Below are 252,398 nucleotides of genomic sequence, written 5' to 3'. Positions count from 1 at the left end.
GCATGGCCTTGCGCTGGGAAGCACCAGCTTGCGGTTGGTGGTGAGTTCCATCGTACTGCTGACGATGTGCGCCTTCGTACTGCTGCTGGTGCTGAGCTCCTTCGTACTGCTGGCGATGTGCGCCTTCGTACTGCTGCTGGCGGTGTGCGCCTTCGTACTGCTGCTGGTGGTGGGTTCTACCGAACTGCTGATGTTCACCAGGCGCTCATGTCCATTCCAGCGGTTGTGTAGTTCTCAGCGGGGAAGTGGCCGTTGTTGATCTGAGCAACAGCACCTCCGCCTCCAAAGCCGCCAAAGGAGGTGAATTGGTTGATGTTGGATGAGGGTGAGAGAGGCAAGAATCCAGTGGAGGTGTCGTTGCCGGGAGAAGCGATACCTCCACTGGATTCATGCTGGCGCACCTCCTCAATAGCGAAGGAGGTGCCGCGGTCGTACTGGCCAAGCAAAGCCCGGCAGAGGGAAGATGTTCCCTGTGAAGTCTTGAGCTTCGAACCCACAGATGTACTGCTCTTTGCGACGTCCTGCTGGGACTCCTCTTCTTCCTGAGCACGCTGAAGGGAGTGCTGGTACTGAGCACAAGTCAGACCTTCGTGCCAATTGGCCTAACGCAATGGTTGTGGCCGCATTCTCTGCAACAGAATGTGGGTTCATCAATGCCGGCTGGGTGGCATTGACCGGACTTGCAGGTAGTAGACATGCAGTAGCGAAACTCTGGGTCTGCGGAGACTGCTGCTCTGAAGGCAGCTTCGTCGTACCTATGGGGACTATCAGTCTTGTTCCAGAAAGTTATTGTATGAGTTGCCAACTTACTTTGTAAAGTTCTCAGCGTTCGTCATGTTCTTGACTTCCTCATAGCCCAGGAGAACGGCACACTGCTGGTGGCGGGCTCTACCGAACTGCTGATATTGGCCGTTGCCACGGTAGCCGACCTGGCGGCGCTCGAAGCGGACCAGGCGCTGCTCCTCGTGCTGGCGCTCCTCCTCGATCGCCGGGAACCACCACCGAACGGTTGGTGGTGGGTTCTCGTCGTCGTTGTCGTAGGGGCCAAGGATACGACCCTGCTGGTAGTAGCCGCCACCGCCGCGACCAGGATGGTACTGCTGACGGTGGCAGCCTGGAGGGGATTTCCTCCAGATGAAGTCTTGAGATTCGAACCCGTCGTAGAGTCTGGCGACGCTCGAAGCGGACTTGGCGCTGCTCCTCGTGCTGACCCTCCTCCCCAGTCGCCAGGAACCACCACCGAACGGTTGGTGGTGAGTTCCCTCGCGGTAATGGGAACCCGGGCCGTAGGTACCCTTGCCGTGGCGAGAGGGGAAGAGACCGATGGTGGTTGCGTTGTCTCTGGAACGCTTGCGCCCTCGAGCGCAAATGACTGGCGCTGAGGGCAATAGCGAATCCCATACAAAATCGGTCGCGTAGGACATGGAATTTCGTGCACGAAACGCTGTACGGCGGACGTCAGCACACACAGGGCATGGAGCCTCGGTGCCGACAGTGCTGGTGTCGGGCAGGTCATCTGACTCATGGTGGTACCAGAGCTTGGGGCGGCACAAGGTGGCCGTGAGTAAACATGTCTCCGACCTCCGGCCAACTGTTGCGCAACGAAGACTGACTTGCGGAACTTGGAAAGTAGGCAGGCAATGCCTTGGGCGGATGGCGTTGGTGTCAGGCAGATCAACTGACTCATGGTAGTACTGGAGCTTTGGGCAACATAGAGCGGTGATGAGCTTGTACAGCAGATTGGCTGATTGGCTGGACACGCGAGTTACGGCGCAGCGCCTAGAAGTTCTCTGTAGTAAGTCGCCGAGAGAGAGAAGCAGACGAACTGGTGAAACACCCGAGTCATGGCGCAGCGTGCAAAGATTGAAAGTGGCGAGCCTCTGAGAGAGAAGCAGAGATCCGGCTGAACACGAGAGTCACGGCGCAGCGTGCGAAAGCTGAGAGTGGTGTGCCGCTGAGAGAGAAGGAGACGAACCGTCTGAACCACCGAGTCACGGCGCAGCGTGCCAAAATCGGCAGTGGTGTGCCGCTGAGAGAGCAGCCAGTCGGTTGCGGACCTGAGCGAGGAGGCAGTCAATTCCCTGGATCGTGGCGTAGGAAACCTCGCAGCGCTTGGTGGAGCCGGAAAGACTCCAAGGCTTAGCAATATTTGCGTTCACAAAGTTGGTGATGTCCTCAGGGTGAGTAAAGTTCACGAAGGCATAACCAACGTTCAGCTCTGTGCTGAAGTCGATGCGCAGGTAGCTAAAGTCGTAGTGTCCGAAGGAGCTCTTGTCAAGCCTCAAGGTCACCAAGACCTCCTCCATGATGACGGAGTTGCGAAACTCCGCCAGGAGGACGTCAGTGCCTCGAGTGTCTGCGCAGTATACTCCAAAGCACTTGAACAGGCCGCAGAGAGCGCAGACCTTGACAAAGTTGGTGATGTGCCCAGCCATGGGTGAGTGAAGTTTACGAAGGCATAACCAACGTTCGCTTCACTCGTTGGCGTTTGCCATGACGATGAAGAGAAGAGATCTTCACTTCTGAAGTCTTGAGATTCGAACCCGTCGTCGATGTTAGCCGAGCTGTTGGCAAACAAAGTGCATCTGGCCGAGACCATCCACACGATCCTGTAGTCCTGTCTGATTGTTAGCCAACATGTTGTAGCAATAGTTGGAATCAAAAGGCGAACAGTGAGATGAAGAAAGAAGAAGAGATGAACATAACTCAAGAGATCTTGGGATGGTATGAGTCGTAATGAGTGGAAGAGGAAAAGGAAAGGAATGGGAAAATGCGGAGCTGCGGGGAGAGAACTTACGAAGAGATCGGTGGAGGTCATCCTGGCCAGAGAAGTTGTTGAGCGCGCCGTGCACATGATATGTGTCCTTGTACTGTGGACAAGAAGTTAGAAGAAGTCTTGCGAGAGTTGGGCAGCGGACACATACTGTTCCAGATACAGGGATTTTTCTGATGTTATTGCGCTGAACATGGCGCCTTGATGGCGGATGTCGTCAGTTGCGATGGAATTCCAGCGCCTGTGCATTCTTGTGCTGTTGCTGATAGGAGTCGAAGTTGTGATAAAGATCTTGACAACTGGTCATAAAAAATGATGTTTTGACAGAGGTCGCGTGAGGAAATGATATAGAATTGCAAAACCAAAGTGCGCTTTCACTCCACTCCGGGCACGACCATTGATAACGCCAAGCTTATTGACGACCCAATGCTCCGGGTTTTCCACCTCTAGTTGTTTTTCTTCTTGCGCTGCTTTCGTTCAAAAACATACCATCAACCATGACGTCCAAGAAGAGAAAAAACTCCCCCGCCAAGGGTCCCACAACCAACAAGCCCAAGGGCATCAACGAAAACATGGCATTGCAGCCTATAACCCCTGAAGTACATGCTTCTATATAGCCATGGTGACACGAGCTGACACGAAGATAGCCCACCAATGACCCTGGGAGCCACGCCGGATATTTCTCGGGCATGAGCCCCAGAATGGCTATTGAAGTCGCTCAGATCTGTCACTGGGGCGCCTGCCGTCAAACTTACACCGGCGTCGATGGTGCTGCTGATCTGGTCGTACGTACCCTACTCCTGCTTTTGATCCCAATCTCCCACCCCATCTTCTGCATGCCGACACTGACTTTCTATAAGAACCACATCAGCGAGGACCACGTCGGTCACGACGACGGCTACAATCCTCGATGCGACTTTGGCTCGTGCGGCTGGACCCGCAAGGGCCGTAGAGACCTGCTCATGGCTCATGTGGTCAGGCACATCCACGACTACAAGCCTCTGAAATGCGACCAGTGCGACTACAGCACCAAGGAGGCTAGAGAGCTTGTGAGACACAAGAAGAGAAGAGACCACCAATAGGTGTGTCAAGCGAAGCAAGGGGCAATGGGGAGGAGACGGAATCATGATATGAACGTGGAAATAACAACCATTCTGAAGCTGCATACCGTGCCAAATTGTAGGTGATAGTGACCCGTGAATTTACAACCCACGCTCTCCAGCCCCCATTGCGGTATATGTATACTCGTCAAAAGGCAAAGTGGTTTTGCTTTCTCACCAAATTTCCAACGAGAACCGGGGTATAAGATACTCTCTCTGGCCATCCTTGTTTCGTCTAATACCATCTTGACTTTTGATGTGTATATAAATCCTCCCATCGTCCACTGAGATGGAGCATCTACTTGAATACTTCAAGACTCGTATGTTAGATATGAGCACTCCTTCTTTGTAAGAGCAGGCTTTCCCATTCCAGTTGCGGTATAATTGTACTCATCAAAAGGCAAGATGATTTTGCTTTCTTAAGATATGTCCAACCAGAGAAGACCGCTTGGATGCTTTCTTTGGCCGTCTCCACCTCACTCAATGATATATTGACTTTTGATGTGTATACGAACGTTCTGAACGATCATTGAGATTGAGCATCTACCTGGACATCTCGAGCCTCGCATGTCACCACGTATTTGGGGAAACTAGGCTCTCGTACACCAACCATGGTGCATGTCTACCCATGAAGATGCAAGATGCTTTCTGTCAAGCACACAATACCCATTGAGAGTAACAAATAGTTGCTCTCTTATTAGACGACCAGCGATTACCCAATGTTCTCTTGCCTTTCGACTGCTCTGTTGGCTGCTCAAGATGCCCACTGAGAGCAAGTCTCTGCAAAGACGTATTGGATCGTATGATCCATGTGTCTGTGAATCCAAGGCTCTTCTACACCAACGACAGCCATTCCCGCCCATGCAAATGCAAGATACCTTCTGTTTTTCCTGGGATGTCCAGTGAGACGAATAAACTGTTCCTCTCTCCGTGGACAAGCAGCATATCCTGAATTTCTTCTTGGCTTTTGACTGCTTTGTTCTGATGTTCGAAAGCTTCGCCGGGATGAATAGATTTTGCACAATGGGTTTCAAATACACTTTTCATCCAGCAGAAGGGCTGACAGTATTTCTATGGACAATTCTCTTTTCCTGCCTACCCTTTTGCAGTCTCATAGGTATACCAGAGCGATGACGAGAGCTTGGAGCTGATGATGCGGGCCATTCTTTCTTTTCTTTCTGATCTCCAGACACGTCATTCTTCTCTCAACTGCCATCCATCCGCCTGTCGAAACCTTTTTGCAACTCGATGAACGAACCGCAGCCCTCGTAATGTCTCTGGGACGATGTCGGTATCCAAGGGTGGGCGTATGAGGAGTCAAAGCCTATCTGAATGGCAGGATGAAGACGTTGTTGGTGGAGCTCGACTTGGTGCCGAGGGAAGCATGCAAGGACGAGGAAGAGTGTGAAGCGACCAGCTCGCGGATCCTCATCTCAAAAGCATTGTCGGGCTGGCTGGCAGCTTTTTTGGTATTCGTAATGCATCTCACGGAATCGTCTGGCGCTGATCCTGTGGTATGTAGAGCTGCGAAAGTAGCGTAGGTTGTGATAGTAGCGTTGCTCAAGAAGCCGACGTTCTAGGTCGCGTCTCTCCCCGGTGGTGCGCATTGCGCCGGGGATGTGGGCTCTTTCGGCCCAAAAGCGAGGGTGGCGAATAAGAGCTTTGGCGGCGTGGCAGCGATCGAGGAGAGCTTGAGTTTATCCACTGACCAGGGACGTTTCCTCTTGATGTTGATGGGCGAATAGTGCTGCTTTGGCGAGCTCATATTCACGGATCGCTTCCTCGAGCGTGGGAACTCTCAGCTTGTCGACTTTGAAGTAGACGTGAAGCGGATAGTGCTCCGAGAAATGCTTTCGAATGGCAACAGGCGTATGGTATTGTGGACTTACTACTCGGGCGGCTAAAAGAACATGTAGTGGTCAGTTCTCTCGGAAACGTCAGCATCTCAAGGTACGGACGTTGGATCTCAATCCACCGCCACTCAACTTATCATGCTCATCGAAATGCACGATGATATTGAGTCTGATTGAACTGTCCAGTGAGATTAGACAGTTGCTCATGCTCTCTCTGGACACTACTCTGATGCTTAATTGCTTCTTGCCTTTTGATGTCTATACCAGTCCCTCGATCAGGTATCAGAGATGTCTGACCCCTGACAACAGGTCGGCGAATCTCTACTGACCACTGCTCAACATATTACGCTTGTGAAAATGCACGATGATATTCGTTCCAATCAACTGGTCCAGTGAGAGTCTTCATTGTACAGTCTTTCTATGGACGCCGCTCCAACTCCCAATTCCTTCCTGCCTTTTGATAGGTTATAAGGACCTCGACGAGGGGCCAGGGATGCCTCGAGTTGCCGCCGCTTTAGCGTAGAGTAGTCCTATACAGCTGTTAGTGTCTTTCTGAGAATACCTGCTATACTGTATACCAACTTACTTGAATTGAGCCATCTTAGTGATGCGCTCGACGTACTCTGCGGCCTCGATAATGGCACGTGCATTAAGGGCATCCCTATAGTTCCTTAGGATGCGTGCGTTGGCGGCCTCGATGCGGTTTCGCTTCTTTATGGTGAGGAGGGCGTCCTCGAAGTGGCTGTTGTAGGGCCACTTCGAGGACCTAGTGGTGCGCTTGATGGTGGTCATGTTGATGTTGTAGTGTGGTGTAAGAAAAGTCGGAATTTGCGTGTAAAGCTACACCACGATGAAAGGCTGTGTGGGGTGCGGAACGACTAGAAATACTTCACTGCCGCTCTGAAAGCATTCACTTGGCAACATATATGGTGGACTATAGAGAGAGAGGAAGGGCACGACGAAAAGATCACGAATTGGCACGAAGATTGCAGCACTTGAAGCTAATGTTATTGAGCAGTACGAGAGCTGTATTTCGAGTTGTTACTGCAACTGCCAAACTACCTACCAGCTCAAATGATCGAGGGCTCCGGTGTTCTCTTTCTTGTTCCTCTCGTGCTCCTGCTCTCCGTCCTTTGGTGTGCCCGAAACGCATAACGCTCCAATCCCTCTTACTCCCATGGCCACTATCCTTTTCCTTTGCAATCTTATGCTTCCTCCCTGGTACCAATCGCTCTCCAGAGCAATACTCATTCCTTCTATTCAAGAGCAGTCATTCGATGTGGCGTTGTGGCAAGGAACATCCAATTGTGTGATCGGCAATGGTCCAGTCGCTTGCTTTCAAAGTTGCCGAAGCTCGCCAAACTTCCGCCACGACTGAGAGTCCAGCATTCTTGTTGTAAAGCTAGAACTCCGCTTGCTGGTCCTCTCGCTTACTCCATTTCTGTCGAGCGCTCGTCGTCCATTTCGCTGACATGCTGGTTGTTGGAGGTTTGATCAGGGGAATCCTCAACTCCGGCATCGCCCGGTGCCTCCAAGGCTGGCAGTTGTCGCGGCAGGGAGCCATAAAGATGATACACATCCTCGGGTCTAGCGTAGACTTGCTGCTGCTGGCCGTTGGTGGTGTCGTTATGAAGAAGAGGAGGGAGTTGCCAGAAGGCAGTAGGGCCAGCGGTGGATTCATGGCCGCGCTGAGGGACAGTGCCATGGACTAGGGCGCCACTAGCCTGCATGGTGTTGTTGATGGCAGGGTAATCGTAGTAGTTGCCGTGGCGGACCATAGGATTGGGGTAGGAAGCTTCGTCATGTTGGGGAGGGCATCTGGGACCTGTTCGTCTCGTCAGTACGAAAGCAGCAACAGGAGTATCTGAGAGACCTACAGATCATCTGATCGCCGGTGTTGTTCTTCTGAAGAGGTGCGCGGCATTTAGGACAAGGCTTTGAGATCTTTGTGACCTCCTCAGCACCAGTCTGGTCTTTATGCCAGAGTTTGTCCAGTTCAGAAGTACCGAATTTGACGTCGTGAACAGACTGATGAAACTCGAGATCCCTGAGCTGGGTGAACTCAGCGCCGCAAGTTGCGCAATAAACTTCTTGTTCGAACGCCATTGTTGACGAGTGATCGTTGATTATCTAGTCAATCTTCGTTGCGCGATGTTGTGTTTCTCAGTGTGGTAGAAAGCAAGCGGTACACGCGTTGTGTTTGGTGTTTATCGAAAATGCTATTCCAACGCCAAGCTTTACGGGTTCGCTTATTCTCGAGCATTCATTTTTCACTCAGATACAGCTCATGCATTGTTGAATGATCTACGAATATACGAACTGATAGCGAGAATATTTCTCTTAATGATAGTCTACGCAATACCTCTCTCAATGGTCATATCGAAGGAGTGACAAACTTTCTGCATCTTGCTGGGTTTGAAGTCTTGTATACAGAATCCACGGGAGCTTGTGCATATACTATATTCAAGGATACTTTCAGTGGTTCTCAATGGCCCTCGACTGGGTCAAGTCATCTGTCAAAATGCAGATGCCAATTCAGGCCAGCCGTTGCGTGCAGAGAGAGCTCTGCAGGAGATAATAGTAACTTAATCTCCTTGGACAATTGCACTTGACAGAAAACGATCTTGCATCAATTTGGTATCACGGAGAGAACAGGCAGAGCAGTGAAACGATGATATTACAATGTACAATTACAACACCCCTCGGGGTCTCCACGACGATCAACCCTAGGTCACCCTTCAAGACCCGACCAAAGCAGCTCACTCTCAAGGCTGAGCCTGGCGGGCTTGCTCATGGGCACAAACACTGTGGTGAGAGGCGCGAGCATAGCGGTGCTTGAAGCTTGCACCGCAGCCCCCGTTACAGAACCAGGGACGAGCATCGGGAGCATGATGCTGGAGATGACTTCTCATCTCGGCCCTGTCCCTGTGGGAGCCGACGGTGCAGCCATTCCAGAGGCACACCTTCACCCTCGGGCGAACCCCGACTGCACCAACGTGCTGTTGGTCGAGGTGATTCTGTTATTGAGTCAGTCATCATGCTTCTGCTTCCACTAGAGAGCGTAATCAACTTACGTAAAGCTGATCGTCGTCAGCAAAGGCGGCGTTGCAGCCAGCCCAACGGCAACGACAGGCCAGGCCAGCGATGGCGACGGCAGGAGGTTGAGCGGCGGCCATCGGGCCAGGGGCGACAATGGTAGGAGGCTGGGCGACACCGGCGGCAGCAGCGGCTTCGAGGGCCTGCATAGCCGAAAACTCTGCAGGCGTCCACGATCGGAGCGCAACGAAGGTCCAGGTAGCCGGATCCTCTGCAAACTCCGTGACGTAGCCGGCCTCGTGCACGTAGTACTGGTAGGTCAGCGCAGGGTCGTCGCCCTCGCCGTGTAGGATCACCTCCTCGGGCGACGCAAAAGTCTCCTCGCAGACCGGGCAAGGGAAGATGCTGCGGTTTACCGCGCTCTCTGACATGATGATGGTGATGCTGAAGGGTCAATCAGATAGAGGGGTGCAGTATTGGTAATCAGTGTACATACGTTGATGAAGAAGAAGGCGCGTAGGTGCGTGGACGGTCAGGAACAAAATCAAGGCCGACGCAAAGTGGTTGTGTTTGAGAGCTCGCACCGTCAGAGGCACGCCAGAGGTTCGGGATGGAGCATCTCACGAGATCTCTCGAGCATGATCATCTCACGTGGTGGGGGTCACGCTGAAAGGAGCTGAATATGGACTGTTACGAACAGAGATGGCTTGATGGGTTTCTATGTATCTGCACAAGTTTCTGATCTAGGGAGTAGTCACCTAACTGCCTTGACATGCCACTGAAGAGTGCTCAAGCTCTTGCTGGATTTGGAAGAACGCCTACTCTTCATCCTTATACTACTCCTCAGCCTCCAGGCGTGCATGGGCTCATTAGCAGCAATTCCTCAGGTACACAATCTGGAACAGCAGGTATCCAGCTCGTCACGCTGATCTGAACGAAAGTATCACGAGGCACGAAAGAAGTTCACACAAACAGGTACACAGCATGAAGCACGAGAGAGACGATGACCATGATGCAGTTTGATAGTAGTCTCCTTGTTCTTCTTGGAACCCTGTCTGATAGGAGAAGAGCTATATCTTGTACCTCGTAAATCAGATAGGAGAGCGCTGCGTGTGCTGTCAGGTATGGAGGGGATCCAGACATAGAAAGCACCCTGAACTTGACCCTGCTGGTTGGTCGGGTTACCGCGGCGAGCCTTCCACCAGAAGGCGTACAGTATAACCCTGAGGAAGGTCTCGGATGTTGAAGATAACGCCGTACTGGTCGACTGTAGAGTCATCAGTGGATTGTCTGACTATCACTCAAGGGAAAGCAACTTACAGAAAGACTTGTTTAGATTACCCAAGAATTGCGCAAACATGGGATGATTGGCCGGAACTTGCAAGTAGCCAACGATGTTGGGGACACGGCCAACGCCATTGCTTCTGATTTGGTTCGACAACCAGACGATGACAACCTGGTTGGCCTGAGGTTGAGGAGCGGGAGGGACATCTCAAAGGACGCCGCGGACAAGGGCCAGCTCCTTGGTGAGCATTTGGGCGGCCAGGCCCTCACCGAAGACCTTTTCGTTGCCGGAACCATCACTATGCGACAAGTCAGCGGTGTTGCCAGATTTCCAAAGGTCTGTGACGTACCCAAACTCCTCACGTTTCCAGTCGTAGAGCTGGATAGCCTTGCTCAAGGTCATGATGGTCAAGGTGACCGAAAGGGATGCATCCTCCTTGCGGAGCTCAGGCAACACCAGACCGCAGTTGTCCTCCCCGCAGCGGTCATGGACCTGGCTCAACGGCAAGGTGAAGCTCAACTTGTCGTCCGATTCAACAGCAGTGGTGTTGTGGGAGACACCTTCTTTGCAGAAGGCGCTGACCAAGGATATGATGCCTAGGTTGGCGCGGCTGGGGTTCGTGACTCGGAACGCGTGCTCGTGTCTGGAGAATGACAGGAGGTACACGACCTTCTCTTCAGGAGCGATCTTCAGGCCCAGTTTGGTGTTGGTGCTTCTCTGGTGCATCCATTCATTTGAGACGAGGATGAAAGTGCAGCCTAGCAATATGTTAGAGCTGCTCACGTGTTGGACACTCGGGACACTTACTCTTGGGGTTCTCCTGAGGGTGGGTGGCAGAGAGAGCACGAGGGTACTCGGTTAGGAGAGTCATCGTATTGTGTGTTTTGTGGTTATGTTTTGACGATACTTGATTCTTGAAAAAGAAGAGGAGAGGGAGCCTCCGCAAAGACATGAAGAAATGTTGTTGTTCTTCGCATTGCAACGCCAAGACTTACGACACTAGCACCGTCTCGACAATATATCAATTCACTCACGGTCACATTACTTCATGAGGTCATCTGTCAGGCAGCGGCCAAACCAGCCCAAGCGGTGCATTCATTCGTTATTGTCATCATACCGCGTTATCTCATCTTCTAATCATGTAACGCAAGTAGCCACCCTTTTCCCTCCTCATTATCGCTAGTGCTCAATTGTTGTATGCCTATGTGACGTTAGAGCTAGTGCGAGTGTTATCTTCATCGGTAATAAAGCATACCTCTATGGCCGTGTAGTAGCCTCGTCTATTGCTGGACACCCAGGGCACGCAGGTTGTTTGTGTGCTTGCCGCCCGTAGCATGCTTCTTGGCAGCAGCATTGTCGCTGCTACGGACATTGCAAGCCACGCACCTGGTGGTCTCGTAGCCGAGGTGGACGTAGCAATGAGCGTATAGCTCCTTGATGTCGGTGTAGGTGAACTCGCACCACTCACAAGTCCAGCTTCTGCCGCCCTGGTCAGGGATGTTGGCGTAGGGGCGAGGGGCGGTGCGGGCGAGGTCCTCGACGGGCTTGTTCTCTTGCTTGAGGGCGATCTTGTGCTCCTCGGTCTCGGCGTCGTTCTTGACCTGCTTGGTTTCGTCGTCGGTGCCTGGCTCGCGCTTGAGGGGCATGGCGGCGGCGGTGTCGTTCTCAGGCTCCTTCTTGATGCGGGCAGGGGACGAGGGTGCGAGGATGTACTCCAGGGACATCTTGTTGACTGACATGCTGCACGTAAAGAATAGAGTCAGCTCAGGTACCAGACAATGAGGTGGTCAGGCGGAGGTGATCACGTCTTCATACGAATACGTACATTGCGATGTTGAAGATGAGTTGATGCAGAAGTGTCTTCGAAAGTTGGAAACGTGACTGGCGCGATGTTGTCTGGACTGAGCCCAGATGATTTATGCAAAAGTGCTCCCAGGTCCCGTCGAGCTGAGTGAATCGCTTCCTGCATTTTGACGTGAGGAAATGTTCAATCCGCACCAAGGAAACATCGTTCACCGGCACTACTATAGGAAAAACAAACGCATTGCTACACTCCATCAACCCCTTGAGATCGAAACAGCATCCTACAGAGATGCACAGCACTGTTCAGAGACCAAGATCGGTATCGTGGATGGAGGTCAGGGTCATCCAAGCATCCATAACCAGGTCACGTGCGATAGTCGAATGTAAATTCTCCTGCATGTCGCTACCATTCTACAAACCTGCAACGATTCACAAATATATTCAAGTAACAACATAGGTCCAAAGAGAGAAGGATAAGCAGACAAATAAATCATCATCTCTCTGGACCTTCACGCAAAGCTGAAAATCATGTTGCATTTTGACAGCAGTAGTTGAGCAAGCAAACTGCGGCTGGAAGATCGTAGACGACATACCCAGCGATGATTTGAATGAGAGTGGACCGTATCCCATTGGTAAGATCATGGGTCAGATCATCACGTCAAAATGCATGAAGCTTTTGGTATCTGACAAAATGGCCAAAGAGAGCAGGGCTCAGGATTCCAAGCAGTCAGCTTTCCTTGGACATTTGACAGAGAAGAAAAAGCATCTTGCATCGTGACTGCTATGATAGAGAACTATGATGGCCGTAGGAGATGTGCATGGAGATGACAGAATAATGTTCACAAGATATCATGGGGCATAGCTATATCACATTTGGAGAAGAGACACAGAGAAGAAGATTCAGGTAGAGGGAGAACAGCTTGTATTTAATTATGAACCACCCAAAATTCAAAAAGAGATAAGATCAGGAATCAGAAGAGCGTGTGTAGAAGCGAAAGGTACACCGAGTAGAGTTGACCGGGAAGAGTTACCATAAGAAGTTTTGCGTAAGCCACTGTTAGAATCACCTTTGCGCTCATGCATGACGACTGTCACTGCCTTGTTCACTAGTAGGAGAGTCGTCAGCAGAAGGATAAGCACGACGAAGCATAGGGAACGTACCATCACCCTCAGAAATAGCACCACGTCTACGATGAGTAGGTAGAAAAGCAGTGTTCTGAGCAGGTTGAGGTGTGAGCTCACCGATCACACGACGAAGATGAATGAAGAGGTCGGTGAAGCGGCGGTGCCAGACAAGAGGGACCTCGAAGGGATACTGAGCATTCCTGATGTCATTGCTGTACATGAGAAGGTCGGCCTTCGCGGCGTCCGTGAAGACCGTGCCATTGTTGATTTGGTCTTCGGCTTGTTGAACAAGCCAAATGTGGATGGCAGCTGTGTCGAGGAGGGTAGCCATGTAGTCCTCACACCACATGACAGTGCGGTTCAGGCGAGGGTTGGTGAAAGAGGCGGAGTTGCGGAGCTGTTGGACAGGTTGGACGAGGTCTTGAAAGACTCTGACGAGTTCGCGGCGGTATTGAGTAACCATAGTCATGCATTCTGACTGGTGGCCCTGTTGGCGATGATCGGCAGTCCAGCCTTGAGGAAGAGGAAGGGCGTAGGCAGGCATTGATTCGGTCTGGGGGAATTGAGTTGTAGCGTTGGTGTTGTCCGTTGGAGAGACCGGAGACCAGTGAGGCGAGCCAGCATCCCAAGGCTCAGCGAGCTCAGTGATAATTCTCAGACGAGGGACGTTGTTCGAGCTTGAGGTGATGATGCAACCATAATGAGGCCTGATTGTATGATGAGTAGTGACGAAAGCATCATCACATGAGCCGAGAGGCTGGTCAAAGGGACAACCAAGCCAGGTAGGAGTGAGAGTGGTGAGAACCTGACAATGCGGGCAACGGGAGATGATCTGTTCGCCCCAACACATCTTGCCTGAAGAATATGTAAAGCTTGTTGAATAGATTTCTGCAGTTGTTTGTTAGCAAGGCCGGTTCCTTTGGGTTGTTCTCGAGTTTCTGATCTTGGGTGAGTTGGGTAGAATTGGTAGATCTGTGGATTTATATAGATTCCTGGAAAGATCAAGATGCCGCTCAAGATATCACAAAGGTGCAAGGTCGAACAATGCAATGTTCAGGAAAACAAAGAGATCTACAACAGACTGAAAGCCACGTTGTTGGCGATGAAAGCACAGAAGACTGTTCCCAAAGGACAAAGAGATGGTGCCACAAAGAATTTTCAGGCCGAGCGACGTACGCTTTTGGTTTTCCATCTCACAAGTCGATCAATCTGCTATACCATACCCATAAAAAGGCAAAAAGTAATTGGTGATAGAGGAGACGTCCAATGAGAGCGCGACATGAGGACTATCTCATTGGACATTCGAGAAAATGCCAAAAGTATCGTGCATCTTGATGGATGGAGTATCAAGGTGGTATTGGGTCACGAGGGTCTATACCGTTTGGAAATCCGCAGCCTCCTTGTTCGATCTCACAAATCGATTGATCTGCTATACCGTGCCCATGAAACGGCAAGAAGTAATTGGCAATAGATGAGATGTCCACTGAGAGCGAGATGTAACCGCAATCTCACTGGACGTTTGAGGAAAGGCAGATATCATCGTGCATTTTTATGATTGGAAATATCTGCCTCTCGGCGGTATGAGAACCCGACGCAACAATTGGTCAGCAGCATACACGATATCTACTCAAGAAATATCACATTCACGCTCTCGTTGGACATTTCAGCAAACGCGAAATTCATCGTGCATTTTTATGGCCCTTTTGCCGCCCCTCTCAACAACACGAGAGCCCATCCTTCCTACTCTCTACAACTTCATCTTCTTAGTAGCCTCAAGAATTACCTCGACATCCTCATCATCTCTACTGCGCTTGTTCTTGCCCTTAGGCTCGCTCTCGGTAGAGCTAACAGCCATAAGCTGCAACTGACGTCCCACCTCCTCGACCTCCTCCTCCATACCCTCCATACGTTCATCCTCGTGGCTATAGCCTTCCTTCTTCTCCATCTCGCTAGCGAATCTAGCGCACTCCTGCATATCCCCCAACAAACTCTTAAAGACCGGGTTCCCTCTACCCACACTGCGCAAAAAGTCCTCGAAGCGAATGTATTCGTTAACGGCGGCTTGGATTGATGCGGCAGTGTAGGTAGAGGCGGTGGTGTGGCTTTTAGCCTTGTTGTGGCTGCGGTCGTTGAAGAGGGCGAAGAAAAAACGTTTCACAAATTTGATTTGGCAGAGGGCGGCGGTGTCGATGGATTGGCCGACGTGCAGGCTGCCGGGGAGGCGGAGGGTGAGTTTGGGCATTGTGGTGGTGGTAGGTGGTAGATGGTGGGTGGTAGCGGTAGTGGCAGTGGTAGCGGTAGTGGGTGGTGTGGGCTTTGTAGCAGGATGTGCAGTATGCGATACTGGGCATCGTTAGTCGTGACAAGTCGGTGATACAGATATAGATGATATACTAGAGAAGCCTGCTTCTATGTATAACAATATGCGTGGTCTGTAGAGATGATGTGCGGTTTTGAGAAATGTTGCGCAGAAAGTTGTAGGATGTTCGTCGTGAAAAGAAGAAAGCGTGCTAGCCGGAGCGAGGTTGAAAGATATGGCAAGTGAGAGAGCTTCACTAGCTATTCCGTATGCACAACTAGCGTCAGAATATATCAGAAGCACAACAAAACACATCATCAATAGCATATGCTCGTTTGGAAGAAAAATATGAGGTCTGGTATAATCGCATAGCGTTTTTTTGGTATTTTCTATCTCACTATCTTACACGTTCAAATACTAGGGCTCCTTCCACTGGCTACAATCCCCTGGTTTTCCGTCTGTCAGGTCGACCTTTGTCGTGCTCAGCCTCCTTCCATTGCCCTGCAGCTTTGGAACCCGCTCACAACAAAGTATGGAAGTGCTCAGCGATCCAGCTGACGTTATCCTGGACCGCATCAGACTTGCTGCTGTCCCGAGGCGACTCATTGCGACGATTCTGCTTGCTGGCAGGACGATGCTTCTGAGCGGTCATGGCGGCGGGCAAAGCATACTTGATCTTAGGCGAGCCATTCTTCTTCTTGCCGCCGACACCATGATCCTTCGGCGAAGGCTCGTCCGCGAGCGATGTACTGTGCTGCTCGTCGAGCTTGTGGCGATGGGAACGCCTGCGGACAGGTGCATCGGCGAGAGGAAGAGAGGGGCGCGGTTGCTTGTACTGAGCAGCGACACGACGGTGGACGAACATTGTCTCAGTTCTGATGAAAAGCTTGCCCAAGAGCTTTCCGCCGGTGCAAGGCGAGACCCATCGGGCGGGTCTGTCGTAAGGTCCTTCAACGGGACGGGCAGGCCTTTCAGTGTGACTGGTGGCGGACTTCACGGTGCCCTGTTTGGCTTGTGTTTCAAAGGTCACCTTGGGACTGGTTCCAGAAAGTCTTTGTGCCTCCTGTCCAGTGATCTTCTCGATGCGCTTTTTGCTGGAAGCACTGGCCTGGCGCGGAACGAGATCATGGGCCTGAGAGACGCGGGGCTGTACGGTGGGCTTGTCCGTGACCTCTGGCTTCGTGCGAGGGTGGAGAGAGTCGTAGCTAGGGATGGAAAGTGACTTTGCGTTGGTCAGACTTGTGAGGTGCTTTGCTGCCGTGTGACGGGTAGGAGCCTGAGAGGTCGACTGGTGGCGTCTAGTGCCATTGACGGCTCCATGACCGACAGCACTACTGGCAGCGGCATCATCGTTTGGTGTAGATGGGGAGGCTCCTGCATCACCTCCTGCAGGAGGGCTGTCAGGTCCGCGGTAATTCCTGTGCCAGGTTCCGGCACGAACCGCAATGTGAGGATGCTTTCGGTTGTTCTTGAACCAGTTGGGGCAGTACACTTCCACAGCAGCATAGACCTCCTTGCCGGCGACAGATTCGAGAGAGTCGTCGACATAAGTGTGATGACTGCCAGCCTGGATAGTTCCTTGCGTAGTACCGCGGTCGTCCTGTTCATGTTGAAGGCGGTGGATACTTTTCGTCAAGCCGTCGGTCAACTCAATGCAAGGGACAGGTTGGATGTGCGAACATGCAGGTTCGTCAGAGTCCAAGAGAAGCATCTGAGCAGGTCGAGTAAAGAGAGTGATGGTGCGGATATCTGGAGCGATGCTGTAACTACCGTTACTGATTCTGTGACCGTCTCTGAGGGGCTCCAGGCGAATAGCAGACTCGTTGGCACAGAAGCCAAAGCAGTAAACCAATCTACCAGAGATACCCAGGCCATCGAAGTACTCGATAAGGTCTTCGCAGAGCTGCTCTGGCTCAACAGCTGAGTCTCGTAACAACTCATACCATTCCGGACCAAGCATGTCTCTCAAAGGAGGTTGCTTGCCATAAGAACGATCAAGATCAGCTGCAGGGGAAGTGGAGCGCTCTGAGCCCCAAACAGCGGAGGTCGAGATCCTACTGAAGTTGGAGACTGCGGGCTTGCGACGAACAGCCTTAGGGGTGACAGGGCCGCCTGCACTGCGGGCAGCTGGAGAGACAGATGTATGTTCTCCACCGTTGGAAGAACCAAAGACACGGCTAGGATCCTGACCGTAGAAGGCAAAGCGATCAAGGTGAGAAGGCGTGGCCTCTGATTTGGAGATGGCAGCGTTCGAAGGTCCATGGACAGCCACGTTGGAGTAGTTGCTCGAGTTCGAAGAGCAAGGCTGGTGACGCCGCGATTGCTGTAGGGATCTCAGGGCAGGTGCCGAGCTTTCCAGCTTGGTCGACATGCGAGAAGGCTGCTTACGGTGGTTGGAGAACTCTTCGGTGAAGCGGTTGTCGAACGAGCGCCATGATTCAGCGTTGCGAATATCCAAATTAGAGCTGTCTTCAGTGTGCTGAGGGAGAGTCGTTCCAGATCTCGAAGAACCTTTGCTGAGTTCGTAGTTGTGCTTCATGCGGGAGAAGATGCTGTGAGGGAGGGGCGAAGGCTCGATGATCTTGCGGGTTGCCTTGTGTGAGAAAGCGCCGACGCTGCTTTCTTCCTCGTCGCGAGGAAACTCTTCCTTCAGGATCTTCATGGTGGGAACAAAGGCGACTTGCTTTCTTTCACGGCTGGTGGGAAGTTCTGAGATGTATTAGTATACTCTCTTGCCAACTCATGCTCAATCAACTTACTCGGACGGAGAGATTTGATGGGTCGGATGTCTGGTTGGATGGAGGAGTGGTTGCCATCCAAGCTCGTGTTATTGAGGGGATCCAACATGCTGGTCGATTCAGCAGTCGCTTGCAAGAACGAGAAGATGATCAAGAAGTATTCTTTTTGTCTTCAGAGATTCAATCCGCGAGGGTGAGGCCGAACAATGTAAGATCAAGGACGTCGTGCCTGGAAAGCAAACGTAGATGGATAGAAGGGCGCGAGAGTCTTGGTCAGAAAGCTCACGTCCCTCGAGCATGTCACGTTCGGACGCGGCAAAGACTTGGCGTCGCACTCAGGGTGCTCACGACCACTGTTCGAATCGTCCTGTGACATCATTGAGCATTTTGATTTTCACACAAGGTACGAGTTCGAGATGTTTCGAATCAAAGGAGGACGTGGTAAAAGTGGCGAGTCTTCGACAATTTCTTTGTTCTCTATCTGCTGCGGGTGATCTTGATGGACACTTCGATTCCTTTGTCTCGAGCGTCTGATCCTCCTCAGTCACTGTAGTACCCCTTCTTTGTGCGCCTCGTAGTGTAGAATTACCACAAAGTTGTCGTGCATTTGTGCGTGAAATGATCTTCCCCCCAAAGCTCCACGATCAGGCCTGTCGACCAGCGCGGATACACTCATGGAACCTGATTTTCTTGATCATCGATTCAGCCTTTTTCAACTCTGTGCACATGGGATCAAGGCTTGCCCACAAAGCCTGACCGTCCAGCTCCTTCTTGAGCTTTGCTGCAAAAATTGCGCGACGCTTGTCGTAAGTGTTATCATCTTGGACGACAGTCGGGAGGACCATAGCTTCCTCTGCGGCGAGGCAGAACGCCTTTACGGCAGCGAGCGTGATCTTGATGCAGTCCTTGAGCTGCTTGTTGTTCTGGATAATCAGGGGAAGGCTATCGAGCTATCAGCTTTGTTGCCAATCGTTAGTCAGAAGAAGGGATACTCACAGGGAGAGCTTCTGGCTGATGGTGCTGAGCAGTTGTAGAGCCTTGAGCTTGACTCGCTGCATAAGCTGGACGCTAGCGGTATTTGTTTGTTCGTGGACATCGTAATCTTTGCCCAGACAGATGACTTCGAGGACCTCGTGGCGGAAATTGTAAGTCATCTCTTCGAGGAGATACATCTCATAGGCCAGCTCCATGAGAGTCTCGTTTGTTGACTTCATGCCGGCGGTTGTTGTGGTGCAGGGTTTGGGGATGTCAAGGAGAAAGGCAGCGTCAGTGCAGGAAGCGAAATTCGAACCTCTGCATGAACGCCAAGCCAGGACACCCATGGGACTATACCCTTTTGAGTCGTCCACTCTTCTCTCCAGGTAGTGATTCCTCGGTCTTGAGTAGGCGCAGGTAGTTCACCATTCTATTTGTCCCCTGACGCATCAAGTGTACTTGACTTTGGGACTATCTACCTGATCATCCTCCATGGGACATCGAGATCATTTTCGGGCAACGTCCAAGGCAGGTCATTGGTTCAAGTATCATATCAAGGCATATCAGTCACACAGAAAAGGCGAAGAACACAAGTCAGGCTCCTCAACCTTGGAGTAGAACAAGAGACAATTAGAGGAGCCGGCATCGTAGCGAACATAGCAAGAAGCAGGTCGCATAGTTCCATTGTTCAACAAAGGATGAAGAGTCGATCTTGCTTCCAGAGGACTCAGAGCTTCCCAAAGCCCGGAGAACAAAAAAGCATCAGACACTATAGCTCAAGGTTCAAGGCATGATGGTTGACGGTATGATTGATTGTTGAATTAGACTGTGTGATTTGCGGCCTCCACTCCTCCGAACCTTCTCACTTGGTATCCTCGCCTCCTCATTTGTTCTTCGCACAAGTTTGATGCTACCTGGCCATTCTGTTGCTTCCCTCCGCTGCCAGCCAGTGCCAATGTATCAATGCCATGTCTGCCCCTCTCCACTGCAGTCCACGTCCATGCCACATCATCCTCAGCGTTGTCTCGCGCTTCAATCTAGAGATTCGTCAGTCGGAGCCTCGGAGGACATCAGAAAGAATAAAGAATCACATACCCTCAATGCATGGCCTCGCGGTTGGCCTGGTCCTTGACAATGCACCAATCTGGGTGATCACGTCTAAGATGTCTGTCCTTGGACTGAACCGCCTCGAACATCTTGCCGCAGTCGGGATACGGGCAAGGGGTGCGGCTTTCGACCTCGTCTGCCCTGGCGTTCAGACCGTCGTACTCCTCTCTGAGTATGGGCTTGATGGGACCACCGGCCGGAAGTCTCGGGTTCCAGATGCCAACGTATGGTTGATGGGTTGCGCGGCTGCTTTCGTGCTGGGTGGGAGGCTGAGGAAGAGGAACTGGTTCGCGAGAATTGCGGCGGGCGCGCTTGACGATGTGGCCTTCGCCGGTGTAAGCGGATCTGGTGAAGGGAATGTTGGCATCGTCAGTTGGGACGCCAGGAAAAGAAGAGACGTCGTCGGAAGAATTGATGATGTAGTCGTCCTCGGAAAAAGTAACACGACGGCGCTTTTGGTGAGTGCGAGCCCGTCTTGAAGCATCTATATCTGCCTGGGGCTCAGGAACAGCCTCGGGGATCTGCGTAGCCTGCTCGTCGTCGAGTTTGACTGCGAGGTCACCTTGGACGGCAACACGACGGATTAGGATCCGAGAGGTGGGGATGTCGGCGTCCGGGTACGTGCGAGGACGAGCATCGAGTGCAGGGCGCTGACGGCAGAAGTCAGCCTGTTCGCCATTGATGTGTACGATCACAGGGCCAGGGCCGTCTTGAACGATAGCACGAGGCTGTACGACCCGAGGAGAGTAGTCAGAGGTGAGATCGTCACCATCCGGCTGCTGGCGGCCAGGAGCATCCCATTCATTGTCGGAGGTAGCTTCAATGTCATCTTGGACCTCAGTATAAGGACGTTGGAACTCAGTTGAGTGGTGAGAGAGAGCGTCGGTGACCAGGCGATGGCGGCGACGAGTATCGGGTGCAGAACGCCGGCGGTGATGGAGACCTTGAGCATTGAAGTTTGCGAAGAACCTTTCTTGATCAATGTTAAAGCCTCTGCTCTCTTCATCCAGTCGAGAAACCGAGCGAGATAGGGCTCGCTCACGCGCCAGGATATCCAGAATTTGCTGTTGCAATTTTTGGGAAACCATGTTGGGTGGTTTTTGCCTGGAGAAAGCGTATGAAGATTTGGATGCAAAAGACGCGCTGTTGACCCACTTTTCGAGTGCCGTGCTGAGTTGTCGTGAGTGTCGAATTAGCCTGAACAAAGAGCAGGGAGCCGCAGCGAGTTGCAGAAAAAATGGTCTTCTCGGCGTGAAGTTTTGTCACCGAGTGAAGCGAATCTCCCACCCAATGGGTTTTTTGAACGTCTGCTGCGTCGAACATCTGTTTGAGTGAATGTTCGCACGCCGTCCGGATGCCTGTTCGATTGCATATCACAAGTTCACCTATAGCATCTACGCAAGCTTTGCCGTGTGAAGTGCTTCTCTGATAGTCTTACTCGTTCCTTTCGAAAGCATATTGTTCTGCTTCAGCTCCCCTTGAGTACCTACAGCATCCCAAAAAGCTTGTTGCCTTTTGATAAGCCGTTCCACATCCCTGTTGTGACTTGGAGCTCGCTCTTGCTAGGCCCTGAATGGGAACTGCAGCTCTCGTTGGACATTTCAGATATTCTCAAAGGCATATTGCCTTCTGGCAAGTTGTGTCATTTCGCTTATAGCACATGAAGACTGCTATCACTAAGATTGAGAGAAATTGAAGCTCGAAAATGGATGTACAATCGACTCGAAAAACAGAAACGCTATCAGGAAGCCCAAAGTAATCTATCAGCGCTTGAGACAACGCAAAAATGATAGCCAACGGCGGTACTACCACCTAACCATCGCGACATCCCTTGAAGTTGTCCGCATCTTGTCCCATGCTCGACATGGTACGCGAGTAGCCAAAAACTCCTCAACGATGATGCTTGCAAAGTCCACTCCCGCCAAAGATCAGGTAGCCCCCTACTCCCATGATGCTCTTATTCTCCTTCTTTCAATCGTCGCTACGACCAAATGCCAGTCTCAACGCTCATAGAACTGTGAACGGCTGCAGGCCTCCTAATTCAAGTTAGCTTTGGTCATGATGGATTATGAAACAACAGTTCACGGGTTACTTACTCATGCCCCCAGGGTATTGGGAGTAGCTGCGCTCGTGAGCCCTTCTCCGGTGCTCAGCACGGCTTACCTCGCTGGCGTACCCTTGCCCCTTCTTATTGTCACACTCAGGGTGTACCTCCTGGTTTTTCACTTCCTGCTGGGTCATTGCCACGTATCCCCGAGTCGTTCTGGCAATGACGGGGTAGGCAATGGGTGCGGGAATAGGCCTAGCAGGAAGTGCAAGGAGCTGTGCCATGTTGAGGGGTTTTTGTACGTTGCTTGACTGTTCTTGTGTCGTATCCGTGTTGCTTTCGTTGATGCCGCGGTTCTGACGGACGTGCTTCGCGCTCTCAATGACCTCTTGTTGGCAGTAGGTGTAACGATGTGGATCCTCCGGGTCAGGTGTGACGAAAAGCCTGTCCTCATCGCGAGGACTTTCAGCCCGTTTTCTCTGTCGTCTCTTCTCACTGCTGTGGTTCTGGTTGGCGTTGTCGACGTTGCGAACGACTGGGAGACTTTCGATCCTGCGTTTCATCACGGTGAGTTGCTTTGTGGTGATACAATCTTGTTGTCTTTCGGCAGCGCGGGTTATATGAAGTGGAAATATTGCAAAGTGAGATCGGTGGAACAATATGTAATCTGGGGAAAGTCCGGGGTGTAAATCGTGAGCGTGGGGAAGTGGTTTCTCGCTCATTTGTTACACTAATTTGGTTCTAACTCTATACTCGAGACAGTGTCCAAACCCCAGCGTGTACTCTCATCAAGACAACATAGTGGAAGACTAAGGTATGTAGCATAGAGAAGGATGGGTTAGTCGTCGGCCTTCGGGGCCTCTTGGTCTGCACCCGGGTCGATCTCAAGGATGTTATCGTTGATTCTGTCGTCCTGAGCAGCAGGGTTGGTACTCTCAATGTCCTCTCGATGGGAGTAGTGGTGCTTGTGCGGGTGTTCCGGATCGGGGGTGACGAGAAGTCGGTCGTCGTCGCGAGGAAGTCCGGCTAGGTCTTTTCTGCCCCTCTTTGCGCTGTTCGAGTCCTCTCTAGTGCTGTCGACGTTGTGGACTTTAAACATGTGCTTCATCTTGAGGACCTACTTTCTGATATGCATTTGGATGGTCGCTGCGATGTCAACACTGTGCGACAGCGCGAGTATATATCAAGGGGAGATACCGCAAAGTGGAACTAATGAAACAAAAATCCGGGGAATGTCCGGGGTGAGAATCGTGAGCCTGGGGAAGTGCTTCCTTGAAGCAAACGCGTTGACAAGCGAAGAAACATACCCTAGATGGGCCTAAAGTTGGGCTTGGGGTCATAGCCTCCGCCTTCGAAGTCGGCGTGATGGCAGTATCTTTATACTCGGTGGCAGCGGACGTGGGAGATCCATGGGGGTTTGACTAGGTGCAGTCATCTGGCTGGTCTGCTTTGGGGCTCTAACATCTTGATCTCTGACTTTTGGGTCTGTGAACTTCAGCGGGTGGACATTTACACCGTGTTCGCGCTCATGCTCATCTGTGAGCTGGGCGAGACTGTTCATTCCAGGAGTCATGAACTTAACATCGTGAGCAGACTGATGGAACTCGAGATCCACAACCCGGATGAACCCAGCGCCGCAAATTGAGATCTAGATTTCCGAGTCCATTGTTGAATGATCTTCGGTCATCTTGTAAACCTTCGTCGCGTGCATGTGATGTGTTTGTAAGTGGAAAGCAAGGCCCAGAAGGAATTGTACCAGCCTCTCTGAACTTGTTAGGGACGAAGCCAGACCCGTAACCTGGTCGTATATATAGGAAGACCAATTTATGTATCATGAATACGACGAGGTTCTTACATTTACTCCCTAACAAAGCTACTGTGGCAGGTACTTCCCTACAAAGATTCTGCTGTCTTTGTGCGGTGGATTCGTGTGGATAGAGTGGCTATGACTTCATCTCTTTGTAAGGCGTATCCTGCAGAGAAGTTGGTATTCCTCGCCGCCTCATTGCTAAACATCGAGGTCACCCTTGCGGATGATCTCCATGCAGGAGCGGTGTTGCTCCGGGGTCATCTAATTAACAGTTAGTATCGATATATCACTATACATTGCTAAACATACAGTGAGCTTGGCCAACACCTCGGGGTTAGCTACAGCCTCTTTATCCTCGTCGTCCTTGTCGTTCTTGTCTAACATAGCCCATCATGGCAGAACTTGCCGCATCTTAATGGAAAGCTCGTTGATCTTGATTTGCAGAGATGGGCTTAGTCGGAAGTGCCCTTGGGGAAACGTGAGTATGCTGAATTATCTTGCGCTTGGAGCCAGGGGTCTCTACGTGGTGAGGGTCCTGATTCAGATTAGTTCCAGCGTATGCTAAACTAAGGTTGAAGCCATACCCTGCGGTGGAATTTTGAGCCGAAGCGGGCGCGGTAGACGGGGTCGGCGGCACTGAAAAGTCAACATATGCTGAACGTCAGTTGTAGGTATGCTGAGACTCACGCAATGGCCTCGCACTCGGTGACGAAGCGGCCCATGGTGCCACTAGGGTTTCTGTACTATGTCAGTTTCAGCATATGTTGGGCGTAGGTTCAACCCATACCCAGGCTAATTGACGAAGGTGGCGTTGCGCCAATCGTATTCGCGCACGTAGTTGAATCATGACTTCAATAATCTACACAAGTAGTCATTCACTCTGGCAGAAGGGTTGTGAGAACCGCGAGTGTACCGGCCACAGCTGTGCTCTGTATAGTTGAGATTTTACAGGTCATCAGTGTTATGACTGATAGTAACGTCCGCAGCGTTGATACGATGGCATAGATCCACCATAGTATACTTTGGCTGTGCCCAGATTGTGTCGAGGTATTGAAACCTTCCATTCGAAGGTATATGCTTAACGTGACGTGCCAGTGACACTAGCATCTTCATGAGAAGGAGTTGGTTGATCTGCGGGCCGTGCCAACCGATTGCCACCTCGAACAATGCTTCATCTTCATGCTGACCGGTAATCGAATTGACTTGCGCTTTACAGTGACCTGCTTTTCCTTCTTGCTAGCTATCTCGATCTCCGTCGATGAGTCACTGTCCCATTGCTCCTTGCACAACTTCATCTGAGCGGGCTGGTACTCGAACGGGCCCCCCGATAGAAAGTCAACAATGTCGACATTGAAGTCATCCCAACCGATGTGCGAGCTTCTGGACCCGATAATCATGCGGTACATTCTCGTAGCCTTGGAGTTGACCACTTTTTGTTCGTACTCTTCGTACTTCTCGACCTACAGCGATTCGGCAATGGTGGCCTTCCGCATGGCGGTCTCGACCTCGTGCAGCTGTGCGTTGGTAGCAGCGCTACCGACAAGGATGGGGATGTGTTTTGCCTCCGTCCTGGCGGCAATGATCCAATCGATTATGTTGTGTGCAAGGAGGATCAGGATCTTGGCTTGGTTGATCTGCCCGATACGATAGATGCAAGACTTTGCCTGCAGCGGCATAGGGATAGTCGACAATGACCATCGTAGAAGCGACCTAGAAGTTGAAAGCCTGTTCTGCAACAGGAATGCTGCTTATTAGAGCCATGCACGAAGGGTCTCCGGTGAACCGCATTTGAGGTCTAATGGGTCAGGTACTTGATCGAGACGAAGGCACAGTGCTCGTGGGTGCTCACTACGCTAGCATAGCCTTTGTCCTTTTTTTTGTCGCTATAAAGGGCAGAGATTGGTGTGTAGCCTTTCTAGAATCATCTTGCTGGTTGTCCGCTCATTTTCCATGTCATCATAGTCTTGTCGACAGCAAGCCTAAATGCAGTGTTGATGGCCTGCACCTCTCTGCTGCTAGCAATACCGGCAACAAGCGCCTTCGTTATGCCGGCCGTAGGTGCGAATTCGGCAGTCATTTAAGCAACGGCAGCAGTGGCGGAGCGATTAAGCTACGTGACTGCGTTGTCGACGGTGACGCCGGCGGCCTCGTTAATTTTGCGTGCTGCTTCTTTAACACTAGCCTGCATGTAATAGCCTACGTCTTCGTAGTCTAGACTACCTTTCCTTACCCCTATACGAGCCGACGTTGCTCATAAAGAACTTCTAAGCTGTTCCTTAATGATAGGCGTCTAGGCGCACTTTTTGCTTGCCGATAAAGCTAAGCTAGAGCCTCGAATACTTACGCATCGTTGCATCATCTCTAAATTTAACTATTAGTCCCTTCGTATCCCTACCTATGGTAGGGACTTCTCTATCCGTGTTCGCTAGAAGATCACCTACTAGCACTAACGGATCCTTGTCCATGATGCCCTTACTAAGCCTTACGAATAAGGTCGAGGACGTTAACGCGGCGTAGACTTACTCGTCTTTGCTTCATTATAGGACTTAGGGAAGATAATGGGTATCCTTGTCGTCGTAGAGCCCTTTAATGTGGCGTAACCTCTGCTTCTTTACGCAAGATTGGCCATTATAGTCGATATCGATGCTGCTAGGAGCTAGGAGCTAACGAGATCTTAGCACTGCGTTCCATACTTAAGAAGCGCTTTCATGCTAGAGACAGAGTTTCGATAGAGTCATTGCGTAGCGAGGGCGAATATATACAATCGGAGGAATGTTTTCGAGAAGCGAGATTTGTGAACCAACAATCCGCATAGTCTCTAGGGTTTTAGGGACTTTTAACTAAGTGCTTCGTCTTGTAAAGTCGACTTCTAATATATAGCAAGATTTGCTTTCGATGGGATATCATGGTTTGTCGATTCGCTCGAGCTTGAACTTTGTACAGTATCACGACTGTCTAGTCGTATGTCTGCCTGGGAATATCTGTATTGGAGCCAATTTAACATGCAGCCATCATACCATTGCTACTAGCGACCATCGTGCAGATGTAGCTGTTGTGAGATCTTGCGTTCAGGTAATTCTAGTACTGGTTGTTCGCACAACCAGGCATCGTTTCCTTTCACCTCGGTGAAACTTAGGGTAACAAGTCCGGCGCTTGCCATGACGGTAACGGGGCGGTTATTACGCTTCATATGTTCTTCGAACTCCCTTCGGATCTGAGCACGCAAGGCGGCATAAGCAACAGCTGCGCCAGGTAAGGAACAAGCCTTCTAGATCCGACTTTCTTAACCACAGCAGCAGCGAGATCACTCGACATGATTCTCTTCGACGTAATCCAGCTCCTGACGCTTGTGATACCCATTATATATATACGCACTCGGAGTTATAGCTGTCGACCCCGATACCTATGGGTAAGTTGTCCATTATGTTATTGAAGACCATGATATCCAGAAGCGGACGCTGCGAGTCGAACGAGCTAAAGGTGGCTCGTTGCGACTGCGGCGCGAGGAAGTGTCAAGGGCACGGAAAGGAGACAGCGAGCGATCCTGACGGTGGCGGCGCGCCGAAGATCCGAACTCAGACTGGCGAATGCCAGAGGGGGTCGGCAGCAGCTCCTTCCTGGCGCGGTGGAGGCGAGTGGCAGAGGCAACGAGGGTGTCATGTAGCATAGTGTCTTTGGGTGTAACTGACTGTCACCCATCAGGGGTGCGGGCAATGCAACGAGCTACGACAAGAGGCTGAGCTGAACGACTGATGTTCGCGATATTGATGGGGCGGGAATTTTTGTGGTCGCTAGAGAAGGACGAGGGGGTGTTCGTGTCAGAGCGAGTGGGAAGATTGAAACACATGTTGACGGTGAACCCGCATTGTTGAACTCGCTAGAGGGGGAAGTGCCAAATTTGTTGATGAGAGATGTCTGCGCCGCGCAATAGGTATGTAGTATATGGAAGAAAGTAGCAGAACGCGATTTGGGACTGAAAGTCGGGGTTTGATTGGAGACAACATGAGGACGGGCTCGAAACTTGTTGAGAGTGATATGGAGGTGCCATGTAAGAGTGGATATGGAAGCACGTCTATATACCCACTCCGTCACAAAGATTGATGTTCAGACAAAGACATTGTTTGCTATGGCAAACCATCTGCTGACTTCTATGCTATGGGCCAAAGATTTTACATTCACCAAACGATATGCTTCTTTCTTGTCCATCGAGACATGGAAAGCTCTGATGGGAATGCTTCATCGTCGTATCATGGCAGAAGGCTTTGCACGACGAAACCCAGTTGGATGGTGCTCTTTGTGCAGGTATTGGTTGCTAGAATCGATTGTGCTCAACCTGCTTGCTATCTTCTTTCTTTGTCCTATCTCAGGCACCATGTAGAGCAGCGCAGCCTCCGGTCAAAATGCACAATAATTTGCTCTTAAGAGCCCACGGCCGCTTAAAGCACACGGTAGTAGTCATTGCCCCCTGTATTTGAAATATTAGTACATGCTTCCTCTCCCAATCCACGGAGCACAAACTCACTCTTGCCATCGTGCCACTGCCACCAGTCACCGTCATGCACATGCGAGATGTGACTGTTGCGCGATTTCTCGTTCAGGTAACCCTGGTATTGGTTGTTGGCGCACCCCGGCTTGAGACACTGAGGGCGTCCGGCATCGTTTCCTTCCACCTCAGTGAAGCTCAGGGTGACCAGTCCAGCGCTTGTCATGACAGTGACGGGGCGGTTGTCACGCTTCATGTGTTCTTCGAATTCCCGTCGGGTCTGAGCACGCAAGGCCGCAGGCAATGGGATGGGCTCGCCAGGGTTGGCGGCGGCAGGGGCGGAGGCGTTGGTGGTAGTCATTGCTGGCACTATGTTAGCTCTTGAACGAGGGTAGTGCAGTGCTTCAATATACCGGGTATGCTATGCAGGAGGAGCAGGAGAAGGGAAGAGTTCTTGTTTGCGTAGGGCGCTGAAGAAGAAACGAGGCAGGCTTGCGCGCAGTATCTCAGGCGTGGGCGTCACGACTATCTTCACAACGCCAAGACACATACACAGACACACAGCAACATCACATCACACGTGAAGGAAGAGACAGGAGGCAAGAGAGAGTAGTTTGATTTCAATTGAGGTCAATGTAAAGAACACTGATCACCTCTGTTTTTGGTTGTTGTGATCCGCCACTTGTGCCTCGCGGCAGGGCAGGATCCTTGGTTCGTTTGACGTGAATCATGGGTATCATCAACCGGGACCATCAGGCAGCATGCTGAAAGCAGCTCCTTCAGTCTTCGAGTTGTGGTAGGGGGTTAGAATCACTCCTTGCTGTGGTTCAAGGTCAGCAAAGATGGAGCAAGGAAGGAAGGAAGAATAGTAGACATACCCAAGGGCGATGGAAGTGTACTTGCGCCAGAGAAATTCCAAGTCGTTCTCGGTCTCGGTGAGGAGATCCTGGCAGTCACAGGCCTGGTTGAGAACGTGCTGGTACTCGGGAGCAGTCTCAGCAGTGTCGTCGAGGATCTTGACGATACGCTTCAAGTCGTTCTGGAGGGTGGTGAGATCATCCTTTTTCTTGACGATCATGACGCCGTGAGAGCGAAGGTTGTTGATGGCCTTGGCGGCCTCCTCCTTCTCCTCGGCCTTGGTGGGCTCAGGGGAAGTGGAGAAGGGGTCATCGATGGTCTCGAAACCCTGGACGAAGGGCTTGACGAGGGACTTGGTCTTGCTGTTGGAAGACTTGATGTTGTTGTTGGAGGACATCATCTTGTTGTTGGAGGACATGATCTTGTTGTTGGAGAACATGATCTGTGGCAGGAAGGTCAGCAACCTGACCTTGAAGGTATGTGAGAGACGTGTGCTTACGTTTGATGGATGGATAGATGGTAGAAGAAGGTGAGGTGGAGTGATGTAGACGCGTGTTTGGGATGAGATGGTTTGTTTTGGTTTTGGTAACACAACTTCTGGAAGCCGGAAACGTTAGGGAAGACACCTGAGACGTCTGAATAGCACGTACCAAGCCTCTGTGAGGGGATGCAATGTGTAGCTGATAGCTTGTCGCGTAAAGTTGCGTGTTATGATTTTGGTTGTGAGTGGAGAGAAGGAAGAGAGCCCAAAGCTGAGCATTCAGGTAAGCCAGCCAGCCGAGTCCGACCGCCGAGCTTGCAACACCAACACAAGCTTTCGGTGCACGATCGTTTGACGATTACATCACTGATTCGCGTGCGAGTCCATGCGGTTTGGATTGTTTGGATAATCGCTCTTGAGCATGTCTGCTGTCTGGGGCCTGTTCTACATCTTCAGAGCACACTTTAGCCTAGATAAGCCATCTTCTTCGGACCATCTATATAGCTTTTACCCCTCCAGCATGATGTATCTTCTCGCAGTCCCGTAGTCCCAACACCTTCGATTGCGAGCACCATGCAGTTTGTCAATCCAGGATATCAGCAGCTATCAGACGCCCTTTCAAGCATGCTCAGGCAGTAGGCCAATGATCTACGCTCTCAGGCTCTCGATCTCCCTCTTCATAACGTTGACCTGCTCGGCCATCCTATCCACAGGGCTTTTGACGTCCTGCTTGATGCGAAGATCTATGGACTACGCTGCGAGGAGACGAAGTTGTGCCATCTCGTCACTCGGGGGCACGAGGACGCCTTGGAGCGCAAGGACGCGGGCACCGGGCATCCAGGTTGAGAGCTTCAAGGGTGTCGCTACTGCCGTCGTCGCTGATGAACGGATCGTTGCTGCCGGTATACAAATTGTTGATATGGCTGACGAAGGCGGAAGAGATGCTGGCAGCCACTACAACACAAGTCACAGACAGAGTGAGATGAGGGAAGGTTTACACAAGCAAAATGATCAGATTTGGACTATCAAAATTCCTACTCCTTGGGAACGGGCTTGCCCTCGAGGATGGCCTAGAACGAGGGTTAGCGAATTCACCACATATAGTGCATGGTATCAAGCTTACCTTGAAGGCCAGCTCACCCTTGCGGATGATCTCCATGCAGGAGCGGTGTTGCTCCGGGGTCATCTAATTAACAGTCAGTATCTACGTATCACTGTACATTGCTGAACATACAGTGAGCTTGGCCAACACCTCGGGGTCAGCCACAGCCTCCTTCTTCTCCTTCTTCTCCTCATCCTCGTCATCTTCGTCGTCAACGGTGAGGTCCTGCAAGAGGGTTATCAGTATGAAGCCCTTGATGCATGATGTTGGCGACACGTACGATGACCTCCAGACGCTCCTCGCGGGTTAGGCCCTACATGACACATATCAGTATCAAACCCCTTGCAAACCAAACTAGTAGTACTCACACCGACCTCCACCTTGCGGCGCTTTGGCTCGGGAGCCTCGGGTGCGGCGGCGGTGGCGGCGCGCTTGCCGGCGCCAGGCTTGTCCGCGCCGGGAGAACGCGCGGGAGCGGAGGTTGATGCCATTTTTTGCTCGCGGGTGTTAGTATAGGGGACATTGATATGAGACAAGAGGTGTAGTTACTGTGGTGATGGTGGGATTTTGTAAGTGATCTTGATGGAAAATTCAGAAACGAGGGGTGGAATATATAGTAGAATTTTGGCGACGTGAAGGGTTGTCTTGGCGTTCACAAGATCATGACGGGCAGTGAGGGTCTCCACAGCATCAACGAGGGATCAGAAGATAGCTGTCAAAAGGCAACAAGGTATTAGATATTCGTGGGATGTCCAGCGAGAGTCACGATACACCATGCTCTCTTTGGCCAACACGATAGATCTTAATACCATCTTGCATTTTGATGCACATAATCTGTCACCGCTCGGCGCAGTGGATGAGCTGCTCTCTCTCCTCCTCAGACGCCCACCAATGTGTATTCTCGTACATCAGAATGCAAGAGGTTATTAGGGATAGGATGAATGGCCAGTGAGAGCTGACAGAGGCATCACTCTCTTTGGACATGGCAGCTGATATGAACTCAACCTTGCGTTTTGACGTATAGTATATCAGGCAGCGTGTCGCTGGGATGTCGAGTTTGTCGACTGTCTTTGGACAAGTGGTATAGGTTGAGGGAAGTGATTTGTATATTGAAGATGTGTAAGGATAAAGCAAACTTTTTAGTAGCGACAGATTATCCGGCAGAGCACACTCAATCCTTCTTAAGACCGACCTTTCCGATCCTTCTCAGACCCCAGACGCTGACAAGAAGAGACGCAACGATCAGAGCAACACAGAACCAGAAAGCAGCTCGGTAGCCGACCATCAAGGCCTCAGGAGACGTCTTGTCGGCATACGACGAGTTGGCGGTAACTTGTTGAGCAATCAGCAATGTCAAAGCCATACCAACACTCTTTCCAGTCTGCGAGATGGTGTTGAACACACCGCCAGCGACACCTTGCTCGCCGGGCGGGAACATGGAAGTGATGAGGAGATTGGCGACCGTGAACATGCCATCAGCGCCAACAGGATTGAAGAACTGAGCAACGAAAGCGCAGCGCCAGTATGACCAGCTCGGGTCAATGATCGCCATCAACAGCGAAGCGAGGGCGGATACAATGCTCGTAAGCACTACAATCCAATCGCCACGAATGCGGTGAACAAGCAAACCAACCCCAACATTAGCGAGAGCGCCTGAGACGGGAGCGGGCAAGAAGCGAAGAGCAGTGCCGAGAGGGCTGTTTCCTTGTACATCCTGGAAGAAGAAGTTGGCGTATTGCTCGAAAGCGTTGAAGGCTGCCCAGACACAGAAGACGTTGAAGCAGATACACGAGAAGCCTTTGTGCTGCCAGAGCGAGTTTGGGATCAGAGCTGGACGTCCGAGGCGCTCTTGACGGCCGACCCACAGTACGAAAGCCAGGAGGAAAACGAAAGACAGGACCAGTAAAACAATGTTGATGGGCTTCTTCATGACAGTCAAGTCGCCAGTTAATGCTCTAGGAACGTGTCAGTCTTTGTCTGCTTCGAGTAGAGTTGGAGTTGGTGACTTACGAGATGACGTATGAGAGCATAGCAAGGAAGCCGCTGGCAAGTATGAGACCCAGCCAATCGATGTCGGTAGCCAGGCGAGACCAGATTCGTTGCTTGTGGGCAACCGGAGTGGGGGGCAACTGCCATGCAGCCAGGATGAACATGAAGAAGTTGATGATGGCGGCGACATGGAAGCCCCACTGCCAGCCGATCGTTCCGGTAAAGACACCTCCAAGAACCATACCGATACCAAAGCCGAACGGTTGAGCTCCGCCCATCATGGCGAAAGTGATGTTTCTCTCCTTGCCGGGCGGAAACACCTCGTTGATGAGACTGACAGCCGAGGGCAAGCAAAAAGAGGCTGCAATACCAGAAAAGGAGCGGAAGGCGATTATCTGGGCGGTGTTCTTCGACAGACCACAAGCGATTGTCATGAAGCATTGGAGGAAGCAGCCTGACAAGAACATTCGTCTGCTTCCAATGACATCTGAGACTGATCCGCAAGCCAGGAGTGTACAACCACAAGCCAGAGAATATACTGTTACAGGCCTGGATGTTATATTAGCATCCAATGTCTAGACTCGAGGTGGTTCTTGGTGGTTTTCCACTCACCACAAAACCAGGTTCTCCGGTATGTTGAGGTCTTTGGCCATGATTGGGATAGCGATCGTGATGACACCGGCCAAGAAAGATGCGATACCAGTACTGAAAGCGATACAACCCATGACAATCGCATTGCCTTTCTTGGAGATGAGCTTGACGTCCTCTTGCGACACTTCCATACTCCTCACGCGTGAAGCTTGACGTTGATCACCCATTGTACTGAGCTCGACCGCCGGATCACCCCAGATACCACCTCCAGACGCGATAGCTGCAGCTTGCATTGGCGTTGGCTCGGTCATAGTGACTGTCGCGCCGCCAGCGATGTCGTTCTTCATGATAACGATGTACAATTGACAACGACGAAAAAATGGACGCGACGAGATCTGGAGAACAAAGAAAGTCGTTCGATCCTGCTAAACTTGATTCGGAAGGTCCTGCCGTACCCCGGCTTCACTTCCCCGCTTCCGTGCCCGATCGCGGCCGTCGCGGAACAAAGCCGCTTTGTCGCTGAGACTATCACCCTGTCCATCAATCTCATCTCTTCTTAATCATCCAAATCTTCTTCTGTAAGGTCTTGTGATAGTGTATCATCCCCGGATCAGTCAAGATCAGCGATCCAAGATCCTTTAGCGTATTGCAGTGGAGGTGCGATTACGTTCGGAGGCTATCTCTGCTTTGTTCTTTTTCCAACATTTACCCCAGCCGCACTGCACCTCGATGCTGTTTTGTCGTCTTGACGACAAAGCCCCGAGAAGCAGCTTCGTCATCGTGGAGTGTTGATTCACGCTGCACGAAAAGTTCTTGCTATGGTATACCGTTTGAGGAAGGTGGTTTAGATTGCGACACGCGACGGGAGATGGCGCCACGATACGAGATAAGCGCGATTCAACCCGACTCAACACAACACATGTCTAGATACCATGAACTTCTTCCAATTCCTCCCTCCTAACACATCTAAGCATCACGTTAGCGAATTTAAAGAAGCCCATCGTTCAAGTAGAACTCCAAGCATGTCCGACACGATTACCGCCCTCCCTGCAGGTCTGGCAACTCTGGAGCACCGAACAGAGATTATCAAGGCACTCATCTTCGAAAACTGTGGTCGCAAGGCAAATACCTCATATCTGCCTTATTGAGATGATGGCTGACAGAGTCCAGGTCATATCTGTAGCTCCATTGGGTCGCGACTCGAACAACTTCGTGCATCTAGTGGATCTCGCCGAAGCCATAGGACACAGTGGAACGAACACCTCAGCTTCACAGCCTGGTACTGCTAAACTCGATTCATCTGTGATCAAAGTTGTGGTACGACTCTCAAACCCCAACGCCATGATTGACGAGGAAGTCCGAGTGGAGAATGAAGTCGCAGCAATTTCTCTTGTACAGAAAGCTTTGATAAGCTACCCTTGCAAGATCGTTCCGCAAGTTTTTGCCTGGCAAGGCTCCAAGCACGGTCTTGGTTGGATAGTACAGGAGTATCTTCACGGAGAGCAGCTCAGTCTCCACTTCTCTGATCTGCAGACCGACAAGAAGGCAGTGGTGCTTGATCAAGTCGCCAAGTTTTCCAGATGATCCAATCTTCCAAGCATGACGTAAAGGGATTTGGAGGTCTGAGGTTCGATGTAAATGGCGAGGTAGTCGCTGGTCGGTCATCGCTTTGGTCTGTCGGTCCCTTCTCTACTTATGCGGAGATGTACCAGGCTATCTTTGCCAAACAGCTTGAGTTGACGCAAGCAACACCGCTATTGGATGGTTGGAAAGGTACTGGTCTGCAAGAGCGGCTACAGAGATTCAGCACTTCTGGCGGGTTTGCAAACCTTCTGGCACACACTGGCGATATTCAGCCTACACTGGTTCACGGAGATTTCGGTCAGCGACAGTATCACGACTGCCATGGATAACCCAATAGCTGACATCAGAATAGGAGCAGAGAACATCCTAATCGATCCAGGCACTTTACAAATCACCGGCCTGCTCGACTTCGACTTCTCTCACATCGCCTCGCCAGCAGACGAGTACTTCTACTCCTTCCCCAGCTTCTGCGGACTTGTTCCCGGTCCCTTCGAAGACGAAGACTTGCAGCTTCTCAGACGCTATCAGACTGAAGGCTTCCCAAGTACTCCCTCCGCTCAAGAAGCAACGAGCGGATCAGTCGATTGGACAGTCGCAAGACTATGGCAAGCAGCGTTGGAGAAGCATCATGTGGCCAGCCCCAAGGATATCGAGAACATTACTCAGCTTGCCGATATTTACTGGTTTCTGCTTGACGTTTGTCCGCCATTCTTCAATTTGCCACGATGGTTGGCGAGGAAGACGGACGAGCAGAAATTTGCTGCGAAGAAGGCAATTAGAGAGAACTTGGATAGGTATTTGCGAAGATGGGGTTATTGATCGAACTCTCTAGTGGACGAAGTGTGTTCCAACCATCCTGTCAAAACGCAGGGGAATTTGGAGAAATGGCTCGTTGTCCACTGGGAGCATATCTTCTCTACACTCTCTTTGGACAGTCAGACGGAAATGAAAACTACTTTGCCTTTGGATAGATTGTTTTGCCTACCTCAAGATGCAAGAACGTAACTGAAAGTGAGCTAATTGTCCACTGGAAGTATCACCAACACAAGCTCTCTTTAGACAACTAGATGGAAGCAAATACAACCTTGCATTGATATAGACAGTCTGACAGGCTACGTGCAGGTACAGAAATAGACATAGGGTTACAAGCGTCAGCCTATTCAGGTCAGACACGAGCACAGTCACATCAAACAACGAGTAGGAGAAGGAAGAGATGATACGCGAGTGTTGCTTTCATTCAAGTGTTATGCTCTCCCCAGGCTCAATGATGCCAGGGAGACGTAGTCAGGTCACACTCAACGAGATGATCAAGCATTCATCTTCATCCACTCACACATCTCCTCAACCTTCTTCTCCAGCTCCTCACGCTTCTGCTTCTCCTCAGCAAGCAACTTCTTCACCTCCTCCAGCTCCTTCTGCAGCTTCTCCGTCTTGTCAACAGCAAGCCCGAAAGCAGTGTTGATAGCTTGGACTTCTCTGCTGCTGGCCACACCGGCCACCAGCGCCTTTGTTCTGGCGGCGACAGGCGCAAACTCGGCGGTCATTTGGGCGACGGCTGCGGCGGCAGAGCGGTTGAGTAGGTGGATGACGTTGGTGACGGTGGCGCCTGCGGCCTCATTGATCCTGCGGGCTGCTTCTTCAACACTGGCCTGCATGTAATAGCCGACATCCTCGTGGTCCTAAGGAGGGAGTGTCAGTGGTATGATAGGGTTCATGGGTGCACAAGGATTTACGAGGAGGAAGTTGCGGTGGTCGAGGGCTTCGCAGCGGGCGGCGCGGGAGGCTGATATCTCGGCCAGGGCGCGTACGGAGGCCTGCGGGTGTCAGTATGCGCGAAGCAAAAGGGATATACGCGTGCGTACGTTGCGAGTGGAGGGGCGAGGGGGGTTGATCTGGCCGTTTCTATTCATCTTGTGAGATTGATGATTTTGGAAGAGGATGTTTGTGTTGTTGTTGGCGAAAAGTTGCGACAAGAACTTGTGGGAGTTTATCGATTTGAGATGGTCCGGGTTTGAGAATTTTCAAAATACCGTGCTCCACTCGGCAACGAGTATACGCCAAGACATGACCACCAACCACAAGTGATAGGCCTTTGAAAGAACCGATATCGCCATCTGCTGTTCGTCAATGGCACAAAGAATTACAACAGCATGTTACTAGGGAACGTTAACATGAACTTGGCCTCGAAATTCAGTTCTCTCCTACGCTAACTGTACAAGTAGCAATGACTATATCTCTTCAGAGAGTCGGGCTCTCAAGAATCTAGCTCTAGGTAGAGTATCGAAAGACATCTCTCTACTTGACCGACCCTCAGGTACAAGTCATCAAAAGGCACAGTGGTTTTCAGGTTAGATGGAATGCCCAAGAAGCGTACAATTAGATGATCTCCATGATCCAAAAAGCATGCATCAGGTGGGAAAATCTCAGTGGACGTTCTCTGTATTCTTAAAATGATCGTGCATTTCTACAGCGTATTTCGATGGTTCGCTAAACTCGCGAGAGGTACATATATACGGAGCAGATCATGCAAGGGACAAAATTGGAAAGTCTAGTAAGAGATGCATTTCTGCGACAACGATGCAAGGGATGAGCAAATGATGATTCCAAGAATATATATAGAAGAAACCCAGTCTGTTTCCCCCATTCTCCTCAACTGCCAGCTAAGCAGAGTTAAGAGCGACCACGCCGTGTATCGCACGTAGTCGTTGCAAGTAGTAGCGAGTCGAGATGGCAAAAGAATGTCTAAAGCCCTAGCATCCCATTCACCTTCAGGATGGGCAGTGAGTAAGATTGCCTTCTATGTGTCTTGAAGCTCTCATACACCCCGCCGTATGTCGCGTAGTAATTGGCGATAGCAGCAGTTAGTCGAGATCATGAAAGAAGGAGTAGAGAGATGAGTATGATTTGCTATCTGTGTGTCTTTAAACTCTGCTACACTCCGCCGTGCATCACGTAGTGATTGGCGGCAGCAGCAGCCACTCGAGATGATGGAAGAAGGAACAGAGAAACGAGTATGATTGCTATCTATGTGTCTTCAAACTCTGCTACACCCCGCCGTATGTCGCGTAGTAGTTAGCGGCAGCGGTAGCGAGCCGAGACCATGAAAGACTGCCAACAGCGCATGTACCTCTGCAGTCGTTTTTGGTATGGAGCTAAATACCGAGTACGACTGCGATCTCTGTGTCTCCAAAGTTTGTAAAACCCCGCCGTGCGTCGCATAGTAGTTGACGGCAGCAGCAGTCAGTCGAGATGATAGAAGACTGCCAGCAGCGCAGATACCTGTGCGATCTGGCTCAGTCTGGAGCTGAGTACCGAGTACGACTGGGAACGATGTGTCTTCATGGTTGGTTGCAAAGCATTATTGAAGGGAAACGATTCGGTTTGATCGATGATGCCTGGACTTGGTTGAGATGCAAAGGCAGGAGAGGACAGTGCCTTTTGAGGGCAGGAATCTAGAGTAAATTAGCAGTGAACAGCCGAATGAAAGACCATGGAACTCACCTCGGTTTGATCGACATCAGTGAACCCACGGACGGCGTTGTCCTTCAGAAGTCTGCCAGAAAGTTTTTCGTATGCTCGACTGGAGACACAGAAAACAGGAAGGTCTTTTGCAACCCTCTCATTTTCGTTATGAATATGGATTGAATTCGAGTACGACTGGGATCGATTGGTTTTGGGAATTGCGCCCCAGATAGAGTGGGGCGTAGCCCAGACCCCCCGTTGGAGCCATTTGATGGAACACGGCCGAGTGCAGACTCGAAGGTCCATGGGTTTTGTTCGGCTGAAGGTGTTGAGGGTTGAGATCCACTAGAGGGCATTGTGGCTCCAGAGACGGGTGCCTTTCTCAGATCTCCAGACTTGATCTCGCTGAGGAACGAAGATCTTCGGATGCCTGCGGCGGCGGAAGGACGCACTGTGACCGATGAAGCCGAGTGAGAGGGTTGTGTTCAGCTGGAGGTGTTGAACACAACCCTCTCAATGGCATCTGGATAATCAAAGCACTCGCTGAAGTCGCGGAAACCAGGCGTGGAGAGACTGGCAGCTGCGGCGGCCATTGCGGCTTCCGCAGCTGTAGCCGGATTCGTGGGAGNCCCCGCCCCAGCTCAGCAATGATTGATTATGATGAGCTGGGGAGAGAGGGCGGCGAGCCCTTGGTGTGGAACTAGGAAAGTGTAAGCAAGATATCGATGGAGCGCGGAACGTGAGATCTTACCTGAATGCTGTGGTGATGAAGTCGTGTAATATGTTTGTTTCCGCGTACCCCGCCCCAGCTCAGCAATGATTGATTATGATGAGCTGGGGAGAGAGAGCGGCGAGCCCTTGGTGTGGAACTGGAAGAGTGTGAGTAAGATATCGATGAAGCGCGGAAGGTGAGATCTTACCTTGGTGTTGTGATGATGAAATTGTGTGATGAAAATGTTTGCGCCTACCCCGCCCCAGCCAGACAGTGTGTTCATGGACGAGAAAGCCTTGGCCGGGGAAAGAGGGCGGCGAGCCCTTAGAATGGGAGTGCAGTCCCGCCTTGCGTCGGCTAAGACTGCACTCCCAGGTCTTGGAGATGAGAGATCTCTAGACATGAGGTACTGATGACGTAGTTAGTAAAGGGTGATGGATAGGAAGAGAGATCTTGAACATGCTAGAGGTGCAAGAGTAACACGCTGCGCCGTAAGTCGGTGTGCACTGTGTTGTGAAGGTGGCATAAGATACTGATGACGTAGTTGGTAAAGGGTGATGGACAGGGAGTGAGGGATCTTTGTCTTACTAGACATACACAAGTGACACGCCACGCCGTGAGTCGGTGTGCACTGCGTTATGAAGGTGACATGAGATACTGATGACGTAGTTAGTAAAGGGTGAAGCACTGGCAGAGAGAGATCTTTGTCATACTAGATGGTCAAAAGTGACACGCCCCGCCGTGAGTCGGTGTACGCTGTGGTTTAAGGGTGACATGAGATGCGAATGATAATGAAGTAGGGACGATGAAGTAGGGACGATGAAGCAGGGACGATGAAGCAGGGACGATGAAGTAGGGACGTTCGAAGAAGAAAAAGATCCTTGTCTTAGCAGATGTTTGAATGTAATACGCTGCGCCGCAATTCGAGGTGCACTGTGTTATGAGAATGACATGAGATGCTGATGACGTAGGAAGCAAGGAGTAAGAAACGAAGCAAGGGGTGAATGATAAGTGAAAAAACATTTGTCTGACCAGAAGGTGGAAAGAGTCACGCCCCGCCATGAGTTATTGTTGTAAGGTGAAAAAAACAGGTGAAGAAGGAAAGCTGTCAGATGGCGAAGGAAGATCTGCTCAAAGGAAAGCGAGATGCATGTGAGATGGCGCGTGAAGAAAACACATGTGCTGCCTGACGAGATGTTTCTTGGAGACACTCGCTCCGCCGCAACTCGCGCGGAAGTGAGATCGACTTTTTTGCTTGAGATGATAACGACATGGCAGATACGCAGAGGTGAAAAACAGGCGAGAGAGGAGGCAAGTGAGTTGAAATGCTCTACCACAAATAACATCTACTGCTTTTATCTCTTAGAAACACACTCCGCCGTGACTCGCGCGAAGATAGTAGCACTTTACTGGAAGGAGAGAGATCATCCAAGAATATTGAGAACTTATTAAGGGACATGTAGATGGATCATGTGTTCCGCCGTAACTCACGCGAGAGTAGCAAATGCTGCTTTGCACATGAGACTGGACATATATCCCTTGCATAAAGGAAACCGAAGACATCTATATAGAAAGTGCTCGCTACGTCACTTATGCGCATTATATAGATTCCAAAAACAATAGTAAGATACTAAAAACACCCAAACGAAATGTTGCTCTCTCATGTCCGAGACGGAGTTATGATAACGAGTAGAAAAATGAACAATGATTTTCTAAGGCATCGTGCTATCTAGAAGGAGAAGCTAGAATGTTAGCTCTCTCTGGACAACGTTCTTCTATGTAATCGTACCGATGGATATATGATCTCGTATCATTACAGCCTAAGATGTTAGGAAGTAGAGGCAGCAGCGAAAGAGAGTAAGGGAAGATAAGATATGAGAGCGATAGAAGAATAGCATAACGCAGGGTGGAGGAAGGAATAAGTCGATGTGGTAGCAAGACAGACCATAGAGCATAGAAAGCCTACAGATTAAGAGACAATAAACAGTAGTTGCAAGGCCAAAGGGATCTCTAGCCAGCTGCTCCATTGCATCCGGTTATGGTTTCGGTGGATTTCCTCTCCATAGGTGAATTGTCGAAACAAAGAGTCAGTCCAAGCCTGATATTGTCTAGTAGGACACCCAAAGAGGAGATGGTTGTCGATGTCGAAAGCTTGGCGTTTTGCGTTGATGTTTTTAGGATTTCCACTTCTCGCAACTTTGTCTTTCTTCTCTCAAACATCATCACAAAGATGACCTCCCCACCAACTCCAAGCCTAGGCTACGGAAACGATACCGGCAAGGAGCTATCATTGGATCAGCTCGTGAACATACTCTGCACTCCCGCGAACTTCGAGGATGGGGTGGTACCCACCATTCTTGTGGTCCACGACCGTGGAACTAAGGGTGGTGATGAAGAGAGACTGAGGGCACTGGGTGTCGAGATGTTAGTGACTCAGACATGTACCTGTATCACCACTGACTGTGCTTCAGAAACCGTACCTTTTGGCACGTCGTCGACACCCAGACGCTAGCACAATACTTCAAGCCACACCCTTGCAAGGGTCGAAAGTGGTCTCTCGACCAGACCTTTGACCAGGTATGCGGCCTTGGGCAGATGACCACCCAGTCTGAAATCACCCAGAATCCCAACGACCGTCCACTGCACCATAACGCACAAGACGATGCATGGGTGACAAGTGGTTCCATGATCTTTATGGTAGAGACAAGAGCCACTGAGCTCGGGATGTCGGTGATGAACGGTCCCAAGGTATACATCCTTGGCCTTGACTTGTACGTTTCCTGGGATGATATACCCATACATTGCTGACTGTCGCATAGCGAGGGCGGAAATGGGCCGACTACTGAGATCGGTACCGCCGGTGTTTGCTCCAAGGGCGACGCGTATCTCGCAAGGACGTTGCGCACCTCTCACACGATCATTTCCGAGTTCATCGACAGACATCCCCATAAGCGTGCCCAAAAAGACAGGATGGGGATCAATGATGAGGACCCTGAAAACTACCCACGTTGGAATGGTCATATGGGGGATCTGGGAGTCACTAAACGCATTCAACAACACAAAGGCAGGGAATACATGATGTCCGCCTCGTCTGTGATCAAGCCCCTCGAGAAGGCGAAGAAGGATTTCTTCGACCTATTCCCTGCACCACCATCCACGTTGCAACTCTCATCTAGAGCCTATCAGCTTCCGATCAGCGATCCCCCTGCTGTCTTGGCTCGTGCGACTGCTGCTCGCGCAGCTAAGCTCGAGGCTAAGAGGGCCAGGTATCACGCCCAGCCAGTTCTCCAATCAATCCCGACCACCAAGCCATCCTGAGATAATGTAGACGTGGAAGCACTCATGGTCATTTGGTGAACTGTAAGTCAAACACTCCCTTGCTGTTGGAGCTTCAGGACCCTCTCCTTCTGTGACCCCAGACCTGAGGCCCCTTCTTCTCCACCTTCCTGAGACCCGATTGAGCCACACGCTGACCACGACACAGAGCATGAAACTCTCTCATCACCCTGCTCCTGGGACCCAGATGGTACGGGACAACTTCTCCATCGCACCTCGACTCTTCCCCACCACTGCTCTTCTGATTAATTGGGCGAAGAGGCTGGCGCGAAGATGGTGACAGAGCTCTTTGGAATACTGATCTCGAACAAACCATTGTTGAAGGTCGTCGATGGATGCATAGGCCTATATGGTCAAGAGGAAGCATGTGGCTGCTCAGCACTTCGAGGCGGAGAGCAAGGCCTGCGTGGAGACGGCTGCCGGCTTATCAGCGTGGCGTGGTCATAGGAAAGGAGGCTCTCGTCACGGAGGCAAGTCACGGACAAGAACGAATCGCGAGCGATGAGAAGGAGATTAAAGGTCAATAGGCCTCAATAATGTCTCATAATCAAGGAGCTCAACCTGCGCAACCTGCTTTCCCATCACATAGCAAAAACAATGACTTTTCTTGCGCTCCCCCACGTCCCAGCCTACCAATCAATCTTGTCATCCTCTAGATGTGCTTTCTTCTTCTTATCACACGCTTTGGGTGATAGGTGTTAGTCTTGGAGATAGTCCTGGCTAGTCGTTCCGCTTATAAAACTTCCCTGCTTCCGAATCTGAGCTGGGTGGAAAGAACCTCCCTCGTCCCACCACCGGTCTTTCTTTCTTACCACCATCCTTTGTCTCACCAAATGGGCGTGAAAACTAGCGTGGTAAGCAGACAGAGGACGATACACGGTCTTCTCCCCATCTGTCTACTCTATCTGTACAGGTAAGCGTACTCACATGTACTGGCTCGTGCCTTGGCTCTCTGGATTGAGAAACGAGAGAGCGTCATGCCGCCACTCGCGCGGGTATAGTTGTGGGTCTTGGTCTTCGCGAAGGCTAGTAGTCATCTCTGTCTTCCTGGTCTCCTGACGCTCATACCACAAGGACGAGTCGTTTCCCCCTTTACTTCTATGTGCATGCTTTGTCTTCTCGCTTTATTATATCACACAACACTCCGCCTACTTGTGTGGTTATAGCGGTAGATGGCAGCTTTCCCCATCTCGCATACCTCTGGCATTCGACAAAGTCTCCACATACATCATCTACTTACAATTAACACCAATAACACTAGTCCTATTATAGTACATCTCAATCGACCTGGTCTCAAGCACACTATCCCTCTCCGGCGGCCCACCACTCCAACTGCCCCCATTCGCCCAGTTATTCCAAACCATCGACCCAGGCATCGTCGGCACATTCTTCCTCAACGACCCCACGAATTTGCCATCCACATAGAGCTTGGTGACACCTTTCAACCAGTCGAATCTGTATTCGTGGAAGTCGGAAGTCATGTCAAGGGGTGATTTGGTGTCAAAGGTTGAGGTTAGGGCTTTGGGTGAGAATTTTTGGTTTGTGAGGAAGAGGGTGGTGGGGAAGGATGTGCGGATCTCTATGTCGATTTCTTGGGTGTCGGATTTGTAGAAGAAGAAGCCTGGGATGTGATCAGTTTCTTGCGGAAGACTTGGTGGGCAGTGGATGAATTACCATGGCATGTTCCTGCCACATTGCTGACTTTCGCTACTGTTCGTACAGATGCGAATAGAATGTCGTCGTAAGCGGTGGTGAACTCGGCTCCTTGAATTGGCGACTGCGTCTGGCCTCCAGGTACCCTCAACTGCAAAGGTCTGCCTCGCTTCAAAACAACATTCTTGACTCCATAGAACTGATCAAAAGGATGTTCTTCGTCTTCCGGGTCGGCGGTAATGCCGTAGTTGCTGATTGACAAGCCCAAAGGAAGACAACCGCATGCGGATTTTGTCAAGTCGAGGTAAACTAGGGTATGACCCTGTCATGAGGCTCAACCTCTTTTCTCACCACGCAAGATGATGATCACTGCTCTACCCCGAGCATTATTGATTTAGGAAAGAAACCCAGATGTGGTATATCCATCACGAGTGCCCTTGAAACCTTGAATGATATTCTGTCAGCTTTTGCATACCGTCATCGCTGTTAGGAGTATGATAGAAACTCCAAGAGCACAAAAATCCCTTTTACGACAGGTGAACACTACCGCCCGCTCGAACTTGACAACGAAAACAGCGCATGACTTTAAGTTGTCTTTTTAGAGAGTCGCGAGTAATGCGCTCGAAAATCTAATGCAGAGAAATAAATTCAAGTAACCTAGCATAGTATAATTCGAAAGAGGCCAAATTGTGGCACAACCAGTCTTCTATAAACACGAACATGGAAAGATCAAGGGAAGCTTTCAAGATAACGATACGTTATTTTCCTCACAAAACAGACGCTCTGGCGCTCTTTGTCTTTCGGTACGGCGTCTAGCATAACCTTAGCTTGCATCATGCATGCTTTGGCAGGTTATAGTATCCAGCAAATTCAGAGACTGCTTAGAAGCCGCATGGGGGAGGGAACTCGTTATGGTAATGGTTCGTGGTGTCGAAAGTCCATGACAGGTCGAAGCGGTCATCGTCAGTGTCATCGGAGATGGTGCTGCAGTACTCCTGCGCGTCCAAGTTGTCGGTGTTGAGCAGCTGAGAAGCCATGTTGTCAATCTCTTCCTGAGACCACTGGTTGGAGACGGGCCAGTTCCTGTTACCCCACTGCGCGGTGACCTCCTGGATGGCATTGGGGTCTTCGGCACGCTTGACATTGCCTTTGGGAATCAATGAGGCTTTGATCATGTTGTTGCCGTCGTCGCCTTTCGAAGCCAGTAGCTCAACGCCGTTGGTGATGATGCGATGCCAGGCGCCCTTCTCCAGCGCGGTCGTATTGAGAAAGTCAAAGACACTGCCGTCGCTGTGGTAGTGCTTGATGCTGTGGCCTTCACCACGGCGTACCGGAGAACCATCGGTGCCTGAGGGCGTGCCTTGGTTGATACCAGAGATGGCGGTCAAGATGATTGCAGACACGGCGGTGATGATGCAGCCGGGAAGATTGCCGGTGCCGCAGACGTATCCAATAGCACCAAGAGCTGGTGCCAGAACGCGAGCGTCAAGCTTCCAGGTTGCGAACACCACCAGGGGTGCAATGGTAGATATGAGAGTGATGGAGGATAACTTCATGATGAGGGTAAGAGTCGATGAAATCAAGCCAATTGATGGATGAGTGCTTCAACTTCCCAAGGCAGGAGAGGCCTCTTATATAGGAGTTTCTTCGCAGCCTTGTTAGCAGCCTAGGACGTTGAATCAGGAACATCTGATCTGTTGCATGATGCAGTTGAATGTTGATCATAATCATGAAGCACGAAGGATCGAGCATATCACGCCCATAGGACGTCGCTCCAAGTGAATTGGCTCCCGATTACCATTCACGATGTCTTCGACCTAGTCGATATCGAGGCAAGCATAGAAAAGCCTTCCACTAGTCTGTCGCATGCAAAGAAGATCACTTGCCTCGTGTTACGAAAGCGTAGAATCCTTCTAAAGAACTTGACGTTCGTCCCACTTCTTCTGTGCCGCTATCCGCGGAGTTTCGATTCAGACTAAATCAGGAGAAGTGCTCAACCACATGCTACTGCACGTGTATAGCACGCACATCTGCTAAGCCATGTCCTGACCTACTTGAAACTTCGTCAATGGCGGCGGCTTTGAAAAGCTTCTTGAGTCAGTCATGCTTGACATACAAACACCCAATCTACTACAGGCGTGGATCCAAAAGTCCCAGGATCTGATGCTTATCCCCATGCTCAGCTTTGGAGACGAAGTGGAACCGAAAGACTAGGGGAGTCAGAACGAAGGGAAAAGTCATGGAGGTAAAATGTTTTGACGACGGAAATGATAGCGCTTTGCCGAATCTTGACATCGCATGTCCATGCACATTCTCTTGGCAAATGGAACGTCGAACCCCACTCACCCACTCGCGGGCCGACGCCAAGATGGCTCGCGCCATCAGTTCTTAATCCCGCTATTGCTTCGCCAGTTTGGTGTATCTTATTCTTCCTTGCCGATTCTTGTTTCCACTTCACTGCTTGGCTCACCCACCTTACGTTCATTCGCCATTCTGGCAAATTCTCACCGGTTGCAGTTCGGATCGGTCCCCGCCAGTTATCGTCACGTTTCGAATATGAGTGTTCCAAGCATTCTGTCTCCGGATCCATTTTGGCCCATCGGACCATTTGACAGCAGGTTCTTCGCCGCTGCTTGCCTTGCAACCTTCTATGTCTACTACACCACCGGCTTCTCCTTTGGCCTGCTTGTCACCGTTACGGCAGTTGTTGTCTTTGCCATCATGTCCGTCATAAGCGCTTGAGAGTAGTGTCTATCACCCAGTGCTCATGGCAACTGGAATGTCAGGAACAGCGCACTGGCGTCAGCCTGTCCATTCCTCAAACTGCGCAGGATAAAGTTCGCAACTTGAAGATGTGGGCGGCTTGAGTGGTTAGACACAAGGAACAACCTGGACTGAACTCAACTTCCCAATGATGGTATGATACCAGTCCTGAAAACCGCAAACTGTATGACGAGCGTGTCTAAGCGTTCACAGATCAGTAAATAAAAGCTTCACAAAGAACTGCCGGGGATATCTAAAACGAATGTGCCACCTTCCGCACTTTGTTGCGACTTTCCAAGCTCTTGAGCTCGTCCAAGACTGTGACGATGTGCTGATTGGTATGCTGGCTGTCACGAATTGTTTTGCTTTGAATGAGGCTGTACACCGTTCTCGCTTCGATGCCTCTTCGCAATACTTTTCCGGTCGTGTGCAGTGTGTAGCTTGACGTGTAGTCGTCGACTCTGCGATGAATTTGGATGTCAGGACCTGCCAAAATCCTGCGGAGTTGCAAAGTGTGCGGGAGGATCTGGAGGCGTATATTTCATCATGCCCCGACGAAACCTCCAGAACGAGCCTCGGCTGTTGACTCAACAGGAACACGACTCCGAAGCTTTATGTTGACTGAACAGCCGATTCCCAACGACGTGTTCAGTCAACACAGAGACAATTCGAGAAACAAAAAGGCGATTGTTAAGCAGCTGTCGGACCATGCGTTGTACCGTCGCCAATCCCATTCGTCCGGTATGAGTAAGACGGAGAATAAAACCAGAGGACGGCCCTCGATAATGCGACACCAAATATCAAACAAACGACCAACTCATCGACTCTCACCTCTCAAACATGTCTGATTCTCTCGTCTTTATCACCGGAGCTACTGGCTTCATCGGCGCTCAAGTCGTCCAACATACCCTTGAAGCTGGCTACAAGGTCAGATTGAGCGTTCGCCGTGAATCGCAAATCCAGGATCTTCGCCGCGTCTTCGACAGCTTTGCCGACAAAGTGGATTACGTTGTTGTTCCTGATTACACCATCCCCAGCGCTTTCGATGCTGCGCTCAAGGATGTCACTCATGTGATCCATGTCGCTTCTCCACTCGTGGGCGGCGCCGAGGACCTTCTGACCCCTGCCGTCAAGGGTACCACGTCGGTGTTGGAGTCTGCTCTCAACATTCCAACGATCAAGAAAGTCGTTATCACTGCCTCGGTGGCTTCGCTGATTCCTCTTGGAGGCAGCTATGATGGTGTTCCCGTGAGAGGTAAGTCTCCGCGTCTTCCGTCGTCCAGAGCACGGATACTGACAATTTGCAGAGGACATCGAGACCGACAAGCTGCGCTTCGACACCTCCATTGTCCCTACTCTGGAGCCTTTCGGCCAATACCAAGCAAGCAAGCTGGCCGCCCACACCGCAACTCTGGACTTTGTCGCAACAAAGAAACCTCATTTCAGCGTTGTGACTCTCCACCCCGTCTTTGTCTTCGGCCAGAACCTGCTGCAGACAAAGGCTGACGAGATCGCCGGAACCAATGGCATGCTCTTCGGCTCTCTCTACTCCGAAAAGCCCATGTTCGCTCCCTACCGTGGCGTGCACGTCTTGGATGTCGCAGAAGCCCACGTCAAGGCTTTGACTTTGCCCGAGGCACCTGTGTCTTCGTTCTTGTTGTCGGCGAAGGATAGATCTTGGGAAGAGGCGTTGGCGTTTGCGAAGAAGGAGTTCCCTGGTGCTGGGTTCAAGGCTGAGGCGATTACGGGGGAGGCGTGGAATGTGGATACTACGCTGGCGAGAGAGAAGCTTGGGTTTGAGACGTGGAGGGAGATGGAGGAGCAGATCAGAGATACTGTTACTCAGCAGTTGAAGCTGCGTGGTATGTGAGCGAGGAAGGAAGGTTACGGGACGAGATGCATGGTGGGTGTTCATCTGGAAGGCTTGTTAGCTTCATATGTTTGTATAGACGGTGTAAGATACTTCTTTATTACTCTTTTCTCAGGCTGCCTACTTCCTGGGCTCCTGGAAATGCCAATTTGTCCAGCACCGTGAGACGTCGTTGAGGGCGACACGCAGCGGTTAGCGCTCTTCTGCTCTTCCTGTCGTCTCTGCTGATCTGCTTCCACGATCTTCTGCTTTTCGGCCAGCCGAACGTCTGCTGGGCTGGTTGTTCGTTCGTTCGCCCTCATGAGCTGGAGCTCGTGTAATTGTTCTTCTGGGAAGTCGTCAGCCATGACTATTCGCGCGGGAAGTATGACATACGCCTACCGAGCATTCCTCGAGACTGTCCCTGCTGCCTCGGGCCCTTGAGCGATCAGTGTACTCGTTCGCGGCACGGTCCCTGTAGACCAACGATCACCGGCTTGCCCTCGCATTGCTCAGCTCGTTAGCCAATCCTCTCCTTTGCTCAATCGTCTGCTCTGCTTCTTTTCAGCTGCTGGACTGCTCAGCTGGCCGTCTGCTCGTTCTCCATCTCCTTGCCTTCATCTTCCTGCCTAATGTGCTGATGTGCCCATCTCCTGGCTCCCTCGTCTATCCGTCCTCTGGCTTGTTCGCTTGCGTATCTGCTCTTTTGAGAGTATCTCCTTTCGCTCGTGTACTCGTGGGCTGGTGCTCTGATGTGCTGCTATGCTCTTGTGCTCCTCTGCAGGTCTGCCGTGCGCTTCTCTGCTCGTGCTATCCTCTCTGCGACTAGGCGATGGAGATGTAGGAAAAGCGTGTCGTGCTTGTCGCAGGCGGAGTATCTGGGGAGAGAAAAGATGTGGGTCTCCAGGAGAAGAGAGGCGGCGGAAGAAGGGAATCTCGGGAGATGTGTTTGCGGTATCGTACGAGGTGGTGCTTTGGATGGTGAGCGAGATGGATAGGCAAGATGGGTGAGATGGGTGAGACGAGTCCACCTTGAGGGTACGAAGGAAGAGTACCGCGTCTTTCGTAGACGAAACAGCCCGCTGTCGTGGTGTCAGTATGATGCGAGAAGAAAGGAAGAAAAAGACAAACAGAAAGGAGTCGCAGCGCCGCTGACATGTCAAGGTTGAGAAGACATTTCGAAGTCATCAAAAAAGCACAAGAAGAAAGCAGTTGTGAAGAAGAGCGAGAGGATTGATTTGTTATGTTTGGCAATATGAAGAGAGGTTTCCTGCCCAAGACCCTTCAACCCATTTTCCTCCATCCCAAAGCCTCCTCCTCCTCTGAGCCAGCAAGACAAGACACCATCCACCACTGGAAACAACTTCCTGACACCGACTACAGTTATAGTCGATGTCAGGGGGTCGCTCCCAGTGGTATCAGTGTCCTTGCCCGGCTGGCTCCACCTCATGTCGTCGACAATTCCGCGCCACTCGGAATTGAAGTTGATGCTGCAGTCTAGGCAGGCCTTGTGTTCGAGATCGTACTCCTTGAGAGCGGTGAGGACGATCTTGAGGCGGCGGGTGTCCTCACCAGAAGAGGAAAAGCCGGAGCCGCCACGACCTCTGGTGTTGACGTTACTGGCAGGACCTGATAGTAGGTTATCAGCATGTATACGAGTGAGAAGAAGGCTTGGGATTCACTTACCATTGCGAGCATCGTTCAACTGTCTCTGGTAGAACTTGCCCTGGTTCTGCAGTCTGGTGATCTCAATGCGCTGCTGGTCGACCAATGGTCTTGATGGGGCGGGCATTGTTGAAGTCGCTGGAGGAGGACGAGGGGGTGCTCGACTCAGAGCAAGTAGGAAGACCGAAACACATGTTGATGGTGAACCCGCATTGTTGAACTTCGCTGGGGGAAAAGTGGCACGAAGCTCTTGCTGTGGTGAGCACCGCGAAGGGAAGCGATGTGGGCGTAGTACACGGCAGGGAAGCGATGTGGGCGTAGTAAACGGCAGGGAAGAGTGAAACTGAGGGCGGCCGGTGTCGTTGCCTTGCACCTCGGTGAAACTCAGGGATGTACTGGTAGATGGGGGCCTTGGGGACACCGGACAGAATGTGGATCTTGTCCTGAGGCTACTGGTGTTGTAGTGAACAGGACGAGCACATTTGCTGTGGTGAGCACCGCGAAGAGAAACGATGTGAGCGTAGTAAACTGCAGGTATTGAGAGTAGCCTGGCTCGTGGGCCCTTCTCCAGTGTTCAGCACGGCTGACCTCGCTGGCGTACCCTTGCACCTTCTTATTGTCACACTCGGGGTGTAGGCACTGGTAAGTTGCCTTCCTGAAAACCCCCTCCTGGTTTTCCACTTCCTGCTGGGTCATTGCCACGTAGCCCCGGGTTGTTCTGGCGATGACCGAGTAGGCGGCAGGCAAGATATGTGGGCGTAGTACACGGCAGGGAAGATTGAGACAGGAGTGGTAGCACGGATGTACTGGTATGAGTGCTCGTAGATGAGCGTGTGGCGCGGTGCTTGAAGCGCTCACCGTAGCCCGTGTCCCTGATCTTCTCAATCTTGTAGTGGACGGGACGAGCAGTACCCTTGATAGCGGTGTGAGCGCAGAGGTAGAAGTCGTTCTCGAAGGGCTGAGTGACACCAGTCTCAACAAGTGTACCGGGAAGAGGGTTGGCGTTCTTGTCACCACCGCTCTGAGGGAAGAAGCGAACGTGATGACGCTTGGAAGCGATGATGACCAAGAATCTGGGCATAACGTTGATCTTGGCGAAGGCCTTCTTCATGGCGGCGACCTCCTGGTTGATGACCAAGAGGGTTGGCGTTCCGGTGCTCCAGAAAGAGTGTGTTTCTGTAAGAAACAATAACAACAAGGCTACTCGACTGACGAGTCTGGCGTAGCGCTAGATAGCGTTTGCCATCTGTAAGAGCAGCGAAGGGCGCCGGAGAAACTTGTCCGATGCTTGCGCATGCAATTTCTGTGGCGAGGTGTAAGCGCGAGTCAAACAAAGGCAGTGAAAGACGTCAGAAAAGGAGCAGATGACACGAAAGGAAAAGAAGGTGGAAGGCAGAAGGAAGGAGGTGAAAGACGTCGGAGAAAAGGAGCAGATGACACGAAAGGAAAAGAAGGTGGAAGGCAGAAGGAAGGAGGCGAAAGAGGAAGGGAAAAGAGATAGAGTAAATCAAAAGGCGAAAAAAGGAAAAGGAAAGAAAAGAAAAGAAAAGAGAACGACAAAGTGAAAAAGGAAGTGAAAGAGGGATTGGAAGAGAGACTTACGGTGGTGGGCATTGGAGAAGTTTGCGCAAGCCAGAGCGGGGGTGTTGATGGTCGTCGTGTGCAGAGACATAGAGGCGCGCCTCATGTTTGTTGAGTGGACGGAGAGGGAGATGCGCCTGATGATTGGTCAGGACATGGAAGACAGAAGAAGAGATGAGAGAAGAACTTACGGCAAATGGTGAAGAAGATCTTCGAGAAGCAGAGCGATCTTGGTGGTGGCGAGAGAGGTGAAAGATGGCGCGCCGAGCGACTGGTGTTGGTGGTGGAGGAAGATGATGAAGGAGTAGAGAGGGAGAAGTCAAAGGTGGATGGCGGATGGTGGAGGAGGAGGGCGACCATATTTTGCGATGGATTGTAGATGAAGAAGAAGAGAGAGGATCGGAGGAGCAGACAGGTTAAATAATGAATGCGGTGTGTGCGTGTGGGTGTGAGAATCACTGATAATGCCAAGACGTTGCGGTAAATTCGCTTGCGGTGGTCGCCTTGCCGAGTGCGTCCACGGGAGACTCGCCCATCCTTGTTACTGCCCAAAGCGGACTAGTGACCCCTGAAGCTAATCCGAGAACTGGAATGGCCTTCCTGAATTTGGGCCTCGAGGCAGCTTTGAGATGTTCGGTTTGCTGAACGAGGATATACGACATTCGTCTGACATGATCACATAGTCCCTGAATTCAGCTGCATAGATCCCAAGAACCAGACCTTGTCTCAAAGACACCCGCCCTCTCGAGCCTCCGAAGTATAAGACGCTGATGAACCATGCGCGGAGCAGGAGTGTAGGTCGGGCAAGTTGTCCGGGGTAAACAGAGGTTGGTGTTGTCTCTGAAACGTGCTTCCTCAAACGTGCTTCCTCGACAAGCAAGATCATCGCCGACTGATATCAATATGTGAGCGACTGTCTGCCGGGAACGTCTGGGCAGTCAGGAGCGTATCTCAAAGATGATATGGTCTCTTCTCAGCACCACAATCCCGACAGTGACTCTTCATCCCTACATCTGGAACCAACAGGATATTTCAAGTCAGACATCTTCAACATCACTCACGCTCCTATCTCTGAACCCTCCTCTGACAGTGTCAAAGATTTCTCTCCCGATGCCGTCAATGTGTGGTATATCGTTCGATTCTGGTTCGTCCATCTCATCTCGCTTCGCACCTCCGTTCTCGAAACAACCAAGGAAGCGAACAAAGTCGATAAGGCCTCGATGAACCTTTGCAGGGCCCGCCGGCGGGTCGCTACAGTGCATACATTCTTCTGCCTCGATCGATTGCTCGCTCACCCGACCTGCAGACGAGAACACAGCCTTGCGGACTCTGCCGAATCTCAATCACCTTCTCGGGGAACATCCACTGGTTGACAATGGTTTCAAGCTTCCCCAATCAGCTCCAACACCCTCGAGCCTCGCTTCGACACCCACAAAGCCTATCTTACATCCAGAAGCAGCGGCGGCAGCACAACCTTCTGCAAGACGCCTGTCAGGCACCATCTACGACAATCTCACGAAAGTGCCCCAGCAAACTGCTCCGCAAGACACCATCCCAGAGTCTCGCCCTCTCACGAAACATCGCCGCCGCCAAACGTACATTCACGACCTCATTGCCCTCCCACGACCTCCACGGCCTTCTCGAGCTCAGGTTCACCCAACAACTTGCCAAAATGTGTACTTGGACGCCTACAGCCCGTCTGCGTGGTGAGCATCGAATTGTTTCCAACCTTCATGCAGGCTGCACGGGTCGACTCATGCTCGCTGTCGTGCTCTCACCACGGAGGGACTGGCACACGAATCTGAGCAGTAGCGAACTGGCATGGGTCGATTGATCTTTTGCCGTGCAGGTGACTCCCAAAGCACAAGGATGATACGAACGAGATCAGACAAACCGCAGTCGACCGCCTTATCGGGCAACTCGCCACTGCTGAAAAGATAGCACATCTCGCTTTGAGGTCGGTGGATACGAGTCTCCGGTAACGAATGTGGCTGCGGTAGAGACGAGCTTTCAGGTCGTCGATGGGGTTGGTATTGTGATCTTGATGAGATACAGCGTGGGGTCATACTACTCAAGGCGTAGAGTGCGAGGAAAGGCAAGATCCAGGATGGAAGTAAGGCTTTCGGTACCAGATAGAGATAGAACAGAGATGGGCTTTCGGCCTGCGGATAGATATCGGTATCTAGCTATGAAAATGCAACATGATTTTCCAAGTAGTCTCAACGCTCGAAGAAGGCATCAGTGACCACCTACTCTCAATGGACGAGTAGTGGGCCGCTAAAAACTTCATGCCTTTTCACAGTCACATTGGTACTCTATCTCAGTCCAGAGACGATGATGCAACGACCAAAGCAGAAATATCAAAGAGGAAATAGCTGATTGCATGACAGCCGCTTCGGCACATAACAGAGTTGCTACCGCTATCCGTGCTTCTCGACGAGATTCTCATTGTCCATCAAGGTTGGTTTACGGTGGAGAGCCCTTGTTCACGCACGACAAAACATTTGCATCATGCACTTTTCGGAAGATGTATGGTATCACAACCCAGTCCACAGTTGTTCACGTTGAGGAAAGCATTTGACAGAGTTCTGGTTTTGCATTCATTTTTGGCACGGAAAGAAACATACGCTTTTCCGCTCATGAGGATATGTCGGTACCACTTCTATCCTGATTCTGAATGTTACGATGCTTGCGAGAAAGGCCAACGACCTCTCAAGGGTTTGCAAGAAAGTAGCTCGAGTCCCTACCTTGCTACGCACACCTGGAACAAAAAGAACCATGATTTTCTCTTCTCCGAGACTTCCTATAGCTTCCCTCTCCGCGTCCCTCGCGCTCTTGACAAGTATGCAGCTCTGCACAAGAAGATTAGTGATTTGTTGCCAAAGGATGAAGCAGGAAGTAGTAGCATACCTTATGCATCCGCAAGAAAATGGAGTCAACTCGTACTTTTTGACACCCTCGAACGAATGGAGTCACTCCGTACTCTCCCCTCCAAGACTCGCCGGTAATGTCTTCTCCGTTCTTGACACCCTCGCCGTCGAGTACTGCAATCCTAGATAAGAGAGTTAGTTGTTTGTCTTTGAACAATGAAGCGCAAGGAAGTAGTATACCTTCTCGTCTACCCGCAAACAAATGGAGTAAAACCGTACTTTTCTTTGAATTCTTAAGGTTGCCTTGCTCTCGAGACCGGGAACCTCGCCGTCGAGTATTGCGTTGCTGCACGAGAGTGTTAGTTCACTGTCGTAGAGGAAGTTGGCAATGAGTAGAAACACACCCCGTAACGGATACGAATAAGGAAAGCGTCCTAAACCCCGTACTCCGAAAGTCGAGGTACTCGCTATTCCTATGCCCGACGACCTCGGCGTCGAGTATTGCGTTCCTGCACGAGAGGGTTGATTTTCTGATGTAGAAGGAGTCGGTGAAGAGTAGAAATATACCTCGTCACGAACTCGAACAAGAAGACCGCCCTAAATGTCTTAGTGTAAGACTCGATGCAACCGCTATCCCCGTTCTCGACGAGCTCGGCAACGAGTATTGCGTTACTACACGATAGAGTTAGTTCAATGTTGCAGCGGTGGCGGACGATGTGTTAAAACATACCTTGTCACACGCCCAAACAAGAACCCCGCCCTAAACTCCTGGATTCAAGACGCGAAGAAACCGGTATCCCGTCTTCGACGACGACCTCGGAAACGAGCATTGCGTTCCTACACGAGAGTGTTAGTTTAAAGTTGCAGCGGTAGCGGACGATGAGTAGAAACATACCTCGTCATGTATCCGAAGCGCTTGCACGTAGGGACCCGAGGCATCGAATGAACATGTCGTAATCAAAGCATTCGCCAAAGTCGGCAGCGATCATTGCAGATCCGAAGGTCCATGGGTTGTGTTCGGCTGAATGTGTTGAGGGTTGAGTTCCATTCGAGGGCGACACCATCAGGTCGAGGAGACCAATCAAGCCAGTCTACACGATGGTCAGCAAGTATATCAGAAGAAAGGGTCAAGAAGAGAACTCACTGGCTGAAAGGTCTTGTTTTATCAGTCTGGAAGTGTACATCAACCAAGCACTTGACACAGCGCTCTGGAGAGTCTTGCGGTTGTCAGCGGGGATACCGCTATCCTGACGCTCCATCTTGGTGGGCAGATGAGACATGGTGCGGACCTTGGTGTGGTCAGCACCGAAGTACTCATGATGGCTGATGAAGTTGAATGCGACAGTGGTAAGAACAGTCTCGAACAGAGTCTTGTTTTATCAGTCTGGAAATGTACATCGCCCAAGCGACAGAAGATGTTCACGAAGCCGGGAACCTCACTGGGAGAACCCACAGCAGTGTCGATCAATCCGATCAGACCAGTCTGTCAAGAAGTCAGAGAGTATTCGGCACGCAGAGAGGGAAGAACTTACGTATTCAAGGGCTCTGTTGAGCACACAGCCCTCAGCAGAGTCTTGGGTCCATTGCTCAGGGATGAGATCGAAGCAGACAAAGCGTGTCTCTGAGGTGTTGGGGTCGGTGTCAGTGTCAGTGCTGAACACGAGGCCCTAAACAAGAGGTGCAGACACGCGGGAGGGCGACAAAAAGCCAGATCCGACAGGCTTGACAGGTGACAAAGACGTACGCTTTGTCGAAGAACCTTCAGCAGTCGAACCGGCGTTCAAGAACTTCATAGCACTACCCTGGCTGGGAGTGTGGAAGTCCCCAAAAGTTGAGGCGAGCGAGCCCGAGGCACCCTGGAAAACAATGGTCAGTCATGTCTTCTTGGAAGGAATCAGTGGAAGCCTGGTGCGGAGAAAGAGAGTGAAGTGGAAATGAAAACGTTGCAAGCTAGAAGACTGCGAAGCAAAGGCCGCCGAAGCATTGAGTTCTGTTGCCACATGAGATGTGGCTAAAGCGATGGTCAGGCGTGGGACGAGGGAAGGGGCCATCATGGAACAGCCTGAATTCTTCTAAGAGAAGAAAGATGCCGGCTTGGAAGTTCCAGTACAACACAAAGCGGCGGGAAGTCAAAATGCTACCGGGGTGCACAAGGCGCCATCCGGAACGAGGTGTTGGGTCGAATAGACTTCCTCAGCATACTCGGCGGAGCGTATGTCTGAGAAGAAAGGTGCCGAGCGTGGAAGGGGAAAACGTCCGGATGAGGTTCAACGTGAAGGGCGAGAGAGCGTGACTTCGGTCAAGGAGACGTTGGTCGGTGAAAGCCATCAAACCCAAGCAGATCTCGACGCGCCTTGAGGCGCATGACTGGTGAGGAGGCTTTTCGATGGAGAAGGATCGCAACACGAGGTGTGGCAGAGCGCAGCCAACCGAAAGAAACACACAGCGGAGAGGCACCTTCTTGTTTGTGTGACATCAACTCGGAAAGAGTCAAGGCCTGAAACCAGAGACGACTTTGCCAGATCGAAGAAGGTCTTCAATGCCACAAACTCTCTACGATGGGACGGCGTGATTTGTTGGACAATAGAAGTTCTGGGAGGAAGAAGGCACTTCTTCAACTTAATAAGCTGTGAGGTATGCTCCAATGGAGGGAGATGCGGACCAGGAGGAAAGTGAAAGTCTCAATCAAATCCACGCGAGTTGAGGCAGGGTGAGATGCGGACCAGGAGGAAAGTGAAAGTCTCAATCAAATCCACGCGAGTTGAGGCAGGGTGAGAGTTGGACGAAGAAGTCTCAAGAAGAGGCTGGAGAGGCGCATCTTACAGTAGCTCTCCAACAAGCTGGGCAAGAGCACCGTCATATTCGAGGACATTCGGCGCAAGCGGCTCTCCATGCTTCACTGCCTCCAACGTGACAGTCGGCAGAGCGTGCGTCATCCAGAGAAAGTGCTGTCTGGTGAGGAGATACCTCTGACAATAGCCTTCACGCGAGTCGCGGCTGGGTGTGTGTTGGACGCAGAGATTTGAGGTTGAGATAGACCAGGTAAGTCTGCAGCTCTCAACGTGACACACGGCGTAACGTGATACGGTAGTACACAACGACAACTGAGAAGTGTCTGCAGTCTACAGCAATCTTAACGCGAGTTGTGGCGGGGTGTTGTGGGGAAAGGGAGTTTAGGTCGAGAGAGGCAGCTTGCGTCCGCAGCTTCAACGTGACATATGTCGCGGGTTGATTCGTTGGTAGAGAGCAGTGATTGGAGGAGTAGCTGCAATTTCCAGCCAGTCCAACGCGATTTGCGGCGTGATGTGCTTTTGGCAGGAGAGACCTCAAGCAGAGAAAGACATCTGCGGCGAGATGCGCTCTGAGGAAGAGCACCCTGAGAGGTATAGGCGGCGTAATCTGAAAGCTCCACGTGAGATAAAGCGCAGTACAGTTCAATTGAAGACAGCGCCTGCTGCCAAGCGGACGCAAAGTGGGTAGTCTTTGCGCGGCTTGCGGCGTGATGTCCTCTGGAAGTGGAGAGTGGAATTTGGGTAGCGAACCAGCAAGGAGTACTTTCAACTCGAGTTGCGGCGTGATGTGATTCGGAAGTAAGATCTGGTGGGATGGTGAACCAGCAAGGAGTACTTTCAATGCGAGTTGCGGCGTGATGTGACTTGGAAGGAAGATGTGTTGCAATGGATAGCGAACCAGCAAGAAGTACTTGAAGAACATAGTACTTGAAGTACTTGAAGTACTTCCAACGCGAGTTACGGCTTGGTGTAATTCGCAAGCAGGAAGTGTCCGCAGGATGAAACAGCTCTCACGCGAGTCGGGGCGTGATGTGATTTGCAAGCAGAGTTTCTGCAGCAAGAGACAGTTCTCGCGCAACTTGCGGCATGGTGTTGTGAATTCGAAGTAGGAGGTAGGAAGTGAATCTTGTATGAGAAGGTTCTTGCTCGAGTTGCGGCGCAATGTGATTTGGGAGCAGGATGTGTCTGTAGGATAAGACAGTTTCCACGCGAGTTGAGGCGTGATCTGGCTCGCAAGCAGCGAATGTGCTGCAGCAAGAGATAGTCCCAGCGCGAGTTGCGGCATGATGTGGGTTCGGAAATGAGCAGTACCCTCAGTCTGAAGCAGCACTCGTGCGATTCCGGGGTGATGTGATTTGAAAGTAGCGAATGGCTGCAGTAAGAGATAGTCCTGGCGCGAGTTGCGGCATGATGTGCTGCCGAGATAAAGAGTGACTCCAGCATAGAGCAGCTTCTACGCGAGTTGCGGCACAACGTGATTCGAAGTCTGGAAGTAGGAGGTAGATGACAGAGGAACTTTCGAAGATGCAGTTCTCGCACGAGTTGCGGCATGATGTGCTGCGGAAGTAGGAAGTAACTCTAGTATAGAGCAGCCCCCACGCGAGTTGCGGCATAACGTGATTCGTAGNAGAGGAACTTCCGGTGTAGAGCAGTTCTCGCGCGAGTTGCGGCACAACGTGATTCGGAGATGGGCAGTAGGAAGTGGGAAATGCATAACAGAGGAACTTCTGGTATGAAGCAGCTCTCGCGCGAGTTGCGGCACAACGAAGTTCGTAGATGGGGAGTAGGAAGTGGATAACAAAGGAACTTTCGTGGTGCACACATACCTTGTAAGGCCAAGTTGGCGCGTGCCTCCTCTTCTGTTGAAGGAAGAGAAGGCACGCACCAGAAGGCAGTAAAGTATAAAATACAGGAAAGCCGGTAATAAGGTGATAACCAGGATTGTCGGATAATGGATAAAAATGGATGATGATGAAGGAAGAGAGGTGAGAAAGAAGGTGTTGTTTTGATAAGGTCTGACGCTGGAAAAGCTTGACACGTGCTGACTAAGCGAGACGACAGTGAATGTGATATCAAATGACTGATTGTCGTTCACTTGTGTCCCTTGCATGCACATGTTAATACTGCAATCCCTTGCATGCACTTTTGTCCCTTGCATGTTCACTTATATCCCTTGCATGCACATTTTGGCGCTCTTAGTGGCCACCGAGGCAGAAGAACATTCGTTTCTGCATTTTGATGGGAGGTTGTTTGTCTATCGCAGGGCACCAGGAAGCACTTTGTCTAGTGTTCTGTCATTATTTCGACGCTGAAGTTCGGCTCTCAGTGGTCATCGACTCGGTGGAGAAATATTTTTTGCATTTTGATGGGCACATTTTTTCCTGGTATAGGGCAGCGGGGATGACACGTCGTCTAGTCTTCTCTCCCTATTTCGAAGCTGCGTTTTAGCTCTCAGTGGCCAACTACTCTGCGAAGAAAAACTTCTTGCATTTTGATGTGATCGATTTTTCCTGGTATAGGCCATCTGGGATTCCATTTTCCTACTTCTTTTCTTCGAATCTATGCGCAAACATATCACGTTCATGTCATTATATGGAGATGTCCTCGTACTTGCCCACGAATGAAGCCAGAATGCTTTTGACATCAAGCAAAACGGTTCAAACATTACGAGATATTGATGTTTCAGTCTCACCAGATCCTCTGCTATTGCTTAACTCAGGGACAAACTAGAGACTACAAGTTTCAGCATGTTATGCGTCGAAGGAAAGAACTATTGACGCTGCATATGCTTGGGGGAAGGGAATCGCTTACTAAGCAAGCGAGTGATCTTGCGGGCTCGAGGGCATGATTGGCCGATGGTTGCCTGGAGATGTCATCTTGGCTGGTGATTCAGCATGGACCCGCGCATGCCTTTCGAGACATAAAAGGTCCCTTCTGTTCTCACATTTTCTTCTTGCATTCATAATCAAGTGTAAATTTTGGTTTTTGAGCAGCAGAAACGAAGACATTGGTTCTCCTATACCAACTGTCGTATGGTACTGCTTGCAACAGTGATAACTCTTCTTGGTATTCTCCAGCTGGCCTTCCACTTTGGCGCAGCAGACGACCAGGAGTGGACATTTCTTTCCGTAGCAGCAATAACATCATCTTCTCGTGCTTCATTCTTGCGCCTGTCACATGTACATCATTGTTTTCGTTCCCATGCTGACACTCGTCTACCTTGTGTTTCTGTCACATCTCTGCAGCAGAATGAACACTGCCTTGTAGCTCCAAATAGATGGTCGAGTTTGTTTTGAATTGAGAAGCACTGTGCGTCTCAGGCACGATCGCATTCTGGCTCAGTCTTTCGGCAGAGTCTTATCCAGCAGCAAAGCTTTATCCACAGCTTCTCCTCACAGCCATGTAGGCGCGGTGTCGGACACCGGGTCCCGTGGCACAGCGTTCCATCTCTCCTGCCCCGTCTTCCACACACCCGGACCACCACGTTGCCACCTGTACGTCGCCCAATACTCAAGCCGTGGCAGTTTGTAAGCTCTCTGCCCAAACCTCGTCACTTGATCATTCCACATGCCATCAGTAAGCAAACGCTGACACCATTCCTGAGGTATGGGCCACAGTTTCTTCGGCCGACTTCTATCAACAGGCAGGTAATCATTCATAATTGCTTGCGCCCCCGCGGGATCATGCACAAACCATTGATCTTCATTCTCATCGAACCAAAGTCCAAATGCTGGCGAGATGTTTTGCCAGCCATCCCAGCCCAAGCTCATAGGTGGCACCCAGATATTCAGCGACTTGATCATTCCACCGAATACGAATTCCTCGAATGAACAACCTTGTTCGTTTGTCCTTTTTCCTGGAAACCAAGGTTCGAAAGGGTGGTCCAGGACAGGCTTTGGGAAGTAGGCTTTTCCGAACGCGTGGACGAATTCGTGCAAGATGGTGATGGCGAGGGTTACGGTTGTACGAGCTAGTACTCCTTCGGCGAGGATTGTGATCATCTTGTTTGGTGGTATGCCGGCGGCTCGCTGAAGTGTATCGTATGTCCTATTACCAGCTCCTGCTTGTTGTTCGTACAGAAGCAGTTGAGGACCGAATTGATCGCTCAGGTAGATTTCTGATTGGTGAGTATTGCTGATTGTGTCAGGAGGTGTCATACTATCGGTTTCGGTTTGGAAAACTTACGGTACTGTTGCTTGGACGAAGGCGTTATTCACTATTGTTGACTTGGTCACACCGAATCGATTGAACTTCGAGACCTCAGAGACCTCCCAGTTCCAATTTGTCCAATTTTGTAGGGCACACACCCTATTGTACGTTTGCACTAGTTGAGCATCCAACAATGCAGGTGGCTGCATCATGATATGGCAAGGGGTGTTGAAAGTGGTACTTTGTACCTGCGTCGTAGGCTCAGATAGAGCAAAGAAGTAGCTAAGGGTTGTTGGGTCGTCGAGAACAGCCGTCGCGAGCAATATAGCAGGAAGCAGAAGTCTGTATAAATCATCGCTAGTGTTATTCCACAAATGCTTTCGAAAAACTGGATGGATGAGTTCGTTGATATCGGCTCCAGGATTCCGGAAATAGTGAAAATGGAGTGGACCGATGGGTAGATCGTTGTAAGGCTCGCGCGGAATCTTCTGATTGATGAAACCAGCGGCTTCTAGAACTTGCAATCCATATTTCTCAATCAATGGGTGGAAGTCTGGTGCCATGCTTGGGGGACCCAGATGATGTGTGATGGGCCAATCATCGGGTCTGAATTTACCCTCCCCGGTAGTATCGTTGTGGTTGATGGGTCTGACTTCGAAGGAGGTGCCATCTGCACTAAGGCGAGAAGTGTAGTTTGCGGGTTGTTTAGACCAGTGTTTGAAGGCGACGTTGCCTGCCTCGTCCAGCTCGATATCTTGAGGCAGGCTCGGTGGGATTTGTACTACTGTATAGTCACGCGGCTCGATAGCCAAAGCACCTGACAAGTTCATGCCGATTGGATCAGCCATTTGTTGATGTGCGTTATGATATTTACTACAGCGAGGACTCTGGGAGACTTTTCCACAAAAGTAGACTCCTGATCACCCTCATTGGTGAATAGCGTAAAGCACCGGATGCGGGTATCATATCTACAAAGAAGCTCAAGATTCTGTCTCGACAATGGCTGTGAGCTTGGTGACCCCAAGTCATGAACAAAGGAACGGTACATCAGACGAACTTTGACTTTCTGCTGCTACGGAGTCTTGCAAGATTCATCATAACCTTTGCCGTTTTCTTACATCCAAGTGGGTGCTTGTGGTCCATTGTCAAAATCTCCCCATCTATTCTGACCAGTAGACCATATCCCCTTCTTCCTAAGATCATTCAATCGATGCACTGCCCAGTCATCGAATCTGGGTAATTGCAGCGACCGCAGTCCGTATCTCGGTACCTGCTGCTCCCATGTCTCTTTGGTGCTCAAGTCGTGGACGAACCTTTGGAGCACTGGATACAACGTGTGCGGCGTATTGAAAGCCTGGTCCTTACCTTCTGTCATGACACGGGTGGGTCCTTTTCCACCAGGAAGAGACCCAACTTCCCATTGATCCCATTTTTTGGCAAAGTACATCCCAAATGGCGCACATAGCCTCTGTCTATGATCTTCATCTCGGTCCATGGGTGGCAGATATTGCGACAGTCCTTCTGGGCAGCCTCCCATGATGAAGTGGGTGAAAGCGAAACCTGCCTCGTTGCTTCTGTTGCCGTTGATCCAAGGCTCACCTGGTTCCCCTGTTGGAACATGCCAGGCTGCTATGAAGGCATGGGCAAATTCGTGTAGCAGGGTTTCGGCCAGTAAAAAATGTGTACGTTCAACAGCTGACGCAATGTCGATCTTGATCCGATGAGTTTTGGGTACACATCCTGTCCGTAGGGGAAGCTTCAGATCTTCCAGGTGGAGGTCGGTCCCATTTGACACGTCCATGTCAAATTGCTGGAGGATCTCGAGGAAACCTTCACTGACTACGATATCTGTTTGATAGGTGAACCTATTCGACGTCAACGATTGCACCAGGGTTCTCTGCTCCGCGCGACTTACTCTTTTCCCGCTTGCACAAGAAATTTATCTGATTTTTTCTTAGATTTTCCTTTCTTGCCTTTTTCCTTTTCGACCTTGCCTTTCCCCTTCTTGTCGACGTCTCCTTTCACATAACGAGGTTTCATCATACCGGTGCAGTGAGACTTTGACATTCTGTGGACCGACTCAAATTTCCAGGTAGTGAAATCACACATCTTTCTGATTTTCGCATAAGCTTCGATCTGCTTTTCTCGGGCTAGCGTCTCAGGAATAGTTGCGATGTTACATTCACCGAGAACATCGTCGCTGAATGTGCCCATCTCCTCAGGACCAGCAGCCATCGCATGGAAATAGGTCAGAGTGATTTCGTCGTCGAGATATGCACTTGCTATGAGTAATGCTGGCTCAATCACCTTATAGTCTTCATCCTCGAGATCCTTCCACATGGCCTTTCGGAAGACTGGATGGATATGAAGGCTCTCGATGTCTCCCGGATTTCTGTCCTCTGCTGCTTGTCCTTTCGGCCGGGCGTAGTCATCTGGATCTTTGGAGACGTAGTTGATAAACCCAGCTTTCTTCAAAACTTGCAATCCCCATTTTTCGAGCAGTGGATGCCAGTCCGGAGCCATGCTAGGAGGACCCATCATGTACTTTGCGGGCCATTGCCCTAGTGGATCGTCCTCAGTCTCGCCGACGTTTTGGATGTTCATCTGACGAACTTCAAAACCATTGCCTGCATCTCTTCTTGCGGTGAATGCCCAAGAATGTTGACTCCAGTTTGCGTATGATGGCAGTGCAGGAGGATAAAGTGTGCTGTAGCCGCGAAGTTGGACGTCTCCGTTGCTATCGATCATCGTTTGATCGAAGCCGTTGTCGCTGCCATTGTCGTCACTGCTTGCTAAGCTGCTTAGCGAGTCGCTGTCGATGTCCATGGGATCCATATCATTGAGGGTCCAGGTCGAGCGATCACCTCGAAGTATGGAATGGCTCTTCCTTGGTAATCTGACCTTCCACTTGTACGGCAGTAACAATGCCTTGCTGTACTTCGAAGCTGATCATCTGGAAGCGGAAACAGAATGGACAAAGAATTGAGAATCGATGCTGAGTTGAGTCTCGGCAAAGGACAAAGCAAAGATTGTTCCGCATTCGGCTAACGACAGCCACTTATGTCTCTGACACGATGTTCTTCCAGCGAGCTTGCATCATTTTCGTCTCTTCAATCTCATACTCCTACTCACTTGAACAGCCACCCCATCAACTCTCAAGCATGTCTTCAAGAACCTCTCAGTCTCCAGACTGGCCCGAAGATCTCTGGACCAACATCTTCAAGGCATGGACAGGGTTCACTCCTCTCAACCTCGCAACCATCGTAGGCGTCTACTACATCATCGCCATCATCTACGATCCCCACAGTTGCACCACCACAACTCGCTCCGGTCAAGTGTTTAGATGTGCAGCTTGGATCGCACCTTTCGTCCGCCTCCACAATGTAAGACCTCCTTCTTCATCTCATGCAATCTGCTGACACTCTGCTAACAAAACCACAGGTGGCAAAATGGATTCTCAAACTCTACCTACGCATTCCTAAGATGTTTAGGATAGTGATGAAGGATATTGGGCTTAAAGGTCTGGTGTGGATCCCCAAATATGGCTTTTGGATTTTCAGTGCACTGTGGACGCTCCCATGGGTGGCCAGATTGCCGCTGCTGTGGTTCACTTGGTTGGTTGGGATGTTGCCTTCTGGTCTGGTTGCAGCTGTCTTGTTGTACACTGTTTTAAACGGCCAGGAGAGCTTGAATCCGGACTTCATTATTCGGTTTCTGAACAGGAACTAGAGTTGGAAGTTTGTTGGACTTGGGTTTGATTGTGTGGTAATGTTATGGATCCAGCCGCTTCAGGTTCTCCCTCCACATCTTCGCAATGCCATTACCTTGCAGACTTCAATCTCAAGTCGAGTTCTCCCTGTCCATAAATCTGTCTCTCATTGGGCTCTCGTGGCTTTCTTTGTCGGCTTGTGCTCCGTACTAGCTGGAATGGCCAAGTTGTCTGGACCACGATTTTGCGGTGCTTCGCCGTGGCTTTTGGGCGCTTTGTTTGAGGCGCGGACTTTGACATGATCGGAATGGATTGTTGATGACTGAGAAATCAATGGTAAATTGAACAAAGAAAATGCCGTGGCTGGAAAAGGCTTCTTCGAGGTCTGTCTTGTTTTAGTCACGGTGGGCGGATCAGCATCTTTCGAGGAATGCAGATATGTCCGAAAACGGAACGATAGGCGTTCAACGCCGAAAGCAGCCATCCATCACTTCGGGCTGGCTCAGACACGAGTATCGTATTCTGGTGGTCTGATAGTACGTCAAATTCTCCAGATGGTTGCAATGATACGAGTCAAAGCGGTCGCGAAAAAGGACATGTCGTCAAAGTTGCCGCCAAGATGAACATCCAAACCCGGGGTGATGCCGTCAGCATTGGCGGGGAAGACCGTCGGCTAATGAGACCACTCCGCGTTTTCAGCTAATTCTAACATGTGAAAATTCGGCTTTCTCCGCATTGGTGGCTGCAGACTAGTAAATCGAAAATTCTTGTTTATTTTGTTGTTTATTTACATTTAACTTACCATATTACGATTACGTTAACGTCTCTACTCTACCGTACCGTTATACCGTTATTACTAGTCCTCTAATTGCTCGCGCTCGCGCTCGTTATCGTTGTCGCCGTCGTCCTTACTACTATACTACGCTACTACTACTGCTCGCATACCTCGTAAAGCTATCGACCTTACGCTATAGAAAGATTAAGTTAAGAGTTAGATTTAAGAGGAAGGAAACACAGTTGCTAAAGTACTTAAGAAGCTATCGTAGTAACGCGTTATTATTAAGAAGCGAACACTCGAAGTAAGGCTCTAGTAATAGGATATTAGAATATAAGTACGCCTTAATAATGATGCTATCGCTATACGTATTAAGGAGCTCTTCTAGGAGTTCTAGTTTAGCGACGAGCTTATAGCTGCCACTTTATAGCTTAATAGCTATAGTGCGATTAACGCACGTCGTATTAAACGAATTAGAGGAGAACTTAGTATGCTAAAGAGGGTGCCTATTCGCGATAAGGCCTTAGAGGAGGCTATTAGAGAAGCCCTTATCTCTAAATATAGGCGAGGTAACATTAACAACCTTAGTAAGGGTATGCTATATATATACATGCGCGAGAAGTATCATTTTGTTAGAAGGTATAACAAATCTCCCCGAACTTTACTATAGAGCCCTCTATAGTGCCTTCTATAGATAATCTCGACTAGAGCTAACATTATTCTCTATAGAGACCGAGTCTACTGCATTGCACGCTAGCTTAACTTTAAAGGCTATAGTTAAGGACTATCTCGCTAGCAGAGGAAGGTTAAATAGCGCCGTAGTAGAGTTAATACACTAGGTCCTAACTACTTATAGTTAATGGATGCTTACTATAAGCTTAAGCGCTAGGGCATCTAAATATATGCCGCTATCGACTAGTTCTCTCGGTGTATAATATAGTTCTACGCTAGCATCTCTACGCGCTCTGCCGTCTTAGTCCTTAATTAATACATTAAGACTGTCGATAAGACTAGTATTCTACCTCTATTTATCCGTACCGACTATAGAGCTAAGACTGCTATAGCTGCTAGTGCTCATTACGACCTACATCAAATTTAGATTAGCTATAAGCTTATAATTAAGGACTACTTTAAGTACGGTACGAATAAGGCAAATTAGCGCATTAAATTATAGTGGTTTTAAATAACTACTAGCAGCATTAGTGCTTAGACTGCTTTCTTCGATACGCTACTATATAATAGTCGCCATTTATTCGACATTATCGCGTTTCTTGCTATCTATATGCTAATTATTCGCCGCTCTAGATCTGCCTTCGCTAGCCTTAAGAATTATTACCCTATCCGCGCTTAGAACGACCGCCTATACACTATTCCCGGTTCTCCTAAGGCCCTATTCCGTTAGCTAGAGCTCTTTACTAATGCTAGCGAACAAGGACTAGACATAGATGTTAAAACCCTTACACTATATTACGAGTATCTCTAGGATTACAATAGCGAAGAATATCTGCCGCTATACGTACTCGACTAGTGTCGCCTTAAGTTAGTAGCTTAGTTCCCTAGCATAGATAGCATTATTAAGGCTACCGAAGTTAATTAGATTGTCGTAGTTAATAGAGTATACTGCCGCCTCTATTATTAAGCTTATCTATTCCTCCGAAGCGCTATGTTTAATTATCTACATGTCGGTAATATAGAGCTAACGTTATACGAGTCTTAGAAGCTACTTGGCGCCGAGAACTAGTAGCCGTACAATAACCCTGTCGACAAAAGGAACTATATGCTTCTAACTNTAATATGGTGCGTAGCGGGGTGCGCAACGCGGGGTCTTGGCGGTGCTCGGCCGGAGCCGAGGACCACGGTTCGAATCGGGGCTAAACCGTGTCATTACCCCCCCCTGTAAAAAGCGAACTCCGTTGAGCTCTTGAATCCTCCGAATCAGCAATAAACCCGGAACCTGTGAAAACCATCATGTTTGCTCTGTTTGTCCTTTCCTTGGCCATCGACTCGGCCTTTGGAGCAGCTTCATGGACGGCCCTTCCGAGACCATGACCATCGACTCGGCCTTCCGTCCACGCTGCTCCAAGCGTAGAGTTCTTCGGTTCGGGGTCTGAGGCGTATTGCGTGACTTTCGGCGTACGTTGCTCGAGTTCGGACGACGGTGGCCATAGGCAAGGAGGAGAAGAGGCCTGATTCTTCACCGGATCGGCCGCGTGCGCCGTCTCCTCAGATACAGGCTTTCGCATCAGTGCTGTAGTAACAACGTCGTCTTCGCTGAGAAGAGGTAGCTTGAATCCTCTCCATGGCCCAGGCTGGCCCTTCGAACGCTCATCAGCGTGGAACTCTGCGACTGTCTCTTCAGCGCCTTCAGAGAGGTTCTGCCATGGTTCCCACTGGGGGTCGTTGAAGCCAACGTATTTGACGAGGTAGAACAGTTGTCTTCCACGGCCTTTCTTTCTCCACTCGGACTGAAGAACCGATTCCACTTCCCAGTATTCTTCCCCCTCTTGATCGACGACCACTGGCGAAGGGAGTGCTTGTGTCTGTCCCGGTAGGGCATCTTGCGCGACGGGGGTCAGGAGCGAAACGTGGAAGGTGTTGGTGCTAAGCTTGAAGGAGGACGGGAGCAGAAGCTTGTATGCGCGGGGGCATTGCGAGGGTATGGCTTCAGCGACTTGGAAAGGGCCAATGCGCTTGTTGTCGAGTTTCTTCGTAGGGCGAAGGCGGTTGGTAAGGTTGCGGGTGCTCAACCAGACCAGGTCGCCTGGTCGGAAGGCAGGGGCCTCGGTGGTGTCGGCAGATCTGCGGTCTTGTCGCTGGTTCTGAATCCACGTTAGTTCGTCATTCAGTTCTTTGTGTAACTTGCGCATGTCATTGGCGAAGGCATGGGCCTCTTCCCTCAAAAGCCTAGCTGGTGCAGGCACACGCTCTGTTGAGGACGGCAGTGAAGATGAAGGGCCCAAAGAAGGTGGAAGAATCCGCATGTTACGTCCACAGTCAGCGAAGAAGGGCGATACTCCTGTTGGTTCAGTGTCGCGGTTGTTTAGCGCGAATTCCGCCAAAGGTAACCATTTGACCCAGTCGTCTTGGGAGAGGTTGACAAAAGCTCTCAAATATTGCTCCATCTGCTGATTGGTATTCTCATCTTGTCCGTTCGACTGAGGGTGCCAGGCCGAGGACATTGACTGCTGGATGCCGAGAAGCTTTGACAGCTCTCGGAAGAACTCTGAGTCCCATTGGGTGCCACGATCTGTGACCATTTCCTGAGGAAGACCATGTAGCTTGATGATCTGTAACATGGCGCAAGCGGCATCAACTGTAGTAATGGTCTTCATCGGAACGAAGTGTTTGCGCTTGGTGAACCTGTCGGTAGCCGTCATGATGTTGGTGAATGTCGTGCCATTGTGATCGCGACTCTCAGGCAGTGCCACGACGAAGTCAACAGACCAGGAGGCTCCTGGTCCTTCTGGCACATGGAGGGCCTTTTCTCGTCCATGCGTAAAGCGGGGTGTCTTGGAGCGACAACAGGTGTGGCAGTTCCTGACAAAGCGGCGAACATCGTCGGTAACTCCTGGCCATGTAAATGACCGAAGGATATGGTGAAGCGTCCCTGTCCTTCCCGGGTGGCCTGCCAACTGTGTTGAATGATGAGCCTCGATGACTCGTGTCCTCAAGACCTTCGGGACGAAGACGCGACCGGCAATTGTAATGAGGCCGTCTTGGGAGGCACAGTCTGCTAGTGAGATAGTGGTGGATTTGTGTTCCGCGGACAGGAAGGGCGCAAGCTTCTGCGCACCTTGCGCCAAAGCCGTGGCGATGGCGACAGCAACGGGGTCTTGCGACTGTTCGTGAAGGATCTGTTGCTCTAGCGTTAGCGGTGACTCCGCCTCCGGTTCGGTGTCAGCCGGAAAGAGGTTAACGCTGCACAGGGCTGCCAAGTAGACCTCGTTGATAGGATTGCTCTGGATGTTGTCAGGGCCGATGATGGCCTGGTAACGGTCCAGCTCCCTTTCGTCGTCTGCCGTTTGAGGGAAGTCTGCGGACCTTCTTGACAGAGAGTCTGGTTTGACTCCTTTGGAGCCTGGGCGGTAGTTGATCTTCCAGTTGAACTCGGAGAGGAACTCAGACCAGCGAATCTGTCGGCGATTGAGCCTCTGTTTGGTTGTAAAGTACTCTAGTGCTTTATGGTCCGTCAAGACTTGGACGGGGGCCTCTGGGGAGGCGCTCTGTAATTCGGGTTCCCACTCCTCGAAGGCGTGGATAATTGCAAGTAGTTCCTTGTCGTGTACAGGGTACCGGCACTCAGCAGGGTTCATCTTTTTGGACATGTACGCCACAGGCCTAAGAAGGCGACCGTGAGTTGGGTCGTCGTGCCACTGAGAGAGCACTGCCGCGGTGACATAGTCCGAGGCGTCTGTTTCGAGAACGACTTCCTTCTCGAAGTCGAAGTGCGCCAGTACTGGGGCCTCTGTAAATCGCCGCTTCAGTTCGTCGAACGCGAGTGTGGCTTGGTCGGTCATCTTGAATCGGCCTTTGCCCTGGTCTTTAGTCAAATCGGTCAAAGGTTTGGCGAGCAGGGAGAAGCGTTCAATAAATCGGCGATAGAAGTTTGAGAAACCGAGGAATCCTTGGACGTCCTTCAGAACACGTGGGGCTGGCCAATGTAGCACTGCGTCAATCTTCTGGGGGTCCATCTTGAGGCCATCGGTTGATATAATTAGCCCGAGGTACTTGGTAGAGGTGACCTCGAACTCGCTCTTGTCGATGTCTGCAAAGAGCTGAGCCTCTCTGAGCCGTTGAAGAACTTTACGGACATGCTCGCGGTGCTCTTCCAAGGTCTCGCTGAACACAAGGATATCGTCCAAGTAACCAGTGCAGAAATCGTCCAAGTATTCATGCAGAGTGCTGTTGATATATGACTGGAAGGTGCCAGGGGCATTGCAGAGCCCGAAAGGCATCACCAGGTACTCGTATTGCCCGTATCGAGTGTTGAAAGCGGTCTTCCACTCGTCGCCTTGTTTGACGCGGATGTTGTTAAAGGCAGCAATAATGTCGAATTTGCTGAAGTACTTGGCTTTAGCGAGTTTGTCCAAAGTCTCGCGGATCAAGGGAATAGGGTAGCGGTTCTTGATGGTGATTTCATTGAGACCGCGGTAGTCGACGCAGAAACGGAGCCCTCCGCCTGGTTTGCGAACCAAGAGGACGGGAGCAGCGGCTGGCGAAGAGGAGGGACGAACAAACCCCTTGTCGAGGTTCTCGTCGAGGTACTTCTTTGTGGCTGCCAGTTCCTCTTGAGACATTCCTCGAGGGCGGAAGTATGGTGGTTGCTTGCCCTCGTGGACTCGTATCTCATGGTCTTGAGGACGGTGAGGGGGCAACTGGTTGGCGGAGTTGCGGGAGAAGACGTCTGCGAAGTCTTGATAATGAGAGGGAAGCACGGTCATCGGATCTGTGCGATTGTTGTCTACGTCCATGAATTTGTCGATGTCTGTTTGGGAGATTGCGGATAGTTGAAGGGGATGCGTGTCGGAGTACGCCTCTCCGTGAACGAGCTTCATAGCGGCCTGGTGGAGGGCCACTGCCTGTTCTGCCTCTTCGTCGACGTAATGTGGTATGTGTAGTATGGCGAAGGTGTCGTTGCCGTTATGGGCCAGTCGTGCAAATTCCTCTGCGCTGGCTTCGGCAATGGTGACTGGTCCTGCGGTATTGGAGTTGGCGCAGGGAATTATCATGGGCCGGCCGCCTCCCGCCTTCAGGCAGTGATGACGGCAGTGTTCGGAATTCAGGGTTATGGTGCGATCCTTCCAATTGGGAGATGCGTTGTGCCTCTCCATCCAAGGCACTCCGAGGATGAGATCTCGCTTCTTGCCGAGGTCGGTTACGTAGCAGACAATCTGCTCATGATGATGGCCGATTCGTAGGTCTAGTTGGACGGCTTCCGTGATTGCTGTATCACAGATCTGACCGTCTGCGAGACGAACTCGGCGGGGTTTGGTTAAGGGAATAATGGTGAAGTGGTGCGCGATGGATTTATCAATGAAAGAAGCATCAGCTCCAGGGTCATACAGGGCCTTGGTAGAGGTGACGGCAGGGTCATGTTGATTTGCAGCTAACCTACAGTCGATTAAGAAATGCTTGCTACTCAAGCTGTCTTCGTCGATGTTCAAATTTGTGAGTTGCAAGACTGCTGCCGCCTTCTTTCCCTTCTTGTGGTTGTGACCCTTCTCTTGATTCAATTGAGTATCTACCGATGTGGGTCTCTGGACGCGACTTTGTTCAGAGACTACTCGTTTTCCGGCTCGGCAAGGGGGACGCCGCCTACATCGTTCTCGGTGTCGGCGGGCATGATGGCCAGATGGTTGATGTTCGTGCGGTTGTTCTTGGGGCAGTTGAATGAGGTGTGGCCCTTCTCGCGACAGCGGAAGCAGCGACCTTCAGCGCGGAGCTTCTGGCGAAGTTCTTCAGTGAGCTTGGGAACGGAGGGAGCGACTGAGGATGCAGCGGTACTGGCAGAACTGGAGCTGCGAGAAGAGGCGTTGGAGCTCTGGCTCGAGGCGCTGGCGGTGCGGCCGTTGCGAGTAGGGCGGCGTTCTCTGTCGGTGGCGGACTTCTTGCTGTCCTGGGAGGCGAAGGAACGGTCAAGGGCGTAGCAGCGCTTGACCATAGCTCTGACGTCGAGGTAGTCTGTGCCGTCGTCAATGCGAGTGCGGTAACGGCCGTTAAGCTTCTCCATGATTTGAATCATCTGTTGTTCCTCGTCCATGCTGACGTATGCAAGCTTTTCCTCGAACTTGGCGTAGAAGTCGGCGAACGGCTCGTTGTAGCCCTGAGTCATATGGGCAAGGTCGGAGTATGCGCGAGACTTTTCGTGACGATCGCCATACCACTCGTTCATCTGGCTAAGGCACTGGACGGCGGTAGTGAAAGCATTGGGGGGAGGTTGGTCAGATTCGTCTTGGGTGATGCGAACCTTGAGACGCATGAAGGGACCGTTTCTGGTACGGCTAAGGAGATAGTGGAGCTTTGTCATCTCATCGCAGGAGTCGAACTCGCCAGCTCGCAACTTCATACGCATCTTGGTGCTCCATTCCGCAAACTTGACTTTGTCGTCGTTGGCGAACTCTGGGGGTTCAGGGACCTTGATGGATCGACGTTGAGCTGTAGACGAGGTTGTGTTCATGGTGTTCATGGTGTGGTGAGTCGGGGCCTCCGAAGGACGAAGTGCAGGTGACAAACGACGGCGCTCGGAACGAATGTCAGGGCGAGGATCAGGGCGAGAGTTCAAAGACTGAGACGGCGACCAGGATTTGTCGCGCGAGGGGAGGCGGCGACGTGAGGGCGTGCGAGTGCGTTCGCGACCACGATTGGTTTGTTGGAACTGATGGAGCTGATGGCGCAGCTCAGCGACATCGCTTTGTTGAACAGAGAGCGTCTCTTGTTGTTTGTCAATGATCTTCTTGCACTCCGTAAGTCTAATCCCGCGGCGTTCTGCGGTCTTCTTGATCTGCTCAAGTTCACTCTCGAGCATGTTGTTTTCATCAGAGATTTCGTCAATAGTGTCCTCTGCGCGGACGTGGCTCTGCTGGGTAGCGATTACGGCGCGGAACCATTGGTGAGGGTACTTGGCCACCTGAGCGGCAAAGTCCTCTGCATCGAGAGCGGAGAATTGTTCAAGGGTCTCGATGGGGGTATTGCTCTTGCGGCGGAGGGCGTTGGTGACAATCTCGTTGAGGTTGAGTTCGAAGGCTTGGGTAATGTCGAGAAGTGTGTCATCAACGTGGGCTCCGCGGGCGTCGTCATGCTCGTCATGATTGTGCCCATCGAGGTGGGTGCTGTCGTTGTTGTTTTCGAAGTGCGGTGCGTGGTCGAGGGCGTCTTGGTCGAGTATGGAGTCGTCAAATGCGCCGGGGGCTCTGAACGAGAAATNTAATATGGTGCGTAGCGGGGTGCGCAACGCGGGGTCTTGGCGGTGCTCGGCCGGAGCCGAGGACCACGGTTCGAATCGGGGCTAAACCGTGTCATCCTTTAGTTATAAGAAGTAACTCTTCGTCGCTGCCGTCGCTTTCGCTAATAAATACTATAAGTTTGTTGCCTTAGTAGCTATAGTAGTGTCTATAGAATAAAGCTAATATTTATAGGGCAACCGAACCCTAGCTCTAGTTCTAGCTCTAGTTCTAGCTCTAGCTCTATTGCCTACTCGATCTCCCTTACCTGCTTAGAGACTCTAGCGCTTATTTAACACTATAGTAGTAGGCGATAGAGTTATCGAGGACATATAGCAAGATCGAGAGCGAAGATTAGAGATAGAGCATAAGAGAAACCCTCCTCTACCGTACGAGCTAGCTTTCGATTTTAGACTAATTACTTAGCTGTCCTATCTAGTAACTGTTAAGCCTTCTCTTCTTAGTCGTTAGCTAATTAAAGAGGAAGCCTCGTCGTCGTTATTATCGGAGGAGGAGGAGGTAGAGGAGGAAGAGGAGGAACAAGGTCTATTTATATAGAATACCGAACAGAATCTACCCTAAGAGCATAAGTAGTAAGGTTAACCCTAAGCATAGTAGAACAACTTACTAAACTAGAGACCTCGTAAGCGTCCTCGCTAGCCGACTATTCCTCTATAAGTAGTTACTCGTCGAGCTATAGCTACTATAGCTTAAGCTACTTAGTCCTCTAGTCCTAGTGTTTAGTATACACTATCTGCTCGATCTAGCTAGTCCTCTCGCTCTCGAAGAAGATAAAAGGTCTATATATTAGTTTAAAGGTTTAGTTAAAAGGTTCTCTTATTTATCTACTATGTTATCTCCCTTTCAGTTTATAATATTAATAAAAATCTTAGTATTCCTTACCTTAGTGGCTATAGTTACTGCTACAGTAAAACTTTAGATTTCTCGTGTTTTTTTGGTGCTAATTTACTTGTTATTATTACATGACAATTTGACGCGCGAATTTATTACTTCTTAGCTAGCTAACTAACCTTTCTTCCTCTACGTACGACTACTATAACGACGACATTATTATAGTAGGAGAACCTCGCTCCGAAGGCGCTTATAAGCGTAAGGTAGCTATCGCCGCTACTAGAAACCTCGTCGACTACTCGCTGCCCTCGCCTCTAAAGGCGCTAAAGAAGAAGAAGTCTAGTGCTAGTGTTACTAAGAAGTTAAAGTCCTCGGCCGCTTAGTCGGCTACTATACTAGAGGGTAGCTCGTTACGCTGCTCTTAACGTAGTAAGAATAAGGCCGCTTAACCGTCCTTACTAGTCTCTTCGGAGGCTATATCGTATGCGCCGTTAGCATTTAACGACATTAACGACGACGACGAGGGTACGCTCGTTAAACTCTAAAACATTAAGCGCTACTATACTATATACGCCCCCTCTATCTCTTCCTCCTCGCTCTTAGAGCTTAAAGAGTAACAATCATTAACTTCTAACTTCTAACATTACTTCTAACTATAACATATAGTAAGGACCTACCTATTAGGATCCGCGGCCTTTATAGGCCTACCGAGCAGTACGAGTTCTAGTCTATAACTACTAACCGCTAGAACGAGCTACTATCTAATGCTCGTAGTAACAATAAGATTAAGAGAACTACCGCCGTTATAACTATTATTAAGTATACCGACGCCTAAGCTATTATGACCTCGGACGTTAGTAAGGCCGCCCCCGCCGGTCACTATAAGTAGTGCTAGGATAAGAAGAAGGGAGAGGTAAAGAGGGAGTGTTATATGTTCCGCGAGCACTTATTTAGTTAGAGTCTTACTTACGCCTTCTATAGACTAAAGGGTTATAGTAGCTGCAACGCTGCTAAAGTTAAGGCCGAAGATGTAGGTTTCTCTATAGCACTATCTATAGCACACTCTATAGCAAATTGCTAATACTTTTTTATAGCCCTAAGTAATAACCGATGTTGCTCTTAAAGCTCGTGTCGCCGCCCTTAAGGACTAAGTTAACGACCTTAACGACAATATAGCTACCGCTCCTAGACTTAATAAGTTTAGCTTCGCTAATGCCTTTACCGCCGCCTTCTAGCTAGCTATTAATACCGCTATCTAGCCGGCTATCGATGCCGCTACTATCCCCCTTTATAACGAGATCGCTCGCCTCGCTATAATGCTTAATAGAGAGATTGTTACTCGCGTAGCAGTAGAGACTTGTATAAACAACTTAGAGGTCATAATGCTAGGTTTCCTTAATGCTAGAGCAAGAGAATAAAAAATGCTTCCTTCTCTGCTTACTACTCTGCAGCTATACAGACCGTGAAACTGACGTATTTTGAGAGTATTATTGCTAACGACTGAGATTATTACTGCTAACGACTTATTAGAATTCGGCGAATTCCGATAGATGCGGAGTGGTCTCATTAGCCGACGGTCGGGAAGAGCTTTGAGCACGAGCCACCTCCGCCATCAATGTTGAAGATTTTCGAGAAAGTCGGTCGAAGCTTGTCGCGACTTTTTGACCATCGCGCCTTCCATTTGTCGCATCGCAACTTCCACAATACCTTGCCGCATCGCTCCTTCCTGATTTCAGTCGCTCAAACACTCAAACATCGCATCCCTCACATCAAAATGGTACGCGCCTCCCCCATCACTTCAAAAGCCAGCATCTGACACAACCCAAGGCCCCAACATCAGGCAAAAAACGCACCACCATGCGCGCCAAAGTCGCCGCAGCCACCCGCCCCGCAACAACATCCCCTAACATCACCACATCTTCCTCTCACACAAAAGCCGGAAAGCGCGCCCTCAAACACGACACCCTCATCTCCCGCATCGAGAAGTCCCAAAAGAAACCTTTGAAACGACGTCGTCCGGGGAAGAAGTTAAACACCGCGTTGGACTCGCTGGCGGACGCATTGCCAGAGTTGGAAGAAGAGGGCAGTGGAGATGAATGGGAGGGGATAGATGAGGATGGTGACGCACAAGATACAATGTTAGGGGCATTGCGCAAACAAGTGCGTATGAGAAAGGCTAAACCGGTGGATGGGAAGATGAAATTGAAGACGTTGAAGAGCAGGCCTGGTGCTTTGAAGAGGAAGCAGAAGATGGAGGAGAGTGAGAAGGAGCGGTTTGGGAGGAATTTGGCTAGTATGAGTGTTCAGCCTGCTGCGGGTGCTGCCGCTGCTGGTCAGACGGATGGGTCGGCGAACAGGTGGGCTGCGTTGAGGGGGTTTATCGGGCAGACTTTGGAGCAGAATCCTGGGTTCAAGAAGGCTTGAGATTATGAGAATGATGGATGAGAAAGTGTAATTTTATCAAATTGGAAGAAATGAGTATGCTCTCCTCCGCCGATCAGACCTCGAGACGTACCTGTTAAAATGCAGTAAGTTTTTCTGACAATTGCAAATGTCCAAAGAGAGGAGTTCACATATCGTCTTTCTTTGGACAAATCTCAAAAACCGAAAACCATCTTGCATTTTGACAATAGATTCGCAAAGCAGCTAGGCAGCTAGAGATGCAGCAAGGGGCTGTACAATCTACACTCCTATCTTCCCCTTGCTTCCTCCCTATACACTTGTTAAGAGTCAACCCCTTACATTTGCGCGCGAGTTAGCGCGGGACGTTATATTTCACGAACGGTCTAGAGATAGGATACAACCATGGACGATCAAGATACGCTAGCCTGTGCGAGTAGTATACGTGTTGCTATTAAGAGATAGAGATGCTGGCAGTTTCCATGTCCTTTCTGCAGTAGGTTCTACCACATAGTCAGATGGAGGACTCTTTCAAGACGTCGTAGTAGTTGTAGAGTAGTCTTAAGGATGGGAATGAGCTTTATAAAGATCTTTGTCGTCTTGCTTGATGATGTTGCGGCGCTTCTGCTCAGCGCGAATGTGGTTGCTGCGCTTCCGGTCTTGAAATTTGTGTAAGCGAATTAGAAGGCAGGCGAAGTGATGGATGTGTCGAATCCGTTTTCGTTCAAAGCAACTCGGTCCCGCGATGCGTCGTTTTCCTGGCCAGTGTTTCTCGATCGCATGATTTCGCAATCAGAAAATGGGATTCGAACTCGTCGTAGAGGAAGATGTCTGCAGGTGAAGATGGGAGTCTCTAATGTGCTTGCGACAGGCTGTGATGATGGCAAGATATGGAACACTGGCAATGTCTTCTACAGCCGAGAAGACGTAGCTGGCCCCGTAGAGTAGTAAAGAGACAACATGCGCGCGAGTTGACGCAAGGCGGTGACTCCTGCTCGTGGATTAGTGACAGGAACAAGAGCTAGCACATGCAGTGTTGCTTACCTTTGCACGATAGGTGATGTGAGAAACAGATGCGAGTAATCAATCTTCAAGCGTGAACAGTTTGCGCGCGAGTTGGCGCAGAGTTCTGACTTTTGGTTGTGAGTTAGTGATAGGGAAAAAAGCGCTAGCACGAGCAATGTTGGTTACCCGTGTATAACAGATCATATGGAAAGCACATGGGTTTCAAGCAAAGATAACAAGCCCGCGAGCCGGCGCAGAGCGATGACTTCTGCTCGCAATCTAGTGATAGGGATATCAACTAGCACGTGCAGCATCACTGACTTGTGCCTGATGGATAGGGTAAGAACAGATGGGTTCCAAGCAAAGGTGACTTGCGCGCGAGTTGGCCCAGAGTGTTCTCTTCTAATCGCAAGTCAGAGACAGAAGCCCGAGCTGGTACGTGACATATCGCTCACCTCTGGAGATAGTGGTAGACAACCTCGACATAGATGTATTTCCAGCAAATATGACATGCGCGTGAGTTGGTGCAGAGCGTTGACTTTCGGTCGTAGGTTGAAGGAAAGGATACCAGCCGCAAAGGCTATATTACTGAACGGTACGAATAAGAGTCGGCAGTGCGAGAATGAGCTGAGGTTCAAGCGAAGATAGTGCGTGTGAGTTGGCGCAGAGCGTAGACTTCTGGCTGTAGGTCAGGAGATGGGACACTATTCAAGAACAGAGTAATCACTGACCTGTGCGGGTTGCATGCTCATCACGCTCCCAGATCCTTGGTACTCAATTACCGCAGGGATTGCGTCAATCTCCAAAGACTTCCACGGCGGTTGTAATCAGAGTTGCGGTCGACGTGGTAGAAGTCGTCCTTCTCGTCGTAGTAACCTTTTTGTAAGGGCTGAGTATGCGACCTTGCTGGTAGAGGTACTGCTGACGATGGCCTCCGCCGTCTATACCAAGTAAAGCTCGAAACAATCTTCGATGGTAGGCATATGAGATTCGAACCGTCGGAGATGACAATCACTCTGGCGGCGCTTGAAGCACATCTGAAGTGGCGCCGCAAACATATGGAAAGTGCTCGAGGGAGCTTTGAGGCATCCTGACAAGCCTGACGCAAAGGCCTTCAAGGGCGCCTTGCACTGCTTCTGTTGATATGTTTCGAAGGTCTGGTCGAGTTGTTTACCGCCTCTACAAAGAAAAGCGGTATGTCAGTGATTTCCAGTCAAGGTGAAGAACGCAGGATCATGATGACAGAAGTAGTTGGCTGACGGTATCTTGGTGCGAGGTGGTGAATGATGTATGTGTGGACATTGTGCGGTGTTTGTAAGAATGTGGTCAATGAGATTTGGGAGGTGGAAGCACGGGAATGGTTGAGATCACCAGCGCAGATGGAAAGCCCGCGGATGACGCGACGAGTTGAGTCGACCCTTTGGCTGCTTGAAGATCTACCAGCCATACTACCGCACCTACGATTAGATTAGGTCCGCAATCGAATCGATAAGTGGAGACCATGTTTATGGGTGATTCACGAACGTCCTTTGCCCTCGATTGGGAGCAGGTTCAGTCTCTGGCTGTCTGGCTGTTTGCCTATCTGGTTGGAAGCTGTGATGGGAGATGAGTCTGCGGTTGAGCAAGACCGTACTCTCTTGAGCTGCACGCATGTTGGTAGATGGCTTCGACTGTGGATACTTTTAGAGATGTAGATAGTTGCGATGTTGTCCTTCTAATACTGTTTAAAGACTCGACAAGACTGCTTAGAGTTCAAAGGTAAATCTTGTGAACAGTGAGAAAAGCATAATTGCTGCGGTGCGGTCCTTATCAAGACCCCTCGGCGCTCGCTTACTACATAGGCGAGAGTCATCATTCACCATCACAAAGTCAGGTGAAGAGTTCTCCGAGCGACGCGTTCTGGCGTCAACAAGCCCCCCTTCTTGACACCAACACGCCTACCGACTACTTTGTTTTTCAAAATCCTCAACCAATACCAAAACTAACCACAACATTCATCGTTCATCTCGTCATGCGGATCTTCAACGAGCAACAGCCACAGGACGATTACCAGGCTATGGACTTGGACAGACCCACTGTCGGCCAACTTCGCCTGCCTGCTCACATCCCCCAACACCTTCAGCCTGCGCCTGTCTTCCATCCCCCTCAGCCCGCTCCCGTCTTCCATCACCCTCAACCCGCGCCCGTGTTCCATCCCCCTCAGCCGCTTGTCCTCTACCTAGACTTGCTTCCATCGGACGGTGATGCCACCAAGTGGAAACCTAACTTCCCCGGGTACCATGTCGAGGCACCTGATGTTGCAAATTCCCAGCAATTCGCGAACAAGTTCTGCGGCCAGCAAGATCTCCAAGCTCTTTGTGGTACGTCAAACGACCAGCACTCAGACGCGACGTTTTACTGACATATATCTTAGGAGGGCTCTTCTCTATCAGGATGTTCCCCGTGGGATACCAGATTATGAGATCGAACCGTGGAGATATCAAGATCTATGGCCACCCGAGCGGTTCTACTTACAAAACTTTGGTCCAGTTCGGTACTCACATCGCTTCCATGATGAAGGAAGATCTGATCAACTGCGGCTGTATCCCCTGCAACAAGGTCCACTGGCGCAGGTACGCCCCTGCCGATGCTGTCATCAGAGTCGGACTCCCTCGTGTGCCAGGTGGAGCTGTTACTGTCGCTCTTGCCCAAGCCGCCCACCGAGCTGCTCAAGGTCCCCCTGTCGCTCAATGGCGCCGCATTCAGCCTCGACGTCCAGTTCATCCCCCTGTCGATCCCATCCTGGCTGTCGACCTTTCCTGGACCCACCACACCAGAGACGACCTGCAGGAGACCTTGGCCCTCCTCCGCATCCTCACTGCCAACCTCGATGGCGTTGATGCAGTCGTTCTCGCTGCACTTACCGACAACAAGGCTCTCTGGGAGCCCGACATTCACAACTTCTACGCCTATGTGCGCCGCCCTGAGGCTCACACGGTCGAACTCGATGGCCTCTGGCAGCAGTGGTACGAACATCAGGTTGCCGGCTTTGATTTAATCAGAGCTCAAACCAAGAGCGGACAGGCCGCTCAAGAGAGCTGGGAGCTCTTGCAGCGCGCCAAAGACGTTCAGAACCTGCCAGAGTGGCAGAAGGAGACCATCCAGAAGGCCATTCTGGAGTTGGAGGATGTAACTCCTCTTGGTCTCTTCGGAGCTTTCCATTGAGGTTCTACCGGTCATCCAGCTCAGGGCGAGAATTGTGATCGTTCTTCAAGGGCCCTTCGAGGCAGTTGTGAAACAGTTTCTGTTTCTTCTCATTGTACTGTTAGTTTTTGTTGATGCAAGCATATGGCTCAGCCATGGAGGGCTTTCTCTATCGTAGTTTAGATGCTCTGTATCACGGAGCCGTTGCCTCTACCACAGGAGGCCAAGAAATCAAACATCACCGCTTTTCTCTAACAGAATTCCTCAAAATCACTTTTTATTCGTCATTGATCTCCACTTGTCTCACGTACTGTAGTCGTCACATTTTCATGCCCTTTTGCAAAGTATGTTTGTTCGGCAACGATTTCCTCATTGTATGAATATCATCTAGACATCACCACCTTCTCCATTCTCCACCTCTTACCTCATCTCTAAACGTCTAACTTACCGTACAATCGTGTCAGTCTTGCTGTCAGCCTTGCTGTCCATCTTGTCGTCAGTCTTGTTATCGATCCTCCACTTCCTCTCTCAACCAGCATAAGTCATGGGCTTCAACTGATAGTTAGGACTATCTTCCATATCAAACTCAAAGCTGTACTTACGAGCCGGATCAGGTTGCAACTGAGCATTAGGAGCCAATCTGATGGGCTTTGGGAGAGGTTTCAGAGGAGGTGATTGGGGAGGTTGATAGGAGAGGGAGTCCTCGAGGTCGTATTCAAAGCTGTATTTCTGCATCTAGCAGGTTTTTTGCTTCGAGTAGTTTTAGTTGGGAGTTTTGGAGAGGTTTTCGGTAGACCTCGAGGATGGGTAGGTAGTTGCTGATGGGGCTAAGGTTGTGTTGGGACTTGGTAGTATATGTACCTCCTAGTGCTGGAATGGTGAGTACAATGCTCTTTGTCGTGTACAAAGCATGTACAAAGCATTCATCAGGCACGAATGGAATGGGAAAACCTATGAGACCGGAATGAAAGAAGCATTGAGCGATATCGAGACGTTCCGTGCAGGCCATGAATTCTGAAAGGGGGAGTGCCTTGTTCCTTTATGGCCATTGTGGCATTTTTCTTCATGCCCGATCGCCATTCTTTGTGCATTGCACTTCGGACAAAGCCTTGCACGCGCAAAGATCTGATGTAGGCATGATATGCTACCTCTTCTCAATATCTACAAATACCAAGCAGGGTCACTTCTTTAGCAACTCAAACTCCAGAAACAGTCAACCAGCCCGCCGGAGATCAACAACCACTCCAAAGATCACGAAATTCGAACAGCTACACAAGTAAGTCAGAAAAACTTGAACGTAATGTCTAACCCTGCCAAACAGTCCGGGGAATGCCAGGCCTGCCTCGACAATAAAGAGCTGATCGTCCTGCCCTGTGGGCACGCCTCATTCTGCTCCGAGTGCACCATCAGGCGCTTCAGCAACATCACAGAGTCTAGACCAGCCACTTGCTTAGTCTGCTCGAGCGCCGTTCCTCTTGACAGCCTCAGATCCATTCTTCCAGTAGACCTTTACGCAAAGCTCGAAGCCGACCTTCACGAATGGTCTGTCCCCGGCCCCCAGCGACTCTACTGCCCCAACACCGCATGCACAAAGTTCATTCATCCATCTGACTACAAAGGTCATCAATGCCCATTCTGCGCCGTCAAGATTTGCATATGCAAGTGTCTTGCTCATGAAGGCGAGTGTGCTGATCCGTTCAAGGAAACCCGCGAATTCGTCGACTCAGCTAACTCCCAACAGTGCTCAGTGTGCGGAAACTTGGTCGAAAGACACCAGGGATGTCAACACATGATCTGCGTGAAGTGCGACCATCACTTTTGCATTCTTTGCGCAAGAGACTGGAATCTCTGTCGAGCTAGTTGCGAAGGGAGCACTGCGGACGCTAACATCAATCATGGCGAACACACCGAGACAATCCGTAGCCTGTTGAACAGGCTCCTTGTCGCCATGGTCATGGGACGTGAATATCTTGCGCGATTGAATGGAGGGACGACACCTGGCTTCATCGGCTTCTCAATGAGAGTTGTTCGATTTGCCCGCCTCGATGCTGACTTGGATCGTCATGTTCCAGTGGCGATGATGCATAGTATGGACCAACTCGAGAGATACCTCGAACGTCGACCTCTTAGAGCCCGCCCAGAGCGTGACGGATATTATGATATGATGCAAGACTGGCTAGAGGAGAGTGCTTTGATCCCCCTTCGAGAATTCGCCAATGCCGATTTCCTCGAGACAGAAGCTGGGTGGGCTTCGTCAATCAAGACTTTGTATGACGGAGAAATGGATGTGAGAGGGCGGAACAACTTGATTCTGATAATCACTGGAGACCTTAGAGCGTCTCTTCCCTAACCTATCACTGACTTCGACCAGAATCATCACGATCGCACTGACCATTATACACATATGAGCTCTGGTAGCCATAACCATATCCACGAATCTAGATCTTTCACAGGTCATTTGCATCGACTTTTAGTCTGTAGTACACAATAAATCTTTTTCGTTTTGCGATCTTCTAATTCCCCTTTGTTTCCGTGGTGACCGTGATCAAATTTCATTGTATGCGCGCTGGGCCAAATTCAGCCTTTTCCCGCTTTGTTGTCCGGCTGGCCCTTTTTTTCTTTCTTCTCTAGAAACCACGACGAGTTTTTCACACCTCTATTGCTTACACTTACCCAACCGGATTGGATATATCCACTCATTGCGACAACTGTCTGATCTTCAATCAAAGCGACTTGGTCCAGTAATCGCAGCGATGGTCAACAACCATACCACCAACAATAATGCCGCCAAATCTCGAGATTCGAATGGCAACACGTCAAGACGTGGGAGCAAGCCCAAGAAGCAGCCAGCCGGCAACGCATCAAACGCAACTGGCTCTACCCACCAAGGGCGCGCTCAAAACGACCATTCTGCATTTCCGTCTCAAGCCAGACCTGGAGTCAACGCAAGTCGATGGAACACTGGCAACAAGCAGAAAGGCAAGCAGAATAACTGGACAGCCCCTCGAAACAATCAGCAAAAGCCACAACAGAGCTCGCCGCCTGTTCAAACCATGCAAGCTACGCCACAGCAAACTTCGACAGCATTAAATCCCGCCTCTATCCCTTTTGAACCCCCGAAATCTGGTACCGTTGTGGAGCTTACCGATGTGGAGCTTACCGATGCGGAGCTTGAAATCATCACAAGATTGGAGTCTGACAACAAAGAGCTCCGGGAACAGCTATCCAGGATGGAGGCAGAACTCATGGCTAGCCAAAACGACGCAATAGCATCCAAGCTTCAGGAGGTTTCTCTACTGGAGCAATTGGAAACCTCTAAGATAGAGACTTCAGTCACTTCAGAACCTTCCGCTTCAACAACTTCAGCCGACAGTGCGACCAACGCCCGTGTAACCGCCCTCGAGTCTGACAACAAGACTCTACGGGACCAAGCCATCCAAGTTCAGGCTGAACTTTCGACCGCTCGATCGACAGAGCAGGAAGCCATCAAACAGAAGCTCGAGGTCGAAACACAAGTTCAAACCCTACAGACTGAGCTTGATGACTTGAAGAAATCCACCGCCCAGCAACCATCTCAAAGCTCGAAGGACGAATCACTCTCGAGGCTCGAGACAGAAGTCCAAGCCCTCAACACTCAAGTCGCTCAACACCAGGTCGATCTGGATGCCGCTCGAGCTGCAGAGCAAGCTGCTATCAGTCGCGAGACTGCAGCTGTAACAGAATCTGAAGACTTGCGCTCTCAGCTTGCTGACATTCGATACAGGAATCCTGAAGACGTTGCCGCTTTGGAGCAACAGGTTCAGGACGCTCAGGCGAACCAAAAGGCGGCACAGGATGAAGTAGCCAGGCTTCGTGCCACGGCCGATGTGCTTCGTGTCGACTTGGACAATAATACCACCGCCACTACTGCTGAAGCATCTACCACGAACTCCAAGGTCAATATGGAGATACTCAGACTCCGCACCGAGGTCGATGAGCTCAAAGCCAAGCTGAACAACACCGCAAATTCCTCCACGAAAGAGGGCGAACCTAACTCCGACCCATCTCGAACCCTCTTAGAAGGCCAGTTGATATTTGCCAAAGCGTTGCTCAAGAGCTCTGAAAACGAAAAGGCCAATTCAATCGCAGAGACAATCCGTCTCAGAAAGGAATTGGCGACATACAAGCAATTCGAGGTTGATGTTTCTGATACCGTACTCAAGGGCAGAAAAGACTTCGAAACCTTGGAAGCGCAGCTCCGCAAGACAAAGAAGCAACTGCGGAAGTACACCGGCGAGGTCAAGAAGCCCAAGGAAACCACAGCTGGCGCTGTCGAAGAGACCAGTCAGCCCAAGACGAAGGCGTCCCACCTTCTCATCCAGAGAACTCAATTGGCCACGTTGAAAGAGAAAGATAAGCAGATTGAGGACATCAGGCTTGCAGCGGGGTGGGCACACACCAAGCTCACCAAGACCATCGTGGCGCAAAACGACGAAATTAGGAAGCTGAAGAAAAATATGAAGCTTCCCAGCCACGCTTCAAAGGTGCTGGTCACTCCATCCACTGCCGCGTTGCCCAAGCCAGAGCAATGGGCACAACCTCTAGAGATGGTCACTGGCCCGACTCAATCCACTTCCTCGATCCCTGAGCCAGACCAAAACGCCCATGATGGCGGAACGCCTATTGTCTACGCTCGACCTGCCCCCCACTTGCTCCACATCCCCAGGAAAGATGTACAAACCACGATCGATACCGAGATAGCTCACAGCAGACAGCAATTCGAAGACATTCGTCTCAAACGAGCAAACGCTTTCTCCTCATGGCAACTCGAACAAGCAGGCCAACCACACAGGGAAAAAGCCTGGGAAGCTTTGGAGAAAGAGACGTTCAAGGAACAACAAGACTTGCGAGAAGAGCTTCAGGTCAGGAAAGAAGCACTGATCAGAAAAGCCAGATTGGCAGAAGACCAATTGCAGACCAGTCTCAAGCTCAAGAAGCAACAAGAAGCGGCACGAGCTGCGAGTGAGGAGCAGGTCAAGCCAACTACTGAGGAGAAGGGTGCATCTCCACCTGAAGCTCACAAGGGAACACTTCTCAAGGAAACAGAAGAGTCACGAAATTCAAGTGCGGAGCAGGTCAAACGAACTGCTGGGGAATTACATGCATCTCCAAGCGAAGCTCTCAAGGAATCACTGGCGGAAGCAAGGCGAGGAAAACAGAAGATGCAACCTACAGTGGAGGAGACTTGGGGTGAGGCACGAACCATCAGAGGTGCACCACCACCTGAAGCTCACAAGGAAACACTTCTCGGGCAGCAAGAAGCAGTGGCACCGACTGGCAGCAAAGAACAGGTCAAGCCGCGTACATCTGCAAGCGAAATTATGAGGAAACTAATGGCGGAAGCATGGCAAAGACACCAGAAGATGCAGCAGCCTATGGTTGAGGGGATTCCTGATGAAGAACTTTGATTCATTGTTTATACAAAGTATACAACTCCACAGAGCGAGCGCTTGGATTTTTCAGTGCGGTAAAAAGGCACGATTGTATTTGGAAAGCGAGGGAGGTCCACAGAGAGCTGTGTATATAGAAAATCAGTAACAGCAGATCAAACACTTTCACTGGTCATCTCGCCCACTTACAAAAGCATACTGTATCTCCACCGCTGTTTTGACCACCATGCCGGCCTCGTGGGAGCCTATCACTATACACCCTCGTCAGTAAGCCTTCCCCTGTCAAAACACAGGCACAACAAGACACATACATGAGAATACGAGGCCTCCCACAGCACCACAAAGTAGGCGCCAAACCAGACGCAACACACGACCGCAAAAATCTCCAACATCTCGCGCGGAGAAAGGTTTCGTGGATGCCAGATGCGGAGCACGAGGCCCCACCAGGCCAGGGAGCAGAGCATGATCGCGAGGGTCAGGCAGACGAAGTTGAACTCGATGATGAGGGCGACGGCGCGGGCGTCGCTGGATGTCATGGTGATTTTTGATGGCAGGGTAGAGGGTGAGGATTGCGATGATGATTTTGTGATGGCGTTATGGACGGGAGTGGATTATGGTGGGAACGTGGGTAGAGGAGTCTTGGCTGTTTGGCTCAAGGATGATTCACGTTGTTGAAAAGGTGCTATTGAACTGCAGAAGTTTATTCACACCAGGCGATGATGTATACAAAGATCACACTTCAGCATGGATATAATGTTTCTCTCAAGGACAAGGTGCATTGAATGGGTGTTGTACAATTGCATAGTATGATTACAAGCGACTAGCGGTTCCAACGAGTCTATGTGCCTCTTTTCAATGTCTCAATACCTCGCCCGTATTCGTGTTTGCATCCAGTTCAGATCTGGAAGTGGGTGAGGGGGCGCAGTGAGGTGCCCAATCTCAAGCGGAAGCCCTGTCCAAGAGCGGCTACACCGCGATAGTATTTCTCGGCGCGGATGCTGTTCTACATCAAGGTCAGTCTAGTATTCTTGCCGTTCTGCATGATTTTACTTACGAAGGTGTTGGCGACAAGAGGGTTAACCTTGGCTCTATGGCCCAATGGCAGATCGTTGTATTCGAGGATATCGGCGGCGTCACCAGAGTGGACTGCCTCGCTTACTCTCAGGACGCTCAGACGCTGCTCGACTGATAGTTCATCCCAGACCATGAGCATGGTGTTGTAGAGCATGTCGGCAGGATCCTCCACGTCGTAGGGCACCGGGCCGACGTTGTGCTGGAATGGGGGTACAAGGAGACCGACGATCTCCGGGTCGGCGTCGTCTTGCTCTTCTTCCTCCACAGCAGGGACGTTAGCAGTCGGAGGATGTTCGCCGGTGTTGTCGGATTCTTCCGGGCCTTTGGCGCAGCTGTCAGGGATAGGTGGCAGGTTCGTGTCGTGATCAACGATCTCCTGGTCGGCGTCTTCTTGCTCTTCTTCTTCCACAGCAGGGACGTTAGCAGTCGGAGGATGTTCGCCAGTGGTGTCGAGTTCTTCCTGGCCTTCGGCAGAGTTGTCAGGGATAGGTGGCAGGTCCGTGTCGTGATCAACGACCTCGCGAAGGGCGTCAACAACAGTAGTCATCTCGCTGTTGACTCCGGGAGCCTGAACTTCACCGATGGAGTGGTGGAGGGGTGCTTTGCGAGCTGTGATGAAATTGTTAGCTTGACTGTAGTCGTGTTCAGTAGCACGAGATCAATGTCTCTACTGCTCCAGAGCGATCATACCTGGTAGTCTGGTAGATCTTCTTGAGGGAAGGGGGTGGGAGAATTTGGGGATCTGAGCCTTCTTGTCGGCTTTGGCGACCTTAGTCGCAGGGCTCTTGAAGATGGGCGGGCAGGAGGTTCTGCTAGTCTGCTCCTTCTTGTTGGCTTTAACGACCTTGGTCGCAGGGTTTCTGATGTTGGGAGTCTTTTTCGAGCCCTCGGGCATCGTGGTCTGCTTCTTGAGTTGTCTGATTTGGCTGGCTGTCAAGGTGGTATTCGAGCCCACCATACCTCTGGTGGTTCTGCGGGTACTCATGGCCTCGGCGAAGGCCGATGCTCTGGTAGCAACCATTGTTGGACTTTTACTGGAGTGTAAATGAGGTTACTTGGGGTAGATAGAGGCGCGCAGGAAGGGGACAACTGTGTCGTCAGTTGTTTAGCAAACAATCAGACAAGACGGGGGGGAAGGAATTTGGTTCGCGTTGCAAAGCGCGCGCCGAGCAACGACGACGACAACGACGGGATTGCCATCGAGAGCTAGTCCCTTTCTAGCTTACCATCGCGACAATCACTTCGATTTGTTCGCTTCTGCAAAGATCATCTATCAAGACGACCTTACGTGCCCCTGGACCGCCATCTCGAACAACATCTCCTCATTCTCACCATCGACGGCTGGGGACATGTGCAATTTCCCATCACCATCATCGTCTTCCGCATCTTCTTTCCATTACATGGCGATTACAGACACCTTTCCCTCTTGGAGAAGAAGATGGACACGTCTTTCGCCTACCTGCCTTGCGCGCCATCTCCAACCTCTACGATGTCGAAACAAGACCAGCCCACACTGTGCAACTGCTGCACAGTCACGGACTTCATGCCCTCGCTCGGGATGCAGCAGTGACTCGACTTCTCCAAGCTCATCAACGACATGACACGTCTTCTGCTATCAAAAGGCCGAAGCGAATGCATCCATCCGCGCGAGGACCTCGGAAAAATGCTTCACAGACCACCATGTCCAATCAACAGACCGTCGACATCTTCAAACTCATCAGAGACTCGCCTTCGGCCATCGCGATGCAAGAGCCAATTGATACAATTCCATCGAGCGCTTGTGAGTCGTGCTGCGCATATCGTTTCTTCTTTCCCCAGCCGCAGAACCTGATTTCTCCACAAACCTCTGGATCAGCTCAACAGCGCCCATCGAATTGCAAGATTATTTTCAACCACTCTCCTTGGATTCTTGGAGGGTAATACTGTGCATCTCTCCACATTCTCGTCGAACATCAAGATTGACCCCACCTAACAACGAGCCTTCCCATCCGCTGATCGTAAAAATGCAAGAAGCAATTCCACCAACTTCACCGGGATCCTGGAGGACCATACTACCTATCTCGCCATTTCCGCAACACCGCCAAGAGCTTCAACCTCAGCTGTACCCCACACCATACCGGACCACCACTTCACACTTCCCAAGCCAAGACCAAGCTGGCCAAGAATGTCTGGAAATGGAGACAGAAGGCTGCCTAGAGCGTCCTCGAGCTGCGAATATGGGACATGAGGTGGCGGCAAGGCCGGTCGAGTCGCCAATGGGGCTCCGCAACGATGGGCAGAGTCGGCAGGGCTTCGCTTGTCGGTCCGAGTCGACTCCGGCGGTCATGGTATGGCGCAAGATCCTTTGAGCACTGTCGAGCACGGGAGAGCGCCTGTCCCTCGACGGTACCTTTCCTTATCACCGGGCGCGTGTACTTGCGAAGAATTCTTCTGGCCACTTCCCGCCCATCAAGTCAACGATCGGCGGTTGTGGTATACCGCAAGGTCTTCTGAACCTTCATAGAGCATATGGGGGCGCCCGTTCTTGGCACGGTACCTCTGCTCATCGCCAGGCCTGCACAACCACAAACAATGTTTCTCGACCGCTTCTCGTCAATCGAGTCATTGATCGGCGGTCGTGGTATACTGCAAGATCTTTCGAAAACTTTCGAACACAGGAAAGCGGCCATTGCTCAATAGTATCTCTCCGAGTCGCCAGCCCCGTATACCTTCAAACAGTCCCCCTCAATCGCTCCTGGACAACAAGCTAGTGTACCAACCCACGGAAAGCACGCAGCAGTAGCTCTCGCCTAGCCAGCAGGTTACCCGGACCCCCAAGCACAAGCAGCGGCGACATGTACCCGATACCGACATTTTGTTTTCCGTGGCTCGCCTGAGATTCAGCCGCGGAAACACAGCATGATGATGACAACACCACTACCGCCATCTACTCTGTAGCAGACTTGGATGAAAGGATGAGAAAGAAAAGCTTGTGACAAGCGCAGATGGAGGAGCAGATATACTCGTGTATGGACGAAGCAGACACGCCTCCAAGCATCTAGTTGCTCCATCAAATTATCTGTCAAAAGGCGAGGTGGTTTTTTCAATCGGGTCTTTGTCCGCTGAGATTGGCACTTGCTCCTTACCTTCTTTGGACAACCAGGTTAAGTCGAAAAGCACTGCGCCTTTGGATGGGTGGTTGATAAAGTCTGTTGCTGGACTGAGAGCGCAATTGTCTACCTTTGGCTGCGTCGAACAACAGACACTTCACACCATACACGAGAAAATGAAAGCAAAGGTACAAGGACAAAGACTTATGGATAGTATTTGCTTGCAAAAGAGAAAAGAAGAGAATGAAACACGGACCAGCCCAGAGGATTGCCGGTATACGCGGACCAGTTCGAGAGACTGCCGGAGGGGAAAACACGAACGAGCAAAAGGCCCTCGGAGGAACAAATTATGAATTACTTTCTTCACCTTGGTACGGATATCTTGACGGCTTCTTACCAGAGGATTGACACTCGCCGCCCTGAGAAATGACGACAAAGAACTACAAATTGTAATTGCTTGAAAGCAATGGAAAAGAAGATGAAACACGGACCAATCTTGAGGATTGCCGGTGGTATACGCGGACCAGTACTGGACTGCCGGAATAGTAACACGAACGACCCAGAGGCTTTCCGGAATAATATGGATACGACTTGCCTGCCTTACCTCGATGTAATTATTTCGGCCACATCTTACCGGAGCATAAAGATTCTCCGCCAGGAGAGACAACGATGGTCAGCTGTGTTGTATGTACGCGGGAATGCTCACCCATCGCATGGTCAAGCTTGAAAAAAGAGAAGTCCATCGACCCTCCCAATACCTGATGATAGATGAAAGATGGAACAACGAAAGAGAAAGGGAAGAGGACAGAAAGAGAGCAAGGGGAAGAGAAAGAGGAAGAGCAGAAAAGAGGAAAAAGCAGGCTCAAGGCCTTCAGCGGACCAGCACATGGCTGCCGGAGGAAAGTGGAAGGAGTTCATCAGACCAGTCATGGACTGCTGGATATGGAAGGGATGCATGATTGGGTCTTTTCTCGGACAGCCAAGAATGGCTCCGGTGTGTGTCTCTTTCTTGGAATCCTCCTCTTGATGAAAGTGGAAATGGAGAGGCGGCGAGGCTGCGGCGCCGGCAACAGTATCTGACCTTGAGGCGCAGGCGCCAACGATCTTACGGCCGATGTTCAAGACGGGCACTGATAGACGGTGATGACAATGAGGGTTGATGATGGATGGTGATACGCATCACCCACGTTAGATGGATGAAGCGCCGTTACCGCGAAGGCAGGTCGCGCAACGGCAGGGACGATGAACGAAGGCGGCGACAGCCGAAGGAAGGAGCGTACTGTTCATCATCGTCAGCATGCATCATGTTGGAAGGAGCAGATGGTCGCACCTTCTCTGTCCGGCGAATCATTCTCGTTGCGTTAGGCGTCAGTAGGCGTCAACGGGCTACCTTGCTGCTCAACCAGTGCTGGCAGCAGCGTCAAAGAGCTCAGCATACGGTAGAACACAGCACAGAGGTGATGCTGATGGCGAGAGCGAGAAGATCGGTGTTGTGGTCGACGAAGAGGATGCTGTGAGGAATGAAGTAGCAGCTCGGTGGAAGATTGCCCTTCCTGCGCGCTCGGTCTGTGCTCGCAACAACAAGCGGATCCTCCACCCTCTCGGCCTCCTCACTCGCTGCTACGGCATCGTGAGAGCTACAAAGATACCGAACGGTGCTCTTCGAAGGCGTCGACTCGTGGGACAAGCTACTATTGAGCGTTGAGATGGACAGCTTGCCAAAGCAGGCATCACGCCATACCACCTTTTGCCAGCCAAAAACCGATTCGACTCGCTCAGCTGGACATCAGAATCCTCCACTTCCCGTCAGAATGGTGAACAACAGTATATGGAGCTTATACACGCTGCTCGAGGTCGTTGTTGAGGTCAGAACGACAGAAGTCACCTCCGCTGGCGTCGTCAGATTGCGCCCGACGCCGAGAGCCTTTGGCGTCATCGACAAAGCAGGAATCTGCCCAACTTTGAAACAGCCAAACAACGTCGACAACTTGCGACATGAAAGCATTCGATACTGTTCGAAGAAGAATCTGTCAAGGAACTCACGTCTAGGAAATCCATCGCGGTTCAGCATGTCGCACATGCACGTCCAAGCACCTCGCCAAGTCAAGCTGTGATACTCGCATGCAAAATGAAGAAGCCTGCAAGAGGGGCAAACACTTCACAAGTCAAAGAAAGAGCGTGGTTTTGTACGAAAGTTGCATTTGTTCATCTCAATGTCAATCTAGCATACAAGCGACCTTCAATGTTCTCCTTCTCATGTCAGAAATCATGCAAGTCATATCAATGCAAGCCCATCAACGCTTCACAGCATCAACAAGGCAGCGACAGCAGCTCCAATACCGACACCAGCGCCAGATACTCCAACATGGGCAGCAGCGCCGCTTGCCGAAGCAGTGGCTGCAGTACCAGATCCGGATCCTGAGACTTGAGAGGCAGCCGCTACCTGAACACCGTAGGCAAGAGAAGTGGTGGGTGTGCCCGAGACAGTAGTGGTGACGGTAGAAGTGGCAGTGGTAGAAGCCTGGCAGCCGGACCAAGAAGTCCAAGGTGCGCTTGTGCCCCAAGGTCCGGAAGTCCAACCAGACCATGTGCTATCAGGGCAGTTGCTTCCACCCCACCAAGAAGTCCAGGGACCGGAAGTCCAAGCACCGCTCTGACCCCAAGGACCCCAGCCGGAGTTTGTTGCATTGCTGCCACTGCCGTTGCCGCCGAAAGGACCATATCCGTTACCACCCTTCCAGCCTCCAGGGCCGCCGTGACCTCCAGGTCCGTAGCCGCCAGCCCAAGGGAAAGCGGAGGGTGCGGCGGTGATCTGGCTACCGCTGTTTGAGGCCCAGTATGAAGATGCGGCAGAGGCGTAGGACGACCACTGCGAGGGAGCAGCGCTAGGGCTTACACTGTTCCAGTACGATGAGGCGGCATTGGCCCAAGAAGACCACTCGCCAGTTGCGGTAGGAGCGGCTGACTGCCAGTAAGAACTTGCTTGAGAAGCGTAGCTCTGCCAGTTATTACCGTTGTTGCTGTTCTGAGGAGCGGCTGAGACTGAGCCGGCAAGAGCAGTAGCGGCGGCGATGATGGAAAGATCAAACTTCATCTTGAATGTTTGCGTATTTTCTTGGTATGTGGTTGGATGGGGAGGGGGTTTGTGTGGTTGGAAAGATGCTGCATCCAAAGACCTACCTTCCTCTCTGCCTATATACCTTGATTCTGTCGCACAGCCGCGTCATGCAGCCCTGTCGCGGATTCTGAACCCTTTGGCATCGCCTTCTTACTTGCAGTGACGCGTGTTCTCCGAACTCCTCGCTCACGCGCGCTCCTCGGACACGTCTTTTGCTGCTGCAGCTCATGAAAGCAGGGCGAACAAAAAGTGGCAGAAACAAAAATAAGGATAAGCTGCCTCACAAAGTCCGAACGCTTTTCCTTTCTGGGTTTAGCTTTTCCGTGGGGTAGCCCGAAGCACCCAGACGTCACCAGCAACTTTTCTCCCAAAACCTCACCTTTGTGCTGGAAGTCTGCGATCTTGTCCATGATGCTACCTCTTCGACCGGAGCTGCTATGATGGTGATGGTTCGGAGAATTTCTTGACGTCTCACTCTATCCACAGTCGGGGGTGTCGGTGTTTACGCATCCGCCCTGCTTGCTGATCTACCAGAGCAACCTCCGTCAGCCTGTCATCTCGCCTTCCTCATCTAACACAAATGCAAGGAACCTTTGTAAATCCTTCTCCTTGTGTTCGGTGGGTTTGAGAAGCGCATTGCGAGGCCTCCATCCGTGTGCCGTGACGTCTAATATCTCCGGCCCATGCATCCACCGAGCCTTCCAACATTTCACAGCCTCGTCGGTGTCAAGACTTCTTCTTGTCCCGACTGTCCGCGGCTCTTGAGGATGATCTTGTAACTTTCTGTTGGTTGTACGAAGTTCTTCACACCATCTTCTCAGATCTTTGTGTAAGAAGCATGTCAATCGCTCCTGCCACGCGGCTGTGTTGCACCTGCCCGGGATATTCTTGCCCAGCAAATTGTCTCGGGCTGTACATTTATCAGATGATGTCTTTCTTACCTACGAATGTATCTACTCTATATGACGCGTTGCTCAAGGCCTCGTGAGCGTCTTTGATGCTGTAGTGTAAGGCTGCTGTCATGTTTCTGGCTGAGTGAGTATTCCACTCCCATTCGCTCACCCAGCAAACAAGATTTCTTGGGCATTACGAACACTCAGCTCGGATCTCTCTGCTTGTAAAAAGTTTATGAATGATCGAAAAACCTGACACAATCCATCGCCTTGGAGCAGAAAATCATTGGCCTTCCCAAGTCCGAAAAATACGATATGCCCGAAAACCCACCCGGGCATCAACACCCATAAACACACACAACCTTTGTGCATTTACCCCAAGCACCCTGAAGAGATGCTTGTGTACTCCACAAAGCCGCCAAGCAAGTTTATGCAGCCAGACTTCTTGCACAAAAAAGTTTCTCCGCAAATAAAATTTTGAAAATGCCAAAATTTCACCCTCGGCCTTCGTCTTTCTCCTTCATTATCGACGACGATCTCTATACGACGAGCAAAAAGAGATAGTGATGAGAAGGGGATTCGAACCCCTGCCCTTTCGGACCAGCGAATTGGATTAACCTTAAGCTGGCGCCTTAGACCGCTCGGCCATCTCACCGTTGATGGAAGTGGATCTGAGGGTAGCATTTATGATTCTTCCGGTCAAGCACGTACCATGAACCCCGGCCCACCGTCAGCAGTGGCAGGAACATCGCCTACAGCCAGGGTATCGTCGTAGATGCTGTCGATGATTGGAACGTGTGCGAGGCAATGAAGCGTCGAGAAGTTTGAGGGATGTTTGTTTTGTCCATTGTCTTGGAAGGCACACCCGATCCCGTGAATTCCAAGGGCTGCCTTTCTCGGAAAGGAATGTTGAAAACGCTTCCACGGACACCGACGTCCACATCATGATCACATCAACACAAAATGTCGGGCACACCTCCAGAAAAAGTGCTGTTTCCTATGCTTATCTTTGGCAACGTACTATACCTCACGTTGCTGCCGTAATGCTGCATGTACTGCTCTAAACAGTGATTGAGGGGCCTACCCTGTCAGTATACCAAGCTTCGGAGTTCGCCTGTCTCACGTGTGATGCACCAACCAGCCAGCCATTTCTTTGATTTGCTTACACATCTACAACAACAACACAGAACACAGTCTAATGCAAGCGATATGTCCGAATGGTATAAGTAGGCTGACTAGACAACGACGTGCAATTGAGATAGCCCAAACTATCACCTCCAGGCAGTACCTGTCTCCTCGGCCACAGTCGACCGCCAGCTCCTGCGGGGTTCAAGCCAATCTTGAAGCCATGTTGCAAACAGCCTGGAGGGTGAATTGTCAGCACAGCGCGATGGCTGCTTGTTATAGTGCCTAGCCTCCAGAATGTCAACCATGTCAGCGCTTGTTACGGCCATACCAATAGCTTCAGGCAGTCACAAGTCACGCGGCTGTCATCTTGACCATCTCCTGCCCCTCATGACTTGACTCAATCTCGACTCAGGCAGCTTTGCGCCATCACGCCAGCCAGCGACATGACTTTCGGGAGCAAGCGACCGATCTAAGACAAGATTGCGCTCGCGCGAACAGATCGAGCAGATCATTTGCACGTCTAAATCAGGAGCCGCAAGCCTTTCATGCCCTCCGCCAGAATAGCATGATTACAATCAAAAAGAGGGCAGAACACGAATGCCCCTTTCGACGGTCGAGGCCACACTCTACTCGAGTATATCCCATATTGCAAGGCGGTACCGGAGGATCAAGACATCGATCAAGACGGTGCGACCGTGATGTCGCTTACAACTTTGGTCTTTCCTAAACGATGAAACGCATGCACTTGGGTAGCGTGCTTCAGGTGACCAGCGAGCCTCGTGCTGAAGCGAGATTAAAGTAGAGTTTTTCCTCTCGGCGCCTCCCCCACAATTGGCGTTGCTTGCATGTTGCACAAACTTTGTGACTTGATGGAGATGCATGACTTGGCAAACTCCTCGATTGGTCTGGTTATATCAATGGTATGCAAACTAATGGTCAAGACAGAGGTCACTCGTCGGTGAAAGCTTCTAATCGCGGATTGACGGGCCTGCTCTCCTACGCAAATCTATAGCACGACTTGTATGACTGAATTATTCAACATCGGCAAGCCGCACTTCAAAAGTCCAGACGGGATGAAGCGCCCCAGAACGACTTGGCAACAACTACTTTGTTTCGAGTAGACATCATCCCTTCCTCGTGCTTCATCCATGCATCAACGTTTTTGATGATACGCGAGCTGCGCTGTCACATTATTCAGATCGCTTCCACCACTCGAACCTTGCCCTATACCAAACAAATCCAGGCATGGCCACTTGGCGTATCACTGCTCAATGAACGACATCTGTTACCCGCCTTGGCTGGATATTAGCCTATCGCTTGTGGCGCTGCAGTCTGTCTCGAACATTTGGATGTAAGGATGGACCATGGGACTGAGGTGAGCCCTGGAAAGAAGGAGGTAACAGCCCTCGATACATATAAGAGATGGATCTTTCTTGGAGGTAGGTTCTCTTTCTTCTTTCTCCCAAAGCATCAACTCTACTTCTCGACGTTCTTTTCGATTTCGCTCATTTTACCTTTTCATCTTCAATCCACCACTCTCGTTCATATCACCTACTTTCTTCGATCCTCTGGCAGGTATCATCTTTACAATCACAGTCGCAATGAAGTACTCTTTCTTCTCCGCTCTGGCACTTGCTGCCTCCGTCAACGCTCATGCCATCATGCAGCGCGTCACCGTCGATGGCGTTGACCAAGGATCCCTCACTGGTATCCGTGCTCCTTCCACCAACAACCCCGTTCAGGATGTCTCGTCGAACGATCTCGTCTGCGGTGCTAGCTCCTCCACTTCGGCCAAGCTCATCACCATCCCTGCCGGTTCTTCCATCGGCGCCGGTTGGGCTCACGTTCTCGGCGGCCCTCAAGGCTCTGGCGACGGTGACAACCCCATTGCTTCCTCCCACAAGGGCCCCACCCAGGTCTACCTCGCCAAAGTCGATGATGCCACTACCGCATCCGCCACCGGTCTCAAGTGGTTCAAGATCGCCAGCGACGCCGTCACCTCCGCCGGCGTCTGGGGCGTCGATGACATGATTAAGAACACCGACTCCGCAGGCTTCGGCTGGCAAAAATTCACCATGCCCAGCTGTGTGGCTCCTGGACAATACCTCATGCGTGTCGAGCTTTTGGCTCTGCATTCCGCTTCTTCCGAAGGTCAGGCCCAGTTCTATCAATCCTGCGCTCAGATCAAGGTTACTGGATCTGGCTCGTACTCGCCTGCATCATCCGCTCAGATCGCTTTCCCTGGCGGTTACTCGGCCACTGATGCTGGTATCCTTGCTAACATTTATGACACTTCCATCTACACCAGCTACAAGGCTCCCGGCCCTGCTGTGATCAGCTGCGGTGCTGGCAGTGCTCCTGCTTCCTCCGCCGTTGCTTCTTCCGTCGCTGCTTCTTCCAAGCCTGCTTCCTCCGCCGCTCCTGTTGTTTCATCTACAAAGGTCGCTACTTCGGCTGCTCCTGCTCCTACTACTTCTGCTGTCAAGACTTCTGCCGCTCCTGTTACCACTACCAAGGCTCCCACCACTTTGTCTACCATTGTCAAGACTGCTGAGCCTGTTACCTCCGCTGCTTCCTCCTCTGGCAGTGTTGCCAAGTACGGTCAATGTGGTGGTAAGGGCTTCACTGGCGCCACTGCTTGTGTCTCTGGCTCCACTTGCAAGGTTCAGAATGACTGGTACTCTCAGTGCATTTAAGCTATGATGGATGGGAACAAGAGTTTAAGGATGAAGTGAGATGCGCAGATGTGTGTCTTGAGTGTTTGACAGAGATTTGGATGTGCTTCGCTTCGATATATGATTGTTACTTCTTCTTTGACCAACAGAGCTTCCCGATTGGAATATGTTTATGATGCCTCTGTGAAATAGTTTTGTTTGCCTTGTTCTTCTGTTTCTGCCTATCTCTGTGTTCTTTGATGGGTGTTGATGCCACCAGGCCAGGTTACTCCCTCCTGCCGCTTAGACCAGTATATCTGCCCAACCAACAAGGCGAGCATTTCATCATATCAAGGTACAATGGCTCAGCACGACACAGTAGATGGATATTTTCCCATTCGGCGTCGCTGATCTCAATGTTACCCCAGAAAGACAAGACCCAATGTGACAGACTCATTACTAGTGCGCTTGGTTCGGAAGTGTTATCGCAGCACTTGGTGGACAACCGATCATCCAGGAATTTCAATCTTGCATCTCAATGCTACGGTTTGCCCCTCAGGCTCACGTGGCCAGCGAGATGGACAGCTTCATTAATCTGGAGACAAAGAGCACTTTCTTTCTTCTTCACAGATCGTTGTGATCGGAAATATGTTAGGGTGAACAAAGATGTCCCGAACAAGATGCTTTGTTCTCTTGTTTGACAGACAATGGGAATCTCGGTCAGATCTCAGAAGCTTTGTTCCCTTGGGCGAGTATATGATTCACTCAACCCTCGCACTCCTCTTCTTCCGGGTATCCTGGAGATCCAAGCACCTCAAAAAAGAAAACGGCCCCCCCAAAAACCGGTAACAATGAGCGTCAACACCAGCCCCACTCATGAGAACGTCCTGGAGATGTTTGAGTTTTTGACCGCTTCGACTTCACTGAACCCGCCCTGTCTCGAGACGTATAATGCTTCCTCTTATGAACTTCTAGAGCGTCGTCAATTCACTGACATGATACAGCTAATCAACCACCTTCTGTTTGTAGCCCGCATGCAGCACAATGATCAATTTGCTGCCGCCGTCGCAGGGATCCTCGAGAGCTGGGTCTTGAGAGGTGATCCCATGCCCAACTCCTTCATCAATGAGTCTGCCGACTTGTTCGCCACCATCGGCTACCACTTCCGTGTCATGCAATGGTCTGTTTCTGAACAGGCCGTTCAAGACATGATCGCCGCTACCAAAAACTTGACTCTGGACGATGTTGATCATCCTCTAGAACTCATAATGGACGGCGCTCGCATCCGCGAAGATTATCATTCCTTCACCCCTTGGGCTATGACTGCTTATCCTGGTATTTTCCACGATTCTAATGTGCCTGAGCAGTATGTTCCTACACTCAACCCGTACAAGACTAAAATCAAGCCTGACCACATCTGCGTAGGCTTCCCCTGCAACTTCTGCACGAAAGTGCAAAAGGACTTTCTCGCCCACGAAGCCAAACACTGGGAACCCCAACCCTGCATCTGCGCCCAACTCGATCAAGAGATCATCGCCAAAGAGCTAGACAAGAAGATCTGCCCACAATGCGGCAGACTCTGCATCGACGAAAACAGACGTATGATCCGTAATTGGAAAGATGCAGAGACTGGACATTTGGTCAGAAAGTTCGGTAAAGTTGATGAGATGAAGACGTTTGCCAATACTACTGCTATTCAGATGCAGAGGGATGTTACCGTGCCGGATATGGGACGTCATCTGGATCTGAACACGAAGAAATGGCAGTAAGTGATGTGAACATGAACAGCGTACACATCAGGTCTGTTTCCAGGTGAGTCTGCAATAATTAATGAGTAATGATACCATGCTTTCAATGCTGAATTCTTTGTCCAAAATGTCCTTTGTGTTGCCGACTTTGTTCTGCGGAAATGCGTGAAGGACTGTAAGCTTGGTCGTCGGCGTCGCGAAAGAAACTGCACCCGCACCTTCCGCGTGACAAAAAGGACAACGGCATTGGTATCCTTGCCAGTACTGCGTAGAAATTATGCACAAAAAGCAAAAGCAATGATTCCGCCCGGGTTCGAACCGGGGACCGCCTGTGTGTTAGACAGAAGTGATAACCAACTACACCACAGAACCAGATGATGACGAAATTTTGGTTACTATCGTTTAACAATCTTGCCAACACGAGGCGTAAACGTGCTCTACAATCGCTGGCTCTTTCAAAGCATCAGACGCTGTGAAATTACAGCCCTCGGAGCACACGATATTTTTCGTTGTTGTTAAAATATCCGGCGAGAATCCAGATCTCGAGGACTCTCAATGTAGTTTAATCACCTTCCACACATACCTCCTTCATATCGAAAACACTTCATGCGTGTTACAAGACTGAGTCTAGTTTATGTATGCAGGAGACATGGTCCATTGACTATCATCCTTACGAGGCAACGACACTTCAAATCAAACATCAGGTGGTAAATTAATCTTCAAGAGCTAGCAGCATTTCACATGTATATATAGAGATCACGGAGGGAGAGGATTCGAGAGTTAAGGGGTTTCTATTATGTGACCATCACTAGGATGAGAAGTGTAGATAGAAGTACATGGTGCAAAGTCTGTGAAAAGGGTCAACTTCTTTGTGCGCGATGTTGTTATATATGAGACAGGATGATAATTGAGGTCGTGGATGGAAGAGCATGGCAAAAAGTTACGCATTGCCTGTGCTTGCGGGATGATACACCACAGCTTGTGATCCACGGATTTAGCTTGGAGAGTTGTCCTTGTCATGCTTATGAGCAGTCGTACACTATTTTGGCGAAGATGGTGGAGCGGGGTGATGATGAGTACTGAGGTGGGCCTCGAGGTCTTCGTGAGTTTGAAAAGACTCTTTGCACCCAGCAACGCGACAACGTGTAGTTCTTGGCGAGCGGTGTGGCTGAGCTGGGACGAGGGGGGTGGATGGAGCGGATGGGGACGAGGGTGCGGATGCCGTAGGAGGTGCAGTAGATGAGCCAGCAGTGGAGCCAGGAAAAAGAGCTTGATATTGCTCCAACCTGTACTGTTCGTGCTGAGCGGCTTGCTCGTGCTTCAATTTTGCTTGAGCAATTTTCTCGGGTCCGGCGAAGTCAAGTCTCTGCTTACGCAGAAGGTTGGATTGAGTAGTCTTTTGCTTCTGGGTCAAATCTTTAGCGTTGATCTCTTCGAGAACCTCATTTGCAAGCCTTTCGGTATATTCTTCTGCTTCATTGATGTGTTCGAGGAAGTGGGAGAAAAGCGCGGAAGGGCGAAAGACTGGCTGCTTGTCGCAACCGTAGCACTTGTAAGGGATGACGGACTTACCACCGGAGTCGATTTGGAACTGTTTCATCAAGTTTAGACCATCTTCTTCGCGATGATCTACCCAGATGTGTCTGAGCATGTGACTCTTGTCGTTTGATTCTGTACCACACTTTGCAGGGCATGAATACATCTTCTTGATCTCGAGGTAGGTGAATTCACCACGCTGCGTGACATTGATATTACTGTCCGACTCACCAGGAGGGGCAGGACTAGCGGATCTTTGCCTTTGTTGACGAGTAGAAGACATTTTCTTGGCTGTGTTGATTGTGCGTTTGGCTTGTTGTTGGTTGTGGTGTTGTGGATGGAGACTAGAAAGTTCTCTCGAGGTTGCTAGATGCTGTGTTATATAGAATTATGTGTAGGAATGATGCCTCTCACTCCAAGGCAGAATAGACAATGGGCTTATCATGGTACAAAGACGTACTACCCTGTCAATGGTGAAAGGCAAAGACTAAACAATGAACGATATCGTGGTCCAAGTCTTTGTGCCATTGTTATGCAGATCATTCGAGGGGAAACTTCCTTCTTTGTGTACCATGATCCGAAGGTACGCCAACACGTTCGGATTGACTATGCTTTCCAGTAACATGACATGAAGATTTAAGCAGTGGACACAATCGGAACGAGACTAGTGGAACTCCGGAGGCGGAGTACGAGCGAAGCTATCATGCGACGACCCTCGAATTAGTGACAGTGAGTTACCGTCGAAGGAGTGAGATCGTACCACGTCCGAGTTATGTCTACTCGAACAGCATAGTCACGGAGTGCCTTTATTTCAATTAGTGGTATCGTGCCGGAGAGAATAAGCGACTACGATATAGAGCAAAATTCGAATGATAATGTTGCAGAATGACGAAGATGCTCGAAATTCGACAGTAGAAAAACGTGTATAATGCGAGAGAACGTACGAGAAAGAATTTCAGAAGAAAATGTGTATCACAGAATAGAATCTAACAGCGAGGAGATGCAATGATGAGGGAAATATCTCGATAGTAAAGAAGATTGAGAGAGAAAATGTACCGATTAGTGCATCAAATTATATGGCAACTGTGTCAGCATGACTACCAGAGTCAGCGAATTGTATATAAGGATTTTGAATGGTAAAACAGAGAGAGAGAGAGAGAGTGACCCTCTGCTCCTCATCAGTCAAGTGCCGTGGGTTGAACTTCACTCAAAAGACGAACCATCTCTTCATCATCTTGAGCATGATCCAACTTGATGTGAGATTGTGCTTCTTTACGAACATGAGACTTATGAAAGCATCCGGCCGCGGTGCAAGCGAACGGACGTTGCTGCTTGAATTTCTGCATCAGTTGTCTCTCAGCCAGTTTATGATGAGCTCGAACATGATGTTGGAGACATAGCAAATTGACAAAAGTCGGTGGTGAGTTGGCGCAGGCGATGGATGGGCAATAGTAGATCTGTGGCACGATAGACGGTTGCTGAATTCTTCGGGCTTTCCTTGCTTGTTGCTGTTGAAGAAGCTTCTGTTGAAGATGTTGCTTTTTGGGTGGGATTTGAGGTTTCATGAGCGTCTTGGAAAATGTTTGGGGAGTTGAGTGTCTCCAGGTCAGTTGCAACGAGGCTGTGCTCTGAGCCAGAGTGTTATCTGTGGGCGGACTATTCTTTGGTGATTGTGTAGGTGAAGACATTCTAGTGATCGAGTTGTGATTGTNTGTACCATTGTTTTACGCTTTAAACGCTGTCGACGAATCTCTGCACTTTTACAAGACCACACATCATGATGAGAGTGACGATTTATATGCACGTAGGGGTCTTTTGAGATCACTAAGCAGACATTTGATGAACAATCATACGACCATCAAATTAGTCATCCGAAGAAGTCACGCAGAGATCGTAGAACAGAGAAACTAGACAAGTCACGAGAAGGCATTTGAATTGAATGGCTTTTTGACAGGTCAATTAAGAAAGTGATGTCAGTTGATCGACAGCGAAAGTACATCGAACAACCGGTTCAAGCAAAGCTAAAAGAAATCGTTTCATGATGTCCATCGTTTTGCAGGTCAACTCCCCAAGCCTCTTTTCACATTCGTTTGCCTTATGCGAATCATGTAAAAAAGCAGCCCAATTATGGAGAACAGGGGGTGAATCTCACATTTGTAGCAGTAATAGGGTTGCACATTCGTGAAATTCAGTCCAATGCAAATTTGTCAAGCAATCAAACACTCACCTCACGATGCTCTAACCATACCCAAAGTTGTACGTTAGCAGCAGATAATGGCAAAAGAAGACAATATATCACAAACATCACATAGGAGTAAGTACACAGTGAAATCAAGAAAAAAGTGTTTCAAAGAAAAGAAGAAATATATATCGCGTATGCGCCATCAGCATCCAAAAACATGTTGTTCAGAGTCCATGCTAGTGAAACAAGTAGTATCAACTAACCGATCAGTCAAGGAAGTGATAAAAATCATCCTGTTCATTGAGCAGAAGATACAGTCTAGCCATACAAAGCAAGCAAAGCCTCCGCAGCATCTCGTTCATGTCCAGCACTATGATCCCGAAGACCAGCTTCATTGTGAAACTTTTCATCACAACCACCAAGAGGACAAATAAACGGCTTCTGAAGGTTAAAAACAGCAGTAAGACCATCTCTAGCATCCGAGTGCTCCGCAATGATGTGGTTCAAAATTACATTTCTGTCCAGTGTTTGATTGAGACCAGCACATCTGAGAGGGCAGTAATAATGAGTAGGTCTAGCTGGAGGTGGAGGCAGCGAACAAGGTAAATTCGGTCTTGTAGGGTTGTTCTTCCAAACCCTGATCTCCTCGTCCAATCTAGTTGTGTATTCCACAACGTTTTGAGGATGAGATGACTGAATATGTTGGATCAAGCGTTTAGCGTGAAAGAAAGGTTGGATGTTGCAACCGTGACATCTGTAGGCTTTTTTGACGTGAGCGTTTGTGTCGAATTGAAATTGTGTCAGGACATCCACTGCGTTTTCGTGATTTTGCCAGATGTGGATGTGCATGGTAGGTTTGCTGTTTAACATGTAACCGCATGCAGGGCAGTAGAATGAGGGGGTTGCGTGGTTGAGAGCTACAGTGGTGAATCGGGGCATCCGGTTCTCCATTGCTGTTTGTTGAAGCGTGTTGATGATGTGGGAGTAGATGGGTGAGTGAATTCGTAATCAGTGCAAGATGTCACTGATGTTATATAGATATTCGAGATTCATCACCGTCAAGCGAGTTGATATCAAGTCAGTAAGTCGCAACAATGCCATTGTCATCAACACAATGGGAAACTAAGCCTTAACAAAGAGGTGGAAAATATTTTGAAAGGGCCACTTATCACCTTTGTTTCGAAACGGGCCAGGACAGATTGTGCACCGCCATCGAAGCGGAGTAGGTCATTTCATGTATCGTCGACATTCTGTGCCGTCTCGTCGTGCTTGGCTTCGAGATCGACTCGACCTTATGGAGACACAGAAGAAATTTGGTCGTTCACGATATAGTACCCAATCGTCTACGGCTTTTAGCTAATATGAATAGACAGAGGATAGTGCATTTTCACGTCTGATGATCATTGGCAGTGTGACGATGGAATAGAGAGGCGTAAAGTAGAAGGAGAAGAAAAACTAACTTTGTATGAACGATGAGTTCGGAAGACTTGATAATTCGAATGGGCGAAAAGAGATAGCTTACACAAATGAGTGTTGCACAAGTGGAGAGTGGAAAGAAGGGAGCATAACAAATAGAGTTAGAAATAGACAACGTGCAAGCTGGTACTTCCAACAGGTACTTAGGATAGCGATATAATAAACGCAAGTACTAAAAAAGAAAAGTGAGATTTTGAGCTGTGAGGAAAGGAAAATGAGAACTTACAGCACAAATTCCCCCCTCACTCCCCATCCTCATACCAATTCTCAATCATAACCTCCTTATCCTCATCACAAATATCCCCATGTCCCCTATAAAAATGCTCCGTCCTCAATTTACGAGTCGTAAACCTAACTCCACAAGAAACAAGACAAGGCCACGGTTTCTGATTACGTGCCAGAAGGACGAGTTCATCACTATCCTGGGGGTGTAAACGTTGAATGTGGTTGCAGAGTTGGTTGATGTTGACGAATGCGCGGTCGCAGTGGAGGGCGTCGCATTTGAAGAGTTTGGGCTTTGTTGATGAGGTGGGTGTGGGTTTTTGGGTCTTTGTGGTGGAGGTGGTGGAGGTGGTGGAGGTGGTAGGGGGTTGGGGAGAAGATGTTGCTGCACTTGTGACATCTCTTAGGGATCGCTGTTCTTTCTCAGCGGCTGTTTGCTTGTTAGCGTCGGCAATGTTGGAAGCACACTTGTCCGAGTATGACTGGTAGGGAGCTTGTCGATTTGAAGGGGTGCTCTTGGCAGCAGGAGCTTTGCCATTCTTGCGAATAGGTGTCGCACGATGATCAACAGGCGAAGGGGCTGAGAAGCGAACGATAACGCGAGGTAATCTACTTGTCATGTTCATATCAGGGCTTTCCGCGACCTCGATGGATTTGGTGACAAGCTTCAATGGAGCAGGCTTGTTCGTGGAGGGACCGGTGCGCTGAGGTGTGACAGCTCGCAGGTCCTCGAAGCTAACGTCCATGTCGGGAGTCAGGGCGAGATCCTCGGCATCATCATTATTAATCGCAATGGGAAGAGCAACGGACGAAGGAACAGTCAGCTTAGCATGGGCTTGTGGGGCAACATACCTGGAGTCGAGGAACAGACGATCAGCATCCTCGTCTCTCAAATGAGAATTAGCAAGCTCGCGATTCGACACACGAGAGGGCTGAGGCGTGACAAGTTGTAGCTCGGCGAAGCTGACATCAACAGTAGGAGTCATGGCGACATCCTCGGCGACATCCACTGATCTAGCTGCACGACCGTAGGGAGGTTGAGAGAATCTGGGAATGTATTGTGGTTGGACGAATTGGGGGATAGCCTGTTGAGAAATTGGCTGGCGGGGAAATTGGGAGTCGAAGAGACCTTCGCTCAATTCTAACTCGAGCCCTGCGGCGAGTGCAGCGTGATCCGATCTTTGATGACGCAGTAATGAGTAGAGTCTTGTGAATTCTTCGTGGCAGATTCGGCAATCATAGACCTGTTCAGGTGTAGTGTTGTCTGGAAGTGGATAGAGGTCAAGGGCGAGTTGTTCCCTTAGGCTTTTGGCGTCATCGGCGTGCATTTCATTGAAGTGTCTGGGTAGGTCAGGGTTAGAAGGAGGTGTCCAACCACATACATAGCAGTTTCTTATTCTCTGGCTTGGGTCAATAGGAGCGCATGGCACAGTACCTGCCTGTGTCAGCTCTGGTTGCTGAGAGTTGTTTGAGTTGTTGAGGAAAGAGAATATCTTTGCGAGTGATTAGCGAGTGGTTGGAAATTGATGGTATGGGGTGGAATATGTCCGAGGTAGACGCATGGGCTGCTGCTTTTGTTATAAAACCACTGAAGTGGACACAAAGAGGAGAGGAAGAACAATCAGCTTCTACTCGACCAAGGCATTGAGAAGACTCACAAAGAGAAATGGCAACAAAGTGACAAAGGACAGTGTCTTTATATCCTTTGTGCATATGACATCTTTGAAAGCAAAGTCTTCGCTGTTGATCCCAAAGTTACTGACAAAGCACGACAGATGTGATGACCATCGAGCCCGTCGAAAGGGAGAAAAGCAAGAAAAAGTATGAGCGAGTAAAAAAGTCGTCGATATTGAGCTATGGTATCTCAGTGATTGAAAAGAACAGAGCCAGTGCATTGGCAGGGGTATCCGCGGGAAGGGCAAAAAGAGGTTGAGTTGCAGTAAGGGACGAGCCGTGAAATTGATTTTGGCGAAGCAACACGAACAGCGTCCGAAAAGATGGGACCTCAGATCAAATAATCGGGCGAATCGAGGTGTAAGCAGAAAGCAGAATTTGCCGTGGTCAGATATGCTTCACCAATAACCAGGAACTCCAGGAGTGAAGATATGATGATGTTGCTGATGCTGATGTTGTGGTTGATGCTGCATCTGAGGCTGATGCTGCATTGATGGTTGTTGCATCTGCGGCTGTTGTTGTTGAAGTTGTTGAAGTCGATGCTGATGATCCCTCTGCGTCTGAGCCTGCAACTGCTGCTGCAACTGCATCTCAGCCTCATCCACATCCTCCATATCCTCTTCCTGTCCCTCATCACCCTCCCCTCCACCTCCTTGCTCTTCCTCCTCCACAGCCTTCTGCTGCTTCAACTGCAATTTATACTTCTGCAACTCATTCGCCACATCCTTTTCACTAAACAGGCCATCAGGATACAAACTCCTCAATTTCTGCAACCCCTCTTTCCTCCCCACCCCACTCGCCGCAATCTCCTTGATTGCCTCCGCCACACCATCAACCTCCCTAGCTCTGCGTCTGTGATTCGGCAGCGTGCGCACGTCAACAGGCGGATGGTTATGCAACGCTGGATCCGTATCCCCCCATCTAATCTCCCACGCCCCATCCGGCTCCCCCCTTTCCACAGCCCAAGCCCACACCCGGCTCGGACACCCCATTTTCAAACTGCCCTTATCCCTCCTCCTCTGCTCTTCCGTCAGATGTCTGGTGTTCTTCGGCTTCCCACCCAACACGCAAGTGATGTGCCATTTATAGTACGCAGCGTTGGGGACGATTGTCTTTTTCCCGTTTTTGGACGAGGTGGGTTTGACGCCGGCTTTTTTTACAACGTCGAAGCCGTGGTGCAGGGTGTGGGTGTGGCAGAGTTGCATTAGGTCGGATAGGGAGGGGGCGCGGAGGCCGCTGGGGATGGGTTTGATGTAGTAGGATTCGCCGTCTTTGGCTGTCATTGTTGGGCGAGGGAGGGAGGGCGTGGTGGTGGGGTTGGTTGGCGGGGTGGAGGTCGTTGTCGCATCTTGAGGTGGAGGTGGTGGAGTGGGTGTTCGATGTTCGGGCGCGTTTAGCTGGGCGATGAGTTGGTCGTCGAAGTCCATGCTTGCTTTTTGTTCCTTCCTGGACGGGTATGCGACGATAGTTGTTTGATGATTCGAGACTGGAAGTCGCGATGCGCGTGTGCTGCTGGCGATTGTGGGGAGACCTTTGAGCTTATTCTCAGGGTCAGAAGTCGTGGGGATTTCGACGCGTCCGCTCCAACTTTGTACTTACGGCTTTTAGGTTATTCATCAAAAGATTGATGGATAACTAAGGCATAACAGCGATTAATGACTACAAATTCTACGCATCGATAGCTTATAGAAAGCTCTATCCTTAAGTGCTAATTTAGTAGGTATAGGTTCTCTATGTACAAAGATATCTAGTGATTTGTTATGCATTTTTTCGTGTACAAGAAACAGACTACTATCACCTGAATAGCTCGACGGTCTTAAGCTATATCTACTTAAAAATCAAGTGTATAATAGCTTATAGTATTCTCTATAGTCTTATATAGGTTAGGTTAGATCTTAGCCATTGTTGCGGCGGTTATCTATAATAGAAGGAAAATATGTTGCAAGACATATACGGCTTGATTTAATCTTTTTTTGCACGGCAAATAATTCGCCAAAATCCAAACAAATTGGACTATTTTAACATTACTTAATTGTACAGATTACGTAGTAACGACAATACGAGATAAGCTAAAAAAGAGCGCAATGATAGAATATACTACAAGCATCTAACTACTATCTTTTTAATATGATATAGTCCACTATGTGTTGCGCAATTAGTCGAAATGTCGCAAAAAACACGAAGTTTTACAACTTTCGAAAAGTTTGGAGCGGGTGCGTCGAAATCCCCACGACTTCTGACCCTGAGAATAGCCAAGACTTTTGTCCCTCGGGAAACATCTTTTGGCCGCTTCTGACTTGATTGCTTCCTTACATCCCATCTCGACAAACATTCACGCTTGATTATTAGCCAGACATGTCAGTGAGAATGAGAAGATGGTATGAGGAGGCAAGAGAGTAAACCTTTGGAAATGCCTTCTGCCAATTGTGGGCAGGTTGAGGACAGACCCTGCACAGTCGAGTGGATTGTCGAATATTATCGTATTGAGTGATGAAAGATGCTCAAGTATTGAAATGCTAGATAACAATGATATGAAAGCACGCCAGAAACGCCGCTGCTCAAGAAAAAGAGAATGCCAATGCTTACGCAAAAATGTAAGAATACAACGCCTCATGCCACAATGCCTTGACTCCTCTGCTTTCAATCCATCCGATGAGTACATAGGAGATCATCATCTCTTAAACGACCTTGGCCTTTCCCTTTCCTTTGGAAGTCTTCCTAGGCTTCTTGGGTTGTTCCTCCTCCGGCTTGACGGTTTCTGTGGCGTTCATCAAATCAGTGAGCCAGTCGGTTGGTGCAGCTTCGGCTTCTTTCTTTGCTGGCGGCTTCTTTTCCTTCAGAACTGGAGTGGAGTCTGCCTCGACTTGTTTCGCCACAGGCTTTTCAATGTTCAAAACTGGCGTGGAAACAACCTCCTCCGCCTTCGAGACTATGTTAGAAGCTGCCACCTCCTTGGAAGTGGACTCGACAGGTTGCGCGACTTGAACATGTTCCTCTGTTTTCTCGGCCGCCAGCTTCTTCTCTTTTGCCTCCTTGGCTTCCATGGCCTTCCTCTTGGCTTTTGGGATATAAGGCTGGCCCTTGGGTTTCGGGTTGAATCTCTGTTTCTTCGCCTTCTTAATTGGAGGCTTGACAGGTTCAGGCATTTCAGGACTTGACTGGATGGCTTCTTCTGGAATCACAGCACTATCCCAGCCAGCCACCACGTCAAGTTCAGTGCTGATCCTCTTGTGTCGATCTTGATCGCTTTCTTCACTGCGATCGGGTTTGATGAGTTCTTTGGCGTCTTCCTCGGTGAGGATTCTGGAGGTATCATCGTCGCCAGTGATATGGGCGACGTAACCCAACCATTTCGTGAGCCATTTATCGTTCACCTCGCCAGATGCAAGCAGCTTGGGATCCGTGCCAGCAGGGAAAACAGGTGGGTTGGGTTCTGGAGCAGTGGCCAATACCTCTTCGATCGGTGGAACATTCTCAGAGACCTTGATTTCTTCGGCAACCTCTTCCAGTATCTGTTCCGGCACTTCTGCAGGAGTGGGTGTTGGCTCGGGTGCGGTTGCAGGGCCAGCTACAGCAGGGAGACTGAGACGTTGACGTTTGACAGGTCGCGTGTCTTCACTGACGTCGCGAACTTCACGAGCCAGTGGAAGCGTCGTCTGTCTTCTTGAACGTTTGTCGATCAGAGCAGGTTTGGCATCGATTTGTAGACGCTTCAACTCGCGTTCTCGCTTTGCCGCCTTCTTCTCGTCCGCTTCACTCTTCACCTCTGCCTTGATAGTGTCCTCCTCAGCCGTGGCGTGGTTTTGTTCATGCTCTGCTTCTCGTGGCTTGTCCGGCTCTTTCTCTTCTGGGGTATCTGCTACCGCTTGCACTACCCTCTCTGCGACTGGCTCATCCTTGTGCTCTTCAGCCTTTTGCTCCGGCTCTTCCACAACATCAGGTATGATCTCAGGTGCACTGGCAGCTGTTGGGATTGGCACAGGTGCCGTGACAGGAAGTTCGGGTACACTCTGGGTGTCTTGGAGAGTTGGCGGATCGAGATTCGAGTCGTCAATCTTGCGACGCTTGTTGCTTTTGAGCTGGGCAGGAACGGCGCTGAAGTACTGGGTAATCTTGCGTTTGCCGGCTGACTTGGTAGTGAGAGCTGGTGACTTGATCGAAGGAGTGGCCTGAGGGTTGCTGGTCTGCGCAGGGGCTTGTGTTTGTTTGACGGCAGGAGAAGGCACTCGTTCATGAACGGCGTCGGTGTTGGACGTCTCATTGGTCGGCCGTAGATGGGGAGAGTTTGGCGAATCGGATGGCGACGGTGTCAACAGGACTCCTCCTTCAGGCAGTAGCTGGTGTGGCGCTTGATCTTGTTGTGTTTCGGGCAATAGTTCCTGTCGCATTCCGCTGCGCCGGCTTCTCCTCGTTGCCGACGATGACGAGGCGACTCCTCCAAGACTGGGGTTGGCATCAATCGTCAGGCGACGCAGTTCCTTGCTCATCTTCTTGCTGCTTCCAGGCACAGATGCCGACACTTGGGCTGTTCGTTCGGCTGACGGCGTCGTCGGAGGTGTCGCGCTCGTCTGCGCTCGTCGCGTTGATACCATTGTTCGTGGGAGCGTTCGATGATGCGAGGATCCAGTAAATCCAGGTTCGAAGGAAGGAGCCAGAGAGGTGTTATATCCGTCCAAGATTGCTTGTGTCGCACCTTCCCAAGTCTCGTGTTATGTTTTGTGCAATCCAGAATGGGAAAGGAAGCTGCAACTGCCACAATCAAAGCCAATTGTCAATGCACGGACCTTTCTTGACGTAGCCACGCAGAAACAGCCCAACAGCCTTACCCGTACTCGTATTCCTTCCTTTCTTGGACTACATCTCGTCCTCTCCTGTTGTCTCTACTCGACATCAACGTGTCTTGTTCAACCATGTCGATTCGAACAGACGGCCAAGCAGCTTCAAGAATGAGACCTTGATCTCGACCTCGATTCTCGACACCGCACAGAGTGACATCTGTCTCGTCTGAAACCAAGACATGGAAAGGACTGCTCGCAAGACTTTTGTGTCTTTCAGTGGAATATTGTACCTTGTCGAAATGACCTCCAAGAACACATCCGACCGGCGATGGGACTCATCGTCAAGAGATAGGTCGGTCATGGGCAACAGATCCATCTCGGCCATTTCCCACGTGGGGCTTGGGGCCTGGGCAGCCTCGCGACTTCCTCGCGCTGGATGCTCGTGAGTCTTGTGAGAACTTCGTCTTCCCGTTCACAGCCCTCTACATCTACATCTACATCAGCGACTACGCCAGCTCATCCTCAACCACTTTGCCCATCACGTTTCTTATTGCTACACATCAAGACTATGGATGCGCATCAAAAGACCTTCCCGTTCCTCAGCCTGCCGCCTGAACTACGTGTCATGGTCTATAAATGTGTATTCGAGGATCAAACCCAGCTGCCACGGAGTCACTCGCTACGCAACGTATCACACTTGGTCCACGACGAAGCAACTCCACTGGCACTACGCTATATGATCATGGTGGTTTACAAATCAATTTCTGGCGACCAGACTGTTCGCACCTGCCGTCCCGTTTACCACGTCAGGCCCATCCCCAGCAATACCATAATTTCTTGGTCGGAATTCAGCAAAAATCACACTCGCTTAGCAGGCCGTATCCGACAATTCGGTCTCCTGGTGATTTGCAACGACAATCCATGTCGTATTCCATTCACCCTGTCCCTGAGCTTTGGAAAGGCAGCCAACTACAACTTCTACCATCTCTGGGACCTTTGGACTGAGCCAGGCCCCTCGGACGATATCATAATGCTAGCAGTGAGGGATTTCGAGGGCATGCTTGCCGCTTGGCCACTTGATCTCAGGATCGATTCGGTGGAAGGCATCAACAGGGTCATGGTTGAATCAGAGACTTGTGCCAGACGACAACTCATTGTCTGGAAGCTGCACTGAATCAACATGTGGCGTCCCAAAGCTCTTCATGTTACGATACGCTGCTTTGCTTGAACTCATGAGTCTTTCGCTTTGCTTCATCTGCCCTCGGATGCTAGGATTGATCTCGCGCGGAATTGGAAGAATGCACAAGTTTTGGTCATGCCCAACATAACGATGCTAACGCATAAGACTATCATTCATGCAGTATCACTCTTTACTGCCACTACTACATGATCTTCCACTTTGTCGTCTTCCTTCTCTTTTCCCGACTTCTCATATTTCCTGACCTCAAGATCAATGGCATCGTTACGCCCAAGGCTATGGATGGTACGCAGACTTCCAATATAGAATTCTTATCTCCAGCCTTCCTTGTATTATCACCCGAGCTTCGCCTGATGATCTACGGGCATGTTTTAGACGATCCACTGAAGCGCATCGAGCAACATCCTTTGCGCGGCGTATGCAGTCACATCCATGACGAGGTAAACCTAGAACTACTACGAGTCATGACCACTACCATCCACACAGACGAAGCATCTTGCCTTCTGACCAAGAGTTTGCAACGTGACTATCATCTGGAGAGAACGTGCTCGGAATGTCAATGCACCTTCTTCGCAAGTGAACAGCCAATCGTTCTAACGTTAGCACTTTCTTTGCGTGTCAACACTCCGGCTCACGTGAGATTTAAGCATGGTTTCACTAGTTTCGTCTTTCATGGTCTTGACGTTAGAAATTCGAATTGTGGTCTATCATGTCTTCCGAAAATACCAATACCGTCAAACGTCCGGTACGACAAGGCTCGAGGATTGTTTGCGAAGAAGCTATGTTAATACTACTATGCACGATCGAACTCGAAAGGGAGCCACCGCTAGTACATCTCTATCGCCTCGATCTTGCCCCCGCTTGGCCAGATCACGAGACGGACACCAGGATAACCTGGAAGCGTTCTACCAGTCACGGCTTTCACCATGACTTGACCATTTCGACTGTTTTCTCATCCACAGAATGTGTGCAGTTGAATTTGTTACCCTCCATCACTACACGGAGGATTGTATGTCGCCACCTGTGTGCCAACCCAGCCGAATGAGTTGGGGGAGCGTTTCAAATCCACCATGATCTAGTGGATGTCTGGCTTCATCCTTAGGTCGGTGAACGGTGTGGAAAAGGTCATAGCCGAGTTTGACCCTCGCACTGAACAGGTTATTGCGTCTCGGAAGGTTAATTCGATTCAGAAAACTTTTACCAAGGACTACTCTGCGCCATGTTCGCACCTCCGGATTAACGATGTTTGCTTCGCAATCTCAAAATTGCGCTGCAAGCTGTGACTCAGCAAACAACTTGAACTTGCTCAATATCGCACCGGGAAATTCCATACCTGACGCACCAACTCGATCTTCCCTTTCTTTCTCTCTATCTCTCTTCGTCGCACGCCTCGCTCAAGTTCCCGAAGATGTCACACCACGGATCCACCGCCTCATCTCTCTTCGTCCTGCCACTAGAGGTGCGACTCTTGATCTACGGTCACCTCGCCGACGAACCCATCTGTCCATACAAAGGAAATATTCACGATTCCATACGATCCGTGTCGAGAAGGATTCGCGACGAGGCCACTCCAGTATTGCTGAGACGGGTTCATCTCTTTCTCGTCGCAAACCGGGATGAGGTCCTCTCCACTTCCTACCTCTTCAAATCTTCAACCTTTCATTATATCGAGATACCCTGGCTCTCGTTCATCGGATCAACCTATTCACCTTGGCTTGATCAATTTGATCAAATCACTTTGTCGCATCGCAGATATATCGGAACATGCATCACCAAGAAGCGTCGAGAGAAAGCAAAGATTCGTATTTACAAGGACGAGATGACAGAGAAGGCCTGGTTTCAATACTACCAAAGAAAGACAGAAGATTGGCTGGCCGACTTGGACTACTATTCGATGCAAGGACTTGACAGGATTATGGTCGGTTTCGAGGCTCATTCGGATAAAGTGATGGAGTACTGGGCGAAAATTAGGGAAGGAGAAGAAGATTTTCCTGAAGACTTTAAGATACCTCGATTCTGATATGGGCAGATGCTGCACAGCATTCATTCTTGTCTGACGGGACTTCGGTCGTCGCTGCAGACTCGAATCCGCGCTGGAGTATATGACGCCGCGAACTCAACTACAAACACAATTACCTCACTATCTCCCTTGCAAGCTGCTACACACCCGCCTTCCTTCTTCATGCTTCCAAACATGTCGGATCCAAATCTCAATACTACCTCGCTCAAGATTCTGCCGTCGGAACAACGGCTGATGGTCTACGGCCAGCTATTCAAAGACAACTCACGGATCAGTCACGTCTTCGAGATCATTCGAATGAGACGGCTCCGCTGATACTTCGTCAAGCGAGGATGCGAATTGGAATGATGCCTGAAGGACAGGAGTCACTGTTTCTCTTCCTCTATTCCCTGGTTATCAACACTTCATAAGAAGATGCCCAGGCTCAAGTTCACTCGATCAACCTATGTCCTCGACGCAGAAATTCAAGAGGGCCGACTGCCTAGTCTCCATTATTCTTTTCCCACGTCTGCAAAGCTATCCATAACGACATCGAACCTTCTGCTGCTCGAAGACCTCTCAATCACTTTCCTTGCACAATCTTTCGCCAGACCCTCATTTGCTGCAAGAGCACTTCTCAATTTACAATCTTGGAGTCAGTTCAGATGCTCCCGCCTCGCTCCTTTTCTCCGTAGTCTCGGCCCCGGCACCTTTTGTAGCAACTTCTCGCATCACTATGGAGCCGCTTTTTAGATTTCGCTACGAGGTCAGCCACCTCTCTACTTCTTGCATCGGTATGCCGAGCGCTGTCGCAATAATCGTTCGCTCCGATGGATTTCCTAATGTCACCGCGCACGCTACGAGGATCTGGCTCGTTGGCCGAGTTTAACCCACAATGAATTTACACCCCTCCTCCCTAAGACCTTTACAATCCGCTTCCTCCCGAAATCCTGCATACATGCGAGGACCACATCAAATTCTCTCCCCTCGGTCACACAAACACAAAATCCACAAAGATCAGGTTTCCACGACTTGTGATATGTCTCGATAATCTCGGAGTTCTATGGTCACGCAGCTCTAAATTATGTCACAACAGTGTGGTCTTCGAAAAGGCAATTCGATGCCTTTCCGCCTATTGAACCCCCTCTCCCTGATCTCCGCCATGAGCAGCGTAACCCTCTCTTCCACACTAGCGGCGAAAAAAAAAACGAGTCTCTGCACAAAGGTGCCGAAGACCTCGTGCGAGAGCAACGAGATCACGCCCTCCAGTGCCTCCCTGGCCATCACGACAGAGACCTGAGCCAAGACTTTGCTGCCGAAGGAGGTGGCGGACAGCGAGGCGAGGGTTTTGCAGGTTTGACGGACTGCAGGGAGGGTGGAGGGAGCCATGCGATCGAGGATTTGCTCGACGAGCTCGGAGGGTAGGGAGAGGAGGGTGCGGGGTATGGTGGTGGTGGTGGTAGACATCTAGGGAGTGAGATGTATAGTTTACTGCTGGGTTTGTACGCAGTTATGATGATGGCACCTTCACCGATCACTGACGTCAAGGACACCGGATGCATGGGACCCAGGTTCTGGCCTAGAGATTGTCGCTGGTGTCGAAAAGAGGGATCGAGCAGATGATCGTTAGGTTTAGCGCTTACTCTGGGCAAATATTGAGGGCGGTTGGGAAAACAAAGGGACGAGGGAAGTGGGTGTATGTTTGCAAATTTGCGATAGCAGAATAGGTGGTAAGGATTGGTATGCCGGTGTGTTCTTTTTCCCGCGTCGTGCACACCGCCTTGCCGAGGAGGACCGCCTCGCCGCCCTCCGTCGCAACCAGGAGGAGTATGACCTGCTTTCCAGTGCTGACCTTGCTCGCCGCCGTCGTGGCACTGTCACCCCTCGCTCGTCCGACTGTGTCTCGCTGGCAAACCGCACCCGCCGCCCCTATGGTCCTGACTCTAAGAAGCGTTGTCGTGCCTGCGACCTCGACCGCCGCACCCGTGAGCGTCGAGCCGCTGATGCTGTCCAGCGCGCTGCTGAAGAGGCCGAAAAGGCCAATCGTGGTCGCCGTCGTGAAGAAGAGAAGCTCGCCGCTTAGCGCAGCGACTTTCAGTGTTCAAATGCCGCTCTCTTTCGCCTTCCCCCGCCCACTCGCCCGAGCCTAGCTTCCTCGCCGGTGACACGATCAGTGCTGTTGAGGTCATGCTCGTTTTCCTGTGCTTCCGCTGCACGTACCATCTCGATGCCGGAGGGATGGGTAAGTTGATTTCACCCTGCCGCCCCCTCGCTGTACGCATGCGCTAACAATTCTTAGACGAGTGCGATAACATCGACAGAGGGGACTTACACTGGATTCGAATGCTTATGATGATTTCACATATGCAGAATGTGGGGTCAGTTAGCTGTGGGATTGCAAGATGTTTTGTTGGTTGGATATATGGTGACTGAGAGGTAGTGCATCCTTCGGCGGTAAGATGGAATGTAGAGTAAGAGGGGACTTTCTTTCTTATTACGAATGTCGCCTTGCAAGCGGTAGGGGAGAAGCTGGATCCAAAGGCTCATGTTGGCTTTCTACAGACGGTTTGTTCGCTTAGCTCGTTGTCAGAATGCAAGAGAGTTCGATGCTCTGGATCCATTGCCGCTGAGAGTGGTGACTAAAGGGTACTCTCTGTGGACAGTTACGCCGGTGACAAGATTATCTTGCATTTTGATGATGCTTCTGCAGCCTTTGCAGCCTTGGCGGGTAGGATGGGATGTATCCAGTAGGACAGGACCCGCAGTACGATTAGAACGATAGACAATGCATTTGCACGACTGCATAGTACGTTGAGACGATCGGGCTTCGAGTGTTGGTATTCGTGTATCATAGGCAGTGGTAAGTGTTACCTGCTTTGTCGTGCTATCTATCATCGCCTTTCTCGCGGTGTCTCTGAGTCCTCTCCCATGTCCCCTTCGCCGTGTATTCATCAATCCTTTCGTTCATCCATTCTTCTTCTGGTTCTTCGACTTCTGTACGATCCGAAGCAACGCATCAATTCTAGCCATCAGCCTTGTTGCCAGCAGAGACCTTGAGCCGGTAGAGGCGTTCGAGCCAGGCCATCGGGTCTCTTGCAACAGGCTCCCCCCTGACTCCCGATGCTCCTCCTTCTCCCTTTTGCTCTCCTGCCATCATGCACATCCTTCTTGCCACGGAAGACATAGTACATGCCCCCAGTATCATGAGCCGCGACTCCCACACGATGTCTCAGGTTGACGAGCCGTGATCGGAAATGTTGCGCAGATCTTGCAGCTCTGTGATGCTGCGAGGACCTTTGGGGTCAGCAGCTGAAGGGGGGTTAGCAGAGTTTTTGAGGGCAGGAACAGGTCCTCGAGAAGTACCAGGCGAGTTGTTGTTTGTTTCGGGGGCGGTCGAAGCAAAGTCTTCATGCTTGGGCTCAGCCTGGGGCTCACCAATGGCGAGATGGTCCCAGGCTGGGATGACAAGCTCTTGAGGTAGCGTGCCGTGCTGGACGTAGTACTTGGTGTCTCTTTCGCTGTCGTGGTAGATATGCGCCATTTCTCTGGCGTTGAGTCCTGCTTGGAAGTACTCGGGGGTCTGCACGATCGCAAGTCAGTGCCGGGCGCAGATTGAAACGAGGCAGAGGCAATGTTAGACTTACTTGCTTTGCGTGGTCTGCCATATCTACAGATGGTGGTGTGGTTGTAGTTGATGGAAGAAAGGAAAATTTGTTGTTGCGCAGGACTATCTCACGTGGGATGGTGAACGATTTTCACTTGACGGGAATTCCGCGTCGTCACGTCGATTGACGAAAGAGGCTAGCTTGCGATTGGATACACGATATCGTCGGACTCTCGGGCTGCAGGTAGGTCATCAATCTGTGCCTGTCATCTCTGAGCAAAGGGGATTCCTGTCATCCATGTATGAGCATTCACGAGTTCACAGATTGCACAGGGACGAAAGAAGCAGTGAGCATCCAAGGTATCATTTCAGCTACTCCTACACGCCCATAGCAGAGCCATCATCACCTCCAGAACCATCCAGAATACTGGTCGTTGCTGCGTGCTGTCAGTAAACATGCGCAAGATGATAGTATAGAAACAATGACACACTTTACTTCTCCTCCTCCTTGACCTTCACCCCTTCCTCCTGCTTGACCTTGGCGGCAGCAGACTCCTTCTCTACTCTGGCCTTGGCCATTGACCTGGTTTCGGCCCTGTTGGCGGCCTCGGTCTCTGCTTGCTCCTGCTCTCTTCTTGCCACCCTCTCCCTTCCCTCTGCACGGAGATGAGCTATCTCCTCGTCGGTGGTGTCGACGGCACGAGGGCGGAAGAGGGTGTGCCCGTGGGTGACCCCAGGGTCTTTGTTGCTGTTGTTGTTGGCCGTGGCCTTGTTGTTGTTGTTGTTGCTGTTGCTTGGCATGCTGAAGAGGTAAGAAGGGGTGAAGAGATGATCTAGGAAGTGACTCACGTTTTCTTGAATGTTTTTGCAACACAGGGAAAAGATCAGTCCGGGTGAAAGCTTTGTTTATATGCCTTCCAAACACGTCTGGGCTTACTAAGCGAACGAGTGTTTCGGACTACTCCATCGGTACTAGTCATTGACCACACACTCCCCACGCTGCATTACTACTGGGTGATTTGCAACCTTCCGTGTTCTCGACTCTTGAGCACCAGCACCCTTCTTCTCGGGCACCGCTTGACTTACCAACACGTCGTCTATCTCCTCTTGATGCGCGGCTACAGGTGACATACATGTTGATGCAGAGAATTTTCCATGTCACCTGAGGGATCCATTGAGAGTCAATCACAGCATTCAACCATCCAATACCGACGACATTCCAGCTACGCAAGAACAGCTCTCACCAGCACATCAAAACTCAGTAGTCTATTGCTACTTGCCAAGACGTCCATCGAGAGCCCGCAACTCTGATACCTTATCGACACTACTTGGGGGCCTCCTCACATAGTCCTCGCACCTCAAAGTACCCCATCCAATTGCAAGAATAAATCCACATCTTGAGGAAGGACCAGAGAGATCAAGAGAACTTTCCCATCGAGACAATCAGCAGACATAGTATTGTCCTTTTTTCACCTTTGACCATCACAACTTCGCCCACAACTTCGCTCTCCTCCAACAAACATCAGTTGAAAGTCATCTGAGGCAAGAGAACTACCTCGACACTTCTGACAGCACGCTCAACTATCACACCAACATCTACCTCTTGCACAAGATAACATCTGCCGGGGACTTTCTGAGACAACACGACTACTTCGACACTTTCAGCAGCACGCCCGACTATCACACGCACGCACACCTCTTACGCAAGATAGTATCGACCGAACCTACCTGGCACCTGACAGCACGTGTAAGTACGCTATACCACGCTCACCTCATTGTCATCAGCAAGACTATGCAGTACCTCCCTCATCACATTTCGACAACGACTTCTGATCAGATCCCGCGCCCATGACAAGCACAAGCCTGAACATGGGGCAGAAAAGAAGTATAAGGCGCCCGCCACGGCCCGTCGTTCCTTCCTATTCCGTTCAACAAACACCCATCGCACCTTCCCAATTCTACGGACCGCCTCTCGGATACCCACCCGTTCCGCAAAGGCAAGTCTTGATCATGAAATACACCTTGGACATCTACCAGATGGACCCCACCGGCCAAACTTCCGAGTCCATCTTCCGTGATTTGGATCCTATCGCCTTCCAGAAGCACTCGGCATTCGGTCGTTACTCGATGTCGGTATGCCCCCTAACATGGTCATACCGCAGCCCAGCAAAAAGATTCATCCAACTCGCCTTCGGCCCAGCCATGAACCATCCCTACATGCAGCCCAACGCCTTGAGATATGTCTTTTGCGCCATTAACCGTACTCGCAACGGCAAGAAGATCTTCCTCGAATTACCCGCCGACCTCTGTCTCTCTGTGCAAGTCTATCAGGTCTTGGTCATTCTTCAGATCAAAGACTGCATTGGTCCTCTTCATGGCCATATCAAGCAGATCATCAAGGACAGACCACTCTCGGAGGCTGAGCTGGATGTCATGCAAACCTGTCTGGAAGTGACTTGCCCTGGTCTCTACTGGTTTGCGGTCACGGTACAGGAAGAGCGCGAGGAGCAGACTCTGCAGAATGAGCTAGCTCACGAAGACGGCCATTCCAGCGAGGATACTGTGATTCGGGATGCAGAAAGCCCTGACACAGACTCCGACGAACAGTCGGGAGCAGGTGAAGATGACGGAAGCGAAGGCATGAGCTCGGGGTGCGAGGCAGCATCAGGCAGCAATGGCACTCACACTGAAAGCAGTGAAAATGGCACTGCTGCCACATCATCCGAAGAAGACGGTTACCCAGCAGACGACGACTTGCCAACCACAAGGTACAAGCGTCGTCGAAGTTCCAGTGAGCCTACACCATATCTAGGAAGACTGTACGACGAGCCACCGCTCAACTCAGCTGCGTTCCGAGAAGACTCAAGCGAAGACCTCGAATGGTGAATCAATCCAGGTGGACAAGGATGAACGCACTCCACTAACCACACATTACACACTTTCGATACAGCGATCAAGCAAGAAATATTGGATAACGAAAAGCACGAGTCCTGAAAGTTGGATCTTCGCTGCAATCACCCTTCTGTTCATAAGAACTCACCAGGTCTAGAATGCTAGATCGAGAAAATGCAAAACATTGGGAAATGCCCACTCAATTGATGAATCCGTCGTGAGCACCATCTTACTGTGATACTTACTCCGTCTTGTGTCAAGTGTCAATCATTGTACTTCGTTATTTCTTTATCCAAAGCCTGTCCGAATTTCAAAATCTCTCCGAGCCCAAGTTTGCCCTTACTTCTCCACCGGCGACTTCAAGATAAGTAGAGCTCTCAAGCGTCTGACATGGTGGATCTCGTAGCCTTCTTCTTGGTCCTAACTTTCGGGGTGAGGCCTCTCTGGCTCTTGATTCTATGCTACTCGGGCGGCGTCGAGCAAATCCAGGTGATGAGATACGGCGGGTTCATGGCCCGGAGTGATATGTTATATCCAAACTTCTCTGCTATGCTCCTCTGCGCGGTATTTGAGATCTGTCTGACATAGAGGTCTTTCATACTCATCTCTCATGGTATGTAAGGTCGAGCTCCAAGCATGGGATTCCGATCAAGCTGGTTCCTCTATACGGACAACTACACATGAGCAGATGGCTTTTTGATTTCGCTTCTTTCGCTGCTGAGAGAGAGAAGATGTCAGCGAATACCTTGAGCTATCGCCCTTCCTGAAGACATGTATATAGGCGTACTGGATGTTTGATGACGAGAAGGTAGTTCTTCAAGATGTCACCCTCCATTGGATGTTCTGACTCGATGCTTGGATAGCTAGGCGCATTCACAGCAACGTGGATCCCCACTCTTTGGGCTCCGCCATGGCTCAACAACACAAAACTAGCGCCAGCCATGAGCCCTCCTCGTTGTGTTTACATCAGTTCTTGCTCAGACAGCCAGGTGATCCAGTCGTGCAAAAGAATCACCATACATCTCTCCCCAAGGCCAACAGCAATCAATCCAAAACCAGGCAACACCATCCCATCACCACCGCCAAAAAAAGCGCAAAAAAAAGATAATCGCCACAGCGGAGGATCGAACTCCGAATCTCTGCCTCAACACCTGACCTTTTCGAGTGAAATACCGGGGGGGTGTAATCCATAAATACAAATTCTATCCAATAAGACGCTCGTATTCCAAATCATCGGTACCACACTTTCAAAGGGGATAGTGCTGGGCAACGCTCTGCCATTGAGCCACTGCGGCTGGTTTCGTTGGGGGTGGTTGGTTTTTTTGGGGTTGTGTGGTTAACCTGTTTTTGGGAGGTGAAGGGGAGATGGTGTGAGATGATGTGGATTGTTGATTTGTTTTCTACTGAGGTATCATGTCTTGATGCACGAGCTGTACACTACCGAGCAGCATGGTGTCAACGTGTACTACCTGGTCACGGTTAACAAGGTCCCCTTTCCACTGGGGCGCTGCTTCGCAGTCTTGGGCCTGATCCCTATACTTGTTCTCCTCCTCATGTCTCCAGCAACACTGACATGTCACACCACCACACGGAGGTTGAAGACACGTCGAACACAGCACACCCCCAAAAACTTACCTCAAAGCCATCAACTCGGCGAGGAGACCATACATGTCTTCTCCTCAGCCATGTCTCCATCTCCTATCACTCCCTGGTAACCCTGTCACTTTTCCTTACTGCTTACTTGTCCGTCTGATATCGAACACAGGGTTTAATACCCCATTCGTCTGTTAGCGAACAATTTCTGCCACCATCCGCGAGTGTCAAGCCCCGTTTCTCCTCACCTTCTCAGCCGTCGGCTGACGCAGGAACGTGTATCTTCGAACGCACATCAACCACGAATTTTCATCAATAAACTTCCACTTAAGACAGTCTCCTGATCGAGCAGCTAACATACCCAAGGCAGGTCGCAATATCTCGTAACTCTCTGTCATGCATGCATAGTGGAGTTACTCATTCAGATAGTGTTGAGGTCTCATGGTTGAAAATCCTATTTCGCAAATTGTCAAGAAGGTCGCAAGGGTCGTCTGCCTTGCCATCTGCGCCTGCCGAAAAGACTATCATTGCAATGAGCATTTGGCTAGTCTTCATAAAGCGAGACATGGTAGGCGTGATAACGTTTGCGTCCATGAAGGGTGACAAAAAATATCAATAGAGGATGATATTCCTAGATAGAGATAGCTCGGAAAGTATGGTGTGACCGATATATGTGCAAAAATATACAGATGATATGTGACTGTCTACACTCGGAAGATTCTGACACTGCAGAGTCACAGCAAAGGAACGGTCAGGATGTTCGAATGGTCGATGCTTTCTTTGCAGAGGGGCTGTTAAGTCTTGCTTAGCAGCACTATATATTTATGTAAGCTTTTCGGTCAATCAAAGGTAGAGTGTCGATAGAGCACCCATACCTGAGTGTACGGAGCTTCGTAACCAATGCTGTCACCTGTAGCAGTGTGATAGTAACACTACCAATAGTCAGATATCGATTATGGAAGAAATAGACAAAGAATACTCACAGCTGAGATACAGCTCTGTTGCGGTCGCATGCTAAGTCAGCAACGCAGTGTCGTGATGATCTGTGCACAAACTTACCCCGCCGCCGTTTCCATCCACAGATTTTTGACAGGTGTGTTGTGTGCCTCCAACAGTGCAGATCTGAGGATCATTGGGATCACAAACACCGCAGAGATAGCCCGTGGATGTGTCACATTGTGGTGCAGGACACACGGAGCTGAGAACCGACGGGGAGAAGACTAAAAGAGTCGCAATCGCAGTATTGCAGAGTTTCATGTTTAGTGACGGAGTTGCGTGATCGGAATTTTGGAGGCTCTTGTTCAGGTTAGGAGAATTCAAACGCATCATTATCAGATCTTATATATTAGCATGACGAGCCAAGAAACTCGATTGAGTTCCCTCGATTAAGCGAATGCTAGGGATCCAATAATGTTTACTGCTTGTCCCACGAGTAACAGTGTATCTCTGTGCCACTCGGTGTCTACTCTATACTAGCAAAAGTCGTTTTTGATCATAATTCGTCTGTGATGTCTCTTCCGTGATTATACTTGCACCATAACAGACACTGAATGTCACTTCACTATCCTATAGACCATAGTCATTGCAACTAGTTGATGTTACTGATCGACCTTTTGCTCTAACAAAAGATTTTTCGAGATGATTGAAACCTTAAACCTACCTTTGCCAAAAAAAAAGAAGACGTCGGTGACACGTGCAGCTCATTCGGCCGTTAGGTCCCCGAAATGCCTTGGTACATATCACCGTTTTCTCGGATCTGACCGCACGGTCAGCTCCCGGCAAAGCCCAAAAAGGTTAAAATTTGCGTCACAAGGAGCAATTGTCAAGGTGATTTACAGTAGAATGCGAATAAGGAGTCGTAGCAGAGGACTTTCGGAATAGCAGCGTCGAAATGTTAACAGAGTAATTGCGGGTGTCTCTATTGAGAAAGAAAACATGCGACATTTCGATGGTCTGGAGAAAGCGCCCGAGTCTCGCAAGAGCTTGGGTCCGGTCCATGCAGGATTGAGAAAGCTGATACACGATAACAAGATGAACGAACGGCCAACTTCCGACAGTCAACCAACCACATCGTTCCTTCATACAACGCTTTAGTAGTCCTCCAAGGGCGGAGTCTGGTGCCGGTCTCTCCCACAGAACGCCGCCCAGACTCCCTTGCCATGTTACCAAACTTGGCATAGGAAGCAACATATTCGATTCGAGCCGCTCCCAGTCCCTGCCTTGTTTCACACTTGCTGCCACAGTTTCGAGGATCCGGCCCCACGCACTACGTATACCACAAAGACCTTCCTCAGTCGCAGAAAGCCGAACCATCGAATGCGTTGCAATAGTCGTTGGGCGCCGAGCAGGAAGCATCGGACAAACAAGGCTGACCGTCGGGATACATAGTGGTGTAGCAGAATCCCTACACCAGGCAATCGATCAGTCCGGTACCAGTCATTATTCAAGCGAAGACGGAAGCTACATACGTAGGTTCCAACGAGTTGGCAGGTACCTTCATCCGCGCCCACAACTGCGGACAGGATGGACTGGACGATTAGGAAGAAGAGGGCATAGGCTGGCATTTTCGTTTTGTTCTCAAGAGTTGACCCAGGGGTGCGTTCCAATTGACCTTTATCTGCCTTCGACCAAGCCAGGAAAAATCATCAGCGAGTAAGGTTGCGACAAGGGATCATTCCGAAAGCTATGTACTTAATACGCTGATTGTGGCGAATCAGCATCAACGAGCTTTTGCGTGTGCGAAAGCTCAATCGTCTGACACGAATATGTACAACGTACGCGAGACTTGTTTGTAGCTTGCAGCGTGAGGACTACGCCCGTGTGGCTCCAGCTCACTGCGGCAAGCTAGTGATACGCGTGAATCGTCACCATCATGGTGATTTCATTATCATCGCTATTGCGGCATACTTCGCCAGGTTGATCGACCTCTTACGCCCGAGCTTGGTAACTTACATCTGATGACCGGACAAGATGTTCTATAAAGCCGTCCGTCGCGAGTCGTAACAAGGGCATATTTTGACAAGCACACTCAAGTTTCCCATCGGTAAAATGCAGATTTTCTCCTCTCTCGCTGTCATCCTGGCACTGGGTCAATTTACCTTTGGCGCCATGATCGTGCTCGACTGTACTAACTTTCCAGAATCTTGCAACAATGACTGTTATGGCATCTACGGTCCGCCAAGACTACCGTCATCACTCACTTGGGACCAGCCGAGCAGTAGTGTCGAACGAAATCGCCGCCGCGGGTCAGGATGCACGATGTCTAATGGACTTTCAGCTTGCAACGCCAATTCAGGTGTCTCTCCGTACAACAACGATGGTCCAACTTGCGACGAGTACCCTTACGCTTCTACATCGCAAGGAGGCATGGCTGGTGCCACACTACGCTGTATGAGCCGCAGTGACAATAGTGCTGAAGGAGGATACCTCAGAGGGAATCTATACCGGAAACCAATCGCCAATGGGGGTTGTGGCAATGTGGCTCCGTGTTCATTCACCGTCGCAGTCGACATGAATACTATTGGAAACTCGTACATATCTTATCAGTCCTCTCAGAAGACACAACAGGGCTGACTTGTAATGCTAGGCCTCTGTGCTCAGGTGCGAACTCCGGAACATCGCCTTTGAACGACGGTCATGAATTCAAGAAACTCAGCGGTGGTGGCTATGCTGCCGCTAAGAGAGGTAAGTATATTGCATCCTTGGCATACACGAATCTCAAAAGCCGATGTCTAACTTGACCCGATCATCAGAGTTAAGTGATAAGGACATCTACGCTCCATTTCCCGATGGCAATGGTACCTTCCCGATGCACCTTCGAAGGGAGTTTCTGATGAATGATGGTACTCGGATCATGCTTCTAACCACGGACTTGGATATGGTGATCCCTTCGGGTTTGATGGTAGCCACTAGTGGAGACGCAAAAGTCGTGATCCGCGAGCTTCTTGGACAGGAGAAGTCCCCTGCTTTGAGGCCTCTGGTGGCGGCGTCCTTTGTTGCATGATTTTATGGTGTCAGATTTCGCAGACCAGAGTCCGGGACCCAGATGATGGTATGTTGTCGTGTATTAGCTAATTTCAAAGTGGCAAGATTCGTGAATTTTTGGGTCATAATACTCTCAAATAGATGAAGCCTTCAATTTCTTATCACAAAAACATCAAGCTTACTTTACCCGTCGCCTAGCTAGGGAGCTGCAAGAACTGTGAAGGCCAACTAGCATGGGAGATCTAATGTCATTCAATCCCGCAAGATTCCACCCTCCCCGACCGTCTCTGCCAACTCGTCGATTGGAGGGTTGGCAATGGCCGCAGCAGCCAGATATCGCGCTGACACAGGGTAGTCAACCCGCAACGAACGAACTCCCAGGTCTCCAACATTGACCATGACAGCAGATTGCGTCTCGTCAGAGCGTTCATCCAGGACGAGGAACCAGTCGCTCTCCAGGAGATCAGATCCTGTATGCTCTATCATCTCTTTAAGTACCTCATGTATGCGAAAATAGCCCATGCCTAAGAATGGCCCTCGAACAGAAGTACTTGGATCCTCTCCTCGAAGTTCTGCAGAGGCACCGCTATAGGTCATTCCAAGATCTAGAATCAAGGTGAGGGTATGGGGAAGCCGTTCCTTGTCGTCCTGGCACTTGACTCTTTCAAGGAAGTTGTTTATAGCCTAAGAGATGCTTTATCAAGGGGTGATCCAACAAAGAATTTTTGAGCGGTTCGTACCTGGAGTGTGAGGTTGCTTGTGCAACAAACAGCGGTAAGACCTTCGTCCCCTTCAATCAACACATTCTCGATTGCCATAGTGTGTTATGCAAGGTCTGTTGTGGATGCTGGGTGCTAGATGCTGAGCGAACAAAACAGACGCGAGCAAGAGAAGTAAGGTGCGCAGTATGTCCTTGTTCTCTCCTTTCCGAAATACGCCATGCATGCGGGTACGCGATTCAAACAATCACATGGAGACAAATTATGACGTTTTCTAGGTGTGACGCGTCAGTCGGCGGAGAGCTCCGCGGAACTAGTAGCGTGCCGAACTTGCCGTTAGGGCTGATCAAACAGATCATCGCGCGATTTATCTTCTTGGTAGACCATGGCAGGAATGTGGCGCCATGATTTACGCTTTCAGCTATATAAGGATTGTCTTGTTACCCCTAACCCTGATACGGTTCGAAAACTGCTGAATTCATCTCTGTACTTGTTCACTACTCAACATGGCTGGAGTACGAAGCTATGCTAAACGCCAAATCTCCTATTGTAGCTATACGCGGTGCTTCATCTACCCTGACCACACAATGTTGGCATAGATCAAAGACGCACAATGAAGCTGTGAAAATTCGAGACGAACGATCATCTAAGCAGGATCGTAAGCTAGGCATGAGAGGCTAACGACTGTTCTAACGAGGGATAGACGTCTTTCCGCTCAATCCTCGCAAATACGAAGTCTGTAGCAAGAACACCTTGACGATCAGTCAGCTTAGGCTACCGAGCACCTGGGACAGGATCGAGGGGCTTCTGACCTAGATAGAAAGTTTGATAGTTTGAATATCGAAGCAGTACAGTACACTGTAGACTAGGCCTCTTAGCGTGGTCGTCTGCAAGCTATGCATGTAACTACCGGCGACTACAGAGAGATGATCCTAAACCCTTGGAACGAGTTTCCCACTCCTTATTCCCAGGACAATGAGAGGCGAGGTCACATCGCAGAGCTCGGAGGGTCGTTTCCGTCGCTGATAGCAGCGGTATCTGCCAGAATTATAGTCGCCGAGATCCAGGTAGGGCATTCAGCCATCAGACTCCTGCACCTTCTGGTTTTATGTTATACTACTTCCAGGCCTCTAACACAGGACCACTACTACAAATGGACCAAGAACCAGGCTCTCTCGCCAATCTCGCTCAATCTTGTAACGATGCTGCTATGTATATGAACGAAGGAGCGAGCCTTCTTCTCGCAAGTCCGCACGAAGTTCTGCTGCCCATCCAAGACAGAATCACGGCGATTAATGATCACATTCGAGCCTTACTCTCCGACATAAGCAAATCAGGAACCTGGAGGGATGCGTTGATGATCAGAGCTCAATCGCAGGAATCAACGAGCTTTCTTCCCATCTTGCCTTCGAATAGGATACAGAGTCACCCTTCAAGACAGCCAGAACTTGTCAAGGATCTACTAACATCAGCTATTGCGCAATTCGAGCCGTACATACCGGAACTGTTGAGCATCCAAGTCCAAACTCCCGACCTCCTCATTCAGGATCCTAGAATCATGCATCTGCATCCCATTCTGGCCCTCCAATGCAAGCGAAAGGCGCGGTCCATCAAGCTTTACGATCGACTATTGCTAGTGTGCTCTTGCATGTCACTCGCAGACGACTTTCACGCCTTTGAGAAGAGTCGTGGCTGGTCGTCGAAGCAAGAGATTCTAATCGCCGGCTTCCTCAGCGACTGTGTTCCGGCTATACAAAAGATTGGAAAGCATCTTCGAAGCTTCCTGGCGACGATGAACACAAATGTGGTCGACGAGCGTCGCTTAGATGCCGGCGTTCGTCTTGGAACAAAGCTAAATGTCATAGAAGCTATTAGCAGCCGGTATGGCCTTGGCTCCAGCCTAACTCTGGTTCTTGGATTTGAGATCTCCAAACTTTCTCGCCTGTTATATAAAGCTCTTACGGCACTGAAGGCCCTTTCTGCCCTAGATGAAGGTATTGATAGCATACTATCATCCTCAGAGGGCTTCGGTCTTTGGTGGTGCGAATTCAGACGTTCGTACAGTTCGAGATTTGCGAACATCAGATCGTGTAAGTTTCACCATCTTGCAACTTGCATCCCCCGATTTCGCTAACTTTCCTTGCCCTAGCTGGTAAAGAAAAGTTGGAAAACCCTCTTGGTGACGCGCCTAACATAGATTGTATCTCGAACGGGTTCTTTACAAGGCCTCAATCGCACCAAGAGATAGCACCACCATTCATGGATTTAGAGGTCATATCCTCGTTCCCAGATTATGCCAACGAGGGGTCCTATATGCCCGCATGGGATTGGAACACAAGCTTCAACACTGGATTAAGGTAGTCTTACGGGAGAGCTACCGCATCTAAAAGCAGGATCGCCTTTACTACGTATTGTGTCGGTATAAGCAGGGATGAAAGAGGTGCAACCAACATGCAGCCAAGTATGTTGAAGGACAGCATCGATTATACGAGTAGATAGATGATGATCGGATGACGCAGACTTGACTAGTAACATGTATTGTGGCTATGGAAGTTCATAACACGCTATAGATTCATCAGATAGGTGCTCAATTCTCCCGCTAGAACACATTTCTCCTTCTTAACAGCCACGCCAATAACATATGTCTAAGAGCCACATTAGGCAGAATTCCTTCTAGAATGTCACAGAATCAATTATCACTATCATTACGAAGCTAGGCGGCTACGGGGTCGTTGCACCAATAACGTATAGTAAGCTAAAACTAGTAAAGTTATAGTAGATAAGCCGTCGGCTGTCTTTGCCCTTATTAGGGGACAGCTAAGATAGTCTATGTGTCCCTTAGATGCACTAATCGTGGACAAGATCGATCATCTTAATCTTCTAACGCTTAACAAGATACTTATAGCAAAGCACTAGCGAATACAGAAGAGCAGGATGGTGCCGTCAAAGTGAGTCGCATCCAACTTTGCAGCAAGAACGCAAAGCTAGGCGTCGAACTCTCTTAATTGGTTGGCTGGTGAATCTGCTAGGGCTTGACCCTTTGCATCCGTCATGTCTTCGAAACTCTGCCTGTAGCTCTTCTCCACATTGTGGTTGAGGTTGATGCCCGGGAACATGTCAGTATGTTCGAAGTCGCCGGACTTTGCAAGTCCTTCGATCGAGTAACCAAGAGAAAGAGGTCTGTTGTATCTTGCCATGTGCTTTCGCAGTCCTCGACAGTCGAGGATGATTTGACGGATGCGTTTTTCGCACAAAATTCTTGATCTCGTCGCGGCATGTCGTTGGAGGCTGGAGGATGCCTGTGGAGAAGGTTGGACCCTGATGGCCGGGAATGTTCATGACGCAATCCGCATGAGCGGACTCAAAAGGAAAGAGGCACTTGACTTTGAGCTTTCTCGTTCCCGTCCCGCAACTTTTCTGACATCCCACTACTTGCTTCACCAGCACTCATCGCTGTCGCTAGTATTCTCTGCCTTTGCCATGTTCACAATCTCATGTGCTCGGTGCACTCTGCTCCGACACCCCAGCTTTCGGGCTACATCAACCCAACTCAGCCAAAAATGCCCCTTCCCTCCGAAGCTTTCCCGTCCACCACACAACCAAAAAAATCACTATCAACACACTGGTAATGGGCAGAAGATGGCATCTGAATGAGGAAGAAGGTAATTTCATGCTCTCACATGCTCACCGATCTCTCTGGAACAAGAAAAACTTTCGACCAAAATTTTCCAAAAAACTTCCCGAAACTCCACCACCTTCATCCCAACCCCTTTTATAACCCAAAACAACATCAGGACAAGCAAAAGGAAGGGTCTCGCCGGGAATCGAACCCGGGACCACTCGCAATTGGCTTAGAGTTTTCAAGGTTTGCTATGGAATAACCTCCCTAAGCGAGTATCATACCGCTAGACCACGAGACCTGATCAACTGTGATGAATTGATGGAGGTGCGACCAACCGGTGGACTTATGAACCTGTGGACAAGAGACTGCCACAAGCGATTAGACTTGGAAGCATCAAATAGGCCTTGGAAGAGTCAGAACAGATTCTCATCGTGCTCGTCTTCAACAGTCGGGCTCTCTGTCCGTCCTCTGTTATGTGCCAACACAAGGTCTGTTCGCTCTTCATCCATACGGTGGACTCAGGACGAGCTCTCAAGTATCCGCTGCTTCAAAGGCTCATCGTGAGTCTTCCGATGCCGATACCGAAACGATGTCCAGCTCTCTTCCGGCCACAAGTCGAACGCCAATCCACACTGATTCGATAGAGTAACTCTCAAACAGTGCGACAGGATACATATGCTTGCCCAAGAGGTCTGGTGCCCCGAACAAGCACAGTCTTTCATGAAGCTTCGAGTGGTTGCATTCCAGGCACGTCATCTTCAAGGACAAGCAAACAGGCACCAGCAAGTATCGATCTTTGTGAAGTCTTTACTCTTCATCGAGCATTGACTGCTGTCAAACAATAGTTTCACCTTTTTCCACCACCCACGGCAAATCCTCGGAAATTACCACTTGTCGAAGTTTTCCTTCTGCTCTCCCTCCGTTGCACACATCTACTTACCCTGGCCTGCAACTGTATCGTGCTCCTCGTCGATGCCAAGCACGCTGAGAGTGTTGTATGGCTACACCGAAATCTTGCCCCAACAATTGGGGTTGTGGTCTAGTGGTATGACATCTTCTTAGCATTGCTTCCATAGCATTACTGAGTGGAGAAGGTTCTGGGTTCGATTCCCAGCTACTCCATCCTTTTGCTCACCATTTGGTACCTGTAGAATGGTATGGTGGGTTGTACTTTTGGCCAGGGAGATCAGAAACTTTTTTCCTTTTTTCAATCTTTTCAAGCTTCGCCGTGGCGATCAGGTCCCGTCCGGTCTTCTCAAAGTGGTCGGCTCCTTTATGGGGCTCAAATTCCACCACATCACCCTGCTCGGCTTGTGGTCGGTCGAGTACAATACGGACTCATCACATCAGAGTCCTCCCACTGGATCCCGAGACAGCCGAGCCAGCTCTCCAAATCTCAATCTCCTTCTGCTGGGGAGGACATTTCCAACAAAGAAAATACGCAAACTTCCAAGATCAATTCGTCCGCTCAAACCCTCATCGCTCTAACCCTCCTCGCTCTACTGGATTCGATCCACCCATTGGTGCTGGCGCTCTCACATTCGGCGTTTCGATCAAGACAAATGACCTCGCTGCCAATTAGGCCTCGTCCTTGAAGTTCATTTTGCGATCCGATGTTGCGATTGCTTATGCGGACAAGCTACGTGAAGTTCTCGGCGACTCCACTGCGCTGATCTCCAGTACGCCTTGCGAGGGAGCTGGATCCATCAGACTGCTTTCCAACCTTATCCAGGCGTACCTCTGCCTAGAACACAACGATACCAGTACACCGCCCACAGACACAAGCCTACCTCCGAGATTGAATCCAAGAGTTACACTGGTCGTGATGAAGTCAGATTTCGTGCGAAACTGTATACGACAAGATTGATCCTGGGGTTGACAGTCACATGAACAGCATACAATATCATTACAATGCGACAGTCCGTTCCATTGGTAGGGTCGGCACTCACTCGAATTTCGGCAGTTGAAAGTATCGTCGGGCTCATACTCAGAGATCGGGAACGCGAAACATGATTCTCAGAGTCAACTTGCTTGATGCCGAAAACGATGGCGAACTCTTCGAGGCGCACTTACTGATATGACGAACACTAGACAAGTCATGATCAACAGCCGCTGTGTTGCACCTGCCCATTCCATAAATCATGGTAGAACTACTCCTACCGCTCTGCTAGACTATATCAGAGCTCCACCAAAGTCAACCTCTCGCTCAAATCAGCGACATCCAATGCGATGTCGAGTGTCGGACAGGGAAGTAAAGGCCACTCTGCTCTCGCCAACAGTATTGCTTCCACTGCAGAGCCTCACAAGACCGACGACGATGAGCATAGGGGACCTGTAGGCAGGTAGAAAGTATCACTTCCCCGAACACGAAAGCTTACCAGCCCGCCACTGACACTGTTCAACGTGGTACTTCCTTTGCCATTGGAGGGAAGCGTCAGCACAGGGGGCGCAGTGCCTGGTCCGCTCCGAGCGTTGTCAGATTTACCGTGACAACAGTCACCATCAGCGGTACGACACGGGTCCTCTGCGGCAGCACCCTACTTCGGTGTCGAGGCTCAAGACTCCACGAATAGCAACCCGTCATCCTTCGGAAAGGTGATTTGCGCAATTTGACTGTGACGAGAAGCGGAAAGAGCAGTCGCCCATGCAAAGCGTCTAAGAGATGCGCCTGTGTTCGATCCAGTTGATCACCCCAATCGACCACCTCTTTGCTCACCTTCCCTATTGCGCAGCACATGAGTCCACGAGAGGTTATTGTCTTTCTCGTACGTCCAGCAATATGCAAAGAGATTTTTTTACAAAGAACCTTGGAATCGAAATCTTAATTGTCTGAAAAGCATCACCCCTATGGATAGCCGCACAACGACACCTTTCTTGCCATCAAAGAGGCCAACTCTGTTTGAAGGTTATTGCACTGAGATTCACATTCTTTTGAACGAAAGATATGTAAGTTGAGACTTGACGTTCAAGGAGAATGACAAGGGTAGTCAAACCAACCCGGAGTCGACAAGCGAAATCCTTGGCAGGGGCACGCCCCGCCTCTCAACGTGGTTGAACCTTGAAGATTTTGCCCAATCTGCAACGCCTATCGCACGTGAAACAACAACATAATTTTAATTTCCCACGATCCTACCAGCATGGCGAAGGGCCAGCTGTCTCCGGCTGGCAAAATTCTCAGAGAACCGTCGACTCCAAGAAGTACGAATGTCAACATCCCCACCAGCGACCCCATGGATCTGGATGCGCTAGATGCGAGGCATGCGGGGTTGCATTCCGATGTTCCTTTGTACCATGATGCGGCTTCGGAAGGTCTTGAAGCTACACGTAGCGACATGCACACTCAACCTGCTGCTGGACCATCATCGGGCGGCTTTACTCTACTCTCAAGACAGCTCAGGACTCCCCGTCTGAGTCGATCGTCCAGCACGAATGATAACACGCCTAGGGTTGTCGCACCGAGGGTATTATCCCAAGCACCAGAAATCAGCGGGGACAGCGATGAGCAAGACTCATCATTCTCGCAACATGCGGAAGAATATCTTTCGCCAGCTTGTGCCAAGTCAGAAACTTTATTTGACAGACATGTCCAGATCATCAGAGCCGCCGAGGATCTGATTGACGAAATGAAACACGAGTTGATTTTGATGTCTACTGAAACACCCGACATGACCAGAGAACAACGCCAACTACTCTTTGTCAAGGCTAGACGGCAGCGGGAATGGATCTTTTCGCATGAACTTTACCTGGCTCTGGTGAAAGTGACTATCGATATGACCAAGACCGTGTACGGAGTCGAGGGAGACGATCCTCAACAGGTTCTAGAGCAGCCTCGACGGAGAATCGTACGAGGATGGCTCACCGAGTCTATCAGACGTCTTCCTATACCTCCGGAGTTGAAGGACCCTGTTGTGATTGACCCCGAAGCAGAAAACATGTTCCAACAAATTTCACACTTCTTCCTTGTCAGTGTTATTGAGACAAATCTGGACACGGTATTCAAGGGACGATCTCTGCCTAGCGACACGGAAATAACCAAAATGTTTCTCAGGAACAACCCAGAAAAAGCTGAGGACTGGTCTGACGATATTGGTCCATGTTTGAGAAAGAAGATTGACCTGGAAGATGCAACTTCTTATTTCGTCGAGGATGTGCTCAATCGTCTTCAAGCAAGGACCGGTCCAATTATCCCAGCGTTGGAGCAGAGTGTGAACACAAACGCAAACGCAAAAACCATCGAATCGGACGGTGAACGATCGAGCTCGCCATTTGCATATGAGCAATCGGCAGAGCAGGGAGACACTCTGTCAAGCTCTTGCGAATGGTCAATCCAAAGTCCAAGCCAACGTGTATACGACCCATCATTTTTGGTATCAGAGGAGCCTTCGCTTCCAGAATATCAACATGACGAGCGGCATCGCTCCGACTTGGAACATGGACACGAATTCGAAGGACTAGATATGGGAACAATGGCTTCGACATTCCTGGACAACGACAGCCTCCAGTATTCAAATCATCAACGACGAACACGACTCGCACAACAGGATCGTGCAGGCTTTGAAGAAGCTACCGAGCATTTTGACTTGATGGATGACGACGACGACACTGTCTTGCAAGGTACACCGCATCCTGAAGCGACAATGGATGAACACGGAGTCGAGAACGGAGAACAACATCAGAAATCAATTTCTCAACCGAACTTCAGCAGTCTCACAAGACAAGGAACCCATGAAGTTATGGAAAGCCGTGAGCCAGTATGCGAAGACTCCCAGATGGATTGCCCAGTCGATCACTCCCACGAGCCAGCAGTACAGGCATTGCCGCGCCCAGATCAGCTTTCTGCACAAAAGCGTTTGGCGAAGCAACGAGTTGCTGCAATGTCAGCCGAAGACTGGGAAGAACTGCGTAACCGTAGATTGCCCAGCAGTGACCAACTGTCTGACTCGAGGTTCCTATCTATGTCACCACCACCCGCAATAGCCTCTAATCTGCGCCTTCCACTCGCTTTTGAACCCAGCCAGGCACTCTCCCTCGAGCGAGATACCCTGGCAGATGACCAGCCTCCAACATCATTCGAAGCACATGTAGCGACTGAAGATCAACCTTCGGCATCCGCGCCACAGACAGCAACAAACGATCAGCCTCCGATTTTCGATGAAGATGGTCATGCCGTTGATATCACAATGGAGGATGTGCCAGACCTTCCTGAAGGTCAATTAGCGCAGCCCGCAAGCTCTCAAGCCACCGTCCGAGCAAAATCGCGGAAAAGCGAACCTATCATTCTCATCTCCTCACAGAGTAGTTCTATCTTCCCTAGCGCCATCATGCAAGACGCGGACTTTATCACCGATGATGAAGATGACGAGATGTACACGAGCATACACCCCATGCTCGCTGTAGCGTCCCAAAGGTCTGCGGCTCAAACACCCTCATCGAGCACCCCCGCGTCAAGCGCATCAGCCAGCAGAACGCCAAAGCTCAAGCTCCCACCTCATCTGGCACCTTCTCGCAGAGCAGCACATCGCAAATCACTGGACCCGTCGTCTGCGATCCCAACGGCAGAAGAGAGGTTAGAACACAGTCAAGAAGAGTATCCACTTATCGATATTGTTGACGAGAAAGTCGTTGGTGGTGTGCTCAAGTACAGGATCAAGTGGCAACCCATCAACGGTAGAGCATTTGAGGATACCTGGGAGCCAGCGGACAATGCCAATGAGGAGGCTGTAAGAGATTGGGAGCTGATCAAAGAGCGGCAGAAGGAAGCGAAAGCGAAAGCGAAGAAGCCCAGGTGAAAACGCTCAAGTGTTGTTGCTGCCGAACCGGACGTGGAAATGGTCACCGAGCCAGTTGCACAGCCGGATGTGAGTATGCTTGCTGAGCCAATTACCGAGCCGAAAGTTCAAACGACCACTGATCCAGTCGTCGAATCGCCTGAGATGACGATATCCCGCATCATCGACGAGAAACACATCGATGGCAGTTTACAGTATCTTATCAGATGGAAGCCTGTCGGTGACACAACATTCCCAGATTCATGGACGGCAGCAGAGACTGCCAACGAAGCAGCGGTCGCGGACTGGATCAGGAGAAGGGACAGATATGATCCAAACGTCAGCGCGCGTGCAGCACCTACGCCCGAGCCAATTCCTCAACCCCTTCCCGGACCGCGGATCGAGACTGCTCCAGAATCTAATAACGTCAACGAGCCTGATCCCAGGTCACTGCAAAGAGAAAGCGCCGAAGCTCACATGCAGAGGAGTATCGAGGGCCAGAACCTGGCAGTCAAAAAGCGAAATGCCGCACGAACGGAGAAGCCCAGAGCTGAGGAGAATCGATGGATAGAGGCAGATCCGAGCAAACGAGTCCGCGATATACAGATGGAAGAACATATGCCCGAGGAACCACTCCCCGAGGACTCTCCAACAGAAGACAGTCAGAGGAGGGCCAATCCTTCGAGGCAACGATCCGCAGCGCAGCAAAAGATGTTCGACCGACTAAGCAAGGAGGACGAAATGGGGAAAGCGGAGGAAGCAAGGAAACAAAATGAACCCCTCAGTCAATATGCCTGTAGAGACACTTCTGCAGGGTTCTTCGAAGCCACCTTCATTCCCATCGGCAACAGACCGGTGTCTGCACAACATGCCAGACTGATGGCTCAAAAGGACGTAGCGTTACAAGTCTGGAAAGCCAACGGAAGTAAAGGAAAGGAACCTAAGGGGCCCGAAGATCTCAGAGACCACGCGAGACGCATAAAGGAAGAAGAAAGACGCGAGAGGCTCACGGCCAAAGCTGAGCGAAGAAAATTGAATCCACCAAAGCGGAAGGGCAAGAAGTGGAAGGCGGATAGGAAAAGGTCGATGGAGACACAAGTGGTAAGAGAAGCAGAGAAAAAGAAGGAGAAGCAGGCAAGAAAGAAGGAGAGGGAGGCTGTGAAGGTCATGCAGCAGGCTAGAGCGGCAGCAGCACGAACTGCAGAGTCGCAGGCTGGACCGTCTCATGCTTAATCATGTCAACCACGTCTCTCGACTGTCCTGTTCTACTCGCTTCACAAGACAAGCGCTGGCGCGAACAGTCTTGCCCTGAAAGAAATTGCCTCTATGATGGCATTCGACCATCGAGAAACAAACTCGCGAGTTGCCTTGCCAGGCAGAGAACGAAAAACAGGATATACCCACAAGGAAGATGTACAGACCGGATCTATGATTAATGGCGGAGGTTGATACTATTGTGCAGGACGTTCATCGACAACATTTCCTATGTTTGAATCAAATTGTACATAGCCATTTCTTCTATACTAATTTCTCTGATTCTGACACTCAAAGCTCAAAGGGTTCGCGGCATGATCTTTCGTCAGCATCTGATCACAGACCCATCGATAGATAGTCTTATGTCATTACTAAAATGGTTGTTTTACCATATCTGTGCAAGCCATGACCACAAAACACCTCTTCAGGAAGTCATGCCAAAAGTAGAAATGACAGCCGTTGGGGAAATGATGCAAAGCAAGATCATGACAGCATAAAAGTATGAAGACAGGTGGAAATGACGGCATAAGGTCCAAGCAGAGCATCATGACGGCATAAGATGCCATAACTTATCGAAGACGTTGTGCAAAAATCGATAAGAAATGCGATATCCCAGCCCCTTGTTGAAACGGGGAGTGAGCATACCAGACGCCAAGGATTGCATTCCGAAGCTTGCGGAGTCGGCTGAGAGGCACTTTTCTCATCGCGTTCTTCGTAGAACAAACGACTATGACTCCCGCATCGACATGTGAGCTTTGTAGACAGCTGAACAGACGTTCACGGGCTGAAACATGAAGAAGACAGGAGTCAGGAGCTTCAGAGATGACTGCCAAGAGCAACGAAACGGATGTCGAAACCATGTAACGGGCTCAGCCACACCAGCCTCCTGCATATGCGGACAAGCAGTTGGACGCGTTTCACATTGCGGGGATCCCTCTGAACTTGTTATTACACCCCTGCTGCCTGTCAGCTCATGGGCATCTCCTCACTCGGACTCCGAAAGCGTATTGCTGTTCATCTGAATACGCTGGTCGACTGATTTAATTTCAACCTTTTTCGCTTCTGAGGATCTCTGGTTTCTATCTCTCAGCACACGACTTTCGCTTATCTGTACCGTCATACTATCAACAACACACAAAGCGATCAAGATGTATTCGCGCTACATTAGAGACATGTCGTCTGAGGTGTCGGATGTCAAGAACACCTTTTCTGGATGGGATCAATGCATGACAAAGGCATACTGCAAGTGAGTGGTCGCTCCTTCCTGTTCTATTCACCATCACTAACATGCCCTTCCCCCCAGATGGCCAGTCATAGTCGGCATAATCGTCGGCGTCGTAATCGCGGCATCCCTCGTCTGGTGTCTCATCCGCTGCCTCTGCTGCGGAGTCGAATGCTGCTGCGGCTGCCTCTCCTGTTTCTCCTGCTGCACTTCCTGCTGCAACAACAATCACCACCGCAACCAAGGATACGCTCAACAACCCACCCCTGTGGCTCCCGTCTCGCAATTCCCCCAATACACTCAGTATCAACCCGCTGCTCAACCCGTCTACCGCTCTCAACAACATGTACCACAATACGCACATTTCGACGCTCCGTCCTCGAATAAAAATTTCAACGAAGACGCACTGCCTGCTATGCCCAGTTGGAGCCAAGGACGCACATTGCGCCATCAGGATGATGTGAATGAGATGGAAATGGGAAGTCTGCACAACAACAACAATCAAGCCTCCGCCGCTGCACCCATGCTGCCGAAGTCACCGAATGCGCATGTTCAGGAATATCCTTATCAATCCAATGCTGGTGCTTATGGAGGCGATTTGGGTTACTCTGCACCTTCGCCATATGCTGCTGAGCAGTACGGTTACGGGCAAGCTGCGCAATACAGTCCTAGAGCGCAGAGTCCTGGGTATGAGAGTAGTTATGCTGGTGCCGCGCCGCCTTCATACCACACCACTGCTCCTGAGGTCACGAGAAAACCTGTCGGTGGATCGTGGAGAGATCTTTGAGATTGATGTTTTCTGTTCACTGTTGCAAGTTGCATAGCGATGGCGTTTTTCTTTTTTGGGAAGGTTATGGAGGAAGAATGGATACCCGCTTGGAGGAAAGAGAGGAGGACAATGTGCTGGTTCGTGTTGTCTTCTTCTGCTTCAGTAATTACATCAGCATTAGGATGAGATCTATTCTCTTGTCGATTCACAATTCTAATAATCTTACAAATCTTCCATGGACTCTGGTCTCTTCATATCCCGCTTTTGGTCTTTCATTCCAGAGATCTTTAATCGAGCCTGTGAAGACGCAATGTGAGATGCCGGTATCTTAGCAACCGGTGACGCTGCTGACATGTTTGCCTGAGGGAATAGGGCTGATGAGTTCGATGAAGTGCGTGCAAATAGAAAGGTCCGAGGTTGAGTACGGCAACCAAGTTAAGATGGTCGACAAATGCGACTTGGCTGGCTGTCAAGCTCCAGTCAATCATCCGACGCTGAACAACCTTTTGCACACATGCTTGATTTGGATTCATCTTCCTCTCTTGCACTCTATTGCGCATGTGATTGCGAAAGACAAACCAACATGACGGCAGCATCGCAGGTGTTCGATCTGCCTGAGCTCGTTCGGGACATTCTCGATCAAGTCTACGAACAAGAATCCAGTAATCGGCTTCACAGCAACGATCGCCTCAAATTACAGCCTCTTGTACAGCTTCTGCTAGTGAATAAGACCTTCTACAGTTGTGGCACTGACATCATTTGGCGCAACACTCTTCCTTCCGCTCTCCTTAATATTCAACCCCGACAAAGGCAAATCTACGCCGACAAAATACGCTAGCTTTCCATAAATCAAATAGACGACACTTTGATGTGTGAACACGTGAGATTCCCGAGACTTGCAAGACTCAGTTGCTGTGTCTACGCAGGAGATGCCCCTCATGGTCTCGAGCATTACGTGTCCGCGTATTTGCAGGAGAGTCTTGAGCACCTGACAATTATCCCGCAGGCTTATTCATTAGAGGATGATAGAGGACCTCATGGACCTCAGGTGCCGCCCAATTTGGCGGGATTACAGTTGTCTGGGCCTCCTGGTATGCAGAACTTCCCACCATTCACTCCAGTGGCTCTCCAACTACCTCAGGAATCTCAGCTCGCTCCCGGTATGCCAAATCTTCTACCACTTCCCGATTCCATGGGTCCTCTGAGAGTCGCAGGACCTGGTATGCACCCTGATATGCCAGGTCTCCCGACACCCAACTCAGGATGGCAAACACCCCCACAATCATTCAAAATCGATAACCAACTCGATGGTCAGCTGCTCGACAAGATCTTGAACTCATGTCCTCGAGTTCAACACCTTGGACTATCACACAAGTTTGCATGTGGGTATTCATCGCAGTTCTCTCAGCACCTGTTGCACTTACTACGTAGTCTGAAACATCTACGTTCGTTGCGGATGGACTGTAAATGTTTGACAGAAGACGCGATTGTCTTTTTGATTACTCATCAAGGACTCCAGGTGTTGAAGGGTCTCCGTTGCGGGGCCGACAGGATCACAACAGCCATGAGGCGTATATCTCCTGCTCAATCTTTCCCAGCCCTTCGCGTACTTGATATGCATCTCGATCAAACGTCTATTCCGTTACTGCTCGAAAATGTAACGACCCTGCAAGAACTGAGGCTGACCGACGTCTCACCAAACGCCTTTGCAACAATTGGTAAACTCAAGGGGCTGACTAAATTGACTCTGACCGTCGATAAACAAGAGTCTAGAATACTCACGGATCACCATTTCTATGAACTCCAATCTCTTTGCATCCTTCGAAAGCTGTCAGTCACATCGGTGGAATTTTCTTATGTGCATGGTATCCAGGACTTCAACCAAACGATCGCCGCTCTGGCGACAGGGCTCCCACGACTTCAAGAATTGGGACTTATACTGTGTAACGTTTTCGATGGCGACGTCCTCCGCACAATAGGCACAGAATGTCCTCTACTCCACGACCTCCGAATTCAAGATTGCAGGTTGAACCAAGCAGATCTAGAAGAAGGCCATCACCCCCTCTTTCGTCGGCTCAAAACATTCGACATGAGAACGTTATATCTTTCAGGTCAACACGGTGACCTCATCTGGGGAGTAAGATCTGTAGGTGACCCTATAAATCAATCCACCACAATGTTCCACCACATCCCCGAATACTTTCAAAGCTTGAATGAAACGGAAGACCATCTCTACGAATCACGTATCATCGAACATCCACTCGTTACGCAAGTGCTGGCACAATCTATCGTGGAGAATTTTCCAAATTTGATCCGGTTTGATGTTTCGGCTTCGAGCAATGGAGCGATCTTGACGAGGATGTTTGAGGAGATTAAGGGTATTGCAGGTCCGAAGCCATTAGACGTGCCAAGATGGAACATAGCTTTTGGTGATGGTGATGATGACTATAGCATAAGGAACTAACAAGTAATGCTTTGATGTTCTCCAAAAACATGCAGAAGACCTTAGACGAGAAGCTCAAAACCCAGACGAACAGATACAAGGAATCTCACAAGGCATACTTTCTGCAAGCCCCACATCCGCATGCTCGCAGGGCAAAAAAAGACCACGACTGCATCACGTAGCTAACAACACAATCTCTACCACCCTCACACTCATAGCATCCTCTGACTCCAGCACAACAGCGCAAATTCCCACAAGCTTCTTAAGCCCCCGCCAAATAGAATAAAATTTTCAAACCGAATCGATCATCTCGTAGAAATTCACTTAGATGATCTACCTCTACTTCTGTATCTACCTCTATATCAACATACACATCTACATCTACCTCTATATCTATATATCCACATCTATATCCACATCTACCTGTCCTTCCGCGTCAACAATAGCAGAATCCTTAACACCCGACCCATTTCATCTCCGGTCCATGATTCCAGAACTTCATATATCAACTGTTATAAGGGAAACCCTCTCACAATGACATTGAAACTCGTATGTGAGAACAGAGTTTACGCCGAGAAGATAGAGAACGGGTGATAAAGTTGAGGGAGGAGGGGAAAGGCTCTAGAGGAAGGGCTTCAGATGGATAGGAAGGGAGAGTAGAAGAAGGGATAGGGGTAACGGTTGGAGGGAGGAGGGTTAGTAACAGGGATATCAATAGACAAAGAAATAGCGATAAAGATGCTAGGGAGGGGTCTTCGAGTAATTCTAGATGTATGACAGATGATCATTAAATCCGTAGCATACAAGTAGTATCATCATTAGCAAGAAACCCCTAGATCCAGGAATCTAGAACGTAAGTACAAAGATCAAGTATCCTTATAAAGCTAGTTCTGGGTTCTTTCACATTATACATCACTTCGCTTCAAGACCCCACTTACGCAAACACTACAGTAAAATACCTAGATATGATCGATATGCTTACAGACACCGTAATTATACTCAACAACTATGTCCAGTGAAGTCGCAAGTACCACAATAACCCATTATATTCTACCGTGGTCAGGGGTTTGCCATCGAAGCGCAGGTGGTAGATATCCTATAGTGCGGGGTTCTCTAAACTCCATCATCACTCCGAGTTCCTTTTCCTTTTTTTTACAGGTATCGAGGAGGAGGAGGAGGAGGAGGATCGATCTTTTGCATTTACTCTTTTGCCAATCTCGATAGCATTGCATCATCTGCGGCTGCTGATGCCATCGAACTATTGCCTCGTTGTTTATATCTCTGACAAAGCAGTACGCTCCATCTATGACTCGATGCTGGTCGACTGTTGTCGAAACGATGCACACGTCTTGGAAATACAGGACTGAAAACTGGACTTGGCTATCGAGAACTCGTTGCTGACACTGTTTAGGATAGAATTTCGAAAGAGTTGTCATGATTTCCTGCTAGAGGAACCACCGTCGATTGATGAGACCGAGACGGATCCCATAGAAAAGGATGTGAAGTCCGATGGCGAGGGTCGTAGCATCGAATGTATCCGGTGGGAAACCGGGGTCTACTTGTGTGAACCAGACGTTGGGTTGTGGGGGTTCTGAGCCATGATTGCCTCACATTGGAACTTGAAAACGTCCCCAGGCACTCTTCGAGTTCTGCTGTTGCTGTAATCCAATCGCTTTCGTCTGACTATTCAGTAGCAGCCATGACGTTACCTTTCGAGAAGGAAGATCTGCCTATGCTGTCAAGACTGAAGCTTTCTCCAGTTTCTCCACTTCCCCCAGAGTCGATCAGAGGCAGGGTCCAAAACAATGCACAAGCAGATCAGTGAGTCAAAAGGTGTCTGGCCTGTATTATGATTATGTGGTGGGTATCAATGGAAAGGGCAATGTCGGAACATGTGCTTTTTTCTGCTTCTCTCATCTCGCACGTCCGTGTTCAACATCTGGAGTGGCACCTCTTTCTTTTCCGGCAAAGTCATGACCCGCAGGTAAGGGGGGTACAGGCACGTCGGTGACGGTCATTCTGTCCTTTTCTCTAACTCTTGGAAGACTTGTTCTGCTGGCATGATTGCTGGCCACCTTGCCTTGCGAAGGGGGTGTAACTGAGAGTGCGGGCAGAGAATTGCGGGTGATGCCTGAGTTGAAGGGGCCTCTTGCAACGTCTTGACGACGGCGATGACGGCGGCGTAGGAGGACGAGGACGACGGTGAGAATGGCGAGACCGACAAATACGACGATGAGCATGACGATCCACCTCCAATGGTCCGTCCACCTGTTGGCTGGTCAGTCGTTGGTCTGGTGTTGCAACCTCCATCTTGACTTACCAATCGTGATGAGGGTCTGCATCCTGGGCGGAGCTTGAGCTCTGTGTACCGCCTGTTGAGGTCGACGTTGGAGGTGACGAAGCAATCGTCGAAGCACTCCTTGTGGCAGCTGGGTCTGTCGTGGTTCCAGCACTGACTTGAGCAGCGGCAGCGACACCATTGTCGGCACAGTTGGACTGATACCATGTCGCAATCTTGGCCACATCGGCCGCTTCACACACATCCGAGCATAGCGTAGATCCAGCAGCCTTGAGTGGTGTGAGGTAGCCAGACTGGCAGAAGCACGATTCGTAGATGACGGCGTCGGTTACTGGGGCGGCTGGGGGGATGCAGCCTGTTTGTGCATTCTGGAGGATTGTGCATTGCTGAGCGCATGACGGAAGGGCCGAGTCGCTGTAGACGAGCAGTTGTTGTGCCATGGCAGATGCCGCCAGTGATGCGACAATCGCGAGAAGACGCATCGTGGAAGGAAGATTGTTGGAATTCTGCGACAGGAAGAGAGTCAGCAAAGAGAAGTCGCACGAGAACGCGACACTCACAAGGCAGGCACGGTTTGCAGAGGCTGATGTGGGGATGCTTCCTTTCCGCAGGCATAAGCCGATCGACAGAGGGAAGGCACGAAGGTACCGCGATATTCGTGTTTCTGCTGATGATAAGACGAGGGGCTCAGGAATGTGCCATGAAACGTTTCATCCAAGTGTAGATGTTCCCAATCGCCAGCAGTCTTGTCGTCGAGGTCGTCGCTTTGGTCAAATAGCTGTAGAGATGAATACTTGCTCAACAGTAGCTCAAGGTTTGGCTCCAGTCAGACCATCTCTCGCCGTGTATACAAGTACACGAGAGGGGGCAGGTGCTAGCCTCTGCCCGGCACTCCCGCATGCAGCCTAGTCCTTGCCGCTTTTAGCTGTGCCGAGGATGATTGCTCCATCATTCCTGCAAGGCGACAGCAGGCAGAAGACTTGTATAACAGAGATGGGTATGAGTACTGTAGCAAACAGTTAGAACAAGCTTGATCAAGTCCAACGAGAAATCCAGGTTAGAGTGTCGGCCCGTTAGCTTGACAGCTTGGTCAACCGTAAAAAGCATGCAAACTTCGAAGGCTGAGTGCGCAGTGATCGATTTGGATCATGATCTTTTCCTCTTGGCAGCGTGACGATTGTGATAAAGATCATGCCAAGTCCTTCAAGCTCCTTCCTCGTCTCTGTGGTCGATTGCCAACCTCTTGCATCAACGTCCTGCCATGATCTCTCTTTCCTTGGTCGCGCCACGCATCTTCCGGCCACTCGCGTGGACATGGACAGCGCGACCGCTCTGCGCACTCGGACGCGCTGCCTATAGCACCAGTAAACATGATACGCCCACCGTCTTGACTCGGGAAGAAGCGCTTGCTCTCAAAAAAGTCGACTCGAGAGCCTACCATAGATACCGCTACGCCACCGACAAGAACTTCCGTGAAAGGATACAAAGGAACCACAGAAAGTTCCGCAGAAAGCCGGAAACTAAAAACAGCCGAATTATCCATGACTACGAATCCAATCGAAAGATACCTGGCATACTGGAGGGCAAAAGAAGTGCCAACTTGAAGGATTATCGTGAGAAGCTTGAGATACGGCGCGCCAGGTTGCTTGCATCGCACATACTAAAAAATCTACGGTGGATCAAAGAGGGCTGGACTTGGAAGCTGCATGAGCCCGTCATCACTCCGGCTCGAGTCGACCATGATTGCACCGCCTGTCAGAGGAGCCGCTACCTCAGGCTGTGGTGGAGGGAGAAGTCCAATCAATCAAGATACATGTGCTCAACTTGTTTCGCCAACAACTTTGACCTTGTGGTACCAGAGAGCGAGCAAGACAAGGAATTGCCTCGTCTCTTTACCGATCCCACACATCCTCCGCCTCCGCCTCCGCCTCCGCCTCCCAAGGATTGAATAGTCGACTGGCTTGATATACTTTCAACTACATACATGCGAGTACTCGCAATCACAACCAATTCTCTCAGCCGGCTTGATTCTCCTCATAGTCAAGGAATATCGATCTTGCCTGGCGACAAGCCTCGCACCATCTTGATCATGCTTTCTTCCTTTAATTCCATGGGTATAGCCATACCTCGAAGGCCCTCTCATGACCAACAGCGATCTCGCCGGCAACTCCAACTCCCACTCCTCGGTCTTTTCCTCAACACTATCAACAGAAGGTGCGAGCTCAGGCGGCGGTGTCTCGACTCCTCCTCCCAACGACCTCTTTGGCAGACGCAATCTCCTTGACTCCTTTTCGCCGCAGAGTTTGAAATCCATCCGCGTAGAAGCGCCGAAGCTGAGGCTGTATATCGTCTCTTCAAACGCCGAATGCGTGTCCACATGAGGGGGTATGCCAGTGCCTGGCGGATAGTGCTGCAGAGTATACTGGTCAGGTATGTCCCTGTCATCTCTGGCAGGTAGGCGATCCAGCAGTCGCGTGAGGTATTCAGGCGGGGGTGTGCTTGCTGACTTTGAGACGGCGAAAGTGGTGTAATCGAAATGAGGGCCGTAGTGTACAGCCCCTCGTTTGAGAGCGCGCCCTTCCCTAGACGATGTCACGACATGGTATTCCCGTATCATTTCCTCCTCTTCCTCTTTGCTGATGAAGTCGTGGATCAGGATCAGTCCGTTGGTAAACTCATATGTCGGTGGATTGTTTGAGATGAGAGTGGGTGGTGGATAGTTCGGTTGTATGTTGAACAAAATTCGCTCTACCATTGCCGGCGCAGCGTATGCGAAGATCGCTTTCGACTCCGTCTCGAATGCCTTCGTCGCATCTTCTGGCGATTCATACTCGGTCAGGGCGTACGGCTTGCGGGAACTTAGTCGTCAGCTTCAATCCAGTCTTACACTCTCACTTACTTTTGCTAACAGTTCTACAATTTGCACTGGCGAGCCAGGCAGGTTCTCTGCTTGTGTGATACCTGAACGCGCTCGCGCTGCCATGTCGCCTGCATTTAGCAGCCACAGCCATCGTGATTCTGATGGTCCGGCTTCAAGCTCCTCTACCGGCACCTTCTCCATTGTGGAAATGGTGGCCATATAGCGCGACCGGGCATTTGGAGGATGCGCTTTCATGCTTGCGGTCACTCGGAAGTGCGTATTGTCTTGACTCTTGCAGCGGTTGCAACTTGGAAGGCACGCGATTCTTTGGAGGGACTCGAATTGCGGGGCCAAAATGTGCGACCCGAGTGGCCAAAAGTCTAGGCCAAGTCTCTCTCTTCCACGCTGGCAACGACCTCTACAATCTCTATACTGTTGGAGTCTCTTGCCAATATGATCTTCCATCCAATTCGGTCTTTTTAGTTCTCATCAGACACATATCTAACGATCGATCCACTTTTCAAGCTCCATCACAGAAGACAATTGATGTTTGCATGGATTCACAAACATTTTTCAAAGCCCGACATCTCAGAACTTGAATTTCGATATAGCTCGCCACAACCAGTGTTTTCTACTCGGGTTTCCCGTCGGTCCAAGGAATAGCGTCGGTAGAATCAACTCTATCTGGTCAAACAACCAAACATCGTAGTCGTCGCGCCTGTGGGAGCCGGTTTGTCTGGAAACTGCTTGTTAAGGGTATCACCCTGACCCCATCACCTCCATGGCGTCATGATCTTGGCAGTCCCGGAAGTCGGGCTGATGCTTACCGGCCTCCACAACGTGTTCACGTCTACCAACAGCCGTTCTGGAGAAGCTCTTCTCTCTGATCTTCTTCACCGCTCTCCTCCATTCCATTTAATTCCTCTACTACTCGATGTGCGGGTGCTCATTAAAGATGAAACGTTGGTTGAAAAGTGCCTAGACTTAATGGCTTAGACTTAATCCTTAAGGAATGCTAAAGTTGCTTTAAATACGACTTCCTGCATCCTGAATGTATGCACTGCGGCAACTTAAAGCGATATCACCGTGAACACTCCTGCGAACCAAGCATTGCTCTGCCTCAGCTGTTTAGTATCCTATGCGTCAAAAGACCAACACGAACGAGCGTGAAGGCATCTGCAACGCCCACGCTGCAGCAGCCTTTTGGATCCTCATATACCGCTGATTCATGTAAGAATAGATTTGTAACAACTTTGCGCAGCCTTCTCCAGCCTTGACTGGAGACAGAAACGAACATGCGATGGAATAGTCAGAGCAAGAAGAAAGACATAAAGATAGGTTATTCAGCTGTTAGATTCTAGACATCTCAAGCACTCACATCGGCTCTTTCACACGCAATAACAATTACAGCCAACAACGACTCTTCACAACTACCAATCATCAAGTCTAACTTCCAAGATGGTTGCCTTCCAGAACATCGTCATCTCCAGCATCCTTGCTGTTGCTGCCATGGCCGCACCTACTGTGCTTGACAGAGATACCTCGAGCTCTACGCTCGTTCGCCGCAAGAACACAAACAAATGTGAAGCCCACATTCACCTCGACTGTAAGTCAGCCACGTCCAATCTCCACTATCAAGTCTGGCCAGACTGCTAAATTCAAAGCTATAGCTTCCAACGGACTCTGTGGCAACTCTTGCACCGACAAGTACAACATCGACCTCCTCGACAACGCAGTCCCCGCCCAAGCCTTTGGAAAAACCTGGGACTGGTCCAGCGTCGGCACTTGGAGCGCCACCAACCCTGACTACCAGATCAAAATCGGCACCACCAGAGGTCCCGAGCTTTGGATCGACGGCCGCATCCCTAGTGGCTTCATCACTGATTCTTGGAGAAGTTCGTTCACTCTTCATTATGGTGATCAACATTGGAACTCGCACGAGTGTGAGAACTGGGCGTACAAGGGCCCGAAGATCAGTAATGGACAACGCCATGAATTTGACCTTTGGTGTGAGTTTGACTGCTAGGAGGGTCGGTGAGGTGACAAGACCTGCACGCACCTTCCACCATACTGCAGTCTCTGGACTCGGTGGTGACTGCTTGAAGAAAAGACAGAGTGCTTGATTTATCGCGGATGTTTCTCTTTCTGATTTCTTTTCTTTCTTTTTGCGCATGATTGATTTTCTAGCTCCTCAATGTAGCTCCTCAGAAACTGGCAGATATTACACATTCGTTCAGACGTAGTAGATATTTCTTTCTTATCCAATCCTCTTATGCTCAACTACCTAGCACACAGAATACTTCTACTCTGACTAACATCACAACCCAATTTCGGCGTCATGAGCCTAGAAATCTGTTCGTCTGGCATCGCTTCTCCGTAACGACTGCTTAACTACCCAGTATTCTAAAGCTTGTTCACGCGACCGCACCATATTCTACTGTAAACATATAGCTGTCCGAAAGGATACTATCCGTAGCCTGACTGTGACACGTGACAGCGGCGCCTCCGATGACGCGTTTCGTGTCTTTGCTTGTTTTGGCGCTGCTCCTTCTTGTTCCTGATCACCACGTCGCGCTTTCTCCTTCATTCATTGACTGTCCGATTTACATGTCCACGATACCGAGGACCACAGCGGTTTCTTGAGATTACTGCCAACGCTGGACGCATCGCTGGGCTGTTCCAAGCGTGTCGCGAAGACGGTGGAGAATACGAGCAGCGGCATAACATGTTGACATAAGAGGGCAGTGTCAAGCAAGAGCAATGGAAACAGAACGAGGCAGGGAGGGCGTTGGAGCCCGTCAAGTCGTGGAAACATATCGGTCACCTTCTGTCGTACAGCACAGCGAGCAAGCTGAACGCGCGGTTTGTCGCCAATGCAGCATGTCCCTTGCTGTGACACACTTCCTGGCTGCCGCAACCATCTCGATTGGCTTTTCATGATCGGTATGACCGAACAAACGCGTACCATGGCAACACGCCAACACTGTCTTTGGCATCCATCTGCCGAGAAGCACGGCAGTCCAGACCTTGTGCTCACGGTCCTGCCGGGCCCCGGCGAGTGGTTCGATGTCGACATGGCGTGGGCCAGACCATGTTCGATGTCCAGGCTTCAGCCACACAAATAGAAGCTCTGTTGATGGTCCTCCCGGGAAGACACGTCTCCTCCATTGGTGTCTAATTGACCCAGGCGCTGGGACGGCGGCTGCCCTGCAGCACCAAGTTTCCTTCTGGGCCGAGATCTGGCTCGGGTTCCACCAAAAGCCTTGTCGGGTCGCGCTCGGTTGTGAAGTGAGCAGTCCAGAGCTTCCAAGCCGAGCTAGAAGGCAGTGGCGTGAGTGAGAGGATGTATCTTATCGACCGACGCCCCGGCGCGTGAACTTGACAGAAGCAGTTGAAGGACTTCCGAGGAGCTCAGTTTCGGCCCGTCCGACGGCATGCCACGTGTAGGTTCACCTTTTCTTTTGCCTGTCGTTGATCTCTGTCATGATCTATCATTTCCTCTTTCTCTTTCCTTATAGCAATCGCCATAACTGTCATGAGCTTGATTGACAGTCAAAGAAATGGATCGGCACTCGGACATCTCGCCGTACGAGCCCTTCACAACGTTGAAGAGACAACAACCCCTGGCTTGCAGATTTACAACTTCAAAACATTGCCATTCTGCAGCATCTCGTCAGTAACCACCGCGGTCTCTGCCGGCAAAGCGGAAAGATGGCAGTGGTGATGAAACCAGCCAGCAGTGACATGCTGTTGCTGATGAATCTTTCCCGTGGTATGTTGAGAGTCGTCATAGTGGAGTTCGTGGTAGCCACCCAGTGGAGGAGTCTCGTGGATGCGAGACGCGTTCGTCCTCTGAACATGACCTTGGAGACCGACTCCGGCTCATCTCCTATTCGTGCCTGTTGATCGACTTGCAAACCCCTTGGAGCCTCAACTACGACTCGGAGTCGTATCAGTTGATGCAACAAGCCATCTGTTCCCAGACGCAGCATTCCCAAATCACAGCTACTTCGATACAACTCAATCGTTATCTGTCGCATCGTCGGGTAGAATCTACGATCTCAAGCACATCCGCAACCTTCTTTCACCTCAATAATCACAAGACCTTAGGGTATACTCATTCCTTATCATCAGCCTCAAGTCCGCTTCAGGGCATTGCGGCTATGTTAGAATATCCGAAAATATCGCACCAAGTTGGCGCCCAGCATGTGCCGATTTCCTATCCGGAATGGCCGATGTTTGGATACGCAGCTGACTTCCTCTTGTGTGAGTGGATAAGAACAGTGCCGCAAGAAAGCAAGGGTTAGCTATATGTGGCTGAAAGCATGGCGATCCCAATGCGCTGTTTGCAGCTTTCCAAGAACCAGGACTTTTGCTCAGCTACCCTCGATCGAAGGAATGGATGCATGTTCAACCCAGGATTGTTCGCCACGACTTTGTATCCCATTGCGACCCTCGATCGTCATACACTTCTTCTTCACACCATCACGATTTCTAAAGCTTGAATTTCATACACCTTTGAACGACGACTTTACATTGACGCATTCCTTGCAAAACTTTGCTTGAACAAGCCCCAAAATCGTCGTCAGTCAGAAGGCGGAAAGCTCGAATACATATTCAGCTTGAATTCCCTCGTGGTGAAAGGTCAAATCAAACTCATACAAAACTCCGTCATTCATTTCCCATCCCCACCTTTCGTGTAACCAACTTCACACATTACGACATGCGCTTCGCCATTTTCATCTTCATCTCGACTTCTCTTGCGCTTCTCATCCCGAGATGCGACACAGGGTATGCAAGGCTTGGCTCTGATAATAATGCTGGATCCCGTTCTAACGAGGCTTCCAACAGCGATCATGCCTCTTCTTCCATCGATGCTCGTGAGCTGAACCCATCTGCCGCCGTCGTTGCGACTTCAGCTTCAAAATCAACATATCCATACACCAAAAAGATCAAGACTGTTTCGACTCAGCCCACCACAACACCGTTGCCAACACGTGCGTTGACGACCGAGGTTGAAGATCCTGAAGATTGTGTCCCTCACTCAATTTGTGTGGACAAGATCAGTCCTTGCGGTAAACGCTATGGAGGGTGAGTGGTTATTTCTGTCCAAGCCGCAGCAGGGTCAAAGACTGACACAGATATCAGATGCTATGACGAGAACTTCTGTGATGGCAACACAAGCCCATACCCCATTCCTACTTGTCCCACAATGGTGACCAAGAAGCGAGAACCCGTCCCAGCGCCAACCATCACACCAGCTTAAGACTGGTACAACTTGAGTGAAACTCCAGAGTTTGAGACCATGCAGCACTTGCAAACCGTTGGAAACGCAGAGTCGAAGTTGGGTATATTGATCGAAGCAGTAATGAGAAAGAGTGACCGAGAGGCTTGTACGAATACCAAAAGGTTTATATAGACATTTTCCATTCATCATAATAATGTTTCTTCAAACATCACATCTCTTCCGAACTCGACCGACGATCCAGAAATCTAGATGAGGCTTGAGCAAGCCTGAACAAGCCAGACCATGCTGTTTGCTCCTCTAATCAGGAATGATCTGTGCGATAAGGTAATGTACCGAGATGTTCAAAGCCAAGAGAATTGAATCAAGAGAGGAGGAATGCAGGGCGGTCTTGACCAATCTGCACCAAGCAAGGGAGTGCGACCAAACACACACAAGCTTGCATTTGATTGTGTTTGGGAGTATGTACGACAGGGAGGTAAAACACAAGCGTAACTCCCCTCGCTGTCTGGCTTCTCCTTGCGACACCTGGTTTGGTTCGTCTCCGTTCGACAAGAAACGTTCACTCTTTTCTCGTTCGTTTTTCTTCCATTGTTTCGCTTGTTGGTCTTCCTTTGACCGTTGTTTGGAAGCAGAGTCTTTGCTTTTCGCGATACTCAGATATGCGTCTTCTTGAAGTCGCTGCCCTTGTAGCCCTCGCCACACCCATCGCCGCTCGAGGCAACTTTGACTTCCGAGTCAGCCAACCACGTCGTCTTGTTGCCATCAAGGAGCCTAGTCCGAATCATGTCACCAGCAACACGATCTCATTAGGAAGAGCCGACTCGAAAAGCAACTCTCTGAGTGCTGGATACCTTCAAGCTATCAGAGCGGGCAATCACGTAGATGGAATATACTCACGACTGAGAGTAAGACAGAAAATCTACCACCATCAGCTTTGAACAAGTACTGATCAAGTCATCAGAATGGGACAGCAGATCTCCTCTCAGTAGGAGCAGGAAGCGTCTTCCTCGCCCCCCTCGATGCAGGCGGAGAGACCTTCTATGTAGTAATCGATACCGGCAGCAGCGACACTTGGCTCATAAACAGCGCCTTCACCTGCGTGGATCCTACAGACTCTGCCACAATCCCCGAAGAAGATTGTGCTTTTGGCCCCACCTACTCTTTAACCTCAACAGCCTCTCAAATCGACAATCGCAATTTCAACATCTCATACGCTGATGGAGAACGCCTCAATGGACGCATGATCACAGAAGATCTCACATTCGCGGGCATAACCGTAGAAAACCAAACAATGGGCCTAGTCACAGAAGCAGGCTGGTACGGCGATGGTGCATCTTCAGGCCTCCTCGGACTAGCCTACTCAACACTGACGAATCAATACAACGGCAATGACCCCACCGCCGACATCAGAGGCGTCAATATCCCTTACAATCCACTTTTCACCTCAATGTACGCCCAAGAACTCACCGCACCACTCTTCAGCATCGCCCTCGATCGCGACATCGCCCGCTCCGCTCAAGCCCGCGGTGGCGTCCTAGCTGTCGGTGGTATCCCAAACATTCCCCACGGCACCGCATGGGCATCTGCGAATATTTCCGTGGTGGGCATCGATGCCACCACCGGCCAGCCCGAGTATCAATTCTACTCCATCCGGGTAGACGGGTGGGCCATATCAGCAAACTGGTCTGCGGATTTCGACGTCAAGATGACTGGAAATAAGAGGAAGGTTGCACTGCTCGGTGCACCTACACGCAACTCCATCGTCGATTCAGGAACATCGCTTATTTACGCTCCTTCCGCCGTCGCTGCCGCAGTGGCCGCCGCATTTTCCCCCGCCGCCTCCATCTCCTCACAAACAGGTCTGTATCATGTGGATTGCAATGCACGAGTCCCTCGCTTCGGCGTCACCGTTTCCGCAAAGACGTTTTTCGTCAATAGATTGGATTTGATCATTGATACAGGATATGGGTTTTGCGTGCTGGGGGTGCAGGATAATAATGGTGGGATGACTATATTGGGGGATGTGTTTATGAGAAATGTTTTGACTGTTTTTGATGTGGGAGCTGGGCAGGTGAGGTTTTCGGCTAGGGAGTTGCAGTTGACGAATGGGACTGTTACGCAATGAGAATGTGGTTGGGGAGAGGATTTTGAGAGGGAAGTTGGGATGAAGTATAGATATCGTGTAAAGAGATATCTGCCAGTCCCAATATGAGTTGTCTCAGTTCCAGCTATGAAGCGGCAGGTATCCGGTCAATTCGTGCAATGTACGAGGCACAGAAGAACAAAAGTTAGATAGTTAAGGTGAAAGCTTGCCCAAAAGTAAGACGCATGCCATATATGCGTGGTTGCAGTCTAGGTGATTGTCGACAGCATCCAACAAAAACACCAAAGCGATTACATTGCAAGAAAGGCGAGAGTCAAGAGTTAAGAAGAAACGATTATCAAATTTCGATACATATTATAAACACCAACCTCTTCCATTACTCCTTCCACCATCTCTGGCTCATTACCAACTCCCTCCAGCACTAGTATCGATCAAATCTCCTTGCCCAACAGGACCAACGGGCATCATATTAGCTACCGGAGCAATCTCACCTCCAGCTTCAGCAACTGCCTTTACAGCAGCTTGACTGAATCTTCTCCATCGTTCTGCTTGTTCTCTTTCCCTTCTCGCTTTCGTCTTGGAGCTGCCTGAGGGCGCAACACCACTAAGTAATTTGTCGGAATCGGAAGGTGTGTAGTTCACGAAGCCGCCAGCTTTTGAGCCACGATTGCTGGGTTTGTGATCAGAGCTTGATTTGCGGCTGTGCGGTTTTGAGGAAGAAGAACGCTTGGTTTTGCGGATGGGAGAAGGTGTGCGCGATTCTCTCCTCAAAACATTATTTGCGTACGCGGAAGTAGTGTAGTAAGGCGTCGTATCAATCTCCGCCACACCTACCAATTCTTCCCCATAAGCAGGAGCCAAAGTGGGGTCATTGAAACCAGAAGGGATGATATTATCATGGACTTGGAAATTTGCGGCGGCGAGAGAAGCTTGATATTCTGCTTCTCTCTTCTCGCTGGCCATCCATGGGCTGAATGTTGGAGAAGGCTCGTAAATGTCTTCTGCGCCGAAGGAGTTTGCGCTCCAGGCGGATTTGTTGTAGGTGTCTGCGACGTTTGGTTGTTCGTAGTAGACGTCGCGGAAGGTTGGGATGGGCTCTTCGGCGAAGATTGCTCCGCGTTCAACGCTGGGGCTTGTAAGAGGGGAGGCTTCAGGACTGTAGAGTTGTCTGGGTAGACTGTCCTGGGGAAAATTGCTGGTGAATGGCGAGGTTTGCTCGTCGTAGTTTGTGAATGGTTGGAAGGGTGAGGCATCAAGACCACCAAAGCCTTGGAAGCCGAGACCTACTGCTGGCTTGTTTCTTCCACTGGAAGGAGGGGTCAAAGGCATGCTTCTGATTGGCATGTTCATGGTCGTCATTCTGGAAGGAGTCTGGTATATGCTCTCAATCCATGCATCTTGAGCTCCTGCTCTGTAACGCGAAGGCGACATCATCTTTGGCGATTTGCTAGATGATCTGTATTGTTTGGTAACCCCCACAGGGCGTTCCGGTGTTTTTGTTGAGCGATCTTGTTGATATCTCTGTGCTTTACGGCGCCTGGCCGCTGCTTCTGCTGAAGGTGATGATGGAATAGTGTTCGAGATGTGAGGTGAAGGGAAACCGCCGAGACTCAAAAAGTCCGCATGAGGGTGGTTCTTTGTGTTGTAGAAAGAGGAGGCGGGAGAAAGAGTGTGGATCTGTTGTTGCCTTCCTCTTTGTTGTTGTTGGTGAGTGTTGGTCTGCTCTTGTTCCAATGTGGAGGCGCTTTCTTCAAGTACGGCAAGTGTTCTGGCCCAGAAGTCATCGGAAAGACGTCTTGCTGCTGCTTCAGATGAACTGCTGTCTCCACTGTCGGTGTAGTTTCCTTCAATCGAGTTGATAATGTCGTTGTTGCTGGCTTCATCTGAACTGCTTGTTGTCGCTGCAGCATTGCATGTGCCAAATTCAAACCCATCAGTGTCGACGTATTGGTTGAACAAATCGTCATAGACGGTTGTCCATTGGGGCTCTTTGTTTGCTGGACGCATTGGGTAAGAGTAGTGCTGACTAAGAGATGCCATGTTGTAGTGTGAGGTGTGAGTTGTGCAGAAAAGGCTGAAATGTTTGATCTGATAGGTTGAATGTGAACTCAGATCAGACTTGTGCAAGATCTGTGCAAAGTGTGGCTGAGGTTTTGGGTCTGATAGGATGGTTGTAGAGATGGTTGGGTTTGAACAGGGATATTGTGATTGAACAGGTAGATTGTAATGCAAGATTATGCAGGAACAAAACATACATCGACACAAGAGGCAGGGTAATATATGCAAAGAAGGCTATTGTGCTTAGAGATACCCAACCTCCTGATTGTAAAAGGCATTCCGGGTGGTTGGTAGCTCGTATGGAATGAGAGATTTACAATAGTCTGGTTTTCCCTTTCTGCTCAGTGGTCACATGTGTTTGACAGGTTTGATGGGCCTACAGACTGGATGAACAAGCCGGTGGCTGGTGAATATTCGAGTGTGGCTAGCATTCCATTGGTATACAGAGAAAGTGGCTGGAAAGATTGGTACATTCCTTGAATCAGGAATGCCTCAGGTCAGTCGGCCTCAATGGTCAAGCTAGGCGCACGTGATTTTGAACAATGCTTCACATCATGTAGAGCAACGAAATTATGCATAATGAAAGATGAACGGTGATCGTCCTTACGGAGGTTGGTGAGGTACCGAGATCAGTGAGTCGAGATGGGCAATTTGTGACGATTCCGAGGTGGCCCTTGAACGATTTGCGACAAACCTTCAAAGCCGCTTCTGTGAATTCAGACGCGTGCCACGAAGACAACTACTGAGGTGAGATGATAGCAAGACTCGTGCAATTGCATAGTGTTCGCCAAGTGCCATGTCAGAATGTCAAGATGCGTCTGTTTTGTAAAATTATGTCGGCTTCGATAGCCTCGCGTGGACTACCCGCTGTTGAGACACCTCTCTCAAAAACCCAAGTACAAAACTTCCGAGACATCTTTCAGATAGATCATATCATCAAGCATGAATAATCTGGTGCCATGATTTAATCTTATCTCGTTGCTGTGACTTGCACGTCTATCCGCTTTCGTGTGTTTGTTGCCCAGGCCAAGGAATGTACAGCAATTAATCAACATTCCAACATCCTCAGCACAGCAAAACATGGCCGTTAGCAGTATCTGTATAAGTCGTGTGCTGCTTCAGGAAACTGACACATTCGGGCTCTTCCTCTCCTTCAATAAGTCGCTCCAGAATCTCACTCGCTTGATTCTCTAGCCATCCATTTCTGATATCATTATCAACAACTCACAGTCATTCGCTTCATAGTCTACAGCCTTGTAATAACCCTTAGCCCTAATACCGATCTCAATCAACCGACACAATGAAGGTCGAATTTGCAGCTGCAGCAGCAATCGCCGCTACTGGCGTCGTTGCTCAATCCTCGTCTGCCCCTGTCACCTCTGCTGCTGTCAGCACTTCGACCGCATCACCAGTCTACGTTACGTTGACAATCGATGATTGCGATACTACTGCTCCTCCAGCAATGGTGACAGTCACCAACGGAGTCACGCTTACCTACTGTCCAAAGTGCGAAGAGGCCTCAAAATCCTCTGCCGCTCAAATCACTCCTTCAACCACAATCTGGACAACAACTTATCTTTCTCTCTGCACGACGGGTACATCTCACGGTATGATCCCTGTGACCTACACCATCACCGAATCATGTACCGAGGCTACCCCCACTTGGACTCACGGCCCAAGCTATCTTCCTCCAGGCTTCACAACAACCGAAGTCGTCTGCCACCAGTGTGCCGAAACTCCTCAAACTTACACGGTCACTCAACCTTGCGACTGCGAGGCTACTCCTGCCGCTGGCTCACCACCACCTGCAAATGCCACTCCTACCGGCTCCTCAGGAGGCAACGGCGGCAACGGAGGAAACGGAGGCAATGGAGGCAATGGCGGTTCATCCAGCCCCGCCGGCAATGGCGGAAACGGCGGTGATGGAGGAAACGGAGGAAACGGCGGCAACTCAAGCCCCGGAGGAAATGGAGGCAACGGAGGCAACGGTGGAAATGGCGGAGATGGCGGCAACGCCTCACCCAGCTCACCCGGTGGAAGTGGAGGTAACGGAGGAAATGGCGGAAACGGTGGAAACGGAGGCAACGGAGGTTCTACCCCCAGCTCTGGCTCGGGCGGCAATGGAGGAAACGGAGGCAATGGCGGCAACGTGGTCACCCAGATCAGTGATGGTCAGATCCAAGCACCCACTGGCAAGCCCGTCACCCAAATCTCGGACGGTCAAATCCAAGCTCCTACTGGCGGCGCCGGTCGTCCTGAAGGTCCTGCCACCACTCCTGCTGCTGGTAACAACGGCTCGACCACCGTCACCAAGTCTTGTCCCGGCCCTCAATGCAAACTCTCAACCACCGCATCACCCAGCGGTACCGCACCTGCTTCTACCAGCCCAGTCTCATTCACTGGTGCTGCTTCAAGCTTCAGCGTTGGTGGCATCTTTGCATCTCTCGTCGCTGTTGCAGCTGCTGGATTTGCCGTACTTCTGTAAGAGCAGAGTATCGCTTGCTGTACGCTGATACGAGATGGAGAGTTGCGCTTTGCATAGCGATGAGCCGACGACATGTGTCAAAGGGCGTTCAATTTTTCTTTTCATTCTTTTCCCGTTCTTTTTTCTCATTTCTTCTCGTTTCTTCTTTCTGTCTGTCCTCAACTAATCCATCTGTGTTCGGATAAATCTATCTCAAAATTCAGAAACAATGATTATGCCCCAACTTCTACTCTATCCTATTGTTGACATTTCACCGAACATATGCCCCAGACATATCAAGGCCCCAAAAACTTTCTTTGTGCAGGGCAATACGTTGCTTGAATGGCAATGCAGTATGCTGGCCAGTTTGGTTACAATGGTCGCATTATGTCGGAGAACGCTGTCCAGTTCCTTTGACGAGCGCTGTTGGCTTAACAATCTGTCGTCATTTCTTTGATCCTTCAGTGTTGTTCGTATCCATTTCTTTCAAGCTGAACGAAGGCGCTTTGTTGGTAAGTATGTCCTTCGACCAGCTTCTCGTAGAGACAAAGGTATGTCAACACGCAGAGTAAGGTGTACTTTGTCCTCTTGTCTCGTTAACAATGGCTTGATCGCCACGCCTTGAAACTACTTATTCTACCATTCACGCTCTTCCAACCCGATTCTTTTCCCAGAACACAGCAGAAAATCTACTAATACACCAGAAAATCTCAAATCACCCCAAACAACTACCACAACCACAACGAATCACAAAAATGCAGGACATTTCTGAGCCCAAGCACCTCGGCATCATCAGCCAATGCTACGACGAGACCTTCGACAGCTTCTACAAGTTCGACAAGAGCCTTGGCCAAGGTGGTCAAGGTGTTGTTAGTCTTGCTACCGTCAAAGCTACTGGTAAGATTGTTGTCATCAAGAGATTGATACTTCCCCCTAACACTGATCTCAAGACGGTTCCTGAGCTTGTCATGCTTGACCGTATCTCGAAACTTGGCCCCCACCCTAACATCCTCCCCTTCTTGCAGGTCTGGAACACACCTCAATCCGCTCCTGGCGAGTGCCCTACCAGCCGAATCATCCTCCCCTACGTTGCAGGTGGTGAGCTCAGAACTTTGCGCACAACTTTTGACAAGATGTCCGTTAAAGTTCCCGAGGCCTTCATCTGGCACGTTTACAAGTCTTTGGTGATTGGCTATGGCTTTCTTCACGACAATGGTATCTCTCACCGCGACATTAAGCCCGAGAACATCATGCTTGACCCTGTCAACTTTGGTGATCCGGCCCTCTTCCCTACTGTCAAGATCATTGACTTTGGCATTGCTGACGACGTTGCTGACTCTGAGACAACATCAGGTACACCTAAATGGCAACCTGGCCCTCCGGAGTGCCTTATTGGTGGTGCTAAAGCTGATGTCTGGGCTATGGGCGCTGTCATTCACTTCCTCGCTACTGGTTCTGCCACCAAGACCGAGTGTCCTCCCAGTGTGCCCGACAAGGACGTTCACGAATTTTACCGTCAAAGTGTCCCTTATGTTCGCCGATTGGTCAACCCTGCTGATTTCGACTATGAGATTCGCGATCTGTCATTGACTGACGCCCGTGATCTTACCTACAACTCCTCGAACCCACTTCCTCGCCGTGACTACTCTCCCATCTTTGAGTACCACACCACTCGCGCTCTTGACACCAACCCTGTTACTAGAATCACCATTCCTGCATTGACTGCAACTATGATTGAGGACGCTGACAAACAGATCAACTTCTACAAGGCCTGGTTCAGACACTGCAAGGCTGAGGGTAGTCAACGCCCTCTACTGACATTTGCTATGAGCGAGCCCTACACTGACTGGCAGGCTTGAACGTAACTTTAACATCAACAGCCAGGCTGGTCCTGACTCCGACTCTCAATTGAAGAACGGTAGGTCTGCTGATTTCGATACATACCACTGTAGGTTTTCTATTTCTCACTTTTCTCTTCCTCTCAAAATTCTTAATACACACTAGTTTTCTTCTGAACTTGCTCATTTCCATTTTCCAAACTACTATGCGACCGTGATTTTCTTTCCACTGTAGATTAAACACCAGCTACTTTCTTGAGCGAAACAGATTGCCAAGAGGCAGGACAAATCGTGCAGCTGCGTCCAATGATTCTTAAAGAACTCAGATGAAGCAGATAAATACTCCGACCGTTGCATGAGTCGAGAGAGGGATTTGACAAGAACTCTATATTTCTAAATACAGAAGAGTAATCTTCTAGATTGAAAGTTGGTGAATGGCCTCATGTTTCGCGCGCCGAAATCACAGACCTTTGCGAAGAGCGAGATTCAGGAGTGGCGACGTGTGCGAGGGTAAAGCTTCTTTGATCAGTAAACAACGAGGCCAACGTCTTTGTTAAATCGAATGAGAAAGAACAAAGGTATCCTACAAAGCCTCTGTCTTCCTTTGTTCGGCTTTGTAACGCCCCCTTATCCATTGTGATATGACCAGGTAGGTCTCAGCTTATAAGTGTGTGTAAGATCGCCAATCATTATCTTTCTCCCTCAATACCCAAAATCGATAACAAACCTAACCGCAAGATGTCTCACATTCCCAAATTTCACCCAACCAAGAAGTCAGCGACAATCTATACTGAGGGTCCGACCAAGCCCCTCGTTTCGCCACCTAGGAAGTTGGTACACCAAACTGTAGGTTTCAAATTGAGCTATGTGGTCGTCTTCCCGCGCTATCACGCCAAAAGCACCGACATCGAAGAGAAAGCAAAGGACATCGTCCGCAATGCTTTGAAAAACGTTCGCTTCCAGAGCCCCAAGATTTGCAAGGTTTGCCAGGAATCTCACGAATACAGTCTTCCAGTCTCGTTCGAAGATCCAAACAAGAATGAGCCGAAGTATACTCATTGGATGGTCGACATTGATCAAAATGCACACCTAGAAGAGAACGAATATGACCGATTGGCTGAGCGTTGCATCATCGTCGGCATCCAGGTCATCAGCAGGCGCTTTTTGTTCCACCGCGATACGCCTTGTCCCGGCAACTGGTCACCTAGTTCCAACACGAAAGTGTTGGTCTATCATAATTATCACGAAAAGCTAGCCGCTCATTGCTGGTCAACAGAGCTGAAGGCTGTGAATGAGGCACTCCTGACACTTAGTAAGCAACCAAACTACCGTGTCATTACTAACGAATACACAGACCTCAAAGTTTACACCGGAAACGGTAGCAAAGGTGTCCACCTCGACGTCGCTAAGAGTCTCATGGGCGTCTTCACAGCGTTTGAGAGGCAATTCGATACTATCAACATTACGTCAAGAATTGGCGGCGGCGTCCGAGGTTGGAAACCTTCCATGTCTGGCAGCTCGAAACCGTATACCTACATCTCTGGCGACAAGACTACCGTTCAAGAAGAAGCTGGTGAGTCCTGTAAACCGATGTCCAGTGTCAATCAATCCCACATGGCGGCCAACGGTCGCGATCCTGCTGAATACGACATTCCTACATTCTTGAAAATTTTCCTGAGAAGCAAATGCGACAGAATTGAGCTTCAGAGCTTCCTCGACAGCGGACTGATCTCTCACTTGAATACAGTTCTGGATATCTCGCGCGTTTGGGACGATAAACTGATCGAACACAACCCTGAATACGTCAAGTACTGCATGAAGAGGCCAACCATTACCTTCCGCTCCCAGTCAAACACTCATGACTATGCCAGACAATTCGCTTGGATTGACTTTTGCGGTTCTCTCACAGATTCTTGCTATGAAGAGGATTTGAGCAAAGTCAGAAGTTGGCTTCACCATCGCTGGAGTGAGCCTCACACAAAATACACCATCAATCACATCATCCACCATGTCGTAATTATGGTCGAGGAGAACATCGAATACTGGCGAAAAACTTCAGCCAGAGTCACCCATCCTGAATCGATCATCATGGGACCTTACAAAGAAGAATTGGTTCGCCGGCGGGATGCCGAAATACCACACAGCGACCCAGTAAAGACATCGAAAGTACCTAAAGAGATATGTCGTAAGTTCAACCAACAGAACGATCCTGAAAATGTCCGAAACAAGATCAAGCACAAGTTTGATCTTGGTCTATATGGTAAGTTCCCTGAGGAGACCGTCATCGAGTTCGCCATGGATCATGATGAGAAGTGGGCGCTTGCCAAGGGCAACTGCAATCACTTGATTCTTGGAAGACATACGCCCAAGGATGTAGTTCGTGATAAGATTAGTTGAAAGGAGTAGATTGATTCGACTGTCAGTGTCGTAGACCTGCTGGCTCAGGTCTAGAGTTGTTCTCAGAATGTATGCAAGTAACAATATAACGTCCTTACGATCTACAAAGACTCTAACTGTGTCTAGTGAACGTATAACAATGCTCTCAAGATGTTGTAACATGTAGTTGGTATATTCTTCCGCAAAGTAGCTAGGACCAATGTCTACCTGATAAGTATATGGAGAACAGTAACACTCGACACTTGCTTCAACACCAATTCGCGGTAGTACCAAACCCCTTCGAAATCAGAAAGGATGATTCTTTGATCACTGGTTTCATTGTCACTCACCTCTTGTTCAAGATGAGTCCTTTCTAGACTGCTCATTCATTCAAGCGTTTGAGGCAACATCAACATTCATTCATCAACGACTCACATTTCATTGTGCTCGAACAAGTCCATTGTCCTCTGAACGCTCTCTCTCGCACCAGATAGAGTGCTACGTATCAAATCACAAACGTACATATAGCGAGCCATCCTTCCACCAAAGTCTCAAATCACATCTCTCACCAACAAATCCACAACTCACTAACAACAGCCAAAACAATACCCACCCAAACCACCCGCATATCGAACAAAATGTGCACTCACTCTAACACAAACTCTCCTAGTGCCAGTAACTTCACTCTCAGTCATCGTGTCAGCACTGTTCCTGCCTGCCGTTACTGCTTCAGAACTTTAAGCTGGAACCCTTTGCTCAGACGTTGGAACTGCCAGTCTTGCCACCTCTACTTCTAGATGACGAGAGGCGGTGAAGGGGAAGAACGAGATCTGAGGTCGATGGAGTGAGAGTCGGGAAGTGAACAAGTTGAACAATCCTGGCGTTTATGGTGAGTTTTCCTTTCGGTTCTTGAGACGTCATTATCATCGAATTAATAAACTTCTTTTTCTATCGAAATTTGTGTTCCTATCGCTATTCTTCTGTGTAACAATTGTGACGTGCTAAATCTTTGAATGTGATACACCCCAACGAGCGAGTGACAGAAGCCCCTGTCTGTGGGACTTCTGTGCAAGGCCCAATGCTTCCGTCTACTGACAAAGACCGAGTCTCAAGATTGGAGAAATGATTCTAGCGGATGGATATCGATCTACTTACTTCGAGACTGATTCATGAATAGTCAAATTGAAATTCAACCTTGATGGCCTGGAGCCAGGGTTGGCCTGTCAGCAAGATGATCCTGGCTGGTCCGTGCTCACCTCCGAAGTGATGCGGAGAAGGCGGGCGCGTCTTTCACAATTTCTCTGACCGAAAGACAAAACAATCACCGTCATGCCAGTAAGTCGCTCATGGCGTAGCTGTCAAGCAAAGAAAGACCTGCGCTGACGACCAGCCAGCTCATACTCATATCTGGCTTCCCGTCAAGCGGCAAAACATACCGCAGCGAGCAGCTCAAGGAGTATTTTGCGCAAAAGATTGCAGCTTCAGAAGATGCGCGTATCTCAAAGATCAAGATCCACCACCTGAACGATCAGAATCTGGGACTCGATCGTGATGTGTATGGTGCTGCTAGATCGGAGAAAGATGCACGCGCGACGCTGTCTTCAGCCATCAAGCGCGACTTGACTGCCACGTCAATTGTCATCGCGGACTCGATGAACTACATCAAAGGCTTCCGCTACCAGATGTTCTGCGAGGCAAAAGCTCAACGTACACCAAGCTGCGTGGTACGTCTTTTGTTTATCACGATATCCATGTCTCATACTGACAGCGTGAAGGTGCACGTTGGAACACCCGCCGACAAGTGTCGCGAGCTGAACAAAAAAGCTCTTGCAGACGGTACTGGTGGCTACCAGACCGACTTGTTCGAAAACCTAGTATTCCGCTACGAAGAGCCGAATGGCATGACACGCTGGGATTCACCCCTATTTACTGTCCCTTACGAAGACGAGACACCGCCACTTGAAGAGCTTTGGGAAACACTGGTTGGAGGAAAGGTAAAGGCCGTCAAGCCCAACTCGGCCACAATCCTAGCCCCTGTCACTGAGCAGAACTATCTCTACGAGCTGGACAAGACAACTTCGGATATCGTATCACAAATCTCGAGCTGGCAGAAGGATCATCCGGGAGAGAGCGGTGGTGAGATTACTGTTCCTGGTGTCGAGAACGTGATCGAACTTCCCGCCAATCCTCTTGGTCTACCGCAACTGCAGCGTCTGCGCAGGCAGTTCATCAGCATGAACCGCACGCACAATCTAAGCAAGGACCGCATCAAGGACTTGTTTGTTGACTATCTCAACGACACTTTCCAAGCTGCTTGATGGGCCAATGCACATGAACGAAACCAACAGCAGTTTTCGTCGATGCCTTAATCAAGTTTGCGGACGCCCTTGGTGATCGACTCAGGAGGTCAAGGAGCTTCGCCCAGAGCGAAAACTCACGAGCTTGCTCCAAGGCGCTCATTATACTGCTGGCCCAAGAACCGGATCTTCTGACATCAAAAAGTGAGTGTGTGCCTGCCTAAACTCCCCAAAGCTCATGTGAGCACACAGCTAGCATTATCTCAAAGAGGCCAACCCATAATTGTGCTCAGCCCAAGTCCACGTATCTGACAGTGTTCGATAGAAACTCAGAACTTGCAGACAATTTGCAACATCCCAATACAAGTGCTCGTCTTTGTGATACTTTTCCACGCACAGAGCATTACGTTGTACGAAGTGATGCCGCACCCAAGTTCTCATGCTCAAGAACAACCTTCCACACGTTCCATCTGCATCGCGACGCCTTTTAGTCCTCGTAGCCGTTATCGATTGTCCATCTCCACCGTACAATCCGACGGAAACCATGCATTGTTGCTCGTAACGAGCATTCTTTGTCGACCTTCTTTTTGGATCATGCCTCTTAAGGATGGACGCATTAAAGGCATAAAGGAAACTGCCACAATGCTCTGTCTGCTGGCTTTGGTCAAATGTCGAGTTTCTTTCATCACAAGAACCTTCATTGTACTCAGACCATTGTCAACGACTGTCAAAGGACTCAAAAACGATGCTCATCTTTCCTTCTTATACTGCATGCGGGCCCGCTGATGGACCAGGACACACACACTCGAAAAAATTAACACAAGTTCACAGCAATTCAAACATCTTGTTCCCTTTCACAAAAACCAACCGACCCCAACAACAAGATGTCTGAATTGCTTGATAACTTCAACCCTGAGCTCTTGATGACTCCAATTGCCGAGCAGGGCTCGACAGTTGAACGTCAGACTGAACTCCCTACTCCCACTGACGGCCTTGACTTTGACTTCTCTGACATGGACCTGGCTGACGTTCCCGACTTTGACTTTGGTATCCCTACCGTTATCTCTGATATCCCGACTGGTGGCCTTGACTTCACTCCTTGTGAAATCCCTGGTCCGTCTCAACCTGACGCCAACCCTTTCGGCTACAACAACGCCGGTCTGCCTTACTTTGGTCAGTCTAACTTCGGCCAGTACGCTCCTGCTCCTATGATGCCTCAGCAATACATGCCTACGTATGCTCCTCAGTACCAGTACGCCTACCCTCCTTTTGGTTATCAGCCCCCTCCCGGTTATATGCTTGTTCCCACTGCTAACTTCTATGGCCAGCCCATGATGCCTATGATGCAGGCTCCGATGCCCATGCCCATGCAAGCCCCTGGTTTCTCTTTCACTCCTGCTCCTGAAGCTCCTACGTACCCCGCTCCCGCAGATAACGATGTCGACATGTCCGGTGTTCCGTCCACTCCTCTGAGAAGGTCTGGTAGAAATGCTGCTGGCAAGAAGACTACCTATCAAGACCCTACCAGTCCCTCACGCGATGCAACTCCTGCCAAACGTCAAAAGCGTACCCTTTCTAAGGTCGCTAGACCTGCTATTGAGCTGAAGGCTCCTATCAGTGTTCTGACTGCTGATCTAGGCTCCCCCAAGGACATGCTAGCTTTCGCCAATCGTTCCATCGCTGTAAGACACGCTGAAGCTGCCAAGCGCGGTAAGACTCCTAGACCTCTCAACAGGTTCGTTTGTTATCGTTCCGCTTATTCTGACCTTACCACGAAGTGGGCCTCCTCCAGTGATCATCGAAACATTTCTTGCATTCTTGGTGCTAGTTGGAAGATCGAGCCTCAAAGCATTATTAACCAGTTCGACAAGATTGCTGCTCTGGACTTTGCCAACCACATGAAGGCTTTCCCTACCTACAAGTATCTTTCCGGTCAATCTCGAGGAACCAAGCCTGTCAAGCCTAGAACGACTCCTCAACCCAAGAAGCAGCGCCAGCCCAAGAAGTACGCAGGAAGACCATGCGCTCGCCCCGTCTGCCTTAAAAGCGACTACAACGAGATGACTCCCATCCCTCAATCACCCACAATCACGTTGAACGATGAGGACATCATGTCCGAAGGCGATGATGATATGGCTGATCTGTTTGGCGGTTCGTCCCCCTCTACTCCTAAGTCTACCCGCGCTCCCACTCCCTCTCCTACTCCTTCGAGATACAACCTCCGTCATAGGCAAATTTCGACCACCGTCTTTCACAAGTAAATTCTATACCCTGCTAACATCCAGAACCCCCTCAAGTCCAATCTCCGCTATAGATAAGTCTCTAACCTACCAGGTGAGTCTTCCACTGTTTGAATCACGCTTGAAGTTTTGTAAGTGTGTGTCCAATAAAATAAAAAATCTTTTTGTTGATCAAATCATGACCCTTTTCCTCTCCCTCCTGCCCCTATGAATCTTGAGTATGACGTGACGATCTGACATGGCCTTGACCTTGATGAACTTCTTCGAGCTACCTCGACCCTCGGCATCGCCGACAGACTTCAAAGAATTATTATCAATGGAGGTACAGCTTTGTCTTCGTCGCATGGCTGCCAATGCATCATTTGAAATACTCGACGACATCTCCACGTGTGTTGATACTGCCACGAGTCCAGGACAAAGACACTTACAGTATTGAACAAAGATATAAGCGAGCGAGGTGGGCAAACTCACAGCTTCATTTCCAGCCATCACAAATGCAGAACAAAGCGTCCACGTGCGATGAGCAAGCGAAGCATGCTTTTCAACAAAGACATTTCAGATTCCAAGACATGGAGGACAAAGAACACCACTAGAGTAATCTTGGGAGACATGTCTCGGCAGGCTTCCGAAGATGAGCAGCAATTATCAAACCTGTCTCTGCTATAATCAAATCTGCGACATTCATTGTTGAGCAAGTCAATGGAGGCGAAGCAGGTGTTTAAAGCATTTGCTTGCCCCGGATGGCGGATTCGAGGTATCGTTTTCCGTGCTATCGAATCGTCGACCGCTTCATCACTTGTGCTATCACACACTCTTGTCAGGACTGGGTCCCTTCGACGAAAGTTATACATACAAGAACAACGAAGCCGGCCTTCGCAACTATACACACGCAACACATCAAGATGCCTACTAGAATCAACGTCAACGCTAAGCCCTTCCGGTCATCAAGGCTAGCTGTACCGCCATCGCCTTTCTCACCTCTCAGTCCCCTCACACCTCCTGTTTTGAAGCGCACATATTCTGCCACTCCAGATGTAGACTTGATCGAACATTTACCTCCTCCTACTCAACAACCGATGAGATGGCTCTGGTCTTGCCATATCTGCCACCGCCAATACAATCTCTCAGTCACCCGCCGCTGTCTAGACGACGGCCATTATTTCTGCGCCGGCACGTCTATGGTCCGCTCTCGCAAAGACGGCAAGAAAAGATTACAAAGACACAGAGCTTGCGGTTCCGAATTCGACTACGCCGGTTGGAAAGACTGGGGTTGTTGGAGAAGGAACTTGCTCGCTTTGACAGAACAGCAGAGACAGATGAAAAGTCCTTGCTCCAGTTCCAGTGTTTTCGAAGGTGATGACGAATCAGAGGACGACATGGTCGATGAGATCGCTCCTGTTGCTCCACCTATCGCTCCTGCATTCCCTCGCTCGTCTTCCTGGCGTGTCAGTAAACCAGTCATCCCCCAACGCCCCATCAAAGATTGCTGGAACCGCTGCGACTACCCCTCCGAATGCCGCTGGGGCAAACAATTCGGCGTAGACACGCCTGTACAAGCTACCTTTCCCACATTGAGCAAAGTCTCCAGCACACGGAATCCGAAACGGGCTACAGAATTCGTGGATGTGGATATGAGTGATGCGCCAAAGACGGATTTCAGGGATATCTTGACTGCTGAGCAGCAGCAGGTTGTTGCTGAAACTATTGATGGTGTGGAATGTGAGGATATCACTACTGCTACCACTTCAGTCACACCTGCTCTGGCTGATCTTGCGAATTTGGTCTCGAGAGCTCAGCGAAGGCATTCGAGATCTGAAACTCCTGTTTCGCCTTTAGCGTCAAACGAACGACCTGCAGTTACAAGAAGTTCATCAAGAGAAACCCTGAAGAGAGCAGTTGAGGGTAGCATTGGTGCTATCGCTGGCTTCATGGGTGGTTGGAGAAGCAACAGTGCACCGCCTGTGGGTAGAAGAAAGGAAGAAGAGGAGGTATTTGAGGATGTGGATATTGTTATGGAAGATGTACAGAGTGGAAGAAGGAAGAGTTTTGGATGATGGTCTGGTATCATTGTCCTTGTTTGTACTTATACAAATCGTATGATTGGAATTGCTCACGAATGATGTGTGCTTACAAAAGCATGTGAAGGTGTCCAAGGAAATGTACTGGTGGGCTCGCTAGTCTTCATACCGTAGGTCGTGGCTGCCAGAACAGACTTCCGTACAACAGCAAAAAGAATCGCCGCTGCGGGTATTCGAAACCCGGATCTTCCCCTTAGTCAAAGCATCTAATCTAGTCTAACTATAAATACACGCTTGGCCCTGTTTTCACAGTAAGGGGGATGCTTTACCACTAAGCCATAGCGGCTGATTGTTGAAATAGAGCCAACTTCCATAGTATATGGCCGCTCAAAAGAAGCACCGTCCAACTTGCCTCTGGGAGAAAGACCGTCTGTCATGTCTTTGTGAAGCTCGAGGTCGATGGCCGCGACTCCGCGTTCTTTGTTCGATTGAACGAGTCGCATCTCACCACGTCCGCATCCATACCGCTTTCCTTTGTTGGAGTTTGAACCGAATGAAGCTACGAGAGATTTCCCTTCTTTGTGCTATCACGACTCGTTGCTCCGCATTGAGGCGAGGTCTTTCATTCAAGATTGAGATGCAGTAGTCCACCACCTCGTTCTCGAGTCCTGACAGCGTCGAAATATCATCCACACGGTAGAAAGACCACACAATGATCGATTCCGATACCGACATGAGCGACGGCTATTCCGATGATGGCCTACTCGCCTACAAAACACCCTATCCACCAAGTTTACCCGCTAATGAGCCAAATTGGGAACAGTCAAAGGCCTACGGCTCGAGAAGAACCCCAACAGGTTTCGCCGTCCGGAAACTCAACTTCAACGACCCCACCGGACAAGGGAAATTCAAAAATCAAGACTGGCCCTTTGAGCAAAGACTTGGTTATCCGAGTACTAGAGAAGGATGGCATCCGTTGATCTTCAAGTATGGGCTAGAGGTATTGGATGCAGCTGGATTTATCAATTTTGAGACGACGAAGCCGCATACGTATAATCCAAACGGGTATTGGGAGAGCAAGAGAAACAGGTCTGGGTTATTGGCGGAGAGGATACATCCGGTGTTGAGGAAGGAGATGTGGCATTTGTTTACTGATGAGGAGTATAAGACCATAACACCTGCTTTGTTATTGGCGACTGCTATACTTGATGATCCTGGTAAGTGGTATGAGGCAGCGAGAAGGCAACCTCAAGCGTGCCGATCATCTACCTGCTGTGCCAGTTATGCTAATCTGTGGTCTTTTCTAGTCATGCTATGCCTCTTCTATGCCCTCTCGAGACCAACTGATCAACTCACCACCTTCGAAGATCCGCATCTTGGTACATGCAAGAAACTCGATATCCCAGCCACACTGACCGAGCAAGAGCAGTGGGAAGTCCACGAAAAACTATGTGCGATGCGAGAATGGACCAGCTTCAGATGGGATAATTCCCAGATATTTGTGGATTCTGGTTCACTGGCGGCGACTACGCCTGATTGCGCCCTGGGGAGGGACATTCCAGCCTCCGGCTCGTGAGTAACAATTTCGCAATTAGCGAAGAAGATCAACTGTTAACGATCGATAGCGACACACGCCGATCAACCATTGGCATGAGTGTAGAATTCTACCATGCAATGTTCCTCTACCAGGAAAGAATCCACGACTTCAATGCCGTCATGTACGGCGCCATGAATGCAGCCGGCGTACCAGAAGACCACAAAATCAAACACATCGATCTCGTTTCAGCTTTCAAACGTACAAACCTCACCTTCGCCACAACAATCGTCCACGAATTCATGCACGCCTTCAACCTAGCCCACTACAAACGACCTCTCGGAGATGCCGGAAACAAAGTCCCACACGAACCATGGCTAAACGACAACAGAAGCAACGAACTAGGCTGGGCAACAACACAATACCTCTTCGGCGGCTCCATGAACGCCACAACCTTCTACGATCCCAACAGTGGACCTCACATGAAACGCCACTCGGAAATTTACATCCCATTCGGTCTTTGGTTTGAAGAAAGATGGGATCAATGGCGGATAACTTCTGATGTGGAGCATGTGCGAACAGAGAATTGGGAATTGTTTCATAGGTTTCCGTTTACGGTGTATCCTATACCGCAGGAGTATGTGCATGATCTGACTACTGGGGAGAGTTGGGAGGAGAGGGTGCCTAGGGATGGATTGCAGGCGGCGCTCAGGTTGCCGAGATTGCATGAGTGGGCGGTGAAGTTGAATCCTGGGAATAATATCATGAATCCACTTGAGGGGATCACGATTGCTTGATCTGGACACTCTTGTGGGCGTCTAGTGGTTGTTGGTCATTACAGAGATTGTCTTTCTTGATGGTGTTGTTCTTCGTATTCATAGCTTTCCAGACTAGTGCATTTGGATAAAGAGGAGTCTAGACAACGTAGAGCATCGTCGATTTGGACCATCAGCCCCAGATTACATGTTTGTATCTATGAAAGTCATTTCCGCGCAAGTTTTCTATCCGCATTGGAGACAAGCAACCAACGAAAATAGCCATAAGCCAAAGGAGAAGGCACATTTGGAACCGCTTGGGACATCTTAAATCCTGACCTTCTAAATTGGTCAAATCTTCACAGGTTCAGATTATCATCTCATTCTCTATGAACGCCGTATTCAAGCACCGGCAATGTATAAAACATCTCAAGCAGAAAAGCCAGACATCCATCAAAAACAAGATATGCAACCAACGTTCAAGAGAAACCGAAGAAAACCCAAACCAAAAGTAATGCACCAGTACTCTCAAGAATCCCACCTCCACCTCCCATTCAGATCCGTCGTAGCCCCTTTAGACCAACTAGTAGGACTACCAGGTTCATCCCACCTATGCCTCCACCCCCAACTCACCACCCTCCAAACCCTCAACACCACCCCCTCAACAACCAACACCCCGGCATCAATAACCCCACTAACCATCCTCCCAAAGCACACCCACAAAAACCAAACCACCACCCCTGCCAACCTCACCAATCCCCAAAATAGATGTATGGGAAACCAGAAATATTTGATAAAAAGATACAAGGAAAAGAGGAGGGAGAGTAGGGTGCAGAGTAAGGTGAAGAGGAGGTAGAAGATTGCGTATTTGGAGGCTTCGATGCCGTAGCGGAGCATCCAGGGTGTGTTGAAGTTGAAGAGGGAGAATTTTGCCGTTTCTAGGAAGTAGGTTATTGTTGGTGAGTCGGCCTGGTAATTTCACATAGGTGTCAGTAGAAAGACGTCCGCTGTCATCATTACTAGAGACTAGTGGATGCCAGAGAGGGAGGGAGAAAGTTCTTACGAGATAATCTTGCATGACTTCGGCTCCATAATCGACCATCTCATTGGTGTTGTGAGCGGATGTCGGATCCACAGCTTGCCAGAGCGAGACGATTGTGATGACGAAGAGGTAGCAGATTATGAAACGGAGGATGAGAGTGGGTATGCCGAGTCTGGCGGTCACGACTTGGACGAATGGTACTATGCGGTGCATGGCGCTTAATTTCGAAGCAAGTTGTGCGTCGATAGTGTGGCACTTGGAGTGGAAAGAAGAAGGAGGGAAGATGCTTGGTGTAGGAGGAAAGGGAAGATGTCAAAGGACAAAGAATGTCACAAAGGGGTTGTGTTGTCGCCGGAACTGGTTGTGTCGTGCTGCATGAAGAAGGAGAAAAGGACAAAGCGACGATGGAATTTCTGATGCTCATTGTAGCAAGTGTCTGGAACGATCAAGGATCCTGCCCAATGTATGAAAAGTCTTGTCTCTTGCTCGCTGATTGAGAGAAGAGCATTGGACGTAGCGACTTCAGCAAGATGTGTAGGACTCCCTCTGAAAATTGCTCTTGGTCTTGACTCTCCTAGAAAGGAGAAGGAAGCAGCAAGAATAGTATACACGAACGAGGAAATATGAGAAAGCGAAAGAAAAGTAAATACAAAAAAACCTCAGAAATATATCACAACCACCACCTCACCTGTACTTTTTCCTCCTCTTCCTTTGCGTATGTACATTCTGACCCTCCTCATACCAACCACTTCTCAACCAGGAGAGAGCGGTTGTTGATACCCACTCCCAGGAAACCATTCGCCGAAAACCAGATACCACAGATATTGCACGACAGCCGATGACACGCCCAATATCTCATGCAACAAGCGTCTACCCATAAATCTATACTTGTTTTCCGGCGAAAATCCATTGGCTTCAGCGCGTTCCCACTCCGACATACTCATGACGATTGAGATACCGATATAGCACGCGATAAAGTAGAGGAATATGGTTTGAGCTTCTAGCATTATTGTTTGCCAGACGGTGGGTACCATGATGTATCTGCGATGCACGTAGGATGGGACATCTGGGGGCTTGGTGATGATTGCGACTGTTGATGATGGTGGGAAGATATTGGTTGGAGAGACAGTTGTAGATGTTGCGTTCCTCTCTGATGCGACATTGACTGGGGAAAGTGCTTTCGGTGTTGTGTCCTTCTTTGGTACGCGAGGTGGCTTAGTATCCAAGGCCTTGATCCCAGATGGTGAAGAGGAAGCGTTGACAGAGCTGATATCAATGCCGGAGCCGGTTGCTCGTGTCTCCGAAGGTTGTTCCAGAGCCCGCTTCCTTCTTGGTTGAACCCCAGAGTCGGCAGGTTTCTGACGTTCACTGGCGAACTGCTCCTGTGACTCATTGTCATCGTCGCATCGAATCGGCTTGAAGTCGAAAGCTTCGGCGGCGGTCTTCTCCCGCGACGCAGCAACAGGCTCGTTCTGCACTACATTACTGGTTGTGATCGGAGTCGTCTCTCCGGGTGAATTGCCAACTGGACCGGACTGAACACCAGCAGCCGAGGCCCTAGGAGCTTGGGTTTTGGGCGAATATGCTACTGGACTTCCCTGAGTCTCGTCGCCAGATCTTCCAGGAGTAAGCTTCGAGAGTGTAGCAACGATAGGACTTTTCTGGGCAGCGGAAGCTGCGGAGCTAATCATCTCATAGGAACTGATCACTTCAAAAATCGATCTTCGAGGCGAAGATGTTGGACTTGACTGGGCTCCAGAGCTGGACGTCTGCGATGCTCCTTTTGTAGGAACCTCCTTCCGGGGCGAAGAGGCCACTGGGCTTGTCTGAGTATCGTTGCTGGCATACTTTGGTGCAGTAGACTTGGCTGGGGAAGTGATGGGACTAGGTCTTCCAACACTGGTGTGTTGAGCTTTGGACGGCGAAATGACCGGGCTGGTCTGTGTCTCGATGCCGATAGTCTGAGCCGTGACTGTTGAGGTGATTGGACTGGTCGGTGTCTTCGTGCTGAGCGGTGAGGCAATGGGGCTGGATTGGGTACCAGCATTGGTAGTTTGAGCCTTGAGTGGCGAAGCCACAGGAGAAGTCTGTGTCTCGATACTGTTAGACACAGGCCTAATCGGTGAAGCGATATGGCTCGTCTGCGTATCGATGCTGATAGTCTGAGCCTGAATTGGTGAGGCCGTGGGGCTGAACTGAGTGGCAGTGTTCGTATGTTGGGGCTTAATTGGCGAAGCAACGGGTGTAGTCTGTGTCTCATTACTGCTAATTTGTAGCTTGACTGGTGAGGCGATAGGACTGAATTGAGTAGCAGTGTTTGTGTACCGTGCTTTGATTGGTGAAGCGATTGGGGTAGTTTGTGTCTCCGTACTGCTAGTCTGGAGTTTGATTGGTGAAGCGATGGGACTGAACTGAGTTCCAGTGTTGGTGGTCTTGATCTTGACAGGAGACGCGAGAGGAGTCGTCTGCGTCTCAGTGCTAGATGTCTGAGCTTTGATCGGTGAAGCAACAGGGCTAGTCTGAGTCTCAGTGCTGCTGGTTTGGATCTTGACAGGCGATGGGACCGGACTGAATTGAGTTCCAGTGTTGGTTGTTTTGATCTTGATGGGCGAAGCGATTGGAGTGGTCTGAGTTTCGATACTGCTCGTCTGAATCTTGACTGGCGAAGAAATCGGGGTGGTCTGCGTCTCGGTACTGCTGGTTTTGATCTTGATTGGCGACTTGATAGGACTGGTTTGAGTCTCTGCGCTGGCCATCTGAGGAAGCGGCTTGATGGGCTTTGGCGAGATGGGACTCATCTGCGTGCCAACAGAAGCAGTCGGGTTCTTGATCGACGGTTGGATCTCCAAGTACTGCAACGCTGACATTGCCAAAGCCTGCTTGGCCCTTCTCTTCCGGCTTCGAACAGAGTTGTCGGAGAGTACACTGCGCGTATCTGATCCTTCATCATCTTCAGACTCGTACTCTTCTTCGCCATCGCTAAGGGCGTCGAATTCATCTGCGAGGTTGAAGCCACCGGTGAAGGACTGGCGTTTCTCTTTCTTGCTGGTAGAGGTGGGGGGAGAGGGCTTGACAACATCGCCTTCTATGGCGGTGACTTTCTCCACGAAGTCGTAGAGACAGTCATCCAGTTCGTCGACAGCTAGATCTTTCGTGATGCTGATGTGTCGTTCGAAGATGTCGATGCGTTCGTAGAGAGAGTCTATTTCTCGATCTTTGGCGTCCAGCACCAACTGTTGTCGTTCCAAATCTCCTTCCAGACCTTTCACTTCGGCAAGTTTGTCATCGCGATCAGTCTTGACCTCAAGCAGTTCGGCGGCGAATAGGCGAGCTTCAGCTTCGCGGGCTGTGAGGAGCTGTTCTACCTCATAGAGACCATTGAGCTCTTTTGCGTTGGCTTTGACGGTGATCTCGAGGACAGAACTTCGACGCCTCAAGAACTCGGCTTCTTCGTGGGCTTTCTCATGATCCCTCACTGTGCGGTCGACCAGTTCTTTCAGAAATGAGATTTCTCGATCTTTGGCATCGATATCTGAAGCCTGGTTGTCGACTTGTACTTGAAGCCCACCATTCGACTCCTCATAGTAAGCAAAGTCTTCCTCCAGGCGGTTGTATTGCTCCTTAAGACGTTCGATTTCGTTCAGGAGAGGTTCCTGCGCGTTGATGAAAACAGTGGGCGACGAGGGCTCACTCAACATTTTGAGTTTGATGTTTGTGGTGTGGTGCTTGTTTGCAGGAATGCGGCACGCGATGAGAAGATTCTGGGTATCATGGTGGTAGGTGTCATTGTCGCGGTCTGACAAAGAATGACAATCGCCGCATCCGGCTGTCTTGACAATGAGAGTGAAGTGAAAGATGTTGCTCTTGTGGTGACTTCGACAGCCGGATTTGGAAATTGCTTTCACTTTCTTTTGTCTGTATTCTTTCCAATCACATTGCGAATTGACATGAAACATGCGAGTCTGTTTTGATTTTGTTTCGCTTTGTTGTAGGTACTCGTATAACCTTTTCGTTTGGCGGTCCAATCAGCGGTCCAGTCTAGGTCAGTCCGAACGATGACCTGGTGATCAAGAGAAGCCATGGTATTTTAGGTCTATCGATGAGCAGACCTTCTGTTTAAACTGGGAGCTCTTGGCATCTGATACGACGGGTTAGGAGTGAGGCATCTTCTTGAAGGAAGGAGGTCAACCGCAATACAGGAAGTCGCGTGTCGGCGTCGCGCAAGAAACGATCAATTCAGACGGTCGAGTGCCAACTCTGCTCTTCAGAATGCGACTTGACTAAACAGTACCAGCGCTCACGAACTGGCTCAAACACTAGATTGTGAGATATTCTAAGTGATTTGACGGAGAGTGCAAAAGTGCTTGTGCTTCCTCGCTCTCAAGTCTCCAACAGCCGGAAGAAGCCGCGTCTTCCTACAGCCTTCATTCCGTGCTACGAGGCATGTGCATACATCAACGAGCAGCTTTCGAAACAACAACAGCACAATCCTCGGCTTCGAGGAGAAATCAGATCCAAACTGAGGGCTTATAGGAGAAAACGAAGTTGATGCTGAATTGAAAAACATATTAAGATATGATCACCAGAAAAGCGAAACTAAAGCGAACCAACGAAACCAAATTGCACACCCCCTTCTCTTTCTTCAATCTTGAGAGCCCCATCTCCATCAATCTCAAACGCCAGATCTGAGACGCTTAGGTGCGGGTTTGCTGAGCGCAGCATTGGCCCTCCTCTTCGTTGCGGGCGATGCAGCGACCGTCGGGACCTGTCTGCCAAGAACGTTGAATGTCTTGTCTGCTTCGTAAACGGCCTCGTCAGAAATTTCAGGCAGTTCCCAGGGGTCGAATCGGTCCCCAGAGTTTCCTTCTTCGGGGGTGAAGGGCCAGATGTTGCCAATGGCCTTCCAGAACGGACGGAGCATGCCTCCCTTCAAAGCGTCTCTGGCTTCTTCTTTGGCGATGTGGCCTATGGAAAAATGTGTCAGTTGTGTACGTGAGGCATGAAAGTGGATATAACTTACCACGTGCAAGGTCGGCGGTAATTTGATCGCTCATGACTTGTTCCATGTAAGGAGTTTCGCCATAGGGGAAACGTGCAGCCTCTTTGCGATGCCACACCTCTGGATAGGGTAGCTCGGGGACCCCTTCATCTTGGTTTTGGGTCTCCTCTCCAGCTTCAGGATCGAGAGGAGCGGAAGCAGAAGGTTTTCCAGGAGAACGCCTCACAGCAGGGGTCTGGGAGTTCCGACCTTGGACGGCTTCTTCAGCGGCAGCAAAAGCCTCTGCTTTTGCAGCATCTCTGGCAGCAGCGGAAGCGGAAAGCTTTGTGGGAGAAGGTCTTGCAGCAGGGGTCTGAGAGCTTCGAGCTTGGGCGGCTTCTTTGGCTTCTTTGGCGGCAGCAACAGCCTTTGCTCTTGCGGCGCGCTCCTTGGGAATTCTCTCACGATCTTGAGCAAGCATGACCTGCAACTTGGGGTGCTGAGGAACACCTCCAATAGCAACACCGTCTGGAGTAACACGCCATTGGTCGTGTTTGGTGGGCTTGATGGGTTTGATCATCGAGGTGCTGTCGGGAAATTGATCTCTGGTGAACCACTGCTCGGATCCCTCGGCAATGCGTTCCTGGTGAACCCAGATCATCCACATGACCTTGCGGTAGCGCTCATGGGTCTCCTGATCGCCTTCTGGAGAAATATCATCCCCCAAGGTGTGATGCTTGTCGAGCCAAGCTTTTAGTCTGATGAGTTTGTCTTCGAAGTCGGCGCAGTTTTCGACGCCTTCGTCTGAGAGGAAGTTCTCGGCTTGACGCAACTTTTGAGCCAGGTTGACGGGCGCAGGCACCTTTTCACCATAGCGGTTGTAAACAGCAGGCTTGTCCGTGACGGTCATGGGAGCGCGTTGCGGAGGGAAGGGGTCCATGCGGTCTTCAGGAGGTGGAGAGTCGTGGATGAGTTTGGGTTTGCCCTTGGAAGGCGATTGCGAACGAGTCACGCGTCGAGTGGTGGTTTGAGGGGCCGGCACACGGCCTCGTTTGCCTGGAGATATGTTCGAAGGCATGGAGCTGGTAGGGAGAGGTGGTGTGGGTCCGAAAGCAGTTGCTGGAGCGGAACCTGCTGCCTTTGACGTGGAGCGGGTACTACGTCGGGGAGAGGGTTGTGACGGCTGCTTTGGTTTGTAGGCGTGTTCTGTGTCTGAGATTCTTCTGCCTGGACCGAATTTGGCTTCGCGAGTCTCGGCCACAGTCCTGGGCTTCGATGGAGCTTTGGCGCGAGGATAGTCTGACTCTGTGTCGGTTTCTGAATTACCTGACAAGATATTTGACATGTTGCCAAACTTAGACGGCATGCTTGCGGTGTTGTACCTGGATTGAGAGTGAGACTTGACTGTGAGTGAGAGTGAGAGTGCGATTGAGCGTGTTTCCGAGTGTGTCCTCTGAGATAGGCCAACACGATCAAGACAAACAGTAGCAGTCTTGGGAAAAGAGGATGGAAAAGAAAAGATGCGACAATTGAATCAAAACAGTGGCCAGCTAGACATGGCGGGAAATGAGGACGCATTCCTAAGACAGGAGATGCGTGCCTTTGCTGCATTCCACGAGTCGTCAACAGCAAACAATCGTCTTATGCATGACCAACCTTGCTACTGCTTGCTAGGGATATTGTTCTTGAGCCGTCTTGTACAATTGCTCTCCGTACCTCTCGAACAATCTGTGAGGAGCATTTTGAAGCCGAGATTGCAGTCAAGCACTGTCTTGTATCCAGAAGCTTCACGCGGCTTTTGCACTCATCGGGTCAGGCAGCGGATGTGACACGACGAGTTATCTCATGACGGCATATACTGCGTATGGATAGGCGCCTTTGAATCTTTCTTGGTGTCTCGCTTGAGTTGCTCGAGGTGCGCCAGTGTCTGCGACGCAGCTTGAGAAGTGCGCATTGCGGTTTGTCATGGGTGTTTGGTGAAGCGGCTGGTTGAAAGTCACCTCCATGTGCGTGAAAGACTCGAGATGTAGAATTCGTTCGTGAAGCGAGAGATGGCTCAATTCTGTCTTTGCGAGACAAAGAAGGCGAGTACCAGATGTGCGCACTCGAATGAAGCTTTGCAGCACGCAGGAGGTGAGAGCTCTTTGCTTGGTCTTGGCATTCGGAACTCCCGCTCGGAAGCTGCTCTTCACGTCTCCGCACCGTCATGTTTTCGAGCGCAATGTTTCTCAATCTCGAGAATCATGTCATGATCTTGACACACGCATATTCGCGCATTCGGGACGAGTCCTAGATGATGAAAGACGTAATGGATTGAAGGGCGACCTGAGTAGCTGACGCGTATCTCGGCACGAGGCAAGCTGAACAGACTGGGGACATCGCGTTCGTGTTCACCATCCTTGATGAGCTCCAAACCCTTGAGCAATTGGGGTTTGGTATTTGAGACTAGGTCAACTATCACTTTGTGTAGTGAGGGCGGTTCACCTTTCATGGCTGTTGAGTTGTGTTCAACACTTCTCTTGCCGACATGGCGACCCTGGTCTGGATTATACATATTTTCCATCGCTGTTTCTGATGTTTCTGAGGCCACCTGACAGTGTGATGTGTGAGGATCTTACAGTGGCAGATTGACCGACGACCAGGAATATCTTCAGAGAAATAACGTGTCAAGAGCGCAAGTTTATACCACGGTACCTTGATCGAACCACACCAAAACTTGCTCACATCCAACCACGCAGCACGACTCCCACTACAAAAGGGACCACTGTTCCCGCTTCCCTACCATATTGTCGTTTCAATCCCCTTCCTCACAAACGCATCTCAAAATGCGCCTCCACTTCCTCCCCCTCCTCCTGACCGCCGCCGCCGCAATCACAACAGCAACACCACTCGCCGAACCCCCAAAACACCCAAAACAACACCCAAAACAAGTTTTCACACCAGAAACAAAGATAGACCTGAGTGGTCTCCCCATAAAAATGGTATGAGGGAAATAGCAAATCCCAAACATATCTGCTATTAATTGCTGATTACCTTTCAATCAAAACAGGCGGAATGTTATGCGAGATATCGCCCAACGACCACACAAGCACAATGGTGTACAATGAGTATCGCCGAGATACATGCGTGGTGCCAGAAAACTTGGTTCAATTGCGTCTGCAAGCATCCGGCGGATAAACATCACGTTTGGCCTCGACAAGAAATGGAAGCCTACATCACGGGTGAGTTTCGATATGCGGAAATTTCAAGTCTTGGGTTGAGGGGTTCCTGCTGATGGTTGATCGGTTTTAGCTTTCAACGGATGGATGGATGCGATGTGTGGATTCCATACCATCACCAACACTGGAATGCCGCTCCTAGACATGTGCGGTGTCTTCTAGTTATCGACCAAGGCAAAGTCGAACGGGTCGAGCTAGAATGGAACTAGACGAGTTGGCAGGAAGGAAGGCGGCAAGCAAATGCAGAAAAAGATTGGTATATCGCAACGAAATTAGTTAGGCAGTCTATTGGATCAACTCTTTCAACACTTCGGCAGCAGTGCGCTTGGGTGCATACAATTCGAGAACCTCCTTGCTTGTTGTTTCGGACTTGCATTTGCCCTCCCATGATGTGACCGGGGCTTGCTTGATGGATCTGATGAGATTGGGGTGGGGTGATTGCGAGGCCATGCCGTCAATGAAAGACAGATCTTTGAAGGCGATCTTGTCCTTTTCGACCTTTGTGCCAATGTGCTCTTCTACCAGCTTGACGATATCATTGCCTGTGACGTCCTCGGGCCCGCTGACAACGTACTTCTTGTTCTCATGAGGTGTGAAGTCTTCCTGGCCGAGCAGGTGGGCGGCGACCCTGCCAACATCGTCAGAGTCGACCAGACCGGTGGGAGTGTCTGCGTCGATGATCAAGGAGAGGTTGCCTTCTTGCTTGCCAGTCTTGCGGTAGTTCTTGATGAACTCGGCGGTGGGTGCGAGGAACATTGGCAGGAAACCATTGGGCTGCAGAGATGTGAAGGCCAAATCCTTGAATTCGGGCTGACTGAGCATCATCTCGATGGCCCAATGCGAGCGGGGGTAGTATGCCATGTAGTCTGGAACAACATTGGCGGCGGTGGTCGAGATACGGACGACGTATTTGACGCCAGCCCTCAGGCAGTTGACGTAGAATTGACCCTCCTCGGCAAAGTGGGCGGGTTCGTTGTGGGAAGCGACGAAGATGCGCTCGACGTTGTGCTCTTGCAACCAGGCGGCATCGATCTCAACCCAGTTCTGTTCTGCAATTTCAACGCCAGGCAGTTGTGCGAGCTTCTTGGCGGCATCGCTGGAAGCTGAGCGGGTGAGGCAAAGGATGCGGTGGTTGGCGAGCGATTTTGTGTTCTTGATGAGCGAAGGAAGGGTTTCGACGACCTTTCTGCCAGTGTTGCCGGTTGCGCCGACGATGAGGATTGTGGGTGCCATTGTGTTGAGATGGGTAAGCTTGGTGGAGCTTGGGAGTTACTGGACAAGGAGGGATAGAGAAGCTGTTATGGTTGGGTGGTGTGACGATGATAAAAAGGACCTGCCTTCAGTGCGAAATATATACTCTACTCAAATCATGCTTCCTACCGTTACGAGAAAAGCTACATGCTTGCTTTATAATCCTGAAGTGACGTCGATGGTAAATAAGATTGTTGAGGTCTGGCGCAAATGGTATGGAAGGATATCCGGAGGCAGAATTCCCTGTTGTGGCCAGGAAAGGAAGTCGCGAACCCTTGGAAGATGTTTGTACCCGCGTCGGCACCCCGGATTGTTCGGATTGCATCTTCCCGGGCGGCCCGCATCTCGGCTCACGGGAGAGGGACATGACGAAGTTCAAGGGTGGAAGCTCGAGAATAGTTGAGCTTCTGCGATGCCCACCGAGATTTACTTCTTCCTCCCTCGCGCCGAGCAGTCCTGATAGCTAAGATCTCGAGAGCACTGTCATGATTCCGGAGAGAATGCATTGGCAGCCCAAGCCCACCAACCTCTCACCGAACCAACTCCTATGAGGACATCCCAAAATTATTCTGCAAGTTTACAGCTGGATACGGGCAGTAAAACGCGGGATCATCGATGCTGTGCTTGTACTAGTACTTGCTCGTGGTCGCACGAGAGAGCAGAACATGTAAAATAAGGGATGGTTCGTTATTCGTAAAGATATACATCAACAGCCAACCAGTCTAGAAACCATAATGACTTCCAGCCTCAGCTTTATTCCTCCTTCCCTGTGCCCACGCATCCTCGAGCGCCTCTTTCTGCGTACTAGCCGAATTGACCAACTGCTGCAAAGAGTGTTTACCAGGCGCAACAGCTTTAACAGCTCTATGTTCTACAGCTTGTCCTGCTGCGCGTAATTGCTCATTATTGTTGTATTCTTCATCCATGTTGAGGTGTGTTACGTTAATCGCGGAGGCGGAAGCGGCGTTGCGACCGAAGAGGCGGCGGCGCTCGGAGGCGGAGAGTTGGAGGTCGTCGGCGATGGAGGTGAGGGAGTTGGGGTCGGTGGGGGCGGGTGTGGGAACGTATGTGGTTGAGTCGTAAGGTTCTGTGGTCGTGGCAGTTTCGGGCTCAGCGAGTAGAGGTTGATAGTCTGCTGCTGGTGCTGCTGAGGAGGGTGTGGTGTCTGCTTGAGTGACCGAGAAGAGGGAGACCTTGGGTCTGGGAGCCGGAGCCTTGGGCGCTTCTGCAATCGTCGGCGCGGCGAGCGCTTGTGCAGCAGGAGCGGCATTGGGCAGGATCTTCTTCTTCATGGGTTTCTTGTTCCGCGCGACTGAGAGAGGCTTGAATTTCATAGCGTTGCCCACAGGCTTGACTTCTTTGGGAGCTTCATCCTGGAAAGGTGCTGGTAATGTTGATGTGTCTGTTTCGTCCTTGTTATCCTCTGTCGCTGGGGCAGGCGCAAATGCCGAAGGATCAGGCTCCACTCTTTCTCTACTGAATGCAGGCTCAGCGCCAGTCTTGAGGTTGACACCAGATCCGAGGCCTTTCTTCGCATCGTTGGCGCGTTTCGGTGCGGGCAAGAACGAGTTGAAGCCACCGAACTTGCCAGCTGTTCGCGCCTTCTTTGCTGGGGGCGCATCTGCCTCGGCTTCTGGTTGTATCGTAGGAAGGTCGACTTTGATCTTGCGTGGCGCTGACGGGTCGACGAGTTTTTGGAAGTTTGGCTTTTTGGCGGCGGGTTTTGATGCGGCAGGGACGGGCGTGACATTTGGTGTTTCTGAATCAGAGCCTTCGCTGTCTGAGTATCCTACGAGAGCCATGGTGATATGCGACAACGATGTTGATTGAATTGACCTTTGGCGGCACATCGAAACTGCGAAGAATGATGGAAGAGGGTCCAAGCTTTGGCATTCCTGGCAGCCGCGGTCCACGCCAAGCCCTCTGTCCCTTCCTTGATGCATCTACGTAGTAACTTGCTTGATGTGTCCTCGGATTATCTTGAACAGAGAACATCACCATGTGGGGGAGATATATCACGCCTGGCAGGCTTATCAACGTTGATGACGATCTGAATATCGTTCAACATCACTGCTTTTCCTGAGCACCTATATTAGGACATAACACAACACGACAGAGTTTTAGGAGAGGTAAGGTTTCGTTCTTGCCAATCTGTCCGTCTTGTGCACTTTGGCCATGTCTACTGGCTACAAGACCCTCCACGGATCCCTGGTGTCACTTGTACACAAAGCAGAAGGAACCATAGGTGAAACTCGCCCTCGGTCAATATTATCTTTGACTGGAAGAGCCATGTACAATGAAACTCTTCAAGATCCAAACTCTGGAACGTACCAGTCTTGTCTCGCAAGGCCATGTCACTACTCGTCATCCGGTCAAAGACCAGGCCCTGTTTACTGAGACAAGAGCTGTCAAAATGACGGTCGATGACTGCGATTGCTAGAATCCCCAGCCTTCTGCTCATGTCTATGCAGCAATCAAGAAAGGCTATATCACCCCTGGCCACCTCGCCTTGAGACCATCAGCCACCGTTCTCGTATCAATCATCAGCCATGGCCAGCAATCCCTCCGACGGCACCACCAAAGCTTCAGCAAACCACAAGGTCAATCCCAGAGTCACTTCACGCATCGAGGACATCGACCTGAGCAAGCTTGAAAGCGATGGCACAAATCAACAACCCGATCTACCTGATCCATCTCCTCTACCTGCCACTCGCGGATTGGCACGATTGATGGGAAGAACTTTCCTGACCCACCTGACCCGCGAATTCAACAATGGTCGCCACGTTGCCGCATTAGGTATATCCATCGTAGCAGCCCATCTATCGCTACAGCCAGAGAACTGACATTTTATCAACCATAGGCTATTGGCCCAGACCCGTCGGCAAACCCCCCTCTGGCTATACCATCTACTTTGTCAACAGAGGCACCGGCACTGGCATTAGAGTCATGATCTTCGGTCACCCAAACGGACCTACCGATTCCTTAGCTCACTTTGTCGAGCATGTTGTCAGCATCATTCAGTGTGATCTGGCCAACTGTGCTTGCCCACTTTGCATCGGTCCTTGCAGACAGTTCGATCTGAACGCTGTAGCTGTTGTACTAGCCTCGACCTAAAGCGGTTCTAGCAGGCTATGCATGGGGAGGAAAACATGAAGTGGGCAGAGACAGCGATGGAGTGGAACACAAGTGGGTGTTACTGTGGTCGAAAAGTCGATTTGAAGCAGGATGGCAATGACAGTGGAATGGCAGACATGGGGTTGGTCATTTTTTGGGTCGTCTCTGGCAAAACGTAATGGGGGAACAAGACTCTCTCTCACAGCCTCTTCTACAAGCGCTTACAAGCATAAATTGAGACCTCAAGATGATTTCAAACAGCCTAGATACTTTACTCAACCTGGGAAAATGAACTTGCCGTTCATCGTGACTCCTGGCTCTGACGTGGGTGCTGATTAGCCCGACACACAGTATTGGGGATTCGAGAAGGAGCTGGCACATTTGCATGCAGGTTCGAGCAGCGTCTTGTGAGAAATTGGTAGATGACAAAGAGCATACGATAGTGTATCTTTATGTTTCTGCCGTTTTCAAAGCTTGGACGATTATGCAGGCAAGAACAAGAATCAAAGCGTCAGCAAAGGCTCAGTGAAACACAGGATATATATTAAGCTCCAGCAGAATTCCCATCCAGAGGACCAAACGGGTTGTTTAGCGCAAGCGGCAAACTCGCCTCTCGTGATCCCGCCCTGGAGCGGCCAAAACTCTGAACAAGACCACTGGCGCCAGCGGCCCATCACCATCACCATCACCACAAGAAATCAATCACCTCTTGGAGTGGCGAAGAATCTGAACAAGACTACTCGCGCCAAGTAGCTTTCTGAAAACCTTCCTTTTGTTTTGCTCATAGTGTGAGGAGGTAGGTGGGGGATGTGTTTTGCTGTGGTGAAGGGAAAGGATGGGCTGGATGGCGTTTGTGGGGAGTTTGGGGGCCGGGGTTCAAATCATTGAGTCGTTGGATTTGTTTTGCGTTGGAATCCTCATTGGGCGCAGCAACGCTTTCTTTGTCCTGCAGGTGTACCAGTTGTTCCTCATCTGTCACGGCACGCTCATCCGACAGGATCAAATAACAGGTTATCAAGGCTTGAGATTGTAGACCAGACCTGTTGTTTCTTGTCATAGTCTCATCTACTTACCTCCAAAGAAAGACGTAGACTGCCGTTTGCTAAGACAAGAAGTGTCCAAACCACGATCTTTGAAAGCTTTGGAACCTTCAGTGCCCAACCTTATCAAGGCAGCAATCAAGGATACTTCTCTATATCATGCTCGCCTTCCCAGCTAGAGATCATCTGCAGAACTGTATCAGACATCAACCATGGCAGACAACATGATCTCCGCCTCCAAGGCCAGACCTTCAATTGAGACAGAGGACTCCTCCTCCTTTACCTCCCAGACCAACACATCAGTCAAGACAGAGCACATCTCTTCAGCTTCCATGCCCACCACTCCAATCAGCCCCAGCTTCAAACTGCAAATGTGCGAGATCAACCTGAGCGAATACCAAAGCGATGGCACATACCAGAAACCCGCCCAGATCCAGCTTCAATACAGATCAAACGATACCATCCTGCTCAACGAATTGACCTGCGAATTCAACCGTGGCCACCACGTTGCTGCCCTCGGTACGCATCTCCTAACTCCCTAATCTACCATCTCTATTCCAAAGGCTAATGTTCTATTCGCAGGTTTCTGGGCCAAATGCATCGGTGGAGTTCCTAATGGATATGCATTATACGGCACTCTCATCTACGGTCATCCCAAAGGTCCTACCGAGTCGTACAAGCATTTGGCCGAACATGTCGTCAGTATGATCAAGGGAGATATTGCCAATTGTGCTTGTGCTTTGTGTACTGGTCCTAGCAGGATTCTGGAGGTTTCGGAAGAGACTTTTGATCACAGTGAGCAGGAGTAGAAATACACTGCTATTTGTGAACGGCGATTTGTGGTGTGGAGGGACGAGGGTTTCATCTGGCGTCCCGGGCGGCATTTTTCAGGCAGACTTTGGTGAAGAGCAGCGGACTGACCGGAAGGAGCATGGACTGACCTACTTGCAAAGTTCTTGTTGTTTTCCCTCTGCAGTCTGGGTGGTGATGCGATTATATGGCACTGGCCAGGTCACAGTGGTTTCTTTCTCAGGCTCTTTCGCAAACAAGTGGTATCTAACCCACAGTTCTTTACCTTTTGATGGCTCGTTTATGTGCAGCTTCTTCTTCTCTTTGTGACTATGATTGCCCATACTGTGGCTCGTCTTTCGACTATGCTCTTGTCTCCGGACCTCCTCCCAGCTCAGAAATGGTCGGCTGGTCAGCTAGACCATTGGGTTGTTATGCGGCTGTCAGTGATCGTCATTTGAGTGAGGAGGGTGACAGGGCGTGGCAGAGAGATTCGGGTAGGAGGTCGAAGGTTATCGATGAATCAGCGTGGTGGGGTCAGCATCGCTGTCGGTTGCTAGTGTGGTCAAGGTCGACGTCAAGTCATGGAGACGTCGCAAGGATGTGTTCAACTCAAGGCAAGACAGCGACGGCGGGCTTTGACGTGGCGCGGAGGATGAACATGATTCTGTCGCGCATTGAAAGCTTTTGTGCATGCTGCTATCGCTTTCTTCGACTTGTGTTTTGTCTCGAAAGCTTCAAGCTCTCTCCGGAGATCGCCGGTTTCGGCCTCCAAGTCCGCATCGTCATACCCGCAAAAAAGTACACCCAAGCCCATCCAAAGCCAACAACATACCACCAACAAACCACATATCAACTCACGACAATGACAAAATTTCGCCCTTGCATCGATCTCCACGCCGGCAGTGTAAAGCAAATCGTCGGCGGCACATTGACGACAACCGACTCTGAGCTCAAAACAAACTTCACCTCCAAACTACCATCGTCGTATTATGCAAATCTGTACAAGGAAAATGCGTTGGAGGGTGCGCATGTGATTATGCTGGGGCCTGGAAATACGGATGCGTGCAAAGAGGCTTGTGAAGCTTGGCCGGGGCATTTGCAAGTTGGTGGTGGTATTAATGATGGGAATGCGAAAGAGTGGATTGAGTATGGTGCTAGCAAGGTGAGTTGATACATTGTTGTCTTTCTGTAGAGGAGTGTTTCAAACAAAGCGAAATGTTCCTCCAAAGAAAGACATTCTTTCCTAGTATTATCAACATTCGTAAATCATCTGCTAAGTATAAACTGTAGGTCATCATCACATCCTTCCTCTTCCCCTCTGGCAAATTCTCCCTGGAACGTCTACAATCAGTACTCAAAGCTCTGGACAACGACACTTCAAAACTCGTCATCGATCTAAGTTGCCGTCGTAAGGGCGATACCTGGTTCGTCGCCATGAACAAATGGCAAGATCTGACTGATATGGAATTGACTGCTGGTAAGCTATTCAGCTTCCTTTCGAGTATCTGAGCTAATCGCATTATTCAGAATCAATCTCCCTCCTCCAACCCTACTGCTCAGAATTTCTCATCCATGCAGCAGACAACGAAGGCCTCCAACAAGGCATCGACGAAATCCTCGTCCGCAAACTCTCGGAATGGTCTTCAATCCCTGTCACATACGCAGGCGGTGGTCGCAACTTGCAAGATCTCGAATTGGTGGAGAGTTTGAGTGGTGGCAAGGTGGATTTGACTATCGGAAGTGCATTGGATGTGTTTGGAGGAAATGGTGTCAAGTTTGATGAATGTTGTGAGTGGAACAAGTCTAGAGTATAGGAGATGAAGAGTGACAAGCATGAGCTGCGTTGATATAGATGATGGAAGATATAGAACGCCTTCCTTTCGCCAACAATGAAGCATGAAAAACCTCCTGCATTTTGATAGGCCTCTACTAGTGAAGATATGGTATGGCCGAGAGAGCTCAGATACCGAACACCAAGCCGCCTCCAAATCTCTTGCACTATATATTCTGTCCACTACCTCTCAGCATCTAGATCATCCATGCAGGCGCCGACGTGCGCACGACCATCCCGTCACATCATCAGCCGCAAGCATTGCTTGCAGTGTTTCCAAGCGTCCGTCATTTCCTAATTCACCGCGCCCCATCATCGCGGATCAGGTCGACGAAGGTCAAGGGCCGCTCTAACATCCGACTCTCCGCGATGGAGAATTAATCGGATACGGAAGTATTGCACGAGGCTTCGATCATGAGAGGGAAAGCGTGGTAGTGTGTTCTCCTTGGATCATCTACCGCGTAGTATGGCACCCTTTTTTTTTCGGTCATCAGGTCGATAGATTGATGGCTTCCATTAGAGACCCGGTTATCGTGATCAGTGAGCGACGGAGTACGGATGCATTGCACGAAGTTGAATATGTCATGGGTCGTCGTTGACCTGTGCTTGTTGTTCGCTATAACAGCACTCGGTCATTGGGTTAATGAAGTGATCGCTTGCATGGGAGATCCGATTATCGTGCTCAACGATCAACGGGATACGGATAAAATGCACGAGGGTGAATATGTCATGGGTCGTCGTTGACCTGTGCTTCTTGTTCACTACATAACGACATCTGCTTTTCGTCTCCTGCATTATTGGTAGTACTATCACACACTGTGCGAATGCATGACGGCTTCGAAGCGGAATAATGAATCGTTAGCACGCAAACTAATATAGAACAAGAAAGATTGCAAGAGTATGTACAAGTAAAAGAAAATAATGATATTCGAAGAGAAAAAGAAGTTGCCAACATCAGCTCTCTCAACTGGTATATAACGCCATGTGCCATACTATTCCATTTCTCGATTCTATAATGCCCAACTCAGTTGGCAATAACAATCTTAGGCATAGAACTCCCCCAATCAGAGATATAAAACTGCTGACACCCTCTGCCACCGAAAATCTGCTGGCCTCTTCCCCTATCATTTCCCTGCGCGCAAACCTTCCAAAATTGTCTTCTGCACCAATACTCAGGGATCCAAACATTGCTGTTCTGGTTCATGCGGCCATCTTTGAGACATTGGGGGTTGGGGACGATGGCTACTTTGTTTGTGCGGTCGAAGTTTTGACCGATGGAGGCGACGACGCCGGGGAGGTGGAGGTTGCGGGAGCAGAGGAGGTCGATGGCGGGATTGATGGTGGGGTATTTGTATTGGCATTGGGCTTGGTATTGGGCCCATTCACGGTCGGTCTCTGCGAGAGATGAGGTGGTGAAAATAAGGACACAGAGGGAGAGGATGAAGGAAATAGTAATGGATAGACGAGCCATGATGAATACTTGTCGTAGATTGTATCAGTAGATTGATCTGTTGCGTGGGCTTAATCGTTCAGCTGACGGTAGATTGTAGTTTATATGTGGTTCTTGTTTGAGATGGTGAGTGTAAGAAGATGTGTTTTCTTGAGAGAAGAAAGTCGGTTCGATGGCAGGGCGCTCGACATTTATCCAAGAGGGACAAAAGAGGCGGTTCAGATGTTGCTGATACAAAGGAGGATGTGAAAGAGATTGAAGGCGAAAGGGACTCTTCGTTGTCGGCAAACGCCTCGATGATATTTCCTTTGATGGTCGAAAATTATGAATTCATTCGGTCATTGATCAAGCCTTGTTCTGAAATTGAGTGATCTGGTCAAGCGGACAAGCCGCGTTCTGGACCTCGGGAGACTCAATTCAGGCGAGCCACACAAAATTTCAAAGCGATTGTTTTAAGGTAGGGCGGTTGTAGTTCGACCTTCGGCCGTCATCCCGGACTCTTCGACCTTGAATTATCCTTAGTAAGTGGTCTCATCTGACCCGGCCTGAATGCTCTGTCGATTTGGACCAGCATTTCCCGTATCAATGGAAGCCTGCCAATCGCTCCGAGCGCATAGATTCACATTATCGGCTCTTGAAGCGCTCATGTGTCATGAGCGTCTTGACTATCTTGACAGCTTCATCACAAGCTCCGTCTTGCCAAGAATCAAGATCATGACAGCGCATGAAGTGTCCGGAGTTGTGATAGTGCTTCTGGATAAAGTCCAGTTGGTCAGAAGTGAATTTTCTGTCGGTAAGATGCGCGGCATAGGCTTGCATCTGAGTAGCCTCACGAGATGGCGTAGCATCAGAATCCAGTCGCGGTCTTTTATTAGACTTGGGCTTAGCCTCGCCGTCAGAGTCCGCCCTGAGAGTTCTCAAGGTGTGACGTCCTTCTTCCCGGTCATCCTCGTTGTGAATTTTGAGTCCGATGTCATGAGAAAGTCGAATTCACCACCATAACAGCGCTTCAAGAACTCCTTCTCCTCGGTAGTGTATGGTGGTTCTGCCTGGGTGACGTTGCTTACGTGCTCGGCCTGAGACTCTTGAGTAAGTCTGTTGTTGTACCTTTCGGTCTCCGTTCCAGGCCATGAAGCATATATGTAATACATTCCATCAGGATCCAAGCTGCTCTGATCTCTCGATTGGCCCTGCAACCACAACTTGTGCAGTTTTAGGCGAACAACCAAACCAAGCACATGATTGGTATCACGCTTGATGATCGGCTCTACCGCATTACTGCCAAACCTGAACTTGATGTTGACATCTGATTCCATCTTCATGGTAGAAAAAATGTTTACAGGATTTCCAGGTACGTAGAGGACATTGGTAAGCGTAATATGACATGCAGGCTTGGGAGGTTTGCCTTTGCCATAGGTTCTAGTGTGTAAGACCACTGTGCCTACTCCATGTACTTCAACTGACGGCTCCGCTCCGGGGGCTGATGAGATCTTGGTGCGGAAAGGGGTGTAGTCCGTGAACCATGCTCGGTCACTAGCCACATGAACGTTCGAGCTGGGCGAAACAACCCAATCCACGTTGTACGCGTCACCCTGAGGTGCCATGGCGGTGACGTGGTCTGAGATGAAAGGGTATAACGTCTCCAATGACTTCAGTCGAATTGAGCAGGAATCAGAAATGGAGTTGAAGTGATAGAAGATGCACGATGAGTCGTTGGTCGTGCTGCCAATGGCGATTGCAAAACGGGCATCCCTCAGCGAACGACCAAGCAGTTGCGGAGAAGTGCTGCCAAGCTCCACCGAAACCCCGACCACCGATATCGGCGCAACTCCATCAGATAAGAAAAATCAGATAATCTCTTCCATCCCGAACCGTCACCCGCGCCAACATCATCATCATCATGTCGCTAAAATCAATACCACTCCAATACAAAAACTTCAATATTTCTTTCCCAGACGATCGCATTGTGCTGGTCACATTGAATCGCCCCGATAAACTCAATTGTGTCGATCAAACTACCAGCAAAGAAATCGCTGAGATTTGGGAATTGTTTGATCGAGATGAGAGTTTGGTTGTCGGTATCATTACTGGAAATGGGAGGGCTTTCTGCACTGGAGCTGATTTGGGAGGTATGTTCATCTTGTCGGCAAAAAAATGCATTGACTATTTGCTGATTACAAAACCAGAGTGGAATGAAATGAACAGACGAGGCATCGTCAACGACATGTCTGCACCTGGTCTCGCAGGTCTACCTCGCAGAGCAGGCAAGAAACCCATCATCGCCGCAGTCAACGGTATCACAATGGGTGGAGGCTTTGAGATGGTAGCGAATTGCGATCTCGTGGTTGCAGTATCGTCGGCCATCTTCTCTTTGCCCGAAGTCAAGCGTGGTATTGTGCCAGTGGCTGGGTGTTTGCCTCGCTTGACGAGGACGCTCGGGCTTCAAAGAACCACGGATCTCGTGCTTACGGGCAGGAATATCACGGCCAAGATATTGTATGATTGGGGTCTTGTCACGGAGCTTGTTGATACACCTGAGGAAGTCGTGCAAGCTGCCATCAAGACTGCTCAACTCATCTGTAAGAATAGTCCAGATGCAGTTGTTGTTGGGCGCTTGGGTATCAGACTGAGCTGGGAAGCAGGTAGTGTTGAGGATACTGTCACCACTCTTGCCGAAGAATGGTATCCTCGTCTAGTTCAAGGAGAGAACTTCAAAGAGGGTATCAAAGCCTTTGCAGAGAAGAGGTCGCCAGTCTGGGTGAGCTCGAAGTTGTAATTATAGAAGACCGGTCACTTCGAGCAGCACTTTGGGATGTGCCCTCATTGATCGTCGCGTGCGTTGCTTGAATACTGTGTGCATTGCAAGAGCCATATAGAGTAGCAAGCCATAGTTTCATACGACACAACTCACGAAATGTTCTAGCAACATAATGATCTGTTGGCCTTGTCGTACGAGAAAACTCCTGCCTCCAAACCCCGCAATCACATTCCTTGTCAGACGGCCGAGCTAGATTTGGCATGAACCCGTGGAATGCCAGCAGCCACACCCGAGATCTCGGTTCAGCTCGCTTTGTCAATGCCGACCGAAAGCAGCATCAACGTCGATTCATCTTTGTTTGCAAAATGATATCCCGCACTCGGGCTTGAGGCTTCAGATGCGTGATCAATTTCTTTGTCGAGATGTGATGTCCAATGGCTTGATCCACGACTCCCACTCGACACCACAGTTTCCCTCCACCTGCTGTGAAACAGACAGCGATAACACTCGAGATGTCAGCCAACTTGTTGACTCTACTGGGTAACATCACCGTCGACTCGGGTGGTTGCCCCGACCCGTTCATCAGTGAATCCAGATATCCCTACAAAGAAGGCTGTAAAAAGTTTCCTCTCCACACTCCCAATTGCCAGCACTGACACTCATCACAGATACCGGTGGCCGCAACTGCGCAAAAAACCCCTTGGACACCACAGGCACGGGCTCCAAATGCTGCGTCCCCTGTCCCCTGTCCTCTTATGTAAACTCCTCCTCCTTCCCCGCCCTAGCAGACGGCGCAGCATGGGTGAATGTGGTCGGTTTCATCCTCTGCGGTTTCCTACTGCTCTCCTACGCAGCACTTCCCGCCAACGCTACTAGACGATCATTCCTGAACATCGCATTGCTAGTGGGAATCATGATCATGGAGTTGGGTTTTATCATCCCGCTTGCCAGACGACCTGAGCAATGTTTCGATCCGGTGACGCCGAATGATATGAATAGTAGTAATGCTTGCGCTGTTGGTGGTGGCATGGCTGTGTTTGGTGGTATGTTGACGGTATGTTGGATCGTCGTCCGCTCGGTGTTTATGCACCTTCAGATTTGCTGGGATATCGCGCCGGGGAAGATTTCAATCATCGCTGCTAATGTTGCTGCGTGGTCGATATCTATTGGGTTGACTGCTGCGGTGTTGGCGAAGGTTGGAGTCAGTTTCCGGTTTGGTGGGTATTGCCATGTTAATGTTGGGTCTACTTCGACTTACTGGGGTTGGATGATTGGGTTTGGCGCGATCGCTCTGCTTTTGCAACTTGCAACTTTCGTCTACTGTGCTCAGGTTTACCTCAAAGCCGCCATGCATGGAAGACAGCCAAACTCGGGAAGCAATGCGGCCAATTCTGTCAAATCAGCATCCAGTAAACGTCAAGCCTGGACAGCCGTTCGTCGACTCAAGCAAGTTCTCCTTCTTCAATGGCGCTCACTGGCGATCGTCGCTCTTGCCATCTTCGTCATCGCATTCGTTTGTATCATTTTCATCTTCCAAGTTGACTCGTACACGACCACCGCATTCGCCAACCCGACAAAGGTCATCCCTTGGATCTTGTGCATCCTACAACAACGCGATACCGACAAATGCCTACCTTTGATCCAGAAGCTTATCCTTCCACAAAACACGGCAGTCGCAGTCTTATACATTATCGGCTTCGTCGGTGTGGAGGCGTTCTTCCTGCTGTTCAAATTCGAGATCATCAGAGCGTGGATCAGATTGATCAAGTCGCCGTTTGATGGCAGAAGGAACAGCAGTACTTCGTCTCAAAATCCGAACTGGTTGGAGAGACCGCCGAAATTTGTCATTGGTAGAGGAAGCATGGTTGCTGTCGATTCACCAAGAGGTGCTGAGACGGAGAACGCGAGTAGAATCGTGCGGCAGGATTCGGTGGTTAGTGACATAGATGAGCACGAAATTGTCGATTCTGAGACGCGGAGGAAACATGATATGGAGAAGCAGGACCATCATATTTGAGTCATGATAGTCTTCTTTGAATTGTTTTTTCGTTTTAGCAGCTATTAGAAGTTTAGTAATCATAAAAGCCCTTTCCAGACTTCTTTCCTAGCCAGCCAGCGTCGACCATCTTGGTCAGCAATACAGAAGGTCTGTACTTGGAATCACCAAGCTCCTGATGCAAAACGCGCATGATTGCCAGACAGGTGTCGAGACCGATGAAGTCTGCAAGTTGAAGAGGGCCCATCGGTACGTTAGTGCCATTCTTCATGATGGCATCAATATCTTCCTTTGCTCCGACTCCAGTCTCCAGGCAGATGATAGCCTCGTTGATGTATGGCATGAGGATGCGGTTGGCGAGGAAGCCCGGGCTATCCTGACTGACTGATGGAATCTTGCCCATGCGTTTGCAAAATTCGATAGATGTCGCCAGAGTCTCGGGAGAAGTCTGCAGTCCAGTGATGATCTCAACACCCTTCTGGATAGGAACAGGGTTCATGAAGTGAGTCGAAACAACCCTCGAAGCGGCCGAGAGATCCGTTGGGTCCGTCGTTGTGGCGGCAGCGATCTTTGTGATGCTGATTGATGATGTGTTGGTAGCCAGGACAGCATGCGAAGGGGCCAGCTTGGCCAATTGGGCGAAGATCTTGGTTTTGAGGTCGATGATTTCGGGTACAGCCTCGATTACCATGTCGACTTCTGACAAAGCTCCCATATCGGTTACTGGCACCAGTCGTTGCCTTGCAGCATCTGCATCGTCCTGGCTAATTCTTTGCTTGGAAACATCCTTTGCTAGCAGCTTGTCGGCGAATTTGAGACCTTTATCGATAGAAGCCTGGGAGGTGTCGACCAATGTGACAGGCACTTGAGCTCTCAAAGCAGCAACAAGAGCGATTCCAAGACCCTAGAGTTTGGTTAGTTTCTACAACATGGCAATCTCATATCAATATTCGATACCATTTGACCGGCACCAATGACACCGAGCTTCTTGACTTCGGCATTTGAGCGAACGGTGGCGCTGAATGCTCGCTTGTAGATTGCTGGTGTACCTCGGGGGACTTGCTTCAAGCAAGAGCGACACGCGAAAGAAGCCATGTTTGATAACGGAAGATGGCAACACAAAAGCAGAACAATTGATGGATGAAGCGGAAGTCGCAGCGGAAGTTAGTCGAGTAGTCGACCAGCGAAGTTGCCGAGGTTGCGGAGAGCTGGACCCTTCCTACAGGGAGCCAGAGCGACAAGAGTCATGTGAAAGCCGAGCTCTTTCCCCCACGACCAATCGCGCGCGAGCCAAAAGACGCTGACGCAACAAACTCCCTCCAGGTCTCTCCTGTAGGTCATGGACACGTTAATCTCACTTGGCCATTTCTGCGAGATCCATGGCCCGCAAGCGCTCTTGACCACGTCAGTGCAATCGCCGACCGCCACTTCAGCACCGCCCAACGAGACCGGCACGAGTTGCGCCAACTGCTCATACAATGTACCCGCCGCGACAACAGCCCCTCCAGTCCTGCGCAGCCGATGGCGCGATTCGACCTTCGCCACAACACGAGCGCCCTCGAATCCTCTCCTCCGCGATGCCTGTACCAGAGCGCTAGCCGTCGAGTCCCTCCCTCGAGGCCAGAGCAGCGGCTCCATGACCTTAACCACCGACTTGGCGACGCAAGGGCCGAAAGATGCTAGGACGGTGAACGTGGCACATGTCTTCCGTCTACCAGACCCGAGAGCTAGAGGGCAAAGAAGAGCATACGCTTTTGTAGCTGTAGGCTCGCGCTCGCTGTTCAGACACCAGATGGCCGTCCGGACCGCTTTTGAAGCATGGGCCAAATCCATCACTACACTTGCCGAAACACACTTGACGGCATTACAACAGGGAGACAGCTCCGACGCTTCTCCAGTCGAGCTGTCGGCTGCGAACGTCGGCTCGCTGAGAAGTTATAGCTCCAGCGCTACTCCCTCACCGCCCATGTCTATGGGCTCTGCTGAGCGGACCCCTCCGCCGTTGTCACCACCACACCCCCAGCGCACGCCTTCGCAGCCTTCCTCGATCACTTCAACGACGAGTCACCCTCCTAAACACGCTCCTACATCTGCCGCAGTCACACCGGTATCCAGTTTCTTATCGGCCAAGTCAGTAGATCCGGATGGTTATCCTCGCTCCTCATTATCAGCCGCCTCTCCACTGGCGAATGTGCCCAAGACGCGCAGTCTGGCTGAGATTGTTGGCGACGAGTACTTCTTCGTTCGCTTGCATGCAGAATTCTGTGGCTTGTTGAAAGCGTTGATCGAGAAAGAGATTGCCGAGAAAGGGAGGGAATATGAAGATGATGGGAATGGTACAATCGACGAGGAGGACCAGAGATACGGAAGTGGCAGTGATGAAGATGCCCTGCATAGTGGTGATGATGACGATGAAGGCTGCGTTGTCGGCTGGGACAGATATTGAAACGATGAGTAACGAGAAACACGATCGTCATGACAGTTGGAAGAGTAAGGTATGGTCAGTAATCCTGAATCTCAATTTTTGATACACCAAAAGAACACTGAAAGGAAAAACAGATATGTATATTCGTATCTCATGAATTAATTCTATATACAGTCTCACACCAACGACAACCATTACAAAAGCCAAGTTTGATCTATGCCGCACACCTGGCTCACTCAATCTGCACTCCTCTCCGATCAAATCAAACACATAACAGCCTGTTCAGATCTAATATCCATCAAACTAGGAATCTCAGGCATAGGAGGTACACTCGTATCAAAAGGATTGACCTCTTGATCTCCAACATCACCCGTGGCAGCAGGAGTAGGCGGAATAGTATCCAACTCCGTATGTCTCCAACCACTCCCACTAGGCAAAGAAGTAGGACAAGCAGACGACGCACTATTGCGGAAATAGTTCGGAGTCTTGTACTCCGGTGCGTGGAAGGAAGAAGATCTGTTGTTATGATGGGAAGGCTGAGAGAACGAGGAAGAGCGAGAAGTAGGCACGGAAGCGGAAGAAGAGCGAGAATGCGATGCAGGAGCAGGAGCAGACACGAAAGCACTGGACAAGCGGCGGAACATCGTGCCAGAGAAACTAGAGGAGCGGGAAGATGCTCCAACGGTGGGGGAGTCTGGCTCGCCACTCATGAGGTTGAATACACCTTTGAGTGCGGAAACGCTGTAGCCTACACTGGCTTTTACACCATTCCAGCTTTCTTCCAGGCGGATGAAGTCATGCATGTTACTCTCCAGAGCGGCGAGTTGTTGCAACACGACCTCCACACTATCGGCAATAATGGTGGTGCCAGTGATCCAGACGGCTGCCGCGGTATCTTGGACGCAAACCGGTTGTTGCTGGATCAGTGCAATGGCAGAAGAAGTAGCCTTGTCGATTGCATGATCGGCCATCTGCTTTTGCATCTGCACGTCGACGAAGACTTTGCTCTTTTCGTCGCAACTGTTGTCGGCGGCGCCGGATTCGTGGAGGTAGGTCTTGAGACTGTTGTAGACGTTTCTGAAAGCGTCTTCGTGGACGTGTGCGATGGATGCGTTTAGGTCGTCGAGACCGGACAGAACGCTGTCTGCTTCGTCTCCGAGGGTGGCCGATAGAGTGGCCACGTGGTTGGTATTGTCGAAGAGAGCTTGTGCTTGCAAGGTCTTGAAGAAGGTAAAGTCCCCTGAGCGATGAGCAGCGTGCAGGTTGTGGCGGACTAGCGCAATACGCTGTTGCCAGTGTAGGGTTGTAATCATATCGAAGACGATGTTGAATTCTGCCAGTTTGGTTGATGTTGATAAGTTCGCAGTTGGCAAGTCGAATGAACAAGGGTGAAAAGGGTGCTGAAGAACGAAAAGGTATGTATGTACAAGGAAGAAAAGAAGATACAGAGTCGACTGGTCTTGTTTCTTTGCAAAAGATGCTTGAGAGGAAAAAGATACTTCTCAGATCTGCTGCCCTTCCTTATAACCACTTTTCGACATCGCGCACTCCGGTTTACATGTTGTCAGTGGCTGAGGCAGAGTTGTTTGTTCATGCCGTATATGCCTCTACGTCAAGCCGGTTCCGACTAGCTGGTTCATGGAATCTTCGATGGGATATCTTGCAGTATCCTAGCTAGGTACGTATAACGTGTATGATGTAGGTTTGTCCTTTGTGCTGATGCTGTTTGCAGAGGGGAACTCGACTTCTTTGACGCTTACCCGGGCACTCAATCGATGATAAGAAGAATGGTCAAAGCCATGATCCGGTTCTTCCTGCTGGTTCGTCAAGAGGAACATCACTCCGACACCTTCTTCGTCAATCTCAAGGGAAGTTTATCGATTTTGAGCCGAAATTGCAATTATTGCCGTAGGTCAAGGGGCCTCCTGATCGACCCTCACTCGTAGCCGTACTTCCGGGTTTTCGGCATGCCGAAGAGTCTTCGTCTCACCTTGCCCCGAGACGCCTTGGGATACCAGTGTTGTGGTTCATCCTGCCCCCTTGCCCAGTACGCATTCCTCAGCCGAGTCCTCCCTCCAAAGTGTCACTAATTGGCTCTTCCGCCAGCCGACATGGAGATCTCCTCGCAAGACTAGGAACGTGTTACCATGAACAATTGAAGACAGCCGAGCAGCGCAAGTACTGTGCTCACATCATGACTTCTCCCTTTGTTCGTACGACATATGCGAAGTTTGCCTGCCTCCAGGGAGGCATACTGCTGTAAAGGCTCAAGACCCCAATCAACATCGATCGTACTCGAGATTGGCTTACTGATTGAGTTGCATCAAGAGAGTGATGACAGACGATAAGAACTTAAGAAGTCATGGTAGTCCAGAAGAATATTCCATGGAGCACAAACATGGCCTCAAGCGTATGGTCTGAGGGTATGGAAATGTGGCGACTTCCACGCCGCCGAACCTTTCCCTCTCCAACAACCATGAAACGAAGCAAGATCGAACACTTCCCATTCAACATTCACACTACGAAGCACTTGGATCGCGTCACCAAGAAACCACACTTCAGCCCTCGGATTCATTTCTTACTTCTCAGCATGAAACACCTTTGTCCCCTCCTGAAAGCGGGAGTCCATCATCTACATTTGCGGCGTCGACTTCAACAAAGAATGTTACCGAAAGCGGACGCCACAACCTCTCAATAGAAAGTAACCACCAATTTATCCAGATCCTTTCACCAGATCACAATAGTAACTGTTCTATATATGCTATATCTCTTCTCCACATTCTGGGTTTTCGTAACACAAGACATCGATTTATCATGCGTCTTTCTGTTTTTACCGTTGCTTATGCGGCTATTGCTGCTGTGGGAACAAATGCCGTTGATGTTCAAGGTATGTTTTTGGTATTAGTGTCTTGCTTGGAGATCGTAGTGACTGACCATTTACGCAGACATTCCTGGCTACGAGGCTATTCCTGAACCATCAACCAACAAATACTCCGAGGTTGCCTCTTCCGCCCTACCAAGCTTCTCAATCGACTCGCTTGAGCCCACGTATATGCCCGATGAGGACTTGAAGCCCACTGGCATTCAAGCTCGTGCTGTACCTGCATCATCTCAAACTGCTCCTACTACCGCAACAACCGACGAACCTACAGACGAGAGTTACGATGCTTTCGTCAAGTGGATGATCTCCCGCGGCCTAGAGGGATATACCGAAAATGACGAGAAGAAACTCATTGCTCGCGATGTGAATGCACAGACGACAACTCCCATTGCCGATCCTCCTACAGACGGACCTTCGGATGAATCTTTTGTAGCTTTTGTCGAGTGGATGGAGGGTCGTCATCTTGAAGGCACTATTGAGAAAGATGGTGTCAGAAACCATGCTCGCAGTGTACCCGCACAAGCAGAACCAGCCACGGATGGACCTGCTGACGATACGTTTGATGCTTTCGTAAAGTGGATGGAGTCCAGAGAAGTTCCTGAGGGAGTTGAGCACCATGCTCGTTCTTTGGAAGAGGAAGATGAATACCCTTCCGAGGAAGAGCACGAACTCTACGCCAGAGACGCCGAAGCCAATGTCCACCCCGAAGAAGAGGGAGATGAGGATCTTGACTGGAGCCAAGTGTTCAACGAGGAGTTGCAGCTGCACGCCAGATCGCTCGAAGATGATGAACCAGTCGAAGATGGCGATTACGAAGAGCTTGACGAAGAGCACGAGGCACCTCCAGTCGGCAGACGTTCCGAGTCCGAGCAAGACTACCCTGTCGATGAGGACTTCGAGGAGTTCCTCGCTCGTCACGGCTACAGCCCTGAAGAATACTCCACACCAACCGAGGCGCACGAAGACGCCCCTGAGCCCGAAGTCCAGCAAGTCGCACCAGAAGCATCAACGTCAACCGGTGTTGCCTCGCCTGCAGCAGCACCAACACCCAAGCCCACTTCCGCAGGCTCATCATCCATCCCCACTCCTACCTCCGCAGCATCCCAGTGGTCCGAGGTAGCGAGTGAGACAGCTCCAAGCTCATCGTCCAATATCCAGGCACGCTCTGTGAGTTCACACTTTCGCTTCCGTGACCGTCACCACACCACTTCTGCACATCCTTCCTCTAGCAGCAGCAGTGTTGGTACGGTGAGTGCAACAGGTGCTACTGCTACCACCTCCACCACTACCACCACTACCAGTCGCAAGGGATTCTTCGGTCTTCCTTGGTGATCTTCCAGCTGAGATCTTTGTGGGTGTTGTTGTCTTGAATAAAAAGAGGATTGATGGCTGACTTTGCTGTGAAGGCGTTTCGAGGTTAGGCAAAATTATGCTTTGGTGATATTTTCTAGAGTATGTGAGATGGCAAAATGAGATATATTCAATCACTTTTCTTTTACTTGGTGGGTGCCAATACTGCGCTCGAAACTGCTCATCCTATTTGCAAGACTAACCTGGCTGTGAATAGGCAAATGCTTTTGATGATCAAGCAAGTGTCCTTTAAGAGTGATGCTTCTTCTCGATCTCTTGGAACAGATACATCGAAGTAATCAACGCTGTGCCTTTTGACATGCTGTTTTGTAAGACCTTTCACCAGTGTCAAAGCTCGGTCTATGTCAGCATGAGACTGCTGTGGTGATCAGGACGGTCAATGTTTAGAAAACCCGCCCACAAATGATATGCACGGGTTTACACCACCCTGGAGTATGTGAGGAAGTATGGTAAGAGCGTGAATATACATTTCTTTGCGATTGATTGTCTCACAGCTTAGAGCGGCCCAATATACTACCACCGTCAATGACAATGTGAGCGCCGTTCAGATGACTCGATGCTCTGGAACAAAGATATACGACAGTACCGGCGATGTCCTCGGGCTTGCCCAATCTCTTGTTGGGGTTTGCATCGGCAAGAGCCTGTGTACCACCAGTCAAAGCCATCAAGCCGTTGGCCATCTTGGTGGGGAAGAAGCCAGGAGCAATGCTGTTACAGAGGATTCCTCTCGGACCCAACTCGACAGCCAGGTTGCGTGTGAGATGGAGTGCTGCGGCCTTGGAGGCGCTGTATCCGGGTGTTGCGTTCTCTCCCAGAGACCCAATCCCAATGCCCGCGACAGATGCTGTGACGAGTACGCGGGAGGGTTCTGCTAATGAAGCCTTCTTCTCGAGTAGCGGAGCGAATCTAACCGCATCAGTTAGCTGCGGAAATCACAAAAACACTCATCTCTATGCTTACTTCTGAATGCAGTAAAAGACACTGTTGACGTTCAGGTCCATGACCTTAGCAAAGGCCTCGGCAGGGTGCTTGTCGAAAGGAGCACCCCATGTTGCACCAGCATTGGCGAACAAGATATCCACATGACCGGTGTGTTTTCCAACTTCTGCTACCAGACGCTCAATCTCGGAGACCTTTGAGATGTCGGCGGGTACGGAGATGGCCTTGCCCTTGATGCCGGGCAGCTTGTTGAGGGCGCCGCATGCTTCCTCGCATGCCTTGGCCTTGCGGGAGGTGATGAAGACTTTGGAGCACCCGGCTTGGAGGAGACTACACGTATGACTGGTCAGACATGGAACAATCATCGGCGGACTACTGGCTACTCACCCAGATGCGGCGTGGAGACCGAGACCTCTGGATCCACCAGTGACTACGGCCACCTTTTGGGGCAGGGAGAAGATGGACGAGAAGTCCTCGAGCTTGACATCTGCTTCGGCTGACATTTTGAATTGATTGGTATGGTATTGAATAGGAGAAAGTGTTTGGAGCAAAATATGTCAGCTTGCCTGTCCATCACAGTAACCGCGGATGCGGAGGAAATGCGGAGACGAAACATGCCGAGGCATCTTGACCCGCCTTGGCAGAGACCCCGAGAAACCCTTCTCTTGTCTTCAAACCCACTTCTCCAGTTGAACCTCCGTCCACTCCCACAACTCCTTTGCGAGCCCCACGTCCTTCGCCTGCTTCACCTTCGGTGTGGTCTTCACACCAACAGGCACATAGTAAGCGCCACTGCTGAGCTTCTCTTTTGCTGTGGTAGCAGCCCACGTCTGAGTATACGCGCCCTCCTCTTCACTGACCCATTTATCTGCTTTGAAATTCACGACCATGCGGTCCGCCAGCCCGTTGTTATCATGAAGCGCCGTCTTGATGAACCCAGGATGAACGGCGACCGACGTTATACTCGGGTATCTCTCCGCGAGTTGGTTGGCGTAGAGCAGGTTTGCGAGCTTAGATTGACCGTAGCACATCCATTTGTTGGGTTGGTAAAAAGGTCCGTAATTTGCCCCCAGAGTCTTCAATTTGTTGAATTCTATCCCTGCGTTTGGAACCATTTCGTGCGCAGAAGATGTAAGACTGACGATGCGCACGTCCGAGTTTGGTTGCTCTGCAGTCTTGAGTAGGCAAGGGAGTAGAGACTTGATGAGGAGAGCGTGGCCGAGGTGGTTTGTCGCCAACTGGATTTCATAGCCGTCTTTCGATAGCGCATCGGGCGTGGCCATAATGCCCGCATTGCACATAAGGACGTCAAGGCGGTCTGTCTTGGTGAGTAATTCCTGGGACGCGGTTTTGACCGAGGAGAGGCTGCTGAGGTCGCATTCAATGAAGCTAAGTTTGGTGGAAGGCGAGGCTTGTCGGACTTTTGTGATGAGCTCTGCGGCGCGGGCTTTGTTACGACCGGAGAAGAAGATATGTGCTGGGTGATGGGCGGCGATGAATTGGATAGAGGATGCGCCAAGGCCAGTTGTTCCTGGAACGGAGGTCAGTTGTAGTTATATATGGTGCGGGGGAAGTGTGATCATGTACCACCAGTGATGAGGAAGACGCGTCCGGACTGGTCTGGAATGTCACTTTTGGGGTTGAAGGAAGCTTCCGACATCTTGAGTATAGTTATATGGATCTCTTGGGAAAGTGACGAGTAATGAGTTGGCTGCTGACCCGCAGAGTCGCCCGACTTTTATATCCAGTATGAGAGCAGAGCGTCCAAGCTTTTTGGCTGACGAACAAGCGGTGGTACGTACGAAGGTTTCAAGCAGGATGATCGCAACGTCTTGTTCCATGTATCGGTGTATCCTTCATCGTGCGTTCCAGAGCTACTTTCGCGGATTCCCTCTTGGGAACGGCTGGTGACAGATATGTACTGAACAGGCGTTTATTGTAGAGCAATCCGGTGGGGCCAGCAAAGATGGACTGAGAGCAACTTGGCATCATACCGCCATTCCTTTGGTGCCTTGCCGGCTTTTCTCCTTCTTGGCTACTCGAACACCAGTTCTCGCACTGTTCGAAAATAGCGTGCACATTTCAAAGAGTGCCGTCTTGGCTAGGTTTTCGCAGCAAGAACAGACTCAGGCCGTTTATCGGATGACGTGCCTCTAGAACAAGGAGAGTTCTGCTCACCATCTCACCTCCCAGTCTGCGTTGCACTGTCACGGTGACAGTCGGTGAATCTGAGTAAGGGAACTTCGAACACAATACGCGTTTATCTCGTATTTCAAGTCCGTCGGCGAGTCTTAGTAAGGGAACTTCGAACGGTGACGACTAGCGTCCAGCGCACGACAAGTGTCGACGATCAGAGTTTCATTGTAACTCCGATCATGGTTCATCAGATACCTCAGATATGTACAGTCCTCGGTTCCGTCACAACAACGCCTTTCAGAGTCAGACATAGCTCATAACGCTAGCATCTCAACAACAGCTATGGTTTCTGCTCTCAAAGCATTTCTCCTGACAAGTTGCCTCGCGCCCGCGTTAGGGGCAGTACCAACACGACAAAGTCGCTCAGAGGTACGAGTTTGATGCAACGCGTTGTCAGAAAAGTGATGCTCACACTATATCAGAATTGGACGTGTCAGTTCAACGAGGGTCTTGATACCGTAGGTTTACCAGAACCGACTTCCCAGATTGCATCGAGATGCTAATTTGCATCAGTCGGATGTTGCAAACACTAGCTATGTGCACATGATGAAGAACGTTAAACTTCCAGTTTCGGGGACGACATATCGCTACGCCATCAATCCTCCACTCGAGAAGGAGAAGCCATACCTCTTGTTCCTTCACGGATTCCCAGAGACCTCGTACAGTTGGGTTAATCAGATCGAATACTTTACTAGGCGCGGCTACGGCATCATAGCACCAGACCTTCTAGGCACCGGTGGTACAGACAAGCCCGTTGAATTGGAAGCTTATAGTCTGAAGACAATGGCATCTGAAATTGCTGAACTGCTCGACTGCGAAGGTCTTGACAAGGTAGTCGCAGTTTCGCATGACCTGTAAGCCCAACGATACGACATGTTGTCATGTTTCGAGAATGTCAGACTAAATGCACCTCAGCGGATCTTTTCTGCTCTCTCGCTTTTACACGTACCAGTCTCAGTACCTGTCCGCTCTTGCGGTATTGGATATCGGCTACAACGCCCCCGGCACAGACCTCAATCAAACTTACGTCGAGGCTTACAACAACTATTCACAAGCGACATTTAGATACCCCGTGCTCGGGTACTGGTACTACTTTGATGAACCAGACGCACACGGCCTCTTGGATGCACACGTATGTTCAATATCATGACCGAGCATGTACTCAAGCTTACAACAGTACAGTTAGATTCTCTATACTCTCTCATGTACTCGTCCGATACACCAAAAGTAATGGTGGAGAATTTCAACACAATTGGTGCACTTCAAGAATGGCTAGCAGCGGATAGAAGAGCAGAATTCGGCAACGATTTCATCACCAACTCGACTCGAGAGCAATGGAAAACCATTACTCGCGCACAGGGAGGTCTCGAGGCGGGTCTGAAATGGTACAAGTCTTACTTGCGTGGTATCAACTCGGCTGATGAGGACGGTAAGACGGATCCCAGATGCCCGCTTTGTTTGACATGATCTAATGCAGCATAGAGATTCGATCGATGTCCGGAGTCATTGAGCAGCCTAGTCTGTTCATCGGGGCCGAGAAGGATTCGGTTGGTATTCCATCTGAGCAACTACTTTCTACGCTGCCATTTGCGCCGGGGATGCAGATTAGAACTGTCCGCGCTGGCCACTTTCTACATATTGAAAAAGCTGATGAAGTCAACGAGGTACTCTACAACTTCATCCAGAGCCTCCAATAGGTTGATACCAAAGTAGTAAAGTTTCGGTTTTCTTGATCATTCAAAAGACTCTTTGCTTTCGGATTGCTAAGGCCTGTAGAATATGCGAGCAGCTCAGTTGCTCTCCGTCACTGCCATGCTAGTGGATCCAATCGAAAAAGTATTGCATTGCACTTGAGTTTGGGTTGAACGGATGAATGACGAGAGGAGCATTTTTGTAGAACCATTTACGTACTGGTGCGGTTGTTGTTGCAACGATGCCTACGTTCAAACTGTGCTTGCCGATGAGGTGAAAATGTTGCGACTACAGATTACCGTAATGTCACAATAGGATTCAGTCTGTACACCAGGAGGAGGTGCTATGCGAAATGTGAGCTGTTCCCACAGGTGTCGTATCAGATAGACAATTCACTTCAACGACGGGTCCACCTTGCTCATCGTTCGATCACCACTATGTGGGTCAACAGGGACTGATTGACGCGAAGCAACGCGCTGATTCAAGCCTAGAGATGGGTAAGATGAAGCAGTTCGGTAGACAAGATTCAGCTTGAATGCAGATATATATATATATATATATGTATATATTCGATACTAGACAGATCGCTTGAGAAACAAAGGAGAATGGTCTCAAAGAATACTTCGGCATTACAGCTAGGCTACACTTGCAGCGTCATTCTTTGCCATCCGTTCAAAGTGATCACAGAGACCTCTGATTTGTTGCTCGATACTGGCATTGAAAGCTGCGGCCTTCTCAGGATCTCTGGGCGGCGGACCCATGACGGGAAAGTCAAGACGAGACTTTGCACACCATTCACTCACCTTGGGCTCTTCCATCCACTTGAGCCTGTTTTTCATAGAAGCCAGGAGGGTCGTAGGGTAATCCGCCGGTTCGCGAGTGTATGGAAAAGGGTCGCAAAGAGTGTTCTTGAGATTTTCTTCGTCGAAACTGGCTTCGACGTGTCCAATGAGAGCAGCGCTGAACGTGGGCTGGAAGAACTTTATGTTCTGAATAGTGATGTTTCTACTATTGAAGACAGGAACAGGGGGCACGTTCCCTAAGCCAGGCGCAGTGCAGTCAATGAAGAGAGTGTCGGGCACAGGAGTGTATGTGCCCTTCTCCAAGGTGACTTTGTCTGGGTCAACGCGTTTGACTCGTCCCTGGCGTATGATGTTCTTGACTTTCTTCATCTCTTTAAACTCTGCTTTTGTGACAATCGCGTGCCTGAACATGGTAGGCTCGATTCTCTTGTCTAGACGGTGGGCGTGTCCGAGTTGCTCCATGCGATGAAACATCTCTTGAGATGTTTTGGACCCCATGATGGCATTGGTTTTTTCTTCCAGCAGTTGTTCAGGGTTGGGCGTAGCCTCTGGAGGCTGGAGAATAGCGCGTTCTATGAACCAGGAGTCGCGCGGCATGATCCAGGAAATATCCTTCGGGTCAATGTTTTGAGCTAGCAGCCACGAACATGAGTCGACTGCAGTCTTCCCGGCTCCAATGATTGTATAGGCGCCATAAGGTCGCTTTAGAGTCGCTAAGGCGTTGGGCGTAACAAGGTTGGCGTTTTCTGAGACCTCATACAAAGGTGGACTCATAGAGGGGACCGTGACCTTCACGTATGTGGAGTCCACAATACGAGTGCTTGGTCCGACCGAGAACATCTTGCCTGTGGCAATCGATTGGAACTCTCCATCCCCGGTGTAGTTGTGCAGTGGGTAGTAGGTAACGCGACCAGACGGAAGGAGAGTAGTGTTCAGGACCTTAGTGTAATAGGCGACGATCTCATCGCCCGTTGCCACCTCGGCAAGGCCTTTGTTGTATCCAACTATTTTCTCATCTCCGAGCTGGCGAGAATTGACGCCGTAGACGTCGGACGGTTGGTGAAGGGCGACAAACGGGTATGCAAGCGTCCAATGAACCCCCGGACGGGAATAGCGATCGACGATGGCCACCGTAGCGTCCTTGTCAGAGATCAGAGTATCAACGAAGGCCATGCCCATGGCACCCGCGCCGATGACAAGATAGTCGGGGGAGATAGTCTCGGTCATGTCGATACCTGGCATCGTTTCTAAGTACGGAGGTTCGAAGGATATCAAGTAGTGTCTGAATAATCTCACGAATGTTGGTTGTATGTTTGAGACGAAGAGAGGGCAATTTGGTGAAGCAAGAAAAGAGAGGAGAAAGCAGACCTATGTACCTACGAGACGATTGTACGAGATTCTTCAACAGAACTCACCAGGCCACTACTTTGGCACCATTGTTTTGCTTTCGAGCATGACAGTGGTCTGAGGTACCCTGAGTTGTCCGGGGAGCTCTACAGCAGATTACGCACGTGAACCGGGGAACCATAGTAAGACATCCTAGCATTACGTCATTACTCGAGTACCCTCGTCTCGGCCACGGCAAAGTGACAGTGATGTGGTCTTACCTCACATGCACCGATGTCCGGCGAGGACCCAGATATGAAGAAAGCGCGACGGTGGAAGTCGTCGCCAAGTCGGGAATCCCTTGCAAGCATGAATTGATTGGTATGGTATTGACTGAGAGAAAGCGTTCGGAGCAAAATATGTCAGGTTGGCTGTCATCACAGCAACCGCGGATGCGGAGAACGGGGCATCTTGACCGGCCTTGGCAGAGACCCCTAACGCTACAAGGGACGATCGTACTCATCCCTTTACAAACTTTCTTTGCTGTGAGGGCCGAACGTATTCTATCACAGTGAACTGTCGCTGCTGCTGCTGCTTGTTCAAGATGGGTCATCGGTATAGTTCCCAACACCCTGAACCAAACAAAGCCTGGGAGCAGGCAAGACTTTGAAGGTGCAGGAATACAAGATGCTGTCGAGTTCTGTTCAACTGTCCGCTGAGAGAGGCGCGATGATGTACAATCCTTGAAGACGCTCTGAGTTGGAAAGCATCAGGCATAGCCAAAAAGCACAAGAGTGAGAAGCCCCAGCACTAGAAAGCAGCAGCCAGGGTGATTGGAGCAACTCTGCAGGAAAGTGGAAGACAAGAAAGCGAGGGAAGCGGAATATTGAGAGGAGAACAAGTTGCCATCGAGCTAGGTACAATCCAGCAGGTGGGTGAGACACATACAAAATGCTTTGTCGATGCATGCAATCGAGGTAGGAGCGCGTCACATCGCACTTTCCATATTCATCCGCGCGCGTTCTCTGGTGCCTGGAACCTTTGGCAACCAGCAGGCTGCAGCCTTCGACACTTCACTCCAAATCACTGATCCCACGATTCTCAAATCTTCTCTTTTCACTCAATACCCTTCCTTCCTCAACCGCGCTCTCGGATATCGTCATCTGTCCCGCAGCAGCAGCAGCAGCCAACGTCCCAATGGCGCCCAACCCCGACAACAGCACGATGCACTCCGGTTCTGCACAGGCCAAAGACAGCAAAGCCAACGACAACAAACATCTCTGGGCCATTCGTTCAACCTTGATGCGAATCAAGCGGCCTGACAAAGTTGGCTACGACGTGTACGACTCCGCATCAAGAGACAACTTGAAGAGGGTCCAACTCGACCCCAAGAATCCACCTTCTAGCCCATTCAGTTGCAGCTATTCTGGCCCAGCATACAATGAGAACGACGAGTGTTCCGTCTGCTTCCCCCAGTTCTTCCCTGCTTCACACTCAATCAGCGACGCCAATGCCCGGGATCTTCTTAGCGCCATCGTCAACAGCATCAAGACTGATCTCGCCTTTCTGCGCACGGCCCTAGATAAACATGCCGACTTCCTTGTTTCGAGGTGGAAGAAAAAGTCACGCGAGAAGCGCCTCAACTTCTTGATGGAGAAGACCAGCCTTTTCGACAAGAAATGGGCAGCTGTGCATCTGCTCGATCGTGTTGGCGTATTGAACCGTGAGTATCCAGGAGAGCGCGTGATTCCCAAAGTCCGCACTGTTCGAACAGCCAAAGGAGGTTACACCATCGCCATGGAGCTCCACACACCACAATCACTTGCAGATGAGAACCTTCGCGAGGAGACGGTGGCCTCATACCAAGACTCGTGGTTTCTGCCATATCTTGATGCACAGACTCTCTCCGAAGACCCGACCCTCTTCTTGAGCTTGCTGCACCATCGTACCGCCAACGAGCCTGAGCAATGGTTGATGTTCGACAACGCCAACATCGTGCTTGCCGAGCACTTTGCCATCGTGCCCAACACCTTCAATCCGAACTGCGTGATCGCTCAAGGTCCCGAATACGGCAAACTAGTCAAGTGGAATGCCGACCAAGCTCATCGCTGGGAGATCATCGGTTTCACGAAGGCTCACCATCTTCTCACTGCTCAAAAGTCTATGATGACTCTCCTCAGCAACTGTGTCAAGGGTCTGCTGGCAGAAGCAGATGTGCCCCCCACTCTTGAGATTCATCCCAAGTGGGAGGGATTGATCGATTCCGACTTCTCCAGGTTCAAGACAAGTTTCTCGTGGTCCACTGACTTTGTCAAGCCATTCTCACAGCCGCCAAAGTTCAACGCTCGTGAAGTTGCAGAGCTCATTGCGTCACGCCATCGTGTCGTCCTTGACGAACTGGAGCTTCTCCAAACAGATCCACAGTATGTTCAGTCGTTATCGAAAGACATCTGTGCATGTTTGTTCTTTGAGAGCTGGAAGTTGGGTGATGTTATGCCCTGGATTGTGGACTATCTCTTCTTCGAGACGATGCATCGTGAATCATACTGGCGCCAACTCGCTGCTGAGAGCGAACAGATGATGCGTTACCTCAATGTTCTCGAAGAGGCTCCGTCCAAGCAAGCCAAGCAAGATTTCGACCGGGCAGTCTTCATCGTGCAAGACCTCTGTATCGAGACTTTCGCGGTCTTCCAAGGCCAAGTCTTCGCAGGCACTCTGGTTCAAAAGGGCTTCGAGCGCAACTTCGAATTTACTGGTAGCGCTAAAGTCAAGTCCACAAACCGCACCTTCAGCCAGAAAGACTGGTTCCCTGACGATCTCCTCTACTGGAGTGTTAGCACGCTAGGTTATGATGAAAACAGACCCTTCACCATGGATCCTACTTTCAACTTCGCCATCATTGACCATCTCTGCCGCACCGATTCCAAGGAAGCCAATCGAATCGATCAGACCATGCTCGACAGACTCAGCGACATGTCTATCTTAAGCGATGCTATTACTTCCATTCGTTCCGACACGACTCGCAATCGCTCAGTCGACGAACAGGTAGCCAAGATCTTCGCTAGCAAGAGCCATACTACATCTCCTGCCGAGTGGATCAAGAAAATCAACGCAGGTCATTGCCCAATGCTGGGAGATACGCTAGGGCCTGATTTGCTACGCTTGTATCAGGAGTTTCCTTGGCCTCGCGGTAAGAAGGACCTGAGATGGCTAGACCAGGCCATTGCGTCCCGTGCGTGCTTGACCAAGGTTTGGGAGCGATTCAAGAAGCTGTGGGTCGACAAGCTTGTTGAGGCCAAGGTTAGCAAGAAACTGATTGATGAAGACATCAAAGTGCTTTCCGCGGCTACTAGCCCACGCTATCAGGAAGAAGTTGAGCAGGAAAAGCAGGACATCCTGGAACTCGTTGCTCAAAGTGCCGAAGCAGAAGCCGCCAAGTCCAACACCCAGGTGGAGATGCAGACTTTCTGGGGCAAGGAGAACGAATCTCTTGCCTCTCTTCCAACCAGGTTCAAGTCCATGACCCCTCTCTCTCCAAACACAGAGACCGTCACCGACAGCCTGAAGAACCAGATTGTTATCTATGTTCCACCTACCAGAGCTGCTGCCTTGCCATCAATTCAACGCGTCAAGTCCGACAACATTGCTGTCTTCCATCACATGTTTCCCCTCAGAGGTGCCGAGTCTCAACGCAGTTTTTCGTGGCAACACTTCCTGGGCGCTATGGTCGATGCCGGCTTCAGCATTTTCCAGAGTCAAGGATCAGCCATCACTTTGAAGCTGGACGACTACTCCGGTGTGGGCGTCAAGACTATCGTCCTGCATCGTCCCCACCCATCGCCAACTGTCAACCCAGTCATGCTGAGAAGGATTGCAAAGAGAATGGAGAAGTGGTTCGGATGGCACAGGGAGATGTTCGTTGAGAAATCGAAGTCCGAGGAGTAGTTGAAATGACAGATTTGAGATGTGGTACGAGTGGAGATGGCAAGAGAAGAGGCGTGACAGAGTGAAATGAGGGAAACGGTCGCTAGTACGACAGATAGCTTTGCAGAAAATAGCTTTGCTGATGAATAGTAGATGAATGACAAGCTTCATCTGTTTAGCGCTCTCAATGGACAATCATGGTCGAGTGAAAAACATCGTCAATTTGATGGCCAGTCTGCGAACATCGGGATAGCTGAGAGCCAACATCGCCGTCGCTTGCTGTGTGCTAGAGTAGGCTTTCTTCAGACATGAGCGCTAGAAGAAAGAAAGAAGAGACGTCAAAGCGTCCAACCACACTTACTCGACACCATTCTCGACCATACGCTTGAAACACTGCTCATAAGCATCATGAACCTCAGGAACCTCGAACCCATACTCCTCCAACTTCCTCACCAACTTCCCAGTATCAAGCATACAATTCGACCTTCCAGCCTTGATAACCAAACTCTGCTGCTCCAATGAGAAATTTTTCCACTCAAACTCTGGACGAACAATATTCTTGAACAACCCCAATACTTCATTGTGGGATATAGCGCCAGGGTTTGTGAAGTTGTAAACACCGGTTTCGTTATTTTCGGCAAGCAGGATGGCGGCGGGGAGGAGATCGTGGAGGATGGTGTTGCTGTTTGGGACGTCGACCACGCGTTCGTATTTTGTGATTTTCGTGACGAAGTTGCGGGGGTGGAGGTCGTCGGAGACGGGCATGCGGAGGCGGAGGCAGAGGACGTTGGGGTAGTTCATCATGATCTGTGGATGATAATTAGTGATCTATGGGTCAATCTGGTTACTGAACTTGTTCTTACCTCCTCAACCCTGAGTTTAGTGGCAGAGTAGAATGAGCCAGAGAAATTGGCAGGATCGGTTTCAAGGAACCCAGGGCCGCCGATAGGATGGGCATCGTCGTAGGCATAGATACAGCCGGTGGCAAAAACACTGATGTGGACGCCACGCTGCTCGCAAGCGTCGGCCAGGTTGAGAGTACCGATGACATTGCTGCGGATGGTGGCAGCTTTGTTGTCTTCGCACCAGTCGACGTTAGGACGACCTGTACAGCCTGCACAGTTAAGAACATGTGTAGGCTTGATTCTCTCCAGCTCCTCGATGACTGCTTCTCTGTTCTCCATGCGGACGGTGGTGGTGTGGACGCTCTTCCCTTGATCTTTGAGCAAGGCCTCGAGATGACCAGCAACCCAGCCGTTACCGCCCCAGATCAGGAAAACGTCTTGGCTCGGAGAAGACATCATGGTGTATAAAGTGTGTGAGATGATTTGCAAAGAATATCGGAAGAAAGAAAAGAAGGGATGGGGTCCTTGATAGCAAAGGAAAAATGTGGTTCAAAGCAAGGAAGGGAGTTTGTATAGAAAAGCAAGGGGCAGAAAGAATAGGTTGGCAAGAATGCAGGCACTCCACTGAGGATTTAATACTTGCCATGAGTTTCTGTGGCTTGATTCAGGTTTTGCATCGAACGCTGCAGCGCAGAGGAATAGCTATACAATTGACTGAATAAAGACATCTAGCAATCGAGGCAGATCTTGGTTGTCTTCACAGTCGGTACACCGCGATTCCTCTTCTGCGCGACAAGACGAGAGCGCAGAGGGATGCATCATGGATGTCACCACACCTTTCAGCCTATATGTATTGCCTTGTACTTTGCTCGACGTAGCCCGTTGTCCTCTCTCTGAAGCCTAGTCCTCTTTCTGAAGCCTGACGTGGAGGCAGTCAAGGTCTTTGCAGCTTCATTTTCGTGCAATTCGAAGGATCGATTAGTGAACTGAGGCGGAAGTAGCGATGATTCGATAGCACCGAAGAAGAAATTGGTGATCCGGAAGTGTAGGGAGGAGAGGCAGTCACTATTTCATAAACTGCACTGACTGCAGGACAACGATATTTCGCCATCGTCCCCTCGTTCGGGGTGAATCCATCGGCTCATAAGACTCAACGCGTCAGAATGCAGCGCCCTTGCGCACTTGGGCAGACGAGGCATCCCTCCTGCATATCATAGCGACAGCGACCTGAGGGCGTGCTTGGGCGTGATCGAATCAAGAAAGCGGCTTCTCTCCAGCTTCCAACAGCTGCCAGGAATGCCAAGATCCGAGACGAGACCGGTGCACTGACTCGAACACGACTTCATGTCCCATGCCTTCATAATTATTCTTCATACACTTTCGTTCAAATGTTGACTGGAGACCAAGGCGAAGTTCTTGACGTCTTTGGACAAAATCCACGACTGAGTCGGCTGTATACGCAATTATGTTTCTGTTTCGAGCTTCCGGAAAGCCCAGAACAGACGAATAGACAGGCAGAAGTGGTTGAGTTCCTTCAAGATGGCCTCGAAAGACTTGCCAAAGCCTTCCCTTGGACAGCAGGTAAAGTGGTCAATACAAGAGGGGTTTATGAGATTGTACGAGGAACTCCAGAACTTCAGGTTGTAGATGCCAGAAAGAACCTGCCATCTTTTTGGGAGTATCAGGCCGCGCACTATCCCTTCCGCTTTTTGGACGAAACCGTCGTTGCTTCAAAATCTACACTACCCGGATCGTCTGATGAGACCGCACCTGTTCTGATGTTCAAGGCGAACTTCGTTGTTGGAGGGTTAATACTCGTCATTGATGCCCAGCACAACTGCATGGACATCAGAGGTCAAGGAGAACTCATTCGACTATTTGCGAAGGCTTGTCGTGGTGCACAGTTCAGTGATGAAGAATTACAAGGCAAACATTTCGGCCGTCTAGAGACGCTTCCCAAGGTCATCTCTGCTCCCAAATCAGTGCCGGGCTCCGTCAACGAACAAGCTGTCCTGAGTGTCTGGTCATACTTTCTCATCTCGTCCGAGGCAGCCAAGGATTTGAAGAAGAAAGCTATCTCTGATCTTCCGGCTGGCTTTGTCTCGACAGATGATACGCTGACAGCGTTCACTTGGCAGTCTGTGACTCGCGCTCGAATTTATCGACTCAGGAAAGGTCAAACGACGACTCTCGAACGGCAAGTCGATGCTCGAGCATGTCTCAATATCCCGTCCTCATTCATAGGGAATGTGGTCACCAAAACTACACATCGCGAGACCCCCCAAGAGTTGATACAGAAGCCTCTTGGAGTGATCGCATCAGAGCTACGTGACACCCTTCGTTCACGAGATGCTCTTGCAGGGAATACAATGGCATCAGCGACTGCCCTTGTCGAGTCTCTCAGAACAAGCGACTCAAAGACGTCAGATCGTAGCAGTCTACCATCTACAGATTTGAAGCTTAGCTCTTGGTCAAAGGAGGCGTGTTGCGACTTCAACTTTGGCGGTGTACTTGGTAAAGCCGATGCTGTCAGGCGCCCAGCGTTTAAAGCTTGGGAAGGATTGGTATATTTCATGCCCAAAGATTCGGATGGCAGCATTGCTGTTGCCATATGTTTGAGGGGTGAAGATTTCGCACGACTTCGCAATGATTCATTGTTTTCCAACTACTTCACATACGTTGGCTAGATATTACAACCCGATGCCCCGGCACACAGTCAATTTTAGTTCCTGCGATACTCACTCTATATCACCACGTAGCGTCCACATGCTTTCGAAGACCCTGCAGCATCTGAGGAAATAAGACATCGATAAGGATTAGATGTTGAAGAGACGTCGAATACGTGTTCACTCTGTAGAAGGATACCTGAACATGACATCACTGATACCACTCTGCTTTACTTCTTTAGGCGTACAGATACTAACTTCCACGTTCGACATCTCCGCTTCAACACCGTCGTAGATCCATGTTTGCGTGGTTGCAATGCTGGATGCATTGAGCTCACCCAAGATAGTAAGAGTGGATGGTTTGAGTGCGTGCTTGATAGTGAAGTACTTCCAGTATTCAGATCCATGGTCTTCCCCTGTCGTATCGCCTTGTGCTTCTTTGGCTCGGAGATGCTTCAAAAAGAATGGGTTGGGAGATTCCTGAGCTTCTTGCACAAGGGCGGAATCGTGTGGTGGATCGATTTTCTCGAAGGACCGCTGGTAGTTGGCGACTATACATGCCCGCGCGGCCTGCAACTTCATCTCAGGCCGCAGTCGTGCTAGTTCTTCATAAACGCCATGATAAGCGGGTTGTGGAAACCATATAAGATATGGCAACTCGTCCACGGGAGTTGTAGGCGTGATTCGTGACAGATCATTCGTCATGATGAAACGGGCATTGATTGCCCGTCGTATGCGCCAGTCGTATATGTCGGCAGTTGGTTGGAGTGACCAGAACTTGGCAAACAACGGATCGTGGTAGATGCCTCGGATCAAACACGCAAGCTCGCCTTTGATCTTTTGTGGATGTCGCAGGCGCATGTATCGATCAATGTTGCCGTGATACGCCGCTGACAATATGAGCATGTCTTTGTCGACTGTAGGAAGATCTGCTGGAAGTGGAGAATAGAGTAGTGGTAGGACCACTGATTGATCGACTGAGCGAGGCTCGCTCCGCTTGACGTCCACTGACATATCCTCGCGGATGTCGAACAACCGGCTCTCAAACCCGTTCATGTCGGACTTCAGAATAGACTTTGCCCTTGGTCGCTTGAATGATTGCTTCGACTCCAGGAGTGTCGTCACACAAGTGTTACCGTTCATCGCAGAAATTGGTGGGTTCTCCAAGATGAGTGAATTCGAGTAGTCGTTGAATACAGCGTACTTAACAGGCTGTTGGAAAATCGCTGAATAGATGGCCTCGCTTCCGTTCTCACGAGCTTCCTCAGCAATGCCTACTTCGGGCAAAATGTCGAGTTCTTTGTAGAGATCGTCATAATTCGCCACGGCACAGACACGGCCAACCTGATATTTCATCCACGGATACTGGACGATTAGCTTCCTGCATGTATCGCGATCGGGCGTCGAAGGATACCATATACAGTACGGAAATTCTTCTGGGTCGTTCATGTCAGGGATATCTCTGCTGTACATGATAGCTTGAGCGTTGAGTGCGCGAGTGAAGCGAGGCGTAAGACCTCGAAGCTCGTGGCCAAAGCCTGCATTTCGACGAATACCCGCGACGACACAGAGCTGGACAAGCTCCAATCCAAGGTAGTCAGGTATGCGAACACCGTTGATGGCATCCTGTAACACTCTCTGGTTGAAACGGAAGTCTTGCAAGGCAGACTGTCGCGGATGAGCCATGGCGTTGAGCTTCAAGTCTCATGCTCCGGAAGCTCGGAGCTGTCAGAGAGATGCCAAGCATTTCCAGAAGCCGAGGCGAATGCGGGCAAGTGGCAAAAAAGGGTTCGAGTCCATGACGCGAGATGATGGTTAGCTAAGCAAGACAATCATTTCTGGAAGGTGCAGAAGAATCGTCAATTGTCGCCATTCCACGCCTCCTGCCATCAATACATAACCTGGAGACACCTTGAACCACAAGAACCTCCTCCATACAAACTTCAAGCTCTCAACTTCGCGACCACGAGACCTCTTACGCTTATCCTCCTCATCGCAATCGCGATCGCAACACCGCCAGTCATGAACTCTCTCTTCGCCCGTCTCTCTCGCCCTTTCACCTCATCAACCATGCGCTTCGGACCTGAGGGAACTGGCGCTGTTTCCGTGCCCGAGGGCACCGAGAAGGCCACAGTCGCAGCTGGCTGCTTCTGGGGTGTCGAGCACATGTACCGCCACCACTTCCCCAAGGATGCTGTCCTGGACGCCAGAGTCGGTTACATCGGCGGCAACACCGACAACCCCAGCTACCGCGCTGTATGCACCGGAAGAACAGGACGTAAGTTTTGCCACTACCTCATGCGACAACATTTGCGACAGACGGCTAACACAGATGATTCTACAGACGCCGAAGCCCTACAGATCTATTACAACCCCTCCAAAGTCTCATACCAAAAACTTCTCGAATTCTTCTACCGCATGCACGACCCCACGACCGAAGATCGCCAAGGGCCCGACGTTGGCACCCAATACCGTAGCGGCATCTTCACACACAACGACGAACAAGACAAGATCGCTAGAGAAGTGACAAAGAAGGTTCAAGAGCAATGGTGGAAGCAAGGAAAGATCGCCACCGAGATCCTACCTGCAGGAGAATGGTGGGATGCTGAGGATTACCATCAGAAGTATTTGGACATCAACCCTGGCGGTTACGAGTGCCCGAGCCACTTTTTGAGAAAGTTCCCTGATCTTGATTAGATCTGAGTATCTGATTGAGACGGAGCGCTCCCTTGTCTTTTCCTTTTTTGCTCACTGTTTGTATATATACCTAGGATATGATATCCATCAACTGCATTTCAATTCTCAGATTGTCATTTAGTGGTTTCGCCTCTACGCCTTTTGATTGCCAGTGAGCTCTTGCATCAATGCCGGAATCAATGTGAAAAATACAGCAGCATCACATGGAGCGAGATAATGGCTGTCAAGTGTGAATTCGACCTAGGCGAGAGAGCAACCCTGTCCGGTGATTGACACAACAGGATCATGTCAGAACGCTGGTGTCCAATACTCGTACATCGAGGGAGGATAACCTCGCATACTCATGAACAAACAAGCCATGCTATTGTAACGCGAGGAGAGTCAAGACCACGATTCAAAAAGGTGCAAGTACAATCATAAGGCATATATAAAGCATTCAATTTATCTTATATACAAACCCCCCAATTTGGTCATTCCCAGACACCTTTTCCCACACCTACCAACGCCATTTCCCGTTACCCCATAAGTGCACTCAATTTGTAGAAGGGTTAACATCATACTCGACATCAGTCCTGATGATATATTTCGCGCCCTTAGTCACACCAGTGCCTTCATGCAACAGCGCACCAGCAACCTCACCATGAGGGAAAACAGCCACACTGCCCATGATAGGTTTGACAGGATAAGCATTCATAACGCCCTCCCTAACACTAGGAATGAAGAATGAAGTCTCTCCACCTTCGAATTCATCATTCAGGTAAATGAGGAAAGTGTACAGAGAAGATTGACGGGCGTCCGCGGGGGAAGAGTCGTATTGGTATTTATCGGTTGCTGCATCGATGCCTGAAGGAGGCCACGCGCCGTCGATGTGGCAGCGATATTCGGCTCCTGGGACATAGCGGTAAACTCTGAATCGTCTGTTGATACCGCGGACCTTTCTGCCTTGTGATTCTTCGGGGACGTAAGGGCGTACGCGTTCCCAGAGTTTGTCGTGGAAGGCTTGGTCGGCGATCCAGTAGAAGTTGTGGGCGAGGATGCTTGTTTCTTGGCCGTCGTCGCGGATGGGTGCGTCGGGAATGAACTCGATTGTCTCGGCGGCGGCGATGATACTGGTGCATTCGGTGGGGGTGAGGACGTCTTTTATAAGACGGAGGTTGGGGACGACGGGATGTTTGAAGACGGTGGTTTCGGGTGCATCGCCGAGGAGAATGGCGTCGTCTTGGGAAGCGTACAGGACGGCAGGGTGGAGGTTTGGCGGTTTGCGGTTCGGGCCTGTCGTTGTCTCGATGATGCGGAAGCGTTCGCGGAGGTTTTGTGGGCAGTCGGAGAAGATGGACTTGTCCAGGACGCTCTGGCGTGTCTGCTGAGGTGTCTTGTCTCTAAGGTTCCAAACTTGCTGCAGCGCAATCGGGTCGGCCGAGTCGAGGGCATCTTTCGTATTTGTGTCGGTTGGACCAGTGACTCTGAGAACGGCATCCAGCACACGCAGCAACACCTTGTCTTTTGCTGAGCGAGGTACGGCAACCTTACTCACTCCTTCGGGCTGCATGGCCAGCCCACTGACGACATCCAGATCGCGGACCCATCGACAGAGAGCACCAAGCTTGGGTGTCTCGCCGCGAATGCGCATTTCAGAGAGGAGGATGAGAGCATCGGTGTATTTGGCGTCAGTCAAGGCGCCAGAGATGCGTGCGGTGAGGTTTGTTCCTTCGGCGGCCGAGTTGACACCGGTGTTGCAGGCCTGTCGGAAGTCGAAGACTGCTGCTCTCAAGTCCTTGCATGCTTTCGACTTGATGAGGTTCGGGTATTGCGAGAGAGTCTTCAAAGTGTCGACGGTCAATTCCAGTTCTTCGGTCGATGTGACGGCGCTGATGTGGGAGACATGCTCAATTGGCGCATCGTCGCTGTCGTTGGGTGTTGGCAGGTCCGTGGCCTTCTGTTGCTTCTGCGGCGCGACAGGCGCTTGAGTGTTGCGCTTCCTCTTGCCCATTTTGATGTTTTGTGCTCGAGGAAAAGAACGACTTTCGTCCTGTCAATCGCTTTCCTTGACGCCGAATTGTGGGGGCGGCGAAACATTCAAGCTTTTCTCGCCTCAGGGTTCAACGCATGACTCGGTGCTTGTGGTCCATGCTCAAGCTCAAGTCGCACCCGAATACAGACAGACCATTCTTCCTTTATGGTCTTTGGAGACACACAATCTTGCAACGAAGATTCATCTCATGATCTTGTAGAGACGACTGAACCATCCAAGTCGTACATAACATGTAGGTCTGCAGCCCTTGGACAAGAGAGTATGACAAGCCCTCGGCTGTGATCATCATCCACCCCGCAGCTGTAAACAACACCTCGGTCATTCTGATCGTACATGATGGATCCAATTCGTTTTCGAACAGACAATCAACTTCGAACAGAAGTCCAGCTTGAATCACAACCAGGAAAATCACACAGCGCCAGCATTGTATAATACCAACATTCATTCGACTCTTCAACCTCAATCATGGCACCTCCACCTCAGACCAAATACTGCATCCTCTCCCACCCAACACCAGAGATCCTCCTCGTAACTCTGAACCGGCCCAAGCAACTCAACTGTATCAGCGCAGAAGGAAATGAAGAACTAGATGCCGTTTGGGAATGGCTGGACGCGGAACCGAAACTATGCGTAGGAATCTTGACAGGCACCGGTCGTGCTTTCTGCGCAGGTGCTGATCTGAAAGGTAACACTTCCCTCCTCCCCATAGATACTACAGAATAGGAACACTGATACGGCGGCACACACAGAATGGAACCAAGCAAACGCATCAGGAAAACAGCGAAAGATGCCCCAATCAGGATTCGGCGGTCTCTCCCGCCGCAAAGGTCGCAAACCCGTCCTCGCAGCCGTCAACGGCATCTGCTTCGGCGGCGGCTGCGAAATGGCCATCAACGCCGACATGGTCTTCGCATCATCTGCTGCAACATTTTCCCTACCAGAGGTGAAACGCGGTGTCGTCGCCATAGCAGGAGCACTACCCCGTATCGCCCGTGTGGTGGGCAAACAACGAGCCATGGAGATGGCACTAACAGGTCGCGTGCTAAAAGCCGAGGAAGCTCGAGAATGGGGATTGGTGAATCGGGTGGTGGATGGTGATGTGGTGGATGAATGTATAGCTGTGGCCAAAGAGATTGCGGGAAACAGTCCTGATGCTGTTATTGTCAGTCGTGAGGGGGTCAATTTGGCTTGGGAGGGTTTGGGTGCTGATGAGGCGACGGAGAAGTTGATTTCGGAGACTTATCCGAAGTTGTTGGCTGGTGAGAATATTCATGAGGGTGTAAAGGCTTTTGTTGAGAAGAGGAAGCCTGTTTGGAAGGCTAGTAAGTTGTGAGTGTTGTTAGTGTCACATGGAATATCAGATTATGATGAAGTCAGCTTATGTTGTGCTGCAAAAGAGTAGACATACATCTCCTACCCTTGGAATTCTGGAGAGCAATTTTTGACTCTGACTGCGCTGCTGGACAGGTGAGTCACATTCTTACAGTTGGACTCGGTCTGTATTGATAATAGTCTCGTTCCATTACTCCAAGAGCTCATTTGCTCATGCCTACTATATGCATTCTTTCAGTACTCATACTCATGAACCTCGTAAGGTGACATTGACATGCAGGTCCAATCAGATATTGGCCTTCTTCGGGAGTCATGCCAGAGACTGCTCAACCTTCTCCATGCAGTCAAAGAACTCGTTCCAGTGGTACATGATGGTGATGGCACCACACTCCTCGGTCAGCATTTTGGCCATTCTGTCTTGCTCCTCCTTCTCGTCGTAGGCGCCGACGTAGCCGATAAGAGGGATCTTAGCATTCTTTGCGGCAGTGGCTCCTGACTTGCTGTCCTCGATGGCGACGCACTGGCTGGGCTCAACACCGATCTCCTTGCAGGCGTGGAGGTAGATGGCGGGGTCCGGCTTCGAGGTGGGCTTCTCAAGAGAAGTGGCAGCACTGTAGACATGCTCTGAGGGGAAGAACTTGTCCTGGCCGACCTTCCTAATGGAGGCCTGGACTCTCGACAGAGCAGACGAAGAGACAACAGCGAGACCGTACTTCTTGCTCTTGTACAGCTTCTCCAGAACCTCAGTGGCGCCGGCGCAAGGCTCTGCCTTCTTCTCAAGCGTCTCGACAACCTTGCCGAGCTCGCGGTCGACGTACTGGTTGAACTCCTCCTCCGGAATCTCGAAGCCGTACTTCTTTTGCAGCGAGACCATCATGCCTCTGAAGTTCTGACCGACAAACTCCTTGAGGAGTTGGGGTCCGGTGTAGCGCTCCGACTTTCCATGCTTTTCCAAGATTTCGTTTGCGAGTTCGGCACAGGCTTCAAAGGCGAGGTGCTCACTGAGGACGAGAGTGTTGTCGCAGTCGAAGAGGATTTCTTTGATCTTTTGTTCCAGCGTTAGCCATCGGAGCCATGTCATGATGCCGATCCACAGGATGAGGTAGCCGAGGAGCTGCTCGAAGCTGAAGAAACATACCGGTGCCATTGTGATTATGTCCGGGATTGTGAATACGAAGGAATAGAAATTAAGTCGTGGTCGAGGCAGTATATATAGCGAAGGAAGACTGCTACGGAAAAATGTATGTGCTGGCGAAAGCTGATGGATGCTTGTCACTCTTTGTTGATTCAAGTCGTAATTCCCCGCGTCACCTTTTGACAGCTTCCCCTCTGTCTCACGTGATTTTGCTCAACCCCGCCTCGGGGCCAAGACGGTTGCATACCGCTTGCAAGCTTCCGGGTGCCTCTGCCAGCAAAACGAATAACATCTTTCTCATCAAATGCAAGCGTTCAGTGATTCTATTCCCGGGCGTGTGATAGGCTGAGCGCTTGGACCGGAATTTCTGTTTGTATCCAGGACTGACATGTCGTAAAATGGTAACTCTGGCGGGAGAAAAGCAAAATTCACGATAATCAGAACAAGATTTATTCAAGCGCTGGACGAGTTTGGTGACACCACTGCTGTGGTACTCCACAACGAGAATCTCTGGTGATCACAACATCGGTCTATTCATTCATGCTGTCAAGGTGATTGATACTCTTCGCAAGAATTTTGCCATTGCCAATACAGATGCGGAATCCTCGGTATGGTGATGGCATAGTCATCGCTGAAGCTTGCAAGTGTCGCTCGAGAAAGAGGATGATATCATGTTCAATGTAGAGAAACGGACGTAAAGCCGTGTGACGAAAGAGGGGAATATAATGAGAAAGGAAATAGCGCCATGCAAAAAGATGAAAGTCATCAGGGCATCGTCTGCAGAACATGTGCAACGCGATTGGGCCTATCGCTTAGTTTTCTTCCTGTCGAAGTCTACGACGTGCCTGCTTTGATGCTGCTTGGCCATCTTCCATCTGACATACAACATAACAGCATCTTTGACAACCACGAATAGGCACCCACCCACGACGCTTCTGCCCCATTTGTTCTGAAGCAAGCCTGTGGCTCGTCCTCTCTGCATACCAAAAGACTTGGTGGGCAGAGTGGTCCATGAGAGAGGCAGCAGGTGAGTGAGCAAATCACCGCTGACCGAAGCGATCGTGGGGAAGAGCAGAGCTGACATGACAGTCTGAGCGAGCGAGTTTGTGCTGAAGGATAGGAGGCGCTCTTCTCTGTTTTGTGCGGGTGGTCGAGGCTGAGGTCGGGGTGGCTGAGGTGCTTGTGCTTGTGGTTGTTGACCCTGTTGAGGCATGTTCTCGTTTTGACCAGGCATAGGAGCATCATCAGGTAGCGGTGGTGCGTTGAGCGGATGAGCTCCGTTGTTGTCCTGGACCTCGCGCAAAACATCCTCCTCTTCATCATCTGCCCAGTCCTCCCAAAAGTTGCCATCGATTCTGATTTCGAAGTTGTTATCTTCTTCTGCAGCCTCCATTTCCGCATCAACAGCGAGTTGAGCGTTGGCATCTCCGTCTTGCTGACCACTTCTCGGTTGTATCTCCTTCATCCATCTCTTCTCGTGGTCTGCCCAGACGCGGCGGTGGTATTCGTTATAGGCTGATCTAATGTATGGCAGGACAGCGAAAGTCATGCTCGCTGATGGTGGCCATGAGATCATGTCGAGTGTGTCGGAGGTGTCGCCTTGGGTTGCGAAGAAGACGATAGGGAGAACGGGGAGGATTGAGTCGGCGAGAGTTGAGCGGGAGAGGATCAAGAGGGGAGTGATCAGAGGCAGGCCGACACGAAGGCGCCAGTGCTGCATGAAGCTTCGTAGTTGATCGATGGGACGCGCGGCTGACCAAAAGTCGTTGATCAGAGGCTGAAGTATGCGCTTTGAGTCTTGAGGGCCGAATATGGAGGTGATGGTATAGAGGCCGTGAACTGCGCAGGCATGAACGACGGCGCCGAAAGCGACAGTCAGAGCAGCAGGGGCGACGGCTTTGGCAGCCAGCCTCTCGAGGGCGCGCACGACTTCAACGACAGGATCGCGAGGGCGGACGAGCTTGATGTCGGATTTGCATTGTGGGCATACTATTGCTGGAGGACCAAGAGTGCGTTTGCGGCTTGTGGGCGACTCCATGTCGGCGATCCAATCGAGAAGGCATGCTTCGTGTGCGACCAGCGCGCAAGGGCAAGGATCCCTCCAAGCTGATGTCTCTGGACCATCCTCGCTCTCGTCGGAGAAGCAGATCCAGCACTTCTTCAAGTCGTTATCATCTGGTATCGGGGGCGCGGGTCGCGCTTCGGGCGACGGGTGATTGACGAGGACGCTGGACTCTTGGAGAGAGGATGGGCCTTGCGAGCTGGAAGATTGTTGTGGAGCGCTCGATTCGTTCTGATGCTGCGACGGGCGGCGCGATAATGATTCCATGTTGATTATGTGCTTGTGTAGAAGAGCAGAAGGCATGCGACTGCCTGGATTGAATTCAATCTTGATGCGTCATGCGTCATGCCCCGCTTTGTTTCGAAACACGCAGCACGCGGCCACTTTATTCACCTCGTGAGTGAAGGCATAAATCTGTGATCGCATCACAAAAGAGTTGCACAATAGTCTCACGAGGATAAAATGATTTATCTACAATCAAATTCAACTCTTACAACTTTGCCTTGGCCTGTTGCTTGTCCCTGTTCGTTTGAGCCATCTTCAGCAATGCATACAAGGTCTGTAACCTCGGCATCTCATAACCTTTCTCTCTAGCAATGCGGATAGGATTGCCTAGTATGACTTCCAGTTCCATCTTCTTGCCTGCCTCCCAGTCCAGCCACATGGACGGCCTGCTACCGGATGTGTTCTTTCTCGTACTGGCGAGCAACTTGTCGGCACTGGCGAACTCGGGCGGGAAGTCGTGTCCAATGATCTTGGGTGCTGTCGTCAGTATCTCGGCCATGACTCCAGCCAGATGACGGGAGAGTTCATCGTCCTTTGCCATCTCTGCATTGGTGCTGCCGTTGCTGAGAACGCTGCTGGGGTTCATGCTGGCATTGATGGCGAGCTTGTGCCATCGGACGAGCTGGAGTTTGGCATGTGTGTAGGCTTCCGCGTCTTTCACCCCGCCTTGCTGCAAGAGTTGAGCGAACTTGTTGTTCCGTTGTTCGGCGTCGGACGAGTTCAAGGAGGCCGAGTCTGGGAGGTAGGGGCCGATGTTGATGCGCGTCCAGCGGTTGTGCTTGATTTCGCCGTGTTGCTCTTGTGCAGCTGACACGACCGTGACGGCACTTAGTATCGAGGCAGAGGGGAAGCGTTTCGCATATGCATCTTCGACACCGAGGCCGTTCTGTATCAGTACGACGGCCGTCTTATCATGGACCAGTCCCTCCAGCTGCTTCGAATCGTCGCTGACATCTGGCAGCGCTTTTGTGCTGACGACGATATACTCCCACTTGACGCCACTAGCCTCCGCCTCTTTCGGATTCGCAAATACTCGTGTCGGCTTCCATTTGTAGTCGCCGTACTGCGGTGAGCTGACCGAGAAGCCATTGGAAGCAACTGCCTTGTAGTTCGATCGGCAGACGCACGACACCTTGACGTTGGGAGCCTGTGCAAGTCTGGAACCGTAGAAGGCTCCCACGGCGCCGGCGCCAAAGATGAGCACTTCAATCGGACTGGACATGGTTGATGTTTCGTTGGTCAAGTTGCTGTGAACTCCGCATTGGAAGCCGAGCGAGTTCGCAGACAGCCGGATGACGCACCCACTTCCATCTGGGGGAGGGGTCCCGGCGACCATACCGACTTCAAGAAAACATCCGTCACGCAACGTTCGGTATTCTTCCCTACTTTTTAATTCTTGTTACCTGCTTTCAATATTCAACGACAATGTCTGGCTGGTTCACATCGTTTCTGAACTGCCGCCTTTGTATAGGCGGTAAACTGGTGGAAGATCAGTTGGTCGTTTCGGATGATACAGGTCTTATCCTCCCTCGGACTGGATACATTGGCGGTGATGCGGTAGACCTGGAGGAAGGCATAATTGCGCCTGGTCTGCTTGAGCTCCATACCAATGGCTTGCTAGGATTCCACTTCACCCACTTCAACAACGAGAAAGAGTACGCTGGTCAAATTGATAAAGCTGCTGAATATCTCGTCACTCAAGGTGTTACTGGTTTCTGGGCCACCATTCCGACGGTGTCATCAGATGAATATAAGAAAGTAGGTCCAAATATAGTTGTTTCTTTCCAGTGGCTTGACCACAAAGCGACAGCCATTGGTTAAGCCTTTGCGATCGCAAGCGGTTATGCAGTTTGCCAGTAGGGGACGGAAGTCTCGACAATGGATCATCCCCAGGAACGGATGCGAGGAAGTCTGTCATACTGACTGTATCCCGCCACAGATTTTGCCGTCCTTGAAGCCCAGAACAATCGACGACTCTGCATCCCTACTCGGAGCTCACGCAGAAGGTCCCTACCTAGCACCGTCTAAGAAAGGCGCCCACAATTCAGATCACTTCTTCGATGGTAGCAAATCATCAGATGAGGTTTACGGAGAATCAGCATCTTCTTCCGAAGTGCTCAAATTCGTGACCCTGGCCCCTGAACTCTCACAATCGACAAGCCTGATCAAGTCGCTCACATCCAAGGGCATCAAAGTATCGCTCGGACACAGTGCAGCGACTTACGATCAAGGACTCGAAGGAGTCAAGGCTGGAGCAACAGCGCTGACGCATACATTGAACGCCATGACACCGCTACATCATCGCGATCCTGGGCTTGCTGGACTCGTCACGATTGCAAATACCGATGGTCTGGAGAGCCCATACTTCACAATTATACCTGATGGCAATCATCTGCATCCAAGCGTGGCTACGATGCTATTCCGAGCAAACCCAGAAAAATGCATACTCATTACCGATAGCATCGAGCTGGCTGGACTTGACGATGGCGTCTACCCTGGACATTCACAAATTCCTTTCAAGCAACGCAAGACCGGATCAAAGGTGACGATCGACGGGACAGATACACTGGTGGGTGGATGCGCCAGTCTGCAGGAATGCATACAGAATATCATGAAGTGGAGTGGATGTAATGTCGCAGAAGCAGTGAGATGTGTAACCGAGAACGTGGCGGAGTTCATGGGGGACAAGACCAGGGGAAAGCTGGAAGAAGGAAGGAGAGCCGACTTTGTGGTGTTGAACGATGAGGGAGAAGTGCTTCAGACTTGGGTAGCAGGGTTGAAGGTGTGGGGAAAGCGATAAGCATGTCAGATACATATCATATACAGCGATCTAATCAGGCTCGAGAGATCTTGGATTTGTTGCTCTCACAGCGTTCACTGCACTGGCAAGACTCCAGATACCTTGCTAGGTACCTCTTCGAGACTGCTGACAATCACTGTCGGTCCTCCAATCTCCCCCTCGAGAAGACCATCCTGCCATCCATTGCCCGCTCTGTCAACCCAACAAGCCTGCATACCAACCGCCCTTGCTCCAACAACATCAAAAGGATTTCCACTAATCAACCACATACTAGCCATATCCTCCTTACTGCTTGGATCCTTACCAACACTCTTCGCAAGATGAGTGTACGACTCAGGCGTAGGTTTGAATCTCTTCGGCTCCTCCACGACAACGATATCCTTGAATGTCGACGCATGTTTGGACAGATCAGGAGACTTGTTGACAGAATTGGACACCATCGTGTGTGTACCGTTCGAGAACACTACAGGGTAGAAATTGGACTGTTTGACGATCGCTTCGAGTGCGGGAGCTACATCGGGGAAGATGGAGAGGGAGTCGTAAGCTTTCATCAAATCGTCAATGTCGTCCTGCTCTAAAGAGACCGAGGACTCGGCCAAGGCGTGTCGGAGTGAGCGTAGTGTGACTTTGCTGAAATCTTCATATATGTCTGCAAGTTGTGTTAGGAGGGATGCATTGGACTCTGAATTGATAGAGCTCTGAATTGATGGGGCTGTGCATTGATAGGACTGTGGTTTGATGGATTGCGTACTCATGCTGTTCAGACGCCATGTATACTCCAATTGGTACTTGCGCCATGTTGCTGCGATTGTCTGTGCCTTTTCTTGTCCGAAATGCGATGAGAGCTTCTTTGCAATGGATTCGGTAGACAGAAGTGTGCCGTAGGCGTCAAAGGCCAGGATAGTTTTCTTTTCACCACTCATGATTTCTAGAACTGTGGATGTGCGGTACGAAGTTGAGAACGACAGATATGGATTGAAGTCGATTTTGGAAACGGCTTGAAGTTGTCTTTGTAGATTTCTGATTTGACCTCGACCTACTCAAATATGATGATTTATGATGGCTGGAAACGGCCCTCGGATGATGCAATGGAGGGGCAGCTCGCGATCCGCTTCTCCGCATTTTCGTTGGTGGTGTTCCATGACCGGTTATGCTGGTGAAGAATATTACCATGTCTCGCAAACTTCACCTTGGGATAAGCAGAGGTCTGATTCCAGAGCAGCTGGATATTTTGAGTATCAGTTGGCATGATTAGCAGAGCGATGGAATATCGGCAGAAACAGCAACGAGATATATGACGATGCCAAGCCTTTCCGCGCAACATCTCGTAGAAGCAGCGTCCGCATTTCTGTCCTACGTGATAAATACCATAAAATTGTCATGCTGTCCACATCGTCTGGTTCTCTTCAGCACGCCTACCGGCTTCTACTGGAAAATAAGCGCCTGCTGCCCAATCCTTCCCAGCTGGCGTTAGTCGACCGCCTCTCGAAAATACAGGATGGCTTCGGTCCGGACAACAGACCCCCGCCGACTGGTCTTTATATTCATGGCTCTGTTGGAACTGGCAAATCCTACATTGCGTCTCTGTTCACTTCTACTTTGCCATCGCACATCTCTAGGCGACGGGCCCATTTTCATGAGTTCATGCTCGATGTTCATTCTCGCCTCCACCAAGCCCGGTCTTCCTCCAGCCGATACGATTCCGCCGACCCTCTCCCCATTATTGGCAGACAAATCCATGCCGAAAGTCGAGTTCTGTGTTTTGATGAGTTCCAGGTGACAGATATCGCGGATGCGATGATTCTGCAACGCCTCATGGGATCCTTTTGGGCGGCTGGAGGTGTCATGGTAGCAACTTCAAATCGTGCCCCGGAAAAGCTGTATGAAGATGGACTTAATCGCGACCTTTTTCTACCATTCATCGCAATGCTGAAGCAGAGGTGTGAGACTTGGCCACTAGGAGGAGCCAAAGACTATCGCTTGTTGAGGTCGGAAGGACAGACACAAAAAGTGTTCTTCACCGATCCTGCCGAGTTTCAGTCGACATTTGAAGCTGCAACTGGCGGCCAGCAACTAGTGGCTCATGAGATTCCGGTCATGATGGGCCGTAAACTTGTTGTCGCTGCTATGCAGACCGACGAAGACAGCCTGACAGTATCTTCAACAGTAGCACAACTCTGCGAAGGCAAACTCGGAGCAGCAGACTATCACGCCTTGTGCCGCAAAGCGAAAGTTATATACCTTGAAGGTCTTCGCCGATTTCGCCTGTTTGAATTGGACTTTGTGCGTCGATTCATCACCCTCATTGATTTGGCATATGAGTCGGGTACCAAAGTAATAATCTCATCCGACGTCACGATTGATGAAGCGTTTGTTGAGATCATAGAGGCGGAAGAGCAACGTGCAAAGAGGAAGCAGGGAGGATTACAGATGTCCGTTAAGAAAGGAGGTGGCAGCAGCTCGAGTATGATGAGCACCTTTGTGTCTGGCGACACAGAGTGGTCAGCCACCGGCCTGGAAGGGGCAAGCCTAGCCACTGGAGGTGCGGGTGAGACCGATGTAGGGTTCGCCATTGGACGAGCCATCTCTAGATTGCATGAGATGGGCTCTCCTATCTACGGGCAAGTCTAGTGAAGAGGGAAGTGACTGGCTGGATGTTTGCCTATTGTGGCGCAGTCCTCTCTCTTTAGCGCTGATGCGCATCGCTTACATCTGGCACCTCAGGATTCGCTGCAAGCCAAGCCAAGCCTCGTTCGGTGCCCTATTGATTCTGCAGGAGGCCTTACATATTGAGGCTCAATGTGCCAAATACATGTGCCGCTGCGTTAGCAGGCCATAGCCCCCGTGACAGAGCTGATCGTTACTTTCAACATTTGGACACCACAACCGCCTGCCACAAGCAATCTCTCCTCTCTTCTCGACAGCAGACCTCATGCCCATTAACAACATGAGTAAGGTCACATTGTCTCGCGAACGTTATACAATCGGTGTCATCTGTGCTCTTTTCGAGGAGAAGGCGGCTATGGTGATGATGCTCGATGAGAAGCACGAACCCCTCGAGCAGAAGTCTGGCGACAACAACAGCTATACTTTGGGAAAGATTGGCCAACACAACGTGGTTATTGCTTGCCTGCCTGGCGGCCATCAAGGCAAGGCAGCCGCTGCGACTGTCGCCGTACATATGATGCATAGTTTCCCCATCAAGTTCGGTCTCATGGTCGGCATCGGCGGCGGTGTACCTAGTCGGACCCTCGATATTCGACTAGGCGACGTAGTGGTGAGTATACCAGAAGGCACACACGGGGGCGTGGTGCAGTATGATCTTGGGAAGCTGGAATTGGATGGCCTCCATCGCAAGGGTCACCTGGACAAGCCTCCGAAGGCTCTTTTGAGCGCGATCACGTCGCTTCGGGAGAAGCATGTCTGGATGGAACCCGAACTCCCACAACACCTGACTGCAATACTAAGCAACCACAGGATGGCCAAGCGTTTCGGATTCCAGGGTGCGCAGCACGACAGATTATTTGAATCGAACGCCTTCCATCCGAGGAACCAAACCGACTGCGATCATTGCCTGTCCGCTCTTCCAATCGTGCAGCGCCCCGATCGCGAAGATGATACGCCTCAGGTCTTCTATGGCACTATTCTGTCAGGAGACATGGTGATAAAAAACGGCCAAGAGAGAGACAGAATTGCAGCAGCTGAGAAGGCCATTTGCTTTGAGATGGAGGCGGCTGGGTTGATGAACGATTTCCCTTGCTTGGTGATCCTGGCAGCAGTTGATGGAAAAGCAAGATGAATATTGCTTGCAAGAAGATTCGGAAAGGAGTGTGTTAACGACCTGGAATATATCTTACGAGCAAGTCGCTCGCTTCACGCGTCGTCGTGCCAAAATGGCTGTTGCTGTTGGCTGAGAACAAGCTCGAATTCAATCGCGCCATGGGTCTGTTGATTAAGTACTCGCTAGTCGAGAGCAAGATGGAGACAAGGAGCTACGCTATGCACTCTGCTCTTCACTCATGGTGCCTTCATGTCGCTCAGCACGACAGCGAGAAAGGCGACTTCCGCCGGCTGGCTTCTTGTATAGTCGGACAAGCCATGCCACTCCTGGAGACGGACGAGATCTTGATTCTACAACGGAGACTTCTGCCACATGCTCAGACAATTATGCGCTTCGTCGAAGACGAGAGAAACGCGAGACTCAGCATCGATGAATATCACGCATTTGCTCAGCTGGCCTATATCTTCAGATATCAGGGCAGATATGAAGAAGCAGAAAAAATTTACGAGCGAGCATTGGCAGGAAAAGAGATTCTGCTCGGGCCTGATCACACGTCTACCCTCGACACCATCTTCAACTCAGGCATTGCCTATCTAACCCGAGGTAGGCTTGCAGCTGCAGAGGGGATGCTCAGGCGGGCACTAGTAGGACAAGAGAGAGCATCTGGACCTGAGCACATATCTACCCTCGCCACTGTCCGTGGTCTAGGCAATGTCTATCAGGCTCAAGGCAGGCTAGCAGAAGCAGAAGAGATGTACGAGAAAGCACTAGCGGGATTTGAATTCGCACTCGGCCCTGAACATCCGTCGACTCTTGATTCGTTGAATACCATGGGCCTTGTGTTTACAGCGCAGAACAGGCTAGCAGACGCAGAGAAGATGTACGAGCGAGTACTTACAGGATACGAGAAGATACACGGGCCAGAGCATACGCAGACCTTACAAGCATTCAATAATATGGGTCTTCTCTATCAGGCTCAGGGCAGTCCAGAAAAAGCAGAACGTATGTTCGAGCGGGTGTTTGCAGGGTTCGAAAAGACAGTTGGGCCCGAGCATGCGAGCACTCTATACACAGTCCTCAACCTAGGCGTTGTTTTCAGCGACCAGGGCCGGTTAGAAGAAGCAGAAGAGATGCAAAACCGAGCGCTGGCAGGCTTAGAAAATGCATTTGGGTCTGAGCATCTTGTTGTTTCACATGTACATAGCAACCTAGGCCACTTCTATGCCAAACAGGGCAGGCTAGCGGAAGCAGAACCAATGTTCGAGCGAGCTCTCGTAGGATACGAGAAGGCGCATGGGTCTGAGCATCAAGACACCGTTCAAGCAGGCGATCTCCTGAGGCAGGTACGCCACCTTCTGAATCCGTCTTGATCACGGTGTCGAAGCTTGAGTGCACCATATATTATATACAAGCCCCCCGAGATACGATTCCTAGTTCTTTTCTATCACCGACAATGTCCCTCTAGATTCTCACTAGATGTTCCTTTTGTCGCAGCGGTGAGTCAGCGGGGTAGTTCTGCTTCCTCAGGTTGCAACTCAGAGGGCGTCCTGTACGGCGTGGACGCCCTCATCGTGTGAGCAGCAACACCGTCTTTTCGCGGTCACCTCCGTGCCTTTGTCCTGCTCCTCTTCTTTCCGGACTTAATTACCTCATTGCGGTGCGGATTGCCATTGATCATCCTTCCGTGGAGACTGGGGTGTTGGACACGCCGTAGAAGATGGATCAAATGTTGAAAGCACTGCCGATGCAAGATTGCACGGGAGAGTTTGACAGCCGGTACAGCAGCAGACAACAGAATGGGTTTCCCGTCGCATGCGATTTCCTACATCGTTCTCCGCAACGACCTCCGCAATCTTGACAGCGGTGTCGGGGACTGCAGGGCTTGGCAGGGACCGATCAGCGGGCGCGGCGAGCTCCGTATCTTGATACGGCGGGGTGTTACTCGATAGGAAATCAATCCATCGAGTAAGCAACAATCAGTGTGAACCCGACAACTTTTCGCTCTTTCTTGTGCTTCTTTGTCTCTGTCTTCTCCTCTTTTCTTCCTACCAGACATCAACAGTACGTCGCCATGGAGATCCACGCCGAATCAATTGACACAGTTAGCAATGGCCAAGTCAAAGCCATCGCAGTCGAAGACATCCAAGCCACCTTTGGCTCGACCAGCATCGACCTGATCAGCAAACCCCTGGGCTCGCGCATCCTCTCCTTCTCCGACGAATGGTTCGCCGCCGCCGAGAACCTCACCACTCCCACGGCACCCATTCGCAAACCCGGCGTCTTCGTCTTCAGCGGCGCCTGGTACGATGGCTGGGAAACACGCCGTCACAACACCGAACCTTTCGACTGGGTCGTCTTCCGTCTAGGCGTTGCTTCCGGCAGAGTCAAGGGCGTGGAAATCGACACTGCCTTCTTCAACGGCAACCACGCTCCCGAAGTTGCTGTCCAAGCATGTTTCGCATCCGACGATCGCGAGGAAGAGATCAAGAGCAAGGACTTTGGCGAGTGGGAGACTATCCTGCCGATACAAGAGTGCGGACCCAGTCAGCGACACGCCTGGCTGCTTCCTGAGACAACGAAACCATACACCCATGTGAGGTTGCAGATGTTCCCAGACGGCGGTATCGCTCGCTTCAGACTCTTTGGCGATGTACAAGCCGTTCTTCCTCAAGACACTTCTGCCGTCTTTGATCTTGCTGCCATCGTCAACGGAGGTGTGGCCATCAAGTGCTCGGATCAGCATTTCGGCACAAAAGACAACCTCTTGCTTCCTGGCAGAGGCAAGGATATGGGCGACGGATGGGAGACCAAGCGCACTCGAGGTGTACACGTCGATTGGTGCATCATCAAGCTCGGTGTCTCGGGCATCATTGAGAAGCTCCTCATCGATACTGCACACTTCCGTGGCAACTTCCCTCAAAAGGTCCAGGTATTCGCTGCCCCTGCCAGCGAAACGGCTCCTGAGCACGACTCCTCCGCTTGGGTTGAGATCCTGTCGCCGCAGAAGACCGGTCCGGACTTTGAACATGTCTACGAGGGTAGTGTATTGAGCCAGGTGCAAGACAAGGCTTACGGCTCTGTGAAGCTCGTCATGATTCCCGACGGAGGTATTTCGAGGATCAAGGTCTTCGGTCGCAAGGCTGTGTAGATGCTAACTCACGTACCATACCTCATGTCCATATCAAAACGCCGATCATGAGCAAAATTCATTCAATTTGCACACCAATGCACCTTTGGAGGTTGTCTGAAGGCGTCAAGACACCAAACCAGATCATGTGAACATTCCGTTGAGGTTCTCGAACCGTAGCGATATCTGTTGTGGTGTTTTTCCTATTGAACACCCAATTCGGTAGGTGTCCGGGTTGGGGCTTCTCAGACAACACTCTCACCCCAGACTGACGCGAAACACTTGCACAAATCAACAAGCATATTCCCAATGTCAACTCGCCATTCGTCGCTCTTGCCAACTCTGCACTGGCAAGCTATTCAGGCCTGTTCGTCTTGTCTCAGGTTATTGAGGCCTATTGGGCTTATTGAGGGTGGTTCAGCAGAATCACTCACGGTCAAGTACCTTCCCATCACTATTTCCTTCTCCCCCATGTCTTCTTTCATGCTTCTCAAAGAATCTCTTTCATCCTCCCCCGTTTCTTGAAGGTCTACCAACAGCACCAACATCAACTTCCGCAAAGGATCCACGACGGCGATCCTCGCCCCCAAGCCTCAAGCAATGGCTACACCAGAGAACTACATGATTGTCGAAACGCACATCATCCCTCAAGGAATAATCCTCGCCGTCCTCGCCCCGTTCGTCTTCATTCTCAACTTTCCACCTCTCATATGGCATTTCCGCAACCGCAACACAGCAGCCATTTGCATGGTCTTCTGGGTCATGCTGATGAACTTCATGACTGCAATCAACGTCATCATATGGCCGTATATTGACATGCGGTCCATGTATGACGGTCAAGGTCTTTGTGATGTAGAGATCAAGCTGCTTGGAGCCAGAAGTCCCGGATTGACAGCAGCAGTGTTGTGCTTGTTGCGTGCACTTGCCAGGGTGCTGAACACAGAGAAGAATCTACTTGGGCCGACGAAAGCACAGAAGCGAAGGAATACAGCGGTTGAGATGGTATGGTGTGTGGTGTTGCCGTTGTTTACCATGCTGTTGCAGTGGATCGTGCAGTTCAATCGGTTCGCTCTCACCGGTGTCTCTGGCTGTCAACCGTTCATCACAAACGACTGGACGGGTTGGACGCTCACAGCTCTGCCACTGCTACTCACCAACGCTGTTGCCGTCTACTTTGCTGGTGATTATCGACTGCTATTTCTCCTTCTGAACCATCACTGATCACAATGCCTCGCAGTCATCGTCATCATTCGCCTCTTCAAATACAAATCTTCCTTCAACTCCATCCTCGCCAGCAGCAACACAACACGCTCCCGCTTCCTCCGCCTCTTCATCATCGCCTTTGTCTTTCTCATCGGCATCACCCCTCTCCAGATCTACATCCTCGTCGTCCAAGTTCCTCCCCCAGGTGCCAAGCCCTTCTCCTTCTCTACCATCCATGACCCCTCTTCTTGGAATTCCAGTGTGGTGATACCATCTACGGTCTTGTACGATCGCTGGACCAATCTCGGGTGTGGGCTTTTGATCTTCTTCTTCTTTGGGCTGGGCAAAGATGCGGTGGGTATGTATAGAGAGTGGCTTGTCAAGCTTGGATTGGGTGCATGTTTTCCTGTGCTTTTGCAGACCGAACATTCCCAGCGGGGAATGCTGTCGTCCGACCATTCGAAGATCCCGTTGAGGAGAAAGACTTCTTGGTCGAAGATTGAAAGGTGAGTAATCTTCTCTCTGTTGGAAATAGTTTCGTCAAATGTCAGTCAGACTGACAATTTCACAGTCCACGGACTTCTTGCTCCAGGGCATCGACGTCGCCGAGGAGTCAAGGTAGTTCCGAAGGTAGAGACGTAAATTCGTCATCTGCCAGTTGTCCCAGACACGAAGTTTAGCGATACCCTCGGGAGAAAAAGGTTGAAGGAATGGACATTTACATTTGCATAATTCAGGCAGCTATCACTTGGTCCTCCAGATGAGAGGAAGAAGTATGAAATAGATTAATTTTCCTTGACCACTGTACACAATTCCTTGCCTTCGAACTGAAGTGACAATTGGTAGAGCTGAACGTGACAGTTGACAGAGCTGAACGTGCAAGTCACAATCCCAACGCGTGAGCTTGGCTCTCGGGCACGGGCCATTGGATGCTAAACTGCGGCAGAGATGCGTGGCCAACTGGTCGACAACCACTTCTGCCAGTGCCACAACGTCTCAGTCGGTTGTCAACTCCCAAGAACATTCGGAACATCTCCATCAAGGTCGAAAACGACTCGCCTACTTTGATCTCGCCATGCCACCTCAACAAGCCTGGGCCAGTCGACAATTCCAGGACTGCGACTCGGATGGAAAATCACGCGCCGTCCAGTGCAAGTGGTGCATAGAGAAAAAAGTCGCCTACAACAGCACTTCGCGCAAAACTTCCCATCTCAAACAATGTGTCGCATTCAACGAACACGTCGTCCAGCTCGTCGAGGCCGAAAACGCTGGCGGCTACCTGTGTAGAGAGCTGGAGCAAATGCCCGTCTCGGTCTTGGAAGCCGTCTTGAACCAAACCGGCTGCCGACGACTGCAACAAGGCCACGGACAAGGCGCCGTAGGCATGGGAGCAGTCAATGGAGGAAACCTGGGCGCGCAGGCCGCTGCCGTCCTGTTTGGCAATGGTGGTGTTGCCGCTGCACCACCGAGACTGAACGGCATCAACGACACACCTCGCTCTGACCGACCCACACCTTCCTCTGCACTGCGCGCCGGCGCAAACCCCATCTCGCACGCGTCGACACCCACCACTCAGCCGCCCGCACGCAATGGAGCCGCTTACAATCGCGCACAGATCGACAGGGCCTTCGCGTCCGCGCTCAATCACCCTTCCACCAGTTCTCCCGCGCTTCAATCCCATCAAACACCGTCCTCGCTCCAGCCCGCCAATGGCCAAGATGTCTCGAGTCTGCTCAACACATTCACTCCCACCGCGCACCCTGCCATCTCAGACGCCCTACGCCTACTGGACAAAGACACACGCGTCAGAATAGCCAGAGAATTGCTCAACGAGGCCTACGAGGACGTGAAAAGAGCCGTGGACAATTACATTGAAAAACAACAGTACCTCAATGGCATCATTGAATACGACGGTGTTGAATTGGGCGCAGATGAGCAGGGACGTTAGGAACAAGAAGGGGGAGTGAAGAGATATTTATGAGATGGTATTCAGTCGTGGAACCGTCTTCATTCTGCAAGTGTGCTTTAGTCTTTCCGAGCGAAGCTTGTTTGTTGTTTCAACCCTTTCTCGCTGTCTGCCTGTCCCCTGTACTTGAGTATCGGCAATTGTCCTTCGTCCCTGGGCCCCTGCCATCGTACTGGGCTCGCTGTTGGTATCTCGTAAATCATGCTCTTGTCGTGTTTCAATGTCGAAACTCTCGCCCTTCGCCTACGAGCCACGGTAGGTAGTGTAGCTCCAGGGACCCAAGAGCAGAGGAACGTGGTAGTGTCTCTCATCCTTGCTCGTGCAGAACTTGAGCTCGACTTCAGGCCAGAAGGTCTTGCCCTTGCCGTAGAACTCCTCGGTCGCAAAGACTAAGCTCCAGTTCATCTGCTCATCATCCTTGAGGTCGGACTTGAGTGAGCTGACTAGGTGGTCGAGCTCAGAGGTGGTGACGGTGCCCTTGGACTGCCAGGCGGTCACGCGGCCGTCGGAGTTGGTAGATGCGGTAAAGACGGTAGGTGTAGACGAGTTGGAGCATTGTGGGGAGAGCAGCGAGAGAGTGACGCGCATATCAGGCGCCGGGCGACCCGAGACCGTCTCAAGGACATGGCATGTAATGAAGGGACGAGGAGCTGACATTGTGCTGGTCTGGATGTAATCTAGCGAAATGTGGTCGGTGATAGGAGGAGGCTTGTTTCTAAAAAGGACGTCGACCAGGGGTCGAAAGAGGATGAGGTAAGAAACAGCAACAATGTTCGACTCACAGGAGTGAAGTAGCTTCTAAATATGGAGAAATCGTTTGTTATCTCTTCATCTCACTCTCACACTCCAATTGTTTTACCTTTCAGCTGTCTTCGGGGTTCGCCGCTTTCGTCGCATGCCCCCGCCAACACTTTCTCTTAGCGCATGAGGCTCAACTGAGGCTCTGCTCTGCTTCAACATCACACGGTACGATCATGGGGAAGATTGCAAGATGAAGGTCTGAATTATAATCATTTCATGTCTCGTAGCTAATGTTACATGGCTGCAAAGTCGACGGAGCCGCTCTTGCGTGCTCGACGTCGCAACATTGAAGTTTTTTTCTGATCTCGATCAGATGGTATCATGATATCCCTGCATTTCGTGGCTCGTCCCTGTCAAAGGGTGCAGAGCTGTGGCTGAATGTTTTTCATGCTTCCGCCTATGAGGTTCACGTTGCTAATGATGGGAGGTCTCGTTGTTTGAGCTGAAGAGGAAGGAGAGATGATGGTCAAGCACCTGCAGATCCGACCAAGTTGAGGATTCCGAAAGCACGGCGCAACTCCCTGAACGATAAGATGTAGTATCAGATTGATCATTCATATTCAGAAACTTTTCTGTATCCATATCTTCCCATCTGCATAGCGTTTCTACAGCTTAGATTTATCCTGGCGTCAGTTGAGTAGACGGAGGACCTTGAGAAGATCACCAGTAACACCCATAGCAGTAACCTCACCACCAGCGCCAGCGCCTTGGATGATAAGAGGGTTGGAACCATATCTCTTGGTGTAGAAGTTGATGATGTTGTCGCTTCCCTTGAGGGCAGCAATAGGGTGGCTGGCGTCAAACTTTTCAAGCCCGACCTTGACGCTTTGGCTAACGACGTCGATGCTGCCGACGAAACGGACGACCTTGCCCTCTTGAGCGGCTTCTCGCTTCAGCTTCTCCATCTGGTCATCGAACTCGGGCAGGCGAGACATGAAGTCGTCGCCGCTGGTGCACGACTCCAGCTCTTTGGGGATCAAGCTCTGGACAGGGAAACTTGTGGGGTTCTGGACCTTCAAGCCGACGAGACGGGCGAGAATGGTCAGCTTGCGAGCGACATCTAGACCGTTCAAGTCGTCTCTTGGGTCGGGCTCGGTATAACCGAGATCCTTGGCCTTCTTGACCTCTGCAGCAAAGGAGCCACCACCGCCACCAACAGGCATAAAGCTGTTGAACAAGAAACTCATGGTACCGGAGAAGACACCCTCGATCTTTGTAACCTCATCGCCAGTTTCGACAAGCTCTTTCAGGGTAGAGAGGACGGGTAGACCGGCACCAACGGTACTCTCGTGGAAGACGTAACCACCATTGCCAGTACCGTTAGAGGCAGCGGCGAAGATGTCCTTCCAGAGCTCATAGTTATCGGAGAAGCCCTTCTTGTTGGGAGTGACGACGCTGATACCCTTGCGCAAGAAGGCAGGATATTGTCGTGCGATGTCGAGCGAGCTAGTGTTGTCGACGAGGATGACCTGTTCGGGGGCGGTCGCGAGGTACTCGACAAGAGCGGAGGCTTCGAGGATGGGTTGCTTGGATGAGGCAAGATCGGACTCGACGGTGTCAAGGTTCAAAGGGCGGAAGCTCTCGCTGAAGAGGACTTTTGACGAGCGCGAGACGAAGATGAGATCGAGGTAGGTGGGAGATGTGGCTTGTGACATGCGGGTTCGAAGGGCCTGGAATTGGTCAAGGAAGCATTTTCCGACACCGCCGACACCTGGGTACTGTTAGTCCATGGCGATTGATTGTTGATTGTCAACGGGTGGTGGAAGAAGGATGGCGGGGTGTGGAGGGGCAGTTGTGCAAAAAGTCATACCAATGACGGCAACGTAGACTTGGCGAGGAGTAGGCATTCTGGAAAGAGGACGGATGAGATATGCGACGTCTTCGGTATCGTGATGGATTGGAAGGTGAAGAGATTGAGTCGTCGACGTGTTGCGACATGGACGTGAGCGGTCTCGGAGCCGGCTCAAGCGCGTCATGCCAAAGCTCCCCATCATCGACTCGACTCTGTGAGACTGTGACAACCACCACAATTTCACATACCACTCTTTAAGTATTGTACCAAGGCACCCTTGTCATATTATCTCATACACCTTCCTTGCGCACAACCACCCGAAGTATACCCTGATTGATCAACATGGCGCGCTTATCCGGTCTTCAGCGCGAAGTCTTGTCTCTTTACCGCAAATGTCTTCGTGAAACACGAAAGAAGCCTACCGTAAGCATATGACATAACAAGCTCTCTTCACAAAGTAACCATGATCAGGACGTCAGACCCAATTTCCTGCAGTTCACTCGGTAAGTTTTGTCCACAGGTGCTTGATTTCCCAAAGGCTGACGCCGTCTTCGAAGGACCGAGTTCCGGGAGCACCAGAATTACGACAAGAAGGACTTCAGCGCTATCGAATACATGCTTCGGAAGGGTCAGCGCCAACTGGAAATCTACTCATCGCCGGGCATTCGAAATGTTATGAAATAAAATCTCCAAGCTTGATCGCCTCTGATGTTCGTTCCCTTTTCTATTCGTTTTCTCGATAGAATCACGACGCGCGCGCCCGACCAATCATCGCCGAACCTGACCAACTCCTACGTACGAAATAAGACCCATTCAAGAAGTGGAACATAAGGATACAACGGTTAGAACAAGAGGTGGAAACAAGAGGAAGAACACAAGGACACACCCAACGCCAGCCTTCGCCCTCGCCACGGCCGCTCCTTCACCACTCTACTTCGCATGGCCACCTTATACTTCGATACACGCCTCGATGCGATCGAGACATCGCTTCGACGAGGGCTTCGAGTTCGAGACAGGTCAGATTCGCCCATTCTTGTCGTATCGCTGCCATCGTCGCCTCGCGGCCGTGTGGTTGCTCTTCCAACGCATGTACGCGCTGCTTCACCAACGCCTATACGTTCTCGATAGGATTAAGATTGGGTGAGCTTGGTGGCCAGTCGGGAAGGATGGTCATATGGAGATCCCTGATAAGTCGACGTGCCTCGCGTGACGTATGCATAGATGCCCCATCGCAACTTCCTAAACGAGCAGTGTGCTCACGGAACATGGTTGTGTTTTGAGGAGAGTTTGTTCCATAGCTCGGAAAAAATCTTTAATCATGAGAGGAGAATCTACCAGCACCAGTGATACCACCTGTCTATTTCTTGACGTCAAGCACAGTCTCTGCAGCCTCTACCAACAACCTGAAAGCCTTGCGGATACCTTCTTCACTCGCCAATGGATTGGCACTGACAACTCTGATGGCATAAGCATCTCCAACCAACGAACTCGTCAAAAATACCTTCTTTTCCTTGTCGATAATCTCATAAACCTGTTTCGTCACCTCGTTCGCCCGTGTCAATGTATCGGAATCTGGCTGTTGGGGGATGATAGCCACATGACTGTCTTGATATGGCACAGTATGTTGAGCATCAGGTTCACCTTCTGTGCTCGAGGGTTTGGGTGCGGACTGCTTTGGTGTAGGGTTGACTGTCAATACAGTCAAAGCGAAAGCAGGAGGTGTGATGATGGTGAAAAGATCGCTACGTGATTTCACCAGTGAAACGAAGAGGTCAGCGAGTTTAAGATGGTGCTTGATGTGTGCGCGAAGACCTTCCACACCCCAAGTCCTGATGACAAACCAGACCTTGAGAGCGCGGAAACGGCGGCCCAGAGGGATCTGCCAGTCGCGGTAATCAGTAACAAGACCTTGATCTGAAAATTCGTTGCGGAGGTAGGCGGGAGTGATGGAGAGGGCATCGGTGAGATCGCGGCGGTTTTGGACGAAGAGGCAGGAAGCGTCGAAGTTTGTGAGGAGCCATTTGTGGAGGTTTGTGTCGAAGGAATCAAAGGCAGAGAAGTGCTTGCAGTAGTGTTGGTATTCTGGCAAGACGAGGGCGACACCGGCGTAGGCGGCATCAACATGTATCCAGATGTCGGGGTAGTCTCTCTTGACTTCTGCAATCGAGGCGAAATCGTCGACTGCGCAAGTGTTTGTCGTACCCAGAGAGACGGTCAAGAAGTAAGGCTCCAGCCCCTGAGACTTGAGCTTCTCGATCGTGGCTCGGAGTTCGCGACCTTGCAGACCGAAAGCATTCGACAGTTGAGTGTCAATGCTGCGGAATCTCGTGCCAGCGATATTCGCACCCTTGTGGGTGGAACTGTGTGTGTGTTTTGTAGCCAGTGCAACCAGTTTGCTTCTGATCTCAGCAGAACGGTCCTCCTTTTGTTCTTCAGTGAGGACAATGCCTTCTTTCTCCAGAGTCCGCGTGATGAAGCGCTCACGAGCAGCGACCATACATGTTACAATGGCTTCGGAAGCAGAGCCTTGGATGACACCGCCGCCCTTACCCTTTGACAAGAAGCATTCGGGCAGTGCAAGCATCTGAGCGACCCAGTCCATGACGATTGTCTCGAGTTCGGTGACGGCGGGCGAGCAGAGCCAGTTGAAGGCGGGCACGGTCAATGCAGCCGACCACAACTCGCCCATCATGCCTGGATATGAGCTGCTGGCCGGGAAGAAGGCCATGAAGTCGGGACTCTGCCAATGCGTCATGCCGGGCATGATCTTGGACTCCATGTCGGCGCGGATCTTGTCCCAGCTCTCGGCTTCGGTGGGCGGTGATTGCGGCAGGATCTTAGCCAGATATCCAGGGGCGACGGAAGGAAGAACGGGTCGTTCGGCGATGTTGTCGTAGTACTTTGTGATGTCGCCAATCGCTTGTGTTGCGGCATGGTTGAACTGCGAAGACGTCATGCCCATTGGAGGGACGGTGCGTTCGTCCTGGACTGTCTCGCTGTCACTGCCATTGGCCCCGCGAGTTGGGAGGGATTGGCTGCTCATTCTGGCGACTCTCAATGTCTTCGAGAAGCGAGTGAGAAAGTGTCGACGTGTGGAAAGCATGAAGCTGTCCTGAAGGCTGAAGGTGCCCCACGCCGACAGTTTATATTTCCCTGCCGCTCACGGAATTCTTTCCGCGTCTCGCTTCGTGTGCACGCCCTTCTTTCAACACTTCATACAACCTTGTCCGAGGGTCCACAACGAGCTCTTTGCTTCGCGGTCCGTGTCAGTGGCTGATTGTACATGACAAGTTCTTCTACGACCTCGTGCTCGAAACCGATCACGCTCCGACGTCTTCCGCAGTTCCGCAATTGGGGCCTTTCTATCGAGACGACGACATGGTTGAAGAAGGACTTGCGACTTCTACACCAGCTGTAGAGAAGCAGTCCGAAATAAGATGTGTTGCTTCAACAGGCGACAAATATCGCTGCACCGTCGACGAGACGCATCCTGGCTGGGCTGAACAAGTTTACGGCGTCGCGACTTCCTTAGACAGGAACGAGAGCAATTGCTTCCGCCATGCCCTTCTGTCAGCCGATGGCACCGCTGTAGTCACATATAACGAGGATCTCATATTGAGAACCTTTGCAGTGTAAGGATCATGCTGAAGGCACCACTGTTTTCAATCTCTCTTTCTTCCATCATCTGTTTCCTTTTCGTCTGTGGTTGTTTATGCCTCTGGCTAACATGCACAAGTCCCTCATTCCACGGCGACGAGAAGCCGGCAATAGTCTCACCCTATTGCTCTGCTCCTTCACCAATCAAGCTCTCATCCTTTACCCTTCACCCCGCCTTCGATGTCACCAACCCTGCGAGTACCCTTCTCTTGACCTCTCAGCCAGACCTACCTCTTCGCTTGACTAACGCTCTCGATCTCTCATATACACACGCATCTTATACATGGCAGAATCCTCTTACCGAAGCCTACATTTCGCCATCATCCCTGCTCTTCATTGACAACACCCGCTTCATTGCTGGTACAAAAGACAATATCGCTCTATTCGATATAGAAGTTGGAGGAGGGCCGGTGAACGAGTATCCTACAAGAAAAGGTCGCAAGGCGAGGAAACTCTATGGTGCCGATACTGCAGGCATTGGCGGCATAGTTTCCTCATTGGCTCTGTCCGCTGATAACATCCTGGCCGCAGGAACGTACAATCGTCAAGTAGGCTTGTTTGAGAATGCCGGACAAGGAGAGACTGTGGCCGCCTTCGACTTGAAGTTCAATGACGCAGAAGACAGTCTGCTTAGAGGCAACGGTGTCAGCCAACTTGCTTGGAGTCCATGTGGAAATTACCTCTTCGTCGCCGAACGTCAGAGCGATGCTCTACTTGTGTACGATATCAGGCACACCGGACAGCGGCTAAGCTATGTGACTGGACGTTGTGCACTTACTACACTTAAGCTGTCCTTCGACGTCGCGAGCAATCCTGAAGGAAAGATTGATATCTGGGCTGGCGGAACAGATGGCAAGGTCAGGGTTTGGTGCGATGTGACCTCGAGAGAAGGTCGTATAGAACCAGACTGTGCTCTGCATGCCAGTCATGGTGAGCATCCTTCTCTTTAATCACAGCTTACTTGCGCTGACAATCAACTAGCTGCTGTGAGCAATACCATTCTCAGTCGTCGTGAGCCAATGCTCATAACCACATCGGGTCAACGTCGCAATCCTAGTGACCTTGTAGACCTGGAAAACTCCGATTCTGACTCTGACTCCGACTCCGATTCTGGTTCGGACTCGAATTGTTTAGAAGAGAGTGATGGCAGCAAAAATTCCGAGTCAGACAGCGGTGAAAGCCACGAAGGTGATCATCAGAACGTGGCTGTAGACGGTCCTTGGCGAGGACCCGCTTTCGATAATGTCCTCTCTTTCTGGCAGATCCTGTAATGAATCAAGGCATGGTTGCAGACCTAGAAAGCATTGGAAGCTCCTCGCAAGGAGAGACGCCGACGTGTGACCGTCGAAACGTGCGCTCCTAGGGGAGCAAGCTCCCCGCATGCACCTACCGCATTAGGAAAGAAATGTGAGAAACCATCGAACCACAGGCGCCGATGCGGACCTCTGCTACAACCCGTCGCCAGGAAGACTTTTCTTCCGTCACGCTGAATCGCCAAGGTGGGTTGCAGTCGAGAAGCTGTCTGATGCCCCGTCTCGAGGTGACGAAGGATCGATCGCGCGAGGGAGCCAGTAAGTGCGCGTGGTGAGTTAGGGTAATATCTCCAATATTTTTTTCCATCACACAAGGTAGTCTCTGGGCCAAGCTTCTGCGACATTGATGTGATCAGGCTGAGCGACAGTAGAGAGGAGCCAATGTCACCTTCCCCCTCGAGAACAAGGCCAAGATTGTCGAGGGCAAGCTCTCAGACTACCCCGGCCCTGACAGGCATGAATCCATGGCCAGTGAAAGCTAGCGACACTGCTCAGATGGGTCTGGGTTTTCTCGAAGGCCAGTCGGTAAGCCAGTGTGTCGATGGTCTCCGAGGTCCAAGAACTCAATTTACCAATGTTGTCGTACAAGAGAGGAAGCGAGATGGGATTCGCGCTATGTGTTGCTAAGCGTGCGAGAAGCCATCCAGTGTCACGAATCCGGTAAAGCGGATCGGGTCCCAAGGGCCAGGAAGGGACATGTCGCTACTCAAGGGAGCCTGTAAACTTTGCTTGATTGCTTGACTTACGGACTCAATCTGTCGACCTTCCATCCAGACTCACTCTTCTCATCTCTGGTATATCTGAAACGATCGTGCAAGCGACTGGGTCTTCCCTGCCAGAACTCGACCATCTCCGGAATGACTCTGATGCCACCCCAGAACTCCGGTACAGGGATTTTGTCTTGCCCATCGAACCTCTTCTCAACGTCCTCAACCTGCTTCTCAAGCTCTTCACGACTGCTGAGCACACTGCTCTGCTGACTCGCCCAAGCACCCATCCTGCTGCCACGGATGCGCGTGTCGTAGTATACCTGACTCTCCTCACTAGTCATTCTCTCCACCCTTCCCTCAACCCGAACCTGCCTTTCCAACTCATGCCACCAAAAAGTCAAACTCGCATGAGGATTGCTCTTTACATCTGCAGCCTTCCTGCTGGTGCCCCAGTTACTGTACACCACCCAACCTTTGTCGTCCAACTCTTTCAAATATACCATTCTCGCGCTTACTCTTCCCGATGGTAGTTCTGCAGTACTCAAAGTGACGGTTTCGGGTTGGTGTACCTTTTCGGCATTGGCGTGTTGGAACCATATGTCGAATTGGGTAAGCGGGTTGGGGTCGAGTTGGTCTGCTTCGAGACTGCCTTTTGTGTATTGTTGGGCTTGCTGGGAGTCGTTTGTGCCGCCGGGGGCGAAGATGCGTTTATTGGGTGTAGAGGACGACATTGCTGCGCTGGTGCTGGTGCTGTGTCCTGGGCTGTTGTAGAGGGCCATGCGTGGTGATTGCTTCGAGAAAGTGCGGCGGATGGAAGTTGTAAGGAGACTGCAGTAGGGCCGCATGTATTTGGTTTTTCGCGTTCTACAAAGGATTGTTGGAAAGGAAGGAAGAAAGTTGAATTGTGGTGATTGACGCAAGTGACGGTCGGCTGATCTGATCACTCCCGCATCTCCGCATCTACCGGGATTCGCCGACTTCTATCAAGTGGTTGGCAGTAAATAATCTTGAAACACGTCAATTCCACAGTTTGTATGACTGCAGAGTAGTAAGCAGAGAAGAACGCGTTTGTTATTCTCTTTTCAATCTTGAAGGGGCCGATGCGCTTGTTGTCAAGTTTCTTCGCCGGGCGGAGCCTGTCACGTCTTCTCTCAGAAGTCTGACAGGCGCGGGCGCGCGATCGCTTGACGAAGGTGATGGTGCCTGCTGGTCTGGTGAAAGGCTGCGCATATTGCGCCCACGGTCTGCAAAGAAGGGAGAGACATTGAGGATGCCATGCTGATGACATTGATTGCTGGATGCTGAGGAGTTTTGAGAGCTCGCGGAAGAACCCAGAGTCCCATTGGGTGCCGCGGTCTGTGACCATTTCTTTAGGAAGGCCGTGTGGTTTGCTGATGTGTAGCATAGGGTATGCTGCATCAACCGTAGTAATGGTTCTTGCGCTTGGTAAACCTATCAGTGGCCGTCATGATGTTGGTAAAGGTAGTTTCATTGTGGTCGCGACTTTCTGGCAGAGCCACATCGAAGTCAGTTGACCAAGACGTGCGTGAACCGTCTGATACTGTTGAATTTCTTCCACGAGCACCTGTGAGTGCATTCCTTACACTTGCGAGATGTAATCAGTGCTTCACTGTATTGGTATGCAATTGGATACGTGTTACAGTAGTCGCTAGGACGTAATCAGCGGATCAGATGCCCTCGTCTTCGACCTCCTCCATCTCGACATGTCTGAGTGCCTTCTCAGCTGTTTCTCCTCGACCCATCATCTCGAACTCTGCCTCCTTCTCCATCTCATCGGCCACCTTTCTGGCATCGTTGTAGCCTGCCTTTTCCAGCTTGTCCGCCTCTTCCGGCTCTAGCAACCGCCCACCTTGACCCTTTTGTCGCGTAATGTTCTGAGCCACCGTGGTGGGCACGAATTTTCTCGACTCTTCCTTGAGATTGCGCAACACAGGTGCAGAGCTGTATGTCGTTTGCGCCACCACCGGAGCAGCAGACACAGCGGGTTTGTTCGGCAACTGATGAGGCTGATTTCTTCGCGGCACGGGCGGCGGCGTATCCTTGGGCATAGGAATGTTCCTCACATCCTCATCAGTCTCGTCTCCATCTTCCTCTTCTACCCTCCTCCTTTTCCTTCCCTCTTGGACACCACCTCCTTCTCTTCTCTTCGCGAACGCCGGTGCCTTTTCTCCCAACACATCCCTCGCTTTCCTTACTGCCCTCAAATCTTTTTCCAGTTGATCGAGTGTGGCTTGGTCTTTTGGTCGCAATTGTTGGGTTGTGGCTAGCGATTTCAGGTCGTCTATTTGACGTTGTAGGCGTTCTGGGTTGCGGCGGGCGAGCTTTTCGTTACGTTGGGCTTGGACATTTTGTTTTGATTTTTTCAATTGTTGTTTCTTGTCTGCTTTGTGTTGAGCGGCGACGGGGTTGATAGAGCGTTCTTTTGGCATTTTGGCAGTGGTGATGGTGTTTGTACTTTTCTTGAGCTTGTGTTGGCCGAGAGATTGCTTGGTGTAGAGCGGGACGACAGGTGTGAGATAGTTCAGTTGTTTGAGAGCGTCCCTATGCGACAGTGACGACCGAGAGTGGTCTGTTCCTGGAATGGGTTTGTGAGAAAAGTGATGGTTTGTCTCGGCGATTCCGCGATTCTGGAATCTGACGTAACTTCGAGGAAGATGCCTGTGTTTGCTCTGTTTGGTCCGAGGCTTACGGACACAAATCGTTGCCGGGCGGAATTTGAAGCTTTCACTTCCTGTAAAAATTCATGACACCAACACCACCTGATAAATAGATATCAAACGATGGCTAGTAGGTAGAGATAATTTTAAAGAAAACTACTGTATGTTTAGATTGTTGTTGAATTCTGTTGTTTGCGCATAGTACCACCATAAGCTGTCACGATTGCCCATCTAGTCACCCATAAGTGACCTCTGGTCGGTAGGGAAACCCTGACCTTGGCCGGACGCTTGTCAAATGGCAGTGCAGAGTTGCCAAGACTGCTGCTGCTATCTATTCCTCATCCCTGTTATCTCTTCCCTTCCTTGTCTTTATCTCGTCACATAGGCTTAAACACTAGCTCTACATCCTTGACTGCAAATTGGCGCTCTAAGAGTGAAGGTTCTTCTGCCGATTGTCAAGACACTTAATAGCTAAGGTTAGCAGGAGAGTGCTCAAATTAGGGTAGTGTAGCGTGGCCGTAAGAGGCCCTAAGCGTCGGTTTGACCAACCATGCCGTCGCCGCCGCGGTATGTCGCCGCCAACTTTGGGACAGGG

General features: G+C 50.4%; 117 protein-coding genes across 117 annotated transcripts; 55 read left to right on the top strand and 62 right to left on the bottom strand.

Annotated features, from left to right (window-relative positions):
• Window positions 1-194: 194 nt before the first annotated feature.
• M438DRAFT_338126 (uncharacterized protein) lies at window positions 195-1,424 on the bottom strand (the record flags this gene model as incomplete). Its single annotated transcript, XM_029904079.1, has 3 exons — window positions 195-569; window positions 608-755; window positions 811-1,424. The coding sequence occupies 3 exons, from the start codon at window positions 1,422-1,424 to the stop codon at window positions 195-197; spliced, it is 1,137 nt and encodes a 378-aa protein (XP_029757540.1).
• A 624-nt stretch (window positions 1,425-2,048) lies between these two features.
• M438DRAFT_261926 (uncharacterized protein) lies at window positions 2,049-2,252 on the bottom strand (the record flags this gene model as incomplete). The annotated part of the gene is made up of 1 exon (XM_029899787.1): window positions 2,049-2,252. A coding segment is annotated over one exon (204 nt), but the record flags the coding sequence as incomplete, so codon positions are not given.
• Window positions 2,253-3,270: 1,018 nt separating this feature from the next.
• Window positions 3,271-3,855, top strand: M438DRAFT_358068 (uncharacterized protein; the record flags this gene model as incomplete). Its single annotated transcript, XM_029907229.1, has 3 exons — window positions 3,271-3,372; window positions 3,421-3,558; window positions 3,634-3,855. 3 exons carry the CDS (start codon window positions 3,271-3,273, stop codon window positions 3,853-3,855), a joined length of 462 nt encoding a protein of 153 aa, XP_029757538.1.
• A 1,503-nt stretch (window positions 3,856-5,358) lies between these two features.
• Window positions 5,359-7,832, bottom strand: M438DRAFT_358067 (uncharacterized protein; the record flags this gene model as incomplete). Its single annotated transcript, XM_029907228.1, has 7 exons — window positions 5,359-5,382; window positions 5,583-5,773; window positions 6,056-6,126; window positions 6,313-6,566; window positions 6,793-6,982; window positions 7,161-7,551; window positions 7,604-7,832. The coding sequence occupies 7 exons, from the start codon at window positions 7,830-7,832 to the stop codon at window positions 5,359-5,361; spliced, it is 1,350 nt and encodes a 449-aa protein (XP_029757537.1).
• Window positions 7,833-8,491: 659 nt separating this feature from the next.
• On the bottom strand, window positions 8,492-9,193 carry M438DRAFT_358066 (uncharacterized protein; the record flags this gene model as incomplete). Its single annotated transcript, XM_029907227.1, has 2 exons — window positions 8,492-8,743; window positions 8,801-9,193. The coding sequence occupies 2 exons, from the start codon at window positions 9,191-9,193 to the stop codon at window positions 8,492-8,494; spliced, it is 645 nt and encodes a 214-aa protein (XP_029757536.1).
• Window positions 9,194-9,853: 660 nt separating this feature from the next.
• Window positions 9,854-10,918, bottom strand: M438DRAFT_338120 (uncharacterized protein; the record flags this gene model as incomplete). Its single annotated transcript, XM_029904078.1, has 6 exons — window positions 9,854-9,868; window positions 9,977-10,029; window positions 10,083-10,218; window positions 10,273-10,345; window positions 10,397-10,805; window positions 10,855-10,918. 6 exons carry the CDS (start codon window positions 10,916-10,918, stop codon window positions 9,854-9,856), a joined length of 750 nt encoding a protein of 249 aa, XP_029757535.1.
• Window positions 10,919-11,327: 409 nt separating this feature from the next.
• On the bottom strand, window positions 11,328-11,771 carry M438DRAFT_338119 (uncharacterized protein; the record flags this gene model as incomplete). The annotated part of the gene is made up of 1 exon (XM_029904077.1): window positions 11,328-11,771. The coding sequence occupies one exon, from the start codon at window positions 11,769-11,771 to the stop codon at window positions 11,328-11,330; it is 444 nt and encodes a 147-aa protein (XP_029757534.1).
• Window positions 11,772-12,798: 1,027 nt separating this feature from the next.
• Window positions 12,799-13,825, bottom strand: M438DRAFT_358064 (uncharacterized protein; the record flags this gene model as incomplete). The annotated part of the gene is made up of 2 exons (XM_029907226.1): window positions 12,799-12,956; window positions 13,012-13,825. The coding sequence occupies 2 exons, from the start codon at window positions 13,823-13,825 to the stop codon at window positions 12,799-12,801; spliced, it is 972 nt and encodes a 323-aa protein (XP_029757533.1).
• An 897-nt stretch (window positions 13,826-14,722) lies between these two features.
• Window positions 14,723-15,217, bottom strand: M438DRAFT_358063 (uncharacterized protein; the record flags this gene model as incomplete). The annotated part of the gene is made up of 1 exon (XM_029907225.1): window positions 14,723-15,217. The coding sequence occupies one exon, from the start codon at window positions 15,215-15,217 to the stop codon at window positions 14,723-14,725; it is 495 nt and encodes a 164-aa protein (XP_029757532.1).
• A 577-nt stretch (window positions 15,218-15,794) lies between these two features.
• Window positions 15,795-18,121, bottom strand: M438DRAFT_358062 (uncharacterized protein; the record flags this gene model as incomplete). Its single annotated transcript, XM_029907224.1, has 2 exons — window positions 15,795-17,983; window positions 18,034-18,121. The coding sequence occupies 2 exons, from the start codon at window positions 18,119-18,121 to the stop codon at window positions 15,795-15,797; spliced, it is 2,277 nt and encodes a 758-aa protein (XP_029757531.1).
• A 535-nt stretch (window positions 18,122-18,656) lies between these two features.
• Window positions 18,657-19,226, bottom strand: M438DRAFT_338116 (uncharacterized protein; the record flags this gene model as incomplete). Its single annotated transcript, XM_029904076.1, has 2 exons — window positions 18,657-18,954; window positions 19,009-19,226. The coding sequence occupies 2 exons, from the start codon at window positions 19,224-19,226 to the stop codon at window positions 18,657-18,659; spliced, it is 516 nt and encodes a 171-aa protein (XP_029757530.1).
• Window positions 19,227-20,084: 858 nt separating this feature from the next.
• M438DRAFT_338115 (uncharacterized protein) lies at window positions 20,085-21,182 on the bottom strand (the record flags this gene model as incomplete). The annotated part of the gene is made up of 1 exon (XM_029904075.1): window positions 20,085-21,182. One exon carries the CDS (start codon window positions 21,180-21,182, stop codon window positions 20,085-20,087), a length of 1,098 nt encoding a protein of 365 aa, XP_029757529.1.
• Window positions 21,183-22,101: 919 nt separating this feature from the next.
• Window positions 22,102-22,704, bottom strand: M438DRAFT_338114 (uncharacterized protein; the record flags this gene model as incomplete). Its single annotated transcript, XM_029904074.1, has 2 exons — window positions 22,102-22,130; window positions 22,191-22,704. 2 exons carry the CDS (start codon window positions 22,702-22,704, stop codon window positions 22,102-22,104), a joined length of 543 nt encoding a protein of 180 aa, XP_029757528.1.
• A 275-nt stretch (window positions 22,705-22,979) lies between these two features.
• Window positions 22,980-23,714, bottom strand: M438DRAFT_358058 (uncharacterized protein; the record flags this gene model as incomplete). The annotated part of the gene is made up of 3 exons (XM_029907223.1): window positions 22,980-23,258; window positions 23,449-23,562; window positions 23,619-23,714. The coding sequence occupies 3 exons, from the start codon at window positions 23,712-23,714 to the stop codon at window positions 22,980-22,982; spliced, it is 489 nt and encodes a 162-aa protein (XP_029757527.1).
• Window positions 23,715-24,149: 435 nt separating this feature from the next.
• M438DRAFT_358057 (uncharacterized protein) lies at window positions 24,150-25,627 on the bottom strand (the record flags this gene model as incomplete). Its single annotated transcript, XM_029907222.1, has 7 exons — window positions 24,150-24,212; window positions 24,261-24,323; window positions 24,536-24,587; window positions 24,639-24,694; window positions 24,739-24,810; window positions 25,139-25,331; window positions 25,416-25,627. The coding sequence occupies 7 exons, from the start codon at window positions 25,625-25,627 to the stop codon at window positions 24,150-24,152; spliced, it is 711 nt and encodes a 236-aa protein (XP_029757526.1).
• A 1,349-nt stretch (window positions 25,628-26,976) lies between these two features.
• Window positions 26,977-27,618, bottom strand: M438DRAFT_358056 (uncharacterized protein; the record flags this gene model as incomplete). Its single annotated transcript, XM_029907221.1, has 3 exons — window positions 26,977-27,194; window positions 27,327-27,354; window positions 27,409-27,618. 3 exons carry the CDS (start codon window positions 27,616-27,618, stop codon window positions 26,977-26,979), a joined length of 456 nt encoding a protein of 151 aa, XP_029757525.1.
• Window positions 27,619-28,387: 769 nt separating this feature from the next.
• M438DRAFT_358055 (uncharacterized protein) lies at window positions 28,388-31,366 on the bottom strand (the record flags this gene model as incomplete). The annotated part of the gene is made up of 9 exons (XM_029907220.1): window positions 28,388-28,416; window positions 28,474-28,814; window positions 29,313-29,734; window positions 29,943-30,087; window positions 30,528-30,727; window positions 30,897-30,959; window positions 31,008-31,100; window positions 31,156-31,188; window positions 31,244-31,366. 9 exons carry the CDS (start codon window positions 31,364-31,366, stop codon window positions 28,388-28,390), a joined length of 1,449 nt encoding a protein of 482 aa, XP_029757524.1.
• Window positions 31,367-32,046: 680 nt separating this feature from the next.
• On the bottom strand, window positions 32,047-33,646 carry M438DRAFT_279819 (uncharacterized protein; the record flags this gene model as incomplete). Its single annotated transcript, XM_029901114.1, has 3 exons — window positions 32,047-32,830; window positions 32,886-33,413; window positions 33,477-33,646. The coding sequence occupies 3 exons, from the start codon at window positions 33,644-33,646 to the stop codon at window positions 32,047-32,049; spliced, it is 1,482 nt and encodes a 493-aa protein (XP_029757523.1).
• Window positions 33,647-34,477: 831 nt separating this feature from the next.
• M438DRAFT_376874 (uncharacterized protein) lies at window positions 34,478-35,858 on the top strand (the record flags this gene model as incomplete). The annotated part of the gene is made up of 4 exons (XM_029908694.1): window positions 34,478-34,576; window positions 34,626-35,006; window positions 35,036-35,336; window positions 35,392-35,858. The coding sequence occupies 4 exons, from the start codon at window positions 34,478-34,480 to the stop codon at window positions 35,856-35,858; spliced, it is 1,248 nt and encodes a 415-aa protein (XP_029757522.1).
• A 488-nt stretch (window positions 35,859-36,346) lies between these two features.
• M438DRAFT_408088 (uncharacterized protein) lies at window positions 36,347-36,949 on the bottom strand (the record flags this gene model as incomplete). The annotated part of the gene is made up of 3 exons (XM_029909934.1): window positions 36,347-36,718; window positions 36,773-36,853; window positions 36,902-36,949. The coding sequence occupies 3 exons, from the start codon at window positions 36,947-36,949 to the stop codon at window positions 36,347-36,349; spliced, it is 501 nt and encodes a 166-aa protein (XP_029757521.1).
• Window positions 36,950-41,251: 4,302 nt separating this feature from the next.
• Window positions 41,252-43,076, top strand: M438DRAFT_358051 (uncharacterized protein; the record flags this gene model as incomplete). Its single annotated transcript, XM_029907219.1, has 4 exons — window positions 41,252-41,637; window positions 41,685-41,984; window positions 42,033-42,479; window positions 42,809-43,076. The coding sequence occupies 4 exons, from the start codon at window positions 41,252-41,254 to the stop codon at window positions 43,074-43,076; spliced, it is 1,401 nt and encodes a 466-aa protein (XP_029757520.1).
• A 705-nt stretch (window positions 43,077-43,781) lies between these two features.
• M438DRAFT_338102 (concanavalin A-like lectin/glucanase) lies at window positions 43,782-44,589 on the bottom strand (the record flags this gene model as incomplete). The annotated part of the gene is made up of 3 exons (XM_029904073.1): window positions 43,782-44,170; window positions 44,224-44,524; window positions 44,581-44,589. The coding sequence occupies 3 exons, from the start codon at window positions 44,587-44,589 to the stop codon at window positions 43,782-43,784; spliced, it is 699 nt and encodes a 232-aa protein (XP_029757519.1).
• An 84-nt stretch (window positions 44,590-44,673) lies between these two features.
• Window positions 44,674-45,793, bottom strand: M438DRAFT_348170 (uncharacterized protein). Its single transcript, XM_029906078.1, has one exon. It carries the CDS (start codon window positions 45,756-45,758, stop codon window positions 45,084-45,086), a length of 675 nt encoding a protein of 224 aa, XP_029757518.1. The 5' UTR covers window positions 45,759-45,793; the 3' UTR covers window positions 44,674-45,083.
• A 2,012-nt stretch (window positions 45,794-47,805) lies between these two features.
• Window positions 47,806-48,835, top strand: M438DRAFT_279871 (NAD dependent epimerase/dehydratase family protein; the record flags this gene model as incomplete). Its single annotated transcript, XM_029901118.1, has 2 exons — window positions 47,806-48,220; window positions 48,273-48,835. 2 exons carry the CDS (start codon window positions 47,806-47,808, stop codon window positions 48,833-48,835), a joined length of 978 nt encoding a protein of 325 aa, XP_029757517.1.
• A 6,994-nt stretch (window positions 48,836-55,829) lies between these two features.
• Window positions 55,830-59,007, bottom strand: M438DRAFT_367966 (uncharacterized protein; the record flags this gene model as incomplete). Its single annotated transcript, XM_029908005.1, has 7 exons — window positions 55,830-56,021; window positions 56,075-56,086; window positions 56,133-56,300; window positions 56,354-56,413; window positions 56,463-56,551; window positions 56,675-56,786; window positions 58,621-59,007. 7 exons carry the CDS (start codon window positions 59,005-59,007, stop codon window positions 55,830-55,832), a joined length of 1,020 nt encoding a protein of 339 aa, XP_029757516.1.
• Window positions 59,008-61,114: 2,107 nt separating this feature from the next.
• M438DRAFT_279907 (uncharacterized protein) lies at window positions 61,115-64,475 on the bottom strand (the record flags this gene model as incomplete). The annotated part of the gene is made up of 3 exons (XM_029901121.1): window positions 61,115-61,902; window positions 63,902-64,244; window positions 64,320-64,475. The coding sequence occupies 3 exons, from the start codon at window positions 64,473-64,475 to the stop codon at window positions 61,115-61,117; spliced, it is 1,287 nt and encodes a 428-aa protein (XP_029757515.1).
• Window positions 64,476-65,012: 537 nt separating this feature from the next.
• Window positions 65,013-65,600, top strand: M438DRAFT_383573 (uncharacterized protein; the record flags this gene model as incomplete). Its single annotated transcript, XM_029908944.1, has 2 exons — window positions 65,013-65,254; window positions 65,313-65,600. The coding sequence occupies exons 1-2, from the start codon at window positions 65,033-65,035 to the stop codon at window positions 65,598-65,600; spliced, it is 510 nt and encodes a 169-aa protein (XP_029757514.1). The 5' UTR covers window positions 65,013-65,032.
• A 7,035-nt stretch (window positions 65,601-72,635) lies between these two features.
• On the bottom strand, window positions 72,636-74,360 carry M438DRAFT_348166 (uncharacterized protein; the record flags this gene model as incomplete). The annotated part of the gene is made up of 1 exon (XM_029906077.1): window positions 72,636-74,360. A coding segment is annotated over one exon (1,725 nt), but the record flags the coding sequence as incomplete, so codon positions are not given.
• A 2,469-nt stretch (window positions 74,361-76,829) lies between these two features.
• Window positions 76,830-77,593, top strand: M438DRAFT_348165 (uncharacterized protein). Its single transcript, XM_029906076.1, has 2 exons — window positions 76,830-76,924; window positions 76,975-77,593. Exon 2 carries the CDS (start codon window positions 77,005-77,007, stop codon window positions 77,569-77,571), a length of 567 nt encoding a protein of 188 aa, XP_029757512.1. The 5' UTR covers window positions 76,830-76,924; window positions 76,975-77,004; the 3' UTR covers window positions 77,572-77,593.
• Window positions 77,594-80,563: 2,970 nt separating this feature from the next.
• Window positions 80,564-81,756, top strand: M438DRAFT_358042 (uncharacterized protein; the record flags this gene model as incomplete). The annotated part of the gene is made up of 2 exons (XM_029907218.1): window positions 80,564-80,912; window positions 80,966-81,756. 2 exons carry the CDS (start codon window positions 80,564-80,566, stop codon window positions 81,754-81,756), a joined length of 1,140 nt encoding a protein of 379 aa, XP_029757511.1.
• A 1,279-nt stretch (window positions 81,757-83,035) lies between these two features.
• On the top strand, window positions 83,036-84,097 carry M438DRAFT_383567 (uncharacterized protein; the record flags this gene model as incomplete). Its single annotated transcript, XM_029908943.1, has 1 exon — window positions 83,036-84,097. The coding sequence occupies one exon, from the start codon at window positions 83,036-83,038 to the stop codon at window positions 84,083-84,085; it is 1,050 nt and encodes a 349-aa protein (XP_029757510.1). The 3' UTR covers window positions 84,086-84,097.
• A 391-nt stretch (window positions 84,098-84,488) lies between these two features.
• Window positions 84,489-87,182, top strand: M438DRAFT_383566 (uncharacterized protein; the record flags this gene model as incomplete). The annotated part of the gene is made up of 1 exon (XM_029908942.1): window positions 84,489-87,182. One exon carries the CDS (start codon window positions 84,489-84,491, stop codon window positions 87,180-87,182), a length of 2,694 nt encoding a protein of 897 aa, XP_029757509.1.
• Window positions 87,183-89,918: 2,736 nt separating this feature from the next.
• M438DRAFT_358038 (uncharacterized protein) lies at window positions 89,919-90,917 on the top strand (the record flags this gene model as incomplete). Its single annotated transcript, XM_029907217.1, has 3 exons — window positions 89,919-90,018; window positions 90,057-90,565; window positions 90,744-90,917. The coding sequence occupies 3 exons, from the start codon at window positions 89,919-89,921 to the stop codon at window positions 90,915-90,917; spliced, it is 783 nt and encodes a 260-aa protein (XP_029757508.1).
• A 1,185-nt stretch (window positions 90,918-92,102) lies between these two features.
• Window positions 92,103-93,441, top strand: M438DRAFT_358037 (uncharacterized protein; the record flags this gene model as incomplete). Its single annotated transcript, XM_029907216.1, has 3 exons — window positions 92,103-92,321; window positions 92,703-92,891; window positions 92,965-93,441. The coding sequence occupies 3 exons, from the start codon at window positions 92,103-92,105 to the stop codon at window positions 93,439-93,441; spliced, it is 885 nt and encodes a 294-aa protein (XP_029757507.1).
• A 188-nt stretch (window positions 93,442-93,629) lies between these two features.
• Window positions 93,630-94,421, bottom strand: M438DRAFT_358036 (uncharacterized protein; the record flags this gene model as incomplete). Its single annotated transcript, XM_029907215.1, has 1 exon — window positions 93,630-94,421. One exon carries the CDS (start codon window positions 94,419-94,421, stop codon window positions 93,630-93,632), a length of 792 nt encoding a protein of 263 aa, XP_029757506.1.
• A 1,552-nt stretch (window positions 94,422-95,973) lies between these two features.
• M438DRAFT_78290 (uncharacterized protein) lies at window positions 95,974-96,321 on the bottom strand. Its single transcript, XM_029910320.1, has one exon. It carries the CDS (start codon window positions 96,282-96,284, stop codon window positions 96,069-96,071), a length of 216 nt encoding a protein of 71 aa, XP_029757505.1. The 5' UTR covers window positions 96,285-96,321; the 3' UTR covers window positions 95,974-96,068.
• Window positions 96,322-98,082: 1,761 nt separating this feature from the next.
• On the top strand, window positions 98,083-99,162 carry M438DRAFT_246568 (uncharacterized protein; the record flags this gene model as incomplete). Its single annotated transcript, XM_029899593.1, has 2 exons — window positions 98,083-98,892; window positions 99,064-99,162. Coding segments are annotated over 2 exons (909 nt in total), but the record flags the coding sequence as incomplete, so codon positions are not given.
• Window positions 99,163-99,971: 809 nt separating this feature from the next.
• On the top strand, window positions 99,972-100,889 carry M438DRAFT_338086 (uncharacterized protein; the record flags this gene model as incomplete). Its single annotated transcript, XM_029904072.1, has 1 exon — window positions 99,972-100,889. One exon carries the CDS (start codon window positions 99,972-99,974, stop codon window positions 100,887-100,889), a length of 918 nt encoding a protein of 305 aa, XP_029757503.1.
• A 1,018-nt stretch (window positions 100,890-101,907) lies between these two features.
• M438DRAFT_338085 (uncharacterized protein) lies at window positions 101,908-107,612 on the bottom strand (the record flags this gene model as incomplete). Its single annotated transcript, XM_029904071.1, has 2 exons — window positions 101,908-102,770; window positions 106,457-107,612. 2 exons carry the CDS (start codon window positions 107,610-107,612, stop codon window positions 101,908-101,910), a joined length of 2,019 nt encoding a protein of 672 aa, XP_029757502.1.
• A 499-nt stretch (window positions 107,613-108,111) lies between these two features.
• M438DRAFT_348162 (uncharacterized protein) lies at window positions 108,112-109,445 on the bottom strand. Its single transcript, XM_029906075.1, has one exon. It carries the CDS (start codon window positions 109,383-109,385, stop codon window positions 108,357-108,359), a length of 1,029 nt encoding a protein of 342 aa, XP_029757501.1. The 5' UTR covers window positions 109,386-109,445; the 3' UTR covers window positions 108,112-108,356.
• Window positions 109,446-110,416: 971 nt separating this feature from the next.
• On the bottom strand, window positions 110,417-112,680 carry M438DRAFT_348161 (uncharacterized protein). The gene has a single exon (XM_029906074.1). The coding sequence runs from the start codon at window positions 112,548-112,550 to the stop codon at window positions 110,637-110,639; it is 1,914 nt and encodes a 637-aa protein (XP_029757500.1). The 5' UTR covers window positions 112,551-112,680; the 3' UTR covers window positions 110,417-110,636.
• Window positions 112,681-113,319: 639 nt separating this feature from the next.
• Window positions 113,320-113,487, top strand: M438DRAFT_252995 (uncharacterized protein; the record flags this gene model as incomplete). The annotated part of the gene is made up of 1 exon (XM_029899668.1): window positions 113,320-113,487. A coding segment is annotated over one exon (168 nt), but the record flags the coding sequence as incomplete, so codon positions are not given.
• A 1,156-nt stretch (window positions 113,488-114,643) lies between these two features.
• Window positions 114,644-116,437, top strand: M438DRAFT_408077 (uncharacterized protein; the record flags this gene model as incomplete). Its single annotated transcript, XM_029909933.1, has 2 exons — window positions 114,644-114,943; window positions 115,343-116,437. The coding sequence occupies 2 exons, from the start codon at window positions 114,644-114,646 to the stop codon at window positions 115,952-115,954; spliced, it is 912 nt and encodes a 303-aa protein (XP_029757498.1). The 3' UTR covers window positions 115,955-116,437.
• Window positions 116,438-117,538: 1,101 nt separating this feature from the next.
• On the top strand, window positions 117,539-118,309 carry M438DRAFT_78259 (uncharacterized protein). Its single transcript, XM_029910319.1, has 2 exons — window positions 117,539-118,175; window positions 118,233-118,309. The coding sequence occupies exon 1, from the start codon at window positions 117,676-117,678 to the stop codon at window positions 118,081-118,083; it is 408 nt and encodes a 135-aa protein (XP_029757497.1). The 5' UTR covers window positions 117,539-117,675; the 3' UTR covers window positions 118,084-118,175; window positions 118,233-118,309.
• An 853-nt stretch (window positions 118,310-119,162) lies between these two features.
• Window positions 119,163-119,598, bottom strand: M438DRAFT_358024 (uncharacterized protein; the record flags this gene model as incomplete). The annotated part of the gene is made up of 2 exons (XM_029907214.1): window positions 119,163-119,513; window positions 119,578-119,598. The coding sequence occupies 2 exons, from the start codon at window positions 119,596-119,598 to the stop codon at window positions 119,163-119,165; spliced, it is 372 nt and encodes a 123-aa protein (XP_029757496.1).
• Window positions 119,599-119,886: 288 nt separating this feature from the next.
• On the bottom strand, window positions 119,887-120,338 carry M438DRAFT_367957 (uncharacterized protein; the record flags this gene model as incomplete). Its single annotated transcript, XM_029908004.1, has 2 exons — window positions 119,887-119,974; window positions 120,034-120,338. The coding sequence occupies 2 exons, from the start codon at window positions 120,336-120,338 to the stop codon at window positions 119,941-119,943; spliced, it is 339 nt and encodes a 112-aa protein (XP_029757495.1). The 3' UTR covers window positions 119,887-119,940.
• Window positions 120,339-121,385: 1,047 nt separating this feature from the next.
• M438DRAFT_358023 (uncharacterized protein) lies at window positions 121,386-122,423 on the top strand (the record flags this gene model as incomplete). The annotated part of the gene is made up of 1 exon (XM_029907213.1): window positions 121,386-122,423. The coding sequence occupies one exon, from the start codon at window positions 121,386-121,388 to the stop codon at window positions 122,421-122,423; it is 1,038 nt and encodes a 345-aa protein (XP_029757494.1).
• A 2,242-nt stretch (window positions 122,424-124,665) lies between these two features.
• On the bottom strand, window positions 124,666-125,320 carry M438DRAFT_348159 (uncharacterized protein). The gene is made up of 4 exons (XM_029906073.1): window positions 125,082-125,320; window positions 125,006-125,020; window positions 124,898-124,954; window positions 124,666-124,836 (listed from the first exon to the last, which is right to left on the bottom strand). The coding sequence occupies exons 1-4, from the start codon at window positions 125,277-125,279 to the stop codon at window positions 124,828-124,830; spliced, it is 279 nt and encodes a 92-aa protein (XP_029757493.1). The 5' UTR covers window positions 125,280-125,320; the 3' UTR covers window positions 124,666-124,827.
• A 760-nt stretch (window positions 125,321-126,080) lies between these two features.
• M438DRAFT_348157 (uncharacterized protein) lies at window positions 126,081-126,690 on the bottom strand. The gene has a single exon (XM_029906072.1). The coding sequence runs from the start codon at window positions 126,584-126,586 to the stop codon at window positions 126,248-126,250; it is 339 nt and encodes a 112-aa protein (XP_029757492.1). The 5' UTR covers window positions 126,587-126,690; the 3' UTR covers window positions 126,081-126,247.
• Window positions 126,691-126,764: 74 nt separating this feature from the next.
• On the top strand, window positions 126,765-128,142 carry M438DRAFT_78214 (uncharacterized protein). The gene is made up of 3 exons (XM_029910318.1): window positions 126,765-127,552; window positions 127,609-127,706; window positions 127,775-128,142. Exons 1-3 carry the CDS (start codon window positions 127,071-127,073, stop codon window positions 128,023-128,025), a joined length of 831 nt encoding a protein of 276 aa, XP_029757491.1. The 5' UTR covers window positions 126,765-127,070; the 3' UTR covers window positions 128,026-128,142.
• On the bottom strand, window positions 128,104-128,953 carry M438DRAFT_348156 (uncharacterized protein). The gene is made up of 2 exons (XM_029906071.1): window positions 128,747-128,953; window positions 128,104-128,690 (listed from the first exon to the last, which is right to left on the bottom strand). Exons 1-2 carry the CDS (start codon window positions 128,822-128,824, stop codon window positions 128,259-128,261), a joined length of 510 nt encoding a protein of 169 aa, XP_029757490.1. The 5' UTR covers window positions 128,825-128,953; the 3' UTR covers window positions 128,104-128,258.
• Window positions 128,954-129,798: 845 nt separating this feature from the next.
• On the top strand, window positions 129,799-131,324 carry M438DRAFT_348155 (uncharacterized protein; the record flags this gene model as incomplete). Its single annotated transcript, XM_029906070.1, has 2 exons — window positions 129,799-130,815; window positions 130,875-131,324. Coding segments are annotated over exons 1-2 (1,144 nt in total), but the record flags the coding sequence as incomplete, so codon positions are not given.
• Window positions 131,325-135,484: 4,160 nt separating this feature from the next.
• On the top strand, window positions 135,485-138,136 carry M438DRAFT_338076 (uncharacterized protein; the record flags this gene model as incomplete). The annotated part of the gene is made up of 1 exon (XM_029904070.1): window positions 135,485-138,136. The coding sequence occupies one exon, from the start codon at window positions 135,485-135,487 to the stop codon at window positions 138,134-138,136; it is 2,652 nt and encodes an 883-aa protein (XP_029757488.1).
• A 39-nt stretch (window positions 138,137-138,175) lies between these two features.
• M438DRAFT_338075 (uncharacterized protein) lies at window positions 138,176-139,348 on the top strand (the record flags this gene model as incomplete). The annotated part of the gene is made up of 1 exon (XM_029904069.1): window positions 138,176-139,348. One exon carries the CDS (start codon window positions 138,176-138,178, stop codon window positions 139,346-139,348), a length of 1,173 nt encoding a protein of 390 aa, XP_029757487.1.
• A 778-nt stretch (window positions 139,349-140,126) lies between these two features.
• Window positions 140,127-141,599, top strand: M438DRAFT_399301 (uncharacterized protein). Its single transcript, XM_029909407.1, has 2 exons — window positions 140,127-140,615; window positions 140,673-141,599. Exons 1-2 carry the CDS (start codon window positions 140,518-140,520, stop codon window positions 141,376-141,378), a joined length of 804 nt encoding a protein of 267 aa, XP_029757486.1. The 5' UTR covers window positions 140,127-140,517; the 3' UTR covers window positions 141,379-141,599.
• Window positions 141,600-141,943: 344 nt separating this feature from the next.
• M438DRAFT_408071 (uncharacterized protein) lies at window positions 141,944-143,918 on the top strand (the record flags this gene model as incomplete). Its single annotated transcript, XM_029909932.1, has 2 exons — window positions 141,944-142,066; window positions 142,367-143,918. 2 exons carry the CDS (start codon window positions 141,944-141,946, stop codon window positions 143,822-143,824), a joined length of 1,581 nt encoding a protein of 526 aa, XP_029757485.1. The 3' UTR covers window positions 143,825-143,918.
• Window positions 143,919-145,477: 1,559 nt separating this feature from the next.
• M438DRAFT_78165 (uncharacterized protein) lies at window positions 145,478-146,844 on the bottom strand. Its single transcript, XM_029910317.1, has 3 exons — window positions 146,663-146,844; window positions 146,124-146,608; window positions 145,478-146,071 (listed from the first exon to the last, which is right to left on the bottom strand). Exons 2-3 carry the CDS (start codon window positions 146,582-146,584, stop codon window positions 145,717-145,719), a joined length of 816 nt encoding a protein of 271 aa, XP_029757484.1. The 5' UTR covers window positions 146,585-146,608; window positions 146,663-146,844; the 3' UTR covers window positions 145,478-145,716.
• Window positions 146,845-148,062: 1,218 nt separating this feature from the next.
• M438DRAFT_78148 (uncharacterized protein) lies at window positions 148,063-149,010 on the bottom strand. The gene is made up of 2 exons (XM_029910316.1): window positions 149,002-149,010; window positions 148,063-148,960 (listed from the first exon to the last, which is right to left on the bottom strand). Exon 2 carries the CDS (start codon window positions 148,855-148,857, stop codon window positions 148,075-148,077), a length of 783 nt encoding a protein of 260 aa, XP_029757483.1. The 5' UTR covers window positions 148,858-148,960; window positions 149,002-149,010; the 3' UTR covers window positions 148,063-148,074.
• A 1,438-nt stretch (window positions 149,011-150,448) lies between these two features.
• Window positions 150,449-151,231, top strand: M438DRAFT_348147 (uncharacterized protein). Its single transcript, XM_029906069.1, has 2 exons — window positions 150,449-150,568; window positions 150,633-151,231. Exons 1-2 carry the CDS (start codon window positions 150,472-150,474, stop codon window positions 150,986-150,988), a joined length of 453 nt encoding a protein of 150 aa, XP_029757482.1. The 5' UTR covers window positions 150,449-150,471; the 3' UTR covers window positions 150,989-151,231.
• A 2,454-nt stretch (window positions 151,232-153,685) lies between these two features.
• Window positions 153,686-154,228, top strand: M438DRAFT_358014 (uncharacterized protein; the record flags this gene model as incomplete). Its single annotated transcript, XM_029907212.1, has 2 exons — window positions 153,686-154,053; window positions 154,111-154,228. The coding sequence occupies 2 exons, from the start codon at window positions 153,686-153,688 to the stop codon at window positions 154,226-154,228; spliced, it is 486 nt and encodes a 161-aa protein (XP_029757481.1).
• Window positions 154,229-154,869: 641 nt separating this feature from the next.
• M438DRAFT_376860 (acid protease) lies at window positions 154,870-156,335 on the top strand (the record flags this gene model as incomplete). The annotated part of the gene is made up of 2 exons (XM_029908693.1): window positions 154,870-155,115; window positions 155,172-156,335. 2 exons carry the CDS (start codon window positions 154,870-154,872, stop codon window positions 156,333-156,335), a joined length of 1,410 nt encoding a protein of 469 aa, XP_029757480.1.
• Window positions 156,336-156,716: 381 nt separating this feature from the next.
• On the bottom strand, window positions 156,717-158,354 carry M438DRAFT_358012 (uncharacterized protein; the record flags this gene model as incomplete). The annotated part of the gene is made up of 1 exon (XM_029907211.1): window positions 156,717-158,354. One exon carries the CDS (start codon window positions 158,352-158,354, stop codon window positions 156,717-156,719), a length of 1,638 nt encoding a protein of 545 aa, XP_029757479.1.
• A 1,318-nt stretch (window positions 158,355-159,672) lies between these two features.
• M438DRAFT_338067 (uncharacterized protein) lies at window positions 159,673-160,857 on the top strand (the record flags this gene model as incomplete). Its single annotated transcript, XM_029904068.1, has 1 exon — window positions 159,673-160,857. The coding sequence occupies one exon, from the start codon at window positions 159,673-159,675 to the stop codon at window positions 160,855-160,857; it is 1,185 nt and encodes a 394-aa protein (XP_029757478.1).
• An 806-nt stretch (window positions 160,858-161,663) lies between these two features.
• Window positions 161,664-162,275, top strand: M438DRAFT_251883 (kinase-like protein; the record flags this gene model as incomplete). The annotated part of the gene is made up of 1 exon (XM_029899654.1): window positions 161,664-162,275. A coding segment is annotated over one exon (612 nt), but the record flags the coding sequence as incomplete, so codon positions are not given.
• A 1,137-nt stretch (window positions 162,276-163,412) lies between these two features.
• On the top strand, window positions 163,413-165,071 carry M438DRAFT_279895 (uncharacterized protein; the record flags this gene model as incomplete). The annotated part of the gene is made up of 1 exon (XM_029901119.1): window positions 163,413-165,071. The coding sequence occupies one exon, from the start codon at window positions 163,413-163,415 to the stop codon at window positions 165,069-165,071; it is 1,659 nt and encodes a 552-aa protein (XP_029757476.1).
• Window positions 165,072-166,379: 1,308 nt separating this feature from the next.
• Window positions 166,380-167,368, top strand: M438DRAFT_358008 (chromatin associated protein KTI12; the record flags this gene model as incomplete). Its single annotated transcript, XM_029907210.1, has 3 exons — window positions 166,380-166,385; window positions 166,445-166,774; window positions 166,826-167,368. 3 exons carry the CDS (start codon window positions 166,380-166,382, stop codon window positions 167,366-167,368), a joined length of 879 nt encoding a protein of 292 aa, XP_029757475.1.
• Window positions 167,369-168,368: 1,000 nt separating this feature from the next.
• M438DRAFT_78047 (uncharacterized protein) lies at window positions 168,369-169,717 on the top strand. The gene is made up of 2 exons (XM_029910315.1): window positions 168,369-168,599; window positions 168,676-169,717. Exon 2 carries the CDS (start codon window positions 168,679-168,681, stop codon window positions 169,606-169,608), a length of 930 nt encoding a protein of 309 aa, XP_029757474.1. The 5' UTR covers window positions 168,369-168,599; window positions 168,676-168,678; the 3' UTR covers window positions 169,609-169,717.
• A 772-nt stretch (window positions 169,718-170,489) lies between these two features.
• Window positions 170,490-171,641, top strand: M438DRAFT_279772 (uncharacterized protein; the record flags this gene model as incomplete). The annotated part of the gene is made up of 1 exon (XM_029901111.1): window positions 170,490-171,641. One exon carries the CDS (start codon window positions 170,490-170,492, stop codon window positions 171,639-171,641), a length of 1,152 nt encoding a protein of 383 aa, XP_029757473.1.
• Window positions 171,642-172,338: 697 nt separating this feature from the next.
• On the top strand, window positions 172,339-173,181 carry M438DRAFT_279756 (uncharacterized protein; the record flags this gene model as incomplete). The annotated part of the gene is made up of 2 exons (XM_029901109.1): window positions 172,339-172,822; window positions 172,913-173,181. 2 exons carry the CDS (start codon window positions 172,339-172,341, stop codon window positions 173,179-173,181), a joined length of 753 nt encoding a protein of 250 aa, XP_029757472.1.
• A 125-nt stretch (window positions 173,182-173,306) lies between these two features.
• On the top strand, window positions 173,307-173,579 carry M438DRAFT_253705 (uncharacterized protein; the record flags this gene model as incomplete). The annotated part of the gene is made up of 1 exon (XM_029899681.1): window positions 173,307-173,579. A coding segment is annotated over one exon (273 nt), but the record flags the coding sequence as incomplete, so codon positions are not given.
• Window positions 173,580-176,633: 3,054 nt separating this feature from the next.
• M438DRAFT_279952 (uncharacterized protein) lies at window positions 176,634-178,634 on the bottom strand (the record flags this gene model as incomplete). The annotated part of the gene is made up of 2 exons (XM_029901128.1): window positions 176,634-176,820; window positions 177,658-178,634. Coding segments are annotated over 2 exons (1,164 nt in total), but the record flags the coding sequence as incomplete, so codon positions are not given.
• Window positions 178,635-179,562: 928 nt separating this feature from the next.
• On the bottom strand, window positions 179,563-181,309 carry M438DRAFT_367946 (uncharacterized protein). Its single transcript, XM_029908003.1, has 2 exons — window positions 179,957-181,309; window positions 179,563-179,901 (listed from the first exon to the last, which is right to left on the bottom strand). The coding sequence occupies exons 1-2, from the start codon at window positions 181,278-181,280 to the stop codon at window positions 179,609-179,611; spliced, it is 1,617 nt and encodes a 538-aa protein (XP_029757469.1). The 5' UTR covers window positions 181,281-181,309; the 3' UTR covers window positions 179,563-179,608.
• A 2,060-nt stretch (window positions 181,310-183,369) lies between these two features.
• On the bottom strand, window positions 183,370-184,514 carry M438DRAFT_348142 (NAD(P)-binding protein). The gene has a single exon (XM_029906068.1). The coding sequence runs from the start codon at window positions 184,363-184,365 to the stop codon at window positions 183,418-183,420; it is 948 nt and encodes a 315-aa protein (XP_029757468.1). The 5' UTR covers window positions 184,366-184,514; the 3' UTR covers window positions 183,370-183,417.
• A 485-nt stretch (window positions 184,515-184,999) lies between these two features.
• On the bottom strand, window positions 185,000-186,229 carry M438DRAFT_348141 (uncharacterized protein). The gene has a single exon (XM_029906067.1). It carries the CDS (start codon window positions 186,183-186,185, stop codon window positions 185,106-185,108), a length of 1,080 nt encoding a protein of 359 aa, XP_029757467.1. The 5' UTR covers window positions 186,186-186,229; the 3' UTR covers window positions 185,000-185,105.
• A 309-nt stretch (window positions 186,230-186,538) lies between these two features.
• M438DRAFT_367943 (uncharacterized protein) lies at window positions 186,539-187,762 on the top strand. The gene is made up of 2 exons (XM_029908002.1): window positions 186,539-187,179; window positions 187,244-187,762. The coding sequence occupies exons 1-2, from the start codon at window positions 186,933-186,935 to the stop codon at window positions 187,495-187,497; spliced, it is 501 nt and encodes a 166-aa protein (XP_029757466.1). The 5' UTR covers window positions 186,539-186,932; the 3' UTR covers window positions 187,498-187,762.
• An 829-nt stretch (window positions 187,763-188,591) lies between these two features.
• On the top strand, window positions 188,592-189,346 carry M438DRAFT_367942 (uncharacterized protein; the record flags this gene model as incomplete). The annotated part of the gene is made up of 2 exons (XM_029908001.1): window positions 188,592-189,056; window positions 189,120-189,346. Exons 1-2 carry the CDS (start codon window positions 188,750-188,752, stop codon window positions 189,344-189,346), a joined length of 534 nt encoding a protein of 177 aa, XP_029757465.1. The 5' UTR covers window positions 188,592-188,749.
• A 648-nt stretch (window positions 189,347-189,994) lies between these two features.
• Window positions 189,995-191,217, top strand: M438DRAFT_348139 (putative 5-proFAR isomerase His6). Its single transcript, XM_029906066.1, has 3 exons — window positions 189,995-190,491; window positions 190,620-190,806; window positions 190,857-191,217. The coding sequence occupies exons 1-3, from the start codon at window positions 190,192-190,194 to the stop codon at window positions 191,141-191,143; spliced, it is 774 nt and encodes a 257-aa protein (XP_029757464.1). The 5' UTR covers window positions 189,995-190,191; the 3' UTR covers window positions 191,144-191,217.
• A 967-nt stretch (window positions 191,218-192,184) lies between these two features.
• On the bottom strand, window positions 192,185-192,631 carry M438DRAFT_338053 (uncharacterized protein; the record flags this gene model as incomplete). The annotated part of the gene is made up of 1 exon (XM_029904067.1): window positions 192,185-192,631. The coding sequence occupies one exon, from the start codon at window positions 192,629-192,631 to the stop codon at window positions 192,185-192,187; it is 447 nt and encodes a 148-aa protein (XP_029757463.1).
• Window positions 192,632-193,079: 448 nt separating this feature from the next.
• M438DRAFT_77917 (uncharacterized protein) lies at window positions 193,080-194,344 on the bottom strand. Its single transcript, XM_029910314.1, has one exon. It carries the CDS (start codon window positions 194,212-194,214, stop codon window positions 193,528-193,530), a length of 687 nt encoding a protein of 228 aa, XP_029757462.1. The 5' UTR covers window positions 194,215-194,344; the 3' UTR covers window positions 193,080-193,527.
• A 145-nt stretch (window positions 194,345-194,489) lies between these two features.
• M438DRAFT_324632 (ClpP/crotonase) lies at window positions 194,490-195,588 on the top strand. Its single transcript, XM_029903066.1, has 2 exons — window positions 194,490-194,739; window positions 194,797-195,588. Exons 1-2 carry the CDS (start codon window positions 194,511-194,513, stop codon window positions 195,384-195,386), a joined length of 819 nt encoding a protein of 272 aa, XP_029757461.1. The 5' UTR covers window positions 194,490-194,510; the 3' UTR covers window positions 195,387-195,588.
• Window positions 195,589-195,862: 274 nt separating this feature from the next.
• M438DRAFT_408056 (uncharacterized protein) lies at window positions 195,863-197,385 on the top strand (the record flags this gene model as incomplete). The annotated part of the gene is made up of 3 exons (XM_029909931.1): window positions 195,863-195,983; window positions 196,037-196,422; window positions 196,465-197,385. Exons 1-3 carry the CDS (start codon window positions 195,881-195,883, stop codon window positions 197,383-197,385), a joined length of 1,410 nt encoding a protein of 469 aa, XP_029757460.1. The 5' UTR covers window positions 195,863-195,880.
• On the bottom strand, window positions 197,088-198,549 carry M438DRAFT_367936 (uncharacterized protein). The gene is made up of 2 exons (XM_029908000.1): window positions 198,322-198,549; window positions 197,088-198,268 (listed from the first exon to the last, which is right to left on the bottom strand). Exons 1-2 carry the CDS (start codon window positions 198,457-198,459, stop codon window positions 197,438-197,440), a joined length of 969 nt encoding a protein of 322 aa, XP_029757459.1. The 5' UTR covers window positions 198,460-198,549; the 3' UTR covers window positions 197,088-197,437.
• A 109-nt stretch (window positions 198,550-198,658) lies between these two features.
• On the top strand, window positions 198,659-200,105 carry M438DRAFT_348134 (uncharacterized protein). Its single transcript, XM_029906065.1, has one exon. It carries the CDS (start codon window positions 198,704-198,706, stop codon window positions 199,808-199,810), a length of 1,107 nt encoding a protein of 368 aa, XP_029757458.1. The 5' UTR covers window positions 198,659-198,703; the 3' UTR covers window positions 199,811-200,105.
• On the bottom strand, window positions 200,047-201,102 carry M438DRAFT_279937 (uncharacterized protein; the record flags this gene model as incomplete). Its single annotated transcript, XM_029901125.1, has 1 exon — window positions 200,047-201,102. The coding sequence occupies one exon, from the start codon at window positions 201,100-201,102 to the stop codon at window positions 200,047-200,049; it is 1,056 nt and encodes a 351-aa protein (XP_029757457.1).
• A 1,501-nt stretch (window positions 201,103-202,603) lies between these two features.
• Window positions 202,604-204,002, top strand: M438DRAFT_383516 (uncharacterized protein; the record flags this gene model as incomplete). The annotated part of the gene is made up of 2 exons (XM_029908940.1): window positions 202,604-202,676; window positions 202,735-204,002. The coding sequence occupies 2 exons, from the start codon at window positions 202,604-202,606 to the stop codon at window positions 204,000-204,002; spliced, it is 1,341 nt and encodes a 446-aa protein (XP_029757456.1).
• A 527-nt stretch (window positions 204,003-204,529) lies between these two features.
• Window positions 204,530-205,483, bottom strand: M438DRAFT_376843 (gluconate 5-dehydrogenase; the record flags this gene model as incomplete). The annotated part of the gene is made up of 3 exons (XM_029908692.1): window positions 204,530-204,947; window positions 205,002-205,310; window positions 205,368-205,483. 3 exons carry the CDS (start codon window positions 205,481-205,483, stop codon window positions 204,530-204,532), a joined length of 843 nt encoding a protein of 280 aa, XP_029757455.1.
• On the bottom strand, window positions 205,472-206,691 carry M438DRAFT_348132 (uncharacterized protein). The gene has a single exon (XM_029906064.1). The coding sequence runs from the start codon at window positions 206,261-206,263 to the stop codon at window positions 205,652-205,654; it is 612 nt and encodes a 203-aa protein (XP_029757454.1). The 5' UTR covers window positions 206,264-206,691; the 3' UTR covers window positions 205,472-205,651.
• Window positions 206,692-207,467: 776 nt separating this feature from the next.
• M438DRAFT_324612 (alpha/beta-hydrolase) lies at window positions 207,468-208,915 on the top strand. The gene is made up of 6 exons (XM_029903065.1): window positions 207,468-207,545; window positions 207,599-207,634; window positions 207,690-208,030; window positions 208,092-208,308; window positions 208,359-208,605; window positions 208,659-208,915. Exons 3-6 carry the CDS (start codon window positions 207,720-207,722, stop codon window positions 208,871-208,873), a joined length of 990 nt encoding a protein of 329 aa, XP_029757453.1. The 5' UTR covers window positions 207,468-207,545; window positions 207,599-207,634; window positions 207,690-207,719; the 3' UTR covers window positions 208,874-208,915.
• A 540-nt stretch (window positions 208,916-209,455) lies between these two features.
• M438DRAFT_324611 (uncharacterized protein) lies at window positions 209,456-211,100 on the bottom strand. Its single transcript, XM_029903064.1, has 2 exons — window positions 211,052-211,100; window positions 209,456-210,906 (listed from the first exon to the last, which is right to left on the bottom strand). The coding sequence occupies exon 2, from the start codon at window positions 210,896-210,898 to the stop codon at window positions 209,504-209,506; it is 1,395 nt and encodes a 464-aa protein (XP_029757452.1). The 5' UTR covers window positions 210,899-210,906; window positions 211,052-211,100; the 3' UTR covers window positions 209,456-209,503.
• Window positions 211,101-212,168: 1,068 nt separating this feature from the next.
• On the top strand, window positions 212,169-215,108 carry M438DRAFT_348128 (uncharacterized protein). Its single transcript, XM_029906063.1, has one exon. The coding sequence runs from the start codon at window positions 212,195-212,197 to the stop codon at window positions 214,940-214,942; it is 2,748 nt and encodes a 915-aa protein (XP_029757451.1). The 5' UTR covers window positions 212,169-212,194; the 3' UTR covers window positions 214,943-215,108.
• Window positions 215,109-216,134, bottom strand: M438DRAFT_348127 (NAD(P)-binding protein). Its single transcript, XM_029906062.1, has 2 exons — window positions 215,785-216,134; window positions 215,109-215,728 (listed from the first exon to the last, which is right to left on the bottom strand). Exons 1-2 carry the CDS (start codon window positions 216,103-216,105, stop codon window positions 215,279-215,281), a joined length of 771 nt encoding a protein of 256 aa, XP_029757450.1. The 5' UTR covers window positions 216,106-216,134; the 3' UTR covers window positions 215,109-215,278.
• A 1,020-nt stretch (window positions 216,135-217,154) lies between these two features.
• Window positions 217,155-218,453, top strand: M438DRAFT_279910 (uncharacterized protein; the record flags this gene model as incomplete). Its single annotated transcript, XM_029901122.1, has 1 exon — window positions 217,155-218,453. The coding sequence occupies one exon, from the start codon at window positions 217,155-217,157 to the stop codon at window positions 218,451-218,453; it is 1,299 nt and encodes a 432-aa protein (XP_029757449.1).
• A 159-nt stretch (window positions 218,454-218,612) lies between these two features.
• M438DRAFT_279741 (uncharacterized protein) lies at window positions 218,613-220,118 on the bottom strand (the record flags this gene model as incomplete). Its single annotated transcript, XM_029901108.1, has 1 exon — window positions 218,613-220,118. One exon carries the CDS (start codon window positions 220,116-220,118, stop codon window positions 218,613-218,615), a length of 1,506 nt encoding a protein of 501 aa, XP_029757448.1.
• A 234-nt stretch (window positions 220,119-220,352) lies between these two features.
• On the top strand, window positions 220,353-221,232 carry M438DRAFT_367925 (peptide methionine sulfoxide). The gene is made up of 2 exons (XM_029907999.1): window positions 220,353-220,710; window positions 220,777-221,232. Exons 1-2 carry the CDS (start codon window positions 220,455-220,457, stop codon window positions 221,127-221,129), a joined length of 609 nt encoding a protein of 202 aa, XP_029757447.1. The 5' UTR covers window positions 220,353-220,454; the 3' UTR covers window positions 221,130-221,232.
• A 297-nt stretch (window positions 221,233-221,529) lies between these two features.
• On the bottom strand, window positions 221,530-223,119 carry M438DRAFT_399276 (prolyl 4-hydroxylase; the record flags this gene model as incomplete). Its single annotated transcript, XM_029909406.1, has 1 exon — window positions 221,530-223,119. One exon carries the CDS (start codon window positions 223,117-223,119, stop codon window positions 221,662-221,664), a length of 1,458 nt encoding a protein of 485 aa, XP_029757446.1. The 3' UTR covers window positions 221,530-221,661.
• A 98-nt stretch (window positions 223,120-223,217) lies between these two features.
• Window positions 223,218-223,777, bottom strand: M438DRAFT_77778 (uncharacterized protein). The gene has a single exon (XM_029910313.1). It carries the CDS (start codon window positions 223,604-223,606, stop codon window positions 223,304-223,306), a length of 303 nt encoding a protein of 100 aa, XP_029757445.1. The 5' UTR covers window positions 223,607-223,777; the 3' UTR covers window positions 223,218-223,303.
• On the top strand, window positions 223,627-224,494 carry M438DRAFT_324590 (ClpP/crotonase; the record flags this gene model as incomplete). Its single annotated transcript, XM_029903063.1, has 2 exons — window positions 223,627-223,846; window positions 223,911-224,494. 2 exons carry the CDS (start codon window positions 223,627-223,629, stop codon window positions 224,492-224,494), a joined length of 804 nt encoding a protein of 267 aa, XP_029757444.1.
• Window positions 224,495-224,803: 309 nt separating this feature from the next.
• Window positions 224,804-225,640, bottom strand: M438DRAFT_376832 (HAD-like protein; the record flags this gene model as incomplete). Its single annotated transcript, XM_029908691.1, has 2 exons — window positions 224,804-225,538; window positions 225,632-225,640. 2 exons carry the CDS (start codon window positions 225,638-225,640, stop codon window positions 224,804-224,806), a joined length of 744 nt encoding a protein of 247 aa, XP_029757443.1.
• A 445-nt stretch (window positions 225,641-226,085) lies between these two features.
• Window positions 226,086-228,000, bottom strand: M438DRAFT_348123 (uncharacterized protein). Its single transcript, XM_029906061.1, has one exon. It carries the CDS (start codon window positions 227,955-227,957, stop codon window positions 226,434-226,436), a length of 1,524 nt encoding a protein of 507 aa, XP_029757442.1. The 5' UTR covers window positions 227,958-228,000; the 3' UTR covers window positions 226,086-226,433.
• Window positions 228,001-228,111: 111 nt separating this feature from the next.
• M438DRAFT_348122 (2-dehydropantoate 2-reductase) lies at window positions 228,112-229,241 on the bottom strand. Its single transcript, XM_029906060.1, has one exon. The coding sequence runs from the start codon at window positions 229,195-229,197 to the stop codon at window positions 228,181-228,183; it is 1,017 nt and encodes a 338-aa protein (XP_029757441.1). The 5' UTR covers window positions 229,198-229,241; the 3' UTR covers window positions 228,112-228,180.
• A 50-nt stretch (window positions 229,242-229,291) lies between these two features.
• On the top strand, window positions 229,292-231,141 carry M438DRAFT_399271 (Metallo-dependent hydrolase). Its single transcript, XM_029909405.1, has 2 exons — window positions 229,292-229,733; window positions 229,915-231,141. The coding sequence occupies exons 1-2, from the start codon at window positions 229,401-229,403 to the stop codon at window positions 230,773-230,775; spliced, it is 1,194 nt and encodes a 397-aa protein (XP_029757440.1). The 5' UTR covers window positions 229,292-229,400; the 3' UTR covers window positions 230,776-231,141.
• M438DRAFT_324575 (haloacid dehalogenase, type II) lies at window positions 230,483-231,784 on the bottom strand. Its single transcript, XM_029903062.1, has 2 exons — window positions 231,527-231,784; window positions 230,483-231,424 (listed from the first exon to the last, which is right to left on the bottom strand). Exons 1-2 carry the CDS (start codon window positions 231,696-231,698, stop codon window positions 230,850-230,852), a joined length of 747 nt encoding a protein of 248 aa, XP_029757439.1. The 5' UTR covers window positions 231,699-231,784; the 3' UTR covers window positions 230,483-230,849.
• A 383-nt stretch (window positions 231,785-232,167) lies between these two features.
• On the top strand, window positions 232,168-232,920 carry M438DRAFT_237166 (uncharacterized protein; the record flags this gene model as incomplete). Its single annotated transcript, XM_029899478.1, has 1 exon — window positions 232,168-232,920. A coding segment is annotated over one exon (753 nt), but the record flags the coding sequence as incomplete, so codon positions are not given.
• An 802-nt stretch (window positions 232,921-233,722) lies between these two features.
• On the top strand, window positions 233,723-234,574 carry M438DRAFT_279857 (purine and uridine phosphorylase; the record flags this gene model as incomplete). Its single annotated transcript, XM_029901117.1, has 1 exon — window positions 233,723-234,574. The coding sequence occupies one exon, from the start codon at window positions 233,723-233,725 to the stop codon at window positions 234,572-234,574; it is 852 nt and encodes a 283-aa protein (XP_029757437.1).
• Window positions 234,575-234,942: 368 nt separating this feature from the next.
• M438DRAFT_279941 (TPR-like protein) lies at window positions 234,943-235,926 on the top strand (the record flags this gene model as incomplete). Its single annotated transcript, XM_029901126.1, has 1 exon — window positions 234,943-235,926. One exon carries the CDS (start codon window positions 234,943-234,945, stop codon window positions 235,924-235,926), a length of 984 nt encoding a protein of 327 aa, XP_029757436.1.
• A 701-nt stretch (window positions 235,927-236,627) lies between these two features.
• M438DRAFT_399267 (putative Allantoicase) lies at window positions 236,628-237,704 on the top strand (the record flags this gene model as incomplete). The annotated part of the gene is made up of 1 exon (XM_029909404.1): window positions 236,628-237,704. The coding sequence occupies one exon, from the start codon at window positions 236,628-236,630 to the stop codon at window positions 237,702-237,704; it is 1,077 nt and encodes a 358-aa protein (XP_029757435.1).
• Window positions 237,705-238,304: 600 nt separating this feature from the next.
• On the top strand, window positions 238,305-239,396 carry M438DRAFT_279979 (fungal pheromone STE3G-protein-coupled receptor; the record flags this gene model as incomplete). Its single annotated transcript, XM_029901130.1, has 2 exons — window positions 238,305-238,863; window positions 238,921-239,396. 2 exons carry the CDS (start codon window positions 238,305-238,307, stop codon window positions 239,394-239,396), a joined length of 1,035 nt encoding a protein of 344 aa, XP_029757434.1.
• Window positions 239,397-239,961: 565 nt separating this feature from the next.
• On the top strand, window positions 239,962-240,834 carry M438DRAFT_279987 (uncharacterized protein; the record flags this gene model as incomplete). The annotated part of the gene is made up of 1 exon (XM_029901132.1): window positions 239,962-240,834. One exon carries the CDS (start codon window positions 239,962-239,964, stop codon window positions 240,832-240,834), a length of 873 nt encoding a protein of 290 aa, XP_029757433.1.
• A 130-nt stretch (window positions 240,835-240,964) lies between these two features.
• On the bottom strand, window positions 240,965-241,815 carry M438DRAFT_77732 (Hydroxyisourate hydrolase). The gene has a single exon (XM_029910312.1). It carries the CDS (start codon window positions 241,507-241,509, stop codon window positions 241,096-241,098), a length of 414 nt encoding a protein of 137 aa, XP_029757432.1. The 5' UTR covers window positions 241,510-241,815; the 3' UTR covers window positions 240,965-241,095.
• Window positions 241,816-242,282: 467 nt separating this feature from the next.
• M438DRAFT_279758 (uncharacterized protein) lies at window positions 242,283-243,500 on the bottom strand (the record flags this gene model as incomplete). Its single annotated transcript, XM_029901110.1, has 2 exons — window positions 242,283-243,364; window positions 243,464-243,500. 2 exons carry the CDS (start codon window positions 243,498-243,500, stop codon window positions 242,283-242,285), a joined length of 1,119 nt encoding a protein of 372 aa, XP_029757431.1.
• A 287-nt stretch (window positions 243,501-243,787) lies between these two features.
• Window positions 243,788-244,129, top strand: M438DRAFT_279853 (uncharacterized protein; the record flags this gene model as incomplete). The annotated part of the gene is made up of 3 exons (XM_029901116.1): window positions 243,788-243,868; window positions 243,917-243,948; window positions 244,003-244,129. 3 exons carry the CDS (start codon window positions 243,788-243,790, stop codon window positions 244,127-244,129), a joined length of 240 nt encoding a protein of 79 aa, XP_029757430.1.
• Window positions 244,130-244,556: 427 nt separating this feature from the next.
• On the bottom strand, window positions 244,557-244,712 carry M438DRAFT_279933 (uncharacterized protein; the record flags this gene model as incomplete). Its single annotated transcript, XM_029901124.1, has 1 exon — window positions 244,557-244,712. The coding sequence occupies one exon, from the start codon at window positions 244,710-244,712 to the stop codon at window positions 244,557-244,559; it is 156 nt and encodes a 51-aa protein (XP_029757429.1).
• Window positions 244,713-244,802: 90 nt separating this feature from the next.
• M438DRAFT_324546 (uncharacterized protein) lies at window positions 244,803-246,401 on the bottom strand (the record flags this gene model as incomplete). Its single annotated transcript, XM_029903061.1, has 2 exons — window positions 244,803-245,021; window positions 245,136-246,401. 2 exons carry the CDS (start codon window positions 246,399-246,401, stop codon window positions 244,803-244,805), a joined length of 1,485 nt encoding a protein of 494 aa, XP_029757428.1.
• Window positions 246,402-246,823: 422 nt separating this feature from the next.
• Window positions 246,824-248,052, top strand: M438DRAFT_279792 (uncharacterized protein; the record flags this gene model as incomplete). The annotated part of the gene is made up of 2 exons (XM_029901112.1): window positions 246,824-247,077; window positions 247,182-248,052. 2 exons carry the CDS (start codon window positions 246,824-246,826, stop codon window positions 248,050-248,052), a joined length of 1,125 nt encoding a protein of 374 aa, XP_029757427.1.
• An 841-nt stretch (window positions 248,053-248,893) lies between these two features.
• M438DRAFT_348112 (pyridoxamine 5'-phosphate oxidase) lies at window positions 248,894-250,043 on the bottom strand. Its single transcript, XM_029906059.1, has one exon. It carries the CDS (start codon window positions 249,902-249,904, stop codon window positions 249,158-249,160), a length of 747 nt encoding a protein of 248 aa, XP_029757426.1. The 5' UTR covers window positions 249,905-250,043; the 3' UTR covers window positions 248,894-249,157.
• M438DRAFT_77644 (uncharacterized protein) lies at window positions 249,886-250,669 on the bottom strand. Its single transcript, XM_029910311.1, has one exon. The coding sequence runs from the start codon at window positions 250,528-250,530 to the stop codon at window positions 250,066-250,068; it is 465 nt and encodes a 154-aa protein (XP_029757425.1). The 5' UTR covers window positions 250,531-250,669; the 3' UTR covers window positions 249,886-250,065.
• Window positions 250,615-251,744, bottom strand: M438DRAFT_302589 (uncharacterized protein). The gene has a single exon (XM_029902137.1). It carries the CDS (start codon window positions 251,573-251,575, stop codon window positions 250,814-250,816), a length of 762 nt encoding a protein of 253 aa, XP_029757424.1. The 5' UTR covers window positions 251,576-251,744; the 3' UTR covers window positions 250,615-250,813.
• Window positions 251,745-252,398: the final 654 nt, after the last annotated feature.

The sequence above is a fragment of the Aureobasidium pullulans genome (assembly GCF_000721785.1).
Source record: "Aureobasidium pullulans EXF-150 unplaced genomic scaffold scaffold_19, whole genome shotgun sequence".
Taxonomy (NCBI): Eukaryota; Fungi; Ascomycota; class Dothideomycetes; order Dothideales; family Saccotheciaceae; genus Aureobasidium; species Aureobasidium pullulans.
Note: the sequence above shows the minus strand (reverse complement) of the source record. Positions and strands in the feature narration are given on the sequence as shown.

Bases quoted from the DNA above. Each gene is read 5' to 3' on its own strand.
- M438DRAFT_348170 (XM_029906078.1), bottom strand. From the start codon at position 45,758: ATGAAGTTATCCTCCATCACTCTCATATCTACCATTGCACCCCTGGTG.
- M438DRAFT_348165 (XM_029906076.1), top strand. From the start codon at position 77,005: ATGCGCGCCAAAGTCGCCGCAGCCACCCGCCCCGCAACAACATCCCCT.
- M438DRAFT_78290 (XM_029910320.1), bottom strand. From the start codon at position 96,284: ATGATGTGGACGTCGGTGTCCGTGGAAGCGTTTTCAACATTCCTTTCC.
- M438DRAFT_348162 (XM_029906075.1), bottom strand. From the start codon at position 109,385: ATGGACTTCGACGACCAACTCATCGCCCAGCTAAACGCGCCCGAACAT.
- M438DRAFT_348161 (XM_029906074.1), bottom strand. From the start codon at position 112,550: ATGGTATCAACGCGACGAGCGCAGACGAGCGCGACACCTCCGACGACG.
- M438DRAFT_78259 (XM_029910319.1), top strand. From the start codon at position 117,676: ATGCCGGTGTGTTCTTTTTCCCGCGTCGTGCACACCGCCTTGCCGAGG.
- M438DRAFT_348159 (XM_029906073.1), bottom strand. From the start codon at position 125,279: ATGAAACTCTGCAATACTGCGATTGCGACTCTTTTAGTCTTCTCCCCG.
- M438DRAFT_348157 (XM_029906072.1), bottom strand. From the start codon at position 126,586: ATGCCAGCCTATGCCCTCTTCTTCCTAATCGTCCAGTCCATCCTGTCC.
- M438DRAFT_78214 (XM_029910318.1), top strand. From the start codon at position 127,071: ATGCAGATTTTCTCCTCTCTCGCTGTCATCCTGGCACTGGGTCAATTT. The intron at 127,553-127,608 runs GTACATATCTTA...TTGTAATGCTAG, and splicing joins ATGAATACTATTGGAAACTC to GCCTCTGTGCTCAGGTGCGA. The intron at 127,707-127,774 runs GTAAGTATATTG...CCCGATCATCAG, and splicing joins CTATGCTGCCGCTAAGAGAG to AGTTAAGTGATAAGGACATC.
- M438DRAFT_348156 (XM_029906071.1), bottom strand. From the start codon at position 128,824: ATGGCAATCGAGAATGTGTTGATTGAAGGGGACGAAGGTCTTACCGCT. The intron at 128,691-128,746 runs GTACGAACCGCT...AGCATCTCTTAG, and splicing joins CAAGCAACCTCACACTCCAG to GCTATAAACAACTTCCTTGA.
- M438DRAFT_399301 (XM_029909407.1), top strand. From the start codon at position 140,518: ATGTATTCGCGCTACATTAGAGACATGTCGTCTGAGGTGTCGGATGTC. The intron at 140,616-140,672 runs GTGAGTGGTCGC...CCTTCCCCCCAG, and splicing joins ATGACAAAGGCATACTGCAA to ATGGCCAGTCATAGTCGGCA.
- M438DRAFT_78165 (XM_029910317.1), bottom strand. From the start codon at position 146,584: ATGCGTCTTCTCGCGATTGTCGCATCACTGGCGGCATCTGCCATGGCA. The intron at 146,072-146,123 runs GTAAGTCAAGAT...ACCAGCCAACAG, and splicing joins GCAGACCCTCATCACGATTG to GTGGACGGACCATTGGAGGT.
- M438DRAFT_78148 (XM_029910316.1), bottom strand. From the start codon at position 148,857: ATGGTAGAGCGAATTTTGTTCAACATACAACCGAACTATCCACCACCC.
- M438DRAFT_348147 (XM_029906069.1), top strand. From the start codon at position 150,472: ATGGCCGCACCTACTGTGCTTGACAGAGATACCTCGAGCTCTACGCTC. The intron at 150,569-150,632 runs GTAAGTCAGCCA...TCAAAGCTATAG, and splicing joins AGCCCACATTCACCTCGACT to CTTCCAACGGACTCTGTGGC.
- M438DRAFT_78047 (XM_029910315.1), top strand. From the start codon at position 168,679: ATGATGCCTATGATGCAGGCTCCGATGCCCATGCCCATGCAAGCCCCT.
- M438DRAFT_367946 (XM_029908003.1), bottom strand. From the start codon at position 181,280: ATGCCGTCTAAGTTTGGCAACATGTCAAATATCTTGTCAGGTAATTCA. The intron at 179,902-179,956 runs GTAAGTTATATC...ATTTTTCCATAG, and splicing joins TACCGCCGACCTTGCACGTG to GCCACATCGCCAAAGAAGAA.
- M438DRAFT_348142 (XM_029906068.1), bottom strand. From the start codon at position 184,365: ATGGCACCCACAATCCTCATCGTCGGCGCAACCGGCAACACTGGCAGA.
- M438DRAFT_348141 (XM_029906067.1), bottom strand. From the start codon at position 186,185: ATGGCTCTCGTAGGATACTCAGACAGCGAAGGCTCTGATTCAGAAACA.
- M438DRAFT_367943 (XM_029908002.1), top strand. From the start codon at position 186,933: ATGGCCAGCAATCCCTCCGACGGCACCACCAAAGCTTCAGCAAACCAC. The intron at 187,180-187,243 runs GTATATCCATCG...TATCAACCATAG, and splicing joins TCGCCACGTTGCCGCATTAG to GCTATTGGCCCAGACCCGTC.
- M438DRAFT_348139 (XM_029906066.1), top strand. From the start codon at position 190,192: ATGACAAAATTTCGCCCTTGCATCGATCTCCACGCCGGCAGTGTAAAG. The intron at 190,492-190,619 runs GTGAGTTGATAC...TATAAACTGTAG, and splicing joins TTGAGTATGGTGCTAGCAAG to GTCATCATCACATCCTTCCT. The intron at 190,807-190,856 runs GTAAGCTATTCA...CGCATTATTCAG, and splicing joins TGATATGGAATTGACTGCTG to AATCAATCTCCCTCCTCCAA.
- M438DRAFT_77917 (XM_029910314.1), bottom strand. From the start codon at position 194,214: ATGGCACCTCAGGGTGACGCGTACAACGTGGATTGGGTTGTTTCGCCC.
- M438DRAFT_324632 (XM_029903066.1), top strand. From the start codon at position 194,511: ATGTCGCTAAAATCAATACCACTCCAATACAAAAACTTCAATATTTCT. The intron at 194,740-194,796 runs GTATGTTCATCT...TTACAAAACCAG, and splicing joins CACTGGAGCTGATTTGGGAG to AGTGGAATGAAATGAACAGA.
- M438DRAFT_367936 (XM_029908000.1), bottom strand. From the start codon at position 198,459: ATGGCTTCTTTCGCGTGTCGCTCTTGCTTGAAGCAAGTCCCCCGAGGT. The intron at 198,269-198,321 runs GTATCGAATATT...ACCAAACTCTAG, and splicing joins TCATTGGTGCCGGTCAAATG to GGTCTTGGAATCGCTCTTGT.
- M438DRAFT_348134 (XM_029906065.1), top strand. From the start codon at position 198,704: ATGGACACGTTAATCTCACTTGGCCATTTCTGCGAGATCCATGGCCCG.
- M438DRAFT_348132 (XM_029906064.1), bottom strand. From the start codon at position 206,263: ATGGCCACGCCCGATGCGCTATCGAAAGACGGCTATGAAATCCAGTTG.
- M438DRAFT_324612 (XM_029903065.1), top strand. From the start codon at position 207,720: ATGATGAAGAACGTTAAACTTCCAGTTTCGGGGACGACATATCGCTAC. The intron at 208,309-208,358 runs GTATGTTCAATA...ACAACAGTACAG, and splicing joins ACGGCCTCTTGGATGCACAC to TTAGATTCTCTATACTCTCT. The intron at 208,606-208,658 runs GTAAGACGGATC...AATGCAGCATAG, and splicing joins CAACTCGGCTGATGAGGACG to AGATTCGATCGATGTCCGGA.
- M438DRAFT_324611 (XM_029903064.1), bottom strand. From the start codon at position 210,898: ATGACCGAGACTATCTCCCCCGACTATCTTGTCATCGGCGCGGGTGCC.
- M438DRAFT_348128 (XM_029906063.1), top strand. From the start codon at position 212,195: ATGGCGCCCAACCCCGACAACAGCACGATGCACTCCGGTTCTGCACAG.
- M438DRAFT_348127 (XM_029906062.1), bottom strand. From the start codon at position 216,105: ATGGAGAACAGAGAAGCAGTCATCGAGGAGCTGGAGAGAATCAAGCCT. The intron at 215,729-215,784 runs GTAAGAACAAGT...TATCATCCACAG, and splicing joins CTAAACTCAGGGTTGAGGAG to ATCATGATGAACTACCCCAA.
- M438DRAFT_367925 (XM_029907999.1), top strand. From the start codon at position 220,455: ATGAACTCTCTCTTCGCCCGTCTCTCTCGCCCTTTCACCTCATCAACC. The intron at 220,711-220,776 runs GTAAGTTTTGCC...ATGATTCTACAG, and splicing joins ATGCACCGGAAGAACAGGAC to ACGCCGAAGCCCTACAGATC.
- M438DRAFT_77778 (XM_029910313.1), bottom strand. From the start codon at position 223,606: ATGAATGTTGGTATTATACAATGCTGGCGCTGTGTGATTTTCCTGGTT.
- M438DRAFT_348123 (XM_029906061.1), bottom strand. From the start codon at position 227,957: ATGGAATCATTATCGCGCCGCCCGTCGCAGCATCAGAACGAATCGAGC.
- M438DRAFT_348122 (XM_029906060.1), bottom strand. From the start codon at position 229,197: ATGTCCAGTCCGATTGAAGTGCTCATCTTTGGCGCCGGCGCCGTGGGA.
- M438DRAFT_399271 (XM_029909405.1), top strand. From the start codon at position 229,401: ATGTCTGGCTGGTTCACATCGTTTCTGAACTGCCGCCTTTGTATAGGC. The intron at 229,734-229,914 runs GTAGGTCCAAAT...ATCCCGCCACAG, and splicing joins CATCAGATGAATATAAGAAA to ATTTTGCCGTCCTTGAAGCC.
- M438DRAFT_324575 (XM_029903062.1), bottom strand. From the start codon at position 231,698: ATGAGTGGTGAAAAGAAAACTATCCTGGCCTTTGACGCCTACGGCACA. The intron at 231,425-231,526 runs GTACGCAATCCA...CACAACTTGCAG, and splicing joins ATGGCGTCTGAACAGCATGA to ACATATATGAAGATTTCAGC.
- M438DRAFT_77732 (XM_029910312.1), bottom strand. From the start codon at position 241,509: ATGTCAGCTCCTCGTCCCTTCATTACATGCCATGTCCTTGAGACGGTC.
- M438DRAFT_348112 (XM_029906059.1), bottom strand. From the start codon at position 249,904: ATGGCCCTCTACAACAGCCCAGGACACAGCACCAGCACCAGCGCAGCA.
- M438DRAFT_77644 (XM_029910311.1), bottom strand. From the start codon at position 250,530: ATGCTACACATCAGCAAACCACACGGCCTTCCTAAAGAAATGGTCACA.
- M438DRAFT_302589 (XM_029902137.1), bottom strand. From the start codon at position 251,575: ATGCCAAAAGAACGCTCTATCAACCCCGTCGCCGCTCAACACAAAGCA.